The 277,189-nt window shown below is 49.1% G+C and overlaps 16 protein-coding genes across 25 annotated transcripts; 7 read left to right on the forward strand and 9 right to left on the reverse strand.

Moving 5' to 3' along the window:
* The first annotated feature begins 2,323 nt into the window (after positions 1-2,323).
* DBN1 (drebrin 1) lies at positions 2,324-14,188 on the forward strand. Of its 2 annotated transcripts, XM_063169008.1 has the most exons (15): positions 2,324-2,489; positions 6,557-6,612; positions 6,713-6,825; positions 7,008-7,082; positions 7,159-7,305; positions 7,458-7,535; positions 7,611-7,762; positions 8,035-8,098; positions 8,213-8,272; positions 8,431-8,545; positions 9,680-9,817; positions 10,957-11,079; positions 12,597-13,186; positions 13,265-13,367; positions 13,450-14,188. In XM_063169008.1, the coding sequence occupies exons 1-15, from the start codon at positions 2,404-2,406 to the stop codon at positions 13,518-13,520; spliced, it is 1,971 nt and encodes a 656-aa protein (XP_063025078.1). In that variant the 5' UTR covers positions 2,324-2,403; the 3' UTR covers positions 13,521-14,188. The 2 variants fall into 2 exon arrangements, with proteins under 2 accessions (XP_063025078.1, XP_063025079.1); XM_063169009.1 differs by lacking the exon at positions 9,680-9,817.
* Positions 14,189-14,296: 108 nt separating this feature from the next.
* PRR7 (proline rich 7, synaptic) lies at positions 14,297-15,619 on the reverse strand. 2 transcript variants are annotated; one of them, XM_063169014.1, is made up of 2 exons: positions 15,060-15,619; positions 14,297-14,930 (listed from the first exon to the last, which is right to left on the reverse strand). In XM_063169014.1, the coding sequence occupies exons 1-2, from the start codon at positions 15,361-15,363 to the stop codon at positions 14,542-14,544; spliced, it is 693 nt and encodes a 230-aa protein (XP_063025084.1). In that variant the 5' UTR covers positions 15,364-15,619; the 3' UTR covers positions 14,297-14,541. The 2 variants fall into 2 exon arrangements, with proteins under 2 accessions (XP_063025084.1, XP_063025083.1); XM_063169013.1 differs by having other exon boundaries at positions 14,297-14,957.
* Positions 15,620-20,360: 4,741 nt separating this feature from the next.
* On the reverse strand, positions 20,361-36,094 carry GRK6 (G protein-coupled receptor kinase 6). 2 transcript variants are annotated; one of them, XM_063169011.1, is made up of 16 exons: positions 36,014-36,094; positions 32,574-32,669; positions 29,984-30,096; positions 29,625-29,702; positions 29,323-29,423; positions 28,019-28,111; positions 27,701-27,764; positions 26,994-27,134; positions 26,140-26,330; positions 25,363-25,400; positions 25,137-25,226; positions 24,835-25,043; positions 23,931-24,068; positions 23,581-23,718; positions 23,307-23,441; positions 20,361-21,779 (listed from the first exon to the last, which is right to left on the reverse strand). In XM_063169011.1, exons 1-16 carry the CDS (start codon positions 36,063-36,065, stop codon positions 21,729-21,731), a joined length of 1,728 nt encoding a protein of 575 aa, XP_063025081.1. In that variant the 5' UTR covers positions 36,066-36,094; the 3' UTR covers positions 20,361-21,728. The 2 variants fall into 2 exon arrangements, with proteins under 2 accessions (XP_063025081.1, XP_063025082.1); XM_063169012.1 differs by having other exon boundaries at positions 20,361-22,532.
* Positions 36,095-38,629: 2,535 nt separating this feature from the next.
* Positions 38,630-40,737, reverse strand: LOC134424574 (alpha-2Db adrenergic receptor-like). Its single transcript, XM_063168383.1, has one exon. It carries the CDS (start codon positions 40,513-40,515, stop codon positions 39,487-39,489), a length of 1,029 nt encoding a protein of 342 aa, XP_063024453.1. The 5' UTR covers positions 40,516-40,737; the 3' UTR covers positions 38,630-39,486.
* Positions 40,738-41,326: 589 nt separating this feature from the next.
* SLC34A1 (solute carrier family 34 member 1) lies at positions 41,327-45,489 on the reverse strand. The gene is made up of 13 exons (XM_063169017.1): positions 45,353-45,489; positions 45,023-45,142; positions 44,693-44,875; positions 44,227-44,355; positions 44,006-44,149; positions 43,781-43,892; positions 43,494-43,689; positions 43,214-43,309; positions 43,004-43,103; positions 42,622-42,789; positions 42,349-42,465; positions 42,077-42,201; positions 41,327-41,971 (listed from the first exon to the last, which is right to left on the reverse strand). Exons 2-13 carry the CDS (start codon positions 45,126-45,128, stop codon positions 41,417-41,419), a joined length of 2,031 nt encoding a protein of 676 aa, XP_063025087.1. The 5' UTR covers positions 45,129-45,142; positions 45,353-45,489; the 3' UTR covers positions 41,327-41,416.
* Positions 45,490-46,904: 1,415 nt separating this feature from the next.
* On the reverse strand, positions 46,905-55,079 carry RGS14 (regulator of G protein signaling 14). 2 transcript variants are annotated; one of them, XM_063169016.1, is made up of 15 exons: positions 54,989-55,079; positions 53,590-53,611; positions 52,352-52,506; positions 52,154-52,246; positions 51,515-51,658; positions 51,215-51,364; positions 50,930-51,047; positions 50,728-50,852; positions 50,448-50,651; positions 50,274-50,350; positions 49,635-49,761; positions 49,288-49,369; positions 49,067-49,125; positions 48,738-48,852; positions 46,905-48,469 (listed from the first exon to the last, which is right to left on the reverse strand). In XM_063169016.1, exons 1-15 carry the CDS (start codon positions 55,031-55,033, stop codon positions 48,240-48,242), a joined length of 1,746 nt encoding a protein of 581 aa, XP_063025086.1. In that variant the 5' UTR covers positions 55,034-55,079; the 3' UTR covers positions 46,905-48,239. The 2 variants fall into 2 exon arrangements, with proteins under 2 accessions (XP_063025086.1, XP_063025085.1); XM_063169015.1 differs by having other exon boundaries at positions 50,930-51,050; positions 54,989-55,078.
* Positions 55,080-56,873: 1,794 nt separating this feature from the next.
* LOC134424575 (ADP-ribosylation factor-like protein 3) lies at positions 56,874-58,998 on the forward strand. Its single transcript, XM_063168384.1, is given in 7 exon segments — positions 56,874-56,978; positions 56,980-57,054; positions 57,335-57,526; positions 57,614-57,730; positions 57,837-57,887; positions 58,575-58,760; positions 58,832-58,998. Coding segments are annotated over 7 exon segments (774 nt in total). The 3' UTR covers positions 58,880-58,998.
* A 1,496-nt stretch (positions 58,999-60,494) lies between these two features.
* Positions 60,495-64,603, forward strand: LMAN2 (lectin, mannose binding 2). The gene is made up of 8 exons (XM_063169018.1): positions 60,495-60,642; positions 60,723-60,841; positions 60,916-61,033; positions 61,285-61,364; positions 62,485-62,646; positions 63,335-63,449; positions 63,841-63,960; positions 64,107-64,603. The coding sequence occupies exons 1-8, from the start codon at positions 60,501-60,503 to the stop codon at positions 64,265-64,267; spliced, it is 1,017 nt and encodes a 338-aa protein (XP_063025088.1). The 5' UTR covers positions 60,495-60,500; the 3' UTR covers positions 64,268-64,603.
* A 313-nt stretch (positions 64,604-64,916) lies between these two features.
* On the forward strand, positions 64,917-67,547 carry B4GALT7 (beta-1,4-galactosyltransferase 7). Its single transcript, XM_063169019.1, has 6 exons — positions 64,917-64,964; positions 65,266-65,619; positions 66,120-66,345; positions 66,565-66,648; positions 66,812-66,916; positions 67,080-67,547. The coding sequence occupies exons 1-6, from the start codon at positions 64,918-64,920 to the stop codon at positions 67,233-67,235; spliced, it is 972 nt and encodes a 323-aa protein (XP_063025089.1). The 5' UTR covers position 64,917; the 3' UTR covers positions 67,236-67,547.
* Positions 67,548-70,060: 2,513 nt separating this feature from the next.
* On the forward strand, positions 70,061-75,790 carry N4BP3 (NEDD4 binding protein 3). 2 transcript variants are annotated; one of them, XM_063169020.1, is made up of 5 exons: positions 70,061-70,305; positions 72,326-72,769; positions 72,951-73,505; positions 73,683-73,940; positions 74,406-75,790. In XM_063169020.1, the coding sequence occupies exons 2-5, from the start codon at positions 72,356-72,358 to the stop codon at positions 74,976-74,978; spliced, it is 1,800 nt and encodes a 599-aa protein (XP_063025090.1). In that variant the 5' UTR covers positions 70,061-70,305; positions 72,326-72,355; the 3' UTR covers positions 74,979-75,790. The 2 variants fall into 2 exon arrangements, with proteins under 2 accessions (XP_063025090.1, XP_063025091.1); XM_063169021.1 differs by lacking the exon at positions 70,061-70,305 and adding an exon at positions 70,679-70,767.
* Positions 75,791-76,014: 224 nt separating this feature from the next.
* NHP2 (NHP2 ribonucleoprotein) lies at positions 76,015-77,291 on the reverse strand. The gene is made up of 4 exons (XM_063169027.1): positions 77,123-77,291; positions 76,950-77,019; positions 76,775-76,880; positions 76,015-76,279 (listed from the first exon to the last, which is right to left on the reverse strand). The coding sequence occupies exons 1-4, from the start codon at positions 77,268-77,270 to the stop codon at positions 76,154-76,156; spliced, it is 450 nt and encodes a 149-aa protein (XP_063025097.1). The 5' UTR covers positions 77,271-77,291; the 3' UTR covers positions 76,015-76,153.
* An 11-nt stretch (positions 77,292-77,302) lies between these two features.
* Positions 77,303-86,500, reverse strand: LOC134424870 (bromodomain-containing protein 8-like). Of its 2 annotated transcripts, XM_063169026.1 has the most exons (7): positions 82,424-86,500; positions 81,844-82,035; positions 80,483-80,628; positions 79,702-79,788; positions 79,286-79,354; positions 78,111-78,341; positions 77,303-77,363 (listed from the first exon to the last, which is right to left on the reverse strand). In XM_063169026.1, exons 1-6 carry the CDS (start codon positions 82,757-82,759, stop codon positions 78,119-78,121), a joined length of 1,053 nt encoding a protein of 350 aa, XP_063025096.1. In that variant the 5' UTR covers positions 82,760-86,500; the 3' UTR covers positions 77,303-77,363; positions 78,111-78,118. The 2 variants fall into 2 exon arrangements, with proteins under 2 accessions (XP_063025096.1, XP_063025095.1); XM_063169025.1 differs by lacking the exon at positions 77,303-77,363 and having other exon boundaries at positions 77,687-78,341.
* Positions 86,501-86,639: 139 nt separating this feature from the next.
* BRD8 (bromodomain containing 8) lies at positions 86,640-101,330 on the reverse strand. 2 transcript variants are annotated; one of them, XM_063169024.1, is made up of 21 exons: positions 101,277-101,330; positions 100,937-101,033; positions 100,033-100,102; positions 99,692-99,741; positions 98,994-99,116; positions 98,759-98,839; positions 98,275-98,339; positions 97,560-97,696; positions 95,559-95,703; positions 94,204-94,413; positions 93,521-93,801; positions 92,576-93,031; positions 92,139-92,232; positions 91,882-91,928; positions 91,331-91,545; positions 90,979-91,071; positions 90,727-90,795; positions 89,851-90,028; positions 89,109-89,213; positions 88,172-88,216; positions 86,640-87,053 (listed from the first exon to the last, which is right to left on the reverse strand). In XM_063169024.1, exons 1-21 carry the CDS (start codon positions 101,293-101,295, stop codon positions 86,994-86,996), a joined length of 2,640 nt encoding a protein of 879 aa, XP_063025094.1. In that variant the 5' UTR covers positions 101,296-101,330; the 3' UTR covers positions 86,640-86,993. The 2 variants fall into 2 exon arrangements, with proteins under 2 accessions (XP_063025094.1, XP_063025092.1); XM_063169022.1 differs by lacking the exon at positions 88,172-88,216 and adding an exon at positions 96,923-97,138.
* A 650-nt stretch (positions 101,331-101,980) lies between these two features.
* On the forward strand, positions 101,981-110,517 carry KIF20A (kinesin family member 20A). The gene is made up of 18 exons (XM_063169031.1): positions 101,981-102,136; positions 102,576-102,665; positions 102,778-102,897; positions 103,337-103,475; positions 103,571-103,758; positions 103,847-103,991; positions 104,715-104,915; positions 105,148-105,259; positions 105,363-105,434; positions 105,959-106,102; positions 106,180-106,345; positions 106,581-106,745; positions 107,295-107,434; positions 107,531-107,633; positions 108,286-108,493; positions 108,881-108,972; positions 109,213-109,350; positions 110,165-110,517. The coding sequence occupies exons 1-18, from the start codon at positions 101,981-101,983 to the stop codon at positions 110,435-110,437; spliced, it is 2,652 nt and encodes an 883-aa protein (XP_063025101.1). The 3' UTR covers positions 110,438-110,517.
* SFXN1 (sideroflexin 1) lies at positions 110,507-148,852 on the reverse strand. Of its 3 annotated transcripts, none has more exons than XM_063169029.1 (12): positions 148,832-148,852; positions 131,514-131,614; positions 123,602-123,776; positions 122,830-123,000; positions 121,746-121,844; positions 120,388-120,463; positions 119,746-119,831; positions 118,401-118,528; positions 117,830-117,879; positions 112,790-112,839; positions 112,105-112,152; positions 110,507-110,882 (listed from the first exon to the last, which is right to left on the reverse strand). In XM_063169029.1, the coding sequence occupies exons 3-12, from the start codon at positions 123,763-123,765 to the stop codon at positions 110,786-110,788; spliced, it is 969 nt and encodes a 322-aa protein (XP_063025099.1). In that variant the 5' UTR covers positions 123,766-123,776; positions 131,514-131,614; positions 148,832-148,852; the 3' UTR covers positions 110,507-110,785. The 3 variants fall into 3 exon arrangements, 2 of the variants coding, with proteins under 2 accessions (XP_063025099.1, XP_063025100.1); XR_010029498.1 differs by lacking the exon at positions 148,832-148,852 and adding an exon at positions 116,124-116,213 and having other exon boundaries at positions 110,777-110,882; positions 131,514-131,617; XM_063169030.1 differs by lacking the exons at positions 131,514-131,614; positions 148,832-148,852 and adding an exon at positions 128,049-128,178.
* Positions 142,949-147,805, forward strand: DRD1 (dopamine receptor D1). The gene is given in 3 exon segments (XM_063169028.1): positions 142,949-144,009; positions 144,012-144,027; positions 144,753-147,805. Coding segments are annotated over 3 exon segments (1,482 nt in total). The 5' UTR covers positions 142,949-143,913; the 3' UTR covers positions 146,123-147,805.
* Positions 148,853-277,189: the final 128,337 nt, after the last annotated feature.

The raw sequence follows: 277,189 nt of genomic DNA on the forward strand, positions 1-277,189 counted from the left end.
TGGGGCACGCATGGGCCATGTGCACCAGCTCTGGGTGTTCTCCAGTGTGGAGCAGCCAAGCGTTCACTCATGTGCTGCAGCTGCTGTCCCAAAGGATAGGGCTGAGGCCACAGCAGCACCTCCAGCTGGAACGGGCCAGAGGGCAGCGGCTGTGGGGAAGTGGCTGTTCTCCTCCCTCTCCACTCTGACAGCTGGAACGGTCATTAATAATTGCAGCTCTTGCCATGATGAGCAATTGTAAGGAAAATTGTCTTGCTCATCTACTGGAAGGTTCTGCCGGGGGCAGGAGCCGGCTGTGGGGAGCCAAATGCCTCCTGGCATCACCCAGATCTGGGCTGCGGTGCTGTGTCTTCTCATTGCCAGTTCCAGGAGTGCAAAAGCACATCAAAGATGGGGTGAGGAAAGTCGAGGGATAAAGACAGGCTGAAGCTGGGCCAGGCGCTCAGGCTGGGGCACAGGAGAGCAGTGGGATGGTCACGCTGAGAAGCAGCAGGACACGGGTGCAGCAAGGGACAGAAACAGCTGGTGCCTGCCTGGCAGGGCTGGCAGGAGCAGGGCTGAGTGCCCCGTGTGAGTCCCAGCTGGGCAGCCAAGGTCAGAGGAAGCACAGGGGAAGGTGAGGCAGCTGTGGCCCCACGTGGGCAGCCCCTGATCCAACCCTGGCTTGGCTGGACAGCAATCCACGAGTGGGGGGTGGGAAAGGGGCAGGGGCGGGCAGTGGTGCGGGACGGAGCCTGCTCTGGGAACAGGTTCTGCCAGATCAGCCCCGAGGTGTCCAGCAGGGCCAGGGTGCTGCAGCCAACCTGCCTCTGCCCTGGGGAGGGCCAAGCATCCCCCTGTGCCGCTGCAAGGTCTGTGCTCTTGGCTCTGCTGGGTTCCCTGTCGCCTCTGGGCCATCCTGACAATGGCTCTACCACCCAAGGTGCCTCTGAGCCTTGCCAAGGGCATCTCTTGCCCACCAGCTCTGCGCACCATGTGAGGAGCTTGTGCTCAGGCAGCGGAAGGAGGGTCTCGGGTGGGCTGCGGAGGTGGAGCCTGGGGAGGGGCTGCAGCCTCGCTGCTCCGAGAACAAAGCCTGGCGGCGGTAGGCTCGGAGCTCCCACCACATCCCCGAGCAGGGTCCCACCACATCCACCCCCAAAGCCATCTGAGCCGCTTGTGGGGCGCCTGCCGCGGCCCCAGCCCCCGCGCTGGCCCCGGCAGCTGCTCCACAGCTGCTCCCAAACTCTCAGAGCCTCTAAGGGCGGCTCCGGCTCCGGCCTCGCTCGGAAATGCTGGTGTAAGGAGGGCGTGGGGGGAGCGGGCGGCACCGCCAGGGCCCGCGGCCCCTGTCCCGTGTCCCTCGGGGGTCACCCAGGGGCCTGAAGGGCTTGTCTTGGGACGGGGCACTCCACCAATATCCCCATCCTGCAGGAATCAGGCCCTGCGCGCTCTCCATTGCTGCTCTGGCACAGAGACCCCTCCAGCGCGGTGCTGGTCCGGGCTGGGGACGGTGCTGGGGACCGGGAATCGCTGCAGGACGTGGCTGGGAGCCCCTGCAGAGCCCTGCGCGGGTCAGTGCAAAACCAGCTGTGGGCTCACACTGAGACAAAACTCCTGGAAAAGGTGCTCTGAAAGGACCGGGGGGCTTGGGAGTGGTGGGGATAGAGGAGCAGATGGGCAGCAAAGAGGCCCCAAAGAGGCTCTGTCCACTGAGCCCTTGTGCAAGCAGCGAGGGCATGGCTGGGTGTGTAGGGCAAAGCCTGCGGTGTCCATGTCCTTGGAGAGGAAACCTTGGACACGGGGGCTCGGCGTGGCGGCGGAGGGCACAGAAGCCAGGTGTGCCACGTCCTCTGGGTGTAGAGGACATGGGAAAGGGGAGAATATGGGAACGGAGAGGACCACCCAACAGGAGGGTCTCCAGAGTGCAAGTTCCCAGGAGGGGCAGCACAGGATGCGGGGACCCCAGGGCGGAGGAGAGCCCGGCATGCGAAATCCCCCGGCGTGCCGGTTCCCGGGAGGAGCCGAGCCGGGGTTCGGTGTCCCTGGGGCGGGGGCTGGCCCGGGGCGCGGTGCTGCGGGGGCAGAGCGGAGCCCGGGCTGCGGGATGCCGGGGGCGAGCCGTGCGCGGGGGCGGCGGGGCGGGGGTGATGCTGCTGCCCGCACCCCCGGGGTCCCGGCCCGGCCCGGGCGGCGCGGCCGGCGGGATGCCCTGGGGGCGCCCCGGGGGCGCGGCGGGGGCGGGGGCCGGGCGGGGGGGCGGAGGGGAGGGGAGGGGGGCCGCCGTTCGCGGCGCTAGGACCGGGCGCGGCGGCGGGCGGAGCCTCCCCGCCGCTCGCCCCTCCGCCCGGCCGCTGCGGCAGTGTCTCGGAGGCGGGCAGGCGGCCGGTCCCTCCGGTCCCCCGGCAGCATCCCGGCCCCGCCATGGCTGGCGTCGGCTTCGCGGCGCACCGCCTGGAGCTGCTCGCCTCCTACCAGGACGTGATCGGCGAGGACAGCCCCACCGACTGGTGAGCGCGCCCGCCGCCGCCGCCCCTTTGTCCCCGCCGCCGCCGCCGCCCTTTGTGCACGGAGCCGCCCGGTAACACCGGCCGCGCCCCGAGCTGCGCCCCCCGCCGTCCCCGGGAGCCCCGGCACACAAAGGCGGGCGGGGCGGCGGGGGGTGTGCCCGGCTCGCCGCCCCCGGTGCCCGCACCTGCCCGCCGCACCGGGCCGGGGCGCGGTCCCCGCTTTGTCTGCGCCGGGCCGGCACGTGCGAGCGCCGGGACTCCCGGCACGGCCCGGTCCGACCCCGGCCGGGCAGCGAGAGCGGGGAGCGGGGCAATTCGCGCACGGCGGGGAGGGCCCCGTGGGGCTCCCCGGTGCTGGGCCCGGCACCGGTTCCTCGCCATTGTCTGGAGCAGGAGCCGCGGGCAGGGGCGCCCGGGGAACGGGGGATGGGGAGGGGATCGGGGCCCCGCAGCACGGCCCCGCTGCCGGCCGGTGCTGCTCCCGACCGGCTCCGCCGGTACCCCGGCAGCGGGCGGTCCCTCTGCCCGGCGGAGCGAGGCCTGAAGCCGCGGGGGCACCGAGCATCTCCCGCCGCTCCCGCTAGCCTCCGATTCCCCCGACCTCCGGGGCTGCCACATCCCGGGGGGTCGTGGTGTCGGCCCGGGATTGCCGGGCCGGGCCGGGGTTGCTGTTGAGCCGGGGAGGGGAGCGGCGCTCCCCGCTGGGACCCCCGGCTTCTCGCGCTGCCCGCGCCCCGCTGGGGGCACCCGGTGTCGAGGCCGGCCGGATCCGGGCCCGCTGCAGGGAGCATCACCCGCTGCCAGCCTAGCCGCCTCTCCCAGCCCAGCCGGGTGCCGGAGGCTGGCGGGGACCATCTGCCCCGCCATCCCCTCCCTGCCCTCCAGGGCGCCTCCGCGCTGGGTGGGAGCGCTGCCGGCGCGCCGGGGCGCATCGCGCTGGGCACAGCCGGGGCGCTGGGCAGCGCTGGGTGCATGCTGTGCATGATGCTTTTGGTGGGGGGCGGACGGAGGGGAGCTCTGTGCGCCCACCACCCAGCCAGGGGCATCCGCCGCCCCTCCGGGATACACCCACCACCCATCCGGGGACTCCCACCTCCCAGCTGGGCTGCACCCACAGCCCAGCCCGTCACGCGTCTATCTCTAACCAGGTCCCTGCTCTCAGGACAGGGCTGTGTGGGCCCGGGCAGGTGCAGGTCCCCGCCAGTCCCTGGGGTCTCCGGAGGGCCCCACAGTCCCGCTGTCAGCCCAGGGGCGCTGTGGGCAGGCGCCGTGTGCGCTGCCGGCCAGGCGGCAGCTGTCAGCCCCGGGTACATCTCGCTTCCCGGCATCCGCTGCAAAGGAGCCGTCCCTGCCAAAGCTGCTGAGAGCAGCAGAATCGGTTCCCGGGAAGGCGAGTGCCGGTGGCGGCTCCCCCACACACACCTCCAACGCTGATCCCGGCCGGGCAGCCATCCCCTGCCAATCCTACCCGTGGGGCTGACTTTGCTCCATCGTCCCCAGCTGCTCCATCGTGCCCAGCCGGTGCTCCATTGTCACCGGAGCGCCTGGCACTCAGTGCCTGCGGGAGCAGCATCCCCGCTGCGGGGCGCGGGACGAGGGGTGATGCTGCTGGGGCTGCAAGGTGATGGGGACGGTGCCACGGGGAGGAGGGCCCGGCCTGGCCGACCCAGGGAGGACGCTGTGCCAGAGCCTGGCCCTGGGCCGGAACCGGGGAATGCCGCGCTCATGTCCGGACGGGATCCCTCTGTTTAGTCTGGGATTTCCCCTGCTCCAGCGCGGTCTTGGAGGGTCCGAGCATCCCCTCCCCCTGCCCGGCCCCGCTAAGGCTGCTGGGGCCCATTACTCGATCGGAAAGGAATTCGGTGCTGCTTTCTGAGCACGCCGACTCCCTGGAGCTCCCAGCCACATTGGAAACACATGTGCCGGGGCTGGGGCGGGAGGCTGGGGCGATGTGACCCCTCCCTGGCCTGGCATGGCGGGTGGGCTGCCGCGGGAGCCCCGCTCTGGCACCCGGGGACTCTGCTCCGCCTGCTCCGGTGAGCAGCGGGGCCATGCCAGGGCACTGGGCTGAGGGCTCTGTGGCTGGGGTGACGAGGGATCCTCGGCGGAGCCCCCCGGCTGCAGGGAGCCCCCCCCGGGCTGCACGGGGCATCTCCACCCACGGGTGACCCACATACCTGGAGCCCGGGGGTGGGAAAGGGCTGAATGGGTTGGGTGGAGGGATTAAAGCCCATGGAAGTGAGGTAAGCCATGCGTGATGCTGACAGCACCCGCTGTGACACAGCTGGTCCCCACTGCCAGGGGTTGTGGTGCTGCTGTTGGGCTCTGGGTCCCTGGAGGCACCCCTGGGGACGCTGCTGGCCCCAGCACGGCTTCCCTGTCTCCTGGAATGGAAACCTCCATCCTGGCATGGAGTCAGGCTGTGCTGCTGAGCTGTGTCCACAGCAAGCCCCATCTGCCCTGGGAGCACCTAGCAGCAGCCTTGTGCCCAGATACCACCGGGCATGGCCGTGTTCTGGGGAGGAAAAGCAGGCAGTGGGTGCCCCCAGCACCCACAGGGCTCCCCAGGCACTGATGCTGTGGCTCTGCCCTACTTCTTTTCTCCTGCCTGCTGCCAGCTGCATCCCACCCTGCCAGCTCCCTGCTCGCTGCCCTGGGCTCCCCCAAACTGCTGCCGTCCTCCCCCATTCCGGGGGGCTCAGGGGCTGCATTTGCCACCCTTCCCTGTCACAGCCATCTCAGGCAGCACTTTGCAGCTGTTCCAGGCCTGGAAGCTGGCGCCGGCTGGGGCGGCCGATTAGCGGGATCGGGATGTGCGGATTAAAGTCAATCTTGTTGGTGCAATTATCTGCGGCTGCCTGCCAGGGGCTCGGGGAGGCAGAGGGAGGCCCTCTCTCTCTTAGGCACCTGCCTGCCTTCCCTTTGCTTTTTAGCTCCAGCCAGGCCCTGTTTAGGGGGCGGCTCTGCCCGCAGGGACCCTCAATTCCTGTTCCCCGGGCTGTGGATTGAAGCTGCAGGCTGGAGCGAGGAGGGCTTTGCTCGGCTCAGCGGGGATTTGGGGCTCTGGGAAGCGCCGTGCGGGCAGCAGCAGCCGAGAGCTGCCGGGCAGAGCCGCCCACCCGCGGCGAGCGGGGCCGTGGGGATCCAGCACGGGCGGCCCCGGCGCTCCGGGCGCAGCGCGTGACGGTGGCGGGCAGGGTTGGGTGCCTGCCAGGCCCCGCAGGTCCCCGCTGCCTGCCTGCCTCCCCCGCTCCCCTCCACTAATCACCTCGTCATCGGGGCGAGCTGCATCCCAGCTGGGATGGGGGGGTTGCCATGGTGACGGAGGATGCTGGTTGCCTAGCGACATCCATCCCCTCGCCCACCCGCCCTGGACCAATTTGGCATGCGTGGTCCCCCCTCCGTGGCTGGCTGTGTGCCTCTGGGGAGGTGCTGGCTGCTGGGGGTCCCCGCGGAGCCCCCAGAGGGGCTGGCCAGGGCACGGTGGGAGCGACAGGGGGTTTCCCATCGGCTGGGAATGGTTTCCAAGGAACAGTCTCCATGACGGCCCCATCACACTCTGGCGGCTCATTGATTTGCTGCTGCTGGTGCTCCGGCGTCCTCCCCCAGCCTGGTGCCTGCTGGGCTGGTGGCTCACGCAGCCGGGCACGTGAGTGGGCCCGGGTCCTTACTGGGGCACAGGGTTGTCCCCAAACCTGCTCAGTAGCTGGAAGGGTCGTGAGGGGACAGGGATGGGCGAACAAGTTGCTGTGGGACTGTGTTGGCTTGCAGCTCAGCAGTCAGTGGGTCCCTGTGCCCAAGTGACTTTCTGTCCCCAAACCTGGGACCCTTCCCCACAGCTGCCACCAAGGGCTGGGGAATAGGCCCTGCCCCACATCCTGTCTGCCTTACCTGGCAGTCTGGCTCTTGGTGCTGATGATGGACAAGGGTTGCTGTGGTTGTGTGCTGGTTTTGGGACAAGCAACCGTGTCCCAGCACATACTCTGACCTCAGTGTAAGCAGGATGGGGAGGCTGGGGGCTGCCCCACACTCCTCCTGGCTTTGGTTCACCCTTGGTGTCTCCCCAGGGCCCTCTACACATATGAGGATGGCTCTGATGACCTGAAGCTGGCAGCATCAGGAGGTAAGGTCCTCTGTCCCCTCTGCCAGCTCACCTGTGCTGGTGTTTTCCCCGTCACCTGTTCCTGGTGCTGGGTGCACGTGGGCTGATGGTGCTGTGCCAGGTGGAGGTTTGCTGGAGCTTTCTGGCCACTTTGAGATCCAGAAGGTGATGTATGGCTTCTGCAGCGTCAAGGACCCGCAGGCCGTGCTCCCCAAATATGTCCTCGTCAACTGGGTGAGTCTGGGGACCCTGCTGAGGGGGGCTGTGCTGTGCCCACAGGGACATGGCTGGGTGTGAGGGAGCTGGCAGTGCCCAGGGGCTGTGGGTGCCCCAGGGTCCTGCTGCCCTGCTGAGGTCAGCGGGGTGGGGATCACCCTGCTGCCCCTCTCAGCTCAGTCCCTCCCTGGCTGCCACAGGTGGGTGAGGACGTGCCGGACGCCCGCAAATGCGCCTGTGCCAGCCACGTAGCCAAGATCGCCGAGTTCTTCCAGGTGGGTGACGCTGGGGAGGGGGAAGATGTTGCCAGGGCACTGATGCTGAACCCTGATGGCTGCTTGCCCCCCGCAGGGTGTCGATGTCATAGTCAATGCCAGCAGCGTGGAGGACATTGACCCCGGGGCCATCGGGCAGCGTCTCTCCAACGGGCTGGCCCGTGTCTCCAGCCCGGTGCTGCACCGCCTGCGGCTGCGCGAGGACGAGAACGCCGAGCCCGTGGTAACGTCCCCACGGCAGCGCTGGGGATGCTGCTGGGGCTGGGGTGTCCCTCCTGCCCAGGGCTCCTGTGTGCCACAGCCCCGTGTTCTCCTTTACTGTTATCTCCATCACTGATCCCAGCCCCTCCATCCCCTCGCCTCTCCTCCATCCAGGGCACCACTTACCAGAAAACCGACGCCACCGTGGAGATGAAGCGGCTCAACCGGGAGCAGTTCTGGGAGCAGGCAAAGGTGGGTACGGAGGGACACCCCAGGGAGAGGGGTGAGCTGCTGATGGGCAGCCCCCTCATTGATCCCCCACACCAGAAAGAGGAGGAATTGCGTAAGGAGGAAGAGAGGAAAAAGGCCCTGGATGCCCGGCTGCGGTTCGAGCAGGAGCGGATGGAGCAGGAGCGGCTGGAGCAGGAGGAGCGGGAACGGCGCTACCGGGAGCGCGAGGAGCAGATCGAGGAGCACAGGCACGGCTGGGGGCGGGTGGGATGTGGGTATGGGGTGGATGCACAGCTGGGGTTGGGTGGGATGTGGGTATGGGATGGCTGCACAGCTAGGGTCAGGTAGGAGGATGTGGTACGGGATGGCTGCACACCTGGGATCGGGTGGGATGTGGGCACAGGATGGCTGCTGTGCTGTGAGTGGCTGGCTGGGCACATGGGTGTCCCTCGCAGGCTGGGGCTGGGACAGGGGCTGGCAGGAGCCGATGCCCAGCGCCTCTCCCGTTTCCCCGTTGCAGGAGGAAGCAGCAGAGCTTGGAGGCGGAGGAGGCCCGGCAGCGCCTGAAGGAGCAGTCCATCTTTGTGAGTGCCACTGGTGCCAGGATCAGGGGCAGGGCTGCCACTGGCATTACCCCAGGGAAGGGCTTTCCCCAGCTGGGTGCCCAGGCTGGGAGGTGATGCTGCGTCTCTTCCCAGGGGGACCAGCAAGACGAGGACGACAGGCAGCAGTTTCGGAAATCGGAGTCAGAGGTGGAGGTGAGTGCGGCGATGGCCGTGCCCGGTGCTGTCCTCCCTCCCCATCCAGCAGTGCCCACAGCTAGATGGGAATGAATGAAGCTGTGGGATGCAGGGAGGGTGGTCCCACAGCCCCACAGCCCCGGGGCAATGGGGCTCAGCCTCCCCTGTCCCCACAGGAGGCTGCTGCCATCATCGCTCAGCGGCCTGACAACCCCCGGGAGTTCTTCAAGCAGCAGGAGCGGGTGGCATCAGGCAGCAGCGATGCTGTGTCACCAGGCAGCCACAGGACAGGTGAGGGGCTGTGGGGGGCTGTGGGCACAGGGGTGGGCACCAGGACACCAGGGCACAGGTGAGTGAACTGCCACAGCTCAAAGGATTGCAGTGGGATATGGAAAGACCAGGGATGCAATGTGGGGAGGGGGTGTACCCTCTGCCATCACTGGCACTGTGGTTCTGGGTGCCAAGGGTATGAGGATGGCAGGGGACATCCTGCTCTGCTGTGCCACCATCACTGCCACCATCACCGCCACTGCCACTGCACCTCACGTGGCCCCTGCAGCTGGGGCAGCTTGTCAGGGGCTGGATGTCAGGTTTGTCTTCAGCAAAACGGGGCTCACCCTGCTCCCTGCTGGGTGTTGTCCACTCGCCTGTCACAGCACCGTGCCCACAGCCAAGCTGGAAGCGTGGTTGGTGCGTACGGGTGGGCAACTGGAGGTCTGGGGATGGCTTGGGAATACATCCCATGGTGACAGCCAAAAGGGGCAGGAGAGAGTGAGGGAGATGAGGGTGCTCAGCGTGCTGCCAGCTGGCAAGGAGAGCCCCATGGAGCAGCTGGGCTGCCCACAGTGTGGGATCCAGTGCTGAGACTCCTTTTGTGCATCCAGGGAAGGACTGTCTGTCCTGGGGGTGCCTCCAGCCATGGGGCCGTGTCATGGTGCTGTGCTGGGGAGCTGTGCCGTGAGATGTGCTGGGAGGGAGCTGTGCCGTGTGTTCTTGTGTGCCATGGGTTGTGCCATGGGTTGTGCCATGGGCTGTGCCGTGGGGATGTGCTGTGGGTTGTGCCATGGTGCTGTGCCATGGGGCCGTGCTGTGGTCTGTGTGTTCTGGCTGTGCCATGGTTGTGCACAGGTTCACGTTGTGGGGCTGTGCTGTGGCTGAGCAGATAGTTGGTCCCACAGCCGTGTCCTGGCCTCTCTCCCCGCCTGGCCAGGCAGTGCTGCCTCACGTCCTTCTGTCCTGCTGCCTTTCCATCCTCTTGTCCTGCCATTCTCCCACCATGCTGCCTTCCACCCTGCTGTGCTCCCATCCCGGTGCCCTGGTGCTCCAGCCCCGCCACGACCGCGCTGAGCAGGGACTGACCCATCTCTTTGCTCTCTCTCTCTCTTTCTCCGTCCGTCCGTCTGTCTGTCTGTCTCTCTCTCACAGGTCGTCTGCACTGTCCTTTCATAAAGACAGCTGACAGTGGGCCACCATCTTCCTCCTCCTCCTCCTCCTCCCCCCCACGGACCCCCTTCCCCTATATCTCCTGCCACCGCACTCCAAATCTCTCCTCTTTCTTCCCATGTAGGTAGCTGGGAGCTCCCGGGCGCAGCTCCGGGGGTCGAGCCGGGGGCCCCACAGCCCACGCACCCCACGGCACCCACACCGGAGCGGCAGCGGAGGCAGCACGGGCACCCCAGGGGAACGGGCACCCCAGGGGAATGGGCACCCCGAGGGGAATGGGCACCCCGAGGGGAATGGGCACCCCGAGGGGAATGGGCACCCCGAGGGGACCGTGCCCCTGCTGGGGCTGACCCCATGCTGGTCCCTGTGCCCCTGGGAGGGGGGACATAGGGCAGGCTGTGCCCATGGGGCAGATGGGGACAGGGTAGAGCTGTGCCTGGGGAGGTGATGGTCCACACTGGGATGGGAGAGACACTGTGCCTATGGAGTAGAGTGGGCACAGAGCAGCTCTGCCCATGGAACGGTAGAGGATAGGACAGCTGTGCCCTGGATCCATGCCGTGCTCATGGGGCAGGGTCAGGCAGCGTGGAAAATGCTGTGCCACAATCACGTGCTGATGGGGCAGAAGGGAAAGGGACACCTCTGCTGCCCTGCACCAAGCAGGTCTGTGCCCGTGGGGCAGCATTAGGCAGTGTGGAAAAGGCAGTGCCCAGATCATGTGAGGCTGTGCCAGTGGGGCAGAAGGGCATGGAACAGCTGTGCCATGGGCAGGACTGCAAGATTGTCCACAAAACAGCGTGGAATGGAAAAGGCTGAGCCCAGGAATGCATGTGGCTGTGCCAATGGGGCAGAAGGGGCCAGGTGGTTGCAGGGCTGTACCCCCACAGGCACAGCTGACAGGGCACAGAGCTGTGCCCACAAAGGCTGTGCCAGGGCGCAGCTGAGTGACGCGTGGGCAGAGCCAGTGTGCAGCACGGCAGGTGTGGGGCTGCCTGTCCCCTTGCCCAGCAGATGTGGGGGCTGAAACTCTCGGGGATGGTGGGGACACCTGTAGGGCACATGGTGCTTGCTGCACCCATGGGAGCCTCCACCCCACCACGCAGAGGGGACGAGGTGGTGGCAGGTACACGGCCATGTGCGCAGTGACGTGCGCTCTGCAGCACACGGCTGGGTCGGTGAGGGGCAGGAGCAGCGCTGGGGCTCTGGTTCCCCCCTCAGTGCGGGCAGACCCCCACGCCAGCCCATCTCCTTGTCTGCAGGCAGCCAGTCGGACGCCTTCCGCAAGGCCTCGGCCGCGGGCTGCAGCCCCTGCGAGCCCAGCCCGGCCGCCTCGCCCCCGGGGCCCCGCGCGCCCGCGGAACCGACGCCGGCAACGCCCAAAGGTGGGCGCAGGGCTGGCACTGCCCCCCTGCCCGGGGCTGGCACTGCCCCCCTGCCCGGGCTGCCGGGAGCAGCCCCACTGCAGCCCCTGGGCTCTGCTGCAGCCCCGCCAGTCGTGCTTGCATGGCTCGGTGCATCCCTGGCTCGGTGCATCCCTGGCTTGGTCCATCTATGGCTTGGTGCATCCATGGCTTGGTGCATCCATGGCTTGGTGCATCCATGGCTTGGTGCATCCCTGGCTCGGTGCATCCATGGCTTGGTCCATCTATGGCTTGGTGCATCCATGGCTTGGTGCATCCATGGCTTGGTGCATCCATGGCTTGGTGCATCCCTGGCTTGGTGCATCCATGGCTTGGTGCATCCATGGCTCGATCCATCCCTGGCTTGGTGCATCCCTGGCTTGGTGCATCCCTGGCTTGGTGCATCCCTGGCTTGGTGCATCCCTGGCTCGGTGCATCCATGGCTTGGTGCATCCCTGGCTCGGTGCATCCCTGGCTCGGTGCATCCATGGCTTGGTGCATCCCTGGCTTGGTGCATCCCTGGCTTGGTGCATCCATGGCTCAGTGCATCCGCGCTGTCCTGCCCGCATCCCTTGGCACGTCCCGCCTGCCCTTGCCGTGTCCCACAGCGCATCCCTGCTGCAGCCCCCTCGGCTAAGCTGCAGCCCCTCAGCTGCCCTTGCATGGCTCAAGGATGCATCCCTACTGCAGCCCCCGCAGCTGCCCTTGCATGGCTCGGTGCATCTGTGCTGCCCCATCTGCCTCCCTCGGCGCATCCCGCCTGCCTCTGCTGCGCCCCCAGCTCATCCCCACCGTCCCTGCTGCTCCGTGCGCTGCATCCCCGCTGCATCCCCACTGCATCCCCGCTGCATCCCCGCCGCCTCTGCTGCATCCCCCAGCGCAGCCCCACCGTCATTGCTGTATCCCCACCGCCTCCAGTGCATTCTTTCATGCCAGTGCATCTCTGCTGCACCCCGCACCATGCATTCCCCCACTTCCAGTGCATTCCCCCTGCTGCACCCCCAGTGCAGCCTTGCTGTCTCTGCTGGGTCCCCCACGGCGATGCTGCCCAAACTGCGCCGTCCTGCCCTATGCCCTTTCCAGGGCTGCTGAATCCCTCTGGATGTCCCCTCTGCCCCACTGCGTCCCCAGGAAACCCCAGCCAGCTCTGCTGCTGTCACTGTGTGTCCCTGTTGCGTTCCCACTGGCCCCTCGGCATCCTCAGGTGCATCCCACTTTCCCTTCTGCATCTTCCCAGGGCACCTCTCCCGTTCCCTCCCTTTCTGCCTCCCTGCCACTCCCCAGGGGATCACCTTGTCCCTCCCCATGTCCCCTCACTCCCCAGCGCACGCCACAGTCCCCTCCCTGCCCAGCCACCCCCACCCATCCCTGCAGCATTTCCCATACTGTGCCCCGTCCAAAGGACTCCAAATCCCCCTGAGCTGCATCCCTGTCCCCGGGTGACCCCCAGCCCTGGACGAGGTTTTCTGTCCCCACTGACTCGTGTCCCCTCCTTGCAGAGTCCCCCAGCCCCAGCGCACAGGAGCCCGGGCCAGCCACGCCCGAGCAGCACTGGCCCTTCCCGGGGCCCGAGGACAAGGCCACCGAGCCCCCCGGGGACGAGCCCAGCCCCAGGCCAGTGTGGACAGAGGGGGGTGATGCCCTGGGGGACCTGGTGACCCTGGAGCCCAGCGAGCCCTCCCTGCCACCCGTGGCTGACGAGCCCCAAACTGGGGAAGCCCCCGAAGCCCCCAACCCCGAGAGCCTCATCGACCTGTGGCAGAGCGACAGCGACGGGGTGGCTCCCCCAGCTGCCTGGCCCCTGCCTGCTGCCCCCGTCCCCGAGACACCCCCGGCCATGCTGCCCGAGGAGGGGGCCTTGCTGAGCCTGGACGAGCTGCCCGAGCCCCCTGCCACCTTCTGCGACGCGGAGCAGGAGGAGGAGGATGAGGAAGAGGCAGCTGGCGAGGGGGAGCCCCAGCCCCAGGATCTGGGCTGCCAGCACACGCCCCAGGAAGACACCCAGGAGGACACCCCGGGCCGAGAGACGCCCCCCATCACCAATGGGGAGATGGCCCCCAAGGATGGGACACCGGGCCGTGGGGAGCAGGTGAGCATCACTTGTGGGGAGAGCTCAGGGGGTGATGGGGGCTGGGGGGGTCCTGACAACCTGCCCCCACCCCCCCAGGCCAGCGAGGGCTACTTCAGCCAGTCCCAGGAGGAGGAGGTGCCCCCCACCGAGGAGCTGTCGGCCAAAGCCCCCCAGCCCGTCTTCTACAACAAGCCCCCAGGTGAGTGAGGGCAGCGAGGAGGGGGCGCCTGTCCCTCTCTGGGGCACCCCGAGCCGTGCTGACCCCTCTCGCTGTCCTGCAGAGATCGACATCACGTGCTGGGACGCAGACCCTCTGCCCGAGGAGGAGGAGAGCTTTGGGGGGGCCCTGTAAGGCGGGGCCCCGCTGCCGGCACGGGCAGCCCGGCCCGGCGGGGCACGGGGGGGCTGCAGCCGGGGGCCGGGCCCCCCTCACCCCTCGGGGCCCCGCAGGATGAGGCCTCCAGGTGGCGGCCGCCCCGCTGCAGCCCCGCCCCGGGGCGCCTTTTGCAGCCCCCCCTTGTCCTCCTCTCTTTTTTAAGTTGTCGGTAGGAGCCGTGTCAGCCCCCCAGTCCTCCCTTAGCAGCCCCCCCCCGATACCCCCCCAGCGCCCCTTTTGGGGGGGACGACACACGCTCGCATCCCCTGCCCGGCTGTGGGACAGGGTCCTCGTTCTCTTCGTGCCCCCCCCGGGAGCCCCCCCAGTACTTTGCACGAGTTCAAGGAAAAAAAAAAGAAATAATAATAATAATAATAATAATAAATGAATATGGCAATAAAGTGACCCGAGCGAGGCAAGGCTGCGGCCAGCGGCGTCCCCCCCCACCCCAAACCCCGGCAGGGAGCCGATGTGGGGGCTTTTACCCCTTCCCCACTCCTCCTTTGCTGGGAGCCCCGTCCTCCCCTGCTTGGCCCCTGCTTGGCCCCTCTCCCCCCATTCCCCCCGGAAACTTTTTGGAAAGCACAAGTTCTGTACCGGCGGTGTGCTCATGTCTGTTAATAAATAAAGCGTCTCCCACGGGGGCTGCAGCCTGCTGGGGCGGCACGGAGGGCTGGGAACGGGGCTGGGGGGGGGCTACGGCTGCCTTGGGGAGGGGGCGGTCCCACCATGCCAGCCCGCCAGGAGGCAAACCCGAGCCACAAACTTTTATTCTCAAACTGTAACAAACAAAAAATTTAAGAAACAAGAGCAGAGTCCGGGTCCCCAGCGCCCCCGGCCATGGGGGGGCCGGCGGGGGCCAGACGGGGAACCAGCCCCTTCCGCGCCGGCGGCGATGGCCCGCGCCGGGGCGGGTGTCCCTGGGGTGACACGAGCAACCGAGAGCCCCCCGCCCCCCAGGCGCACGGCAAGGTCCGGGCATCCCCCGCGGCCGCCGTTAGACAGCGGTAGTCCTGCCGAAGAGGGGCATGGAGACCGGCAGGTGCCAGGGTCCCGTCTCGTAGGTGTCCCTGCTGCTGAGCTCCGAGTCCGTCCAGCTGGGAAACATGCGTGGGGAGCACTCCTGCTGCAGGTAGAGGTCCGGGCAGGCAGGGCCGGGGCTGGCCGAGCGGGGCAGGTGCAGCGCTGACCCGTAGCCGGCGTCCAGGAAAAGGGGTTTGTAGCTGGGAGGCTGCTCCTGCTTCTCCAGCCGCTCATGGCTCAGGAAAGGGGCGTTGATTTTGCGGTAGAGCCCCCGCGTGTCCATCAGCACCTCGCTGTATGGCGGGGGGGGCTCCGCCATCAGCAGCGCCTCCTCATAGCACGGCGGCTTTGACAGGTCTGACTCTGCAAGGCAAAGCCCCCCCCGGACCCCTGCTGCCGTCAGCGCTGCGCCCCGGCTCTCGCGTCGTATCCCCCCCAGCACCGGGGGAGGCCCGTGCTCCGGGGATGCGAGAGCCCCTCCCTGCTCCTTACCGTGCCGGCAGCTCCAGGGCCGGGGGGGCGGGATGTGGTGGGGGTGGTGATGGTGATGGTGGGGCTCGAGGCGGAGGCGGTGGGGAATGGCGATGCCGGGGGGGCTGCCCCCGTAACCCTCGTAGTGCAGCGGCTCCATCTCCAGCGCGCGCAGGCTCTGCTCCCGCAGCCGCTCCTCCTGCTGCCGCTTCACCCGCCGCCGCAGGTAGCTGCAGAAGCAGCACAGCAGCACGATGAGGCCCCAGATGAGCCAGAAGCCCGCGAAGCAGGTGAGGAAGGTGTAGGTGCCCTGGGACATCACCATCTTGGCAGCCGGCCCCGGGGGGAAGGCCCCCGCCTCTCTCCCTGCCCTCGGGATGGTGGACGGGATGCTCAGGGCGGCGGCAGGGTCAGGGAGGACCCGAAGCTGTCAGGGCCGCCGAGGGCATCTCCCCGGGCCGTGCCCGGCGCCGTCTCCTGTGGCCCGCGGGCGAGCCTGCCGTCAGGGGTCCGTCCTCGCCATGGAGCTGGGGGGGGCCGGAGCGGGCGGGTCAGGCCTGGGTGCGCCGGGCGGGCGGCGGGGCGGGGGGCCGGCGGGGCGGGCGGCGGGGGGACGGGGCTGCCGGGGTCCCGCTGCCCATCGCTGGGGGGGGACCGCCGGGGTGGGGGCCCTGCAACGAGACAGACGCGAGCGTGAGCGACACGGAAACGTGGACGCCCTGTTCCCATGGTGACTCGCTCCACATGCGCCGCAGCGCCCGCAGCCAGGGGGAACCGTGCCTGGCACCCCGTGCACCCCCCGCCATCCATCACCCCCGTGGAAGCAAACCCCCAGAATCACCCACGGCACTGCTGGGCACCCTGGGGTGGGAGACGGATGCTGTGGTACCACAGCATCATCTGAAGATCGTGATCTGAAGATCACGGGTGAATTACTGCTTCAGGGGGGCCACCATGGATCCCCTTCTCCTGCCCACCCGGTGCACCCTGGATTGCTGCTGAGCCAGGCAGCTCATCCCTGAGCTGGCACACATGGGGGTGCCCTGGGGAGCAGGAGGGATGAGCAGCGGTGCCGGGTGCCTGCGGCACGTGGCGCTGGCAGGAACACGTGCACCGAAGCCATCGCTGGCCTCGCAGACACTGGGGATGGTGGCACCCCAACACAGCAATGCAGGGCCAGGCGTGGTGGCGATGGGAACCATCACCTTTGCCCTTTAGGCAGGGTGACAGCTCGCTCACATCCAGCCAAGCATCAAATGTCCAGGGTGTTGGCCAGGGGCAGGTCTGCTCCTCAGCGAGCGGCGAGCAGCACCCATGGGTGCTCACAGGCAGGCACGTAAGCGCCCGTCAGGATTCTCTTTATCGGTGTGTGGGAGAAAAGGGGCTCGGCTGCAGGGAGGAGGGTGAGCCTGGAGCAGCCTCCAGGGCTGGGTGATCACGGTGACAGCACCGCTCCCTCGGAGCAGGGCGAAGGGGCGCGGGCAGCTCCATCCATCACCCCGCAGGGCCGCGCTGCCGGCCAGGGATCACGGCAGGGCCACCGAGGCTGAGGGTGCCGGCGGGGCCGGGGGGCCGAGCCCGGCGGAAGGAAGAAACGATGGGGAAGGAAGGAGCCGGGGGCCCTGACCGCGCTCCGGCGGGCAGCGGGGGCTGCTCCATCACGCAGACAAACGCGTGGGCTGAGGCAGCGCCGGGATGTGGGGCTGTGGGGAGGGGGTGCCCTGCCTGGGGCCAGCTCGGCTCGGGCAGCGCTCGCCACATCGGCTGCAACAGGCTCCGCGCCGGCAGCCCGGGCATCCCCGGGGAGGAGAGGTACCGTGCGGGAAGGACCGCGGGTCGAGCCCCGGGATGACGGCCGGGGAACACCGGGAAGCGGTGCAGGGCGGGCTGGCGGCGCCGCGGACCGGGGGCGTTCGCAGCTGGGGCGTGCGGGGGGAGCGGGGCTGCCGAGGACGTGCGGGCTGGGGGAGGAGCGGGGCCGGGCTGGAGACACGCCGGGCGGAGAGCGGAGCGGCCGCCGAGCCGGGCCCCGCCGGTAGCCCCGGGCCGCCCCGCTGCCCCCGGCCGCGGCCTGGGCCCCGCTGCCCGCGCCGCATCGCTGCGAGGGTGACACCCCGGCGGGGAACCTCCCCGCTCCCCGCGCGGGGCGCGGCACCCCTTCCTCATCCTCATCATCCTCCTCCTCCCCCGGGGCGCGCGCCCGCCGGGGCCGGACCGGAGAGGCGCGCCCCGGTACGCGCCGCGCGCCCCCGCCGCGGCCCCCGGTGGCGACGGCCCCGCGCGCCCCCGCCCCGGCCCCGCTGCCCCCGCACCGCGCAACAGGCGGAGGCGCCGCGCCCGCTCCCTCCGCGGCTCCCGTTACCGGCGGCGGCGGCGCACGTGGCTCAGGCGGCGGGCGGCGGCTCCATCGGGCGGCGGGGGAGGGGGCCCGGTGCGCGCCCGGTGCGCGGCGCCGCCGCCGCCTCCCGGCGCTGCCTTTGTCTCCGGTGAGCGCTCCCGCGCCGCCGCCGCGCGCCGCCCCGCCCGCCCGGGCTCCCGCCCCGCCGCTCCGCCCCGCCCTCGGCTCGGGGAGGGATCCGCGGGCTCCCCGCACCCCCCGCCCCGGGACCCGCCGCCGCTCGGGGGCCACCGGCTGGGCTCCGGTGCTGCCAAGGGAATCCCCCCGCTCCGGCCCCGGGGGAACGGCGGCGGGATCCCGGTGCCGAGAGGGCCGGGGCATCCCCGGGGGTGGCCGCGGGAGCCCCACCGGGTGCGGGCCGGGGATTCCCGGGTAGCGGCTCCCGGTCCGGGCGGGGTGAGGGCCCTGCGATGCCCGCTGGGGTGGTGCCACGGGCTCCCACGGTCGGTGGCCCTGCACTCGCCCTGGAGGTGCCCTGGAGGTGCTGCCACCCGTTTCCGCAGTGCCATCCCCAGCCTCCTCAAGGGGTGACAATGGCGTGCTCCCGGGGTGACGGCCAGCACAGCAGGGCCACAGGCAGGGGAGGGCAGCACGGCCGCTGGCAAGAGCTGAACGGCCCCTGCACAGCCCAGCTGGGCACTGCAGTGACACTCGGGGCTCTGCAGGGCAGCGGTGCCAGCCTGGCCCCAGAACACCGAGGGACCGAAATGGCACTGGGTGTCCTGGGGTCACCCCGCACCCTTGGGTGCCATACCCCCAGGCAGACCCCTCGTCAGCCTGGACTGGCAATTGTCCCTGAGCTAGGGCTCCCCCCGGCACTGCCATCGGGTGTTTGTCACAGCTCTTCTCTGCTGTAACTGCGGCCGGTGGTCGTGGCCCCCATGGGACACCGCTCTGGCTCCTTCGGGCTGCACCGAACTTGGGGTCGAGTCCCGCCGTCCCTTCGCTGTGCCCTGGGCCGTGCCAGGAGCGAGGCAGAGCGGTCTTGGGGGAGATGTGCCGGCTGCGGGTGGGTGATGGGTGTGGGTGCCCCTGCAGGCCGTGACCCCGGCGCCGTTTCCTCCCGTGGGCAGGGTGGCAGGCGCCCGCTGCGGCGGCACACACGGCGCATTGTTCCGCCGGGGGCCGCCCGCAAGGATTTCCTCCATCCCGGCCAGGGTGACCCGGGCACTCCGGGCGCTGGCAGCCCTCTCCACCGCAGCTGGGCACGGCGGCTCCGCTGTCCGGCCCGGCCCGAGCGCCCCGCCCGCAGCAGGGCCGCAGCGTCCCCCGGCCCCTCGGCTCTGGCCCCGACTCACCTTGCTGGAACTCAGCTCCTGCGATCCGACCTCACAGCGCGGCCACGGCAGCCGGGCTCTGCCGGCTCGGTGCTCGTGCGGGTGCCCCAGCAGCACCCAGGGCGGGCAGGGGGCTGCGGCCATGCGGGGGGGCCGGGGTGGTCCCTTCAGGCATGGGGACCGCAGGGACGGGGGGCACGGCGGGGCCCGCGGGCATCCTCAGGGCAGGGCAGGGGCGGGTGAAGGGAGCCGGGCCTCCGGCCCCGCCAGCGCCGGGGGCCGGGAGCTGCCTTCCCCTTCCCCTTCCCCTTCTCCCCTCGGCAGCGGGGGGAGGCGGGCGGGGGAGCGCTCCCCGAGCCACATGGTGGGCTGGAGGAGGAGCCGTTGCCAGGGCAACAGCTGAGAGCATCCTTCACCCCTGAAAATGGTGTGCGGAGCTGCTGCCACAGCCCCACAGCGCGGGGCAGTGCTCAGGACCCTCACAGCTCTCCTGTGTCCACAGGGTCCAGATGCACCCACCCCAGCTCTGGACACACACCAGCATCCCCTCACCTGCGTGCTGCTACACCCATCAAAGACAGGGATGGGGATGAGACACCCCCCAAGTGCTGGAGCACCACTGGGCAGGTGGAAAGATGCAGAGCCACTTCCCTGTCCTGCTCAGGGCTCGCCACGGCTCTGTTCACACTCCAGCTCTGCCCCAGAGCCACCCTGAACATGTGACAGACACACGAACACGCTGGTGGCCCCAGGACCTTGGTGCCAGGGTGCCATGACCCAGGCAGTGCCAGGAGGGCAGCACCAGCATCCTGCCTGGTGCGTTGGGAACAGCAATGCCCAAGCATTCCCATCCCCCTGCCTGCCTTCCTTCCTTCCTTCCACGGCTGCAGCAAATGCCTGGATTTTACCCCAAGATGCCCCCTCTGAGTGTGAGAACTCCTCCTCGGCCCGCTCCCATGGCAACTGTTCCCTGGTTACCCAGCCTCACTTGCTATTCTCATCCCGGTGCAGCTGCGTGCGGCCCCCCCGCGCTGCGCACGAGGCTGTCACCGCTGCCACCAGCCCCGGGCCCCAAACCCACCCTGTGTCCCCCGCCAGGCTGCCCCCTTTGACTGCCTCACCCTTGGTGACCGCCGTGACCCTCACCCCGTGTCACCATGCACGGTGTCCCCTTGGAGGGGCTGTTCCTTGGGCTAAGGAGAAGCACTCTGTTCCCGTTCATGGTGGCCCCCCTGAAGCAGTAATTCAGCATGACCAGAGGGCAGCAGGACTCTGTGCTGGCCCCACAGCACACCTGGGACAGCCCAGGAGGGGCTGCGCTGGGGATGGATGTGTCCCAGAGGGGACCACAGCATCCCAAGAGCACAAGGCCTCATACCTGTCATGCCCTGACACTGACTCAAAATATGCAGCAAAGACACTGAGGGTCATCTGTGCGACTCAGGGCTCAGCCAGCATCAGCCTTTTTGCCCTGGAGAGCAACTCCAGCCCTTCCCTGCAGGACAGGAACCAGCAGAGCCCATGGCAGCCCAGAAACAAGGTCCCCACTCCCCTTCTTACAGCCACCAACCCTGTATGGCCCAGAGCAACCTCCCCATGACATGAGAGCAATCCAAGGCACAGCAAATCTTTACACTTAACAAAAGGTTAAAAATTTAAATACTCTCCAACTTTAGTGCAAGGCAAGCAAATGATACCACAGGTCCAAGTAGGTGCTCAGCCCCCCTGGGGGGGCCTGGCTCAGAATGAGCAGAGGCAGCAGCACACGCACACACGTGTGCACACACACACACAGAGGGGACAAGTTATTGCTCAGGACACAGCTGGGACAAGTGTACACAAGAGGGGACAGGACAAGCTGAATGGAGAGGTGGGCTGATCCCCACGCTGCTCCCCAGAGGGCTCCTGCCCGTGGGTGCAGGAGCTGTGCTGGCTGCCCAGAGCCCCTGGGGACACACACTAAGCTGGTCCCAGCCCACTCACTGTTGGGTCACAGCTTCACATGACCCCGGGAGGGACATTCCCTTTATCACAGCTTTGCTCCCTGAGAGCAGAGTCCTTAATGTGTCTGCTCCTCCACCACTGAGCTGGGCCTGGGGACGGCCACACCTCTGGACTGCACAGAGCTGGTGGAACAGCGCTGCCACCGCCCTGCAGTGTGCCAGGATCAGACCAACCCTGTGGCCCCAGCAGCAGCAGGGGCTGGGAGTGGCTGTGTCCAGCTGTGCCAGTGGTCTGGAGAGGGGCTCGGGATCAGCTCCCTGGAGCTGGCAGCACGTGTGAGACGAGGCAGGAGGCAGCAGGCTCCAGCAGACAGGGACACGAGGACAAGGCAGTGACACTCTGCTGCCAGGACACAATGGGGGACGCTTTGGCACAGCCCTTTCCTGTGCCTCGAGGCTGAGCAATGGACTCCGCTGGAGCCAGGACACCTCAGCACGGCCAGAAAGGTCCAGGAAAGATGATTTAGACACCTCAAGGCACAGAAGGCCTCTGTCCAGGACTCCCTGGAACAAAGCTGGGACAGTCACTCCTCCCATAGGAGGACATTTGTGCCTGTGACAGGGTGGGGGCAGTGCAGGCCCCCACCCATAGACTAAAAACCAACATGTGATATGTACAGACCGACATATATAAATATACATCCAACCTGCAGTGCCACTCGGGCACTGTGGAATGTGTCAGCAGAGCTGCTCCAGCCTGGCCTCGGCCCACGCTGGCACCACCCCTCCCTCCCTCCTCCCTGGGCCTGGGGCAGCAGCAGCAGCACCAGCACCATCCCAAGGGGCAGATTTGGAAGCGTCCGGGTTTGTCTCGGGGCTCGCCCGCGGTCAGAGGCACCTCAACCCCGAGTCGTGTGCGGCTGCCAGCCTTGGAATCATCCTCACAGTCTTCACATGCAGACGTATAAAACTGTAAACAAATCCACCTTGTGGGGCCACTGCGACCGTGTCCTTCAGGCTGGGCACTCGGGAGAGGCCGGGGGGTCCCGGGGGCTGGAGAATGAGCTGTGCTCTACAGCCGGGTGGGCTCTTCCTCGCTGTCGCTGCAGTTTCCACAACAGTCCTGAAGTCACAAGGGCAAGGGGAGGGAGGAGGGAGGGAGAGAGGAGCACAGCAAGCAGAGGGTGAGCATGGTCACACAACCCAGCCTACAGCTGCCCTCTGGCAGGGATGGGCCAGGTTCCCTCCCAGCCTGTGTGCAGGAGGGTTACACGGAGGCAAGGGGCAGGAGGGGACCCCCAGACTGCAGAGAACAGTCCAGCTGCATACAGGTTCAGCCCCTGGCAGGCAGACCGGTGAGCACACAGCTGGCTAGCTCAGAAGCTGTGAGAAGCTGGGCTCCAGGGACTGCAGCCACCCAGGGACACAAGCTCAGTGCCAGCACAGACGCTCGGCCCCGCTCAGGGCTCAGCTGGCCACGAGAGCAGCTGAAGCCCTTTCTGCTGAAATGGGAGTCTGAGCACGGGGCAATGCCAAACCCTTCACAGTTTCTCAACCCTTCTGTGTGTCCCGGACATCCGGAGAGGAGTGAAGGGAACTTCCCAGAGCCCCCTGGGAGCAGAACTCCCAGCAGTGCAGGGGCAGTGCAGGGGCAACTCTGGCTCAAGCTGAGGGCAAGGCCTCCCCCACAAAGGCAGCAAGAGCAGGGATGCTGGATTAGTGGCTCAGGGGGCAGTTAGAACAACAAGCAGGTTGTGCTCTGCCAGGGGAAGGGAATAGGCACTGAAGGATAACACTCCTCTTTCCCAGATCTTGCCATGTCCGTGGGCCACCGGGTATTTCCCTGAGCAGAGCAGCCAGGAGTGACTGCTCACCTCTGGAAAGAGAAAACACGTGGGAAATCACAGCTCAACCCCTTCTACAAACAGCTGCCCATCCTCTGGCAGGTCCTGGCTGCCTGGGGAAGGGCTGGGTATCCCCAGAGCTGGCTCTGGCTAGGGCAGCCCACTGAACTGCAAAGCACAACTCGGAGCTTGCCAAGGAGCAGGAGTCAGCACCAGGTGGCTGAGTGCATCCACAGCCAACCATGCTGGAGTCCTACAGCTGCACACAGCTGCTGAGGCAGCAGCCCAGGCTTTGCCAGGCCTGGAAAGAAGGCAAAGACTGTCCCAGGCAGAGGAAACAGGCAGACAAACAAGCCCACAGCAGCTGCAAGATGTTTCTGTTCTCCTCATCCCTCAAAAGAGCTGCTCTCTGCCTGGCTCAAGATCTGGCAAAGTGCTCTGGGGAGCCCAGACAGACCATTCCAAGAGCAAGGACTTGTTCAGGGATGGTATTATTCATGTCAGAAGGGAGATGATTAAATATTTTATAGTCTTCAGCATCTCTCTGCCTGGGTGACTCCAGCATGTTTAGCCAGCACACTCCTTTCCAGCCCCCCTGACTCCCCCAGCACAGGGAGTGCCAGCCAGACAAGGGCTCCTTGCACAGGTGCCCCTGAAAGCTCTGGGCTCTGGCCACCCAGCACTAGGGGAGACTGCTCACTGCCCTCTCATGCCCACCTCCCTGCCAGCCCTGCCTGGCACAGGCAGGAGCAGGATCACTGTTGCTGGGAGACTGGCTGGGGAGGAAATGCTGGGCAAACCCTTACCTGTCTGCTGAACAAGCGCTGGAGTAACCCTTTCTTGGGCTGTGGAGAAGGTTGCCCTTTCCAGTCCAGGTCTGGGGGCACTGTGCCATCTGTGCTAAAGACATTCAGCTCCTTAAAACACTCTGTCTCGATCATCTGGAAGAGGGAAAAGGAGGCTGCAGCAACTGCCACATGGAGCCCATCACCGAGGGCCCAGCAGAGCGTGAGAGCAGTGGGGACAGCACAGGGACACTGTCCTTGGCCATGGTGGGCACAAGCAGGAGCAAAGACCCACCTCGTTCTGCCAAGGAATGGGCACACTCCCTGTAGCAAACTTCTGGTAAAAGTCGTTGTCTGTGGGCTCCAGCTCCACCCCTTTCACCGTGGAGAACTGCTCGATGTCCAGCACATCCTTGCAGTAGATGGCCTGGGGCTATGCAGCACAAAGATTGCTCTAATGCCAGGCTCCACCTTGATGCCACCACCTCCAACTGCTGCTCATGGCTAAGCCAAGGCCACCTCTCCCTGCAGCCCAGAGCTTGCTGGACCCCTGTTCTGCCAGCTCCAGGGAAGGGGATGGGCCCCATCTCCCCATGCCAGGGCTCCCTCCTCCCTTGACAAGGTCAGGAACAGATGGGCACTTACATCTGGCTTGAAGGGAGGGTCCAGCATGCCAGCTTCCAGCCTCCTGAAGTTGAGGTGCTTGAAGAGAGGGTGTTCCTTCACCTCCTTGGCCCCAGCTCCTCGGCACCCCAGGCGCTCCAAGGGGTCCTTGCACAGGAGCTGTGACACAAAGGAAATCGTTGTTCAGGGTGAAGGGTGCTCTGTGCAGGAGCAGCCCTGGGTTCCTGCAGTGTGCTCTAGGGAGAGCACAGGCCTGCCAGGCAGCTGGGCAAGGAACGAAGGCACTTTGAAGTCTCCTGTGCTGCCTCATCAGAACCAAGGGAAGCTGCTGGAGGGAGAAGCCCCAGTGTCTTGCTGCTGCATGCACAGGAGTGGTGGGAGTGAAGGGACAGGGCTGCACAGCCATACCATGGTGCAGAGGGAGTGACAGGGCTGCATGGTGCAGAAGGAAGGGACAGAGCTGCACAGCCACACCATGGTGCAGTGAAGGGACAGGGCTGCACAGCCACACCATGGTGCAGAGAGTGAAGGGACAGGGCTGCACAGCCATACATACCATGGTGCAGTGAAGGGACAGGGCTGCACAGCCATACATACCATGGTGCAGAGGGAGTGAAGGGACAGGGCTGCACAGCCACACCATGGTGCAGAGGGAAGGGACAGGGCTGCACAGCCATACATACCATGGTGCAGAAGGAAGGGACAGGGCTGCACAGCCACACCATGGTGCAGAAGGAAGGGACAGGGCTGCACAGCCACACCATGGTGCAGAGGGAAGGGACAGGGCTGCACAGCCATACATACCATGGTGCAGAAGGAAGGGACAGGGCTGCACAGCCACACCATGGTGCAGAAGGAAGGGACAGGGCTGCACAGCCACACCATGGTGCAGAAGGAAGGGACAGGGCTGCACAGCCATACATACCATGGTGCAGAGGGAGCGGGCGCAGGGCGAGAACTTCTCCGAGTACTCCTCCTGCACCTCCTTCACCAGGCGCTCCACCTCCTCCCTCTTGATCTTCTTCTTGCGCTGCTGGAAGGGGGACTGGCCCTCGATCATCTCGTACACCAGGCAGCCCAGAGCCCACCAGTCCGGGCTGAACGTGTAGCGCTCGTTCTTCACCACCTCCGGAGCTGCGGGGCAGGGTGAGGGATGGGTGAGGGATGGGTGAGGGCAGGGACAGCACAGCTTTGGAACCACTTTTTGGTTAAAGCAGGGTCACTTACCCATGTAGCCAACTGTCCCCACCCGGCCCTTGATTGTTTGGCCCTCTGGCACATGCACAGCCAGTCCCAGGTCTGAGATACGGATGTGCCCTGCACAGAGGAGGGGACAAGTTAACAGGAGAAAGCCATGGGGCAGTGTTTGAAGCTGCCAAAAACACGGGGTAACCCTGGTTCAAGCAGAGTAAGAAAACCTCAGGCTCACAGCTCCTCTTGCCCCTGCACTCACCATGGTCATCCAGTAATATGTTCTCTGGCTTCAGGTCCCTAGGATGGAAGGGACTTGATTAGCAAGAAGCCTGTTGTCAAAGCAAAGGACACGAACAACAGCCACATCTCAACAAGTCACAGATAAGGATAAGCAACTTCAGGATGCAATGCCCCTGCCTCAGGCACACAGATAACCTTCCCCTCACCCTCTGTCCCAGAGCTGACCCTGCAAGCTCTCCCCTCCTGGCCAGAGAGGTGGAACACAACAACCTTCAACCCTCTGCACTGAGCCTGAGGATGGCTCCCTCTTTGCAGGTGCAGAACTCAGTATGGAGCAGAGGCTTCTCTGCTTATCCTGCCCCAGGGCAAGGAAGGACCAGAAGGGACTTCCTGGCCAGTGTTTAGCCATGCTATCCTAACACTGCATCACGCCCCTGTGAGTACAGTCAATCCACTTGTTTTCCCTCCTCCCCAGCTCTTGAGCACGTTGGGGCAGCCTACCCTCCTTTGTTCTAGTGTCAATACTGCCCAGGGAGCTCAGTGCCTGCCCTGAGCCATTCACAGCACGATCACATCCTGTTCTTGGCGATCATTTACCAGCACAAGGAAGCCAAGCTAAGGTCTCCCTTTCTCCCACAAGATCAGCTTTCTGTTCCCGATTCCTCTCACTCAGCTCTGTGCTGCTTTCAAGCCTGAGGTTATTTTGTTGACCCAGCTGGGCTGGTGAGAGCAGCAGGAACCCTCTTGCTGCTGCAGGCCCTACAAGCTCTCCCAGCAGGGGCCAGGCAGCACACACCTGTACACAATCCTCTCCTGGTGCAAGTCCTCCAGGCCACAGCAGATCTCAGCAGCATAGAAAGCTGCCCTGGGCTCCTCGAAACCAGCCTCTCCCATGTGGTAGATATGGAACTTGAGGTCCCCTCCATTCATGAGGGTCAGCACTAGGCAGAGAGCATCTTTAGTTTCATATGCATAGGCTAAGCTCACCTGCAATTCAGGGCAGAAAGGCTGTTAGAAGACACAGCTGGAACAGGGAGGTGCCCACACTGCCTCGGACACTTTGCCACCCAAGCAGCCACTCACAGGCTCAGGGCTGGGCCTTTGCCAGCACAGGAGGAACTGTGCAAACCCAGGGAGGACATGGCAGCACCCAGCAGTCCCAGCACACCCCCAGCTCTCCTCAGGTAGGACACTTTCCCCAAGACAAAGCTGCTTTTCCCCATGGGCAGGCAGCACTCAACAGCAACACTGGGGTTCATCTGATGAACCCTCTGCAAAGGGAGGCTCAGCTTTCCACACCTCAGTGCACCAAGGCAGAGCTCCCAATCACACAGCTCAGGGCTGGGCTCCTCCCCAGATCACTGTCTGGAGAGACAGTTCTCACTGTTTACTCGTGCCCCAAAAGTCACAATGCCCCCAGATGGGTGTTTGGGGCTGACTCTGGGGGCATTCACAGCATGTTATGGAGGCAGTAAAGGTCCTGCCACACCCCAGCCTTGTGAGAGATGTGCAGCCACCAGGACCCTGCACCGTGGGCAGAGCCTGCTCCTGCCTCTCCACAGCAGGTGAGGAGCACAGAGGGGCCAGGCTGGCTGGTTGGAGGAAGAATCCAGCATTGCAGCGAAGTGAGAGCAATTCCTATGTACTTACTACAAACCTACTGTTCACTTTTTCCAGGATCTGTTTTTCATTCAGGGCCATGGCTTCTCCCTTCCTCTTTTTGATCCTTTTCTTCTCCAGTTTCTTGCAGGCATACATCTTCCCTGTGGCACGCACCTGGCAGGCACACACCTGGAGGGAGGACAAGGCTCAGCATCTTCCCTTTTCCAGAGGTTCTGCTCTCAGGAAGGGGCACAGGAAGGCAAAGAAGCTCATTGTCAAAGCAAAGTGACAGTGACAGCTGCTCCAGATGTTACAGAGAAGCAAGAGCCAGTTCTAATGCCTCAAACACCTTTAGCAGCACCATGGCTGGTGCATAGGAAGGCAGAAGGCCACTCCATAAACAGAAGGAAGCCTGGCAGGAAGTTTTCAGGAGTGCAGTTTGCCCTATGAGACACAGGGAACTGACCTGACTGCCCAGTTAGCAGTAGGCACCACAGGGCTCGTGCTATCAACCCCACCCAGCCCCTCCCACACCTCCAGCAGCTGGACAGAGGTGAGCTCCTGCTTCTCAGAGAGGGCTGACAGGTCACACAAGGCCCAAAACACAGCCCAGCACAGAGCCCCACAGCCAGCAGCACCTGCCTCCAGGTGCTGGAGCAGCTGGTGGCACCCTGATGGCCAGCCCAGATGTGCCTCTGGATCAGGCAATGGGGCTGCCTGGTGCCCTGAGTGCAGAGGAAGCAGTGGTTACTCACCTCCCCAAAACCGCCCTTACCCAGCACGCGGTACTGGCGGAAAGTGTTTTTGGTCACTGGCTGCCTGTGAGGGAAAGGAAACCAGAGTGAGATGCGGCAGTGAGAGGGCTCCATGCCCTGGCCTGACAGACTGTGGCTCACCCCAAACCCCTGCCCAACCCAGCCTTGCCTCCCCACGAGGCTGAGGCTGCTGCTGGTGCCAGTAAAGGCCAGGCTCTTGGCTCCTGCCAGGGCCCAGCATGGGAAGGAGCCCTAGGGAGCCCTCAGGGAGACTGTGCGAGGAGGGTGCAGGTTCCCCAGAGGGGAGGGCAGCGTTACCTTTCCAGCCATTTCCACTGCAGGAAGCGGTTGAAGTACAAGCTGTCGAGGTAGTCGGCAAAGGGAGCCACGCTCAGGTAGTCGTGGATAAGCCTAGGAGAGAGCAGAGCCAGCATGGTTCCTGAGAGCTGGTCACAGCCCTGGAAACAGCCAGCAGCCCGAGGAAAGAGGAGGTGAACAGCCCCAAAAGACTCTGCCATCCTTCACCCAGCCTGGTGCAGAATCCCCCCCACAGCCCCGCTCCATGCCGAGCCTGGTGCAAAGGGAGGTGCGTTGGAGGTACCACTGTGACAAATGCAGCACCCTGGGGCCCTGCTGGCACTGCTAATCGTGGCCTCTTGGCACCAGCCAGGGCTGCAGGACAAAGGGGGACAATGGGACCCTGGAACTGCCCCTCTGCTCACAGGGCAAACGTGCACACAGGCTGTAATCAGCTGCCAGCAACATTCAGCAGCAGGCGCTGAGCTGTTCACTGTCAGTGAGTATCCAGCACAAAAGGCCACAGGGGATCCTGCTCCAACGAGCTAACTGCCTTGGAGAGCTGTGCCAGGGCTGCCCAGCGGAGCGAGGAGCCTCAGACACAGTGTCTAGCCTGGGAGCACGCACCAAGGAGAGCGGATGGGCTCTCCCCTTTCAGAGCCTGCCAAGAGCAGGCAGGGCCCAGCCCGGAGGCTCTGCATTCAGACACGGCCCTGGTTACCACACACCGAGCTAACGCTCCCCAGAAGACTGCAGCAAACGTGTTGCCACAGCCCTGCTCTCAGTGAGGCAACAACTCCAGCTACTGTGCAGGGAGGGGTGAGCTGCAAGCCTGGCTTGCCCAAGAGCTTCCGCTTCACACCCGGAGCCGGGACCTCGGCCACTGCCTCTGTGATGGGAACAGAGGTGACCTTAGAGCCCTGCAGAACAGCCAGAGTGACCCAACCACACCAGCCACTGCTGCACAGGCAGGACAGGACAGCTGGCTCACACTGCAGCTGTGGGCTCAGCTCGGCAGGAGCCTACAAGATTCTGGCACAACACTGGGCGTAGCATTGGTACAGGGTCTTCCCAAATGGCAGCTCCAGCTGGGAAGACTGACAGAGGTTTCTGCAGCAGCTTGTGGTTCCCAGAGCACAAGATATCCTTGTGCTTGCTTTCCTGGAGCTGGGCTGCAAACTGCTGGCCCAAAACTCCCCAGGCCCCAGCCTCAGCAGCAGCTCTCACTCTCCCAGAGCAAGGGACCAGGGGCACAAGGTGAGTCAGCTGCAGATCATCCCCGTGCCATGTGTGACCTGCAGGCACAGCCCAGCCCTCCAACTTACTTAGTGCATTCCTTGAAGAGCTCCTTGGAAGGTTCCTGCTCCAGCCTCTCACAACAGGCATCCACCAGTTGTGAGGGAACTTCAGGCACGTGGTCCTCACTCTGGGGACAAAGGGATGGAGTCAGACATAGGGAGCAGAGCACAAGGGTCCTGCTTAAGGGTCAGTGGGCAAAGCAGTGTGGCAGCTTGTGAGGTGGTGGGGTGGCTCAGCATGCTGGCTGTGGCAGGACATGGGCAATGTCAGCTGTTGGCTTTCCAACTGTTCTACCCTCACAGGCAGCAAACACAACCCTCTTACTTACGTTTGGCTTCAAGTACTTTTCAATCAGGTGCTGCCCACATTCCTTCCTCTTCTCATCTGGAGCCACTTCGTACCCTGCCTGGAGAGAGCAGTGTGAGGGGCAGTTTCAGCCTTGCTACTGGGCAACAGCTGTGGAGCAGCTACACTCTCTGTCCAAAGTTTCCCATACTTTCCTTGAAAACCAGATCTCTAGCAAACATCTCTCAAAGCAAAAGGCCCAGCCCTATCTGGGCTCTGACTCATGGGTTCTTCTTACAGGAAAATCCTACTGCCCAGGAGTACCCCGCCAACCAGTTCATGCCCAGGGTGTCAGGAACATCCCTGTCTCCCCCAGTGAAGCCTGGTGGGCTCTGCTCTTACCACAGCATCCAGGAACTTGACGCAGCGCGCGAGCTCGGGGCGCGTCTCGCAGAACTGCCGGAACAGCATGTGCCCGATGGGCTGCTTCTCGCACAGGCTCTGGTAGTCCCGCTCTGCAAACGAGGGCAAGGTCACCCCAACAAACCCCAAAGGAGCAGTCCCAGCCCAGGCAGTGCTGGGGGTACTGTGACTCCTCAGCTGGGCTGCTGACAGGTGCCACCAGCCTGAGACTCCCAGGAGAGTGAAGCGCACCCAGTGGGACAAGGGACACTGCTGAGGTTTTATGTTCCCCTATGGAAGATGCTCTTCCCTGAAAGAGGATTGACCTGGTGCTCTGTTCAGCCTGAACCTCTTGTTCCTACCAAAGGACCTCCATATCAGCTGCTTGCCTCTGATCAGCTGATCAGCTCTCTCCTCTCTCCATAGAGATCAACCAACTACTCCAGCCACACAACTTTCCTTGGAACATGAAGAGCACACCAAGCTTATCTCAAGGCGGATCTTCCAAGCCAAGAGTTGTTCTGATGACTCCTTCAAACCACTTGTGTTCCCAAAGGCCCTGCTGGAAGCAGCAGCATCAAAATGGGAGGCCCCACTCCCACAGATGCCTTGCTGATGTGCACACAGCAGTCAGAACTCCCCTCTCCATGGGACAGCCACTTGCTCGTCCATCAACTCTTGCGGATTCCTCCTACCCCTCTCTGAACTCTGGCAGCCCACGCACAAACGCCTTTGACTATCCAGAGCACTTCCAGTTCTCTGCTTTCTTCCTCCCCTTCCACTCAAGAGACGTCTGATCCCAGGCCAGAACTCATTTCTGTGACAGCCACTGCCACCAGGGCTGCCTGCAGAGCAGATGTGCAGCTGCCCAGGGGATCCCAGCGCTGGGTACTCCCAGCCCTCCCCTCCCTGTGCAGCAGTTTCTCTCGAGGAAGCTGCAGCTTCCTGAGGGTGCAGGAGAGTGCAGAGCCAGGCAGGCTGTGCTGGGGGAGGAGGTGGCCTCACCAGCTCCACAGCACCAGCCGGTTTCCTTGTGTCTGCAGGGGAAGGAGTTCCCTTCAGCTGGGGAGGACCTGAATCTGCTGTCGGCGAGATCAGAAGCTTTCAGCTGCCCTGCTCGCTGCCCAGGCCCACACGAGGTTACTCCCTGTGGTCAGGGCACAAAAAGCTTAATTCTGCAATGGGCAACCAGCCCACCGTGCCCACAGTCCTGCCAAGACTCTGGAATAGGAAAGAAACGCCTTTCCAGAGACTGTGAGGTGGAAAGAATGACACCCCGGCCAAAGAGTGCCCAAGCACAAGGAACAGGGTCATCTCTACCATGGGAAAACCAAGAGAAACTGCTGGCACCTGGGTCAGAGCACTTCTCACGTGCCTCTCCAAGGGGAAGTGAGACACTGATGCTGACAGCCACTGGCTGAGAGGGACTTGCTTCCCAAATCTTCACAAGGTCACTGTCCCAGATAGCAGGACAGCACACACAGACCACCAGCACTCAGCGCTGGCAAATGGGTTAAGTTCAGGGCTGGAAAACATCATGACAGCCACAGGAAGGGTGGCTGCAGGCACAGGGTGCACCAAAGCTCAGGGAAAGTTCTGCTGAGGGCATTGCAAGTCAAAGAAGGGATTTGGATGGTCAAGATGGGAGCTGCAAGGAGAGCCCAAGCCCAAGCCCTGTTCAGAACTGAGACCTTGCTCCAGAGAGGCAGCAAATCCAAGGCTGGAGTCACCACACAGTCACTCTGGCCGTGAAGCCAGCTCCAAGAGATGGTGCACAGGTTGTGTGGCAGAGGGAGGTGGGGACAGCCTGCACTGGGCTGCTGTGAACTTGAGGGTTACAGTGTGGATGGGTGAGGTTGAGGTTCTCCAAGCACCACAGTTCCATGGGGCCCAAAGGACTGCCAGGACTGGAAAACCTGGGCAGGGCAGAACTGGGAATTTGAGCTGCAGAAACCTCCCAAACCCATTGGTTTCAGTGGCACTGGCTCTGAAACAAGGCCAGCGCTGTGCCACTCTCCAGCTGGCAGCTGAATCCAGACTGAAAACTTAAACAAGCTCTCCTCTTCCCAGGAAGCAAAGCACTTGCATCCTCTGTGCCCCAAAACAATTTCACATGATCTCAGGACCAAGCCTGCTGCACAAACAACATTAAAACCATGAAGAGTACAAAGTACAGACTGAAAATGACAGGCCAAGCCCTGCTCAACGCCAGTTCTCATCCACTCCACACAGCAAGAACCCATGTTTACTGCTTGAACGTTAGAAGCTGAGGTCTATGGAGCTGAGCTGAATCCAGGCAGGGAGAACAGAGAATGTTAGCAGGACTTTTGTTATTTTTGCAAAGGCACCCCAGAGTGACACTCCAAAACCCTGCAGCATGGAACAGGTCTGTTTGACACAGAAGGTGATGCTCCCCTAGTGAAGCTCATCACAGCCTTGCAGGTGTATGGCTACATCATCAGCCACTTACCCAACCCTTATTTCCTCCCTACACTCTGCACTCCAAGTAATCCTGGCTGGGATTTGCCCTGTTGTACGTCCCTGACACTCAGCTTGGGGTGCACACCTCCCACCCAGCCCTGCATCTCACCCAGGCTCTGCCGAAGGTCCTCGCAGAGGCTGATGTGGGGGAACTGCAGCATCTGGCGCCATTTCTTGCTCTTGCCTTTCCTGTTTCCTCCACCACCTGCAGGGCACACAAAATCAATACCATGAGTCAGGAAGCAAAGGTGTCTGGCTGCACCCTAGCCTTGCCTCCAAGTCCAGGCAAGGAAAACAAGAATGACGTGGTGACACCATCTCCTGGTGGGACCAAAGTGTTGGAGCCTCGGTTGGAAATGGACAGACCAACCTCTGGCTGCTGAACAAATCCCAAACACGAACTTGAAGACCTTTCATGATGGGACAATCCCACCAGTGTCCACAGCCACAGCAGTTCCTGGCTCCCAGGCCTGTCCCCAGCACCTCTGCATAGCCAATCACCCCTCCAGGCCATGCCTTGCTTGGTGTGAAACTCTTCGTGCTGCTGTAATGCCACCTACTCATTCCAGACTGATTGCCTACTCCAGGGAGGGGCTCTCACATGGAGGACATGAAGCTGGGAGACAGGAATTCCTGCTCTAATCCTGCCTCCACAGACAACTCGCTACATTGCCTGGGGCTCATCGCTTCAGTTTCCCACCTCTGAAGTGGGGACACTCCCACCTCTCTCCAGAGATAAGCCAGCCTCAGAAAATCCAGATCCAAGAACCAGGTATTACCTCAGCTTCAGCTGCTGGAGTCAATGCCCAGCAAAGCTTTCCCAATGGTGGGAAAGCTTCTAGATAGACCAAAAAATTTACATCATAGCAAGCACTCAGTACCGATTGCTGAGATCAGCCAACCTCCAGGGATTGCTCTCCCAGTGCCAACACACACAATTTCCCACCTCTGTTTGGAAATTCATTAAATCACCCTTCCAAAGTGGTCGGGCCAAGAGTTGGGCTCAAGGCCCGGCCTTCTGAAATCACACGGGGGTTGAACATAATTTATCAGCTCTTGAGAAACACACTCATAACACTTTCCTCCACTGCAGATGCAGTTCAGCCCCAAACCCCAGACACAACACGGAGAACCAGGTGGGATGGGGCCGTCCTGGTCATTCCCAGGTGGTTCCAGCCCCAGGTCCGAGCCCCTGGCACGCCGAGGGTCCCTGCACTGCATCTGCCCCGCAGCAGCAGCAGCAGCAGCAGCAGCAGCAGCTGGGCCGCACGATTGTACAAACTCAGGAAGGAAGTGACTCAAGGGTGAGCAGGGCTGGAAGAAACCAGCGGCGCAGACACCTTCGTGTCAGCCACAATGCGGCGGATGGGGGCAGCGACACCAGGGCAGGGGAGGACAGGCCATTCTCACCCCAAGAGAGCTCAAGGAGAGGCAGAGCAGAGCCCCACGGCACCCGGAGGTTGCATTTCCTTGAGTTGTTTGCTTTGAAAGGAGGCTCCAGCGGTTCTCCCCCGCCCTCCCAGCACTGCAGAGGGGAGCTGGGCTCCTGCACAGCCACCTCCAGCACCCCTGGCCTGGGGATGGGGCAAGGAGTGAGCTGCTTCCACCCAGAGCTCAGCAGGAGCAAGCTTCAGGGCTGGGTGGTGGATGAGAGCTGGTCTGTTGTCCCTCTGTCAGGGCAAGGCAGACGGGGATCCTTCAATTCCCTGGGCCACACCAAACACAGGGCATGGTCATGCCGTGGTCGGTTGTCAGCAGCCCCATAGCACACTCCAGCTCAGCTCTGCACTCCCACACCAACCTAGGAAGCTTCAAAAAGGCTGGGCTGGAGCTAAGAACCCAGCCCTGTTGGTTCTGGCCTGCAAAGCAGCTCTGTCCTGTCACAGGAGCTGTCTGAGCTTACCCCAGTGGCCACCACGGACAGGCAGCACGGCCACCTGTGGCTCTCACGGCCCCAGAACCACCTGGCACAAGGGTGACACTGGGCTGTTCCTGCCTGCAGACTGCAAACAGGAGCAGCAGCCGGCCAGCACCTCGTGCTGCATCAGTGCCAAAACTCCACTCCCCAAGGGCACCACAGGAGCCGCTCTCTCTCTGGGTCACTCCGTATGGAGCTGGCCCCATGCCTGGAGGTCACAAACCCTGCTGCTTCCTGAACCAAACCCTGCTGCTTGGTTATGAACCAAACCTCGTCATGATGAACCCAAACGTCACGGTCCACCATGGTCACTGTGCCAGGAGTACTTACACTTAGCCTGGTTCTAAAGCAGCTTGGAAGTGCTTCTGCCCGTGCAAATTTAATTTCGCTGCTTTTTGCTCCCACAAATCTAATCTCCAAAGCGCTCTAACTGGATTTCAGCGGCTCTCTCAGGCTCCAGCATGGCTCGGTCTGGCCAACTGCACCCCACGGGGCAGGGGGGGACCGTGTTTCCCCGGCACAAATGGGATTTAATGAACTCATCGATGCCCGGCCGGAGCGGATCTTCTGTGCAAAGGACCAGGTTCCTGTGTGAGACATCCCATCCCCTCCTGGGGCTGCTCCCCTACATCTTCAGGACATCCTGCACAGTGGCTGGAATTCAGCGTGGCCCGGAGCAGCGGGAGCGCTGGGGCTGAGCAGAGCTCCGGGAGCCCCGCAATGGGGCTGTGCAGAGCCCGGGAGCCCCGCAATGGGCCGGGACAGAGCCCGGGAGCCCCGCAATGGGGCCGGGACAGAGCCCCGGGAGCCCCGCAATGGGCCGGGACAGAGCCCGGGGAGCCCCGCAATGGGGCCGGGACAGAGCCCCGGGAGCCCCGCAATGGGGCCGGGACAGAGCCCGGGGAGCCCCGCAATGGGGCCGGGACAGAGCCCGGGAGCCCCGCAATGGGGCCGGGACAGAGCCCGGGGAGCCCCGCAATGGGGCCGGGACAGAGCCCCGGGAGCCCCGCAATGGGGCCGGGGCAGAGCCCCGGGAGCCCCGCAATGGGCCGGGACAGAGCCCCGGGAGCCCCGCAATGGGGCCGGGACAGAGCCCCGGGAGCCCCGCAATGGGGCCGTGCAGAGCCCGGGAGCCCCGCAATGGGGCCGGGACAGAGCCCCGGGACAAAGCCCCGCAATGGGGCCGGGGCTGCTGTGAAGGCGGCGGACGGGACGGGACGGGACGGGCGGGGCTCCCCGCCGCAGTTTCGGGATCGGCCCGTGTGTGGGAAGCAGCATTTACCGGACTGAAATTAACTTTTTTTTCCTCCTACGGCACCCAAAGTTGCCTGTCCGCTGTGCCAGGGGAGCTGGAGCAGCCCCGGAGCGGGCACGGCGGGACGTGAATGGGGCGATCTGCACCGGGGAGGCGGCGAGGCCGCCCGGGACGGAGCGCAGCACCCCCGGGGCGAGCACAGCACCGGACGGGCGAGCCGAATGCCTGTGCCCAGGCCGCGCCGCCACCTCCCCGCTCCCCGCCAAGGCCGCGATGCCCCGGGAGGGACCGCCCCGGCCGAGCCCCGGGGCGGCACCACCGGGGCCCGCAGCCCGGGCCTGCCGCCCCGCCAGCTCCGGTACCCAGCTCCGCTCACCTTCGCGGGCCTTGAGCAGGACGGTGTTGGCGACGATGTTCTCCAGCTCCATGGGCCCGCGGGCGCCGCCGCCTCCCGCCGGCTCCGCTCCCCGCGCTCGGCCCGCGCCCGCCGCCCCCCGCCGCCGCCGCCGCGCCCCGCCCCCGGCGCCCCGGCCGGCCAATGCCTGCCCTCGCTCCTCCCGCGCCGCGCTCCCATTGGTCCGCCCCTTCAGGAAGCCCCGCCCCCTCCGCAGCACCGCCGCCCTCCAGTAGGTCCCGCGAGGTGCGGCGGGCGGGGCGGGGCTAGAGTGGTGACGTCATCCGGCGGCTACCGACGGAGGGCTGCCTGGACGAGGGGACGGGCGCTGATTGGAGGGTGAGATGTCACTCAGGACGCGCCGCGAACGGATTGGGAGAGAGTCAAGTACGCCCACACGGGAAGCTCCGCCTCCCACGTCATCTGATTGGGCGTGAAGCTGCCACTCAGCCGCAAGACGAGTCGTGATAGGTCAGTCTATGGGGTGGGGACGATTTGTTTAATATAAATAAGCGTCGGGGCTCAGTGGAAGCCGAGAGGGTTTTCTGGAATTTGTGGGAGGTCCCGGTCCCGGTCCCGGTCCCGGTCCCGGTCCCGGTCCCGGTCCCGGTCCCGGTCCCGGTCCCGGTCCCGGTCCCGGTCCCGGTCCCGGTCCCGGTCCCTCGGCCGGGGCTGTCTCCGCCGTGTCTGTCCTGTTCGAACCAGTGACATGTTTAGGGGTGCCTCCCCACCTTCGCAGCCTCAATAAAGCCCGAGCGGCCTCGCGTGTTTCCCGGTGTCTCGGTCCATCCCGGTCACGGGATGTGCTCCGGTGCTGTGCCCCGTTTCCGCGGTCACCGCTGCCCTGGAGGTTTGGGTGTTCTCATCCCCCAGCGCAGCTGACCCATGTGCCGTTCTGGTGTTTGAACTCCCGCCAAATTCTTTACACCAATTACTCTCTCTAAAAGCCATTTTTTAAAACTTATACCAAAATTAGCAGCAGCGTTACCTTGTCTGAAGAAAAGCTGTGCTATGGGAACCTCTTCCCACCTGATTCCCCACACACCTGGTTTCCCTGCAGAGCTGGCCTATGCTCGAGCATCCCTCGATGACCTGTCACTCACCTGCCCATCTCCCTGCCTGCCCTGAGCACAAAACCACTCCTTAATCTTCTTACACCAAGTGGTGTCTGCCCTGCTTTGTGCTGCTCCTGGCTTTGGGGTGAGGACATCACCTCTGCCTTCCCATGGCTTCTGTCCCTTGCTCCAGCCCACAGGAGATGTCTCCTTCCCAGCAGGTGTGGGGCTGGTGCTGGCCAGGGCAGGGAGGAGATGATGGGCACGTCCCTCCCCTGGTGTCTGTCAGCAGCCGCCTGGGCCCACGGCAGGAGAGGTTTTGGGTTCATGTCCTCAGGCTGTAGCGAGGATGATAGTAACATCCAATTACTCCAAGCACTCACTGTCCCTGCAGTCAGTACTCCTGTGCCCTTCAGCATCCACTGGGAATCAGATGTCACATCTTCAGGGTATGAATCTGCAGCGATTAGGAGGAGGAGGAGGAGGATGCTTTGCCCTGCCACACCTTGGGGGTAACCTCTCTGTCACTGCCTGGAGGGATGAGCTCGTGGTGTGAGAGCTCCTCTTTTAGAGCTGCTTTCCTTCCAAAGCATGTTTATTTTGAACTTAAAATGAGATGACTCTGTTTCCATCCATTTCCAGCATTAACCCTTGGGTTGCTGTTTTCTGTTTCCTCCCACCTGGCATTCTGTAGTACCGTTCCCATCACTGACAAGGCCCATGGACAATGGGAGGCTGCTGGAGCAGTACCAGTGTCCAGAGGATCCTGATGTCCCCAAGAGACCCAGCAGCAGCTCAGGTGTGGCGCTGCCACTCTGCTTTTCAGCTCTGTGGAGGGGAGCTGTGTGCTCGTGCCCAGGAGGATGGGCAGTGCCTGGTACCCTGTTGGCACCAGGGTGTGTGGCCAGGGCACTGTGGGTGCTGCCAGAGAGCTGGTGCCCCCGGGAGAACTGACCTGGCTGTGTCCCCACTAGTTGCCCTCGTCTGGGTATTTTTAGCAGCAAAATGTTGTTTGGTTGTGAGAAGGAGGAGGGCGGCTGCGGGAGGGGAAGCTGGGTGGCTGTGATAGGGCAGCTCCTTCCGTGGGCAGTGCCTGAGCAGCTCCAGCCACCGGGGCCAGACCCCTCTGAGGGTCAGCACTGGATCCCATCCCATCCCATCCCATCCCATCCCATCCCATCCCGATCCCATTGGGAACCTCTGCTGACTCCAAAGCTCACACCATGAGCCTCCCCACATGGGGCCAGTGATGGCCCAGGAATCCTCAGTGCTGAGAGTGCCCCCATCCCATCCCATCCCATCCCATCCCATCCCATCCCATCCCATCCCATCCCATCCCATCCCATCCCATCCCATCCCATCCCATCCCATCCCATCCCATCCCATCCCATCCCATCCCATCCCATCCCATCCCATCCCTCCCCCTCAGAGCCCAGCTAAGCTGCACCCACCCTGACAGGGGCTGGGAGGGCTGGCAGGGGCCAGTGTTCCTTGAGCTCCAGCTCCCAGGCGCCAGCAGCTGTTTTTAGCCCAGAGAAAGTCCAATGTTTTGAGATTTTCTATTTTGAGCAGTAAAGCTCAAGAAGTGGAGCAGCCCCTGACCTCCGGGTGTCTGTGCAGAGCGAGGCAGGCAGCCAGGCAGGGTGGGTGTGGGGCGCTTTCTGCCCCCCAAGGGGAATGTGGTTGTCCCTGGGTCTTCCCCCCACAGCTGCCTCTGTGGCCTCTTGCACGTCGGGCTGTGCTGGAGCCTGTTCCCATGCGATCCCATCTCTGACACTCACAGGGGAGAACGGCCTTTCTGGCTCTGGGATGTCATTCCTGCTTTCCCTCCTGCAGCAAGATCCCACAACAGTCCCCGAGCAGGATGTGGAGTGTTCCATGCCAGACCTGCAACCCTTGTACCCCGCTGTGGGTACGTGTGTGCCCTCACAGAGCCCCCATGGCGTAGCACAGCTGTCCCAGAGGGGACAGAGAGGCACAGGGCTCGGGCTGGGCTGCTGTGGTGGCACAGCCAGCCCAGCCCAGAGCTGGTGACGCTGCCACGGAGAGGTTTTGTCTCCTCACAGGAGCCATGGAGTCCATCCCCCACACAAGGAGAGTGCTGGGGGGCACAGACATTCATCTGAGAGTGGGGAGGGCTCACTCAGCAAGTTGTCACCACACTGCTGTGTGGGGTGGTGCGGGTGGCAAAAGGTGCTGGCAGTCAGTGCTGCCTTCTGGGCTCCCTGCAGGCAGACGCCAGCCCCAGGCACAGGATTTGGTCCCGTTTTATTCAATCCTGCAGTTCCAGAAGCACCTCGAGCTGCACACTGGCACTGCCATCCAGGGCCTGTGGTGTGGCTGGGTGCTGTGAATGCTGAGCAGGGCTGGGGGCCACGTCCCCAGTGTCCCAGCGGGTCCCTAAGAGCGGTGCCGGTGCGGGACGGCCAGGAGCCGGCGGAAGGCAGCTCGGAAGTCCCGGTTGAAGAGGGTGTAGATGAGGGGGTTGACGCTGCTGTTGCAGTAGCCGATCCAGAAGAAGAAGTTGAAGAGGGGCTTGGAGACACGGCAGCCCTGCCCACAGAGAGCCCCCAGGCTGTAGGTGAAGAAGAAGGGGAACCAGCACAGCACGAAGGCGCCCATCACCACAGCCAGCACCACGGTGAAGCGCCGCTCCCTCGCCCTCACCAGCCGCCGGCGGCACAGCAGCACGCTCTGGTGCTGGCTCCGACGGCGCCATCTCAGCATCCCCACACCCGACACCTTTCCGTCACCGCTGGCAGGGCGCGGGGAGCGGGCAGCGAGCAGGGCGGCCGTGCGCCCGGCGGTCAGGCGGTAGATGCGGCAGTACACGGCCACCATGACGAGGCAGGGCACGAAGAAGGAGGCGGCGCAGGAGGCCAGCACGTACCAGGTCTCCTGGCTCAGCTGGCACTCCCGCCCGCCCGGCCGCGGCCGCAGGAGGGGTGGCAGTGCCACCAGGGCCGCTGCCGCCCACACCGCCCCGATCATGGCCCTGACCCGCCGCGGGTTCCGGCGCAGGTTGAGCCGCGCCGCCCGTGTCACGGCCCAGTAGCGGTCGAGGCTGATGGCGCAGAGGTGCCCGATGGACGCCGTGCACAGCAGCACGTCCAGCGCCAGGTACAGGCTGCACCACAGCCCGCCAAAGTACCAGTAGCCCATCACCTCGTTGGCCAGCGAGAAGGGCAGCACGAGGACGGCCACCAGGATGTCTGCCGAGGCCAGGGACACGAGGAAGAGGTTCTGTGGGGCTTGCAGGGCCCGGCTGGTGGAGATGGCCACCACCACCAGAGCGTTGCCCAGCAGCGTGGCCAGCAGGACGGCCAGGGCTGCCAGCAAGATGAGCCCCGTGGCTGCGGGTGAGTGTGGGGCGCTGCTGGCGCCGCTGCCGTTACCCGAGGTGTTGGGAAGGGCGCTGCCCGGCTCCATGCTGGCCCGGCCCCTCACGCAGATGAAGCCCCATGGGGCTTTCCCCCACCCTGCTCACCGGTCCCGGAGTGGCTGTGGGCGCAGTCCCAGAATCGCTGAGTCCCTGGGGGTTCTCCTGGCTGCCACCACTCCTGCACTGACCCGGTCTGGTGGCGAGGTCGTCCTGGCCCGGTGGTTGCCCGGCTGGGCATGCAGGACAGCGGCGGGGCCAGGAGCACCGAGAGGCTCCCACGGCAGCGCTGCTGGCTCTGCTGGTCCCAGGCCGGAGGAGGGCGGGCAGGAAGGAGGGAGGGAGGGAAGGGTGGGCCGATATCACTGGCAGGAACCCAAACATCTGTGGGCAGTGGGAGAAGCTGTTATTGCCATTTAAAGGGCTCCCTTCAGGGTCACCACGGCAGGAGAGCTCCAGCCACGCGTGCCAGGGTGCCCGGTGGTGCAAGGGCACTGCAACCCAACCATCCTGAATCATCATCCTGCTGATCCCAGCTCAGCAGCACCAAGCAGCCCAGGACCTTGCTTGGCTGTCCCATGCTGTGCCTCGATCACTGATATGCTGCTGTGGCACACAGTGGGGTGCTTTGGACCCTGCCAGCTCAGCCCTTTGGGGACAAGGTGGGGGGAAAGAAGATGCTGCTTGTGACGGCTCAGTACAGGTGGCTACAGAGCTCGGGGTTTAGCTGTGGCATCATTACCATGTGCCCCACAGCACGAGCTGAGTGTTTGGTGTGTCCCCAGCACAAGCTGGGCTGAGCAGTGATGGTGTGAGGGGTACCTGTGACAGAGGGAGGACCCAAAGAGACACACACAGGGGTGTCAGCACTCCCCCTTTATTAGACACAGCTGAGCAGGGACAGGGGACACCAGGGGCCGCAGGAGCAGCAGCCCGGGTGAGCACTGCCAGCTAGAGCCGTGTGGCACCGTGCGGGAGCGGGCGAGGGGAGCCCACCCGCGTGCTGGGGCTGGGCATCTCCTCGGGGTAGGAGAGGGCAGGGTTGTCCAGCCCCAGCCTGGCCTTGTCGCGGGGAGCGCCCTCGGGCTCCTCCCAGCCCTCGGGGCTGCGGCAGCGGTCGGTGCAGCACAGCGTGGCCTGGGTGATGACACGGTCCAGCGGCTGCAGCGAGTGCATCCAGGCCGGGAGGAAGTCCCAGGTCTGCAGCCACTTGGGCAGGCGCCCGGGGCTGTGCGCCTGCAGCGCGTTCACCAGCCCCACGAAGAAGAGGAGGGCGAGGAAGGGCGCGCCCACCCCCACCAGCGCCCGCCAGCCCGCCATGGAGATGCCGAAGATGAGGGAGGGCAGCAGGAGGAAGCAGATGATGAGGTAGAGCACGGCAAACCAGCGGTACTTGGCCGTGCGCTCGCCCAGCGCCTTGGCCATGCGGATGGGCAGGCGGGTGAAGGGTAGCGGGTACCACAGCAAGATGCCCGAGATGTTGAAGAAGAAGTGGCACAGAGCAATCTGCAAGGATGGCATCCTCATCAGGTGGGGCACGTGGGCATCCCCCAGCCTCTTCCCTGCCTGCTGACCCCATCCAGCCCATCCACAGCCCTGGACTGACTCTACCTGGAAGGAGCTGGCCAGCTTGTCCCCAGGGCTGGCCAGGGCAGCCAGGATGGCAGTGGTGGTGGTGCCAATGTTTGAGCCCAGGGTCAGTGGGTAGGCACGCTCAATGCTGATCACCCCCAGGCCTGTGGGAGAGGCACCCTGTCACTCCTGGCAGTGCCATCCCCATGCTCTCCCAGGTAGGCCCAGCTCCTTTTGTCCCTCTGAGTGCTTTAGCACCCACAGGCCAGGGGATGACACACGGCAGGGCGTGAGGAGTGTCTGGGACTCACCGATCAGGGGTGTGATGGCCGAGGTGAAGACAGAGCTGCTCTGCACCACGAAGGTCATCCCAGCACCCACCACCATGGCGAAGTACCCGGTGAGCCAGCTGAGCGGGTGTGGCAGGTCTGCCAGGGCATGGCCAGGGCATGGACACAAACAGGGACATGGCCATGGCCACATCAGGCCTGGGGGCCAGGGGCAGCCAGGGACGGGTCTGAGGATGGCAGGTGGAGATGGGCATGGGTGGCCCATGGGTGGCATCTGGTCCCCATCCTACTCACCAGTGTTGATGACCTTCTGGATGGCTTTGGCCACCTGCCCCTTGAGCAGGGAGTTGAGGAGTTTGACCAGGAGGATGAGGCAGGTGCAGAGCACGACAAGGGACCCGGCCAGCAGCACCAGCCCCACGGCCAGGTCGGGCAGTGGTGTGTCGGTGAAGAGGTGCTCACCTGCCCCACAGCACGGCTGGACAAGGGGCTGGGGCTGGCCCGGCCCCGCTCACAACCTGCCCCCGCAGACAGCCCCACACCTGGACCCCAGTGCAACATCTCCCAGCCCTCTCCAATACTTCTCCATCACACGTACAACCCCCAGCCCCACTTGCACCTCTCCAGCCCCATGCCCTGTGCCCCAGCCCTGCCCAAGCCCTCCACAGCCACTCACACTTCTTCCTGGTGACGTTGTGAAGGACCTCAATGCCCTTAGTGCTGCAGTGCCCAGGGGATGTGCAGTTTGGGGGCGTCCCAAGCCCCACAGAGGCCATCTGCAGGGAGAAGGTGGGCTACAGCTAGCTCCAGTGCCCTCCAGCCCTTGCCCACCACCCATCCTCTGTGGGAGTGTTTGGTGACCCCAGCAAGGCCACGGGCCCCTCACCTGTGGGGTTGCAGGGCCACACCAGACGCGGATGAGGCTCCGGTTGCGCAGGCTCTCGTCCCCTGTGGCGATGCCCGTGATCACAGACTTGTCCAGCTGCAACAACACACGGTTGGAGAGGCCACCTGGGGGCTAACAGCACCCACAGGCTGGGGACATCTTCACTGGCATGGGGACACCACTGCCAGCCTGGAGACACTGGGATACAACCGCCATCAAAGGGACACCAGTGCTGGGGACATCACCACCAGCCTGGGGCATACATAACAGCTGAGGAGACCTGGATGATGAGCTTGGTGAAGGGCTCTGTGATGATCTTCAGCAGGTCAGGGGCATCTTTCCCGCTGCGGATGTTGAAGGTGGCCACAACCAGGCGGGTGACGTGGTGCAGGTACCCACTGACCACCTCCAGCGGCAGCAGCACCAGCACTGACAGCCAGTTGAAGCAATCGTGCACCGTGGCACCAGCGAAGGCCCTGTGCAGCATGACGGAGCTCGTGGGTGTGAGGTGGTGCTGAGGAGCTGCCCCCAGCCCCAGCAGTGTCCCCTGAGCCATGCAGCTCTCACCGTTCGAACTCGCTGCGGTCGCCAGCCTGCATGAGGGCCACGATGGTGTTGGTGACCGAGGTGCCGATGTTGGAGCCCATGATGATGGGGATGGCAGAGCGCACCTCCAGCACTGCGGACAGACAGACAGACCTGCTAGCTTTGCACGGCCCGGCTCAGGGTGAGCCCAGCCAGCCATCCTCTCCCTCGGTCTCTGGTCCCCAGCAGCCTCGTGGGCACACTCACACCCTGAGGAGACCATGCTGACGATGATGGAGGTGGAGGTGGAGGAGCTCTGCACCAGCACGGTCACCAGGATGCCCACCACCAGCCCAGCCACTGGATTGGAGAGGATGGCGTTGTCCTTGAAGATGTCCCCTGCCACTTTACCTGTAAGGGAATGTGAGTGCAGGCTGCTGGCTCTGCCAGTGGCACCAGGTTCCCGGGCATCCCTGCCACCCTACTACCTCCAGCCAGCTGGAAGGCAGAGCTGAGCACGTCCAGAGAGCACACGAAGAGATACAGGAACCCAAACATCAGGGGCACCTTTAGAAGGGAGACACAGAAGGACTGGACCCTGGCCCAGCACCCGAGCTCTGTGCAAGACAAGAGAGAGTGTTAAACTCCTGCTGTGGCATGGCTCCTACAGCCTTGTGCCACTCTCATGGCTCCTGGCAGCCCAGGGCTCATGTCCCCAGCTATGCCACCTGGCCCAGGGTCCCCTCCATCTCCTCCCACCCTGCAGTGCCTTGTGCCAACTGCCCCATTGCCCCTCAGCTCTTCCCACATCCTCCCAGGACACTGAGGGTCTCCATCAGCACTCCCCTCCCAACCTGGCACCCCACAGTCCTGGCACCCCAGGCGCCTCTGTCAGATCTCTGGGGTGTTCCCCAGCCCAGGTGCTGTGAGACCCCCACGCCCCTGGGGTCTCACCTGGCCTCTGCAGCTCGTCCAAGCCCAGGCAGTGTCCCTGCCAGGGGAGCGCGTCCAGCTCGAAGCGCTCGCGGCCCTCGCGCAGGCGCCCGGGGGAGCCGGGGCAGGGGAAGCCGTGCTCAGGGCAGGGCACGGCGCTGACCGTGAAGGGGCACCCGTGGGCACCGGGCAGCCGGTGCAGGGCTGGGGAGAGACAGCAGCTGTGTTACAGCACAGTTACCTCCCTGCAGAGCAGGGCCCAGCACTGCCTGGGACAGCGCCTGGCCAGAAGCAGAGCTGAGGAAGAGGAGGAGGAGGAAGAGGAGGAGGAGGAGGGCTGGGGGCACCTACCTTGGGGGCTGGGGCAGTAGGCAAACTGTGGCCCGTGCACAACCCTTCCTCCCCGCACCGGGCAGCGCCCGGGCAGGACGGGGCTCTCGGTCCGGTAGGGCAGCATGGCTCCTGCTGAGGCTGAGCAGAGGTGGCTGCGTGTCACCACAGCTGTGCTGCACCAGCTGCCACGTCCCCCCAGATCCCTGCAGTGCTGGCACCGCTGAGGAGCACCATGCCATCATCTGTTGGGCCACCAGCTGCTGCTGTGCCACCCCAAGGGCAGGCAGGGTAGGCAGGGCAGGCAGGGCAGGCAGGAAGGGGACTCCTCCTGCCCAGGGCCCGGCTCACCTGGGGCTGGCCGGGCACTCAGGGCAGTGCCACTTCCACATGCCACATCCACGCGTCCCTCCAGCGAAGTGGCCTGTGGGGCACCACGGCCCTTTATACACAGGCCAAGAGCAAAGTCTAAGGAGCCCCGTGTCGCCCCTCGCCTCCGCTGGCTGCTCACCTCCTCCCCAGAAATTCCTGCAGTTAATGGGTAACCCCCACCACATCCTGGTCAGCCAGGGCGGGATGGGGCACGTGCCCCCGGGGTACCGGGGCACTCCTGGGCTCGGGGTGAGCTCAGTGAGCTCAGCTGCCATGGGGATGAGCAGAGCCGGGCACTGCTGGGGCCCAGAGCCCAGGAGGTGATGCTGGAGGAGCCTCAGCTCTCCATCATTTGGTGCCAGGTGGTTCATCCACTGCATGAGAGGAGGAGGAGGAGAAGGGCTTGGTGCTGGTGCTGCTGGGGTGTCACAAACCAGAGGTGAGGCCATGCTCACCTCAGTGCCACCACAGCATCAGCCGTGAGGGATCAGCTCTGCCCAGGGCACAATGGCCTCACTCCCAGGGCATTGGAGATGGTTGATGCCAACACCAGTATGATCAATCCCCATGTCCTGCCACTGGTGGTGATGGTGGCACACAGCCGGGCTCAGTGTGGGGCTGAGGGCTGTGTGGGGCAGAGCCTTCATCCCCCTGGCACCACATCTTCCCTGGCACCACATCTCCCAGCATGTGCAGTGGGTGAGCAGGAGAGGAGCGAGGCCAGCGCTGCCGTCACCACCTCCTTGGCCCTGTTTATCATTACCTGCTGCTTGCACACCTCCAGCCAAGTTTCCATCCACCCACAGGACACACAGCAAGCTCATGTCCACAGGGGACAGACAGTGGCCAAAGGCTCCTCCAGCCCTGTGCCCGTGGGAGTGGGCACAAAGGGGTGTTCAGTTGCCACATCCCCATTTCCCCAGGATGAAGCACTGCCAGAACTCATTACCATGATGAGCCAGGTGCAAATGAAAGGAAAGATCCCTTGGGTACTGCAGGGCACTCAGGGACAGCCTGGGGACACCTGTGCCACTGCTGGAGCATCACTGAGCCACCTGCACTGCGTCACAGGCTGATGGAGCAGGATGCCCGGGAGGTGGCACAGCAGGGGACGTGTCCTGCCTCCGCAGGGCCTGGGGACCCTTCTGCCCAGGGGTGTAGCTGGTGTGCCATGGGCTGGTGTCCCTGGTGTCCGCGCTTGCCCCGTGCCCGGGGGCTCTTGGCCAGCTGCCCCCACAATCATTAACCCAGTGAGGCCCTGGCAGCTCTGGCTGTCACTCATTGACAGGGTTGGGGCTGAAGTCCTTGGCCATGCCGGCCCTGCAGCTTCCCCTGCTCCACCAGCAGCGCTGGGTAAACAAGCTCCTGGCACTGCCCCTCGCTGCCAGTCAGGGTGGCACTGGAGCCCAGGGCTGGCCCAGCTCTGCCATGGCCCTGGGAAGGCTCTGTGGGGAGAGGAGGGTTGAGGGGACATTGCTGCTGGGAAAAGCACAATCCAGCCCTGATGGCAGAGGAAGGACAGAAAGGAACCTCCAGGCAATGCTCTTTATTTCCCCTGGTTCCACAGCACAGACAGAACTGAGCAGCATCACAGAGACACAGGAGGGCTCTGACTAAGGCCACAGGGCTGCGGCTGGCTGTGGCAGCATAGGGCTGGGTGGCCATGCCCCCATCTCTGGGCAAGCCTGGGGGCCCTGGGTCACCCCTCTGCCTCTGGCCAGGCAGTGGTGGTGCAGTGGTTACCCAAGGCACAGCCAGGAGGGGCTCTGGCAAGGATGGAGGGATCTCCTGGCTGTTGTTGGGGGAACATCTCCATTGCAGATTCTGTCTGGGACCTCTGCGGACACCGGGCTGCTGGGCATGGGGACCAGCAGTGCCCAGCCAGGACTGGCAGATGGAGGCTCCAGGCTCCTGGCAGGAATGACAGGCTGGGCACACACTGGGGACCGGCACACCAGGCTGAGGTGCTCACACCCAGGGCTGCTGCATTCTGCTGGCACCAAGCAGAGCTGTCCTGCAGGCTGAGCACCCACACCCCAGTGGGGATGGGGCAGGGGAGATGGGGATTTGCTCCTGCCTGTCCCTCAGCAGCCGCCCACACAGGATCTCCGGCAGGGAGGAGGAGGAGGAGGAGGAGGAGGAGGAGGAGGAGGAGGAGGAAGGCTTTTTTGGCACCATCTGCTGGCTCTGCCTCTGGCTGCCCGGGGCAGGAACCACGTACCCTGCTCCAAGCAGTGCTGCTGTGGCAGGATCAGGCCACGCTCACGCAATGCAGACGTAACAGCCTGCCCAGGGCACAGCCTGGCAGGGCCACGCTCACCCTCCCCAGCAAGGGTGGACTTGCAAATCAACAACGGGGCAGCCCCGTTCCCACGGGGCCAGGGCTGCATCTGGCTCTGAGCTCGGGGCACAAGTTCTGCTGACCCTGCCTGCCCACAGCACTGCAGCTCAGGACTGGAGCCTGCCTTTCCTCCCCACCCAGCCTGTCCATCCTGCACACCCTGCAGCTGGAAGGGAGCTTTCCCCACCCAGAGAGCGAGCGGGGCTGTGTGACACAGGCAGGATGTGCTGGGCAGGGCAGGGGCACTGGGCAGGGCAGTGCCAGGGACGTTGCAAAGTGCTTTGCAACGAGGGTTCAGACTATGTACAAGAGTCCCTTGGTGTGCACCGGGATGTGGCCCCACAGCGGGGCATGGCAGCTGCTCAGCCACTCACAGGACACGACGTGACAGCGTGGGACGGGACGTGGATGGATCTGCAGTCTGGGCAGTGTCAGCAGTGCAGGGCAGGGGCTGTCGGGCCCCTCTCGAACCCTGGCATGGCCTGGGGGTGCCACACGCCGGGTGTGGACGTGCAGCAGCACTCATCAGAGCTTGTGGTCCAACGAAGGCTGAGCCAGAGCAGGCTCTTCCTGAGGGCAGCTGCTTCCCTCAGAGCCAGCCTGAGGGGCACTGGGCTGCTGTGACCCCTCGCAGGCGCTGCTGTCCTGCACGGGGAGCTGGAGGAAGTCGGGCAGGACCAGGTCCTCCTTAGAGAGCAGCCCACGCTGGTCGTTGGCCCGGCAGCTCTGGGCACGGTTCAGCAGCTCCACCAGCCCTGGGGAAATGCAGATCATGCACCTGAGCCAGGCACTGGGGCTTTGTCCCAGCACCTCAGCTGCCCTCTCCACCTGATATGACCCTGAACGTGTCCCAGGCACAGCACTGGCACCTTCTCCCCGCTCCACACCAGACCCCAAGTCCCCACAGCCCATTCCCATCTCAGTGGGACCCTGCAGCCATCCCCAGCACACCAGGAGTGGCTCTGCACCCCTCAGCCCGTGCTTTGCCCCAGCCCCTTAGCATTCAGGCATGCCAGCTCTCACCTTCCAGGTCGTACGTGCGGCGGTTGAGGTTCATGGCAGCTGAAGATTGTGGCCTGGAGAAGGAGGAGGGCATCTCCCATCGTGTGTCAGGCTCTGCTCCTGTTGGGCTCCCCTCCTGCAATGAGCAGCCCAGGCCTCAGCCACAGGCAAGGAGGCACCACAGCCTGGGCTGTGTCCCCATCGCCCTCCCACAGCCTGGCTCCTGCCCTGGCACCACTGCCCAGCCCTGTGGCAGGTGCTGGGGCCACAGCAGGGCCCAGCTTCCCTGTGGAGCATGACAGCAGTTGAGAGGGCATCTCTGACCAGGGCTGGTGGGATTTGATGCTCACCTCACTCCGGAGCAGAGAGGAGGCAGCCGCAGCCTCAGCGCTCCCCATCACTCGCACGTCTGCAAGGGAAGGGACGCTCAGGGCCCCATTCCAGCATCCTGGTGCTGGCCAGGCAGGGACAGGAGGGACCCTGTCCCATGGCCAGCAGAAAACAGCCTCACCCTCTGGGTGCCCTTCAGGGTGATGTGGCTTAAGGGGACATAGTTTGGAGGACACTTTACCTGCTGGTGTTTCCAAGACAAGTTTCTGAGCAGACACTGTGCTGACCAGCTTCTCCAAGTCCAGGGTGGCTGGCTCACCTTGCTGCAACAGGAACAGCAGCCAGTGTCACACTCACTGTGGCACGGAAAGGCGGCCAGGCTGAGGACCCGTCTGGTCAGGAAACACCCCCTGGTCCCTCCCAGCACAGAGCAGGATGTCACAGCCCATCCCAAAACAGGGATTGTAGGAGCTCACAGGCACACAGCGCCGCTCCCCACTGCCTGCTGAGAGCCAGCAGCCCCTGGCCTGACCCCAAACGCAGGGTTCCCCCAAAGCAGGGGGCTGGCCGTGCCCCCAGGCTCCTCACCCTGCGCAGCAGCGCCTGCTCCACGCTCACACCGTACTTGCCCAGCACGGGCTGCAGCGCCTCCCGGATGCGCTTGGTTGACTTGGCTGTGATGCGGATGGTCTTGTTGAGGGAGGAGATTTCCAGGCTGCAGAGGGGGACAAGAGGTGGCTGCAGGCAGGAGCAGAGCCAGGGCACGCGGGACTGCCTGGGGGACTGGGTTTGAGGCACTGTGCGTGGCCAACAGCATCAGCCCCAAAGCTCCCTGTCACAGACATCTTTTATGAAAAGTCCTTTCTTTAGGATTTTTCCTCCTGAGAAGCTGAGAGGCTTCAAGAACAAAATTTAAACAATGCTTATCTGCTGCTGTGAAATGCAACAAGTAGATCTTTGATTAGCCCATGTTAGTTGTTTTTAATTAACAGCTAATCACAGTCAGCTGGCTCGAACAAAGAGTCCAAGCCACAAGCATTTGTAATCATTCTTTTTTCTATTCATAGCTGGCCTTCTGATGAAATCCTTTCTTCTATTCTTTTAGTATAGTTTTAATGTAATATATATCATAAAATAATAAATCAAGCCTTCTGAAACATGGAGTCAGATCCTCATCTCTTCCCTCATCCTAAGACCCCTGTGAGCACGGTCACAGCTCCCACTCACTCAAAGCTTATCCTGTTCTCCAGCTTCACCTCCTGGTCTGCCAGCACGGAGCACTCCTGGTCCAGCACCAACGCTTTCTGCAGGACACAAACCATCAGGAGAGAGCCAGCACAGTGGTCCCGGCACAGGGATGGCTTGGCTGGCACAAACCCTGCTCCCCCCTGCCGGCCCTACCTGCTCATTGCCCACCAGGAACACCTTGATGTCGGGCAGGCTGAAGCCGCGTTTCTCGCACAGCCCGGCCAGCATGTCCCGGATGGAGTGGCCGGGCCGGACAGAGGCCAGCGAGGCCGTGCCATCGGGCAGGTACACACAGCAGTACTTCATGGGCTTGCCTGGCAGCTCCGCCTCGCTGCCCCCCAGGCTCTTCTGCTGGCCCTGAGGGAGGGATGTGGCAGGATGAGCCCAGCCAGAGGCAGCGTGGTGCCCTGGCAGTGCCGTGGTGCCCACTCACCTCCGTGCAGGGGCTGGTGGCTGTGCTGGCCGAGGACAAGAAGCCGAGGTCCAGGCTGGCGGAGGAGTTGAGTGAGCCCTGGGACTCCCTCCACAGCATGGCGCTCCTGCTGCCTTCTCCCCCCTCTAGGACAGACAGAGGGACGGTGGTGGGGACATGAACAGCCCTGAGGCCCCTCTGTCCTGCTGAGCAGAGCACCCACCTGCCCAGGAGGGCTCCCGCCGCTCTCCCTTCCTGAAGGAGCGCTGCAGGCTGCGGCTGGCACTGCTGCCCGCCGTCTCCACGCCCAGGGGCAGCGACTTGCCCAGCTTCAGCTTCGTCTTCTGGGGTGAATTGAGCAGCATCTCAGCATGGCAACACCTGAGGGTCCCCCTTCCCTTTCCCTGGTGCCCTGGCTGCTTGTCTGTGCCCAGCCTGGGGCTGAGCAGCAGGGAGGGGACCCAGCACCTTGGGGATGTGTCCCCATTGCCCTTTGCCCCTGACTCACCTTGCTGAGGTCAGGAGGGGGGCTGCTGCTGCGGGAGTGGGGCCGCAGGTCAGGCAGGGGCTGGCCCTGGCTCTCTGCCCGCAGGCAGGCCTGGTACAGGGGGGATTTCACAAAACGTGTGTAGCTGTCAAACTTCATCAGGTTGAAGATCTGGAAAGGGAGGATGTGTGTCCTTCAGAGCCCTGCACAGCTCCAGGCTCCGGGCACTGCCCCATGGCACAGCCCCACGGTGACAGCAGTGATGCTGTGTGACGTGTGGGGTGGTCCCACAGCCGCCCCATCCTGTGGGTGCTGCCTCACCTGGAGCTGCTGGATGCGAAACATGTCTGGGGAGGGGGTGGCCAGCATGTCCTCCCCAATCCAGGCCTGCTTGTCAATGTTCACAGGACTGACCGAGTGGCTGGAGAGGAACTCATCGTAGATGCGCCGTGCCTCCTGGGCCAGCTGGGGGGACAGGAGGCCAGGCTGGGACCAGCAACCCCCTCCTCTACACCACACCAGGGGAGCCCCTGCTCACCCCACAGAGACACCTGAGCCCTGAAGAACCTACCTGCCCTGGGACCAGCTCAGTACCCGGATTTCAGGACCGAGCTCTGGGCACAACACAGCAGTGTCTCCACAGAGGCACAACCTGAGGGAGGAACCATCCCCTGCAGCCACCTGGCTCTGCCCCATGATCCCCTGTCTAGCTCTGCCCTTGGTCTTGTTTGTCTCCCCAGAAACACTCTCCACCCTCTGGCAGGGGAAGCACATCCTGCTCTGTGGGGCAGGCAGTCTCAGCTGTGGCTTTTCAGATGCACATCACATCCATCTCCTTATTCCTTCTGCAAGAGCCCCCAGCCTGCTCAGCCCCCCAGAAGAGGGGTCTGCCAGGACCCCTGGACAGCTCTGCCCACATCCCTCCCAGCAGCTGTGAGCAAAGCTGCCCAGAGCTGGTACCTGCTGCGTGTCACTGGCTGGGATCTGCTGGAAGCGCTCACATGCCTGCCAAAAGTAGACATTTTCAGCACTGAACTCCTTCTTGAGGAACTCCTGCAGGGCAGAGAGAGCTGCTGGCCTGGTGGCACCGTGCCTGTGGGACAGTCGGTGTCCCAGGGTGGACGGGGCAGGGGCTGAGCTCTGGGCTGTGACACTCACAGTGAAGTAGGTGACAGCCACACGGTCCTGCAGCAGCGTCTCGAAGGATTCAGCCCAGCTGACCACAGAGCCCTGGGTGGATCCACACGAGGCTGGTGGCCCTGGCAGGCTGTTCACACTGTGGTTGCTGCCACGGGCCCGGGAGGCATTCAACTCTAAAAGAGAAAAAGTGTCACTTCTGGCTGTGTCCCTGTCCCCCAGTGTCACCCCCCAGCACCAGCAGCCTCCACCTGCCCCATCTGCATCAGACCTGGTGAGTGCTGGGCAGGGAACATGAGGAGCACCACCATGGCATCCTTGGAGGATTGAGCACCAGGATGACACAGCTGGCACTTCCTGGCATGACAGCCCTCCCTGCCAGGGCTGGCAGTTGTGCCCACCCTGGGTGTCACTGTGACTCCACCCGTGACTCATCTCCTGGGGTAAGACAGGCATGGGGAAAGCAGAGTGGAAGGGGACACAGAGGGCACACAGAGTAGAGGGAAGCTTGGAAGATGGGCAGAGGTGCCTGAGCCCACTTTCTCTACTCCTCTGGCCAAGATGAGGGACAGTCCCAGCATGTGGAGGGCACAGAAAATGTCATTTCCAGCTCCCAACCCTGAGGAAACCCCACTTTGGGGAAACCCAGGGTGACCATGTGCTCACAAAGATGGAAGTTCCCAGGGGCAATCCCAGCTTTGGAACTGGTTTGACTGGTGTGCAGCTGAAGCAGGGGGTCATTAACAAGAGAAGATGAGGGCATGGAAGCAGTGCTGTCCTGGCAAAGCTGGCAGGAACAGAGGAGGTGTGTCAGGCTGCTCCTTTGCCAGGCCCCCTGTACTTATCCTCCTGGTGTGCTAAACCACGAATAAATGGGGCCAATAGAGCTAAATAAACCATTTGAGATATCCAGTGCACAGTCAGACCGACAGACAGACAGAGACTCCCTTAGGGAACCTGGGCCTGGCTGGTACCCAGGTTCTCCTTGCCCCAGGAAGCCACTCAGCCCCCTGCACCCCAAAGTGCCAGCTGAGCATCCAGAGGGAGGGACAGGCATCAGGGGCCGTGTGGGAGGGATGGGGGGACATGGCCAGTGCTGGGCAGAGGGCTCAGCCCTGCACCCTCCCATGGCACAGCCTGTGCTGACACAGGACCTCGCTGCCTGCTGGCTCCCTGCCCCTGGCACCCCCTGCCTGTGGGCTTCCCCCTCCCCTGAAGGTGATGCTGGGCTCCTGTCCCTGGGCAGAGAGCAGCCTTACCTCCATCTGACACGGCCGGGCCCTGTGGGAGTGGAAAGAAGAGAGGTCAGAAGGGCTGCGTGGCATTGCTGGCCCGGTGGAGTGGCAGCAGCACCAGGGCAAGCCCAGCTGAGCCCAGAGCGAGAGGCACTGCCAGCAAACACTGCTCTGGTGTTACCTGCCCTGTGGCAGGGGCAGACACAGCACTTCCAACCCAGGGCAGCGAGCAGAGACCTACAAAGGGGGCACAGCCTTTCTCCTAGCCCTCCATGGCCCAGGGCCAGGCCAGCTATTGGGGAAGGGCAGCTGCTATCAGATGTAACCTGCCACCCAAACAAGAAGGGAGGAGAGAAGCAGCCTCCACGGCACAGGAAGAGGAGGGGAGGAGGGGAGGGAAGGAAGGAAGGACAACCACAGCCCCAAGCAGGCAAACTGCCTGTTCCCTCCTTCCCTGGAGCCTGGAGCTACCGGAGGAGATGCCCAAAAGAAGGGACCAGGTGCTGCCAGTGCAGGGCACAGCAGGACGGGGTGTGTGTGCCACCCTAGACAGCAGCCCTGGGGTGGAGTGGCCAAACAGGGAGATGGGCAGAGCCTCCATGGCCAAAGCCCAGCCACGCACTCGCCGCAGGGTGCTGTGCCTCATCCCCTGCTTGGGGCCACTGAAGGGCTGCCCACATTGCAGTGATGCCCCTGGAAGGGGTGCCCACATTCCATGATGCCCCTGGAAGGGGGTACCCACATTCCATGATGCCCTTGGAAGGGGTGCCCACATTGTAGTGATGCCCCTGGAAGGGGTGCCCACATTGTAGTGATGCCCCTGGAAGGGGTGCCCACATTCCATGATGCCCCTGGCCCAGATGGCCGTGCCCCCCACACAGCTCCCGATTGTCTCCATCCCAGACCCACCATCCCAGCCCTGCCTCTCGCTGCCACCCCACCCCACATTCCTCTGCCATGTCCCTTACCCCGGTCCCACGGCCCTCTCTCCTGCCAGCTCCTTGCTCCTCCCCATCCATCCCTGCTGCCGCATCCACACGGACACCAGCGCTGCTGACTCCTGTGACCCCATCCCCATCCCCCTGTCCACCACCCGGTGCCACACATCCCCTACCACGCTGCCCAGCCTCACTCACCCCTGCTGCTCACCGCCCCGGCCCCACACGCGTTACCCACCCCGGACACCGCTGCCTGCCCTAAACCCTCCACAGCTCCGCCTGCTTGGGATGCCCATCCTGCCCTTCCTGCCCAGGAGCCCCGCAACTCCCACCTGCCGGTTTCCCGACTCCACACATCGCTCTGTGTGCCCGTTATCCGCTCCGCACCCTCTGCCCGCCCGCTCCGCGCTCCCGGTACCGAGTCCCCGCCGCGCCGCCGGCCGGGGCAGCCCCGGGGGATGGGCACGGGCGCCCCGGGCACTCACCATGCGCCCGTTGTGGACCACCAGCAGTTTGCCCTTGCCCTGCATGCCTGGCTCGGCCCGGCGCGGCCCGGCCCGGCGCGCTACGGGCGCGGCCCGCGGCCCCGCAGCATCCCCGGCCGGCGGCGCGGCTCTCCCGGCCCGGCCCGGCCCGGCGCTCCCGGCACCGCCACACTACCGCTTTCGGCTCCCACAGGAAGTGTCACCATGGGAACCGAGACCGCAGCGGGGGGAGCGGGGCCGCCCGCCCGCCCGCCCCGCGCCGCCGGCACCGCCCCGGCGGACACCGGCCCCAGCCCCGGGCCGGGAGCCGCCGCTGCGCCTCCGTGCCCGTCCCCGTCTCCATCTGCATCCGCATCCGTTATCCCAGTCCCATCTGCATCCCCGTTTCCCGTCCCCATTCCCATCTGCATCCCTGTTTCCCATCCCCATCCCATTCATTCCCCATCTGCATCCACATCCGCGATCCCGTCTCCATCTGCGTCCTTGTTTCCATCCCCATCCCTGTCCCTGTCTCCATCCACATCTACATCCGTGACCGCATCCCCATCTGCATCCCTGTTCCCAAACCCATGCCAGTCTCCATTCCCAGCTCGGCTGGGGTCACCAGCCCTTTGTCCCCTCCCCGCAGCCTCCCGGCCATCACATCACCCCGGGGAAGGGGCTGCAGGGGCAGGGGGACATCAGCAGGCCCACCCTGGTGCCACCAGGCTGGTGCCACTTGCCCTGGTCACAGAGGGTGTGGGGCTGGCCCCAGCGACAGCGTTTGGGGAGGGCTGCCTGTGCTGTGCGTGCCAGCAGAACCTGGCAGGGAGGAGCAGTGCGCGTGCAGCTTGGAGTCACCAAAGTGATGCCTAAGCAGTTTTGCCCATCTCCTAAGGTCGGGGTTCCATGTTGATCAGCAACCACAAACCAGTGGAGGATATTTTGGGTTATTTGTTAGGAAATCTCAGTAACTAAGAGCGCAGGATAAACCGCAGAGCACCATGGCAACCCGCTCAGTGAAATGCTAATAACGGGGATGTAAGGTGGGTGATTAACCTAGCAAAAGCAGAACCCTAACATTAACTTGGGTGCAGATCTATGCAGAAAAAAATGAAGCTTTCCCACCCTGAGCAGGCAGAAAAGCAGAGCACTACAAGGAGCCAGAGGGCTGGCAGGGTCTCTGGGTGAGGGGAACAAAGGGTGGCACCTCTGGCTGCCCCTCTGCCCCCTGCCATGCATGGAGCAGCAGCGGGATGAGGGGTGATCGTGCTGCTCCCCTCTGCTTTGTTGGAGTGTGGCTGTGTTGTTTGGCTTGGCTTTGCCACCAGAGTTATAAATAAAAATGTCTCTCCAAGAGTGCGTGACTCACGGTCCTCACCACAAGGACAACCTCTCTGCTGGGAAACCTGATCTGAGGATGGAACTGCAGCATGCAGGAATCAAAGACATTGCTTAATTAATGCACTTAATGCAAACGGAGAACAGATGAGCCCCTCACCCCACCTGGGCTGGGGGTGGGCTGCTGGAGAATGTGTCTGAGCCCCTCTGGTCCTGTGTCATCCCCAAGCTCCAGCTGCTGCCAAGCCAGCCTCAACCTGCTCCAGGGCCTGGTGGTTTCCCTTGGGCAGCACTGGGGAGCTGTGGCAGGCGCTGACGTGGCCCCAAGCAAGCTCAGCAATTTCCTCTGCCACCCTGCAAGGGGACAGCTTGGTGTTGCCTCCATGTGGGGTATGCCAGCGTGTGGAGCTGTGCCAGCCCTGTGCCTGGGCACGGCATCCTCCGTGGGGAGGGGGATGGCCTGTGCCCCAGCCCGGGGGGACCTGGCTTATCCCGGGGGTAGGCGACGGCGGGGCGACAGCTGGCTGGAGGATTTGCCGAGGGCATTATTTAACACTGTGGGTAAATGGAGGAACAGCAGCTAATTCCGGAGCCCGTAATCCTCTTCCTCCCCCGGGAACAACGGGGAGCGTGCCAGTCACGAACCCACCGGCGGGCCCCGGGGACGAGCCCCCGGCAGCTCCCCAGGCGGTGCCGCGGGCCGGAGCCACTCCCGGACCATGGGGGATGTGCAGAAGGTAAGCGGGGTCCGTGACATCCCCCCGGCTCCGGGGGGAGCACAGCACCAGCCCTCGGTGCTGCCAGGAGGGGCTGCCAGAGCAGGGCTCTGCCTGGGGCACGGCCTTACTGCGTGCCCAGGAGCTGGGAGTGGTCCCACACCCGGGGAGGGAGGAATTGGGGCTGGGCAGATCTGCTGTGGGGCCACCCCGAGCCTGAACACCTTGGGAGCCGGGCCTTGATGCTCGCTCAGGCCATAGACACAAGGTACCCAAAGCCAGCAGCGTGCCCAGCTCCCCCCTCCCAAAGAAGGGACCCAGCACCCCAGAGGGCTCCCCCAGCACCCCCTGTCCCCAGGGGCTGCTCTCCGTCATCCAGAGGCTGAAGGGATCCCCGGAGCAGGAGCTCCGCATCGTCCTGCTGGGGCTGGACAACGCGGGCAAGACCACGCTGCTGAAGCGCCTGGCGTCTGAGGAGGTCAGCACCATCACCCCCACACAGGTAGGGGCTGCTGGGGCCACGGGCAGGGCAGAGGGCGCAGGGCACACCCATGCCCTGGGTGACACTGGGGTTTGTGTCCCCACGCAGGGATTCAACATAAAGTGCGTGCAGTCCCACGGGTTGAAGCTGAACGTTTGGGATATCGGGGGGCAGCGCTCCATCCGCCCCTACTGGAAGAAGTACCTGGGCAGCACAGACCTGCTGGTGAGTGGGGCAGCACCCCCAGGCCTGTGCAGGCTGTGTGGGCCCCACAGAAGGGCTGTGCAGCCAGGCAAGGAGCCCCTGACTGTCCCTTTTGTCCCCACGGCAGATTTATGTCATTGACAGCGCTGACCAGAAGCGTTTCGAGGAGACAGGGCAGGTATGAGGGGTGGCTGTGGGGTGCTGGGGCTCAGATCTGTATGGCACCAGCTCTGTGGGGATGAGGGGGAAGCAAAGCTGCTCTGAATTATGGGGCAGTGCTGCAGGAGGACTGTGCTGTCCTCAGAGCTCTGAGGGAAGACTCAAGATCTCAGCAGGCAGAGATGCCCCACTCCATGGCCCTGAAGCTCCCCCTGAGCTGGGATGCTCCAAGCACAGGGTGACAGTGCCTGGTGAAAGTGACCCCTCAGTCCCCAGCCCTCACCCTACCCAGCACCCAGTTAGTGATACGGCCAAACAAAGGTTTATGAGCAGCAAATTCAGCTACAAACGCTGGGATTGGAGCTCTGAGAGGGGAAGGTGAGACTCCAAGTGCCAGCCCCGGCTGTTCCGGCACCAGACGGCCGTGTGGGTGTGCCAGACAGCTCGGCACTGCCAGGAGCCTCCTGCAGCTGCCCTTTGCCCAGGGCTCTCGGGGCTGCGAGGATTTCAGTGCTCAAGCAGCCCTGCATGGGGCTCCTGGGCTGATGGAGCTGTAGGAGGTGAAGCTCCTTTGGGAGCTTCTCTCCCTTGGAATGTCAAGATTCCTTATCTGCCATGAGCACCAGAGGGGAGGAATTTGAAGGGCTGAGGTGTCCAGCTCCATGGAGGGGGACAGCAGCCCTGGGAGAAGCTTCTCTCTTGGCAGGAGCTGGCAGAGCTCACGGAGGACGAGTCCCTGACGGGGGTCCCGCTGCTGGTGTTTGCCAACAAGCAGGACCTGATGACTGCAGCACCTGCAGCTGAAATCGCAGAGGGGCTGAGCCTGCACACCTACCGGGACCGGGAGTGGCAGATCCAGGCCTGCTCGGCCCTGTCTGGGGAAGGGGTGCAGGTAGGGATGGGGCCCTGTGGGCTCTGCAGAGCTGGGCGCAGGGCCTGTGCTCACGTTCTTCTTCCCTCCAGGATGGGATGAACTGGATTTCCAGCCAGATCATGAACAGGAAGAAGTGAGAGCTGCCAAGTGCCAGACGGGACTGAGCTGCAGGTCCCTACGCCACGGCCAACCCCTCATGTCCCTCGGCTCCCCCCGAGCCTCGGCTGGGCCCTGAGCCTCAGACTGCCAGGCTCGGATGATTTTCCCACCCGGTGTTCCACAAATCAATCGGCTTCCCCTCTCCCTGCCTCTTGGGCTTCCACGGGCTCCTCACAGCCCCGATCCCCTGCAGCCCCCGTGCTGTTGGAGGGAAGCACGTGTCCCACCAGTGCTGAGGGCGTGCACACCTCCAGCATGAGAACCTGCCCAGGACTTGTGCATCCACGCTGCTGTCACACCCCACAGGGGCTGCTGTGACCCACACAATGCCCTGGGCACCCCGGGCACCCCAACACGGCACTGGCTGCACCGCCAGGCACCCGAGTGTTGTGTCCCCTGTGCTCCCGCAGGATGGGACCGGTGCTGCCCCAGGAAAGCCTCAGTTCAGCATTTCTCGCTGGCCAGGGGAGCCCCATGTGCGCACAGGACTCGGGACAAGCATAAAGACAGGACCAGCCACCACCGGAGGGATGTGCCCGGTGTTGCCCAGGGGTCCCCGCACCCTGTCCCTGTTGGTACCACACGCGTTGTGTCCCAGCCGGGGCTGCTGTCGCCGGGCGGAGGTGCCCATCCGGAGGGCCGGGAGGTTCCGCTCCACGGCTGCTGTGGCGGAGGGACGGAGGGAGACCTGCGGGAGCGGGGCGGGGGCTGCCCTGCAACCCTCAATAAAGCGGCTGTGACCTCCTCCATGCTGCCTCGGCCTGTCCTTCCTGAGCCCATTGTTCCGGTTCCCCGTGCCCATTGTTCCCGTTCCCCGTGCCCATCCCGGGGCCGTTCCCGATCCCATTGTTCCCGTTTCCCGTGCCCATCCCGGGGCCGTTCCCGATCCCATTGTTCCCGTTCCCCGTGCCCATCCCGGAGCCGTTCCCGATCCCATTGTTCCCGTTCCCCGTGCCCATCCCGAGGCCGTTCCCGATCCCATTGTTCCCGTTCCCCGTGCCCATCCCGGGGCCGTTCCCGATCCCATTGTTCCCGTTCCCCGTGCCCATCCCGGGGCCGTTCCCGATCCCATTGTTCCCGTTCCCCGTGCCCATCCCGAGGCCGTTCCCGATCCCATTGTTCCCGTTTCCCGTGCCCATCCCGGGGCCGTTCCCGATCCCATTGTTCCCGTTCCCCGTGCCCATCCCGGGGCCGTTCCCGATCCCATTGTTCCCGTTCCCCGTGCCCATCCCGGGGCCGTTCCCGATCCCATTGTTCCCATTCCCGGGACCCGTCGGGGCGGGTCACGTGTTCCGTGGGAGGCACGAGCCGCGCACGTGAGGCGGCCCGGGGAAGGCGGGAGGACTACACCTCCCGGCACACCCCGCGCCGCCGCGCACGCGTAGAGCACGCCGCGAGGCCGTTCGGCCCCCTGCTCCCGCCTCCCGCCGCACTACGGGACCTTCGCGCCCCGCTAGCCCCGCCCTCCCCCCCTGCCATAGGCGGGCAGTAATGCCGCTCACGCCTGGGGGTGGGATCGCAGTGAGTGCGGGTTTCTAATTGGCTGCTGCTGTTGCGAGAAGGGCCTGAGGGCGGGGCGGGGGAAGGCGGAAGCGGAGCATGGCGGCGGGTGCGGGCGGGCTGGTGGCGGCGGCCGCGCTGCTGTTGACCCTGGCCGGGCCGCGCCCGGTGCCCGCCGAGCTCACGGATGGCAACAGCGAGCACCTGAAGCGGGAGCACTCCCTGATGAAGCCGTACCAGGGTGAGCGCGGGGCCGAGGGGACGCTCGGGGCGCCCCCCGAGCAGCCCGGGCTGATCCGCGCTCTGTCGGCCCCTTTGCAGGCGCGGGCTCCGCCGCCATGCCGCTGTGGGACTTCACGGGCAGCACCATGGTCACCAGCCAGTACGTGCGCCTCACGCCCGACGAGCGCAGTCGGGAGGGCTCCATCTGGAACCGCGTGGTGAGAGCCGGGGCGGGACGGGGGTCGGCGCGGGCTGACGCCTCCCGCCTGACGGGGCTCGGTGTCTCCCACAGCCCTGCTTCCTCAAGGACTGGGAGCTCCACGTGCACTTCAAGATCCACGGAGCCGGCAAGAAGAACCTGCACGGGGACGGGCTGGCGCTGTGGTACACGCAGGAGCGCCTCACGCCAGGTCGGTGCCGGGAGCCGCTGGCCCGCAGCACACGGGGCCCGTCCCGGGGCGCAGCTGGGCAGGCACGGCTCGCAGCTCCCCGCTCTGGTTTCGCTAGGCTGGGCTGACGTGTCCCGTGTGCTCTGCCCGTGCAGCAGGTGCCATCAGCCACCTGCTTGGCAGCCAACAGCTCGTACAGCTCAGAACTCTCTGAGCACAGATTCTCACTTCCTTCTGTCTCTTCCTCTCTCCACTCCTCTGCCCTGTTCCAGGTCCTGTCTTTGGCAGCAAGGACAACTTCCATGGACTGGCTATTTTCCTTGATACCTATCCCAACGATGAGGCCACGGAGGTGAGTGCTCCAGGCAGCTTGTGCAGTGTCCAGCAGGCTGTTCCCTTCCTGCTCCAAGTGCTTCTCACCTGATCCAAGGAAAAGCCTCTCCCTAGTTGGGCATGGTCTGCTCTTCCTGTCTGGGAGTTGGGAAAGAGAGGAGTTTGTGTGCATTGATGGAGATAAGAAGCTCCTTGCTCTTTCTTGTGCTGCTCTTGGCTACACAGATGTTTCCAAGGCATCTTCTCTGCACAGGAGAGCAGGCACAGAGCTGGTGTAAACCCAGCACCACCTACCAGTATTCATCCTGAGTGCTATTCCCTGACCTCTGGGCTTTGGATACTCATCCCATGATGTTTCTGCCCTTATTTTCTCTTTGCAACCTGTGTGTGTCTGAAAGAAACTCCTGGGCTGCCTTTTTGCTCCCGAATTCTCCATGGCCACAGATCAGTCCTGTGAGGGCTGGGGATCCTTTTCTTGTGTCCTGCTCTGTGTTTGTGGATCCCGTTATGACACAGTCAGAAAACAAAACTGTGCTTTGGGGTCTGTACCATCGAAACCATGATAAAAAAAGTCATGAAGCATCTGGAAATGACCCATCTCCCTGTTGTCTTGATGCTCATGGGAGGTGAATTCCTGCCTCCAGTTGTCCTCTCCTGGTGTAGGTAATCCACTGATCACAAAACCCTGTGTGGTTTTGCTGCCTGTGTAGATTTCTGTCCATTCTGGGTCTTGTGCTCAAGGAGCAACTGGATGTGGCAGTCAGGGTAGCTGACAAGGTGGGGATTGGTCACAGGTTGGACTGAATGCTCTCAGAGGTCTTTTCCAGCCTAAATGATTCTGGGGTTTTTACCCAGCCACTCTGCACGCGTGGGACACTCTGGTTGCCCTGGCCATGGAGTACAGGGTGGGTTTGTTTACAGAATCACAGGATGGGGGTCCTGAAATGGGAGCTCAGGAAGGGAGGCTCTGCTTTAGGCAGCTCAGGCTTGGTTCAGAAGCAGCTTTAGGTGGAGCAGCAGCCGTGCCCATCCTGTGCTCCGTGCCTGACCAGGGCTGTGGTGCCGTGTCCCGCTCCCACCCTGCGGGCTCTGTCTGTGCCCCAGAGCTCCCTCAGCGTGTCCCCTGTCTGTCCCCGCAGCGTGTGTTCCCCTACATCTCAGCCATGGTCAACAACGGCTCCCTGAGCTACGACCACAGCAAGGACGGGCGCTGGACGGAGCTGGCCGGCTGCTCGGCCGACCTGCGCAACCAGAACCATGACACCTTCCTGGCCGTGCGCTACTCCCGCGGCCGCCTCACGGTGAGACCACGGGGGAAGCTGCTCAGGGGCAGGGCTGGCTCCACCAGGGGCTGGAGATGCTGTTCCAGGCTCAGCCAGTGCTTCTGTGGCACTTCCATCTCCAAAAGAGGTGCAGCCAGGCAGGACAGTGGCGTGCCAAAAGTGATTGATTGCCTGGAGAGGGTGTGCAGTGTCCCTCGCTGGAGATGTTAATGAATCATCTGGACACAGTCTCTGTGATTTGGGGTGATGGTGTTCGCAGGGGTCTTAGGATGAGGGAAGAGATGAGGATCTGACTCCATGTTTCAGAAGGCTTGATTTATTATTTTATGAGATATATTATATTAAAACTATACTAAAAGAATAGAAGAAAGGATTTCATCAGAAGGCCAGCTATGAATAGAAAAGGAATGATAACAAAGGCTTGTGACTGACTGAGACAGTCCGAGCCAGCTGACTGTGATTGGCCATTAATTACAAACAACCACATGACACCAATCATAGACCCTCCTGTTGCATTCCACCGCAGCAGATAATCATTGTTTGCATTTTGTTTCTGAGGCCTCTCAGCTTCTCGGGATAAAAAATCCTAAGGAAAGGATTTTTCAGAAAATATGGCTGCAATTTGGGATGGCCCTGCTTGAGCGGGGAGGGTGGAGCCTGTCCCATGGTTATGAACATTCCTGGTGTGACTCTCATGGTTTTGCAGGTGATGACTGATGTGGAAGACAAGAATGAATGGAAGAACTGCATCGACATCGCAGGGGTGCAGCTGCCAACCGGGTACTTCTTTGGTGCTTCTGCTGGCACTGGAGATCTCTCTGGTGAGAGGGGCTTTGCTCAGGGGAACACGTGGTGGTTGGAGCCTGGATTAGGTGGCACTGTCCTGGCAGGGGAGTTGGATCTCCAGAGGTCCCTTCCAACCCTAAAAATGTAATTCTGGGATTGAAACACTGGATGCACTGGATAGTTTCCATTGATTCCTTGCTCTGGATTGCTCACCGGGCTCTTGAAACCCTTTTGGGCCCTATGGCTGGGGAAAGGAGGCACCTGAGAGCTAAGGAACCTCTTTGGATTGCTGTTTGATACCTGGGGATGAGGGTGGCTTGAGAGGGAAGGAGACTGGACCTGGCAGAGGACGCTCTGAGGGGTGTTCTGAGTGTGTGGACATCTCAGAGCTTCTGATGGTGTTTGCTGCTCACGGTTGTTCCCCAGACAATCACGACATCATCTCGATGAAGCTGTTCCAGCTCATGGTGGAGCACCCTGTGGAAGATGAGGCCGTTGACTGGACCAAGATCGAGCCGAGGGTCAGCCTCCTGAAATCTCCCAAAGGTGAGCCTGTGAAACCTTTTGTGGGGGATTTGGAAACCTTCCGTGGGCGATTGGGACGTCTGGGAGGCACTGAAGGCGTGACGCCTGGCAGAACTGCCCGGGAGCCGAGGTTCTGTTGGTGTCTGTAGCTGTTCTTTCCCTTGCAGACAACGTGGATGACCCGACGGGGAATTTCCGGAGCGGGCCGCTGACGGGCTGGAAGGTGTTCCTGCTCCTGCTCTGTGCCCTGCTGGGCATCATCGTCTGCGCCGTGGTGGGAGCCGTGGTCTTCCAGAAACGCCAGGAGCGGAACAAGCGTTTCTACTAGTGGAGCACCTGTGCCCAAACCCATCTTTTTTTATGGGGAGCTGTAAAAAAAAAAACTGTGGTTTCTAAATGCTGTTTCTGAGAAATACCAGAAGTATTTTCTTACCTGTCTGTTTGGCTGTAACCCCTGCCTGGCCCTTGGCCTCCCGCGGGTTGGACTGAGGGCAGTGATGCCCGCTGGCTCCCCAGAGCTCTGGTGAGGGAGCCTGGAGGTCGCTCCCCGGTTTTTCCAGCGCTCCCCCCGCCTTGCTGGGACTTGCTGTGCTGCCTGGGGCAGGTGTGAACATGAGGGGCTGAGGGGAGGGGGTGCGAGTGGGGCATTAAAGGACTGACACCACCCGAGGCTCTGGCTCTGTGTGCTGGGGAGGGACGGGAGCAGGGTGGGCAGTGCTGAAGGGGCTGGGGGGATGGAGGGAGGCAATCCTGGCAGGATCCCCAAGGCGCCACGGTGGCTCTGCGCTCTCGGCATTGCCGGGGCTGCGGCGCGGGGTCCCCGCGGTTTCCGGCGGAGCCCCGGGAGGGGGTGGCGGTGGGACGGGGCGGAGGGGATGTCCCCGGCGGCCGGTCCCGCCCCGTCCCGCCCCTTCGGCGGAAGAGAGCGGGGCCGTGTTTCCGGGGGAGCGGGGGAGCCGCCAGCGTGTCCCGGGGGCGATGGGCCCGGCCCGCCGCAGGGACGCGCTCCGGCTGCGCGGCGGAGGGTGAGCCCGGCCGTACCGGGCGGTACCGGGGGCTGAGCCCGGCCGTACCGGGCGGTACCGGGGGATGAGAGCCCGGGCGGTACCGGGGGCTGAGCCCGGCCGTACCGGGGGGATGAGAGCCCGGCCGTACCGGGGGCTGAGCCCGGCCGTACTGGGGGCTGAGCTCGGCGGTACCGGGAGCTGAGCCCGGCCGTACCGGGCGGTACCGGGGGTCGCAGCGGGGGCTGGGCAGGCTCGGGGGATGCTGTCCCGCTGCACGGGCGGGGGTCCCACGGTGCGCTGACCCCGCTCCATCCCGCAGGTCCCCGCCGCTGCTGCGGCTCTTGCCCGGCCGGCTCTCCGCCTTCCCGCTGTTCCTGCTGGCGCTGCTGCTCGGCTTCGCCTCGCTGCTCTGGCTCCAGCTCAGCTGCTCGGGCGAGGGCCCGGCACCGGCGGGGCAGCCCCGGGGCGCTCCCCGGCAGCCCTGCCCGGCCCCGGCCCCGCCGCTGCCGCCCCACGAGGAGCCGTCGTGGGCTCCGCACCGGCTGGCGCTGCTGGTGCCCTTCCGAGAGCGCTTCGAGGAGCTGCTGGCCTTCGTGCCCTACATGCACCGCTTCCTCAGCAAGAAGAAGATCCGCCACCGCATCTTCATCCTCAACCAAGTGGATCATTTCAGGTATGGCGTCTCCCTGTGCCGAGGGGTCCCGCCCGAAGCTCTGGGAGTGCTGGGAGGGTGCTGCAGAGAAGTGTAGGACCGGGGCAGCGGGATGTCAGGGCAGTGTGTGATGCACTCCCCAAAGCTGCTCATTCTAGAGCTCAGAGATGGACAAAGTGCTGGTTTGCTTCTTTCTTGCTTAGCAAGAATAGAATCTGAGCATAGAATCCTTTATCCTCGTGTATTTCAGCTTTCTCCTTTATCCTCGTGTATTTCAGCTTTGTCCCCAGTGTCACAGGTCTGCAGCGGCAAACATATGGGGACTGTGGAAGTGAAAGACAGGCCATGGGGTGTTTGGAAGTGCTGTCACTCCCAGCTCACTGTGCAGGATGCAGAGCTGTGTTTGCATGTGTCCCTGTTTGGGGACCGGTCAGACACTGAGCATTGATGATTGTGGCAGGGGGATGTGGGGACAGTGGCTGCTCGGCTTGGTGGCACTGAGAGCCCCCAGTCCCTGGCAGGTTTAACAGGGCATCCCTGATCAACGTGGGCTTCCTGGAGAGCGGCAACGACACCGACTACATCGCCATGCACGACGTGGATCTTCTGCCCCTCAACGAGCACCTGGACTACAGCTTCCCCGAGGCAGGGCCCTTCCACGTGGCATCCCCCGAGCTGCACCCCCTCTACCACTACAAGACCTACGTGGGTGGCATCCTGCTGCTCACCAAGCAGCACTATGAGCTGGTGAGCTCCTGGGTGGGGTGTCCTGGACAGCTGGGGCAGGAGCTATAACATAATCATGGTCAACTTGGGAAGTGGGGACAGGAATTAAAATGGTTTGGGGAGAGAGGCTGTGGTCTGAGCTGCTGGGGGCTGGACGGGGGAGGCTGGGCTGGTGCCAGCTCCTCTGAGGCTCTGGAGCTGTGCTGGGCCTTGGCTGCCATGGTGCTGCTCTCGTTGCAGTGCAATGGGATGTCCAACCGCTTCTGGGGCTGGGGACGGGAGGACGATGAGTTCTATCGACGTATCAAAGGAGCTGGTCTCCAGGTAAGGGGTCTCTGCACCCTCCTGCCTTGAAATTGCCCTTTTTTACATCTCTTCACCCATCCCTCACTGTGACCACCCAGTTTGGGCTGTGGGCAGCCCTGTGCTCCAGCAGCAGGTGCAGGAGTGTTCCAGTAGCTGTAGGGAAGCTCTGCTCTTCTCCCAGGTCCGTCGTCCCTCTGGAATCACAACTGGATACGAGACTTTCCAGCACCTGCACGACCCAGCCTGGAGGAAGAGAGATCAGAAGCGCATTGCTGCACAGAAACAGGTGAGAGCTGTGGTCCAGGGCAGCCACGGGAGACTGGGGCTGTGGTCACCATGTGCTCTGAGCCCTCCTTGCTCCTGTCCTCCTCTGCCAGCTCTGGCTCCCTCCCCGGGCCCTGGGTGCTTCTCCCTTCCAGCCTGGGCCGAGCAGTCTCTCTCTCCCTCAGGAGCAGTTCAAAGTGGATCGGGAGGGAGGCCTGAACAACGTGAGGTACAGAATCGAGTCACGCACGGATCTGAGCGTGGCAGGAGCCCCTTGCACCGTCCTCAATGTCCTGCTGGACTGTGACACGAACGAGACCCCGTGGTGCACGTTTGGCTGAGCCCATCCCCTGTGCCAGTCGTGGCTCTGTGCTGGTGCCAAGGCTCCCTGGCTGCCGTGCAGCTGCCTGGAGCAGGCAGGGGTTTGCAGCGGATGAGCGTGGCAGTGCTGGCGAGACACAGAGGAGCAGAAGAGGCTGAGAACTGGACTCTGCTGGGAGCTACAGAGGAGGCTGAGAGTGGGACTCGCTGGTGCCGCTGCAGGCGCTGGTGCTGCCTCCCAGGGCAGTGCAGGATGTGGCTTTCCTGTGCTGGACGTGGCTGAGCTGCCACGCAGCTCTGAGGACAATAAAGAACTGTCAGGGCACCTGTGAGTTGTGAATGCCCTGGGCTGTGCTGGCATCACTCCATTTTCCTGTTCCCTTCACCTTCCTTCAGCACACCTGTCCTGGCTTGGCCCCAGCTCCTCTCTGTGTGACAGGTGAACCCTGAGCTGCTCTGGCTCCGAGGCCAAGCCAGTCTGAAACGGGCTCTGAGAGAGATGGTGCCTCCTCAGTGCCCCCAGGGCTGGGCTGTTGGCATTTCAGTGCAGGAAGTGGTTGTGGTTGAGCCGTGCCCGAGCCCCAGCATCCACAGCCCTGCTGGGCGTCAGCACTTGTAGGCCAGGACCTCTCTGGGGTGAGGAGGAGAGTTCTGGCTGTGCTTTCCTTGCCTGCCTTCCGTGTGTGTGCTGCCTCAGCCTTTCTGGGGGGTTGGAAAATCGGATGTCTCCTCTGGGGTCTTGGCACAGGTTGTGGGTGCTGCTGCCTCCTCAGGCTGGGCAGACCCAGCTGAACAGCCAGTACCTCTCTGTTCAGCCCCACCACCAGCACTGGCACCAGGCCCTCTGCGCTTCCTGGCCCCTTCTGTCCTCCTCTCCTGCCTGCCACTTCCTGGAGTGGTTGCTTTGCATCCTCAGAGAGAAGCTGTTGCCATCCTGGGAAGACGAATAGCTCCAGAGAGGAGGGAGGGAGGGAGGGAGGGAGGGAGGGAGGGAAAAAAGCATCAGAGCCAAGTGCAGGGCTCATGTACCCTGTAGGAGCTGTGGGATGGGGTGTCTGGAGGGATCTGGTGCCCCCTTTCTGTGCTGCTCTGGAGCTGGGAGCGGAGTCTGGAGCCCTGGCACAGGGTGTCAGGGTGGTGCAGGATGGTGAGGATCTGCTCTGCAGCATGGAAGCAGCAGGCTCAGCCTTGGGGCACTGTGGGGCTGTGCTGTCCAAGAGCTCCTGACGGCCTCTCCAGCCTGCTGGCTCCAAAGCAGCTCTGGCATCTGGGATCAGGTATCTTTGTGCTGGTACCTGGCATGAAGGTGCTGGTGAACTTGGACAGCTGGTGCACTTCTCCACAGGTGTTCCAGGACCAGCCATGCCCCTGCTGTGGGCAGCCAGGGGGAGAGACTGGCCCAGCAGCCCCACTCTGCCTGTCCATGGCGCGGCTTTGGGATCAGCCATCTGTGTGGCAGCCCCTTCCTGGTGCCTGAACCGCAGCCAGGGCTGGTGGAGGCACATCAAAGTATTTCTCTGTGCCGTTCAAAATAGATGACACAAATCGGGGCAGGTTTCATGGAGACGTGGCTGTGCAGAAACAGAGAGCATATGTGCACCTCGCACTTGGCTCAGCGCTCCAGGCTCCTCTCCTGCTGCCTGGCAGCTTTTTCTCAGCTCTGCTCGCAGCCCCCTCATCCCCCGGTTGCTTTTGTGGAAGAGGCACCCTGCTGGAGACCCGGCTTCCTTTTATAGCCCTGAATGTGACTCGGAGGTCGCTCGGCTCTGCTCCCCCCCACGCTTCGGTTTCGGCAATGGCCCAGCAGGAGGGGATGGAGTTTTCCCCATTGCCTTTCACAGATAGATCACACCCTGCCCGCCGTCCCAGGAGCCCTGCAGAGCCCAGCCAAAGCCTCCCGGCGTTCTCATGCTCTCAGCAAGCCCGAGGAGAACATCAGGATGATCAGGGGCAGAGAGGGCCCCTGAAGGGCCAGCCCTGCCCCTCTGTGACCCCCCCATTCTGGGGTCCCAATTACTGTTCAAGCAGGGGCAGCAATCAATGGCTTTTATTGCCAGGTTGTTATAAAGTGGATTGTTCCAGAGCTGTTTGCTGGTGGACTCGTGGAATTGCTGTAGTATCTTAGAGGGGAGCACAGGGTGGGTGAGGCGAGCAGAGAGAGGGGACTGGGGGAAAACTCAGAGGAAGCTGAAGCATCTCTGCCTGGAGGAGGTGACATCCCTGGCTGTGCAGTGACCCGGGCAGGGCCAGGCTCCCAGTGGAAATTCCAATCCAGGCAGACGTGCTCGGGGTGTGCAGCCCGAGGAGGAGCAGGAAACGGGGCAGACGGGCAGAGGGGTGCGGCCGTGAGCAGCATCACCCTGTGCGCCTCTCGGCACCGCTGAACCCGCCCGGTCCCAGCCCGTGGGGCGATGCCAGTGGGGCCCTTTCACAGCTGAGCTCCCGGCAGAGGGCCAGGGCATGGCAGACAGTCCTGAGGCCAGCAGGGTGGGACAGGGCACCGCTGGGAAGGGCTCCCGTGCTCAGAGGCCGCGCTGGTGCCACAGGAGCTGCGGGGAACGGGGGCTGAGGCCCGAGGGAGCGGAGCGTGCCTTGGCAGCGCACCGAGCACGCTGCCAGCTTGTGAGCCCGGCGAGCAGGGACCGGGACAGTGTGTGCGTGTGGGAGAGCACTGGCAGCACAGCTTGAGGACTCGGGTGTGCGGCGGAGGGAGCTGGCAGCGAGCGGGGAGCGGGCACGCCGGGCTGGGGACGGGGCGGTCCCTGCCGGGCACAGACGGCACCGGAGCAGGGCTGCTGCTGCTGCAGTGTCCTGCTCCCAGCGACACTGCTGCCCCGGCCACCCCGTGCCGGGATCCTCGCTCCCTCCGGCTGCCAAAACCGGCTCCAGGATGTGATTCACGGGGATGGAGCGTGTCCCGTCTCACTGGCGCCGGGCCAGCGGGAGCCCCACGGGGTACGCCGTGTCCCCGGCTTTGTGAGGCTCCTGCCCACCCGCGGGTGCTGCTGCGAGTGGGGGACACGGGGTTACCCTGCTGGAGGACGGCACAGAGAGCGTCCCGTGGAGTCGAGACCCCTCTCCACGCCGCAGGTACGAAGCAAAATATTTCTCTCCGCCCTTGGTGGGCGATACTCGGGAATACCAGCCCGCCTGTCAGGGGTTACCGGGAGCCCACCGGCGCCGGTGCTGCCGGTCCCGGAGCTGCAGCTGGGGGGATTTGCGGGGCTCTCCCCGCCATTGGGAGGGGGTTCCGCGCAAGCGGCGCCGCACGCAGCCAGCGCGCCCTGCCCTGCCCCGCCCCGCTGGTGGGCACGGCCGGGCCGTCCCCCTCCTTCCTCCTCCTCCTCCTCCTTCTTCCTCCTCCTCCTCCTCCTCTTTCTGCTGCTGCTGTTGCTGCTTCCCGCCCCTCCCGTCCCGCCGCCCCCGCGCCGCGATTTGCCGGTGCCGGCTCCGCCCGCCGCCCCGCGCGGCCGCGGCCGAGGGGCGCGTTCAAACGCGGCGAGGGAAGGAGCGCGGAGCGGAGCCGAGCGGGAGCGCAGCGCCGCCGGCATGGTGAGTGCGGCCCGGCCGGCCCGGCCCCATCCCCCTCCCCGCGGCCAGCGGGGCTTTGTCCCGGGCTCGGGCCCGGCACCGGCTGCCCCCTCCGCCCTCTCCGAGCCGGAAATTCCGGCGGGGCTGCGGGAGGCGCGGAGGGGCTGCGCGGGACCCGCGCCCGCCTCCCTCCAACCCTGCCGTGCGCTCCCGGGTGCAATGGGAATGGGAAAGGGAAAAGGTTTGTGGCCTTATCCTGCCTGGGCACGGCTGGGATCGGGAGCAGAGCGCGAAGGAGCCAGGCTGGCCGGACCGGTGTTTTGCCGCCTGGAGGGTGCTCCCCTCCCTGCCGCGGGCAGGACACCCCCGGGCTCCCCCGGCGCTTCCCAAACCTCCCACAACCTGACCTACTTCCTCGGCCGCCTGTGCCGGGAGGAGCCGCTGCGGGGCTCGGCCGAGCTGCTCCCCAAAGCCGGGGGCTGGATGTGCATCCTTCCCCCTCCCCAGCACGGGAACATCCCCGTCCCCCATCCCCGTGCACGCCCGGTGGCGCCGCAGGCAGCCCCGATCCTTCCGGAGGGTCTATCCCCGGTGCCCTTGGTGGGGTGCCGGTGCCCGGAGCAGGTGTTGGGCTCGCAGAGGGAGGTGACAGCGCAGGCCGGGAGCTGTCAGACAGGTTTGTGGCAGCAATTAAAAGCGGGGTGTTTGTTTACCCGGCGCGTGGTGCTGAGAACCAGGGCAGCTTCCTGGGTGTAACCCGGCCCCGGAGCCCTCGGCGAGGCTGGGAGCGGTGCTGGGGGCTCTGCCTCGCCCCTGCCACACTCTCTGTGTCCCCTGCACTGGTGTGAGGCCATCGTCCCCTCCCTAGCGCTCCCAGAGCCGAAGGCATGCTCTCATCCTTCCTCCCCCGGCCACCTGCGCAGGAAGCTGCATTGTCCCGTCAGCATCCTGCCCCTTCCCACCGCCCTCCCTCGCCATGTCCGGCCGCGGGGTCCCCGGCACGCAGCAGCAGCAGCTGGGCTGTGGCCGCCTGCTCCCTGCCCGGGCTGGGGAGGGAATGCTGTGGATGGAGGATGGAGGGGGCTGTGTGGAGCTCCCCTGCGAGCTGCAGAGCCCGTGCTGTGCGGGAATTGTCCCCGTGGTGCCGCAGAGTGCCCATCCCGGGGAGGCCAGGCTGGTGGGCATCCCAGGGCCATTTTGGGGCGGTCTCCAGAGGGGGTCCGCAGCCGGAGGTCCCGGCGGGGAGGTTGGTGCCGCCGGGCCGGGGCTGGCGCCAGGCCTGGGCAGGTGCTGCCGGATCCCGAACCCGCCCGCCTGGCTGGGCGGCAGGTGCCTGTTCTGGTGGCGGCCCCGGCCGCGGGCGGGAGGTGGGGCTGGGTGTGGGAGGAGGCGCTGCACCGTGGTGCGGGCAGCGGCGGGGAGCCCCCGCCCCGTGCCGGCTGTGCCCTATCCCCCGGGGGGTGGCAGATCCATCCCGGTGCCAGGGGCCCGTGTGGGCCTTTGGGGCTGGCCGGGAAAGGGGGTGCCGGGGGTGTGTCCCGGCTGCCCGGCGTCGCTGACTCTGTCTCTTCCCCGGCAGCGCTGGTTCTGGGCTTTTCTGTAATTCTCCATGGCAGCAGCACAGGGTCCTGTGACCTGTGAGCCCGACACGCGTGTCCTCGGCACCTACCTCTCCTCGGAGCCCGTCGGCGTGGTTGGCAGCATGGGCAGCGTGGGCAGCCTGGTGGAGAAGCAGGATCTGTCCCCCCTGGAGCTGCGGGCCCCGCTGGGCGGCTCGCGGGGGCTCCGGCAGCCCGACGGGCTGCTGCGCAAGGGGCCGAACCAGCGGGAGCTCTTTGGGTACCTGCACGGGGCCAAGAAGGAGACGCGGGCGGAGCGGAAGCACCAGACATCGGGCGCCTGCTACAAGCGGGACTACGAGAGCGACCGCGAGAACCGATCCCCCGAGCGCTGCTCCCGCGAGCATCACCGCGGGGCCGACTTCTCCAAGAGCTCCCTGCCGGAGCGGGGCCGCTTCGACAAGGTGAGGCTGTGGGGCCCTGAAATACAGCCTGGTCTGCGAGAGGGTGGGGATGGAGCAGGATGATCTGCACCCTCGTGGATGGGATGTGGGGATTTGAGAATGCTCAGGGATATGAGGCTGGGAGTGTGGGGGTTCTCTTTGGGTGTAGAGGCTCATGCTTGACCTTGTTCTTGTTTTTCAGTGTCGGATCAGGCCCTCAGCCTTCAAGGCAGTGGCTGGGAAGGGGCTGGTGTCCATGCAGGGCCTGTCCTCGTCCAAGGGGCAGAAGCTGTCCAAGAGCAATGGGAGCCTGCACACGCTGCTGTCGCAGAGCAGCACAGCGGCCCCGCAGCACGGCCCGCTCCGCACCCACCTGCTCCACGCCATCAGCCTGGACGAGGCCTCTGACTCCAGCCACAACTCCATCCAGAGCTTCCCCTCCTACGGCTCCCGCTTCAAGCCTGCCCAGAGCCAGTTCAGCGCCTCCATGGGCCACATCAACCACATCGGGGGCTCCCTGGACAGGGTTTCCCGGAGCCCCAGGGATACCCTGGCCCCTGAGAAGATGCCCCTGTCCTGTAAAAGCATGGCCACCCTGAGCAGGCTGCAGAGCCCTGGCGAGCCCCCGCCGCCCTACGAGTTCTCCTACTCGCTGGAGGACGCGGTGAAGCAGCTGGAGGACCGGCTGCAGGAGACGGGAGGGGAGCTGAGGCAGCTCAAGAGGAGTCTCAGCGAGACCGAAGACCCCTTCACACAGGTGAGCTGTGCTGGGTGCCCCACGCAGAGATGTGGGGGTGGAAGGAGCAGTGAAGGAGCTGCCGTGGTGGGTGATGGGCTTGGAATGGCCCAAGCGTGGGAGGATCAAATATCACAGGACCTCTTGGGGTCCCTCCTGGGGCTACAGCCTCTCACCAGTGTCCTCCTGTGCTGGCAGGCATTTGAGGACAAGCAGCGGCTGTGGCTGGACGAGCTGGAGGACCTGAAGCAGATGTACATGGCCCGGCTGCAGCAGGTGATGCAGCAGGCGCAGCGCGGGCAGCGGGCGCTGCAGCTGCAGCTCTACAAGGCGCAGCAGGAGAAGAAGCGGCTGCAGGAGGAGCTGAGCCTGCAGCAGTGCCAGTGCGAGGAGAGCAAGCTGCGGCAGCCCCAGGGCGAGCATGGCAGCCCCAAACTGGAGGAGACCAAGTGGGAGGTGAGTCTCCTTCCTTTCCTTCCTTTCCTTCCTTTCCTTCCTTTCCTTCCTTTCCTTCCTTTCCTTCCTTTCCTTCCTTTCCTTCCTTTCCTTCCTTTCCTTCCTTTCCTTCCTTTCCTTCCTTTCCTTCCTTTCCTTCCTTTCCTTCCTTTCCTTCCTTTCCTTCCTTCCCTTCCTTCCCTTCCTTCCCTTCCTTCCCTTCCTTCCCTTCCTTCCCTTCCTTCCCTTCCTTCCCTTCCTTCCCTTCCTTCCCTTCCTTTCCTTCCCTTCCTTCCCTTCCTTCCCTTCCCTCCCTTTTGCCACCCTCCTGGCTGTGTTCCCTGCTCTGGTGTTACTCGGGGTCACAGTACGGGAGGGATGAGCCACGTGTGGTGCTTATGGTCTCCCAAGAGGACAACTTGGGGTGCTGCCACCTCTGGGGTCCTGCTCCCCCAGCCCTTCCTCACTGCTCGCTGTGCCCTGCAGGTGTGCCAGAAAGCAGCAGAGATCTCCCTGCTGAAGCAGCAGCTCCGGGACACCCAGGAGGAGATGGCTCAGAAGCTGGGGGAGATCTTCAGCCTGAAGACGCAGCTGCGGGAGGCCAAGGCAGAGGTCCAGGCCAGGGACTCGCAGCTGGCACAGCTGGCAGACTCCTTCCAGAGCCCCCCCGAGCCCGGCTCCTCGCTGCCCCTCGGTGATGACCCCATGCCGTCGTGCCAGGACTTCCCTGGCTGCGAAACTGATGACTCCAAGTGCCGGGGCCTGCAGAGCGACTCGGCCGAGCCCCTGGAGCGGCAGGTGGAGTGGCTGTGGGCAGAGCTGCTGCGGGAGCGGCGTCAGGGCCAGCTGCAGGCCGTGAACTTTGAGCTGGAGAGGAAAACGTGGCAGGAGGAGAAGGAGAAGGTGCTGCGGTACCAGCGGGAGCTCCAGGCCAGCTACATGGAGATGTACCACCGGAGCCAGGCGCTGGAGCGGGAGCTGCGGCAGCTGCGGGCGGAGCCCAGGGATGTCAGGATCGATTCGCCCTGGATCGAGCGGGTGGAGTCCTCCAAGATCTGAGGGCCGGGACGCCAGTGGGACTGAAGGGGGAAGGTCTCTTGCCGCTGCAAAGGGACGATCTCAGGGTGTGCACAAGGACTGGCCCCGCTCGGCGCTGCCCTGGCCTGAAGGACCCATTGCCACAGGGGAGCTTCTCCTTCTTGCAGCACCTCAGGCCCTCCTGGTGGGGTCTCTGGAGGGCAGGGGGGTCATCTGTGCCAGGGTGGGGGTCTTGCATGTGCCCCCTGCTCTGACTCCAGGAGTGTTTGCCCTGTGATTCCTTCTGCCATGAGGGCAGAAACCAAGCACCCTGTGAGACATTCCCTGTCCCTCCTGCTCTGCTGCCCCCGTTCCTACAACCCATAACTTAATGTGAGGAGAAGCTGAAGCCCTATCCCCCACCCCACTGCCTTGCTGCTCTCTTGTCAGCAGGGCCCTGGGGCTGGTGGTGCCTCTGGGCAGGCAGAGGAGGAAACCCCGAGGAGTTCTGGTGCTGCTGGGAGGGGGCAACTGCCCCCAGTGTGGAGCTGCTCTACAGTGGAGGTGGTTGGTGCAGCTTTCTTCAGGCTGAGATGGGGGAATGCCTTGTGCAAGGAGGGATGGGAACTGGTGCTCTGCCACACTGTGAGGAACTGGGGTGGGAGAGAGGACTGGGGCATGTGCCTGAGGTGGGACAGAGCTGGGGTCCTCCCTCCCAGGGGATGTGAGGGGGAGCTGGGGAGCCCAGAGGCGCTGGAAGGAGAGCCCCACACTCTGTGTGTGTTACAGCAGAACCACGTGAAGGCCGGGCCTGGCCCCACACTCCGTTCCTGCAATAAACTCGTATTTCTCTCTCCCAGCCTCTGCTCTGCTTCCCTCGGGGTCGGGGGGCTCCTGGTCATGAATGTGGGGTTGAGGGGAACGGTGTGGGGCCGGGCTGGGCGGTACAACGGGCGGGGCATGGCCGTGAGTCACGGTGGGGCTGGGCAGGCTCCCGGGGCAGCCTCACCCCTGTCCCCGCTGTGCTTTAACCCAGCCTGGATCCCCCAGCCCTCCCCCGAGCACCAGGACCACTCTGTACAAACCCGCAGACACCTTTATTGACCCCACAGCGCTCAGCATCCCCCCATCAGTCCTCTGGGCAGAGTCCCCAGAAACAGCCGCGTGGCCCCGGGCAGGGGGACAGGGCCCCGCAGGGCACAGCCCGGCCCCGGCTCTCACAGCGGCAGGGGAAGGGCCGACACCTCCTCCAGGCACTCGTCGTAGGCCTCCTGGTACTCCTCGTGGGGCTTGATCAGGATGACACAGGTCGGGCGCTTGGAGCCGGCTGCAGCTCCCAGGTCCTGAGGGAACACAGGGAGACAATGGGGGGCCAGCTCCCTTCCCGAGGTGAGAACCTCAGGAACCTTTTCCCAGCTTGTCTCCTACAAGCTGGGCTGGCAGAAGGGACTGGCATTTGGTTCATGTGCCATAATTCTTCCCCAGAGTGGGTCTGCAGAGCTGCCTGCACCGGGGCTGGAGCTCCAAAGACCCGACTGCCCCCCCAGAACTCCCTGTGTGCAAAAGAGCCGGCCCCAGCCCACAGAAGCCTGGCAAAGATGTGCTGGCTCTGTCCCCGAGCTGCTGCAGGAACTCGATCATGACAAACAGCTCTGTGATTCCACAGTGGGACACTCGTACACCTCGCCCAGTCCCTTCGGTGCCTCGTTCAGGGACAAACACCGAGTTCTTTATTCAAGCACCGAATGTGCACCTCCCGGGAAGGCTCCGGCCACAGCCCGGGCTCCTCACCGTGCTCCCTGTCACCAGGGCTGGTTCCTCCCCCGCCCCACACTCACCGTTTTGGAAGGGACGTACGCGTACGGGAGGCTCCTGTCCTCGCACATGATGGGGATGTGGCAGTACACATCGATGGGCAGCGTGTCCCCGGCCAGCACCGTGATCCTGCGGGCACAGCCGTGTCAGCGCCCGGGCCGGGGCCGCGCGGGCCCGCGGGGCCAGGGCAGCACTTACCCCTTCTCGCCCTTGTTGATGAACTTCTGCACCTCCTTCACGCCGCGGCGGAGCTGCTTGTGCTTGGTCGCTGCAAGAGAAGGACGGCGTGAGGGGCTGAGTGAGAACCGAGCGTGCGGCACCGCACCGCGCCACCGCCATCACCCGGCCCCTCCCCGCCGGTGCCGCCGGACCTTTCCTGATGCACTTGAGGAGCTTTCGGGTGAGCTTGCGGGACGCGAGCGGCTGCGCGATGGGGTTCAGGAAGTCGAGCTGCTCCCGGTACGAGAGCTCCGGCGTCGCCTCCGCCTCGGCCGCCGCCTCCGGCTTCTCCCGCGCCATGGCCGCCACAGGCCGGATCCGCTTCCGGGGCGCGCGCCGCGCCGCGGCCGGGACACACGCCAGCGAGCTCTCCGACAGCCAATCGGAACCGCTCTGGCAGTGACAGACAGCCGGGACGGCCAATGGCGAGCGGTGTTTGGAGCATTCCCGGCCGCGCGCTCCATCCCGCGTTGCCCACCCCCGGTCCCGGTTCCAGTTCTGGACCCGGTCCTGGTTCTGGACCCAGTCCCAGTCTCAGTCTCAGTTCCAGTCCCGGTCCCAGTCCCAGTTCTGACCCCAGTTCCAGTTCTGGACCTAGTCCCAGTCTCAGTTCCAGTCGCAGTCCCAGTCCCAGTTCCACTTCTGGACCCAGCCTCAGTCCCAGTTCTGGCCCCAGTCGCGGTCCCAGTCCCAGTGTCAGGCAGGCCGGGGCAAGCTTCAACACGGGCCTTTATTGGGTGTGGTCAGTGCCGGTAACGCCGGACCCACCCGACCCAACACAACATCAGACCAACCTGAACCTGGGAACGCTGCAGTGCCCGATGTGCAGCCAGCCACCCTCACGGGCTGTGCCCGCCTCATCCACCTGGCCACACACAGAATTCTCTCCCTTGCTTTTCATCCCAGGGAACTCTTCTCCCTGCAGGGCTACATTGCTGCTTTTCCCAAAAAGAATGGAGGCTTCCAACAGGGTACCCTCCCAAAAACTGCTCTGAATCAACCCATCACTCCAGCAGCCAGCACTGGGGATAATGAGGTCTGCCTGAGGCCATGGCAGCACATCCCCTGAGCCCAGGAGATGCCCTGAGCCACGGAGACATCGCTGCTCCAACTAGAGAGGCTTCAGGCAGGGCTGGTTACCTTCTGCCTCACTCCAGCCTGTCCCTGGACAACAGGAGGGCTTCAGCCAAGACTTGCAGCTGCTCCAAGACCTCTCGCTGCATCTCCACAGCCACGTGGAACACGTGATGGTCGGAGCTGTTGTACATCACAGCGTTCTGGAACATGAGCATCAGGTCACACTGGAACTGCATCACGGACTGAATGTGTCCCTTTGAGAGCCTCCTCTTTATGCTGCTTAAATCCATGGGCCTACAAAAGACAGAGAGGAGAAGAATGAAATTGCAACCCAGGCCCTGGCATCCTTTGGGATCTGCATGAATGTGCTTGTTCTCATTTCAGGGTGGCCCTGAAAGCACAGCTATTTTCAATCAATTTTATTGCTCAAGACACACAGGGGGGGAGTGAGAAAGGCTTTTCTTCTGAGCCAGACAAAAGTGAGTTCAGCCAATGCGACACTTGCCATCCAATCAACTTGGCAGGTCATTAGCAGTCACCTCTGGAAAAAATGGGATGCTGAGCTCCAGAGCAGGCAAGCAGTAATTAGTCTTCAGGAAGTCAGTCCAGGTCTTAGTGGAGAAAGAAAAGTTACTAAAATAGGTATCTATTAAACCCCCTAAAGATCGAATGGTGCCACCAGCAAAAATAGCAGTGCTGGTAAGGGGAACATGATAGGGAATAAATATTACTTCCCTTACTTTGACAGAATGGGAAAATGAATGGCTGCAGAGAGGACAACTGTGACCAGAATAGAACATGATTCAGCTCTGAAAAAATGCCATTAATCTCTCTGGGAAATATTCTTATGACCCACTTCTGTGCTGGGAGTGAAACATCTGGGGCGCTCGCAGCGGGTGAGGAGGGGGCACCTCCTGAGGCACATTCCAGGCACGGGGAGAAGGGACTGCAGAGCTGCAGGGCCTGGATCTGCCCAGGGACTGCCCCTGGGATGAGCCAGCCATGCAATGCCTGCACAGGCCAGGCACAACTCCCACCAGCTCCAGAGTCAGTGCAAGCTTCCAGGTTCTAATTACCCAGAAGGGAGTTTTACTGAAAGAAATCAGTGGGAGATGCTGGTGACAGCCAAGCTCTGGAAAAGGAGGAAGGAAACAATCCCACTGGCCCTTTGGAAACCAGAGAAGGCAGAAAACAACCTGAGAGAAATCAGCCAGTGAGCACTTCCTCCACAAACTCACCTCTTTACCACATCCCTGTATCCAGGGGCTTGTTTCTCTGACACTGGCTTCAGGAACGGGCTGCTGAACCTGCAGGGACAAGGACAAGGATAAGGACAAGGAATGCTCTCTGCCTGCCCCTGCACCACAAACATGGAGCAGGGCTTGCCTCTCCCTGCTGGCCCCGATGCCACAGCCAGTGTTGTGCCAGCTGTGTAGGAAAGCAGCATTTGGGCTCTGCCACATTAAGCAGAGGAAATCAATATGCAGTGTTCTCTCCAGCTCTGCAGCAGGCAGCTGTTCCCAAAGCAAAGTCCTGGAACAGCTTTGGGAAGCTCCCCTCCCTGGGAGGGGAGGGCTGGGACAGGGGACACAGGAGCTGGGACTCAGGGCAGAGTGTTCAGGACATGCTGATGCAGCCCTCTGCTCCCACATACCTGTGGCTGGCTATCATCCTCCAGATGGACAGGAGCTTTTTTTTGAGGATCAGGTGCTGGAGGGGGTTATTCCAACTTGGCTGCAGCCTGTGGAGTGAAGATACTGCCAGATCATCACACTCAAGACAAAGTAGGAGGTGACAATTCTGCTGGCTCCCACCACATCCAGGTGGATGAAGCTACAAAAAGCCTCTGAGTGTGATGGTGGGAGTGCTCTGCATCAGAATGCACAACTGAACATCCAGAGTGCAGGAAGATGCAGGACAAGGGTAAAAGCAAAGCTGAGATAAGGAACAGGACCAAATTGGATAGAAAACCTCAAGCTGCTCTGCAGTTCAGAACTTTACTGAGGTGGTTTTTATGAAGTTTCTCTTCCCAAAATCCCACGTTTTCCCTTGAAAGGCAGTGCAAGTTATCACACGTGTGGCAGAGCCTGCATGTGACTGACACACCTGCACCTGCTCAGAGGGGTTGGGAATGCTGGGCTGTGCATTGCCTGACAGAGCCTGGTGTGCAGCTCACACCAGGCCCGTTTCACTTGAGAAAACATACAACATGTATTTTCCATTTAATCTCTACTCTTCTCACTTCACCTTAGGATCAATGCCCTACAATACCAGCAAATCCAGAGACAGCACAAGTTACCTCCTTCCCTCCTGCTCTGCTTGGCTCTCTCACCTTCCTGGATGTGACCTGGCCATGCACTTGTTCTCACGTGTGCCAAGGGAAAGAAATGACTCTGTTCTGCTGCACTTGCAAGAGTGCAGAACCAGCTACTTACAGGTGCACGTTGGGAGAGCCTGTGGAGTCCAGCACTGAGGCTGCAGAGCTGCTGTCACTGCCATCTTGATCCAGGGCCTGAGCACTCATCTCAGGTGAATGCAGCTCATCTGAAGGGGGTTCTCCAGATGAGTCTTCAGTCTCTCCCTGAAAAGCACAGAGGACACATCTAAAATGGCAGCACAGGACCTGAATCCCTTATCTAGCAGCCAGCCTGCTGTAAATCCCTCTCCTGCATCCAGGCTCAGCTGGGAGCTGCCTGCTCTGTTACTCAGAGGATGCTGTTTGACCTCAGTCAGACCTTCCAGCAGGAGCTGTGTCTGATCTCCTGGATGCCATCCACCCCTGGCTGACACAAACCTGTGGAGATGAGTGGTGCCCAGTGTTGTGTCTGCTCTCTGGAGGAGTCATGGATGTAGAGAGGGCAATCAGGAGCTGAGGTAAGAGCGCCTCAGGCTCGTTAAAGCTGCAGATACAGATAACAGGAACCCCCAGAGTTAACAAGGTTGTTTCCTCACAAACTCCCACGTTAAAATGACAGGGAATAGACTCAGCCAGGAAGGAGAGTGGTGCTGTTGTTGTAGTGGTTTGCCAGTAAAAAGCTCAGTGGGATTTCATGCAGCAGCACCTCGGAATCCTCAACAGATCTGAAGCACGAGCAGAATTCTCAGAAAGAAACTGAACACTGTGTGTTTGGCTGTGAGCACTGGGAGAACAGTGAGGGAGCTGCTGGGAGTAACAGCAGCAGAGAGCAGAGTGACTGCTGGGAATACACTGTCCTGGCTGAACAGTGAAATCCTGGGGGTTATTTGTCTCCAGTGTCCTGAGTCTGCAAGAGAACAAGTGTGGAAAAATAGCCCTGTTCCTCCAGTGCTGTGCTGCTTTCCCAGGAACACCCAGCAGGCTGGTGGGAGCCCACAGCCCCCAAACACAGGACTGATGCAAACCCAGGCTAGACAGTGCCTGCTTCTAAGACATGACAGTCCCCAGGGGCAGATGGTTATTGCTGGCACAGCCACGTGGGCCTGAAACCAGCCAAGCTGTGCTGCAAAACACAGCAATTAGAGCCAGGCAAGTATTCCAACCTTGCCTTAAACCTGAGAGCAGCCTGCCAGCTCTCATGAGTCACCTTTACACTGCCAAGGAGCAATTCCTCCAACTCACATCTGAGGGTTTCATCTGTAACAAGCTTCCTGTTTATAAAGATACACAAAAAACACCCTTCCCTCATACATTTTTCTGTGTTCCTCATGTGTTTTATCTCCCCTCTCAGAACCTGGGGCTCCCCATCTCTTCTAGAGCTGGTTTCCTTCACTGTCTAATCTCTCACCCAGGGCTCTTTCAGGCCCACCACTCTCCTACCTCTCTTTCCAGGAAGAGTTCTTCCTCATCTTTTGCCAGGATGTCCAGCTGACTTTCCTCTGCTCCTGAGGTCTGTTCCTGGCATCTCTCTTCCTCCCCATCACTCTCCTTCCCCCCAGAGGCACAGTAATCCCACGGAGTCTCTGGTGACTCTGTGCTGCCAATGCAGCAAGATTCCAACATCTGGGTTACCTGCAAGACAGGGATTTATTACTTCAAATTGTGAAGGCAAAAAGGAGAAGAAATAAACAGCAGAGATGCTATTTTTGCAATCGCTCACGAACGCCTTTCCATTTTTAGGAATCCTTGCAAAATCAGAAGAAGCCCTGTGTTATTATTACAGTGTCAGTTCACTGACATTTCTGTGCTTAAGGGTGAGCTGGGTTTTGGCAAAGCAGCTGCTTGAGTGCAGAGGGAGCTCCAAATGGGAGGAAAGGCTGGGGGAGAAAGTGAACCCAGAGCTTCTGCTGTGCCCCCAGACTGTTTCTGTTGGTGTGGATGGTGCAGGCCCTGCAAAGCCCAATGTTTCAGGAGAGCCTGAACTCTGCTGCCCACCCTCCTGTAATCCAAACTGCCCTACCTCCAAGAGGAACTGGAGAAGACTGTTGTTTTCACATGGCTCCTCTGCCTCGTGGTTATCTTCACTGTCATCCTTCCAGAGGGGCTCACTCAGCTCCATCTCAGGATCTGCCTCTTGGCTGCTCCCCTCCAGCCTCCCCATGGCCTCCTCTTCAGTATTTCTCCAGCTCATCACATCCAGATCCAAGCCTGAATCCCAGTCAGGAAGGGACTGGAAATCACTGCTCTCTGACTTGATGGGAGATTCCAACTCAGACTTCCAGGCATGGCCCATCTGCAAACAATGAAAATACAACAATTTCTTTGCACAGATCCAGAACTGCCAAGCCCAGCTCATTTCTTGCCACCCTTGGAGAGCCACAGCATGGGAAGGACTCTGAGGTGAGCAGCCTCCACCTGAGCTCACACACAGCACAAGGCAGGGCTGCTACACAAACTGGATTTCAGGTTTTCTGCTGCTTTTGCTGTGCTCTCTCCATGCCCTGGTCAGTGGGTCACTCTGCTCAGGGCATGCTGAGCTCTCTGGGAGCCTGGCTTTGCTGATGCTCCATATTTCAGGGGCTGAAGGCACCCAGCAAGCTCAGACTGAGCCCTGCTGGGGCTCCTCAGCTGCTGAGTGTTGGGAACAACTGGTGACTCCAAGGGCAGCTTACTGAAATTCCACTGAGAACTTTTTATACTGGAGATAACTTACTCCAAACCTTACAGAGAGAGTTTTGAAAGTGACAGGTGGGATTTATCTGGATGTGACATCTCATGTACCTGAGCAAGAAGAATTATAACCACACAGTCATACCAACAGGCACAGTTTATCCACTGCAGAAAATAAAAGTTTGTATTCTCTTAAGAAGGAAAAAACCACTCATTTAATCTCTGTTCATTAGTCCATTCCAAAATAAATGTTTTCTACTGCATGAGCACACTCTGAGTCCTCTAAGCCTGGGGAATTGATTGCAGAGCCACAGTACAACAGTAAAGGATGTCACAAAATCCTCATCTTGCCACTGAATGGAGTTGCCTGGATGCTGCACCTATGGAGAATTCTATGCATTAATTAACACTGGCTTTAGACTCAGTTAATTATGTACAACCTGATTTTTTCAGAGTTTTGAACATTTCTCACTGATTGTCTTTTCCATTCTCAGGACTGCTAGCACAGCTCTGAATTCAGCTTATGGTGCATAACTGGGAGAAATACAGAATCCACCAGGTCTGGGATGAGAAAACTGCTTTGCTGATTTTGTGAACTTGCAAGCAGAGCTGGGATCTGCAAGCCTGTCCTTCTGAAACCTCTTCCAAAGTTCACTTCAGTGGCAGCAGATGAAATCTGATGAGGTAGAGATAACATTACCTGCTCTCAGCTTCCAGGTGAGGGAGTTGGGCAAACTGAGATTCCATCTGAGGAGAAACCCTGTGCCTGGAGCTCTCTGCTGCAGCCTCAGCAGAGCTGCCACACACAGAGGCACAGCAAAGCCTCAGCCTGGGGTAATCTGATCACTTCTGATCATCCTTCTGTGCTCCAGAGGGATAAATGTAGAAAATCAGGAAGTCCTGGGAACTTGGGCATAAGATTAAAGAGATCTTCAGCCTTATGTTCAGTTTTACCAAATCTTGGAAGGCTCAAGATGCCAGAGAGCAGAACAGCAGGGTTAGTGCAAGACATGATGAGTGAAATAATCACAGACAGCTCAGCTCTGCACCAATTCCGGACAAAATGACACAGGCTTGAACTTTCAATTAAGAATTGCCTGACAGCTCTTAATTATGTTGGCTAGATAAGTCACCAGCAAAGAACCTCTCTCAAACTGGAAAGTTTTAGTTCACTTTGCAGAGATCAGACACTGCACAACTCTTGCTGTTCTGGGAAAAAGCTGTTAGAAATCAAAAAGACAGCCTTTAAAAAGAACTTACGTGTCAAAACAAGAAAAATGATAAAAGCCTGAACTCTAATAAATGAAATGTAGAATCCACATAAAGTAGGCAAAAAAAAAAAAAAAAAGAAAAAGAGAACAATTTGCTAAAGACATAAAAGCAAATAAAAACAAAAAACCTCATCAAAAATATCAGAAGCAGAGAGCTGCCAGATGATCAGTGGGGATGACACATGATCAGTGCCAAACATCTCAGTGGAAAATAGGGCCAGTTGGAAAAACCAAATTAATCATCATTATCAGCAGTTGCCACAGAGGAGCTCACATGAGACCTTCTCTTGGGATGGGTCTGAGAGATGATATCTAATTAAAATGTCAACAGGGGAGACTTTAGAACAATTTGAGACAGTGAATAAACCTTAGAACCCACTGGGATTCATTTGTGAGCCCTAAAGAAGCTTAAATATAACGTGACCAAGTCTATGCTGTGTAACTTGTCATTTAAGAAGAAAACCAGAAAGGGGTGACAGTTTTATCTGTCTGTAAAAGGGTGGGTGCTGGGAGATGCAGCACAGTAAAACATCAGCTCTGTACTAGACAGATTAGAACAAAGTATTAGGAAGAAGAGAATTAGTAAGTAGTCAGAGCAAGAGATGATGAATTGGGAAAGACGGAATGAGGCTCCATAGGGAAAATCCTATCTTGGAATTTTAGAGCTCTTAAACATCATTAAAGACTATTAAAATGTCATGGGACAAGAGAAAAAGCTGAGAGAAAAATACCTGGTTAGGAGAAGAAACCAAGGGTAGGAAGGAGCAGCAATGATTGCTGTGATGAAAGCAAATTCCCAGAGGTCTGAGAAAGGTTTTCTCCTGTGCTGCACCTCCAGTGTCCCAGCAGAGACAAAGAGGTGTCAGAGATGGAGCCAGACCCTCCTCAGAGCCCAGCAGTGAAAGGACACAGGGATGACAGGCTGCACCACAGGAGATTCTGACTAAGGTAAATATTTGAAGCTGGCCCTGCTCTGAGCAGCTCAATGAGTAAAGGAATGCACAGAGGTTCTTTCCAACTCAGAATCATGGAACAGGCTGGGTTGGGAGGGACCTTTAAAGGCTGTCTGGGTGCAGCCCCCCTGCCATGGGCAGGGACACCTCCCACTATTCCAAGTTGTTCAGAGCCTCATCCAACTTGGCCTTCAGCACTTCAGGGATGGGGCACCCACAGCTTCTCTGGGTAACTGTGCCAGGGCCTCCCCACCCTCATTGTAAAAATAATCTTCATCCAGTCTAAATGGGCCCTCTTTTAGTTTAGAACCATTACTTTGTCTTGTCACAACAGGCAATGCTTAAATGTTTGTCCCTAACTGAAACCACTCCATGAAATGCATGAAAGACAAAGACCTCTGTAGCTTTTTGTGCTATGAACTGAGAACAATAAAAATTCAAACCAGAAGTTTGCTCCCGGGTTTAGCAGCAAAAGACAAGGAACCAATCACCAATCCAAGGGAGTTTCAGCATTTCCACATCAGTAAGGTGACTCCTGGTGAAAATTCACCTCAGCAATACACAGGACTTGACACAGCAGGCACGGCCAACTTCAACACTGAACTTGTGAAAATTGAGAGCTCTTACTGGATAAGGGAACAATGCCTCTGCTCTTAATCCCAGTGACTCAGTTTCCTGAAACCTGTCTACCAGAAAGCTGCACCCTGGATATGCTGCACGGAGGGCAGAGCACTCCCAGCTGCTGCAGCAATCAAGGATGGTGTCATTCTGTTGTTTTCTTTTCCCCCATGAATGGTTGTGTGGGCAGAAAACAGGCAAGTTTCATCTCAGGTCATATGAGCAGAAAAAGTGACTTGGAAATTCTTGCAGAGAACTTAAACCTTCATGTTGCTGAGGAAAAGGACTGTAATTCCCAGTAGGAACAGGGCACAAACTCAGATGTGAAACCAGGTACTGGCAATCCTGCCTACAGCTGCTGAGATCACAGATTTTCACTCTGACTAGTGCAGCCTCCACAGATCTCTGGGGAAACAATGTCAAGTCCTTTGCAATGCATTTTCTCCTAAGGAAAGCTCCACCAAGACTGCAGTATTTAACTTCTCAAGGTTTGATCTCCAGTGTCACCACAGTGGTGCTGTATCCTCACACACTCAAGCATGGAATCCTCCTCTCCTTGCAAGCACTGTGCAGCATTCCTGTGATTTATGGATTGTCTCTAGCATCAGAGCTATAGGGATAACTGGAAAAGAATTACATTTGCAGGTAGTCCAGGTGGGGATCCAGGCTTGTAGCACAGGGCTCCTCCCTGCAGAGCTGTGATGCTCAGTACACAGCACACGGGTTTGTTCCCAGATTTTAATGTACATCACATTTACACATCACTAGTAAAAATCTGTACACTTCACATTACAGTACGTACGAGCCACCAGCTGCTAGCTAACACCAGAACACTGATGAAGCCCAAGACAACTGCCCTAAAACAGGCAGGGGGGCTGGCCTTCCCCTCCAGGGAAGTTTCTTTGGGTTACATATTCTGACAGGACACTGCTTTCCAGAAGGGCAAGCCAAGGTGGTGAACCAGGTCCCAGAAATGGACCTGCAGCTCTTCTTCCTCCTCCAACAGCTGCTAAGAGCTGCCTGCTCACACTCCAGCTCCGGATGCCTGGGATTCTGCTGGGATTTTGTGTCTGCAGCATCATTTCTTCATCTTCATGTCTGCCTCGATGGCGCAGCGCCGCCCTCTGGTGCCTCCGTCCTGCTCACAAGGCAAACAAACAGAGTTACACAACCCACAGGAACGGCCGTCCGGCACAGGGGAGGGAGGGACACAGGGACGGACAAAGGGAATTCTGCATCTGGCAACAATTTTTCATGCCTTCCCATCAGGAGAAAGGGAAGCCGTCCCTGCCAAGGCCTGCCTGCAGACCTACCTACATGGATGTGGATGCAGCAGGGTGCTGGGCTGGGCAGCATCTCTGCACTGCTGGAGCCAGGGCACAGACAGGCAGCACCTCTGGCCCACACAGAGGCTTTTGGAGCCTGGACAGTGCAGGCTTCCTCCTAAGCAGCAGATTCTAGCTTAAGGTGGGAAAAGGAAAACTGCTGACTAACCTACCTTATCAGCTGCTGATCCCTATGGAAGTGCTGCTCCAGCTGAGTGACCCTGGCACTAGCTCCCTAGTTCCTCCACACAGCTCCTTTCCACGAGCAGGTGAGCTGAGAGCTTCCTCTGATCCTCTCTCTGGCTGATCTGCTGCCTCTCCTGGAGTACTCCTCTGTCTTTAGATAATGTGAGAGATAAGGACAGCTCTCCATCTTCCTTCTCTCTCTCCTCACAGTAACTCAGAGACTTGGGGTTTCCCAGAGGGAATATTTTTCCAAACACTTCCAGATCACCACGGGCACAGAGCAAGATATTTCTGCAGAGTCTTTTTTGCTTTCTGAACCAGGATCAGATAAAGGACACACAGCTGACTCCTCACTCTCCCAAGACCTTTTGTACTGCCTCGGCCGTGTGGAAGGGGCAGCTGTATAAACATGAGAGATGTAGGAACTACAGGACTGCACCACTTGGGTTTGTCTTCCCACTTACAAGGAAAGAAAGCAGGAGAGAAGTCATGGAAAAAAGCAAAAGCAGATGACAAAACAAAAAACACTTGGAACCAGAAGAGAAGAGTGAAGCCCCACCCGCTCACCCATTTTGAGAGGAAGGGACTGAGATGTCTCCTCTCAGCTCACAGTGGTGCAGCCCCCAGGTCAAACACACCCTGCTGCAGCGCTAAGGATGCTGTGACAGTGCAGGGATCACCCAGACAAGGAGCAGAGCACCTGGCAGCAGTACTGCAGAACCTGCTGGAGCCTTTCAATACTTACAAAGAGAGAGAGAAGGAAGGCAGGAGAGCCCATTGGGACACTGTCCTGTTAAAAGGCCAAACAGAAGGACTCATCAGGCATCAGCTACGGAAATGCACACACCACACAGAAGCACTGAGCCCACACATGAGCATAGAGGAACATGTGCCCCACTCCCCTTCCTGCAGGGCGTCAGTCTTGTGCAGCAGGAACATAAAAACAGACAAAAGAGGGATACTGAGAGAGCCAGAATGCCAGGAAAGGGATATTCCCTCCACAGCCACAGCAAGTTTTCCTGGTCTACCAAACAATTCCTGCTCAGTGCAGCTGTCACTAGCTGCTGTCAGAGTGTTGTGTGCACCAGAGAGTACCTGAGATCACTTCATCAAGTTTGCATAGGTCTTTATAAAAGAAAAAACCACAAATCTTCATTGCTTAGATCAGCGTGGAATTCAAAGGTTCTCTGGTGTATTTTACACAGCAAACCAGAGGTGACTTGATTCTCTAGCTCTAAAAACCTGACTAGGAAGTGAAGGATATGGCAATTCCCTTCACCTTTCTGACATACCATAGAATCACAGAATCTGTGAAGTTGGAGGGGAACCACAGGATCATTGAGTCCAACTCCCTGCCCTGCAGGCCCATCCCCAAGAGTCACACCATGTGCCTGAGAGTATTTGCACCTCTTCCAATACTCTGTTCATTTCCCTACAGTTTTTATCACCTGTTTTTAAGAACAGGTAATAGAAGTGTTTGTATTACAGAAAAAACTCATGAGACCCGCCTCTGGCATGCTGTACAGAACTGAAATCTAATCAATAGAGACATTTAAAGAAAAGTTGTTCATATGAAGATGCTGGTGTGAGAACTTTTGCCTCAATGTGTGGGAACTTCATGCAGTATCTTGGGATTCTTCAGAAGATCCCAAGTGCCCTTGCACAGGGTGCAGCATTCTCACCTTCTCTGAAGCATCCTGCTTGCGAGTGGAGTCTCGCCCCCGCAGGCTCTTTGCACTGATCCCTGACTCTGATGTTTGCATCATCAGCTGTGTGGCCAGAAATTGCTGCAAGGAAACCACACTCTGTTAAGATTGTCAAGCAAAACAAGCTCAGTAAGTGCATGTCAGTTACCTATCACAGACCACAGGCTGGGAATGATTGGGTCAGAGGCAGTTTCAGTTCCTTGTGCGCTGCTCAGAATAAGTTCCCCAATTTACCTCAGAAGCCACAAGTCCTGAGGAACTACAAAACCCCGATTCAAACTCAGCCCTGCCAGCTGGAACATTCTGCTTCAAAGGATATTTTAAATAGCATAAATTCACAGGGCAGTTTCATGTGCACTTTATATCAACACAAACCAGCACAGCCACCCAAAGGAGCCGTGGCGTCCCCTGTCATTCACTGTTCTTGTTGCTCGTTTCTGTTCCTGAACCACACCCTGGTTCTTGCTGGCCTAAGCATTTCCCTGAAGGAAATTACATCTGAAATTGGTCTGGGATGAACATAAAAAATATTCTGCTGTGTTACTTTTAACTCACCCACAATCTAGTTCCACACAAACACCTGAGCTACCATGAGAGAGAAGCAGGGAAGGGCAGGACCTACTGCATTCAAACACACTGGGAGTGAAACTGTGGCACAGCCAGACCTATGGACCAAGGCAGATCTCTGTCCTGGACTGGCCTCAGCTCAGTACTTCACCTGGATCTGCTCCAGGACATCTCTCTGCATCTCCACAGCCATGTGGTACACATCATGGTCAGAGCTGTTGTACATCACTGCATTCTGAAACATCAGCATAATGTCCCGCTGGAACTCGGCCGTGGTTCGGATCAGCCCGTTCTCAATGTTCTTTTTGATGGTAGATAAATCCATTGGCCTGTGAAAGAAATGCAGGCAAAATTGCAACAGAAATGCTTAACTCTTTCCCATCTCCTTTAGAAACAGCCATGGGTCTATAATGTGTTTGGTTACAGTGTCTATTTTATTTAGCTGAACAGTTTCTCCCTCATGGGCTGTGCTCCCCAGTACCAAGGCCTGGGTCTCAGAAGACCCAAGGTGTCCAGCAGTTTCCTGGAATAGTAACAACAGCCTCAGAGATCTCTCAGGAGAGGCATCTGCCTTCTCCAGGCACCACTGACAGAGAAACTAAGGAGCTAGAGCTGCAGCCACTGAGCTTGAACTGTTTACAAGAGATTTCAGCAGCTAGCAGGGAGTTCTGGTAATTTTTCCAGAAAAGTCCACCATCTGGGACAGCAAAAAATACTCATTAGAGAACAGCTTTTAGGAATTTCAAAGGTTAAATCCTACTCTTGGACAGAAACTGGGAGAAACAGATCAGTTTCACTTTACTGATAAAATGTTCTGTGTAAGTCAGTGTACTTCACTCAAAGTCAGGACTGTGTACAGACATGTGTCTGATGATGACTGCTCTTGGGGAAACCTGCTTCTGACTGAATCATGTCAGAAAAAGAACACTTTTCCAAGTCTGCACAGCAGGCAAAAACTACATTGTTGCCAGAAATCCCTACAAATATGCAAACTGAGTTCTGATGACAGAAGACTGCTGAGACTCACCTCTGCACGATGCTGTGGTAGCCTGGTGCTATGTCATCAGTTACAGGCTGTAAGAAGACATTGGCATACCTGCAGAGAAAAACAGTCCGCTCAGTGCCTGCTCTTGCTGGTAAATATTTGTTTCATGCTCTCCTTTTAATTTGTCTGTAACAATATGATTCATCATCTCCCAAGAGAGATAAGCCTCTGAGATGGGAGAGTGGAGACTTGTCTAGGATTAGTCACTTCTTTCTGCCAAGACATCAAACTCACCTGTGATTAGCTGCTGCTCTCCAAACCAGCATGATGGCTTTCTTCCAGATCTTCTGAGCCTGTATTGCTTCCTGGTCTTCACTGCACACTGAGCTGGGAAGAGAAGAACATAATTCCTTCAGGAGCCTGATCACTGCCTCAGAGCACAAAACTCGTGGTTTGTTTTGTCCTTGACATGCCCATGCTAACCCACGCCAAAGACAGATGGAAAAGGCGGGAGCTGGTACTGGAGTGCTGTCTGCACACTTGTAAGCAAGAACCAAACAAATCACCAACAAATTCTCCCTTAGGATCCACTCAGCAAGCCAGAAATGGGGATCCTGCAGTCCCTGCTGTGTGCCCTGACACTCACAACTGCGAGGAGGCCGGGCTGCTGGGGATGGAGTCGGCGAGCGCGTGCGACTGCAGGGGCGCGTTGTGGACGCTGAAGCCGTCGTCGCTCTCGCTCACGGGGGGCTCGTTATCCATCTCTGAGAGATACCCCTCACCCTGGTATTCTTCTTTGGGCTCCTCCAAACTGGCAGCCTCACTGGCACCGTCCTCATCATCCTCCTCACCCTGCCCATCCTGAAACACAGAGTCCATCAGCTGGCACAGACAGCTACAGCGGCCACTCAGCGCCTACAAAGCAACTACGGTTCTGTGAGCAAAGTGGTTTTTTTGTGAGGCTGCTGACAACTGCACAGGCACTTCCACAAAATCCCAGTCTCTCCAGCCTGCCCAGCTTGTCCCCACAGACCCAGAATCACAAACATAAACACCTTTACATTCTGAAGCCATCTCCCCTTCAGCTGCAGACTGCTCAAAGTGCAGAAAGCTGAACACAAGCTTTGCCTTTCAGCAGACAGCAGCAGCAACATGCTGCTAATTAACTCAAGATGACTAAAACCAACAGGGAATTACCTTCATCTGACTCCTAAACAGGGCTTGGGCCTCCTCCTTCATTGATTCTGTGAAAGAAAGAAATGCAGAAAGATTGATTCTCCCAAGCAGCCTTTCCTACAAAAGCTCCTGCACCAACGCCTACTGTCCTGCAGTAATTACCACTGTTCCTACAGGAATCTTTTCTCCCTCCTCCCCAGAAAACCTGAACCAGATAACTAACAACTATCCAGCTAATAATGTTGCATGTAAACGATTTCCTAGCTTAATTAAGTTACCTGACAGCTCAAATTTGTGCTGAACATCAGCCTGTGAGGAGTCTTCACTCACATTTGGGACTTGTGGAGGGGATGAATCATCATCAGGTGGGGTCTGGAGGGAAGAGAAATGCACAAATCTAGATGTTTGTGTCAGCTTACTTCAGTGAAGGTGTGGGCACATCTCACTCACCCTAGCCTAACTCCAGGCAATGAGGTTCACTAAGCACCTTCCCAGCAGCAGTTCTGCACATGGGTGGGGGGAAATACACAAAGGTACTGCCTAAAGCAGAGCTGCTCTGCACATCAGCAGCCTGACTCCCAGGAAAACAGTCAGTCACATTCACTGAAGGGTCACTTCAACCCAGCACTCATCCTTCCTCTAAACTTTGCTCCTACCTGCCACAACTGCTCCTCTTTCCCCACACCAGTTCCAGGCAGCCTCTGTGACCACATACCTCTGCCTTCACTGCATTGAGCACTGCATCTTCTCCCTGGGATGACTCTGTTTTGACTTCAGGAGTCTCTCCCGATGTTACAGCTGCTCTTTGATCTTCTTCTATCTCTTGGTTTCTAAGCTCTGGAGTTTCTGTCACTCTTGCTGTTGCTGGTATGGTTTCTTCAGGGCCCAGCTGACTCTGGTCCTGCTCTGCAATCTCAGTCTTTATTTCTGACCCCAGCTCACTGATGCCCATTAGGTCTCGAATTCCTTTTGCCTCTGGCTCCTCACACTCCAGTCTCTCCTGCTTCACAGTCACAGACACTTGTGGCATCTGGGCCTGTTTCTCATGCTCCTGACGAATTGAATGCTCCCACGGGCCAGGAAGGGTCTGAGGGTCATCGGTATCTTCACAGAAAGAAGACAGAGCAGCTTCAACAACCGCTGCATCCAGGACTTCAGGGGGGTCGTCTACCTTTATTGTCAAAAGAAACACACAGCAGTGCAGGACGAGGTCAGAAACAGGGATTAAAGAAAAGTTCATGTTATTTGGTACTGAGACAATTGTGGAAATCCCAGTCTACTCCATTTACAGAGTTGCCTTTTTTGCAGCCAGATTTGTATCACTCCCTGTGAGAGTTTCTGCTGAAGCTTCAGTTTCAGAAATATGGCACTCCTGGAAAGGATTCTGTGAGCAATGCTCAGCTGTCTGCCAGAAACATGACCCAAACCCTACCCTCCAAGGAATAAAGACATTTCTTTTTGTACTCTGAAAAGGAGCACCAGTGTCAGACAAGCAGCAGTGGTGTCCTGTCCTGTTGATCTGGAAAATGATGGTGAGAATCTGCATTCTGGAATAGTTATTTCTTGTTTGTTTAAACTAAATTGGTGAACAGCAATCATTTGAGATTAACCCAACTGAATGTGCAGTAAAAGGCACTGACACTCTGCTTTCCCCATTTACCTTGTCCTCAATGATGGCTATAATATTCCCAACCGTATCAAAGTCCAGCTCTTCCCCCGTATAGGACACTGCAATATCCATTTTTTCAGCGAAATCCAGATCTTCTTTCCCATCCATGCAGTGATCTTTGGAAGATCCTGCAGTGCTGCCAGCCCCAGAACCCAGGCACTCCTTCTTGATGGAATCAATGATCATTGATATTTCACTGCTGTCCATGGACACTGTCACAGTGTGGGAATCAGCCACTGCCTCCATGGAAACACAGGCTTCAGGCTGGCTCACTGCACAAAGATGAGAGGGACAGTCAGAGACCAAGCTGGAAAAGTCCCCACATAAACAAACACTGCAGTGGGTAACACCAAGCATCAAACACAACTATCCCAGGCCCATCCACCCCACCACAGCAAAAGACAAATATGGGTTTGCTTTCCCACAGGAGAGACAAAGTGAGATTCCAACCCTTGAACCGCAGTCAGCAAATCACCAGCACCCCCCCTCAACACCCAGCAAACCCTGTTTAAAACCATCTGTTTCCTCCAGAACCCAGCCATAACCATCCTTCTTGGCCAGGGTGGCGAGTCTGAGGTGACAAAGCCCAGCTGAGAGCTCGCAGGGCGCTGATCCCACGGGAAGTTCTGCCTTCCAGCAGGACGTGAGCTCTGAGTGCGTGGTTGGGGACGCACCTGTGGCTACGCTTTCTGCAGCTGCAGCTGGTGGCACAACGGCTGGTGCTGACAGCGTGGGCATCATGACAATAGTGGCCTGGGACACAGGCTCTACAGGGGGTGGCAGGAGCTTAGCTGGAGGCTCGCTGGCAACAGCGGAGAAGGAAGCAAGAGGTGAGGTGAACTGTGCAGGACCAGCTTCTAAAAGCCGGGAAAGCGTAGGAGCACCTAACAGAGAGTAGAAGGGAAAAGCACATGAGCAAGAAGCAGCCACCACTGAAATCCACAAAGCCACCACTGGGCTCTTCACTGCCTGGTGGCTTCTTCTGGGAAAAGACACAGAGATACCTATAAAGAGTCCCAAAAGCTGTACAGAGAACCTGCACCAAAAAATGCACAACTCCCGTTGTGTGTGCAGTCTGAGGCAGAATCATGCAGCTACAGAACACTGCACCCACTGTATGGGCTGGACAGACTAAGCCACACATGCACAGAGATGCCCTTCCAAAGGCTCATCCCAAAACAATGATGGGAAATCTGAAAAACAGTGCTGAGAGAGCCACACAAGGTAAGCCAAGACAAACAGTCGTCACAGGAGCTGGGAGGGAGCAGAGGGGATTTCCTTGCAGGTTTTTCCTGGAGAATTCCTTTTATATCAAAGGCTGCCATTCATCTTAGCTGTAACTTCCAGTCTGAATTTACTAAACTGTCTGGACTAAATTAACAAGTCTTAAAGAAACAGATGTGGATAAGGAAAGCCATATTACTTGTATGGAAGTCTGTATGAATGAATAACACATGATCTCAGTTGCAGACAATGTGATTAAATCACTGGTCAGCAGGAGCTGAGGGAAAAAACCTTCCTCAGGCAGGTTGTTCTAAAAGCCCAATACAGAGTCTTGTACTGTCCCCCTTCCCCCCACTCTGTGGAACTTCCTCTGCAGCTCAATGGACTAACTCTCAACAGATCTCTAAGATACAGCAGAGGGAAGGCACATGAGTTCTCCAGATCCACAGGGAGCTGTGTTTGACATGTTGGGGATCAGATCTAGACCACTTTTTTCCCCAACTCCCTGTGAACAAACCCTTTCATTCTACATTCAGATGCCTGGTATTAGCCAGTGTCCAACCCAGAAAACCAGACTGCATGGACCAGGACTGGATCAGACCAAATTGTTTCAGTCATTCTATTAAGGATTAGGGTCTTCTTAAGAAGTAGGGGTGAGATGGACAGGGCTACATAAATAGGAACACAACTGATAGAGAAGTCCCCAGACCATCCAGGTAGGCATCATCCTTCCCCCAAGAAAATCCACAGACCAAGTCTGAAGGTAAATCTTAAGGGAGAACTGTAAAGGAAAGGCCCGAGTTACCTGAAGCAGCTGGAGATGCAGGGACAGCACCAGGTGCTGACTGCATTTCCCCACTGTGCAGCACTGGAAGGACACTTCCTACCTCCAGCAGCACTCCAGAGCTGTTCATGTGACCAGAAGCCACTGCCATTTCGTTTTCACCAACCTGTCAAAGGAGGATGAGACTCAAGTTCCTGGAGATACCACCACACCAGTGATTCTCTGCCAGATGTGCACCTCCATGAACAGCACCAGCATCTGGTGTCCCAGCATTTCCTCTACAGTTTTTATTCAGGTTAGTCCTTGCCTGAGGCCCCTCACACAAGTGCAGAACATGACAGTCTGAAACTGTTCCTGTTCTCAGCTGTAACACAGCTGCAGGCCAAGTGCATCATTTGCTCTATCACAGTTCTTCTCTTCAAGGACCTCACGATCCTTTACACATATGAGTCTCTCTAGACCCTGAGATGGCACACAAATATCCCTTGTTTTGAGTTGAGAGAAGCAGAAATACCAAGATGGAAAGTAACTTGATCAAGGTCACACAGTGAACCTATGATGGACCTTGAAACAGATGCAAACCCAGTCCTGTTCCTACAAAGGAAACTCAGCCTTCCACAGCCATGACCTTTCCCTGCCCCACTTTATGTTACATCCTGCAAACAAAATCCATGGAACATTTACCCAAGCTAGCAAATGGAAAAAACCCTAAATCTGACTACTATGAAGAAAAAAGTCAACAGCAACACACCTACTCCATCACACAAGCACTAACCCAGGGAATCTGTGTCACAAGCAGCTGATGGCTGCTGTTTTCACACTGGGCTCTGAACAGTGTCAGCATCTCCTAAGACTTCCCAAGTCACTAACACCACAAGTGGGTTTTCATCACAGTGATTTTAAGAGCTGTCTACAATTAGGAGAAAACTGAAGCAGTTCTGTATAGGTCATAAATGACATTTAAGGATTCCCTACTCTTGTACACATTAAAAATACTGAAACAGGATTTCTTGACAAGGTGTAAAGAATTGTGAGCCCAGTGTAGGAATCACCAAGAATGTCACAGAGGCTGATGGGGATGATGCTGACTAACAAATTCCCTTCCCTGGGGAGAACAATTTCCCCTAGCAAACCCTGCAACTCCAGCTCCTTATGACTGAGGGGACAGCCAGTCCTATGTGCTGCACCAGCCCTGCAGTCCTGCTGGAAAAGGGGCTGACCTCTGCAGCTCACAGGGGTATTTATACCTCTCAGATTATCACTTCTGCTGGGACTCTCACAAAACTGCACATTTTTAAAAATTCTTTGCAGATCCCCCTTTTTCAGTGGGAAAGTCTGGAGCAAATTGTTTGTGTGCTTGCATATATGAGCAGAGAGCTCCATACCAGCCTGGGGCTTGTGGGCAGGAGACTGCCCTTCTTCAGCAGCTCTGAGAGCAGAGGGGAAGGAGGCGGAGTTGCTTTTTGTCCTAGCATCTTTTTCTGGGGTGAATCATCAGTGACTGGGGTCATGGGGGCATCCAGGGGAGCAGAGCCTGGAGGGGTGTCAGGGATTCCAATGAAGGAGGCAACTGGGGTGCTGGGCAATGTCCCTGGCGTGACCTGAGAAAGAGAAAAACCACACTGTTCAAAGCCACACTCCACCACACGGACCAGCCCCGCTTGCTGCTTCCCCCAAGAGCATTGATCCAGCACACCACAGACACCTACTCCATTCACTCACTGCCCCTACTCCAGGCATGTGCTTTCACCCTTTCCCTGCCCTGCAGAGCCAGCTCCCAGGCACTCACAGACTGCCTGGCCAACCCACTGATGCCCCTACAAGGCCTCTGATCCAGGCACTGGATCACCACAGACAGGGAAGAGGAGATGGATCTCGAGCAGCACTGTCACCAACCACACTGCAGCACCTGAAAGCTGCACAGCAAGGCAAGGGCTTCTCCCCAGGCCCCTCCTCTGTGATGGGTGCAGAGCCCCACGCCCCAGGCTGGGCTTTCCCTCCTACCCAGAGAAGGATCCTCACCCCTGGGCTGGCCTCATCCCCAGCAGGCTGGGACAGATCTCCGAGGGAATAATCCCCGCCCGGGGAGGTGGAGCCTGCAGGAGAACGAACCATCACCCCCGTCAGCCTTCGAGGGGGGTTCTTAATGGCCTGGCGAGCTGCAAGAGAACAGAAACTACAGTGAGAGTCTGTGACTCCATCGTGGACAGTCCCCAGGAGTTACCTCTGACTTTAACCTGAAGGATTTTAAGAGAACAATTTATGTTGTAGGAATTTCTTGCACCCCACTAGGCTCAGTTCCCAAGTAATACTGACTTTGGGTAATGCACTCCAGCTGCAGGTTTCTCTAGCAGTTTGGTGCTCACCACCTCCCACCACCACATTAAATGCCCCAAGAGTTATGAAGAACTAAACATTCAGAATAAAAGTTTCTTCCTCTTATCTTGAGTGACCAAGGGAAACTAAAGGTGTGAAAAGCCTGACATTCTAACGCAGAGCTCCTTACCAAGCCTGCTTTCCCTTGGATACACCTTTCCTGAAGGTTTTATTCCTTTTACAGAAGCCTCTGCCTTTTACCCTGTTATAAATATAGTGCTGGAAAGAGAATACAGCCTCTCTCTCCAACTCTAGGGTCAAAGAATTCCTCCTGCAGGTCTTAACAAGAATTCAGTATTTTCTAAATGTTCTTATGAATATATGCATTGAGGAAAACGAAGGCACCTCATTTCCAGCTTACCCTGATAAGCAGCATCTGTAGCCTTCCTCTTGACCTCTGCTTCCTCCTCTTCCATTTTTTTCTTTCTGTAAAAAGTACAAAAACCTGCTGTCACAGGGTGTCTCAGTTCCCCTTAATTCCCTCTTCAAAATGTGTTTTACTGATGCCCACCCTGTTATCTCCAGACAACATCAAACCACTCAGACTCAAACCCCCCAAGGCGAGCAGCAGAGCCAGAGAATGACACACAGGGCAGGAAATTTCACTTCCAGATGATTGCCAGAATGGAGGCTGCAAACATGGTTCTGCAAGCCATGGCCAAGCTCTTTACTGAGCAACTCCAAAGGATGTTCCACACCAGCTGCTCTCCCCCAGTGCAAGCTCTCAGAGGCCAAAGCATCTGCCCAGCTCCATTTCTCTTAACCCAAACTATGTGGAGCAAGAGATGCTGCCAAACAGAGTGTCAGGAAACCACAATCTGAGAAGAAATAATGAAATAACCCACATCATAATCTCATTGCACAGCTCCTCCAGTCTGTTGTCCATGTGTCCGGCCTGGATCAGCTCTGCATCCTTCTTGAGTTGCCTGCAATCATAAAATCTTTTTACATTCTGATCACTGAACTGGACACCTTAAGCAGCATTTTCACCCCAATCACCCCCAGTTTTCATCCCACTTGGATTACTTTTTCAGTACAGGACTCTCAGGTGTGCAACATTTTAAAACCTCTGTCATGTACCTGTATTTTTCCTGTGTTTCTTTAATAATTTTCTTCAATTCCTCAACCCTCTCAGCAGTCAGTTTCCGCACAATAACATCTTCCACTGTCTCCACAACTTCTCCCTTCTCACCACGTTTTCTTCTACAGAATAAGAGAAAAGAGAAACTCAGACACAAACCACAAGAAAACTCAGTTCCTCTTTCATAAATGGCTGCTTTCTGTCACTCATGACATGCCCATCCAAAAAAATCAACTTCCTCCAATTCCCTTAAATTATATTGGGCAGCACAATGTTCAAACAATCTCTTCAGAAAAATTCACTCATATCACAGAGCTGTAGTGACAACACTGATAAGAAAACTGTAAGAAACCATTGCAAAATAGTGACAAATACAAAACATCTCCCATCTCAATCCTTCTCTTTTCTACCCCTACTCTGAATGATAAATTTATGTGTGAAGTTTCTGACCAGTAAGGCAAATATGCAGTGTTTTATTCCAGCCAAATAAATATTAACTTTCCCATCTGAAAAACCCTGATGCCACTGTCCCACAACAGCTATTCCAGCTGAATTTTCTCATTCTGAAATGCTCCTTTTGGGAGGAATTGGTTGGAGGACAAAAAGTAATTAAAGACTGACAAGGACTTTGCTGCAAGAACCCAGGAGTGCCCCCTGAGCTGCTGCAGGCTGTGCTGGGGTCACACTTTGTACTCACTTTGGGGTCTCTGTGGTCTCCAAGAGCTCTGAGTACTGAGATGCACAGTGCTGAAAAGAAACAAAGGAAGTCAGAGGACAGTCTGCTTGCCCAAACAGCAGGACACACCAAAATACATGGACACCCACATGGACAAACACATGGTGTTTGTGTGTGAAATTCCCAAGGCAAGGAATTTCACAGCTCAATCACACGCCTGGTGAAGGATCTCATTAGTTAGCCTTACTTAGTAACTGTGCACTGGATAAAGCATGGAACAATTAATCCTAAATTCATTCTCAGTCTGGCTTTTCTGATTGTGTAGAGATTTTGTGTCCAAGATTCAGATGTCAGTGCCTTACCTTTTGTGAAAACCAGTCAGGTGGGCGTCCTGGCTCTGCGAAAGGTTTGATGGCTCTGCTGACAGAGACCCTGTGGGAGGGAAATGACAAGTCACCATCAATTTACCTTTTCCCCCAATCAACATGCAGAGAAAAGATGAAAACCTCTCTTTACCTCATTGAATAACCCTGCTACACATGATAATCTCACCAAGGCTTTACAAGTCTCAAAAATATTTACCTGCTTCTAATAAACCATAATTTCACTCCTTTGCTTTGAAAAGCAAGTTTCTTGTATCTGATTATGTGACTACATTTCCACATAACCCTTACTTTAGGGAGCATAAAAATACAGTAAAACAGAGCTATAGGTTCAGTGCACAGGAATCTGTTACCAAATATCTTTGTTGTCCACAACTCACCTCATCTAATTATGAACACAGAATCATAGAATGGGTTGGAAAGGACCTTAAAGATCATCTTGTTCCAACCCGCTGCCATAGGCAGGGACATCTTCCACTATCCCAGCTGCTCCAAGCCCTATCCAACCTGCCCACGGACACTTCCAGGGATGGGCAGTCACAATTTCTCCGGACAACCCTTTCCAGTGCCTCACCAGCCTCACAATAAAGAACTTTTTCTTAATCTCCAACCTAACCTTCCCTTTCTGTGTCTGAAGCCATTCCCCCTTGTCCTGACACTCCATGTCCTTGTTCAAACTCCCTCTCCAGCTCTCATCGCTTTTTATTTTGATTACCACACCTCTGGGTTCACTCAGTAGTTATGAAGCCAACAAAATGCCTGTGCAGGTACACCCTGCACACCTCTTACACCCCATTTTTGTTCTGAACAGAGGCAGCGCGGTGACAGCCCCGTGCCGTGCCCGGGGCTGTGCAGGTGCCGCCCGCCTTTCCCGCTCCCGTACCAGTTCTGGTCGCCGCTGCGCATGACGGAGGAGGCCAGGCAGAGCTTCTCGCGGATGGACCAGGGCTCGGTGGGGCCGGCGCTCAGCAGTTTGTGCTCTGCGGGACAGGGCAGGAGTGTGGGGACAGTCCCGGCCACATCGGGACTCGAACCCGCGGCTCTACCACCTGGCCCCGCCCCTCCCCAGACCCATTGGCCCCGTCCCGCGCCCCCGTTGGTTCTTTCCAGGAGGGTCCTCCGGAACCGCTCCGTTCTCCTCGGGCCATTCCCCTGCCCCTTCTCCTCCCCAGCCCCGCCGCCGCTCGCTCCCCGCCGCGTCTCCCGCCCAGCCTCGCACTCACTCCCCGGCCCCGCCGCCATCTTCCCCGCCCGGCCCTGAGGGCGGCAGGGGCGGCACCGCGCGCAAAGCCCGCCGGGAGGCGGCCGAGCGCCGCCACGCCCCCTCGCCGTATGCGCGCACGCGCGAGCGGCCGGTTGCCCGGGGCCCCGCCCCCTCCGTCCCAAGAGCGGGCGCTGATTGGTCGAGGGGCTCTCATGCCGAGCTCCCATTGGCGGAGCGGGCGGGCGGCGAGGTTTGAAACGCCGAGCGAGGGGCGGCGTGAGCGGTAGCGAGGCCGGAGCGGCGAGAGGGGCGGCCGGCGGTGTCGGTGGGTCCCTGTGAGTGCGGCCGGACCCGTGTGGTGCTGGGCTGTGTGTGTGGGGGAGCGGCGACGAGCTGCGTCTGGGCTTCGGGGTGTCCTGTGTGGTGGTTGGTGTGTACGTTAGGTCTGTTTGGTACCCTGTGTTAATGGGGTGTCTGTGTGCATGTCACCTGTATGGTGTCCGTATGTTCGGGAGGTGGGTTTGGAGTCCTGGTTGGTGTTTGTGTGTGCACGGGCTGTGTCCGAGGTTCTGTGAGGTTTCCCCGTGTTCAGGTGCTGTGTGTATATGAGTGCACGTTGCGATGCGTGTAGGGAGGGCTCCACGTGGGGACCGATGGATGTGCAGGGGTTGCTGTAACACCACCCTGTCCCTTCCCCTTTTCCCCAGGAGCGTGTGAGGCACCATGGCACAAGCACTCGCCTCCCCAGGGCTGTTTTCTGACGATGAGGCTGCAGCCTCCCCTGTGCTCGAGTCCACAGCTACGGGCTTTGGGGCTGACCTGCGCAAGGATCTGCTGCCGGAGTTCTCTGCCATCTCCCCAAACCTCGAGGGCTCTCAGGTCAGCTTGGAGCCCTGTAACAAACAGGGCAGCGTTTTCACTCGTGCCTGCTGTTCTCTGTACAAAAGAGGTGTGATGCAAAAATAACAGAGACTCTTCGGAAGAGGCAGCAACAAAATACTGAATTTAGGGGGAGCAGTTCCTGGGAGAGCAGTGGGCAGTGAGTGCTTCTTGGGGTGATGCTTGGTTTTGGTGTTAGGCCCTTGGCTTGTTGGTCTGATTCATTAGATAAACAAAAAAAAAAAAATAATGCTGGCGTGCTTGGAAATGCCTAGGAATGTTTCTGGCATTGTTGGTGATTTTGGGACCAGGGAAATTCCTCAGCACTAGCAGCATAGCCAACATGTGTGCTCCATATTGTTGTTCCTGTTAAGTGTTCCCATGGGGGGTGTGTGCTGCCTTTCTGGCTGCCATGTTTAATTTGTGCTGATTCTTACAGGCTGTAACTGAAGACAATAACGGAAAGTTAAAGGTTTACCTCAGAGTTCGACCTCTGAAATCTACAGAAGTAGACAAAGGAGAAGACCAGGTAAGACACTGAAGAGTCTGAGCTGGCTGTGTGCCTGCTGGGAGATGCTGTTGTCCTTCGCTGTCTATCCTCCTGTAAGCCACTGCAATGATGGATTTTATGTGTTCTTTAGGGCTGTGTCTGTATTGAGAACTCGGAATCCCTTATTCTGAAAGCTCCAAAGAATTCCTTCACCATGCGGAGCACAGAGCGAGGAGTGGGACAAGCAGTGCACAGATTCTCCTTCACCAGGGTAGGTAGCTGGGACAAACAACCCATCTGGAAGTGATTTCAGCTTAAACCAGCCCTGCAGCTTGAAAAGCAGCCTTATTCACATCCACTGACCCCAGGCCACTGCCTGAACTCTGCAGTCTCAAGCAATCAGGTTACTTCAGGTTTTAGTTGCTACTTTATTAGTTTTTTAATTTTAAGCTGTTTCTGATAACTCATTTTTGGCAGCAAATGGCAAACTCCTGTTCATGAGGCTCTAAACAGGCTGAGGGCTGCAGTGATGTGAGATGTTACTGGATTAAGTAAAGAAGCAGCTTGTTTTTCTAGGGAGCTCAGCTGGAATTGCTGGTAGGTGGCTCATGGCTACTGCAGGGAACAAAGGACCATGTAATATCACTTGAGCAACCACCAGCAAAGGATAGGCAAGATCTACATGAAGCCATTTTTCCTGTGTCTTGTAGATTTTTGGACCAGAGGTGGGTCAGAAGCTGTTCTTTGATGAGACAATGAAGCAGGTGGTAAAGGATGTGCTGAGTGGGCAGAACTGTCTGGTTTACACCTATGGCATCACCAATTCAGGGAAGACTCACACAATTCAGGGTAAGGACAGCACCAAGTGTTGTGGGGCCCGTTGAAGGAATTGTTTTCTGTCTCCTGCCTCTGAATCCTCAGCTTTGCTGCTGCTCTTGCTGCAGGCACTGCCCAGGACGGGGGCATTCTGCCTCGCTCCTTGGCCACCATCTTCCACAGTGTGGGGGACCGGCTGTACCAGGCCATGGACCTGAAGCCTGCCCTCTCCAACGAGGTGACCTGGCTGGACAGCAGGCAGGTGCGCCAGGAGGAGACCAAGAAGCAGATGATGCTGCAGAGGGGACTCTGGGAGGTAAGCACAGGCCTCTGGGGGTTCAACAGCAAGAGGAAAGGGGTGGTGTCATGCTACCTGCATGCTCCTGTTCCTTGTTTCCTTCAAGGAGGAACTGCTGACGCCCATGAAGAGGAGTCACAGTGCTGAATCTCAGCTCCAGGCCACCACCAGTGGCAGCTTTGACAGTGGAGTTGCTGGGCTGTCTTCATCCAGCCAGCTCACCAACCGTTCAGACCTCAGCCAGACAGAAGGTATTTCTGGAAGCCTGTTGGGTATTACCTGCTGCTTTTTGCTGGAGGATGGGGGAAGAAAAGGGTGATGGCTGTTTGGATGCTGTGTTCTGGGTAAGGGAGCAAAGGTGCTGTAGCCTCAGATTTTCCCCTTGAAAGATGCCATGTCAGAAGAACTCCGCATGTATTTTGCCAATATCAGAGGAATTCACCACTCTATAATAACCAAGCCTTATGAAATGAAATATTGCTTGACATTCACTCATTTCATTCAAGGAATGTGGTTTTTGAGCAGCTGATTGCTGTGAGATGGGGGTTACTGGGAAGCAGGATGCCAGAGTGGCTGGCTGCACTGAGCACTTGTGCTCTGACTGTCAAAGCCAGGAACTACCAGCTACTCAGGTATCCAGAAGCATGGAGTGATTGAGATAACAAGGACTAAAACTTTAGTTATACCAGAAACAGTTCATGTCTGAAATATCTTGTAATTCTGGAATGAAAATTGAGTATGTAAAAGTCCTTACACAGAGCAGGTGATACTGATAAAGGAAACTTTAGACTGTCTCACTGGGGACAGGCATTAGAATAGATGCAAATGAGAGGAAGTAAATGAAAGGATTTGTGCTGGTGTGGTTTTGCTGGGTAGTGGAAGTATCTTACTGTAGACCTAAACCATTCTGTTGAACCCATGAAAAGCTGCAATCACGATTTGTTTTCCTTCCTTTTTTTTTCTTTTTTCCCCAGAACTAGGCCCTTGCTGGGCTGACCTGGAAGGTATTTCACTCACCAGCCCAGAAGATGTGCAGTTCTCCATCTGGGTCTCTTTCTTTGAGATCTACAACGAGTTAATCTATGACCTGTTAGAACCAGCTCTGCCTGGGCAGAACCGTAAGCGGCAAACGCTGCGGCTCTGCGAGGACCAGACTGGCAACCCCTATGTGAAAGGTGGGTTTGCCTGCAGGAGAGGGTTGGAGGCCTGCTAGGGAGGTTTTAGGACTGAGTGGGTGGGTGGCTTGGCAGTGATGTGCTGGAGAAGCCCCACAGAGAGCTCTGATGTTGGGATTTACAGGATTGTCAAATTAGTTGATGTCAAGGATATACAATAGTGAGGTTGGGGCTGAGATAAGTTTTCTGCCAGTCTCCCAACTGCTGTGCCCAATGCATGCTTGCTTTCCAGATCTGAACTGGATCAATGTCCGGGATGCTGATGAGGCCTGGAAGCTCCTGAAACTGGGTCGGAAAAACCAGAGTTTTGCAAGCACCCACATGAACCAGAACTCCAGTCGCAGGTCTGAAGGGAGAGAGATTGTTTAGGCAGAAATACAATTCTGAGGGGCTTTTAAAGTTTGGTTGTTTTTTTTTTTTTGTAAATATTTGCATGTTTCTTTACAGTCACAGTGTGTTCTCTATTCGCATTCTGCACTTGCAAAGAGGTGCCAGAGAAGTTGTTCCAAAAATCAGCGAGTAAGTTTCAAGGTTTTTTAGGATTTGGGTGTAATCTCAACTTGCTTGTCTCTGTGGTTGAGGGCCTGGGGTATGGGAAGTATCTTGATGGTGGTGTTGAAAGTATACTTGGAAGTTAAGTCTTGGAATTGACAGGAGTTTGAGAAGTACTGCAAGGTACAACTTGAGGTAGTTCTCAGGCTTTTTGAGTGAAGGTAAATGTGAGCATCCTTACCCTTTGCAGCAGGCTGATTTGAGTGCTGCTGGTGCCTCTTCCTGGGATGTATTTATCTGGAAAGTGGCTGTTCTGAGGACTGGCAAAGGATCTCTGAAGTTGACACTTCAAAGCTCATTTTGCTGTTACTTTGTGTGACCCCTACACTTAAGGCAGGCTCTTCTATCCATCAACAGCCCAGGCACCCCAAAAGAGTGGTCTGTGCCCTTATGGGGAAGCTGGGAAGGTGACTGCAGGATGTCTGAAGGGTAAGCCTGCTATGGCAGGACAAAGGCTGTAAGAGATGTGAGTATCACTGTGTTTCCCTCAGGCTGTCCCTGTGTGACCTGGCGGGCTCTGAGCGCTGCAAGGACCAGAGGAGCGGGGAGCGAATGAAGGAAGCCAACAACATCAACACCTCCCTGCACACCCTGGGCCGCTGCATCGCCGCCCTCCGCCAGAACCAGCAGGCCAGGTGAGCAGCCACTCCTCCAGAGGGAGGGTGTGGGGGTTTGTTTTTGCTTTCCCAGCTCACTGGTGTCTCTCCCCCAGGACAAAGCAGGCGGTGGTTCCGTTCCGGGACAGCAAACTGACCCGCGTGTTCCAGGGCTTCTTCACCGGGCGCGGGCGCTCCTGCATGATTGTCAACATCAACCAGTGTGCTTCCACCTATGATGAGACTCTGCACGTAGCCAAGTTCTCAGCCATTGCCAGCCAGGTGAGTAACACACACCAGGATCATGGCATGGTCAGGGTAGCTTGGGTCCCTTCCCACCACAAGGAGAGGGGGCATGATTGTACCTCGTCCCTATGCATCTCCAGTGGTTATTGCTTTCAGATAGATTCTGCTAAACTGAAATGGCTAACAGGTTGCAGAGAGGGGCTGGCTGTGTTTAAAGACCACACAACTTCCAGGCTTTGCAGATAGAAAATAGAGGTCTTTTCTCTTTCAGCTTGTTCAGGCACCTCCCACAAAGCTGGGACTTCCATCCTTAAAGTCCATCATCAAAGAACACAGCAGGCGGATCAGCCAGGGTCCAGAGGCAGAGCCAGAGGAAGATGTGGAATCAGAAGAAGACACAGAGGATGAGGCAGATGTCTCTATGTATGAGAAGAAGGTGGGTTGTGATTTGTTTTACAGCCTTTATGTGGATGCAAGGTCAAGAACATGAGTGTTAGCTTTGGCCTGGGGAGCTGGGATTGGAGCTCAGAGAGAGCCAAGAGAGATGACACAAAACCTCAGAAGGAAAAAGGACCCAGGAAATTGGGAATCCTTGACAAAAACATTCTGCAGTTGGTCTAAATCTGATACACGTGGTGAATTTGAAAGCACTTTGTCATCTGTGGAAAAGTGGCAGTAACAGTGCAGGTGCAGACCTGTAATTCTTTTTCTGCAAGGGAAATCTAGAAAACATGCAGAACAGGAATCTAAATGGGGGAAAAATAATCAAACTTTCTAGATAAAGCAGGCAGTGGGGATAGCTGAATGCTCAAAATGAAGTCATCTCTACAGAGACTCAAAGTGTCATGTGCTGAGGTAGCAAACCCTGGCGACTTTTCTTTCCTTAAATCTAGATCCCTGCATCCTGCAGACATGGCATCACTTAGTTTACTGCAGGTCTGAGCTCTGTAGTGCAGCGTGGGCAGCAGAGCTGTGTCTCTTGCAGGACCTGCTGCGTGCCGTCGAGGCTGCGCGGGAGCTGCTGGTGCAGGAGCGGCAGAAGAAGCTGCAGCTCGAGATGCGCCTGCGCGAGGAGATCTGCAATGAGATGCTGGAGCACATGCAACAGAAGGAGCAGTGGTGGAGGTACAGCCTGTGCTGCTCTCCCTCCCTCTGCTCAGGATGAGCTGCAGCACCCAGGACTGCCAGATCCTGATGTGGGACTGGTTGTTCTCTTTGTAGCCAGCACGTGGATGCTCAGAGAGAGCAGCTGGAGGAACTGTATGAGGGCAAAATGAACATCCTGAAGGAGTTACTGACTGACCACTACCAGGAGGAAATGCAGGTTTGTTCAGGGCAATCAGGAAAGCAGCAGTGGGTTTGGAAGGGACTCTGGGTACTTGAGTGCAGGAAGATCTTTATGCAAAGTTAAAAGAAAGATTTTGCTTTCTGAGGTATTTTTGGTGATATTTTTTCATCCCTTGATCCAGAATTTTTGTTTCTTGTCTCCTACTTTATGTAGCCCACAAGGCTTCTTAATTTTGAACAGTCAATCTGGAAGCTAATGTACAACCATCCTGATTTGTCCATTTGTTCAACATGATTCTCTTCCCCCCTTACTCCTTACACTAGTGGCTGGATTTGGGCTCTTCAGGTTCACACAAGATGTGTTAATTTCTCTTCTTGCTCTCAGTTGTGATGATGGGTATGGACCTGTCCATATTTTTATGCCTACACCATTTGAGTGACCTCTGGGACTTCTTGCAGACTGCTCTGAAGATACCAACTCCCAAAACAATCCCTCTTCTTTAGAGCCTGTAAAAAGGTGGTTTAGGCTCCCAGGAAGTGGGTTTGCTGTACTTAAAAGTAACCTTAAAGGCTGGGTTCAATGTGTCAAGTGTAGGATTGAGAAATTCTTCAGGAATAAAGACACAGAACGTTTCACACAAGTTGTGCTACAAAAATCTTGTTGACTCTGAACAAACTTCCTTTCTCAGGAGCGTGATGAGGAGATTTCGGAGCTCAAAGCTGCTCTGAAGGAGACGAAACAAAAGCTGGAGAGCCTGGATGCCAAGCAAAAGGAGTCAGAGCAGAGTGTACGTCGATCCAAGCGAGCGGGCAGCTCGTCTGCTCTGCAGCAGGAGCTGGCAGACACCAAAGCCAGGCTGGAGCAGTGTCAGAAGGAGTTGAATTCCACAAGTGCAGGTACAGCAGCAATGCTGCACAGGTTCTGAACCCTGCTGAGAGCTCTCTGTGCAGGGTTAGAGAGACTTCCTTCAGGGTACATTGGATTTAGGCACCCTCAAAACATGATTTGACTTGTAGGTGACAGGAATAATGTGCTGGATGGGCAATTTCATTTCATTTTCACAGGAAAATGGACTTTAGCACAGGATAATCCTTCCATTCAAATTCTTAAGCCCCTTTGTCTAAGTGAATGGGAGAAGCCTGGAATGTTTGTGCCTTTCTGCACAAACTCAAAAGCTTGTTCCAGCTTGCCTGTGGCAGCTTGTCTCAAGGGAAGTCCTGAATTTCAGGAATACTGAAAGCTGATCAATGTCCCGTTTCTCACTACTTTTTGTCTGTTCCTAGAGTTGCACAAGTACCAGAAATTAGTGGAACCACCTCCCTCTGCCAAACCCATTACTATGGATGTGGATAGGAAGCTGGAGGATGGACAGAAGGTAACTCCAGTTCTGTGTTACAGAAAATATTTGCAGGGCCAAGTGGTTGCCAGCTTAAAGAGAGTTTGGGGCTGCTGTTTCCAGGTTTTTAAACAAATGAAATGGTTTGTTGAACTTACAGGAGTTGAAGATTGTAGTATCCGATCCTCCCTCAGTGCTGCATGTCTGAATTACCTTGGGGTGGCTTTGTTTGCAGAGCAGTGCCAAAACCAGCTGTTGCATTAAACCTCTCTCTTCTAGAACGTCAGATTGCTGCGTGCAGAGTTACACAAAATTGGGGAGTCTCTCCAGTCTGCAGAGCGAGCGTGCTGCCACAGCACAGGGGCAGGGAAGCTGCGAGAAGCCCTGGGCATGTGTGATGACATCCTGGCAAGACAGGTGATGTGTCTGCTTTGGTGTGGGCTGCATGGGGGAGAGGGATCCAGTCTGTGTGCTTTGCCATAATCACAGCAACCAAAGTTCTTGCTGCTGCAAATCAAATTATTTATTTGCCAGTGCATATTTTGTGAAGGGAGCTCTATGACTGATTTTTTTTTCAATGCCTGAGTTGGTTGTGTATTTACCTCTCCACAGGAGACTCAAATTGTTCCTCTTCAGTAGGAGAATTCAGAGTTCTCATTTCCTTATCCACTCCATCACAGTTGCTATGGCAGCATATTTGCAGCAGGATGGAGTCAGCTTTGTCCCACCCTTACTGTTCCTATGTGCTACTGAACTGCTACACTGTTGACAGTAGAAGCTTTTATGCATGGTCTTATTTAGCAAAGTTAGTGAATTTTGGCAAAAGGCTGTTTATCCTCCTCAGTTCACAGTAACCAGGGAGTTAAGACAACTTCTCATTGTACCTGATGGGAGCATAAAAGAAAGCTGGAGGGACTTTTTGTACAAGACCAGGGGGAATATCTTCATATTGAGGTTTAGATTAGATATTAGGAAAAAATACTGTTAAGGGTGCTGAAGCACTGAAAATACATTTCCTAGAGAAGTTGTGGCTGCTTCGTCCCTAGAAGTATTTTAAGGCCAGGATGGACAGGGCTTGGAGCAAAGCTGGTGTAGTAAAAGCTGTCCCTATCCAGAACAGAGAACACGAGGATCTTTAAGGTCTGCTCCAACTCGGAGTGGGCTTTTATTTCTATGGGTTTTTATTTCGATATTTTTATGTTTTAAAAATATATTTGTATCTTGTCTTCAGGACCAGACCCTGGCAGAGCTGCAGAACAACATGATGCTGGTGAAGCTGGACCTGCGCAAGAAGGCCGCCTGCATTGCTGAGCAGTACCACACGGTGCAGAGGCTGCAGGCGCCGCCCACCTCCGCCCTCAAGAAACGCTTCTGTGCCAACAGGGAGAACCTGCAGCCCAATCAGCCTCCTGGCAAAAAGCCCTTCCTGCACAACATCCTGACACGTTCAGCCACCCGTCCTGCGGCTACCAGAGGCTGGCAACTTCGTTCAGTTGCTCTATGACTTTTCAAAAGGAGGTCCCTACCCCGCTGTTACTGGAACAGGTGGCAAATCCAATATAATAGCATCTGGTTTTCATTGTGCGCTTCTTTATTGTTATTGTAGCTGCTTGAGACTTATGTAAACATCTCTGGATATGTATGTTTAAACTTTCAAACAATACCAAAGTGGACAAAGTGACCTTATGTGATTTAAACACTATACTGAGGAAAGTCTTCAACTGTAAAATAACGCAGATGATCAACCTGTTTAACAAAAGAACAAGATAAAGGTGTTCTTGTCTATGTTGGCACACAATTCAAAAAATAAGTTCATAAGTTCCTCCTTGAAAGATACTTTGCCTTCCTTGAATTATAATCCTTTATTGAAGTATACACGTTCTAGGCCAGGGTAGCTGGCTCGGATCTTGGCTCGCAAATCTGGCTCCAAGCGTGACACCGACATGGAACTGAGCAAAATAAACAGACAAGGGGTTACACCAAACAAGCACCAGAGGGAAAACAAGATGGACAATGTATCTGTCAAAAGAGTTTTCAGATCTGACAGACCAGGGCACATGAATCCCTGCTCCAAGGGCAGTGGGACAGTCCATGGCGTGAGGAAATGGCTGTTGCTATTACCATGAGGGTAAGGATCCACTTCCTTGCTCAGGTTCTTGCTGGCAATTGAAACTTACCTTCCTAAAATGATTTTTATTGAATAGAATATATTTTCCTATTTAACTTGCTATGTGATTTTATTCAGTTGAATAAAAGGTTTGTTTTTATGAGAGCTGGTTCACAGTAAAGTGAAGTAAGCTGCCAGGTCATTTGAACAGCTGCAATTTCCTGAACACAGTTCAAGGTCTAATCTTCCTCTGAACTGGAGAGCCCTGGCTGAAATCAAGAACTGTAGCACGTGTGCTGGGTTGGTTTGTCAAGTCATCTCCAGGTAGCCTAGTGACACTTGTTTACCACAGTTCCCTGTCCTAGGCCAAGCAGGGAGACAGATGGTGTCAGCTCTGTTGTACTCAAACACCACTGAGAATTGGCTATTGTTTTCTGGAAGTCAAAAGCTGCCTTAGTTCAGCATTTTAAAGGACTCAGCTCCAGCTTGGGCTGTTTAAGGAACAGCTGGGAGCTTGTTGAGTTAAGACAACCACTATTAAAATGAGAGGGACAGCTGAATTTAAGGCCCTGGCCATACTATGTACCAAATTGAGCAAAGTTTTTTAAGTAACTCATTCAGATTTCATAAGGATTTCAGCTATAATGAATATTGTTTCTAAGACTGCTTTCAGTACTGAGCTACTTCTGTATTGATGAAAAAGTCTGGAAAAATATTAACCAAATAACAAATGAGCACAGATATTCCAGTGCTGTTCTTTATAAATAGAAGAGTTTCCAGCTGAAAATAAAATGGGCTCTGACTGTATTTAGTGCATCCATAACCTTTCTGGACATGAATATATTGTATAGAACTCATCTTGAGCTGCTGGGGTTTGTAAACAACTATTATGTATTACTGATGAATAACACAGTTATTACTTTTCTGTATATTCTCTTGTTTATCACCTTTGTTATATGGGAATTAAAACTGCTTGAGCAGGCAATGACCTTGTGTTTGTGTCTGTGTGCAGCCATGACTGGATCTGGAATAACACTGAGGTAATAATTCACAGCAGTACCCACCTCTTCTGAGGAAACAATGCACAACACAGGGGAGTTGCAAACACGAGACTAGAGGAGACAAAACCAGGTTTACAAAATTGAGGTGCTAAAACAGAATTCAAAAATCTTATACATGATTTAAGTAAAAAGCTTGTTTTCTGTACACAGTGAGGTAAAGTTCCACAAAGTGCTTTGTAACTTTTATTTCTCACTGCATTGTACCTTATGAAATCATTACCTACAAACAGCACTAAATATTTCAATATAATGTTCCCAAATTTGTCTAAATTTACCATTTGATGTCCTTACAGTGCTTTACCTTTGTGTGCATGACAACAGAAAATGCCAGAACACAGCAAATTAAACCCCATTAACCAAATGTTTCCAGAGTTATCACCCTCCAGGATGAGATCCCACTGACTGTTTAGAGGTAGCAGCCAAAGCATCTTTTCTAATCAAGCTGCCACATTCCTTTTTTTGCCACTCCCTTTCTCCCCTCTGCTTTTCTTGGCAGCTCCTTCCCTGCTAACGGCTTTTTAGTTTTTAACATGATATTTTATCAGTTACAGAGATGGAAATAACTGCTGTGCCCTCAGTAACTCTCAACCTTTTTTACTTAAAAAAAAAAAAGCAAATATTGCTGCATTCTTAAAACCCCTACAAGTATCTCTTAAGATAGCAGACCCAACCCAAGGAAACCACTTACCAGAATCCAACTATTCCAACCTGAACAGGAGCGTTCATCCAAGGAAATTTCTGTTGAAATAAAACCACACACAGTGAGTATGGACTCCTTTCTTCCAGCTTCCCACCTTCCTGGAATTCTTTTAAGAGACAGATTGCACCTAAAAGACTCTGAGATGTGAAGGCAAAGCCCTGACCAGTGTGGCTTCATGCTGAGCTCCACTTTGGGAGCCAAATCCCTTTGGAGAGCAGCAAGGGAATTCCCAGGGGATCCATGTACACAGTGATCCTGAGGAAGTGTCAGAAACTCCAGTGAGTAAGTTTGTTTGACTCAGGACCTGCTCCTGGGCCTTTGCTTTGGGTCTCACAAGCCCACAGAGCAGCAGCAGAGCTGAAATTTGGAAGTTTCCAGGTGGTGCTGCCCACCCTCTGCAGGGCACAGGGAATTCTGCCCAGGCACTCCAAGGAAGAGCTCAGTCTGGTTACAGCTCCTTCCCTTTGGTGGCATCAAATGGTTTTAACCTGCAACTGGAGCCACCAGCCATAAATAAAGGAGATGTAAACCTGCCTCTCTTAGCCCTTTCTCCTGTCATAGCATTTCCTCTGATGTGCAGGAACTCGTCCCTGTAGCAACACTCCAGTTCTGCAAGAGTTCACCTTTTATTGAAGAAAAGAAGGGTTTGAGGACTGGGAAAACCAAGCTGAAAAAGCAACACATAACCCACATGCCTCATTAATTCTGTAACTTTTGCAGAACTTGAATATATGCCAAGAATTTTTTTTTGTTGTTGTTGCAGGCTTTTAAAATTATTTAGGAATCCACTCTCATTGGTAGAATTTTAGTTAAAATTCATTACCAATGAAGTAAACCCAGAACAGTTCAGTGGCCACTGCTGCCTCTTGCTCCATTAAGAGCAGAACAGACTCAGCTGCTGCCATAAAGACACAAAGGGAATTTTAAAACAAAATAGCTCATGAGGTAAAAATCACTTTAGACAGTTGATGGTATTTTCAGTGAAGATGGTGTTTCTGCAAGAGGAATTTCTCAAGATATAGAAGTTAGAGGGAAAAAATGGTGAACAAAAGCTGGGCACTGTTTGAGAGTAGAAATGGGCTCAGGAGGACAAAGCTCAGGGCTGAGGGAGGTCACAGCAGTGTCTGAGGCAGGGAAAACGAGCCTGTGTGGAGCAAAACTTCTCCAGAGCCTGAGGGAGAAGAAACAATGTAGAAGACTGCTTCTCTTTTCTTTATTTTTTTTTCCTGGAGCCAATCTGTAATGCAGAAATGAGTGCAGGAAGAACTGGGCAATTCAGCAATAACCTGCAACAAGAGATAACAAGTGGAAACAGAAAACAACAGCAAGAGTGAAGAGTGAAGGCAGCAGAGCTTTGCTGTTCTGGCATTCCCTAAACACCTCCATCTGACCCTCAGCTGAGATAAACTCACCCCAAATTTTCATTTTATGCCCAGGGAGAGTCCATGCCAAGAGGAGGTGAACACGAGCCAAACCCTGCAGTGTCTCTGAGAAGGGAGGGAGGGGGATGCTGTGCATTGCAGGGGAGTGTGGGACCCAAGGGATTGAACAGAAAAGCCCCAAATACAATTTTATAACTGAAAAGGCTGTTGGAAGGTGCCCTGAGAGGAATAAATGGTTTTATGCCTTTGTCAGAGTCACTGATCTGAGAGAAGTGTCCAATACAGACTCCATAAAGAACATGGAGTTTGTGTGCTGGAACATTTTTTGCCAATTTGATCTGAATTCCAGCCTTTATTTTTCAAGAATGTTAGCAGGCTGCACTAATACAGAAAGATGGGGAGGAAAAAGTAACACTGGGAGGTCAGAATTAAGAACTGGAGTTGCCCAGGGAACAACATAAAACAATAAAATTCAAATGCAGGCTGCACACCCCCACAAAGAGAGAAAATGGAGAAACTACAAGAGAAAGAGCAGAAGAATTCAGTGTGTTAGAGAACTATCATTTAACTCAGGAAGAAGGCAGTTCCCAATGAATTAGGATTTAATTTCCAGATGTCTTTATGACATTTTAGTGGTTAGTGCAAGCAGAGAAAACGGAGAAATGATAATTAAGCAAACAAAAGCCATAAGGAGAATCAGCTTTTCTCTAACTGCCTCCTTTCTTTGTTGGATACAGAAATCTGTCAGCTTTCCTATGTCTGTTTTCAAAAAAATAAATAAATGAAATGACAGTGAAATTAGGAATGTGTGGAGGACTTCAGGGCATAAGACATTCAAGAACAATGCTTGAAGGAAAAGGCTCTCTGTTCTGGTTTTGTAACAGCTTTGAATACAGATTTTAGCTGCAGATTGAAAGATCCCAAGGAGCTTGTTTCAAGGATGCATGAGGAAACTTCTAGAATCAACGTGGATGTTAATACAATTTACAGAATAGAAGAGAAACTGTAGCTAAAGGTGTGTAAGAGTAGTAATAGAAACTAAAACTTTAGTGTTGATTGGAATTTTCATACGTTTATATGAAAAAAACCAATCAATTTCTTTAGGAGAAAAGTTACCTGTAAATAAAATCTATAAAACCTGTGCAAGGTTTTATAAAGAGGATCAAGGTTTTATAGAGAGGATCCTCTTTATGGATCCTCCTGTGCAGCAGGTAAAATAACCTGGTTCTGCACAGAGCTGGTCAGGAGTATGGCCACAGGGATAATGAAAATAAACATTCTGCAGCCCAATCAATTACTGCTATGCTGCATAATTACATAAACAGGCCCCAAAGCTGCTGCTGAAACCAATGGCAAAAAAAAACTTCTACAGATAAAAATACTTCTTCAAGGCAACTTCTTTTTGAAGCAGTAAATATATGCTTGTGTTCCAAGAACATTCTTGAGGCATCTTCTAGCAGTAACTTCTGGGAATGTTGTGAATTCACACCAATGCCTTGGTGCAAAACCCTGTGGGAACGTGGGGGATGAGCTGGGCTGCATGACCTACATCTTATCCCAAATATCAGAGCATGACAGGCTGCTCTGAGACCAACATCCCAGCAGCATTTCCTTCTCTCTGTCTTACTGCAGACCAGCTTTCTAATTTCTTTTATCATTTCACAACCATTTACCTATTTTTTGGCCTTGTGTGTTGCTTAAGAGGCTTTGGCAAGCAGTCAGGAATTATTTCCAAGAGTGGTGGAGAAGCAGAGGCCGAGGGTAGTGAGTTAATAAAGCAGGGTGGGGATGGTGGTGGAGTGCTGGCATGGGATGGTGCTTCTCAAACTCCATGAGGACATGCAGAAGCTGCTTGTTAAAAATGCAGCTCATTCCTTAATGGGTTTAATGCTAATCTCTACCAGGTGTTACCACTGGCTACCTGCAGAGCAGTGTTTCACCTGGATTCAGTCTCTGAGGCTGAGGGACAGGACAGGATGGTACCAGAGACCACTGAGTAGTCAGTGCAGAAATCGCTCATTTTGGCTGATCTGAAAAATTCACAACACCCTTATGTTGATTACACCACACAAAACCAACAGGTATTTGTCTCCAGACTCTGAGGATTGCTGCAACTTCTTCACAAATGTCATCTATTTGTCAGCTGAGGCAACAGCTTTGTGACATTTCTCACATGTCAAATACATACCAAATAATTTTTCCCTAAATTTTTTTAAACAAGGGTTAATTTTCCAGGCAATACATTCTCAGGAACATCACAGTATCACAAGTTGTGGTGTGTTTGGATGCCCTGCAGGCTCACTTCTTCCAGGAGATAAAAGCAGCACACACTGATTCTTACCCTGAAACTCAAATGCCACGTTTCCTGCTTTTACACTGTGAGCAAAAATGTTTTCTGTTAAAAAGTGGGAGGGAAGCAAAGCGCTTCAGGGAAAAAGAGGTTTTAAGATTGGAAGACAATCACAGAATGGTTTGGGTTGGAAGGGACTTTCAAGACCATCCAGTTCCACCCCCTGCACTATCCCAGGTTGTTCCAAACCCTTTCCAACCTGGCCTTGGACACTTCCAGGGATGGGGCAGCCCCAACTGCCCCAGGCAATCTGTTCCTGCCTTTTAAATACAGGAACACCTTCAAGTGGGGTGTGTAACTGGGTAATCTCACTCTGCACAAGAGACACAAAGGCCAGAAACAGTCAGAGATAAAATTTAAACACTTTAGAAAGCTTTATCTTAGACCAACAAAACTATTCCAAACAAAACATTCCCCTGCTTGTCCTCCTTGTCCCCACACAAACTTTTCCAAGGCAGGGTCTGGTTTTTTTCCTAATTTTTCTAACAGGAAGGAGACAGATTTTCTTGGGCTTCTTGGGTGGGTCTCACAAGCAGAGGCTTTGCCTGGAGCTACCAAATAATTAAATCAGTGATATCAGCAGTGAGGATGAAACTGCCTTTACTGGTAAAGAATTAAGGGGTTCCTCACCTGAATATTATTTCCCTTGTGTTAGACAACCCTGTAACTAATTCCATGATTGTTCTTTTCCCTCTCATGCTCACACAATGCAGAATGTTGATTTAAGTAATGGATTTATCAACACCAAGGGTTTGACTTCACACTACATTAGCATAAAAAGAATATAGGAAATAAATAATCTTTGATAAAGATTGCCCATTCTATGCCTGCCCTACACTTTACACCCAGTAAATTTTAAAGGATCATTTTCAAAAGAGATTTTTACCATCATTTTTGTTTGCAAACTCAGATTGCTACTACAGCAGATAAGCAAAGCATCCTTATTGCTATCTTGAGAAAACCAGCATTATTAAAATGTTCTTTTTTTCCCCCAATAAATTGTATTGCAAGACTCAGTACAAGGAAGGTTTATTTCACAGGAGGAAATGTGCATTCTAAGAACAACTATGACAGTAACAAGGATGTTCCTATTTTCTCAACGTTACCTTGCACTGTGACAAAAGAACCAAGTTATCTCTAAGGCAGAAGGAAAGAGACAGCTGTTAAGCAAGTTCTACAGGGATGTCCTCCCACAGTGTTTGGGAGGCAAATATGAAGATTCAGGAAGTATTTAAAATTCATTAAAATATTAACTTAGGGTATGAAATACATAGAGATTGATTATCTAAGACTAACCTTTAAAAAGGCTTTCTTTTCCAGGGTATTCATTATGAATGGAGGAATTGCTGCAAATAAGATAAAAAAGGGCATTAACCTTGGAGAGAATGGCACTTTGTTTTCATTTTCTGTTTAGCTGAACTAATGCCATAATACAATTTCCACAGCTTTTTGTCATTCATTCACTGAATTTTCATTTCACATTGCCAGCTAGATTGGTATTTACAAAGGTGAATAATAAAATAAAATTAATAAGTAAAACCTGCAATTTCACAAGTAACTAAACCTGAGCTCAGTCATTTGGCACTGGCAGAGCACCTAAACCAACTCCAAGCAAGTGGAATTTGCTCCCATTCCTTTGCTCTCTGCATATTTTCTGCAGAAGCATCCCAGGAGCTTCCCTGCTGCAGCTCAGTGAAACACACTGAGGATGTTCCCACATTTCCCTGGGGAAGTTCTAAACAGAAAGGCAAACACTGCCTGGGGAGCTGCAAGGGAATTTGAACCCTGAGGAAAATCTCTTGGATAGAACAGAATCTCCCTCTCACAGCAGGGACTGATGATCAGAGTGCACAGGATTTATCCTTACCCATGCCAGGAGCAGCCATCAGAATCCTGGATATCACCACCTGGGCAATTGCCTGCTGAGCAGCTTTGGATGACTCACCCACTCTTTTTCCATTCTCATCCGTGACAGGAATTCCAAACTTGATTTCCCTGTTGAATAAGGGGTAAAAAATAAAGCAGTGATGGATGCGAACTTATTTTTTCACCATTTTTTGTCACCTTATCTTTGTTCCTTAAAATTGTCAGCTGTAAGAATTGGGTGGTTTATTTTATTTTCTAAGCGAGTCTGTTTGTAACATTCCTTGGCACAAGAAAAAAATCCAAAAGGCAGAGAAAGATCAAGGAAAAATATGCTGAGAAGTTACCAACTGAATATTTGTAACAGCAATCTGCTGCTTGAGTCTGGTCACAGCATTCCAAGGGGGAAAAAAAGGAGATGATTTTCTGTGTTCCACAGAAGGGAGAAGACCCTTTACACATTAATTCAGAAAAGTGGAATTTTCTGGACTGCTCTGGAAGTGGAGCCTGTCCTATCTGACAGCTCATGGAACACAGGAAGATTATTTTCACTGAGTTGAAACAGAAGGCTCTGTGAAAATTCCCCCCTGGCATTCTAGTCTGAGCTGTCATTTCAACCATGAAGAATATATTTGAAAGTATAAAAGGAGGCACAAACCAAACTATGTTTCTGTAACTGAACTATTCTCTATTAGATCTTTTGCTCAAGTGCAGGGTTAGGTGTTAAACTCACACTGGCAGAAAACAGCAAATATCCTCAGGACTGCCTTTATTCTTCTCTTCAGATTTTACAAAAGATAAAATACTACCACTTCCATTGTAAAGTCTAAATATTCCCTTTTCTGCCCAGAACCCTGTGTTTATAACAGGATGCTTTAAATTTGCTTTTCCCTACTACTATTCTATTCCTGGTCAAATCACAACACAGAAAAAAAGTTTGTTTCTGACAAGCTGCACATTTTTGTCACCTCAATGATTAAACAGAACTGCAGAGCCTGACTTCTATGACTAAGCTCTGCAGGTGGGATTTCAAGCACCATTTTTGAAATGACTGTTTTTCCCAAGTGTTGCTGCTATTCAAAGATCCATGTGATCAAAGTTTTGAAGGAACCAGTAACTGGTTTCTGAGATCCAAGACTGAAGAACTCTTTGGTATTTATCTGAAGAGAATTATTATGTTCTATTTTATAGCTGTTACAAACAACCAGTCAAAACCTCATGCATGAGGTTTCTGCAAGGTTCTGAAACAAGCTAAAGATACAAAATGTGCTTTATTTAGTAACTTGCTGATCTACCAACTGAAAAACATCTTTTTTTCCAGCATGAGTGATCTTTGTTCTTTTTCCTACCTTTGTCTCATTAGTGGAATATTGATGCAGTTGGCAGCAGCAACAGCAGCAAAAGGAACAAACCTCCCTACAAGAGGCGAGACGCGCTGGAAAACACAGAGAGAGGGGAGAAAAAAGGAAAATAAAAATGTACATAATTATTATCTTTATTGAAATGCTTCAGCTGGTAGTGACAGACCAGATTTATTTCCTTTACATTAAAATCCAGTGAAAACTCACTGGTGGGGCAGAGGTAGAACAAGCTTCAAACAAGAAATAAGTCCAAAATGCTTCTCTCAGGAGTGAGCAGTGGCAGGAGAGTAACAAAACCATTCTGAGTTTAGTAGCATCACAGGGAAGTGTAATTAAAACTCCAATTAATTTCCCAAGTGCTATGAGATGTCTTGAAAGGTGAAAAAGAAACTGGAAAAAAGGCACCTTATCAGACAGAGTCTGCATGAACCTAGCATGGGCTGTTTGACAGATATGCATAAACCCATCTTCACAGGGAAAAAATAAAGTTGGGATCTAAAGAAAGGAGCAGCCATAACAACTCCACAGTGGGAGCTGTGCATGACACAGATACAGCAGAGGAGAATGAGCTGTGAGCTCTTCACAGGACATCACAGTTCAGTAAGAATAGAAAAAAAAAACCAGCAATACCTTAGCTAGGGAATTAAGTCCTAAAGCTGTAGCGACAGCAGCTGTGGTGGCAGAAACATAGGCAGTTCCCAGCTGGCTAAAACAGAAATGAAAATGTTTGTACATGAACAGCTACATTGAAAAACAATTACATTTTACACACACAGTTATGCCCCCCCAGGAGTTAAATAGGATTTCCTGTGCTACTGCAATAAGGTGGGGATGGAAGATCTAAATGGGACACTGAATTAAACACTTTGATTTCACTAGCAGTAAAAATCATATTCAAGCCACATTGTAATACTGAATCAGGTTCTGCTGGTTGTGCATTGCTGCCTGTTCAGCATTTTCTCAGGTACCTGAACGAACACCTTGAAGGGTTAGTTCTTTATTTAATTTCCTAATTGCTTAACCTAGTAAAATCAGTTTGGATTTCCAAGGCCATGTCTATAATAGTAATTAAAATCAACCATACCAAACCCCATACACCCAGACCAGCTGTGCTGCAAACACTCAAATCCAACCCAACCTGCCCCAAACCACACTTTACATACTTCCCAGCTAGGAGGTGTCTCTAGATGCTGGAATTCACAGTTTGCTCCCAGACATCTTTAAACAAGTCAGCCCCAAAACCAGAAAGTCAAGTACTGCAATTCCAGTTTTCTATTCACAGAATCATAGAATGGTTTGGGAGGAACCATGAAGTTCATTCCATTCCACCCCTGCCATGGGCAGGGACACCTTCCACTGTCCCAGGCTGCTCCCAGCTCCATCCAGCCTGGCCTTGGGCACTGCCAGGGATGGGGCAGCCACAGCTTCCCTGGATAACTGTGCCAAGGCCTCACCACCCTCACAGGGAAGACTTTTTCTGTTTATCTAACCTAAATTTCCCCTCTTTTAGTTTGAGATGTCTTGCTTTCTGCATTTATTTAATCTCTTTCCCAGACATCAAGTAGAAACAAGCACGGACCAGTGGAAGGAATCTCTTTTTGTAAATGAACCCTCAGTGTGGTGTGAGCTAGCACTGAGAAGGTTGCACAGTGACACAACTAAAGGCCCCCACAAAATATCAGCTTAGAAATATCCTGGTAGGACACCAAACTGACGAGGAAAACTTGCAAATGTTTTGAAACACTGACTCCTGTTAAATCCTTCTAAGTGCTCTTGATCAAAGTGCTCAGGCTTGTCTTTAATGGCAGAAAAAAGCCATTTTTTTGGCTCAGCCCTTCTCAGACTTCTCATCTGTGCATATCAAATTAATAATTACTACAGATTGAAAAACTTATCCCTGTCTCATCTCAAACTTTAATGCCCAACCATTTTCATGTACACCAGAGAGCCATTTCTACTCATCAGAATGATGAAGTTTAGTGCCTTACCCGACAGTGATGGGGGCATCCCCACTCCTGTTGGTGTAGTTCACTATAGCATTGAAGGACTGGTTGATCCACTGCCAGAAAAGCACCGCTGGTGTCGTTCTTAAAAAGCAAAATAATTGTTATTATTATTATTAAACTCACAGTTGAATTAACAGCACAAGAAAATAATGACAAATCAAGAAAAGCCACTGCAAGCAGTAACCATGCAGAAGTTCTTGCATGTTTGAATGCAACAATACAGTCAGTGAGATACTGATACTTGATAGTCAGAGTTATTTCAGAAGAAGAATTAAAAAATCACCTAGTTTTGAACCTGAATAGCAATGCCAAGAAAAGGCAGAGAGCTTCTCTTAGTGTTCTAGATAATAACAGAACAAACAGTCTGCAGGAGGCAGTGCTTGGGAATGGGCACCTGTCCTGGGGGTTTGATTCATACTCTTGACAGCAATTTAAAGCATACACACATTTTATAAACACCATCCAAAGCTGGGGGGTGTGTCAGGAGTTTGTACAATCTCAGCATCCAAAAGGCTGCTGCTGTTTCCTCTGACCTCCCACCAGTTCCTGCATCCTGTGTCAAAAATTGAGGCTGCTAGGAGAGCACTGGCTCTGCTTCAGAGGGCTTCACTGTCCTGGAGATTCCAGAACCACTGAGGAAATGCAGGGGAGCTGCAGAAACTCCACAACCAATGGCCATGTGTACAACAGTAATTAAAATCAACCATACCAAATGGATTGAAGCATTCCGAGTACTCACGGGGCAGACAGAACATCCTGCATGCCAGTAAGGCTGGAAATTCCCAGGGATCTCCTTCTCTTTGTCTTCCACACAGATGGGATTTTGGAACATTTCCCAGTTTGAGGGAAAGTGGGATGGTGTAGGAGAAGGGCTAAGGACTTATCTCAAAACTACTTCTAGAAAGAACCGTTAATCAAGGTCAGGGAATGAGGAGAGAGAAGAGGAAAAGGAAGCAAAATTTCACATTTAAAAATATTTACAATAAATCTTTTGACAATAATATTGATTTTCACTTCTCTAATTCTCTCAGGCAAATGTTTTATGTGTTTTACTGCCCTCTCTCACCTGTAGAAGGTCATCATGCAGCCTGTGATAGTCATGTTCATGGGCACCTGGGCAGACATTCGGCCGATCACGAACATCTTCTCCCCAGTGTCAGGGTGAAAGGCTGAATCATAAATGTATTTTGCTCTCCACAGCTCATCTTCTGTCAAGCCAGGTGCCACAATACCTTGTCTTGGGACAGGTTAAGAGACAAGACAACAGCAAAAAGAACAAGTGTTATAAAATGCTGCAAATGCCCGTGAGAGGCATCAGAGGATTTGGGGATGTTCACCCTCAGTGAATGGAGACTCTCAGATAGCTTGTAGAGATTTGTCAGCTTTTAAATGGATTGGTGAAATAAAAAGAATTAAAACAACCAGCAGTGGTGGTGCTGGCTGAGTCTATTTACTCAAAGCTGCACTCTGTTTTAGAGCTAAAATGTGGAGCCAAAATCTCTGAGGTCATTAGTGTGAAAGGATGAAAATTCACTTTGAGAGTATTTAAGAATTCAACTGCTCCAAATGCTACACATAAGAGGAAGTTTTAAGCTTTGTTGTCATATTAACTACCTTCAGAATTAGACTCTTCTGTATTTCAGAACCCTTAAGAGGGACATAACTTCCCCATCCATTAGCAAATTTGATTAAAAATAAAAGGGTTTCAATCTCTGAAGTGGGAATAAGCAGTTACAATGAATAGAGTGTTTTAAGTATTTCCTTTTAAATATTTCACCATGCACCTAGCATTGACTTGGACTTTTTGGGACCAGTAGTAGAAGTAGTCAATGTCATACCTGTAATCATGCACAATTTTTCTTGCCTTTTCCAGTGTGGCATTGGATAACAAAATATTCCTGGGGTCTGTGACAGTGAAGAAGTGCTTGGCTCGTCCAGCAAAAGTGCTTTGATCCCATCGGGGCTCCTTGATATTAATATTTAATGAGATAGATGGTGCCATCTTCAAAAGCTCTGCCAAGAAAACATCAACATTTGCAATTCAAAACACCACTCATTTCCTAATTTATTTATTTAGAACCTGCAAGATGAAAACTGGCCACATTTAGAGTAAAAAACCCAGACAACAAACACCAAAGAATTTGCAGAACAGGGGTTTAAAGGTATAAACCTGCAGAAATGCTTCTGTGTCCAGTGCCCCAAAATGTTTACACATTATTTATTACATTTGTACAAATACCTGAGGATGAGGCAGATGCAAAGGAAGCACAGAAATTTATTAATAAACAGACATACCAAACAACAGTATATTAATCAGAAAGTGCTTTACTTCAGTGAAGAATTATTGTTTGTTGAAAATGATGTATTGAAGGGAATGAGAAGTCAACTATTTCAAGAGATGCCTGAAGTCCTATAAAGTGCAGTGACAGATGAAATATTTAATAAAATTCAGTTAACTTCTCTGGAGTAGCAAAACAAACCAAAAATTAGGAAACCAATTTATTTTAATAAATGTTGTTTCTCTAAGCCCATGTTTTAACAAAACAGAGATTATATAATTCAACAATTGCTACATTAAGAACACATGACCAGATCTCCTAATGATACTTCAAAGATGGTTAAAGAAGTACAGTGAAGGACACTGAAGAGTTGTGCATTTATGGGGCATAAAGCTCAAAAAAGCAAAAATTACTTCAGGATGACTAAGTTTACTTCAACATCTAATGAAAAAAGGACAGCCCCTCCACAGCACAAGTGTATGGATTTTAACTTTCTTAAAAGAAATTTCTGCAACATATTCAACCACCAGTGGGAAAAAAAATCCTCCTCCAAATAATGCTTGTTTCAAATGGCAGAAAGAATTTGGATCTACATAAGCCCATATTTATATATTTATAAATAAAGATTCAATTTTAGATGAACTTTGAGGTCCCTCCCAACCCAAATCCTTCTGTGATCCTATGATATCAGAACACTAATAGATCTGGCAGGGGAAACTGATCTTTTCCCCTTTTCTCAGTGACATTTCCCTCACTGTTAAGTTCATTATTGTACAGCACAGTTTATTAGCAGGGTTATTTTCATGTGTACCTCTCTCAACCAGGCACGCTGCAGGATGAACACAGAAAAAAGACTCAGGACAGATTTGGAGAACAGATTTTTCATGCACAGAATCTCAACAGGAGATGCTCCTTAGTTTCTTTTCCTTTTCTTAGAACTTTGCCATTAAACAACACCCTCCTGTGAGCAGTGCTGCGTTGTGAATTAATAGTCCATCTTCTGGTCTAAAATGGGAACTGCTGGTTTTGCAAAGCCCTATGAAGGCAAGTGCACTCATTTATTCACACCCTCTTTTCCACCAAAATAAAGATAAAAATCAGGACACTAGGGTTGGTAACTTGTTCTGTGACTGCTTCCTTTATTTGCAGGAAAGTTCAAGTGTAAATATTTTCTAATTAAATTATCCTTTTCATTAAGAAAGATTAAAGCTGCTTTAGAATGGCTTATGATAATCTGGTTAAAGCTGTCCAATGAATGCTGAATAAAACAGTGCATCCATAGAAGCTTTTTTCTTTCTTTTCATTCTGGATAATTCTTTTCATTCTGATTAGAATATACACTACTGGCTTCTCTGGGAATTCCCTTTATTTACTTCTGATACCTCTGTTCAAAAGCCAAGTCCCTCAGTAATAAGAAATCTAAACATTAAGGATGTGCCTTCACTGCAGATGGTTCAATTCAGGATTGTTGCAGTCTGAAACAATCAGAAAAGGTGAATGTACAGAACAGGAGATCAAACACATCCTGACTTTATCCCCTCCCACTTTATCTGCTCTGTGTCTGCTCTGATGATCCTTGACCCAGGTGTGCTGATGGAATTTACTATCTTGGCAGGAAACTAATGCAGCAGAGAGATTGTACTGGAGGGAAATAAACCCCTGCAGCTGTGTGATAAACCACCCCAGCTGGGGTGACCTGCTGGAGGCAGCTCTGGAGTCCTGCTGGACAATGAGCTCTCCACGACCAGCAGTGCCCTGGTGACCCAGAGTGCCAACAGGACCCTGGGGTGCATTGGGAAGAGCATTTTCAGCAGGTCAGGGAGTGATGCTGCCTCTCTGCTCAAGCCTCTGAGGCACCTCTGGGCTGCTGTGTCCAGCTCTGGATCCTCAGGACAGGGAGCTCCTGGAGCAGGTCCAGCAGAGGCTGCGGAGCTGAGGAAGGGCCCGGAGCATTTCTGTGCCCAGGAAAGGCTGAGGGAGCTGGGGCTGCTCAGCCTGGAGAGTCCCTGGGTGTCCCTGGCTGCAGGGACAGGCTCTGACCAGAGGAATGGGCAGGGACCGAGCCAGGAATTGCCCCTGCACCAGAGGCACAACTCTGCCCCAGGCAGTGCCTGAGCCCTGGGACAAATCTTCCAGATGTTTCCATGCCTCTCCTCCTGCTGTTACCCATCCTAGCCAGACTCAGCTACCAGAGACAGGTCAGCACAGGTTTGGTCTCTCTTTCTCCTTGTAAATCTACAAAGCAGGCTTAGTGCTGCTGCAGCAGCAGAAAGCAACCTAGCAGGAAAATGGAAAATATCCATTAATTCATGTGCTGCAACAAAAAATCATGCTTGAAATGTCTGTTTAAAAAGATGGGAACAGAGAACATGGAGTTCACTATTACTAATCTTAATAAAGGACATTCAATCCTGCAGAGGATGGGGAGTGGGACAGCTGCCTACCCTGCAAAAGGGTTGAATCTCCTGTAAAAAGGGGTTTAAATTTTAGGTGACAGCTATTTAGGTACACAAACCCATTTTCTTCTCTCAGTGATGTGGCTGACCTGCCCTTTTAGCAGATAAGTAGGAATAATGCTGGTCTAAAGAACTCAAACCAGACAGACCCCCAGTGCCCACAGAGAAAGAGCAGATACACACAAGGGAGTGTAAAAGTTGAGAATACAAGATTTGGAGACAGGTAAAATTTGCAGTGAAGTAAAAAAGGTGGCTGAGCTTGCCAGTCACGGGACTCTGAATCACAGACCTGTTACAACAGTGCCTAAGAGAACCAGGGAATTTCTGTCTTGAAAACTCAGAAGTTTTCCAGCAAAATATTTTTACAACAAAAGCCCCATGTCTTGTTTTAAAGAGACTGCATAATACTCATGACTCATCAGACCCCATTAGTAATGTGGAAAATGGAAATAAATCCCATAAAGCAAAACCATAAGCTAATAAGTGCTGATAGACTTCAAAGGGATCCCTTGTAAAACAAAATGTCCAACTATAAAGTAAAAGTGGCGACTGCACAAAAAAGGATTCATCAATATATTGTCTAACAGCCATAGTCATCATCATAAATTAGATGGCTTTTTTTTAAAGTTTCATTTTTTATTTAAACTGTAAAACTGTAAGAAAAAGGTGCAACACCCTCAATTTAAGTTGCTGCAACACTATTTTTACCTACCTGTCACCACAATTTTCAGATACAATTTCAGAGGGGAGCTGCTGTTTGCATAATCCATTCAAATACTTAATAATAAAAGCACTGGAATAAAACTACTTAAGATTTAATTATTATTTTAACTACAATGCTTTGTCAAGGGTGGAACTCCACTACTTTCAGTGATCTAATTTTCCCTCTGTACTAAGTGTGCCCAAGATTTAAGTTCTCATTATCTGTAATCGAATTGGGTACAGAAAAAATAAAGGACATTAGGATTAAATAAAACTTAAATAAATCCATATGAACCTTGAGATAAGCTGAAAGTTTGCAAAGGAACTGGAAAGCAAAAGCACAATAAAGACAAAGATAAAACTGTTTGTTTTGTTACAATCAACAAATGAAGGCAAACTACCCAACCATTAATTAATTAATTAAGGTGCCCATATATGTAAATACCTGAATTTATTGCTGCTACCTGCTGCTACCCAGAAAATACCAACTAAATCTGAAATAGGATAAAATTTCAATTAGCAGCACCTTTACTTTTAATGTGGAATCAGCAAAATTGCCCAGGCAATGCGCTCTTCTCCACAAACAAAGCCACAAACAGAGGATTTGGGAAACAAAATGAATTTTACAAACATCAGTTGTTGTAATAATCCATACTGAAATGTCACTTTGAGGCTGTGTTCACACAGGAGGATCAGCACTACTGGAAAGGATAAAGAATGACATCAAAACACAGGCAAACAATTAAAAGCTCTTATGGAAAACGTGCAGTAAGGGGGAAGATTATCCCTATTTTTACTATTTCACAAAACAGATCAATTAGGAAGGTATTTAACAGAACCACTTGTACCTGGAAACCCTGCAGCTGTTTTCCCCCGCAAATTAAATCAGCACTGAAGGCTGGACTATGCTCTCTGGCACATTCATATCTCTAAACCCTTTCAGTTTCCAAAGCAGAGCAGCGAATCCAAAGTGCCCGTGGAGCAGAGCAGCTAAACCCTGCCTCGTGCTGTGCTGTGGGATTGTCTGGCAGAGCATCAGCCGGGCTGGCCAAACCCTGAACAATGCCAGGGGTGGCATTCTCGTGACCAGGGACATTTTTTGGCACTCTTTGTCTCCCCAGGACTCACACAGAGGTTTGATTATCTGTGTGTGGCTCCTCCTATGTACCACATTTTTAGTCATAACTGATGATGATAAAGTTTTTCCTCAGCACATGGCTGTGTTCTCCTCCAGTGAGGAAAAGCTGAGAGAATTGGGAATGCTCAGCCTCATCGTGGCCTTCCAGTGCCTGAGGGGAGCTCACAGGAAAGATGAGGAGAGACTTTTCACAAGGGTCTGGAGGAACAGGACAAGGGGGAATGGCTTCAAACTGAAATAGAGTAGGGCTAGATTGGATATCAGGAAAAAATCCTTCCCTGTGAGGGTGCCCAGAGAAGCTGTGGCTGCCCCTGGTCCCTGGAAGTGTCCAAGGCCAGGTTGGACAGGGTCTGGAGTACCCTGGTTTAGTGGAACGTGTTCCTCCCTGCCCACAGCAAATTTTTTGCCATCTCTGATCAGATGGAACCATCTGCCAGGTCACACTCTAAAGTTTAATACTAATATTAACAGGGGGGAATAAACTGGGGCTTCAGAATAAGTGAGAGTGGCCTGCCTTAACAAAATAATTACAGTCAAAACCTGCACAAAGTCTGATCAACAATTTTGGTACAAAGGCTACATTTAGATTTTCCACAGAACCAGCAATAACAGAAGACTTTAAACCTTGTTTAAAGGTTAACAGCAGCAGTTGCAACAATTGTACAAAATGCAGATTCAGGAGTTGTCAGGAGTTCAACTCTCTGCTGGTCCTTTACAAAGTTTGTCTTTTAAACATCTCATTTGAAGGTCACGCAACCACTTTTCAAACCAAAGCAACAGTGAGAAGAGTAGCAATGACTATTTAATTTATTTCACTCAATTTTGAACAACCCAGATATTTGATAACTTATTTTACATTGTGTTGCATGGCTGAACAATACAGATGGACAAATGATCTGGGAAATTCTGGGCAACTTAAATTCATGGAGCAGGGCACAAATGATGAAATGCAGCTTTGCCACCTTCCTTGGAACCATTTTATTTTCTTATGTTATTGACACCCTGTATTTTAACCTAAGCCTTGAAAAACTCCACTCCAAAATTACGAATTTTTGTCAGTTTCTTTACATACAGTATCAGCTAGAACTGGGACTAGAGGGACAGAAAAGGAAATTTCATGATGATGTAAGTGTGAATTCTACTAAAGAGAATTTCACATCCAAAAGCAGGGCAGATATAATTGTGATAATGCTCACTGTGACATTTGACTTCTTGGTGCCCAGCTCCCAAACTGCCACCTCCTGCTACAAAGCACGGGATGAGCTGAGTAATCCAGCTTAAAACAGAATTCCAACCAGCCTGAACAAATGCTGAAAGAAAGGTGTAACTTTTGTGCTGTCCTTTACCAGGACTTAGACCCACAAGTTCTGGTGAGGGAACAGTGCTCAGGTCAGATAATGATTCACAAAATCTTCTGGAGACATCTAGGAACTATTTTTTTAAAGAACAAGAGTGAGGCTTTTCCCTGAAAACCCAGTAAAAATAGAAGATACCAGCAGAACCTCTGTTTTCACAGAATCCTTTAGAATAAGAATAGCTCAAAAGTTAGAGCCAGGTGCTGCTGATATTTCATGTGCACTGGGAGAGACAAAAATAAGATTTGAGACACTTAAGCCCCTACATCTCCATTCTTTAAAGCAGTGCCTTAACAATTTGATGTCCAGCTGTCAGTGCCTTGTTCTGGGAAACGAGAGGCAGCCTGGAAATCCTGAGGTAGAGAAAAGTACCTGCTGCTAGAAAATGGGGAGAACAGATTCTCTTCTTCCTTCTCTTTGTAAATCAAAGTGCCCACAGCTGCTTGTTTTTGCAGAGCTGAGTTCTTCTGAAGCATGACCCTTGCCACTTTGATAGAGAAATACTCCAGAGTCCTGTAGGCCTCTTTATTCCTCAAGTAACACATTGTTCCCTTTTTGGGGCTCCTTTGTCTGAACAAACTCAAGATTTTTCTTTTCCAATGATTAATTTTCCACAATACCCACCCAAAGGGCTGTTATGTTGGCTTAGGAGAAAAGACAGGAAATAAACCTCCCTCTGATTAGGAAAAAGTGACCTGTTCTACTTTAAAACCACAGAACATTGGCAAAGCAACAGCAGAAAGGCAAATCCATGTTTTAATTGCTCTGGCAAAGAAAGGAACACAAGGCCTTCTCCAGGGATGTCACTCATGGCAGTTAATTAGTTCAAATGGGAAGAACTAATAGACTTTCTGGGGAAAAAAGCACTTTTGTGTGGTGGCAAAGAGCACATGTGAGACTTATCAGGGTCTGTAAGCAGTGGGATTCCTCTATTTGCAGGACATTTGCTGCCACAGTTTGGAATAAGCAGCACAGATGATGACTGGGAGTCTGATGCAATGTACTCACACCAAATGCTAAAAACACTTGCCAAGTTTTTCTTACTCAAGGCACCTTCCACCAATAAAATGCCTATTTAAATCACCAGGGGGAAAAAAAAATTGCCTGCACTGTGATTTTTCCTACTGCAGTCCTAAATGGAATGCTGGAGAAGGCAAAGCATGGCAACACTACAAGACGCTTGGTTTTTCTCTTTTTTTTTTTTTTTTTTTTTTTGCTTATAAATGTACATCCCACTTGTAGCCTAGCAACAAAAGCAGCAGCCAGGGTGAGACGAGCCTGCTGCTGGGGCTCTCTCCTCAAAACAGGAGCCATCTTTGGCGTGTAACTTGACCAGAGATTTCATCATTCTGCATTAAAGCCAGCTCCAGATGTTAGAGGTACCTGCAGCCAGCTCAGCTCTGTCAGCTTTGCTTTGCCACCTCCTCTCCTCTGCACGAGGCACGTCCAGAGACGCTGCATGTGTTCAGCTCATCTCCACATTCAGGAGAATAAACCTCCTTTGCTAACCAAGGTTAGTGCAACCTCTCACTTCAGTGCTGACTGCTGCAAGCTTGTTTCTGCTCCTTGTGTTTTAACCCCCACCAATAAACTGCAGTAGCTTTGGCTCTACCCTAGGTGTGTTCATGGCTCTCTTATGTACTTTTCACTATTTCATTTATCTTTTTCTATCCAGGTGATATTTCAATTGCACATTGGTACAAAGCCAATCTTCACCCCGCCCAGTAGTATAAATAATATAGATTATTTATAATTCAATAAATTAAAAAACTATTAATACTCATATTTAAAATTCTGTCTCTGACTGCTAGGTGTCTGACCTTGGAGTTATCTGGCGATTTCCTCCCCTGGAAGTGATGATCCCGCAGCGGGGAGCCTTGTCTCTTGCAGGCCTGGAATCGGTGCCACTGTCACGCAATCCCTGTGACACAGACAGCGCTGCTCAGGGGACAGGGACAGGTTTTGGGAGCTGGTACGTGTGCAGGGAGGAGGAGGCTGTGACAGACAGCCCCACACTGCCAGCATCCAGCTCCCACAGGGACAGGGTGGCACATGGGGCTGGGAGCCTGGGGAAGGGACAGGGGTGACACACAGAGCTAGGCCCTGATGGATGCAGGGGATGACACACGGGGCTGGAGCTTTGTGGAGGGGACAGGGTGACAAAACAGATCAGGGGCTCTGCAGGGTAACGGAGGTGGGGCTGGTTTTTGTGGAGGGGCCTGGGGTGACAGACGGGGCTGGGTCCCTGTGGAGGGTTTGGGGTGACAGACGGGGCTGTTTTTTGTGGAGGGGCCTGGGGTGACAGAGGAGGCTGGGTCCCTGTGGAGGGGCCTGGGGTGATGGGGCTGGATCCCTGTGGAGGGGCCTGGGGTGACAAATGGGGCTGGATCCCTGTGGAGGGGCCTGGGGTGACAGACGGGGCTGGGTCCCTGTGGAGGGAGGAGAGCTCACAAACAGATCAGGGCCTCTGCAGGGCTAACAGAGGTGACAGATTGGGCTGGGCTTCTGCGGAGGAGCCGAGGCGACACTGAGGGGGCCTGCTCCCCTGTGAAGGGGACAGAGCAACACGGGGCGCTGGGTCCCTGTGGAGGGACTGAGGTGGCAGATGGAGCTGGGTCCCTGCCTGGTCAGCACAGTACACAGCACTTAGGAGCGCCACCGGCTCCTCCGCCCGTCCCCGGCCGCAGCCCATCCGCGCGGGGACTGCCCGGCCCCGGCCCCGCTACTCACCCGGCCCCGGCCCCGCGCCGCTCTGGCCCCGCTGCCCGGAAGAGCCTCGCTCGCTCGGCGCGGCGGGCGAGGGGCCGGGAGCCGCCGGGGCCGCCTGGCTCCGCCTCGCTCCGCCCCGCCGGGGCCGGGCCGGGCCGGGCAGGGCCGTGCGGGCAGCGCTTGGGGCCGCCCGCGCCTCCTTCAGCCCCGCTGCCCTGAAGGCCCGGGGGTGGATCGTGTTTCTCGCACAGTTACTGCTGTTAATTATTTAATGGAATATTTAATGGAATTTAATGGAATGGCGGGGACCCGCTGGGATCGGCAGGGTCCCACTGCTGACCCCCCACAGCCCCACCAAGCCCACCGTGTGCCGAGAGCGTTTGCCAAACAAACGCTCCTTGAGAGGTCTCTAGGGATTCTCTGTAGAACCCAGCCACCCTCTGAGTAAAGAACCTTTTCCTGATTTTCTCCCCTGACACAGCTCCAGCGACTCTCTCGAGTCTATCACTGGTCACAGAGGGCAGAGATCGGTGCTGCTCTTCCTGAGGAAGCTGCAGCCCATAAAATCACAGAATCACAGAATCACGGACTGTTCTGAATTTATGGGACCCTGGAGGACCATCGACTCCAATCCCTCAGTACAGCCCCGAATGGCCCATACAGGGACTGCGGTGAGGTCTCCCGTCAATCTCCTCCAGGCTGCACTGGACTGGGTTTCTTGTTTCAGGGTTAGTACCACAAACCCAAGCCACACGAAGCCCCCAAACCTGACGATGAGGGACAATAAATTGCCACATGTGAGGACAGCACAGCTCAGGAGGCTGCTGTGAAGGGCGCTCAAGTACGAGGCTTGTCACAGTGCCCGCACCTGAGGGAGGAGATAAAAACTCCATTAGCAGCCAGATAAGGAACATCCACATGTCACTGTCACCCCCTGCTCACAACATCCCTTCCCCAGCCCTGGTGTGTGCTGTGGGCACTGGGAATGCAGCAGCTCTCAGGGCAGGACGTGTCTTCATCTCTATTTCAGCAATTCAGAGCTGCTGGCACCCAGAAATGATGCTCTGGATGCAGCTGTGGAGGAGGAAACCTGCACAGGGACAAATGGTGGCCTCCGCACTGCCATTTTCCTTCTTCCTGTTATTCCCAGAATGGCTGGGCTGCTGTGACAGTGGAAACACTTTGAAACTTCAGACCTTCTGGTTTGTTTTTTTACTTCCTGTGAGGTTCACATCAGTCCTGTGCAACGTGGAGGAGTGGCAGCTGTGCGAGCAGAGCAATCCTGCTCTTCAGCTTATTGCAGGACACTGAATGGGAATTTTATGTTAAAAAGCCATGACTTTACCCAGGTCTCAAGTGTTTGTGGAGTTGCACTTATTGAAGAAAGCTTTGCTGTTAATACTCAACTTCTATGAAATTATATATATCTATTTCATAAAATAGAATTGTGTAGGCTGGAGTTTGTTTTCAGTTTTTAACTGAAAGCCAGCTCAGTTCATGATTTTTAATAAAAAATTAAGAGTCAACTTTCATTCTGACACAGCCATATCCAATCTCAGATGTCTCCTGTTCTATTTCCCCTGTGGCTCCACAACTTAAATCTTAGAGATATAAATATGTCAATTGCAGCTGCAAATATACCAAGTGAGAGTCCATCATGAAAAAATAAAAATTGGCACTGATATCCTTGCACTGCACAATGAAATTTGTGCACAATTCATATATTTTCCTGTTAATGTCTAATTATTTTTAATCTTGTTGGTTGGCTCCCAGTCTCCATGACCAGTGACAGATCCAACACTGATACATCTGTGGTGGTATCAGGCCATAACATTTGTTGCTAAAAAACATGGCAATGACTGAACAGGAAAAACACCTTGTTCAGGAAATGGAAACAGCTGGATGTTGTGCAGAGAAATAAATTTGTTATTGTTGGGTATAACTGGGATTGTTTTGTATGGTTTGCATTCTGAGGACTGATGTGTTCTGCCTGTAATAATTTCCTTGTATCCCAAAGACGCAAACTTATAAATCTGATTTAAAACCACATGTGGACTTTTCTTCATGTCACAATTGAAATTCTGCTTGCAGAGTATTTAATGTGGATATATGAATGCCTAAATTCTTTCTCTGAGTCACTATATGCAAAGCTGCAAGAGTTAATAGTTTGCTGTGTGCTCAGTGCAGATGGTTTTGAGCAGCCACATAACTTCTCTTTCACTGGACGAGTCATTTCTCCCATTGCTGAGTAACAAATCTGATATTTTGCCATGAATCCTGAGAAGCTCAAGATGGCTCTGAGCAATCACCAGCAGCTACTCATGAGCTACAAACTGAAAGGCAAATGGGTGAATATGTGTAGTCACAGAGAATATCTGACCTCTATGTCTTTCTTCATCTGCACTAATTTTCACACGAAAAAAGTTTTTGTCTCCACTAAAAATGTATGTATGGATTAATGAAATAAACCCTACCCCAGCTCCTTTTGAAGCATTCCTTGCAGTTGCCTCATTTCCCAAGGGATATATTAATAAATCCTGCAAACTCCCATGTACATTTGTTGAACTAGGGATGAATTTGACCATCTGCATGTTTCCACCTGGAAGAATTCCCAGACTATTACAGGGCAAATTCTTCTCTACACTGACCAGAAAAGGAGGATTTCTGTTCCTCCAAAATTACTGCCTCATCTAAGAAACAAGCTTTATTGTATTTGCTTTCTTGTATTCCTAAATGAACACTGATATATTTTATGTTTTTTTCTCCATTTCAAATTAGCCCTGAGAATCAACTGAGTAAATGAAGAGCAGCTGCACATGCTTTTATGAACAGAAGTGCCCAGTAAGTGGCACTGCAGGACCAGGAATTTCAAACCCCGGGTTGAAAACAGTGCAGAATGAAGGGAAATGTGTGAGGTGTCAAGACTTCTCTGTTCCATGTAGTGGGGAATGATGTGATGATGTTCCCAAAGGCACATGCAGGGATCTGGGCTGTTTTCAGCAGCTGGATCAGGAATATGTCAGGAGCTGGCCTTGGCACCAAGCTGGCTGTTATCAGGGCTTTGCCAGAAGAAAGCAGCAGCATTTCTGGGAATGATTCATTAGCACTCGATGGGAGAATGCTGGGCAAGGTGAACCACGTATATCCAGCATTTCCTGTGCTTTCCTGACATAAAATACATTAATTTTATGTAGAAGATCCAAACTTCAGACTGGGGCATTGGTACACATTGAGAGAGTTCAAGGATTGTTTTTGTAAATGAGCCAGTGATTTCTGTGAGTCTGTGGCAGTGCATCAAAAACCACCACCCTGTCTTCCCAGTCTCAGCTGATAGGGAATAAACGATTATCTTGGGAAATTTGATCAAACAGGCAAGTAACACAACATTCCTTGGCAATATAAATTGTAATGAAACTCTTATATAAGCTGATAGAGTGTTACTTACAAAATCACTTAAATGTTTTGGCTCCATCTGCAATATTTGAACTCAGTTCCAGGTTACTCATGCTCTACTGTGCCAAGCTAAATTAATGCATACTCAATTTTCCTCTTTCTCTAGATGCACAGTAATATTGGATAAGAATGGAAGGGAATGAAGATGAAGAGCCAATCTGCATTTAGAAGGGACATAAAGCTGTGTTTAAAGGGATAAACCAGCCTTTCAAAGGGATTAGGAAGCCATTTCCTCTATGATGTGGCTATTTAATAAATGTCTCATGTGGGATCATTGCTGCCATGAAAGATCCATGCCAGCTCTCACAGCTCCTTCAAACAGACCTGACAATTTTTTTTCATCAGCATCTAGGGACCAGATATTGATTAATCCTTTCACTTTCACCTCCTGAGCCTTTCTTGTGGCTTTATTAAATAGTTAAAAATATGCGAACAAGGTATGTCAGCACACCAATGACAAAATCTGTCATGTATGACAAAACAGGACACCAGAGGACAAGTGGGCACATCACAACATGCAGATACACAACCAATATGGAAAAACCCTTGACACTGGGCCACAACTGAAAGCTGACAGAAGTGCCTAGAGAGAAGTGAGAGATTCATAGAGGCAGGAAATTCCTGGAAAGGTACGGAAATGTCTAGAAAAAACACAGAAAAGTCCAGGAAAACTACAGGGAACTCATAGAAAAATGATGGGAAATCCTTAGAAAGGAAAATTGGATTCTTAGAAAACTGTGGAAGAACCCCAGGAAAGCAAAATGTGAGTTCTGAAAAAATTTCCTACAAAATCCCAGGCAGCTGGAGGGAATTTTGTATGAAGTGAGGAGGAATTGCTATAAGGCAGTGGAGAAATCCTAGAAGGAAATGCACAGCTCTTAGAAAGCTGTGGGAGATTTCTAGAGAGCAGAAGGGAAATTTTGGAAAGCAGAGGGGAATTCCCATAAATAGTACACAATTACTGGAAAGCATCAGGGAACTTTCTACTGACATGGGACTTGTAACTTATAGCCTCTCCTAAATGGAGAGGGCTGGTTTGATGGACTGAGAAGCAGCTCTGGATGCCTGTCTTGGTGGAGCTGAGCCCTGATGAGCTTTGTGGGAAGGGAGCAGGAAGAACTGGCTGCCTTGGAAGGCCCCTGACCTTGGGACAGATGTTGACAAGTGGATGATGAAGCTCAGGGAACGTTTCCAGCCTGGGAAAGTACAGCCTGTTAGAGACTGTCTCAGCAACAGGGCAGGGAAAGGCCAAGGACATCAAAGCAGGATGCAAGGAGGGAGAAGTTACTCATGTTAGGGGGAAGAAAGAGTTCTGCCTGATGTGGTGGGCCTGGCAGAAAGGCTGGGACAGGATAACAGATCCAGGTGAACAAGGGTGAGAGTGGATTTGGGATAACATCATCGTTTGGGGCAGTTGGATCACAGGGTTTTTCAAAAGTGTGAATGGAAGTTACATCAGGAGGAGTGAAGCAGCCCAAGGCTTAGACTTTGGTACAGATTTTTGTGTTTGGAGTATTGTTCCAGTGTTTTATTGAGCTTGGTAGGATGTCTCTGACTGCTGTCAAGCCCAGATTATGTGGTTTGACTTTGACAAGGAGCCTTGGAGAGGAGTTTAATCCCAGAACCTGAAGGTGGAACTGCAACATCGCAACAACAGCAGGGCTGTGTGGGGAGCTGCAGGTGGAAAATGCTGCCTGAGACAGCAGAGCTGCAGGACTGGCACATTTGGAGTGGTCTGCTCCTTGCTGGATTGACCCTTTGTGCTGTGGCTGGACCTGCTGTGCTCTGTGGGCACCTGGCTGCGCTCCTGTGGCTCCTGTGGTGCAGCTCTGAAATGATGGTGACACTCTTCACTAGGAGTGAGAAGTAATGCTTCTAATTTTTTGGTAAGTATTAGTTTAGTTATCTTTAATTCAAGGATTTGTAGCCTGCCAGTGGCAGGGCTGTGGAGCCTGACCACGCTGGATGTGTAATAATGTGAATTTAATAACCAAATGTAAAGCAAACTACTGTCTACTTGCTGTGGGTACCAAGCACACACTTCATCATCACGTCCTGCACCAGAAAACCAACAAATCTGCTGTTAAATCGTTCTGTTAAACATTTCTCCATCCATCAATCAGGGGCTGGGCTGGAATATGGGTAAGGATCTATTTGATGCTGGCACACAGCTCAGGAGTAAATCTGTAAGAGCAGCTTAGGAGGGAGAGTGCCACCTACCAAGCCATCTGCTGAGAAAATGGTATTATCTGCAGTCTCATCCACTGCTGCTAGCAATCACTGTCACACTCATTGGTGAAGAGTTTTGCTGCTAATATATCTATTTGTATTCTTTTTCTCCATCCCCTCAGAGTTAATTATTCCTCAGATTAATTTCATTCTAATGAATCATTCGGTATCGCTGGCTTTATTTCATCTCTGAGATGCTAATTAATATGTCAAAGCCATCTTTACCATGAAAAGTGCTGTCATTTTCTCTGCGACTTTTCTTTTGATTCACATATTCAGGTTTGTTTTTTTTTTTTTTTTCTGAGGGCCTAAAATGTCCAGTGTGGAGTGAAAGAATTAAAGCTATATAGTAGTAAAAATATGCATATGCAAATAAAGCCTAAATTGAGAGGCAATGACCCACTCTGTATTTTTGTGCTGACTTACTACTTTATGAGCCATTTCACATAGTAGGCCCTTAGCAATCAGCTAAAGCTTTTATATACATGGACTAGGATATAAAATTACAGGATTACATCCAGTCTCTACACTTGTCAGTGAAATGATCAGAAATTTTGAGGTATTTCACAATTTGTTGGTGTAGATTAGGTTTTAAAGAAAGAATCCTGTTAGTTTGCTGTGGATTCCCTGGCACCGTTCTGTGCCGCAGGGATGAGGCAGTTGGAGGATGCATTTTCCTTTCCTTGGAGCTCTCCTCTCAGCTATAATTTATTCTCATCATCCTCTGCAGTTTGGCTCTCTACCCACTCTGGAGGGAAGTGTTGGCAGGGCAGTAATCCCTCTCCTGCCCCGTATCTCTGGCAGATGGAAATCCCAGAAGGAAAAGGGGGGAAATTTTAGGTTTCCCTGCTTGAGTGATTTCCAGGGTGATTTAAGATCCAGTAAATGGCCTTTGGATTGGCAGAGCAGGTTGAGCTGCAAGAGGAAGGTCACTCCAAGTATTCCTTGTGGGAAAATTTTCCTTCTCTGATCCTGTGGGAGTGAGTGGGTGGAACTGGAAAAACCCCATAAAAAGTCACTGCATGAGCTCTGCAGATTGAATAACACAGTTTTTGGCAGCATCACACTGAGTTTAAATTACCCACAGCTCCTGGGGCTGGGCACTGTGCAGGTGACAGCTTCTGCTTGGACCCCTGGCAGCAGGTTTGGTGCTTCTCTTTCTTTCCTGTCTTCCTCATCTCTCCCAAAAGAGCCATTTTGTTGTAAAGTCTGGGAGGGTTCCAGCTGAAATCTGCTCTGGGGAGATGCAGAGAGGGATCACTGGGGAGGGGGGGAAAGGGGAGCAGAGCTTGAACAGGCTCTGAGCAGGAGAGGGCTGGGAGGGGAAGATGGAACAAGCAGAGGATGGTTTTCAGCACTCCTAAAGCCCGTGGGTGACTCGAGGCTGCCTTTTGAGAGGCTGCCTGATCTCCTGCAGAGCAGAAATCCTTTCTGCAGGTTCCATCTACTGTAGCCCAGGGCTGCACTTGGGCTCTCCAAGTGATGCATCTCTGCTGATGCATCAGTGCCTGAGAGGGGAGATGATTGCAGGGGAGCAGCAGTGCCTGGTCCTGCCCCCTGAGCACCCTGCACCAGTGCATGAGCTCCAGATCCCGGGGAGCAGCAAATAAAAGCAAATCCTTGCCTTTCATACCCTCCTGCACTACCCTGTGTGTCCAGCCTGAATGAGCCCCCTCAAATGAATAATTTAAATTCAGACTTTCATACATGGTGCTTCTCTCTGGGCTTTTTTTGATTTTCCTTTTCCCTGCCAGTGTTCAAATTTCCTCACATACTTCACCAGTGACCTGATGCCAAGGGATGCTCTGTGGCTGCCACTGGAAAAATAGTTCACAAGTCAACATGTGCTGATGTGCTTTTTGAGCACTGATGTCCTTTTTGAGATCAGCCCTGCTGAATCTGCCAGGCACTGAGGGCCAGCTGCAGTGACTATAATGTATAGTCAAAAAAACCCCAGTGCCCACACTCAAATACTGAATATTTAGGTCTCTTGTTGTCTGCCTTTGGGGACTAGAAATCATTTCTCTCACTGATCCTTTCTCCCTGCTGATGGATCTTTATCATTCAAGAGTGAGCTTGAGATCCTTGGAGATGTTAGCAGTGGTTTTTTGCTCTGTGATTTTGTAGTCACTACTGTGGTTTTCCTCATGGAATACACAACATTATATAAATTTAAACAACGTACTACACTGATCTTTAAAAGACTTCAGAGCTGTTTGGTTTCCAGGAACACTTGACTTTTCCAAGAAGGTTACATTGAGGCTAAATTTATTTCAGTTTATTAGTATAACCAGTTATTCACAAATCTGACAGCTCTTTTAGACAGTATTTTTGAGAATATGCCTCAGCTGATTTCTTGTTTAGTAAATTCCATTCTTGCAGACATGAAAAGTCCTCCTGAGGGTGATGTGAGTACAGTTTGTATCCACATACTACAATATATTTTGTAAATTCAGCTAAGCTTTCTCCATGTCTAGTGTGTGCACTATTTAGGTTAAAGAATGTCCATCTCTGAATGCAAGATCTGGGCTTTGTTCAGCTCAGACTTGGTCTTCCAGTAGCCAATTTCTGCTTGAATTAAGATTATTTGAATCAAAGGGCTACGCAGTGTTTATATTTTTAAGTCTTCATAAGGTCTTGTCCAACCAGCATCTCCTGGGAGGAGCAGGTGGGAATAGAGACACAAAATCTCTCCTTTGCTGCCCATTGCTTTGATTCCAGCAGCCAGTAGTGATTGAAAAACATTAAATAAAGTTAAGCAGCTGTTTTATGTGGGTACCCAGGGAGAATTTAACAAGCTCTGTGCTATTTTCTGAATCTCCAGGAAACACCTGCACCATCATCCTGTTGCTGAGAGTTTCAGGCGAGCTCAGAGCTGGACCAGAGCTGATTCTGCTCACACTGGCTGGGGACAGATTGGTCAGAGAGCATCAAAAGGAAAAATGACCCAACACTTGTGAAACTGTCTCCCAGAGTTGTGGCAAACTGCTGCCTAATCCCAGCATTAAATTTACCTAAATAATAATAGAGGTTTTAGTGGATTTCACTTTTGTTCCTCACCTGGGTATGGCTGTCAAGTCATGAAAGTTTTAAAAGCTCATAAATTAGCAGAAGTGACAAATGAGTTCAGCAGGGTGCCCTGGATGAACTGCTGGTGTTTGAAACTGCTGAAGGGGCTTTGCGGTCAGGGCTGAGCCAGACCTCACATTCACCCCTGGACTGGTCACACAGACTTAGGGGAGAGACAGGAGAGAGGCTCTGGCTTCTGAAACTGATGCTCGAATTGCCAGGAAAATAAGAAAATTGCTGTGAGAGCCTTACAAGCTGCTGTGAGTAGTGATCCAAAAGGATTCTTTAAATGTCAGATTCAAGTGAAAGCCTCACTCATATCAGCAGCATTAGGTTCTTCCAATGCTGAGCCCAGCCTCTCCCCCAGGAAAGGCCACTCCCTGGTAAAAACGAACTGAAAAGAAGAGTTCACTGGATGAGCTGATGAGCAGATGCTTGAGAGCAGACTTCTCTCTTCTCTGCAATGTGTACCTCAGTATTTCCCTCCAAAATGCCTCAAAAATTTTGCTTTTTGGGCGATTGCAAGTTGTGATTTCTCCTGGAATAATTTAGGATGGCTGTGGTTGAAAGTTGATTTAGAAGGGCCTCTGGAAGTTATTGCAAATAAAATTAAGTGTGTTCAGTGGCTTCTTCTGCAGGCAATGTTTCCTCCAGCCCAGGGTTTCTATGGAAAAGCAGGAACGTGCTGCCTTTCCAGCAAATACTTATCATGCACTAAACCTCACCTGTGTGGAGCTTTAAGAACAGGAGACAATAGAAAAAGGATCTTGAAAATAGAAAAAGAAAACTCACAGTGAGTTTCATTAGAGATCTCTATTACCAAACAGCACAGGATTCATTTTCTTGTCTATTTTCACCCTCCTCTGGGGATGAATGATGATTAAAGGACAGGATAATGAGCAGGGGGAGGGCGGGATGAGAACTTGGTGAGAAGCAGTTAAAATTTATAAAAAAAGAAAGAGAAGGGGAAAGGAAAACAAGTGTTTCAGTTAACTAGTCAAGGTTAGCTTAGCACTGTGTCTTATTATGAGAAATAGATGGCTCAAAAGGAACTTCACAAGTGCTGGACTCCACAGAATTTATGTTGACAACTTATTAAGAGTATTTGTTCTTCTAGTACAAATGTGATGTCTTTTATATTTATCTCCTGTTTTTTTTGGGGGTGAGATTCCTGTGCAAAGGCTGCAAACCAGCATGCTCATCTTTCCCTGCCTGTTGCAGCTAAGGTAAGCAAGGAAAGAATCTGTTTACCTTTGTAAACAGAACGATTTGAGTAACAACCGCTCCGGTTTTGGTGCTCACTACCGAGCGGGGCGGGGGAGTTTCCAAGAGGTTTTGGAGGTTTTGGGTGTGCTCGGACGGGCTTTCCGTGCCCTCGGGGCAGTGTTTGTGTCCCGCACGATGCACTCGGGAGCTACCGTGGCCTTTCCCCGCTCCCTGCCCGCAGGACGCGGCGGTGTCAGCCCGGGGCCGGGCTGGGAGCGCCGTGGGACGCTGTCCCCGCTCCGGGCCGGGCCGGCAGCGCCGTGGGACGCTGTCCCCGCTCCGGGCCGGGCCGGCAGCGCCGTGGGACGCTGTCCCCGCTCCGGGCCCGCCCGCTCCGCCCAGGAGAGGGAGCCCGGCGGCCGCGGCTGCGCCGGGAGCCGGGGGCTGCGCCAGGCGGGGGCGGCGCACGGAGCGCTGCCCCGGCCGAGCCCCCAGCCCCGGCCGCTGCCCCGCCGCGCCCAGAGCGGCTCCCGAGCGGGCTCCGCGCTCTCTCCGCTGCCCCGACGGCGCCGCCTCGCCCCGCGGCCCCTCCCGAGCATCGCCCGTCGCGGGGGAGCGGGGCCGGTACTCACGGTCCGCAGCAGCGCACCGGGCTCGGGCAAAGTAATCCCGGCTGCGCTAAACTCCGCGGGAGCCGCTCCCGAAACCCCGCTCTGCCTCCGGCCCCGGCTGCCCGGGACGCTGTTCCCCAGAAGAAGCGGCGCCCGACAGAAGATGTTAGAGGAGGCGAAGGGGGGTGGCTTTTTGCCCGCTGCGTGTCTCCATGCCTGTCATTCCCTTGTGTTAATCCTTTAGGAAGGAGTCGCCGGGCAGACAGAGCGTTCCTGGAGGGGCGATGCTGCCGAGCCCTGCCCCGGGCACAAGGAAGCAGCCGGGAGATGCGCGGCCCGGGGCGGGCAGCGGGAGAGTGTGAGGAGCTGCCTCCGCCTGCGCCTTTCCGAGAGGGAAACAGCATGGTGAGAGCTGGACCCGATCCCTGGAGCGCGGCCCCGCTGAGCGGGAGGTGGGATTATTCCGGAGTAGTTATGGAGAGCTATAACTTGGCAGCGGAGTGTTAAAGCGACTCGTTCCTGCTGGGAGAGGAACCCACTGCGGGTATCGCCGGCGTGGTGGCCGAGGGAAGGTCGCTCGGGTCCTTCTCCTCCTCCTCTCGCCTCTTTCTTCATCCGGCAAACGACCGAGGGAAAAACTGCTAATCGGCTCTTGCCAGCGTTGGGAATACCGTGCCTTTTGCTGGGATGATTTGCCCTGATGTGCCGCCTCAACGGGATGTACAAAGCGCGACTGGGACTGATCCGGCCGGCAAAGTTTGCAGAGTGATCGGCAGGGGCCGTGGGATGGAGGGAGCTGGGCACACACCAGCAGGGTCCGTCACGCACGGTCCGACAGCACAGACCTGCTGCTCCTCTGAAAAATAACTCCTGGTGGTCCAACTCTTACTTCTCCCCTGCCAGTTTGCACTTTCAGGGAAAAAAAAACCACATACACGATGCAATGCAGCGCTCCTGTGTTGGTTTTGTATATAAGATTTGCTATGCAATTCCAAAACTAAAAGAGGAGGAGAGACGGCCCTGCGTCCCAGAGCAAGCAGGGAATCAGAGGTGAAAGGTAGGAGCCAGCATTTCTTGTTTAAGTCAGACTAAATAACCTGAGCTACTTCTTGCTGAAAACCTTTAAAACACACCTACTGTATGTTTATTTATTTTGTCTTGGAAATGTAAAACAGTTTGAAACAAAGTGAAGGTTTGCTTTCTGATACTGCCAAGAAACAGAGTGAGAACTGGTGCATTTTGTAACAGGAATGTACTGAGGAGGAAGGATGGAGTGTTTCATCAGTGAGACATTTAGGGAACCAGGGAAAAGGCATCTTGTCTGATACGCTTCAGTAAATATGAAGGGCTGGTGCAGTGGACACTGGAAACACTCGATCAATACTCTATTGAAGTGGGAATAGATGCAAGCATGGAAAAGTGATTGCTTTGCTGTGTGTGGGGTGTGTTTGCAGAGGACGGCAGCAGAACATTCACAGGTGAGCTGTCTGAGTTAGGCTACTCCATGCAGGGGTGGTGCAGTGTGTTTCTGAAGGGATTGCTAAAAACCCTCTCTTTGTAGGGTGGACTGTGTTTGTGCATTTTCAGTTCCTGCCCACAGAGCTTTCAGGATGTTGTTAGGGTGATTCAAAGAGGGTGAGGTCTGTCTGGGGGCGAAGGGACTGTAGGAAAAGACCTTTGCTCTGTTTGGTGATGAGTAATTAATGGCCGTCTGATCTCTGTGATCTCTGCAAGGAGAGGAGTTGATGTCGTCATGAAAATCATGATATGATTTTCCCTCAGGAGAAACTATGACTTGGAACGACACCACTATGGACGGGGAAGGGCTGCTGGTGGAAAGGGACTCCTCTTCCTTTCGGATCCTCACGGGCTGCTTCCTCTCGCTGCTGATCCTCTCCACGCTGCTGGGGAACACGCTGGTCTGCGCAGCTGTCATTCGCTTTCGCCACCTCAGGTCCAAGGTCACCAACTTCTTTGTCATCTCCTTGGCCGTGTCAGATCTCTTAGTGGCAGTTTTGGTCATGCCTTGGAAAGCTGTGGCCGAGATCGCCGGTTTCTGGCCTTTTGGTTCATTTTGCAACATCTGGGTGGCCTTTGATATTATGTGCTCAACAGCCTCCATCTTAAACCTCTGTGTCATTAGTGTGGACAGATACTGGGCCATCTCCAGCCCGTTTAGGTACGAGAGGAAGATGACCCCCAAGGCAGCCTTCATCATGATCAGCGTGGCGTGGACTTTGTCCGTGCTGATCTCCTTCATCCCAGTGCAGCTCAACTGGCACAAGGCTACAACCACGAGCTTTTTGGACTTCAACGCCAGCTTAGAAGGTGTAACCATGGACAACTGTGATTCTAGCCTAAACAGGATGTATGCCATCTCCTCTTCTCTGATTAGCTTCTACATCCCCGTGGCCATCATGATAGTCACCTACACCAGGATATACCGGATTGCTCAGAAGCAAATCCGGCGCATCTCGGCTCTGGAGAGAGCAGCAGTGCATGCCAAGAACTGCCACAACCCGGGTGGCAACAGGAGCAGCATGGACTGCCAGCAGCCAGAGAGCAACTTCAAAATGTCCTTCAAGAGGGAAACCAAGGTGTTAAAGACCCTCTCAGTGATCATGGGGGTGTTTGTGTGCTGCTGGTTGCCATTTTTTGTGTTGAACTGCATGATTCCCTTCTGCGAGCCCACCCAGCCCTCCAAGGGGGCAGAGGCTTTCTGCATTAATTCCACCACCTTTGATGTTTTTATATGGTTTGGATGGGCCAATTCTTCCCTGAACCCCATCATCTATGCCTTCAACGCCGATTTCCGCAAGGCATTCTCCACCTTGCTGGGCTGCTACAGGCTCTGCCCCCTGGCTGGCAACGCCATCGAGACCGTCAGCATCAACAACAACGGGGCCGTGGTCTTCTCCAGCCAGCACGAGCCCAAAGGGTCCAGCCCCAAAGAGTCCAACCTGGTTTATCTGATCCCACACTCCATTATCTGCCCGGAAGAAGAACCCCTTAAAAAGGAAGACGAGGAGGGTGAACTGTCAAAGACCTTGGAGAAAATGTCTCCAGCACTGTCGGGTATCTTGGATTACGAAGCTGATGTTTCTTTGGAAAAGATCAATCCCATTACACAGAATGGGCAGCATAAAACCTGAACAGTAAGGTTTACTCAGCCAGACCTAATGGTGTATACTGTAATAATCTTTTTTGGGAAAAAAAAAAAAAGATATATGAGAATTTTGGTAAGAACCTAAGCTCTAAGGGAGAAAAATGCACATTTACACCAAGCCCAGAATTAATTTTCCTGGCATTCAGAGCAAATTTAACATTTCAAACAATATAAAGAAAAAGATACTGGAAATTGGTTATTAAAAAGGATGTTAAACTGTACTGTTCACCCTGAGGAAAATCTACAAATTTAGATACAGTGCAGTTACAAAGAAAATGTTGCTTCTTCTCTGTACAGAGAAACCAATTTCTAGGTAAAAGTGAGGCAAAAGATAACTGTTGAGTATTTAAAGATTAATGTTTACTAGAAGTTAAAAGATTGCTTTGTCTTGTGATAGTGGGTGTTAACAGGTCCTAATTAATGACTGAGGGATTGTAAAGGTAGGTAGATGCCTTCTTAAAATTATTTCTTAATTGAGCCTTATAATGAGAATGGTTATTTTTAAAGCTTTGGGAGGTAATATGTTGATACTGGTTTTATTTATTTATTGTTTTAAATTGATATTTTTCATATGTTATAACAGATCTAGCTTTATTTATGTTATTTAAGATGTTTAAATAATGGGTATTTTTGGAGTGTCATAACTGCATTTTGACCAGTCAACCAGTCAGCACTTTATTACAAGCTCTGATAGTCTGGAGAGCTGGTGAGGGGAATGGAGCAGTGTTAAGGAGCTCAGCAAGAAATGAAGGAATCAACAGAACTGATGCTGTGTGGAGTTGGTTTGCTTGTGGGCTTTTTTTATTTTTAAGTGGGATTTCTTTCAAAAGATAGGACCAGAGTTGACTGAGTTGCGAATTTTCTTCCCTTATAGAAATAAAAGAAATTGCTGCTATTTATTTTTAAAAAGTTTCATGTTACAGAGACTTTGCTAGAATGTCAAGTTTGTGGATCTGTAAATACCTTAAATATGACTACAACCTTAAGAAGGATCCAATTTGGGAAGGAAAGCTTCTTAGATAACAATTCTTAGTATATAGTGTTTTGTATTTATGTAAGATAAACAGCTTTCTCAGACTTTTCTTATTTCAAGTCTTGGATATCTTTTCTGAACAAACACACTGGGTTATAATGGCAGCTGGGAGGACATCACAGTTTAGAGATTGCCATGTCAATACTCCAATCTATAAAGGAATTGTGGCCTCATTACCATTTGGGATTAAAACATTTCTAAATCCGGCTGGAACTGCAGCCTCCATCTCAAAACCCTCCTGTGAACTCCAAAAAAGTTGCCAATGTTTAATTAAAAAAATCCTGCTACTTTGCCACTGTCCTTCCCTGCTGCTTTCCCTCTGTAATGCCAAAAGCAATCAGTGAGCATTAGCAACAGGAACGTTGGGTGTTAATATTCAGCAGCATTCAAAGGAATCCATTTCTTTTCTAAATGGGAGAAAATACCCTTTGGAGCAACTTTTTCGTAACATATATCAAAAGAAATGTGTTGTCAGGAAAAGAGAACTGAGAGGAAAAAAAAATTTAAAGTCTAACAAACTATATACATCCTGCATCAGGTCTGTGTATTTATGTATTGTGAATGTTTTCATAATTTTATTGCCTGTATGCTGCTTTCATACATATAATAAAATTATTTTGTGAACAGAAGGTCAAATAAAGCAATCTACATTGCATTTATTAAATACATGCTGGTTTTTGGCAGTTGTATTGGTTGTGTTAAAGGGAAGGTTCATTCCTTTATTTTCCCATTTGCCCTTTTTTGGGATCACACCCATGAGGCAGATGGGAATTTCTGTTAAAAGCAGAGGAAAACCTCCTCACTAGAGACCACTGAGCCCCTGCTCTAAACTAGGATTTGAAAGCAGTAAAAAAAAGCAATTTGGAAACAGCCACTCTCCGCTTTAAATGTGTAAAGCTTGCCCTACTGGTGACTTTTATTTAAAAGATTATTTTCTGCCTTGGAGTAACAGCATAGTGAATGGGCTCCTTGGGGAAAATGTCCTAATGCCTGATTTTTTTAGGGGGTACTTTTGAGGAATTAATTTCTTAAAAAGAGGAGGTTCTGTGGTTTCTTACTTATTCTCAAAACTCCCAGCAGTCTGATAGAAAAGCAAAATACAAAATATGATTTAAGGAGAGCGTGTAAAGCAAGGTGCTGTTTTTGCAGGAGTTCACAGGGGATGATTTGTGTTCTGTAATAAATGTTTGCTCTGTTTGACCAGGAGCTGTCACAGAACCTCTCTGCTTGCAGAAGGATCTGAGTTTCAGGGGGTTCTGTGAAGTTTGGTGAAGTGCTGCTGTTGCTGCTGGGAGCGTCCCCTAGGTATGAGAGGCTGGGGAGACACTTGGATGACTTTATTTTATTGCTTTATCTCTCATTTGATTTAACTAATTTTTGCTTCTGGCTCCTTTTCCTTCAATACATTTTCAAATAACATGAATTGGCCCTGATCCTCATTTACCAGCACACCCCATTTTTCCTTTGTTTTCTTCCCAGCAAGTGCCTCTACCTGTCCTCTCTGCCTTTCCTCCCATTACTCCAGGGCCTTTCTGTTGCCTTTTTGGGCTTTATTTGCCCCAATTACCCTTTGCTTGGAAGAAAGCCCAAATTAAAATCCTTCCCCTCAGCACAGCCAAGAGTCACCATCCCACACCCTGCTCCCAGAAATGCCTCCCTTACCTGCTGCAGAGCCTGGACACAGTGTCAGGGGTGGCTGGCAGGGACAGCAGCAGGCACCTGCTGCCTGCCTCTCTATTTATGTGCTGAATTAACTGCCCAAAGCTGCATTCCTTACCTGCTCTGTGCCTGCTCCCCAGCTGCTCAGAACCAGTGGTTTGCTGGAGCTGCTGGTCACAGCAATGTCAGGGGGCACCGCGGGGGCTGGAGCAGCGCCAGGAGTGCCTGCCTGGGCTCTGGGGCTGATAAGGTTTGGCTGAGCAGCCTGGGAGGATTGCTGCCTGTTCCTGTACCCTGGCAGGCAGCTGGCTGCTCTGGAACTCATTTCTGAGAGTTCTGCCTCCCCTGAGACAGCTTTGGCTGCTTTGGTGGAACCCCTCCCCAGGAAAGTCTTTTCTCACCTCGTGCTGCAGTGAGTGCTGGGCAGAGGCAGGGACACAGAGGGGCAGTGAGGTGCCAGGGCACTGGGATGTCACTGCTGCCACCAGGATGGTCCCCACGTCTACTCCAGGGCAGTCAGGCACTCTTCTCCCTGCCCTGCTCGTGCTTTTCTCCCTGCCTTGCTCACACTTTTCTCCCTGCCATGCTCATACTTTTCTCTCTGCCCTGCTCACGCTTTTCTCCCTGCCCTGTTCATGCTTTTTCCCTGTCATGCTCATGCTTTTCTCTATGCCTTGCTCGTGCTTTTCTCCTTGCTCGTGCTTTTCTCCTTGCTCTGCTCACACTCTTCTCCCTGCCCTGCTCACAGTTTTCTCCCTGCCCTGTTGATGCTTTTCTCCCTGCCTTGCTCACACTCTTCTCCCTGCCCTGCTCACAGTTTTCTCCCTGACCTGTTGATGCTTTTCTCCCTGCCTTGCTCACACTTTTCTCCCTGCCCTGTTGATGCTTTTCTCCCTGCCTTGCTAATACTTTTCCCCCTGCCCTGCTCACACTTTTCTCCCAGCCTTTCTCCCCTCCAGCGGCATTTCCTCTACAGAGTGCACCTTGCTCTGTCCCTTTCCCATGACAGGACACAAATGCAAGTTTACCCAGATAAACCAAGGAACCTTTTTTTCTGTTTATGCGTCCTCGTGACTGAAGTTATTTTTTCTGTTTGTGGATGGAAGAGGTTAATAATTCACCTGGTGGCCTTGATGAAGGAGCTGTTGGCAACAAATGAGCTGCAATCACCAGATTAAATCTGAATATATTTCTCCCCTTCCCTTGTCAAGAATTTTGTGCTGATTTGAGTTTCTAACTTAACAAAGCGTGCAAGATATAGAGGATAAATGAGGAAATGCTTTTCTGAGGTACAGCTATCATGACACAGTTATTGGGAGCCAATCCTGGATTTTTTCAAATCAATAGCTTTCAGAAGCAACCACATCTGATTGAAACCTCAAAAACCTGCTCTGATTTGTATCTTGAAAGGCAGATTATTCCAGCAATTGTTTTGGTCTCTGGTGTAATGAGAGCAAAGTGTGTTCCTAGAGATGAGCACGTGGCCTGTGTGGCCACACAATGAATGTGACTTAGGGAACATTGTGGTGTTCATTTCACAGCTTTGAAAAGGGGGGAACACAAATCCAAGGTGTTCTTGGTCTGTGAAGCAAGTGTTGGGCTCCAATCTTGGTTCAGGTGATGATCCCATCTTTGAGAGAGAATCTGGTGCTCCTGCCACAGCCCAGATCTCAGAGCTGGGGTTTCGTTGTGGCACCAACCTTTCCCAAGGGATCTGCTGAGCCCTGGGCTGGCTGCTGCTCTTAATGACTTGGATGCCTCCCTGTGTCAGTACCAATAATCTGTTTGCATGGGCATGTTCATTCATCACCCATCATCCTCAATTAAAGGATTCACAGAGCATGTGGAAGGGACAAATGGTGAAGTGAAATGAAATTTCTTTGTTACAGAAGCAGGAGATGAACCAGGCCTGCATCACCTGCATTAAAAGGACAAACCTGTCAGGACTGACAGATTTCCATGCCAGCACTTTGTGCCAGAGAGATCAAATGTTTCAAAAAATGTTGAAAACATATTTTGAAATTGCATCCTAAAAGTGCTTTAAATAAAAATTAAAAAAGATTTAATGATACTTAGTAATGACATATATATATGATAATAATAATATATATTATATGGTATAATGATATTTACTTTTTCGCTTTCTTGTTTACTAAGCTTTTGTGGCAATTACTGTAATTATTTCAGAATTGTAAGTGGGACTATCCAGTTTCCTTCTCTTTACTCTTCTGTGCTGGTATCAGAATTTGATGTGGATTTGTGTTCTCAGCTGAACAGACTCTGCTCCAGCAGCTCCTGCAGCCTCCTGATCCTTCCTGGAACCCTGGATCCCACCAGGTCTGTTGGGAACAGTGAAAGGAACCCCCTGCAAACAGCTGGTTTTGAACAGTGAGAAATTATTTTTGAGCAAAAAAATGGCATTTTCTGTTGGTATCTTTTTTGTAAGTCCAAAACCTGATCCATTTTCATGTTTTTCTGGATTTGTTTGCAAACAGTTTGAGTTAATTTTTTCAAAAGAAAGATTATGGCTTAAATAACAGCAGTATTTTTGAAGTGAGAAAGATTATAATAGTTAAAATTTCAGAAAAAATTAAATAGCATTAGAATCCTTATAAAGTAGAACATTTTCAATGCATTTTATTAATGTATGACAATCTTTAAAAAAGAGAACAAATTCTGGTTAGAACAGTTTAATGCAGAAACTTCCAGTCGTATTTCTTATTTTCTTGAGAGGATAAAATACAGTGATAGGGAGCTTTGGGATAAGGTGTGGCATGAGTAAAAGCCTTTCTAGCAAAGAGTATAGGCAGTCACATTTAGACATTTGGTAATTTCAGTTGTGCTGTTTAGTTCCCCTCGTTGTAAAATATTGATTATATTTAAAAAATGGATTAAATGAGTATGTGGAGGTAACTTTCATTATAATAAGTGTGATTAATTGGCCCTTTGCTGGGAGTCTCTGTGGACTTGTACCTTTTTAAGTGGCATTTTTGTACCCAGGCTACAGCACAGGAATTCCTGCCCTTTGGGACTGTCTTGCTGCTTTTCAGCAGGAACAAATTCCTTCCTGTCCCTTCCCTGTCTCTAATGCACGTTCACTCCTTCAGCCTCTTTATCCTTTACTTATTGAGATAAAGTAAATTGTAGGGATGTGATTTGAAGGTGATTTTAGCAGGTGTTTGCAGCCCAGCCAGGGCTGTGACCTGTGGGACACTGTGTCACTGTTATGTCAGATGTGACACACATATGTGATTAGGGTCTAAGAAGAAAAAAAGTTTATTATTCTGTGTGTTCTCCAGTTTATATACTCTTAACAAAGTGTGATCTTAAGTCATTAACTACATCACAATAACTTATTCATTGGTGCAAAGCAATTAGGTTCAATGTAATTAGCAAAATTTTACAGAAATTTAATAAGGCACATATACACATCTACTTTTGCACGTAGTCTAGATTATAAAAATTTTCATGTATCTTTTCTAATCTGTTTCCATGCTGACAGCTTTGTCTTCTTCCTTGCTATGGATACACTCAAAAATCATCAATGTTATTTTTTCTATTAACTCAGCTTTGCTTGCAGGCCAGCTGTCAAACCCCTCCATACTCTCAGACCTGTGTACCCCAGGATCCTGCTGCTTGGGATCCCCCCATCCCCATCCCCAGGGAATGCTGCCCATTCTGGGCAGGGACAGGGAGAATCCCTTGAGGGAATTCACTGAGGCATTCTCAAAAAAATGCCAAAAAGTCGATGAGCTCACACCCCTTGGTAAACTCAACCCCTGGCATGCTGCTCTCCAGTGCTTCCTGCCCTTCCCAGCTCAAAAACCACCTGCAGAAACGGTTTTCATTTTGCAGTATTTATCCAGCCTTTCTGTGCAAACACCCTCAGTTCTGGCATGTGGTTGAAGTTACGACCCAGCAGCACGGTAAAAGCAAAGAGAACATAAAGTTATCAATCCTGACCCTCAGGAAAAGAACCCATCAGCAAAGGGCTGGATTCCCATCCCACTGAGGGGATGAAAGGCAGGAAAACACCACAAAACTGTGCAGGGAAAACACCACAAAACTCTGCTGGGTGTGAGTGAGGAGCCCCAGCAGGATCTCCCCATGGCACTGCCCATCCATTCCCACTCCATGAAGGGAACACTTTGCACACCACAGGCTGAAATCAATGGAATGTTCAATATTTCCTTCACTTCCCTTTTCAAAGTGACTGGTGATTCCCCTCCACGTCCATTTGCTGCCTCTGCTCAAAGTTAAATGTAGGAAAGAGTCACCGGTAAAAGCCTCAGGGGTTTACAGTTCAGCTGGAGGTGTCTGAGGAGAAAATACACTTTTCCCTAAAATGAAAGAGCTTCACTGCTATTTAGCTTATTATTTAAATTTTTTAGTCTATTACATTTTATAATGTGATTTTATTTTACTGCTTTCCATTGCTCACAACTGACACAAAATCATTCCTGAATGCTAATTTCCTCTGTGTCTTATGTAATACTTTTAAACTACAAATACCTGTAGATAATGAAGTTCAGCTCACTTGTTAGGGTGAGAAAAAACAATGCTCCAAAAACACTGCCCAGGGAAACCTGCAGTCACAGAGCTGAAGAGAAATGTAATATTATGAAGAAGGACTTTCCTCTCTGAGAAGCTGTTTCTGCCCTCTGAAGTGAGGATTCCCCTTGCTTGGATTGAATATCTTGTTTTATTACAAAGGACTAATTCAATTTGCATTGTCTTGTAACACTGCTGCTTTTTTTAGCAGCGAGTCCGTGTTTGGTTGTACCCATAACTCAAGGGCACTAAACAGACTGTAATTGTTTCAACAGTTGAATTAATCAAAATGCTCCGTGTGTTTTAGTTCCTTCAGGAAAATAAAAGGGTGGCATGCAATGCTGCAGAGTAGTTTCTGAGGGTTTGATTTCCCTCTCAGGCACTTGTGGGTCAAAGCCTGCACTGCTGTGTGGGCACAGCTCAGGGTGTTGCTGATATTGACAGCCCATGGGAAAACCATATAGGAAAAACCCAAATTAATGGGCCTCATGGTCACCACAGCCAGGCCAGGGGATATCCACGGGCCAAGGCTCCAGGGCCGTGGTTTCTGTGGGTGTTATTCCAGCTGGGAGGAGCTGGGCTGCCAGGGAGGAGCTCCTGCAGGCTCGGGGGTGATGCCGTCTCACGCTTTAATTCTTTTAATTCCAGCCCGTTCCCATTCCAGCCCGTTCCCATCTATCACATCTGACCCAGTGGGAAGCTGAGATGGGAGGAACATCCTTGAGGAGGTTTAAGTGCTGCTCTCAGAGAGTCATTATCATTTGTCAGTGTTGGAGGAGCTGCTGTTGTCACACAGGGCCTGGGTTTGAAGGGTTGGGAGTTCAGTTTGGTCCGAGGATCACCAAAATACCCCAATTTATCCTCATTACAGCTGTCGTGCTGTGCCCCTTGCTTGTTACATGGACAAATAGTGATGGGAGAATAGTTTTAAACTAAAAGAGAGGAGTTTTAGATTAAATGTTAGGAAAAAATGGTTCCCTGTGAGGGCGGGCAGGCCCTGGCACAGGTGCCCAGAGCAGCTGTGGATTCCCCATCCCTGGCAGTGCCCAAGGCCAGGATGGACAGGGCTTGGAGCAGCCTGGGATAGTGGAAGGTGTCCCTGTCCATGGCTGCTTCCCTCAGCAGAGACCCCTGATGGAGAGAGCACCCACAGCCCCTGCCCCAAAAACTGCCCAAACTCCCTCCCTGGTATCTCCCTGCCTGGGATTTCAGTGTAAGCCTGGATTTTATTCATTCTGCAGCCAAAATTAGGCCAGCAATGCTGCCAAGAGGCACACTTCTTTGGGTTGATACGTGGAGAATGCATTTTTAATGCTCTAAGTGCTGTTCTCTGCCACTGGACTCCCATGTGATGCAGAGCTGCAGTCAGAGCCCTGCAGTAAAACAACGTTTTCTTCCAAGCAGGATGGAGAAAAATACAGCAAATAATATTTTTTCATTAAAAGTGAAAAATATTACTTTTAACTGGCCAGCTTCTGAGCTTTCTCAGATCTCAGCTGCCAAGTGATAATTCTGTCTTGTGAGGTTAAAACTGGAGTAAGAACAATTTTCTAATCAAAACAAATGTTTACCTACTGCAGGAAAATTTGTGTGTCTAGACATGGGCACCAACCTTTCAGGTAATATTGAGAAACATTATTTTATTTTCTTTCGTTGTGGTCATGCTGAGAATTTCTCCTTAATTGGAGAAAAGACTTGTGATTAAATGTGCAGCATTCAGAAATCTTCGTTCTGAACTGGGCAGAGGAATTTCAATACTGAAAACCACCCTCCAAAAAATCCCAAACTTTCTCCCCACCAATGCAGAACTTGCTGTGAGGTGGAAACAAATTTGATTTGGGACGTCTGTGATTCCTTTCAGGTTTCTTCCCCTGTTTCCTGCTTAGGAGAAGAAACATTCCCTCCTGTGGGGATGCATTAGCAAGGAGGGGACTGCACACACAAGGAAGAAATGCTGGAGTCACTCAGGGAGAAATGTTGATCTATTTCTGCTGAGTAAACCCACAGTGATATAATTTACTCCCTGGGATTTGCATTGGATTTATGCTGGCATATAGGAGATCACAGAATCCCCCTGCTGATTAGCACAATGTGCTTGGGGTGAGACCCAGACCACCTCAAGACTGTCTGATCTTTCCCTTTTTACAGACCCATTTTCCAGTCACTTATCTCTTTTGCTGAGCCTCATCCTTTGCAGAGAGATTTTTCTGTGCTGGATCTGTGCCTCAGGCAGACCTACAAACTTCTAAAGTGTCAGTCACAGCAGTGAAATCAGTGCAGCACAAGAGAACAGGAGAAAAGCAAAGTTGTGTTTCCCACATGAAACAAAATTTGGGGCTGTTGAGAGGGGAAGCTCGAGGGTTGCTGGGTTTGGAGTGAGGACAGACAGTTCTGCAGGTTGGGTCTAGAGGTGCCTTCTGCTGGATTTTGCTGTTCCACCAGGGAAAAATACACCTGAATTTAGGTGTCCCTGGAACTGCCTCACCTCCTGTATGCTTGGGACTGTGTGGGCACCTCACAAAATCCTCATCACTCCACCAAATGTTCTCCCTCTCTCACCTGGACCCACTGAACTTACTCCACTGGAGTTTTGAGCTTCACCTAAGACAAGCTCTCCAATTTTAAGGATTTATCATTAAACAAAAACAAAAAGGAGAGGTTTCCTTTGTGATTTTTAGATCTTTAATAAAAGGATACAGTAGGATGTGAGAAAGGGAAGATATTGCTGATCACTTGCTTTAATGAACATTTGTGTTCATTAAACACACCCAGGAAAGGAGATCAGGAGAATCCTTCCTATTAAAGCTTCCACAGCTTGAGAGGACTTAAACAACAGAAATAAAAAGGAAAATGAGCACCTGGAGGCTCAACTCACATTGAGGCAAAAAGCTGGGAAGGAGACATGAGAGATTTGGTGAATTTGTAGAAAGAAAGGAGTCGTGTCCCACTCACAACGTGCTGCTGACAGCACAGACTGGTGCTGCTCCCACTTGTGATGCCCAGACCTGGCTCCAGGAGGTTTCCTTGGGCAGAATCGTGGGGGACACCAATCCCCACGGGGCTGTCAGCCTGCACTGCTGGAATTCACACCAGTTCTGCCTCACCAAGAGCAAACCCAGCTCGTGTTCACCATCAGAGTTTCTGCTGTCTGGCTTTAGGCCTCGCACAGGCAGGAACTGAAGCAGGAATTGCTGGCAGCAGCTTTGCAGGATTGCATGGTCGTGCGGAATGTTGTGTATTTAAAATAATCTGTGATATTAAGACTCAAAATCTGCCCTGTGTGTTATGAGTCTCCCTGAACAGGAGCTCTGATGATGAGCACTGTACAAAGTGTTCTGAAATAGAAGCAAGCTGCATTCTGGCTCTGTGCTCCAATTAGATGTGGCCTTTTTGAGGTACTAAAGTGAGTGTGGAGAGGGTAAAGAATTATTATTTTTAAGTTATTTTTATGCCTGTAGACATCATAATTACTTTCCCCCCCCCCTTAACTGACTGAAAAAATCCATTTACATGTTTTCCTAATGGTCCCATCAACTTTCCAAACCCAAGCTTGAAGAAAGCAATTAAATTGCTGATATTTATCTGAGCCTAAAAAAGCAGAATCCCTTACAATTCCTGTGTCATAGGAATTGAGAGGCAGCAAAACCACAGCAGCTCCATAGTTTGGTGTTGCTGACATGCTCAGGCAGCGAGCATGACATCTTGCAGGATCAGAGAAAGATTTTTTATTTCCAAAACTGAATGACAAATCCAGAGCTCCTTTACAGGATTCATTTCCATTTCAAGTATCCAGGGCTTTTGATGGAGCTGATGGAAGGGAGAAAGACAGGACGTGCTCAGATTGAGGATCTGAGCTTGTCTGAAAGAATCTAAAAATGGATTAATTTTCATTTCCTGGAGAATCTCAGGAGGAGCAGGCATCTCAGTGCACAGAATCACAAACCACAGAATGAGCTGAGTTGGAAGGGACCCACAAGGACTGAGCCCGAATCAGCCCTGCACAGGACAAACCAATAAATTCCACCTTGTGCCTGAGAACACTGAGTTTTCTGTCTCTAGATCCTGAAAGTATTTTTTCTGTTTTACTGATGTATTTTACTTTCTTCCTTATGAATTTTCCCAGTGTTTGAAGATTTCTACAGAGAAGAAACTCTGGAAGATCTGCTCCACTGCCACATGTGCAGAGTGACCTCAGACAGCAGTTTGATCAATTCAGACATGATTTTCTTCTCTAGGCTAATGCTGCCTTGCTTATTTCATCCTAAAGCTGGGGGAAAGCTTGGGAAGGGAGGGGAAAACCCCATCCAGGCTGATGGAAAAGCTGCAGCTCAAAGGGAGAGGAGTGAGAGGGCTCTGTGGGAGCATTTTCCATCAGCTGGGGTGAATTTCTGGGTCCCACCCCGTGCTGTGGCAGCTGTGGAATTTCCTTTTTTGGGTGATTTGGGTGAGGCACAAACCCGTGGCCCCCTCCCCTGGTTCCCCCAGCAGCAGGCACAGCCCTGGGGCTGTTTGTGCTTTGCTGTCCTGTCTGTGCTGGGAGCTTTGAATGCCCTGGGCAGAGCTGACAGGCTCCAGATGGTTGGGATGGTACCTTCCAGAAGAGTCAAAATCATTATTTAGAAAAGCCACATGAGTGATTTTGAAAGCAATAAGGTAATGCTGCCACAGCAGCAGGGACCTGGGATCAGAAAAGCAATCACTTTTGGATAAGTCATTCAACCATTTAACCTTCTTAGCCTCACAGAAATCCCCTGTAATGGACTCGTGGTTATTTAGTGCCTCCCCCATCTGGGAGGCAGACACTAATATTGTAATTGTTTTATTCCTCTTCATTCTGCTGTCAGTTAAACACTGTTTTCTCTGCTAGGTAATGATAAAGCTGATGTGAGTTTTACTGTGCTCTGATACATTGCTCCCCAAATGAGAGCAGATAACTTCAGCTGAATGGCAGGCTCCAGTGAAGGAAGAAATGAACATGAAAAGCAAATAGCCCCTTGAAAGAACAGCTCCAAAATCAGAATTTATAAGTGCACAGTGCCTGCCCGTTTTTCACCAGTGTTTTGTACCATCACGGTGAGTTAGATTTAAATTGTCACTTAACAGCACTGCACTTCAAACTGGCACCTTGTGTTGAAATGCTGTGCAATGAGTGATATTTAAATCTGGCTGTGAATATCAAGAAATTGCAGAAGAGAGCCTTTTTGCTGAGGCTCTTGAGCTTGCTGCCACATCTCCTGTCACTCTTCACCTTTTCCTGACAAAGAGAAGCTCTGTTGAGAGTTCGCTCCATTGCCCAGCTGCCCCTGCAGACAGCATTGCCTTCCCTTCCATATTGTGTTTTTAAATTATTTTACTGTTTTAACAGCATTGCTACAGCTGCTGGGTGGGGATGAGGAGAAGGTTCCAGCTTAGAGACTGACTTTGCTCCTGCTCTGCAGCTGCTGTGGTTCCTTTTCTCTCCTGCTCCTCTCCTGCTCCTGCCCTGGCCCAGGGAAAGCTCAGGAAGGGTTGCCCTCAATTAATGCAAAAAAGACTATTCTGTATTCAGAATTTCAACCTGTATTTTCACTTTTCTTGTTCCAATTTTGTGTGCCCCTGCACCCTGAAGTTGCCTAACAAAATGTGTCTTGCACCTCTGAATTTAGCCTGTACTTTCACCTTAGTCTATTCTATCCATTATTCAGATAGAAATAGACAATTCTTCAGGGGCTTTAAAGCAAAATGAAGAAAAGCAAATTCCCTGATTGGAATCAATTGCTTGTTGTCCGTTTATCTCTTCAAGAAATGGCTGAAATATAAATCTTAACATAACATATGTAGACTAAGAGAAACAGCTAAAGGATGTGGCTGGGCACAAGCAATAAAACAAATTTCAAATTTAGCATCCTATTTTCTGTAATGTGCTTCTCCTTTTCACTCGTGCTGTGATCTGTCCTGGGGGCTGAGTGCGCTGGCTGAGAACTCCAATAACCGCAGAAGGGAGAATTTCACCACAGGACAGTCCAGGATCTCTGTTCTGACATGGATTCAAGGAGCTCAGATGGGGCCACAAGCTTCATTTTTCTCCAAAATACTCTTCTGAAGCCTTTTCTTCAGCTGGTGCACAGCTGATGGATGGCTGTCTTCAGACAAAACCAAGAGCTTGAAAAGCTGACTGGGATATCTGCTGGAGAAAACCCTCAACAAAACCCAGCAATTTGTCTCTGGAACAATTTGGTGTTTGCAGTGAAGTCCACTTTGCCCTGGAAATCAGAGTAAAAGACAGGAAAGGAAGCTGGAGAGGGACCCATTATTAGGAACTGTAGTGATACCACAAGTAGTGATGGGTTCAGACTGAAAAAGGGGAAATAGATATAAAAAATTAGATAGTTAGATATGTAGTTAGATAGATATAAAAGAGAATTTGTCCTGTGAGGGTGGTGAGACACTGGCACAGGGTGCCCAGGGAAGCTGTGGCTGCCCCTGCATAGCTGGAAGTGCCCAAGGCCAGGTTGGAGAGGGCTTGCAGCCACCTGGGACAGTGGAAGGTGTCCCTGCCCACGGCAGGGGTGGAATGAGATGAATTTTAAGGTCCTTAACACCCCAAACCATTCTGTGATTCTAATAACAGAGGAGAGGTTTAGTTTTGTGTGTGTAGACACAAAGATGTGTTCACAAAGGGCTCAGACAGCTGAAAATGCAGGAAATAGCAACATGCAGTGAAGGAATTCAGCAGGAAGAGAGAAGTGGATCAAGACAAAAGAAGGTACTGCATTTTCCAGAAAGGGGCATGGGCAGTGAATCTTGAGAGAAATTAGGAAATGGCCTGAACCCAGAGGAGCCCAAGGGGGGATGTGTGAGTCACAGGCTCAGCCACAGCCCCAGAGGTAGAAAGGGAGCTCAGAGCTCCAGCCACCCTCTCCAGGCAGGAATGAGTCAGGCGAGGAGACATTTGAGGATGCTCATTCCAGAGAGGAGCTGGAAATTCGCAGCAGGGAGAAGAGCAGCAGCCTGTGAGCAGGGCAGGGCATGGGGAGAGCTCAGCCTGGGGCAGACTGAGGGCTGAGGGCACAGCTCTGCCTTTTCCAGGCTCTTACTAGGAGGGCTGGGATAAAATCCTCATCCAGATGTGTTGCTCTGGCCCTACAACAATAATTGTGTATTGTGTAAATAAAAATAAAAAAGAGCGTTCTTGTGTGCTATTACTTGGTCCGTGCTCTGCTCTGGATCTTTTGGTGTTGGTTTGGAGCTGATTTACTTTGTGGCTCTCCCACATTTGGCACTGGGGGTGTGTGGTGGTGTTCACAGGGGTCCCAGGACGAGGGAAGAGACGAGGATCTGACTCCATGTTTTGGAAGGCTGATGTATTATTTTATGATATATATATTGTATTAAAACTATACTAAAATAATAGAAGAAAGGATGGGGTGGAAAGGAGAGCTCCAGGCTAAAGCAGGCAGATGTGGCTCCCCATGGAGGTTTGGAAGGGGACAAGGTCACACCCAGCAGGTGCACAGGGTGCTCAGGGACTGTGCCCCTGTCCCTGGCACTGCCAGGCCCCCAAACTGTGAGGCTGCCTAGGGAGAGTTCTGCAAAGGTTATAAAGCAAACAAAAACCTCTGTCTCAGCCCCTGTTTGGTCCCAGGGCTCTGTGCTTGCTGGTCTCAGCATGGGGAGGTCCAGCCCCACCTCTGAAGGCAGCAGAGGAGTGAGGTCCAAGCAGAACCAGAGCTGTGTAACCCCTGAGATGCCTCATTAACACAAGCAGCAAATCCTCCGACCCAAACCACTTGCAGAATTTTCCCTCATGTTAAAATAAAATAAAGGTTTAAGTTTCCTTTTAAAGTAAAGCTTTTCTTTCCTTTTCCTTCTTTTTTCTCCCTCTTTATTTCTTTTTGAGTGCCTCAAATCTGCCACATTGCATAACTCCTGCTGGTGTTTTTTTCAAATATTAAAAGCCACCAGGCAAAGTGATGCTGGTGAGCTGGGACTGGAGAGATAATTATGTTCTGAATTAGGTGATGCCAGGGCTGGGGGTTGATGTCCCACCCCAGGCTGGCAGCAGCAGGAGATGTTCCCTTTTGGGCTCTGAGCCTGAACCCCCTGGTTCTGCAGGAGCTGAGGCATTTTCTGCTCATTCCACATCTGCTCCTTCCTCTCCTTTGATAAGGACACATCCAACACAGCTGGATGGGCTCAGGGTGGTCTCAGCAATCCCTGGTTTTCCTCTTATACAAGCAAAACAACCATAAAAAGCATCATTTCCTATGTAAGCTACCCTTACCCCTCTGGAATTTCTTATGAGATTCCAGGCTCTGAGTCTGGATGAGGATCTCCTCCCACAGAAAATTTAAAGATAAATGATTTGATTATAGAAGCACGAATTCTTATTTAGTGTGAATATTCTCCTGAAATAGAAGGGAGAATTACAAAACCTTTTGTCTTACAAAATGAAAGTCTTTTCTCAAAAGAAGAAAAGCCTGGGATTGTTGTTTTTTTTTTTTTTTTAAGTATGTCATGGAAAGCATGTGGAATGCATACACGAAAATGTAAAATACCTGAAACATGAGCCTTTCTGAATGCCCTGAAAATAGAAAGCAGGGCTGGCTTTGTGAGATTTGCAGTTGGAAGGTGATATTTTCCAAGCAATGCTTTCACAGGGAATTTTTTAACCTGTTTGTGTGTCAGAGTGGCTTTTTGCCCAGAGCAGAGATCCAAAGCTATATCAAGCAAAAGTAAAACCTCCAGAAGTTGAATATGTATTTAAAAATAAAAGGAAAAGAGCCAAAACTGAACAGTGAAGAGGCAAAATCTTGCAGTTTCAGAGCAGCATAAGATTAAGGTAGGTTTTATCACGTTGGATAACACCTAGGCTATTCATACATCAAATATAAAAAGTGGGCTATTTTAGAGGCATCCTGAAGGCTTGTTAATGACAGCTTTTTTCTGAACAACAGCATCTTCTCAGCCCAGCTCCTTTGCTTGTGTTGCCCACATCTATTAAGCTTCATCAGCCAGACCTTTGCTTTGCCGGCCCAGAGCTCTGCTGTGCACACACAGCTCCCCCCTTCCCTTCCCTTCCCTTCCCTTCCCTTCCCTTCCCTTCCCTTCCCTTCCCTTCCCTTCCCTTCCCTTCCCTTCCCTTCCCTTCCCTTCCCTTCCCTTCCCTTCCCTTCCCTTCCCTTCCCTTCCCTTCCCTTCCCTTCCCTTCCCTTCCCTTCCCTTCCCTTCCCTTCCCTTCCCTTCCCTTCCCTTCCCTTCCCTTCCCTTCCCTTCCCTTCCCTTCCCTTCCCCCATTGAATTCATGCCCAGGATTTGCTGGAATTGTGTTAATAAACCCATGGAGCTCCTCTGAGTGCTCTGCTCAGCACATCCAGCCACAGCCCCATCCCTCCTCGGGTTATATTCCAAGGCTGATTGAAGCATTTGTTGGGGAGGACTCAGCTCAGACAAAGGACATGGTTTTAGTGACATAGGTCATTAAAATCTGGACAAGGAGCAGCCCTGTCAGGGTTGATTTATTTCTAAAAAACCCAGTGACTCCTGAATATACTGAGTGCAATTTTGTCCTCTTTAACTGAACAACCAGTATCACAATATGTTTTTTTTTTTTTTATCTCAGAACATCTTGAGGACAAATTGCATCATAATATACTTTTTTATTGTACTTTCCAGTGCAGTTTTCTAAGAAACTGTCTAAAAAATCATCCTTTTATCCACCAGCTCCCTGCAGCCCCTCCTGGGCTGAAATAACAGCATTTTTACAATGTACATCCTTCACTGCAAACCAGCTTGGGGCAAGAAGGGAGAAAATATGCTGTATCCATTACCTTTGAAGGAGAACTTTAGGCAGAAGGCAGTTGATTGCTCATGCAAATATTCTTCATAGCAATTGTTGGATCTTTTTTATTTTCCTGAATTTAATTGCTGGATTTTTACTCAGCAATGAGAGCCAGCTCTTTGCTTCTCTGTTTTGCTCACATAAAGCAGCCTAACACTGCCTGCCACTAAGATAAGTACGTGACTGTCACTAATTTAAGCAGTGAGCAACAGCACAGAGTTTACCCTCCCCAAACTGCAGCTCCAGGAATTTTCTTTTGGAAAGGATCTCCAGGATCCTTCTGGAGCTGAGGGATTCAAAGGAATCAGAGCCTGTTGTGAGGCTGTAATCAAATATTCAGAGCTGCCAATAACGAGTGATGCCAGTGATGGCAGTGATGATACTGGAGTGACAGTGTAGAAATGCCACCATCTTACAAATGAAAGCCAAGCTGCATCCTAACAACTTCCATGAAGATGCTTTGATCTATATTTTATTTTTTCTATTAAATAAGTGACATGCACTCTGCCGCCTGCAGTTCTCCAGCTCTCCCCAGGAAGGCTTGGAGGATGTAATTTCTCAGAGAGTTCTTCTGAACAGGTCAGCACACAAATGAAGCCTGAAGTTAATGTGTCACCAGACTTGCTGGGATGGCTGGTTTGCAGTAAATGACATTTCTGTAGGAGAGGAGTCACCCATCCTGTGAGCAGTTCATGGGGAGAGTTTGGGGGCATTCCCCAGCAGCACCCCTGGGACTGAGCCATGAGATTTTCATTGATGAAATTGCAAACAATTTCATTGTTTTCATTTGGCTCTGGTGTGCCCAAAGGCATCTTGACTGCAGAGACCTGCCCAGATATTTGGGAATTGCCACTGTCCTGTTATTAAATGCCATGCCTGGGCATTCTCTGGATTTATCTTGCAAGGCTGATTCACCTCTGATTTACACCACTGTGTCTCTGAAGTCTGCTAATGATTTCCTTGCCCAGAAAGAGCCTTGCTCCTCATCTGTCACCTGGCATGAGCTGACACAGGGGACCTCATAATCACCACCTGCAGCTCCCCAAAAGATGTATGTGCACAGACACTGAGTGCACTCATTTTTTTCAGAAATAATGTGTGCCCAGTATGAATTGGGGAGCAGACTCACTCTTTTGTCTCACCTGTGATCAATTTACTTCTAGGGAAAGGTGGGATCGTTGCTGTGAGTGGTTGTGTTAATAACCAGCCTGCCCTGTGCAGAGTGATGCTGTCAGATTCCAATATTGCTACACAGATTGATTTTTGCACATTTTATTTTTAAGGCAAAGTGCAGCCAAAAATGTTTCAGGAATGAAATGTTTCTGCTGCAGAGGAACCAGCTGGCTGGGCCAAGGTGGGAGTGCAGGATGGGAATCAGGAATTCCAGCCATGACTGTGAGGGTGCCAACAGGCTCTGACCTCATGGTTTGATTTGCAGTTCCCCATGACTTTTGTGGGCTCTGGACTCTCTCGGCTCCTGTCAAAGCACTGGGAGGCTCCGTCTCCTCTAGCTGGAGGTGCTGCCCTGCTGTCATCCTTGGTCCTGCTACCCTGTCCCTGCAGAACCATCTCCTGTCCCCTCCTTGGCTCTGCCATCCCCCCTCTGTGTGCAGCCAGGGCAGAAGGAACCCTCAAATCCTGGGCCAACAGCAGCAACAACAACAACATCCATGTTTTCCAAATGCATGGCTCCTCCAAGTGCAACTTCTTCCTCCGCACATATGGCTGGAAGAGATGGGCACAGAAATTTAAGAGAAAGCACAGGTTAGAAATGTGTTAGTCCTGAAAGATGTTAGTCAGTTCATAGCCAGGAAAAAGGAAATCTATAGCCCTTGTCTTGCTGACAGTGTTCTTGGCAAGGGAAAAAATGTGCATCAAGAATGCTGTTTTTAAAATCTGCCCCTGTGAAAAAGAGATGCAGAGCAAGCACACAGCCATAAAACTGGGAAAATGTGATTTTTTTTTTTTTGGGTCTTTGGGAAACTTAACACCTTGTCCAAAGCATTTGGATGTCCCCATTTCATCCAGGGTGTGTTGCATGGCTGGGTGATCTGGCAGCACAGAAATGTGCTGTCAGGGACAGGGAAGCAGCAGGTGGCAGAAGGTGCTTACAGAGGGTCTGTGAGCAATAATTTGGGATAAAACCAGGAAAAAGCTCTGGCCAGGCTGCAGGGGCTGGAGGATCTTCCCCTGGAGCTGCTTATCTGTGGTTAGAGAAGCCAACAAGGCAGGAGAAATGAGGCCTTGGTCTGTCTGCAAACCATTTTCAATGCTTTGCACCTTTGGGAGGTATAAAAATAACCTGTGCTTTGGCAGCAGGCAGAAGGGAGGGAAGATGCTTCAATATGAGATTAGAAACAAAGGGCAAGTGAGGAAACAGAGCTGTGAACAGTGCGGGGAGCAGAGAGGGCATTGGTGTGGTGGGTTTTGGTTGGAGAAGGGGAAAAGAAGCCTCATGGAGAATTGTTTCAGGTAAAAATGTTTTCTTCTTCTGCACTGAGTGAGTCTCTGGCTCTTTTGAGGAAACCAAAATAGGTTTCTTCTTCTTCTTCTGTGTCTTTTCCTTTGACATTCCAGCCTAAGGCTTAGATTTTCACGGAAGCCTTTGCTCTGGGGGAGGCTGGAAGGCTGATCCAGACCCTCCTCCTCCTCCTCCTCTCTCCCCAGCCTTCCTCCCCCTGGCCCATCCCTGCTGCCAGCTCCTCTCCCTCCCCACGGGCAGCGTGTGAGATTGAGCAGAGCCTTCCAGGCAAGCAGCCCAGGAAATGTCACACAAGAACACCAACATTCTTCCCAGCAGAACTGAACGTTTCAGGCAGTGTTGCAAGAAAGAAACCAAAACCACCTCGAACCAAACAAGCCATGAGGATGGTTTGCTCAAAAGAGAGAATTCTTGACCCAGGGAAGTCTGTGGGGTGAAATGGTGGGAGGTCCCTTTTAATGCCGTGTGCCTGAACCTGCTCAACTTTCCCTTTTCTGTTTGTTCCCTCAAGCAATGGAAATTTTTCTCTTGAGTGAAACTTGAAAATGGAAAAAAAATAAAAGAAAAAGAAAAATAAAAAGAAAGAAAAAACAATGTTAGAAATATGCTACACCATCACTGTCAGAAATATTTCACTTTTTTCCCTCAAGGCCACCACAAATCCACTTTTTCCATTTGCTTTTGAAACATCTGCATTCAGAAACTGCTTCAGCTCAGCTCTGTCATTTCACCTATTATGTGCAAATCATTGCTTAAAATGTTAACATAAACTATCTTCTTTTTTGTTAATCACAGTTAGAATTTTTCCTGGAATTTATACATGGATTCTTTACTTTGGGAAGAGGTGAGCATGATGGAAAGGTGCAAAGTCTGATCAGTGAGCGGAGGGTCAGAAAATTCTCCATGTGTTGTGTTACCTGATCAAAGGGATGTCGGAAGGTGGGAAGCTGCTGGCAGTGGGGAGTAATTTCACAAAACATTCACTTAAGTCATTGAGAATGTGAATTTTGACAAGAATTTCAAAGGAATTTGGGGCTTATAAGAATATCAGGAATATTCAGTTTCCATTGTTGATTAAAACTGCAAGTTTGGAAAAGCCTCTCAGCTTTGTGCCTTTCATTGCTCATGACCCAGTGGTTTTCAGACACTTATTCACTCCCTGAGCTGTAAACTGACATTAAATCCATGTGGATTCTGTCCTTTCTGACCAGTTTTCAGATAATTTGAAAATCTGTTTTTCAAGCAATAAATAAACACAGTTAAGATGTGATTTGGCCACTTACACTCAGAGGTGATGATTCCCAAATCCTGTCGCTGCTCCTCTTGGGTTCCATCTGACCCTGGTGAATAAATGAGCTCTGAAAACTTCAAGCTGCTGGAAAAACTTGAAATTTTGGGTGGGGAAAGATCCTGAGCATCCCAGTCTGCTTTGGATTTCATCAGAGCTAAGGCAGAAGGTGCTGGAGGAGCAGAATTGAGCCCAGCATTTCAGGATTATTTCAGCTGCTCTGCTTGCCCATTGACAGCATGTGGCGGAGAGGATAGAGAACAAAGAGCTTCTGGTTTATCTCAGTGGAATTGTAACTTTCTCACTATCTTGCACAATCAACCCTTGGAGAAATTCAGTTTGATGTCATTTTGTGTTGGGATAGACAAGGATTTCTCAAGAGCTCCATAACAGGAATTCCTGGAAATTTATCATTGTTCCAGTCCTCTCATCCTGTCCTCTGTCCCTTTGTTCCTCAGTGAAAATACAATTTGCTGCAAATAATTTCTTTTCACTATCTGCAGACATGCAGAAACACCAATAATGTTTCTTTTAAAGAAAATCTTGGCTTGGAGAGTGGATCCTTCTGTAACCCTATCAACGTGGATCTTGAGTGTCTGAAACCTCACCTCTCATTAAGCAGTAGCAAACACACATTGAAAATTTGGGTGGCATCAATACACTTAATTTTATAGCTCAAACTCGATTATCACTTGTTACAAACAAGCTCCCAACTTTATATACCTGATGTAAGTGAAAATGAAACCATCTGTTGAATGGCTTCCCACTACAGAATAACAGATGCATAAAACATGTGCTGGTGGTGCATTAAATGGTGCTGGTGCCTTTGAACCTCCTGTGGGAGGCCAGATTGTTTTCAGTTTCCTCCCACAGTGATTGATTACCCTGTGGCTATTGCTCAAGTGCCGTGTTCCTCTTCCACTCCTTGTCAGGCACGAGGCAAAATCGTGGAGATGCTGGGAAAAACTTGAAATTTTTGACCGGGAAAAATTCTCAGCATCCTAGTTTTCTTTTGCTGTCATCAGTAATAAAGGACATTAAAGGAGAATGAAGGAGAATAAAGGAGAAGGGGCTGTGTGGGAATCCACAAAATTAGAGGGTTTTTTGCAAAAGGCAGGCCTAGATACAGCAGAACTGTGACTAGGGCCAAGCAGCAGCCATGAGATAGGTCAGCAGAAAAATTATTTAAACTGTAGAAAAAGGAAGGGCAAATAGAACAATGGCCTGTGTATTAATGTTTGTATGAATAGCTCTCTAAGCTGTAGAAAGTTTATCTAGCAAGATATTAGGAAGGTTAAAACTTAATAATGGAGCTCTGTGCTTTGTGTTTTAAGGCTTACAAGTAGATATTGTATTTGAAATAAACAAGCATTGCACAATCAACCCTTGGAGAAATTCAGTTTGATGACATTTTGTGTTGGGATAGACAAGGATTTCTCAAGAGCTCCATAACAGGAATTCCTGGAACGTTTATCACTGTTCCAGTCCTCTCATCCTTTCCTCTGTCCCTTTGTTCCTCAGTGAAAATACAATTTGCTGCAAATCATTTCTTTTCACTATCTGCAGACATGCAGAAACACCAATAATGTTTCTTTTAAAGAAAATTTTACGGTTTTTAAAATATGTGAATACATGTAAGGGATTTCTTTGAAGATCATTTTTGGTCTGCTGAGGCTCACAAAAACCACTGAATATTTATAACAGCCACCACAACAAAAGGAAAGGAGAAAGATATCAAGTGTAGACTAGAGAAACTGTTTAAAAAAGATCTCCATCTCTTTGGTAAATGACTTTAAATGCAGTTGTCAGAGAAGCCTTTGGGAGTTAGGTGCTCAAATTCCATTAAACTTCATAAGAACATAATAATCTATCCCCTTGGTCTTCTAAACAGATCCAATACATATTCTGAATATTGGTACAGAAAGAAATATTTATAAATTAATGATTTGAAAAATACAGGATAATTGGATTTCCTCCTCACGGGGAAGATCAGTTGTAGCTTGATCGGGTTTGCAATGGAAAGCTTCGTGCAATGCAACACCCCTCTGTTCCCACCTGCAAATTTGGGAAGAATTTAAGGATTTTTAATGGAACTAAATGGAACTCAAGCCTGCAAGGCTGAGGAGAGCAGAGGGGCTGCAGTCCAGGGTCCATCAGAGCTGCTGGGCTTGGGAAGCAGGAGAGGGAAGAATGTGTGGGCGACCAGGTGGGAAAAACCCCAAATTCAGGTGATGCCAGGAAATGGATGTGGTGACAGCCAACCACGGGTCTCACTGCCATGATTGTTTTGGGATAAATCACAGCCTGAAAAGGCCAAGTCATCACACCCAGTTCAAGGATCTGTCCTTGTTCACTGGCAGGACCAGGGCTGCAGTTGGCTCCTGATGCTGAACTGACCCAAAGGAATGAAGTGACTTTCTGAATGGAGCTTGTCGTGGTGCCAGCTCATCAGCCTGGATAAATCCATTCATTAATTACATTATAAATACGATTTGGATGGAATCAAACCCAGGGGAATTAGGTTCAGATTGAAAAACTGCCTCCCATTTGACCCTTTTACAGTGCATTCATTTAAAAATGTATTTAAGTTAAAATGTATTTAAGTTAATTTATAAATGCAATGTTTTTCACATTAAAAAGCCCCTAGACTTTTCACCAGAGAAATGTGAGGACCAATTCTTTTGTTTTGTAATTTCTGTCTCTGGCTTTTTTTAGCTAAACCAATGAATTTGCCTCTCAGACTTGTGACTGCTTTCAGCTGATGTAAATGAAAAATTTTTTTTCTTTGACTTGCTTTGGTGTTGAGTGGCAGATCTTGTACAACATGGTCTTGATCTGATGGGTTGGGCAATTATCATCCCATGGTTTCACCTTTCATGTTCCCACATGGGATTTGGCAAATTTAGGGGGAAAAAAATAAATAAAGGAAATGGTTGATAGCAAACAAAAGGCAATGCCAAGCACCAGTTCCCTCATGGAACAGTGACCTCTCCAAAGGCTGGGTGGGTGATGCTCTGGAGATGCTCTTTGTCAGGGCTGACTGGCTGAGATGAAATGTTATGTGTCACAGTCATCTGAGATGAAACAAAATAAATCCTTCTCTGCTGTTTAGTTGACTTCTGTTTTGCTTGTTCCCATCATTTTGTGACAAATTGCATGATGGCAGACATTTCTGTCAGAGCTCAGTGCTTTCAGTCGTGCACATGGATCAGTTTTGGCTTCCTAATCATCCTCTGACCTTTGTGCTGCACAGAATAAACAAACAAGACCTCTGAAAGTTCAAGATTACATAGATTTATAATATATATATATGTATAGATGATAACAGAGCAATTGTATTAATTTGCTCTTTTGGACTTGCACAAGGGTGGTGTTTGAAATTCTGAGTGCTGCATTCCCTGGTACTTTCAAACCAGGATTTAAATTCTCCCTGTGATCAGCTTTGTTAAAAGAATCTGAATCTTTCCCAATTAAACTTAAGAGAAACTTGAAAGCCAGTTTAGTGGAAGTTTTAAATTTTAGATTAAATTATTTCATGCACCAAAAGTTCATTCTCTGAAAAATTGTTCCTCAAATTGGAAAGGGAGTAGGAGCTGTCTCCTACTTAACTTTCTGTGGGTCTGTCCCCATGTAACAGACATTATCCTTCTCACAAGTATAAATTACTTCTTTTTCATCCTTTCCTCTTCACCCTTGTCACTGAATTCATTATTCATTTTACTGACATCCACTAAATGAGCTGAGCCCTATTATGATCAGCTTCAAAATATGCTAATCAAAAAGCCTACAGTATAAATATTTAAATTTCAGATTTTAGTAAACCTACCTTATCAAAAGTAGAAGAAAATGAAGCAACAGAGCACGCTTGTTATGTATAGTATTATTATAGAGATGTATGAGAAAGCCTCCACAGAAAAACTCAAATTTTTAATGAATTATTTTTTAAAATAAGGGTCCTGTTGAGAAATGTTCTTGCTGTGAGTGGGTGGGCAGGCTGTACCTACGCAGGGATGGGGATGAGATGGAGCCTGGTCGTTCTGACAGGCAGCCTGGCTGTCCATCCATCCATCCATCCATCTGATCAGCTGGAACCAGCCCAGCAATACTTCCACACTGAACTGTCAATTCCTTTAAAAATACATTTCACTGAATCTGCTTTTGGGTGACTCTCACCATAAGTTCTCAGAATTGCAGAATCATTTAGGATGGAAAAAAAAAAAAAAAACCTGAAGAGCACTGAGTCCAAGAGCTTTGTCAGGGGTACCAGAGCACCGAGTGCCACCTCCAGCCCTTGCTGTGGTCATGCTGGAAGGAAATGCTGCTCCCCCAGCACACTTGAAAAAGTCCTGGACAGGGCAGAAAAGTCTCTTGTTGAAAAGATGCAGCCTTCAGTGTGTTTGGTTGGTTGGTTTTGCCTCCAGAACTTCCCACAATTCAATATTCAAATGTCCATTGATTTAACAGTCCATGACGTACAGCTTTTGTTCACAGTGTGTTTTGTCAGCTCAGTTGTTGCTCAATTCTTTCTGTTTTTCACATAATCAGTAAACATAAATCCTCTTGGTGTGTGGCTGAGAAGAGACTAATTCTGAACCTCTGTTTAGTCTCATTTTTTGCAGTTCCAAAAAGTTTGGGGTCTTCATGCATTGCTATTTTTGAATAGACAGAGAGGAGGAGGAAGATGATGCCAAAATGATTGAATATTTTTCTTAACTCTAAAAGAGAAAATTCCTATAAGGAATAGGAGCTCTGTGTCCCTTGCTGTTGGTGAACAGATGGAAAATGTATCTAGTAGAGGTTTCATTTCCATCAGATTATTTCCTTAGGAACTGCCATTACTGTGCAGATTAATATTCTTTGAGGCTGTGCATTTTTTATATGCGACATCAAAGGTTCTGCATATCTGCTTGAAATTGTTGAAAGCATTACAAGGAAACCAAAATCCACTCTGATTTTATTTTCCAGGAGTATTTCTACAACCAAGAGCTGTATTTTAAAAGCCACTAAGCAGCTGGTTCAACCCAGAAACACGATGTGCACTGTGTTAATATGCTCTGTTTCTTCCAATAAAATTCTTACTGGTATAAATCTTTCCAGAGCACACGAGAGAGCCCAGAACCCCACATCCCTACCAACCTGAAATAAAAATATGCACAGTATGAAAATACCAGCAATCAATAATTCCCAAACTGGCTTCCATCAGTGGCTGTCCAGGCTTATCAGACTGCCTGAGGACAATTTCCTGCAGAAAACCCAGTCTGAACCAAGCAATTACATGAACGAGTGATGATAATGTGCTTTGAAAGTTAAGCCAGGGGTGATTAAATGTCTGTGGGTAATAAACAGAATTAAAAGTATTTAGGAAACAAAGCATGGCTCTGAACACAACCAGAGCATAGTGTATCATTAGAGGATGCAAGCAAAAAACCCCCATTCATTTGTGGGACAAGATAATGGTTGGATGTGAGGATCTGTCCTGGTTTCTGCAGCCCGTGAGCTGAGTGCTGCTATCAGCATTTAGCGTGCTCGATGGTACATTTGTGTGTTTCATAAATCCAAGTTGCTTCAATGCCCTCAAAAGACTCTTTGGAAAATGCTTTTTGGAAAAGGATAGCTCAACACAAAGAAAATTGGGCTCTTTGCAAAATGTGCAGCATGGATGGTGGTGATGCTTGGGAGATGCCCCTGGGAGCTGGAACTAGAACATATCAGCTCACATTTTGATCCATTCACTTGCATCCTATTTCCAGGATAAAAATTTCTATCCTATTTCCAGCATAATAATCCTATTCCAATAAAGGATAATAATGCAAGATTTAAACTTTGATGGCTTCAATTGCTTAGCAACAGATTCACCAAACTCAAATTGTTTCAACTCTGAAATTCAAAGAACTTCTGGAATCTGGAAGAAAAATGACACTTTCATCTGCCTAATTTCATGATTTCTTTTGCCTTAATTGCAGGATAGCAAAGAGGTAAAATCCACTACAAGTAGTGAAAAAGGGAAGGGATTTGACCTTTAGTGAGCCATCAGAAAAAAACATTTCTATTTTGAAACAAAAAGGTTCCAGGAAATAATCTTCAGAGCTTGAGTGTAGTTGTGCAGAGCACAAGGTTTCAATCAACAGGTCCCAATTGTTGTCAAACAGATTCCCTGATTAGTGCTGAAAAAAAATAACGAAAAAATTCTGTTTTGTGCCACTAGATAGAGTCAGTTGGAGCCTGGGGATTTTTGCTATAAATATTGATTCGCCCCCGCAATCACTTTTCTGACTCATTCTCCTTCTCTTTCCTGCTCCCCTCCTTGGCTCCGCTTTTCACGCCAGCGTTGCGCTTCTTACTCACCGAGTGTTGCAGTCACTGCTGCCTCCAGCACGGCGCTAAAAGCCTCCCTCCAGCCCCGGGGAGGGAAGGCACAGTCTGACAGATCACCTTTTATTTATCCTGCCTGCTTGGGAAGCCACCTGCCTCGGCAGCCAGGCTGGTGCTGCGGCAGCACCTGAGCCGCAAGGCTGGGGAGAGCTCCCCTCCCTCCCAGTGTGGGGATGTGGCTGCAATTGGGTTTGTTGGGAGATTTCCCCTTCCCTCTTCCCCTCCTGTCCCTCCCCAGCCTTGTGCAGGTGCTGTCGGAATGGCCAGATGGAAAGATTTCCACACGGCAGAGCTTGCCTTTTCTTCCTCTCTGAAGCAGGATGCTCTGAAAAGGCCCAAAAGCAAATCCCAAAGAAGCCAGCAGAGCCTTCCCACAGGTGTTGTGTCACCATGATATTTTCTGAAAAATCCTTTTGCCAGGATCTTTTCTCCCGAGAAGCTGAGAAGCTTCAGCCCCTCCATGTTTTGCTGCTTTGGAATGTGATCTGGAGAATTGTTCACCCAGCATGTGAAATTGTTTTTGCTTGATGACCAATGACAGGCACCTGTGTCGAGGCTGTGAGCAGTCACAAGATTTTATTATCATTCCTTTCTATTCCTTGCTACCCTTCTGATGAAATCCTTTCTTCTATTCTTTTAGTAAGTTTTAATATATAATTTTCTTTTAATAAAATAATAAATCAGCCTTCTGAAACATGGAGTCAAGATTCTTGGCTTTTCCCTCATCCTGGGAGCCCTGTGAACACCACCACGGTGTTGGAATAGGACAAAGTCCTGTGGAAAGTACATTTTTAAATGCGGGTTCAGTGACTCTGCTTGTGACCAAAGGCTGGGCCAGCTGGGGCTGGAAGGGATCTTGAATTCTTTCAGGAAGGACCTGAATTTTTTGGATAAAGGCATGCAGGGATCTCACAGGGCTGTGGCTGATCCCTGGTGACATCTGGAGGGCTGCAAAACCAGTGGCCACTCACTTCTCCTTTCCAACTTTAAATTTACCCTGCAGGTTTCCAAGGTGCTTCAGCCAACATCACCATTCTGTGGGAGATGTGAATTACCAGTCTTGGCTTTCTGCCTTCCTTTGAGTCTGATTCCAGGTTTGCTGAGATAAATTCTTTTCACTTCTGTACTGAAGAACAGAGTTCTTCACCAGTTTTCTACCAGGATGGTGCTGTCACCTTGCATCTCAAAATACTCAGTTTTATTAATAACATTTTTCGATGGATGCTTTTCAAGGAGACCCCAGATTCTCTTATCACCAATTTTTTCCTTTCATTCATTAGCCAGGTAACTTCCCTGGACTAAATAAGCAGCATTCTCCAACAAATAGCTATTGTGTTTCATTTGGAGCTCCTTTTGTTTCTCTGGTAGTTTTATTATTTTATCTCTTTCTATATTTTCAATCAACATTTTTGTAAACTAAGTCAAACTCTATTATAAAAATTCCTGTAATCAAAGTCCTTCCCTTCAAAGGAAAGTTCCAGCTCTTGTGTACAGTTTCCAGTTTCAGCATTTTTACTGACATTGTCATTAACTCTTTTTCAAGATCCTTCAGATCTCTTGCATGAATAATCTCTGGTCTAATGACCCCTGTCTGGTCTTTAACTAATTTATGTCAGTCACTGCCCCAAGCCTTTTCAGTTTATTACCTTGCTTCAATTGCTTTAGTCAACCATTTATCTCTGCTAGTGAAGTGACTTTTTAATTCTGTATTAGGAAGAAATTTGTCACTATAAGACACTGGCACAGATTTCCCAGAGAAAATGTGAATTCTCCATCTCTGGAAGTGTCCAAGACCATGTTGGACAGGGCTTGGAGCAGCCTGGGATAGTGGAAATTGTCCCTGCCCATGGCAGGGGGTGGAACAAGATGATCTTTAAGATCCCTTCCAATCCAAACTATTCTATGATTCAATTTGTAAATAAGAAAGAAGGATAGCTTTGTTTTATAATTGAAGTGTTATTGTCTGTTCTTGGAATTTAAAAAGAGTTTAAAAATAAAGCAAGAGCCTCTCTGAAATGAGATGTTAAGATATTCAAACACAGCTGACAATCGAATCAACTGCTCACAGTCTTGAAAGCAGGCAAGGTTTCCTTCCCAAAAACTTTCCCAAGGATTCCTTCCCAAAAATGTGACTGGGGAGATGGAACCACTGCAGGTTGTGCTGGGTCGGGCTTGAGAAGGTTTTTCAGGTTTTACCATTTCCCCCTGATCCCTGCCTTCAGGTGAATTTATGGCAAATGTGTTGCTCTGTGCTGAACACCACCCCTGCCCCACACTAATTGCTGTATATCATTAATTATCTTTCCTCCTAATATCCAATCTAAACCTGCTCTGTCAGTATGAAGCCTTTCCCCCTTATCCTGTCCCTCCAGGCCCTTGTAAAGTCTCTCTCCATCTTTCTTGTGGCACTGCAAGGCCACATTTAGGTCACCCCAAAGCTGCTCCGGGCTGAACAATCCCAATTCTCCCAACTTTTCCTCATAGCAGAGATGCTCCATGATCCCCCTTGGGCTGTGAGCACCCAAACACACAAGTGACAGAGTCCGACCATCCCCTTTTCCACGGGCATCTCTGCAGGGAGAGCAGGACATCCCAAAGCTGCTGCTCCCCAGGCAAGGCAGGGAAGGGGGAAAGCAGAGAGGACATCTGGGCACGTGCCTGCCCTCCTCCTGCCTCTGTTTTCCCTGCTCCTCAGCTATAAATAGAGATGCCAATCTCCAGAGCTGTCAATCCAACACCCTCCGCCCTCATGAAGGTAATGTTTAACAAGTGACACAGATTGAACATGTAAAACGCTCTTTAATTTTCATGTAAATTCCATCTCTGCTCTCCTGAGTCTGGAGGTGTCCAAAATTTGAGAAGCAGAAAATAGAAGACTTTGAAAGAAACATTCAGCTATTTGCCAGCTTCCCTGTATAAAAAGCATTTAAATGTGCAGTGTTCTGAGTCTTTAAATACCAAGAACTGGGCTTTATATTCTCTCTGTTTTTCATGTTCGGCTCGTGATTTGGGTGTCAATAAGTTGAGCTGTTTGTTGCCTGAGCACTTTTGCTTTCTGTTTTGCAGAGTGTTGTCCTTGTAGCAAGCAGCTCTACCATTGCCTGGGTTTGCCAGCTCACCAGTTAATTACTGGTCACTGCTTGTGCCAGACTGGTTTCTGTGAAGGTGGTGGGGTCCTGGCACAGGCGCCCAGAGCAGCTGTGGATTCTCCATCCCTGGAAGTGCCCAAGGCCAGGCTGGACAGGGCTTGGAGCAAGCTGGAATAATGGAAGATGTCCCTGCCATGGTGAAGGGCTGGAACAAGATATCTTTAAGATCCCTTCCAACCCAAACCATTTTCTGCCACCCAGCTGAGGTTTGAGCTGGAAAATTTGCTGGAATATTATTTTAAAGTGGTTATTTCACTGTATTTTAAGAGAAGAGGCACAGGGTACTGTAGGACAGGAAGAAGAAAATCAACTGATGCCCCTTTTTAGTCCATCCCTGTCACAGCTCTGATCCTGTCCTGTGCCTGTCTCACCTCAGCTGACATCACTGCAGCAAAGCTGCTGTTCCCGGGAAGAGTACTTAGAGGAGATACAAGAGATCTCAGCAGGCCTTAGCACTTGATTCACATACTTCTGGTTGAAAAGAAAAAAAAATAAAATAGTTGCACCAGAGAGCAAAAAGATCAAGGCAGAGGCAGGCTGTGAGTGCCTGCAGGCAGAGCAGCAGAGATGTGCCAGACTTATTAGAGGTCCCTCTCAGGTTTCCAGAAATGAAGATGAAAACCCATCCTTTTATCATCCCTGAAATATTTTGTTTTATCCTTAAGGATCCCCTGGTGTGCACGCACACACTTTGCCTGGGTTACGAACAGAGATCCCAAATTATGCTTCATTTTTGCTCCTGGCTTAGAGGAATATTGAAACAAGATTAAGGCTGCTTCCAGTCAACTGAGGATCTGCTTCATTCTTGAATAATGAAAGGTGAAACTATTTACATGGGCTCAGAAGAATGAAACAATGGTGTGGAGTGGACTAAGCCTTGTGTTTGATTATGGGATGCACCAGGGACACTGAGATTAAACAAAGCTGTGCAGGCTGGTGTGTTTTCCCCTCTGTTCTTCAACATTTAAATACAGCAGGAATTTCCCCTTAGAAGTTTATTCCTGGTTTTTCAGTGAGACACAGAGGATGTGGGGATTTTGCTGTGACAGGGCAGCTTTGGGGCAGTCACAGTGGCAAAGTGGGGCTGGGGAATCCACTCACAGAATGGAATACATCATTATTTATTCCAGCCTTTCTCCACCGACAGCTGATGTGCAGCTCCTTTTCCACATCATGCTCAGTACTGGGGGCTCCTCTGGGGTTTTCAAGTTGCCTAAGGGGCCTTTGAAATGAAAAGGTCTTGCAGTGAATTTTGTCTTTTTATTCTGGCTGCAAACTGTGAGTAAGGAGCTTATCTCAGATCTCTGTTTTTTTTTGGTCTTTGCCTACATTAATTGAATGATTTCTGGAAGCAGGTTGGGTTTGTGACACCCTGTAATGATCTTTAACTGACGTATGATATCAGGTGGTAAAACACTGCTCTTCTTGCTGCACATTATACTCACAGAGTGTATTTTTCTCATTTAAATGGATTTATAAATATGCAGAAAAGCTTCCTGGGGAATATCATACCATCCTAATTTTACTTTTGCTGAATGATGTCCAATCTCTGCTTAAAATTCCCTGTACTGATGAGTATTCCAGCTGGCAAACTAGAGCAGTCAGAGTAAATTCATTTCAAAGTGCAAATTAATATTTGCCAAGATGTACTCACTCTCTTTGCAGCATTCAATCAGCTCTCCCTGAAGCATAATGGGTGGAGAGTGAAATGGATGAGATACCTATTGCAATTCACATTAATGTTACTAATGGGAGTCGTAAATGAGAGTTGGATCAGGCACTAGATAAATTCATATGTCTCTCTAGTACTTAATTAATCAGTCAGTTTATCAGTAATTATGAATAAAGCACTTGATCTTCAGGAAAAAGCTCATCCCCCTCCCAGAAGCCATGCACAGATCTGATTTTCATGGCTGAGAAGTGAACATTTATGAGTTGCTCACTACAATTCTGTTTTGTTTGTGGGGTTTTTTTTTGTGTGTTGTTTGACATATTTTCTTTTGTTTTGTGATTTTGTTTTTGTTCTTCCCAACCGAAAAATTTCTTGCTTTTTTCTGGTTTTACTAATTGAGCATTTCCATAGAAAGCACACATTTCCACTGGAGAATTTATGTAAAAGCAGACTTTTAATCACCTTTTGTCAGAACTGTTTAAAATATAATCCAGCAATTTGCTGAATTTGTACATGCTGAGAGTCATGCATCACTAGAAATGTTCGTGTCCAGATGTTTTGAGATTACATTAATTTATTATATCTAAGACAGATTTTTATACTGGTATTTCATCAGATAGTTTAGTAGATTTCAAAATTAGTGACAAATTAATTACACAGAGTTTTTTTTTTGTCATTTGAGGGTATCAATCAACCTCCCCTGTTTTACTGGATGAAGAAGAGAAACAATCCCTCAGCACAATGTGCTCGGATCTGCCTCCTCTTCCATTTCAGGTGCTTCCTTCAGCTGGGGCTCATCTGGAGAAAGAGCAGCCCAAAACACTGATATTTTGAATTATCCTTGAAATTCAGAGGCAAAGGCACTGCAGGAACCTGCCAGCACAGTGGGAGTGGGAGCTGTGGCAAAGCAATGCGGGCGTGAGGAGAACATTTGGGTTTGTGCCCAAAAGCTGCTGAGGGGCTTCAGCCCCTCTGGTGGCTCTGGGGACTGGGGGAATTTGGGGTTTGGAGGACTCAAAACAAGAATTTGTCTTGGAGGGATCTTGGGCTTGAAGCAAAGTTTGTGTCCTGGTGCTTTGGCTTTCTGAACCGTGGTGATTGTATTGAGAACCCTGAGGGGAGGAGGAATGGAGAGGTTGGGCAGCTTGGAATTGCTTCTTTTTCTGGGAAAGATGTTGGGAATGGAGCAAATGAGCTTGAATGCAAAATGGAAAAAATAATCTGTGGAACTGATGTTTTTTTTTCAGCTTTTAAGTCTGTGTTTTCCTCACCAAGACATCAAATCATGAAAACCCTGAATGTAGCAAGGCCAAGATAATTCATTTTTAGGGTTTTGTTTCTGTGGTGTGGGATTGTGGGGAGATTTTTAACAGTGGCTTCATCTTGGTTGATTTATGCTGCAGATCTGTGCTAGTCTTTGTTGTGGTGGGGTATAAATCAAGAGCAAGAAACCCAGGAAGGAGTGGATTACAGTGTATTGGATTAAACTCAGAGCTTGTCATTAGTAACTCTCTCTTTTGTGGGTGATTAGTGGAGAATTAAATTACCCATGTGGATAATTTGAATAAACATTCTGGGAGCTGGCAAACTGACATTTTTGGTTTGGCATTATTTTTTCCTTTCATTTTGTTCTCTCTTTTCTAACTTTAGTATGCATTATTCACTTACAAAGATGACTGTATTTTCAGTATCAAATATATATTTTCTAAAAAAGGAGAACAAATTCAAATATTTGTTTCGCTTGAAAAGAGGCATATTAGCTGTTTTTTTTCCTAAACCTTTTGTAAAGTCAGCTCAGTTTCAAACTTTTGAAATATATTTAAAAGATTGAACTTAAGGAAGCTAGCAGGATATATATATGTGTGTGTGTGTGTATATATATATATATATATATATATAAAAATTCAATCTCTCCCTCAATTTCCATCTGTACTGAGTTTAAAGTAGGCTTGCATTAGGTAGCAGATTTTCACACACCACTAACCTCATGGGCCATTCTCTTCCTATAAATATTGAAGATCATATTGAGTTTATACTGGAGAGCATGAAGATTTCCCAAGGTGATAACTCCAAGGTGATTGCTCCATGCACTGATTTTCTGGGAATGTGGGGGCACTAAAATATTCTCCTGAAGCCATCCTAGTCAAGGTGGACTGTTAAACTCGACAGTCAGAGTTTTCTTTCCTCTTTCTTTACATCCTTGGCTGCCTTTCGTGGTTGTAGTGACATGAATTAAATAACAAAACAAACCCTCAGCCTCATGGGGAGCAGTTCATTCCTGTGGTGGTTACACCCCCTGATCAGGAGGGTGAGGGCTGGATTTTAGGGTTTTAACCCTTTTCCTGTGTATCTCTGTTCTTTTTTGAGTTGCTGGGCAGGGAAGGCGCATCACTGCAAGGAAGGTCAGGAGGAGCTGAGGATGAGGAGGGCACAGTCCTGGGCTGGACTCAAGGATTTTGTGGTGGGATTGTTCTCCAGAGGATTCCCAGCATGGAGAAAAGGGGATTTTACCCCTCTGGTTGGTGCAGGGAGCCCGGGCAGAGCCTGCTGTACAAACATCCCTCCCGGGCTGTGTGTGCGCGCTCTCAGCTGACACTGGAAATGTTCAATCAATGTTTTCCCAAGGACAGCTTGAATTTTTGGTTGGTGATGGGGATGCAGCAGCGTTTCTGACCCCACAGGACCTTTCTCTTGTGAGCAGTTAACAACCATTTAATGACTGAGCAGTTCTGATGTTCTGCTAATGCTCCTTCCCTTGTAGAAGCTCTTTTCCAGTTCCTTGAGCTTCCCCTGCCTGCCCGAGCCAAGAGCTTTGCCATTTTAATGAGAAAGGAATGGCTCGCTAAACTCGGGCATAAAGGTATTTATTTGCATTGCACATCGTGCAGGCTGGAAGGAAATCCTTTAATTAAAGACCTGAGAGGTCGAGGAGACAAATGGGATGAGTGAACCCGACTCATTTATCAGTGTGTGTATGAATATGTATGGGTTCAACGAACTGGTGAAAGCACAGGAAGAGTGATCCATGCAGTGAAAATTTAAATAGCGGAAAGGAAAATCCACAGAGGCTTTTCTGCCTAAATAATCGAAGTGAGAACAGTGCAAGGATCAATTAAAAAAACCCATACATGGCCAGACTAAGCCCATACATGGCCAGACTTCCCTGTGTTAAAAACACCTCCAGAATCACTGTTCAGTCATGAGAAAGGATTTGAGAAACTCTGAGAATGTTTCAATAGTTTTAGAATATTTTTAATATATATATATTAAATACAATAAATAAGAGGAAGAGGAGGAAGGCATAGTTACAGAAATATGTGGTGGATGGTGGAAGGTCCTATTTACAGACTAATGATTTTGGGTTTGGCTATTTTGGAACCACCAAATCTGAATGGGATTTCATTAATGAGGGATTCAGCATGTCACAGGATCTGTGAGTCTCTCTGACATTGTGAAATAAAAAAATTGCAGTTGAAAAAAAGCATTCCAATATAACAAAGATAAGAAAGAACTGACAATTTTAGTAAAGTTAAATAAAAGACTGTCTAATTTATAATTTGATTTTTTTTGTTGTTGTTTTTAATGAATTTTATTTTTGTAATGGAAAATTCAGGTTCTTTCAGCTCACCAGTTTCTGACACCAGGTGCCACTCAGTGCATTAAGGTAAGACACGTCTGATCACAGTGGGGAAGTTGCAATGTGGATGGAGAAATTCCAGAAGAGCAGAGCTCTTTGAAAACATCCCTGTGTTCAACTCAGAGATAAAGCAATGGGAAATCCTGGCTGCAGGGAAATCAAGCGAATAACACTGTGATAAGGAGTGTACTGAGAGAAGAAAATTCCCTTCTGGAGTCTAACTTGGGTATTGCCATCTCTTTACCAGCCCAGGTTTTGGTCATCTCTGCTAAAGGAAGACTGTGCTTGGTGGTAAAACCCCCAGAATTCCCCCCATGATTCAGATAATCCATATTAATCCCTTGGTTCTTTTATTTCCCGGCCATTTTGGCCCCAGATCCATTCTGGTGTGGATATTTTCTTTCAGTGTAACCAGCATGGTGCCGATTCCTGCATCTACAGAAATTTGGCCCATCCTTTACCACTGCCAGAAAACTCTTCAGCTTCTTTATATCTCTCCAAAAATACGAAGTGAATCCTTTGTGTCCAGCCCCATTTCTCGCCTCCAGGGAATGTGCTCTGTTGATTGGGGCAGCCTTTCCCTGGGGCAGATTTTCCCTGGCTCTGGGAGGCTCCTTGTGCTTGGAGCATCCCCCTGTGCAGAGGCTGAGCCTGCTGGCCTTGGTGCTGAACTGGGGCTTTCCTTCCTTCATTTATTTCCATGGAATTCAAACTACTTTGCATCAAAAATAATGACTAACTAGGGCAGGGAGTTAAAAATAAGCTGTGACATGCTTCAAGCATTCCTTCATGTCCAGTTAGATCTGGTTGCTGAGCTGCTGCAGTGACCACTGTCACAAACATTTCCCTGCATCAAGAGAAGGGTGAACGCAGCATCTTCCTGACTGCTGGGCTCCAGGACTGGGGCTGCAGAGGAAAATGCAAAGCTGCACTCTCCCAGCCATGGCACTTGATGAGAAATTGTCTCTCCTGGCAAATCCAGCTTTAAAACCCTGTACCAAAATAATCGCTCCATTATTTAAGGGTGTGGGTGGAGCAGACTGATCACCAGCCACTGCTGTTTCTCTGTTACTGATGCTCTAAAGGTTTTGGAAGGAGACAAGCTGGAGTTGTTCAGTTATTAACAGAGATGCTATATTTTATTCATTCTGAATGAAAAAAACATGGGGTGTGATATAAGATTCCCTGAAGTTGAAGGGCCACATGTTTTCAGTGCATGGAATCATTGGAGAGAAGTCGAGTGAGTGGCATAAAAACCTCAATTCTGAGGGAATCTTTTTATACAAATCTTTCACTGGTCTCCTCACAGCATCCAACCAACCATACCAGCTGCTCTCCAGGTCCTCTCTCCTTCATGGGGACTCTAGCAAATGTTCCTGCATCCTGTATTTATACACTGTATTTACTGTACAAATGATTTAAGCACAGCCCTGCACCTCTGCGCCACAGAAACCACACTGTGGGATTGTGATTTCTGTCCTTCCTCCTGCCTGGATGCACCAAAGCAAGCCAAAAAATTCAGGGCTGAGTTTTTGGGTGCACATTTTGCCTTTGGTTTAGGTCAAGGCTCTGAACTCTCTGCCAGCATAGGGTGATGAAGGAAAAGAGCAGCACAGAGTGTTCTGTCTGAGCTGAGAGCAGGACAGGCTGGGTGGTGTGAGTGGGGACAGAGTCTGGTGTGTCCATGAATTCCCCCTTGTCCACAGGTGTGGATGTCTTAGGTTGGAAATAGGGGTGAGTATTCTATTATCATCTGTTATAGGTGGGGCAGTTATCTTCTGTTGATTGTGCAGTTTTCTTTAACTCTTCCACAACCTCTGCAGATATCTTCTGTTAATGGGCCATTGAGTGTCACTGCATAAAATACATTATGACAAAAAAAAAAAAAAAAAAATTACATCATCCTATTGTGAGAAGCTCCACCCAGGGGGAGGAGCCAAGTATTCCTACCTGGATATAATCTGAGGCTTGGAACACCAGAGCAGCCTTTGCCCACTGCATTCCCAAAGCAAGACCAGGCCCATCTCCACCATCCCTGGACCTTCAGAGGAAAACTCCCCCCTTGTGCAGGATCCCCGCCGCAGCAGAACCACTCCTGGCACTGCAGGAGGGCTGAGCCCCCATGGGATGGGGCTGGGGCACCACCCTGACACACAGGGGGGATCAGGTCATGTTCTGACTCTCTCAGTGTTTAGTGTTTGGTTTTTTTTGGTTTTTTTTTTTTTTGTACTATTGCATTTGTCTTTTATTTTTCGTTTTCTTATTAAAGAACTGTTATTCCTATTCCCATATCTTTGCTTGAGAACATTTTAATTTAAAAATCATAATAATTCCATGGGAGGGGGTTTTTAATTTTCCATTACAGGGAGGGTCCTGCCTTCCTTAGCAGACACCTGTCTGTTAAAAAAAAGAGTGAATAACTCAACTGCTGAGTAACTGCACTGGTTTAACTGGGTGAAGCCTGCTCAGCACTGACAGCTTGGATGGAGCAGGTTCCCACAGCCCTGGAACAAACTCAGTTCCTGTTAATGCTCAGAGGCTGTGACAAGTGCAGAGCACTTGGGGGTTGACACCTGTCCAGTGCTGGTTAATCCCAAATATGTCCCATTAAAATACAATCACGCTGTCATTTCAAATGTGGCTGTTTTCTGCACAGACATGCACAGAACTGAAAATCCTACCTTTTTTTTATTCCACTCCAGCTGCCTGGAGGAGATAAGTCCTATCAATATCTCAGTTCCATGCTTTCTATCTACCAGAGGCAGGAATCCAATGCACAGATATCACTGAGCCATCCCCTGTTAATGACTGGGTGGATATAAATATCACACTATGGGCAGATGCATATTTTGTAATTCTCCTTTATAGATTTTATTAAGGTGAATTTGCAGGTTTCCTCCCCTGCCTTTTTTGTAACCATCAGTGGGTTTGCTGCTCATTTGCATTTTCAGCCTAGCCAAAATTATCCCAGTTTCTCATTTATTGCTTCCTGAGGGTTAATCCAGTACACGTATTTTTCCTAAATGCTAAATGCAAACTCTGTCTTGCAGGGAAAATAAATTGTGTCATCAGGTAAGATGCTGATACCAAAAATAACTTCAAAAATAAATGGAAAGCAAAGAAATAATGTCTGTTGGACTTTCAAACTGTGTCTTAATACAGAAGTTTTGCTATAGGATTGTTCAGAAAGAATAAACACATTGAAAAGGAAATGCCAAAACCAAAAAGTTACAGGACACACATGCTTTCAAATTCGTGGGGGCACCAGAAATTAATGATAAACCCCAACTTTTTCCAAAGACTTGCTTCAGGTCCCTGATGATAATGGAATTTTTCTGGTGGGGTTTGGCTCCTGTTCTCCCAGCCATCTGCAGACTCACGCAAGGAGACATTAAAACTGGTACCATCTGTGGCTGATAGTTTACAAGCCTTAATTAGTCAAAGTTTATCCTTACGCTGAGCACAACCAGTGTGTTCAGCTGACAGTGGGCCCACACGTGTCAGCAGGGAGATTTCCTCTCTCTCTGAATCCCCCATGTCAGAGGAGGGGGGCTCCAAGGAGAAGCCACAAAAGGCTACAAAAAGAGACTTTTCCCCGTGGCACTCCAAGGACAAGGTTTTCACAGCCATTCTGGTGTATCCCGTGGGAAAACCACTCTGTGACTGTCAGCAGAGAGTGGAACACTCGTGCTGGAAGCTTGTAATGCTTCAGCTAAAATGGGGACTTGGGGTCATGCCTTGGTGACATCTGTCGTCCCAGCACTGCTACACAGAATGTCTCTGATTCTAGAAAATCAGTTTTAACAACTTCAGCCTTCTTTGAATCGTGAGCAAGGCACATCTTGGGCTGTGATTCCTATAATCTGATTTTAGGCAGGTTTGACAGCTAGCTTAGCAGAATTGTTGGTGATTGTCCCCACCCTAAGAGAAGAGCCAGATGTCTGTCTCTCTCCTCTGTCTGGAGGACTTGTTTTGATTCAACTTCTCCTTTCAATCCTAAGTGAGGGCAATCCTTTGATGTAGAGGTGCTTCACAATATTTTTTATTGCTTCCACCCTCACTCTGTCAGGATTTAGCTTCAGGTGTCTGGAATTAAACACCAGCAGGGCAATCCTTACTGTCACTGACAGATCCAGTAAATGCATTTTTCTTGCTCTGGTTCCACCCAGCTCTGCTCCAGGAGCATCACAAAAGTTAGGCCAGGGGTTTGCTCCAAGCAGCTCTGCTGGGGAAAGGAGATAGCAGAGAATTTATCTCTGAGGTTAATCCTGCTGAAAGCTGGGGGATCACAGCACTGACCCTCAGCTAAGAGAGCATGAACTGCCTCCCTGTTTCATGTTACTGCCTGATAACTGGAGCAGAGCTGGCTGCAGTTCTGGAGGCAGATGCAAAACAATTCTTCCAGATGGAAGCCAGAGTGAAGCAGGCAAGATGCCATCTGGAAAGAGAGGGCCCTTGCTGTGCAGATGCACATTGCAAAAATGATAGAAATGTAAAATTGGAAAAAATCCCCCCCTTGTCTGTGGTGAATGGGAGAGTTCACTGAGTATCTTGCTGCTGGCTCCTGCCTTTCCAAAGAGTGCACTGTGCACAGCAGCCTGGTAATAAAGCCTGGAGTAAGAATCTGTTTCCATATTTCTGGATTTAGCTTCATCTGTTTGGGTTTGGTTTGGGGTTTTAATTTCTTTTTTTTCCAGTCATTCTTTATTTTATGGTGTGGCTTTAACCAGATTTTGCACCCATCTAATGGATGCAAAATGTTTCCAAGAGCTGTTGGTAACAGTGAGAGGTTTGGGCTCTGGCATTCTCCAGCTCCATACACTCCACAGTATTTTGGGCCAGGGACTGAAAGGACAGACTGGAGGATCTGCATGGTGGATAGAAGAAAGAATGTTCTTACTTAGTGCTTCTCAGTTTGTTAATGACCATATTCCCTCAGAAGAATCTGATGGTATCAGAAACAAGAGCGGATGGAGGAGGAGAAGTGGGAAAGTGAGAAAGCCAGGATGGGCTGGCTGGTGAATATGGGAATTCCAAAAAGCTTCTCCCTCTTGGTGTTACCCACCAGGCTGTTTCTGTGCTGGGGTTCAGGATTTGCCTGGGGCCAGCAGAGCTCAGCCAGTGGCTCTGGCAGTGACCTGTCCCAATCTGGAGGCTGCTCAGTGGCCACTGAGTGCTTGACCTTTCCAGGGTGTGCTGGGACCTCATCTGCACCTCACAGCCCCCTGCTTTGCCTTGCCAGGGCTGTGATTTATCTCAAAACAGCCTCATTTAGAGAGTATCAATTCACACCAATCTGAGGACTCTGGCTGTGAATTCATTACAGACTGAGGACAGTTTTCAGAGGCAGCTCCTCAGTGCAATCCTGTCTGCAGATTCCTGACTGCATTTCTGTTCAAGAGCCATCAAATCTCAGACAGGCTACATCTGCCACATCATTTCTCCAAAAACTTTTTGTCATGGGAACAAATGTGACAGAAATGTGTGAAAAGCAGAAATAACAACGAACCACTCCAGATTCTTCAAATACCCTCATGAATTTGGGACCACACATGGATGGAGCCAGATCTGCTCTGTGGTGTGGCACAGCCCATCCTGTCCTCACCTGGAATCAGGATTTGCTTTAGGGCATTTTTCTTTCAGACAGAACTGTGACAGTGCAGAGCTGGCAGCAGTTCTCATTCACTCTTTGGGCTTTAAAACACAAAGCCCCAGGAGCTTCAGGTTTTTATCTCCTCTGGGATAGAAAATCCAATGGTTCTCCCATACTTATCTCTGAAAATTAGGGCTACAAACCCTGGGTTTCAGGCAAATTTTCTGCAGAACTGACTGGACTTAAATGATATAAATCCACTGTACCAGCTCATAACCAGTAGTAAATATTGAGCTGTAGGAATCTTAATATAATTTAATGGAGATTCATCTGCAAGGAGGACTTTTGACTGTTTAGAAAATCCATTTGAACAAAATCCCTGGAAAAACTCACAGTTTTTTATGGTTAGAGAACACCAGGCTGAAGGGTTGATGGACTGAGAGCAGCTCTGAAGAAGTTGTGAGAGGGACTGTGATGCATCAAAAATCAGAGTGAGAGTGCTGGGGATGAGATCTGGCTGGATCTCCATGTGAAAATATGAGGGAAATGCTCTTTATTCTTACCCACCAAAAGAGCTGCCCATGGTTTGCAGGCACAGCCCCAGAGCCCTGCTGCTGTTTGGGACTGAGGGGCTGCGCTGCTGCTGGACAAGGCAGAAAACTGGAAATGAGGAAATATCCCTGTCGGATGGTGCTTTAAATGAGCAGGTTATTGGTGGTGGGCTCTGAGCTGGGGGTCCCACTGAGCAGCTGGGGTCCCACAGCAGCCAGGGTGGCCCAGGGCAGGGGAAAGGCGCCTTGACAGAGCTCAGAGCACTCTCTCCCCCCTGGAAGTCTCTCCTGGTGGGGTTTGGGGGTGAGGAGAAGGCAGCTGCTCACCCCAAAGCTGTCCAGAGACCCTGACCTGGCACTCTGAGCACTGAGCCCAGGTAGAGGGCATCACTTTGCTGGTAAAACACTGAGTTTTTGTTCACATCAACCGCTACCACCACCAAAATCCTGGGAAAGTCTGGAGTGAGGAGTTTGGAAGCAAAGAATCTCTCTTAATGCTGTTTATGGGCTGGAACAGAGGAGCTGAGAGCAGCAATTCAGATTTTCAGCTTCTCTCCTAAGCAGTATTAATGAGGGTGAAATGTCAATTGACTACACCATGATTTGAATCAGATTGTTAGTGCTGGACTGACACCTGACAAACTGGAAAAAATGAGCAGCTTTGCAAATCCATTCTTTATATACTGGCAAAGATGAATAAATCAATCAGGAGTAAGATGGAAACAGCAATATAGAACTGAAAGCTGTCACAATACTGGCCAGATGTACATGAGTGATGAAAGAATAAACAAATCATTAAGTGAAACAGTTTCCTTCTGGTACCATTACTTCTCTGAAGAACTGAAAAGTGTAGACAGCCATTTAATGATTTCAAAAATTTTGGTGTCTTTATTGCTCTGAATGCCCAATTTCAAATTATGAGCAATAGTGTAGGGAAGTGTGGAAATGTCCCACTGGATCCATAAACACCCAGTGTTCTCCATCCATCAGGGACAGCAGGAGCTGCTGTTTAGGAAAACACAGAAAATGGTCCCATCCTCTGGCCCATTCCCCCTCCATCCCTGGCTCTCCCATTTACTGCATTTAGGATGTCTCTACCTGGCTCTCCAGCTATCCAAACAAACCCCAGCCCTGCAGGAATTTATCTCATCCCTTTGTCCTGCTGTGAATGCCAGAAGTGCCTGGGGCAGCCAGTTCCATTTGTCCATTGCTGTGCAGTTACTTTGATTTAGCTCTGCAGCTCTGTATTTACTTTATTTACGCTCCTTCTCTCCAAACTGAAGAAATTTGTCTTCAGTTTCTTGGAAACAACTTCTTCCTCTTGGTCATTTTAGCTGCCCTTTTTCACCTCTCTGCCTCCACTACTTTTTTCTTGAGGTGTGGAGACTGTGGATCCACATTACTCAAAGACATGAACATGATCAGTGGAATTTTCTGAAAAAAAGCAGTTTTGAAATGTATTTCAAGCCATTTTCCATTGTGTATTATCAGCAGGATGCTGCTGCCTTGGCTTATAGTGCTATTTATTAGATTATATATATATGTACATCATCATCATCATCATCATCATTATTATTATTATTTACTGCTAAAATAGATTATTTAATCTATTAAAATTAGATTAGAATATAAATTATATTCTAATTATTAATTACAATATAATTATTATTATTATATGTAGCGCTAAAGTTAAATTATTACTAAAATTATTATTACTCCCTGGCTGTGAATTTAAAAGATGAATTTAAGATTTTAAAACTGTAAAAGTCTTTAAATGTAAGAATTTAAAAGGCATTTTGGTCTAATTTCAAAAGAATTAAAAAATAATAAATTTATTATACAACATTTTATAGACTGTGCAATAGAATATAATTAATATGGCATAATACACAAAAATAAATAGAATTTAATAATTTAAAGATGTTATTGCCTATTTTTTCAGTAACAGACTAACATTATCATTTATGGACTGGTTTCTAACCACACATTGTCACAGCTTGCTTGTGCACAGGAAAACAAGCAATTCAGAATAGAAAAATCCATATTCTTCAGCAGCCAGCTCCACCTCACAAATCCCTTCAGTGACCCTGTGCAAATTACTTTCTGAAAGTCATTTTTTGGGCTATTTGGTTTGTTTGCTCTTTCTTAGCAAAGCAGCTGCATAACTTTCTATTAAAGAGATCTTAAAAATGTTTGTCATATCATGTCAACTGCTTCAAGACATGAGCTGGTGCAGAGCCTAAAAATAGCTCCATGGAGATGACTGGGCTGGCCTAGAGCCAGGCTGGGATCAAGGAGGAATAAATGTGACTTAAACTCACTTTTGCTCACTCGTGTCCTAAATTCAGGCTGAGGACTGGATGAAACCAACTCAAACAATGAGACTGTGAGTAACAAAGAGTGAGAATGAGAAGAGAGGGGAATTTTTACCCCAGTTCTCCTGTTGTTTCCCTCCCTGCAGCACATTGGAGGCACCACAGAGTCTGAAAATTAAACATTTGGCAGCCACTGCAGAAATCAGTGGAGGGATGTTCCCCCAAATGGAGCACAAAGGGAAGGAGCTGCTTCCCAAACTGCAGCTCCCCATGGAGTCTGTTCTGCAGCTGAACCCCTCTTTAAAGGGGTTTAAAACCCTCCTAGGGTTTAAACTCCTCTTTAAAACATGTTGTGTTCTGAGCTGATTGGACACGTGAGGCAGGGGCATCACTGGAATCACCACAGGGATAACAAACACCTCGGCTGGGAGAAACTCAGCTGCTCAGAACAGACCCCCAGTGCCCCTTAAATAGATCCTTACTTAACTTTTGGGACTTGGAAATCTCCATGAGTAGGAATTCTAATGAAGGAAATGCCAAGTGAAGCCATCTCCCTGTGTGGCTGGCTTTGACATTTCCAGGCACAGCCTCTCTCCTGGGCCATCATTTTGCACCCACACTTGTCTGACAACTTGCTGAAGAAGTGCATCCAAACAGACAATGAAATGCCTGCATGATTTGTGCAGGAGGGAAGTAAACAAAATATCACTGAGGATAAAAATCTTTTCAAATGCAGCTAAAAAAAGCAGTATCAGACTCTTCCAAGTGCTGGAAAATTGCTTCTCCCACCGCTGCTTGGCTCATTTCAGTTCCCTCTTTTGGGATGAGATTTTTCTTGATTAGGTTTGACCAGACTGATTTAAACATCTGAAAGTTCCACAATAATTGTTGTGAAGTGTTTGGTGCAGTTAATGTTTGAGAGCCAGCTCATCTCCATGGCACAGGGAGAGTGATTTGCTCAGAAATCTGCTGAGAACAAAGATCAGCAGTAAATTGGGAGGCCAGGGAAAGTGTAAAGTTCTCTGTCCTGTTCCATTCCTCAGTTCTCATAATTGATGGTCACATCTGTGCCTGCTACAGCAGAAATTGTCTTTTCTGGAAAATTCTCCACCCTTTTCCTCTTCAACTCAGACTCTGATCTCCCCTCAAATAAATAATCAGCGTTAAGATTTGCAATGTCTCTCCTTCTGCCTTTTCCCTTCATGTCTGTGTTGCTTCTCTCTTAACAACAAAATGCAAAAATGAAGTGCAAAGGGTTCTTTGCCCCATTTCACCCAGACAGGACGTCAAGAAGCTCTGCACAAAATCTGTGCTGTGCTGCTTAAACAAGTGACACATTTATTAGACTCAGCTGAGCATGGGAGGAATATTGAAGATGATGTGGAAGCTGTAAACAGGTCACCTTCTTCAAGATAAAGGGGATTACATCAATGCAAGACATAATTAAATGCAATTTCTTTTCACTCTCCCTTTTGTGGTTTAATTGATGCCTGTTTGGGAATGCCAGATTATTTTATAGCAGTTTGACTTTCCTACTTGTGGATATATCTGGTCTAAATTCCCTTTTTTTTTGGCTCCCAGGGAGCTTATGATTTACAGGTAGGGATTTTTCCATGTGACATGGGGTGACATCTGAGTTTGAACAGACCTCCTGTTTCAAAAGGAAAGATTAAAGAATGGAGAGCTCCCACCTGTGAAATGCAGCTCCTGATGAAGGCACTGATTTCTCCATTGTGTGACAAACTGATAATACACAATGGAAAGTGGTTGGAAATACGTTTCAAAATTGCTTTTTGCAGAAAATTCCATCCCTATAGAGTAGTCCCATCAGCCTAGCACTGGGCCAAGGCAAGTGAAATAATTTAAGAGGTGGGAATCTCCAAAACACTCTTCTGGTGAAAATGTAATTGCTTTGTTTTGAAAGTGCCTAATGATCCAAAAAATGGGTTGATAGCTTTCAAAGCTTTCAGATCTGGAGATGCTGACAGAGCAAATTTAAGAGCGGAAGAAACTTTGTTTTTAGCGTCTCCTTTTCCAGACTTTCTCCTGACAACCATTATTCATTAGCCAAGCCCAGGGAAAGGGGAAATGCTCTAGAGAGTTTGCAACACAGCTAGCACAGAAAAGCAGAGGACAGAGCTGTGAAAGAGATGAATCTTGCAATTTATAAGCAGATAAAAGCCTGCGGGAGTGCTGTGCACTGAGGACAGCATCCATTTGTCCTTCCTTCCCTCCATCCTCCTGCTTTGCCCGTGCAGGGGGAAGCAGGGCAGCAGCAATGCTGGTCCTCCTGGTCTTTTCCATGGAGAAATCAGCAAATTTCCAGCCATGGGATCAATGCATCCTCACGATGTGTCCTGGCTGCAGGCTGGAAAGGATCCATCTGTTTGGGGTGCACACACTGAGCCAGCTCAGCTGTGCTCTGAATGGGGCACAAGGCTGATTCCCATCTTGGAAATTACTGAAAACAGCTCCAGAGGAGGTGTGCAAAACAAATTCATATTAAAACCAGGCCTGGGACTGCAGAGAAATGCAGGAGAGAAGGTTGAGGAGCAGCCCAGGTGAAACTCCCAATATTCAGTGATTTTCCCAGTGGGTGGAGGCTCTGAGGAGAAGCTTGGTGAGAGGATGCTGAGAGAGATGAGCACGTTCTGTGCTGAGGAGCTGGGGGGAGGCAGCTCCAGAACATGGTGGGTGGGAAAGCTGATCCCAGCAGAGCCAGGACAGGCAAATCCATCTCAGGAGACGCTCAGAGCAGCGCTGCCAAACCTTCCCTTCACACCAAGTGTCTTGTTTTCGCCTGCACATGTAAATAACAACAGCAATTTCAATCAAGAAAACAACATTCTCTCTTCAGAGGAAAGAGATTGCAGATCTGGGGGTGGAAGTGTCATCTGCACAGAGTGTTGAAGCTTCAGTGACAGGAGATTCCTGACTCCTCACAAGCCATACGAGCACCCAGCCTGTTTGCATCAGGCCCTGGGATTTGTTTTCCTGTAGGATCACTCCAGTGAATCCTGCCAGAAACACCAAAAACTGCACACTGAGGTGCTCAGCACGAGGGAAACATGGGTGGGGAGTATCTCAGTTCACTAAAACTGGCATTAAATTAGTGCCAAAGTGAAAATGCTGAAAATAAACCCCCTGCATTGATGTAACAGAATCACTCTTCAAGAGGGCTCTAATGCTAAAACCTTTGAGGGCAAAATGAAGGGGAGAAGAGGTCTGCAAACAAGATGTTGGCTTGGACACAGAGCACTCAAGTGGGAACAGGGAGAGTTGGGGTTTTTTGTTCTTGCTCAGAATAGTTCTGTGTGAAAGACTTTTCCTGGAGATGTCACACACACCCATTAACCCAGTGCTGTGCACAAGCAAATGCATTCTGACTCAGAGAAGCTTAAAAAGCCTTCCCAGCAGGGCATGCCAGGAGGCTGGAACTGCCTGTGCCCAGCTCAGTTAGCAAAATAAACCTTTATACATTCCTTACACACACATATGTGTGCAAAATGCAATTAAAATCAATCTGTGATGTGTAGACATCAAATGCAGTTTGTTACTTCCATGTACATTTTAAAAAACAAAAAGGCAAATTTTGAACATGGTTTCTGAAGTTTTTGAATATGGTTTCTGAAATTTCATTGCCATTTAGAAGTAGGCAAAATGAAATGAGCATTAAGAAATGACCTGAAAATCAAGCAAATCCTCAGACGCTGGGGTGTGCAATGTACTTCCCAATGCCACTAAAAACTTCATAGCCTGATGTTTTTATGGTCCACTTTAGTTAAAAAGCTTTCATTTTTAATGCTGGCAGTTTTCAAGTAACTGCACTGAAATTGCTTTGCCTAATTAGGGTGATCACGCAGTTGTAATGATTTAATTTCAGATTTGGAGGGGTATTATAGCTGAGCAAGGCAGGTCTGGGGAGCAGCTTTCTCTGCAGCCTGCTATTAAATACCTGCAGGTGTGCTGGATTCAGGGAACATCCCTGGCATTAACACACACACATAAAAGGAAGATGGTGTTTCCAAAGATCTCAAGAAGCCTTGAAGGTCAGATGAAAAATTGAATAAACAGACACGCTTTTAAAATTTTCCTCTGATCTTCTTCAAATACTGTGCTTTTTTCTTCAGAATCTTCACTTAATCTTTTAAATTAACCTCATTATGTTAAGGGTGATAGAGTAGATAAATGCTAAAATAGAAGTTGAAAGACCCTGGCATTTTAATTAACGAAAATGAAGTCTTACTTTGCTAAAGGTTACAGTCTGTCTGATGAACACCAGCACGTGAAGGACTCAGGAGATTGAATTTTTGTGCTGTGATTTAACAGAAAATGTGAGCTCTGTATTGGGCCCATTCAGGGATTTGATAAGCCATGAAACCTGCGTGTGCCTGGATGCCAAATACTCCTTGTATGAGCAAATTTGGATCAAGGTTTATGAAAACAGGTGCCACAACTTGTATTTCCAACAGCCAAATAATCTCCTCATTTTCTGAGGAATGTTTATGACTTTAGCAGTGACTCTCAGTTTTATCTCTACAAGCAGAGGAAGCTGTAATGGGAGCAGTTCAGTTGTTCAAACAGGGCCAATATTCTTTATAAATCCACTGGATTGAACTGTGTATAACTTCATATTTTACTAAAACTGAGGTGCACAGAGATAGCACTGATTGTAATGGAACTTCTCTTTCCAAATATATCCTAGGAAATAAACAGTGGCTGGAGGAAATTGTGTCTTGGAGGTCATAAGGTTGAGAGAAAAAGTCAATAAAATCCATAGAAGAACCCACTTTAAAGAAAAATTGTTTTTCACTCTGCATTCCTGTCTTCCACTGCACTTAAGACATGGTTCACACAGGTCAATCTCTACTGAGCATTAAAGTTACTTTTTAAGTGAAAATAAAAACCCCACTAAGAATGAGTCAGCAGGACTGCACTCTCTGCACTTGCATTAGCTGGAATTTTTATTTTGGGGAAATGCCTGAAATTTTTCCTCCTATTTTGGTGACCCAGACTTGCAGAGCTGGGCCACACTTTTTCTTACTGCCATGGGTAATAAAGGTTAGATTATTCTCCTGGCTTCTGAGGGAAACCTCCTTATTACTGGGCAGCTGTCACTGAGGGATGGTTTATGTTCAATTTGTTGGATTATGCAATTGTCCTGGTTCTGACACAACTGCAAACACAAAACTGCAGGAAACTCTGGGGAGGCAGAGGGAGAGAAATCCCTTCTACTCTCTCTCCTTCCTGAAAACAGTTTTTCCTCTTGAAAACATACATCAGGAGTAAGATAAAATCCCTCAGTCAACACCACTAATGTCCATTTGAAAAGGGAATATTATTTGCTGTGTTTTATAATATCCCAGCTGAGATAAGAAAAAGATAGCAAGCTGCAGGAATATATCCTGTATTACATAAAAGAACCACAAGATTAAAGCTGACTGTGATCTTGTTTGCTCAAGATTTAAATTGATGTTTCTCATAGATATCAGTGGCCTAAACCTGCATTTACAATGGCAGAGGAAATATTTGTTCATAAAAGCTGAAGTCTGATGTCTTAAAGAGAAAAACTAAAAGCTCTTCAATATTTCTGCAACATGATGGTGTTTCCATTTGATCTTGACAAGTTATTTACTCAGCGGGTGCCTCAATTTCCCAGCAGTAAATTGGAAATAAAACTTCTGTGAGTGCCACAGTGCTACTAATTCTTGTGGAAGGATTTGATGGTCCGAATGATAGGCACTAAAAAGAGGTTTTTTATTGACATTCTCTGCATGCAACATCAAGATATCAGCGTTTCTCTTCCCCTGTGCTAGTTAGAGAGAAATATTTGGCCATCTTTTCCCACTTAAGCACATTTATAGCTCTCTGAAGGGCCCCACTGTCTCCAGTGACCAGCTGAAATTACATGGAGCTGCTCATTGGCATTTCCAGAACAACTAGTGAAAATCAATTGTTGAATTTAGCTACAACATTGTCAGTAAATAGGCCTTCTGATCCAATTTCAAGGTCAGCGCACACCAAGCTTAATTAAAATGGTGTGGTGTGTTACCCATTGCTATTGAGTGATTTTGAATATTCAGGAGGGCTCCAGAATTCACTGAAGCAATAGGGAAAAAAACCCATGAAGAAGACTGAGGACCTAGAGAGCTCTTATTTCTGCTTCCATTTATCTTATTTATAAGTTGCTAGGAATAATTAACCCAGAGAGTTTCTTGATTAGGTTAAAGTGGCTAAACCCAGCACTGTCACAGAAAGAAGGGTCCCCTTTTTCCTTCCAAGACATTTCCTCCTGCAAGTGTGAGACCTTGCCGGACTTTGGGAAAACAAAGGTCTAAGTGAAAACAAAATGAGAAACATAAATCCTGCACCTTAACTTCCTGTTAAGTATGTAATTGCTTGAATTTTAAACCATGTAACATGTTAAATTTAGCAAAAGCTACTTATTTTCATGTGTAGAAGAGAGATCAATATCTGCAGCCACTGCGTAATTTAATTACAGGAGAACACGGATTTTTTTATTTTAGTTACTTTATAAAATGACCTCCTGAAGCTCATAAAAAAGAAAGTACCAGGAAAGTATAAATTAAGATGTAAATTAAGGTGAAAGACACAGTGGGAGTCATTCTCTACTCCCACCTCTTGTTACACCCACTGAATGCAGGACTAATCTGAGTTTCCCTCCTTTCCCTTTGCTCCCACTGCCTCCTGAGAGATCTGGGCTGGGCCTTTTATCTGACTCAGTTTTGTTGGATGGGATATAACATCATTTCTGTAATTTTCTGGCCCAGTGGGACTCACTTTTCCCATCCACTGGCTCCTTTTGCAAGGGCAGAATTCCACCCACTGCCTCTACTTTCTCATCTCAGCATGTCAAAAACATTCAGAGGGCACCATTATTCCTCTTCCTAATTAATAAGAATATGAGCAACTCTTCTGCTGTGAAATATTCATTGAGAATTTGCTAATAAATATTCATCAGTGTTAACAAATAATTTTTTCCTTTGCATACAGCAGTGACACTTATGAAAATGAGAATACACACACACAGAGCTGTGCTGTATTACAAACCACTGCTATTATGACATGCTGCAAATCTAATTTATTTCAGGAGCCTTGAACACAGATCATGGCAGTAAAATGTCTCCTTTATACACATCAGTGGTTGTTTGTGGCACAACAGCACTTCCATGTTTTAATAATGTAACTACTGCCTTGAACTGTGCTGATTTCCTCAGTGATGGATCACACAATTATAGCAGCAGATGAAATGCTTGCAGTGACATTTTAGTGCCGGAAATCAGAGCATTTATACCTGGTGTAAACTCAAAAATGTCTCTATTTTCTACAGCATCTTAGTACTAGAAAATACTTTCACTGGGGAAAAAAATATAATTTTTCACTGGGAGAAAGAAAAAAAGTTTTATTTTAAAATGGTAACTGCAAGAGATGCTCACTGAAACTATGAATAGTTCAGATTATTTCCCTTGCTCTCTTGCCTAAAATAGAGCCAACTGGATGATGGCAGCTCATTCTGAGGCTCTCACACAGCTGATTTCTGGGCTCTTCACCAAGCCCAGCCCCAATTGCTGCCCTCAATTCAGAGGATTCACTCGACTCCTCAGTTTGGCAGCAGCTCCCCAGCCTCCCCTGGGGTCACACTGGGACATTCTCCCCTCTCCATCCTTGCAGCTCTTCAAACAGTTCCTGACATTTCCTTTCCTATGGGGAAGGCCAAAAGAACTGGGATTTTAGCCTGGAGAAGAGGAGGCTTTGGGTCACTTCATTCTGGCCTTCCAGGGCTTGAAAGAGCCACAAGAAAGATGGGAAAGATTTTTCCAAGGGCTTGAAGTGACAGGACAAGGGGGAACGGCTTCAACTGGCAGAGATGAGGTTCAGATTGGATATTAGGGAGAAATCTTTTCTGTGAGGGTGGTGAGGCTCTGGCACAGGGAGCCCAGAGAAGCTAAAGTGCTTATTTTGCTACAGAAGTCAAGGAAATGGAGGGATTAAAATGCCTGTATTTGAAAAAGAGCAGAGAGGTGAGGCCCCAGGCCTGGCCTGTGTGACAGGCTGTGTGTGCTGCTCTTCATCTCTTGGGGCCAAACCTGGGATTTTTGGTACCCCATAGCAAAATGAGATGAAAACTGCTTCATCTCATGAAGGTCCTGGACAAAGAATCTGCAGGTCCCAGGTAATGAGAGGTTTTTCACCAGCTTGAAGACACCCAGGAGGTTTGGTGGGGATGGAGGAGCTCCTGTGGGGGAGTAGGTCTGGAGCTGCTCAGGGAAGCATTGAGTCAAAGTGACAAATGAGGCAGAGAGGGGAAGGTGTGCTCAAGTGAGGAGAGAATCACTCACCAGCAGGTTTGAAAGGGAAAATCTTCACAGGAGAGTAATTAATCTCATTTGGGATCTTCGTGGGACGGCTGTTGCTGGAATCTATAAAATTAGAGGGTTTTGAGAAAGTTGTGAAAAAGACAGTTGTGAAAAGTCACCCTTTCCCATGTGGTGGGAAGAGGTGACTTTTCCCATATTTCTGAGGAGATGTGTGTGATGAGCCCCACACTGTGATTACAGGGCTGGCAGCCCTGTGTAAGTGCTCAGAACTAAACAGAGCACGGCAGATACCATCAAAGAGAGAAACCTCAGTTTACAGAGAGCTGTGGAGTCAATAAAGCCCTTCCCCTCACCCCCCTGCCTCCCATGTACTCAGCCAACACCAGCTGTGGCCCAATTAAACTCAACTGCTTGCAGAAATGGATCTGTTGCAGACAGGCACACAATGGATTATGATTGTAATCACTGAAGAGGTCACAGCAGCTCAGTGCTTGTGTTTCCTGATCTCTGGGTGAGACACAGCACCGAAGTTCTGACCCACTTTGGGTGGCTACAGCCCCTCCAGCCCCTTGTTGTTTGTTAGGATGGGGAAATGCCACTTGTGGTGTCAGCAGGCCCAAGCTGCCTCTTCATCTGCTCCAAAGGGAGGTGCTGCCACCAGGCCAAGGAGGAGCAGCAGACACTGAGGTTCCCACTTGCAGCATCAACATGGTCCTAACTCCAGACTGTGAGCTCCAGTCAAATGGAAATACCTCGGGGCAGATGGGAAAAGAACCTGCAAACCCAAAGGTCCTGCAAGGTGGGACACTCTCAGTGCTTTCCTTGTGCAGGTAAATCCCTGCTGAGGTGGGAGAGCCCCTGCTGCTGTTTGACCAGCACCCTCCTCCATGGGGACACTGCTGCTCCCCAAAAATGCTTCAAGGACTTCAGGCTCCACACCTGGAGGAATGAATTTGTGTGCAAGGTGTTTAACAGTGGCATTTCATATGTTTCACTTTGAGACAGGTAATTGTTTTCTGTCACGACTAGCCCAGCCCTGTCAGCTGAGGAAGTTCTTACAGACACTGAGTGCAGCAATTTTTCTTCTTTTGAGTTCTTTTCTGAGGATCTTTCTTCACTGGGGCCTCCCTGGAGGCATTAGCCCATAATCTATAATGCCATCTGCTTTGCTGGACTGTAGCCAGGTCACTTTATTGTGGATTTAAATCAGCAGGGAGTAATTAATGGCATTGTTTTCACTGAGGGACAGAGGAGCGTCAGGGAGCAGAGGTGCAGAGCAGCACGAGCATTTCTGTTCTCAGGGACCTCAGCAACAAAAGGGGGGAAAAATGGGGCTCCTCTTCTCTTGGGGTACTTTTGGTTTCAGATATTATTGAGATCTACAAAACTGCTGCATTGTGGTGGTGCTCACAGGGGTCCCAGGACGAGGGAAGAGATGAAAATCTTGACTCCATGTTTCACAAGGTTGATTTATTATTTTATGATATATATTATATTAAAATTATATGCTAAAGCTATACTAAAAGAATAGAAGAAAGGATTTCATCAGAAGCTAACAAAGGAAAGAAAGAATGATAATAAAATCCTGTGACTGACCAGAGTCTGAGACAGCTGGGCTGTGATTGGCCATTAATTAAAAACAACCACATGAGACCAATCAAAGATTCACCCTTTGCATTCCACAGCAGCAGATAATTATTGTTTTTCTTTTCCTCTGAGGCCTCTCAGCTTCTCAGGAGAGAAAATCCTAACGAAGGATTTTTGATAAAATGTGTCCATGATTCTGCATGAGCAGCCCCATGGCAGGGGCAGCTTTGGCAAGGGAAAACCCAGCAGCACTTTCAAGGGGTAGGGCTGAGGTGAGGAGCACCATGTGGAAATCAGGAGATATTTATTAATGTAAGAACCAGACAAAAACCTCTCTTTGAGTAGAAACTTATTCCCATCTGGCCCTTTTAGCTAAACTTAACTTGTGGCTGCTGCTGCTGCTTTGTCTGGAAAGAAAATCTGAAGTGACTGATAGAGAGGGACAGTTTTTATTAGACAGATTTGCTGGGAGCTGCTTTGCTCAGCTGCCTGAAAGGCTGCAAGAAAATATCTGCACTGTGGGACAATCCCAGCTCCTGCTTACATACACATAAAGGGAAAAAAGAGAAATATTTTCTTCTACTTGGAGCAGCAGCCAAAACCTTCACTTTAAAAAAGCACCTGAAAGAGTTGAAAATTGCTTCCGAAGTCTTGTCAAGGTTTAATTAAATTTTTTGTTGTTTTCCACCCTCTGGTCTGTATTTTGCTCATTTTCACATTGGACAAGGGGTTATTTTTATTCTTTTGATTAAATTAATCTCAATCAATTTTTGCTAGAGCTCTGGGCATGGCGAGGCTGGAATGTGTAATTGTGCTTGTTAGTGGTGTGAATATTGAGCATTATACAGAAAATGAGCAGTGCTAGAAGAAATAATACATGATAAAAGATAATCCAGCAAATAAAAATACCACAATAATAATAATAATAATGATAATGATGAGGATGATGATGATGATAATAATAATAATAATAATAGTAGTAGTAATAGTAATATTGGCAAATAAAATGCCTGCAGGCTGTCACATTTATTGTATCTCAGAACAAAGCTGAAAAAGCACAAGTTAATTTTGCCAAATTAAATTTAATATTTATCTGTATCATTGAGTATAACACACTGAACTACCTGGAATCTGTTTAAGGAAAGTCCAGGTGAGTCTCTCTGAATTTCCAGGACTATAATGAGGAATCAGATGAAAAAATCGAACTTGAAAACACCCAGGCTGGTGTTTACAGCCCATGAACCCTTTTTAAGCACTGGTGACTGCAAAGTATCTTTTACAACACATTGTAAGAAGCCCCAAGGTTACAAGCAGCTTTACAACATCGAGACAGCAATAAAACACCTTTCAGCCTTTTATGAGAGACCCAGGTCATGGATGCACTAAAAGAAGTCACTCAGTAAAATATACAGGTTATCCCGAGGAATTTCAATCCTGCAGGAGCAGATTTTGTTCTTTGAGGTTAAAAATACTGCAAATAATACCCACAAAAATTAAAAAGTTGTGCTGGAGAACCTCCCTTGATATGAGCTGGGATGATTTTGCTGGAATGAGAGTCTGATGGAACCTGGTTTTGCAATTTTTCCTAATTTGCTTTGGAATATTTCAGCTTGGGAAACTCAGGAAAGCTGTCATCTTTTGGGAAACTCCAGACTTATGTCTTCAAATGGACCAGAAATGACTTCAAAGGATCATCTGTCTTTGTTCTTTTTGCTTTGCTGCTTCTGGGTAGGAAGTTGCAAGGATTCTGAGTGATAACAATTTTCTATTTCTTTCATTCTTTTAATATTTCAAGGAGATGGTTGGAACATTTTTGGTTTATGATGATGTAGTCTTGTGTTGAAACACATTCAGAGCCTCAGGACATGAGGACCTTGAGAATTAAGGGTGAGGAGAGGTGCATCCAACAGCTGGTTTTGTTTTGCATGCATCAGAGACCTTGTGTAAATAACGTATCTTAATATAACTTTACCCCAAATAATGTCAGAATTGTTTGATTAGTTACCATTTTTTCAAATATGCACCATAATTTTATTAAAAGCTGACAAAATCAGCTTGGATAAATGTGTTGATAGCATTATGCTGCAATCTGATCACTTACTGTCATTAAATTGGGAAATTCTTCAGCTTCAACAGATTCTGCAGCCAGCCTGAAAACTGAAAACTTCCAACCCAAACCATCCTGTGATCCTATAAAAGGGAGAAAGGGGGGAAAAACTCTTCTTCTGGTGAAATGGAGTACAATATAACATAGTCATTAGTAATAATAATGATATTATTTTTCTAAGTACGTGTTTGTGCCGGAATCTGAGGTTTCAGGGCTGCAGCAAGAGTTGCATTTTCCCCAGAGCAGAGTTCAATCTCTTTTAAAGCCCATTAAAGTCACAGAGATGCATCCATCAGTTATTCCACTGAGGGAATGTGGTGACAGGAGACATCCTGAGGAGAGGAAGAGCCAAAGGATGGCAGGATTAGCACAGATAATGACACTCATTTGTCTGCACGGGGGACATTCGCTGAGTTGTAGGATTTTTAAATTGAATTGAACTTTGGATGATCTCCAGGTCTGAGGTCTCTAAATAATCCTTATCTCCAGGTGCTTTTCACAGAGGTGGAGGAGCGGCTCCCCAGGGTCACTCATCTTGTGGAAGATGCTCTGCACAGCAACTCCTCTATCTCTGATTTGGCAGCATTTTCCCAAGGCCACTTGATTGCCAGTTCTTGATAACACCAAATTATTTTCCTCTATAAATTCTAGACCTGATCACTTAGGATTAAAACAGTGATAGATCAGAGTCTTTTCACACAAGGAGGTTTCTGCCTGGTTCCCTGAACTGGAAATTCACATTTCTAAAGTCATCATCGAGTCAGGGAAGGTTTTGAGATTTTCTGAAAGAGTCAGGAGCAACAAAACCTGAAAGTGAAAAGTGTTATCAATGAAAATGCAAACTGGTTTTATAGGGTGGAGCAATAATCTGGGGAAAATGCAGAGTAAAATCATTACCCTCACAAGGAATGTTTGTTGTAGATTAAAGCCACTGACTCATTACATTGAGAGGCTTCTCTTGACCTTCTCCTGAAAGGCTGCAGCCTTGCAAAAGCCTTTAGTGGGAATGTGTGAGGAAATTCAAAGGTCAAATCCTTCCAGGAACTGTCACAGGGAGGCTGCTCACAGGGAGCCAAGCACAGTCAGGGATGCTTTTGTCTATTGGACAGAAGAGTTCAGCTTGTAAAAATCATTTTCTTATGTATTTTATGAGCAACATTTCAAACAAAACAAAGCAAAACAATTGTACTTCTCATGTGCTTTTATTGTAAGCTGAAATTTCAGTAAGGATGTGTCTGGCTCAGGAGCTATTTTTAAATTTGCACGACACTAAGAACGCAGGCAAAATGTGAGCTGGTGCAGAGGATGAGACAGCACAGGTTTGTGGAGCTGTGTGGAGCTTTGCAATCTGGATTTGGGGCTGAAAATGTACAGAAGGGGGCTTGGAGGGAATATGCAGAGCTGTGGGAAATAGAGAGACAGAAAAGTGTAAGAGACTGAGAGTGGAATTTCCTCAGTTATCCAGGGGGATAACTGCAAAACAGAAGTGAGCAGAGGAGTGAACAGCCTGCTGGAAAGAGTAATTCTCACAGTAAATAGCACTTTAATCCAGCAGGAGAAGAATCAACACTTGGGTGTTTTCAATAATATTTTTTAATAATAAAGCATTGGGATAATGTAGCCAGTAACACAGAGGGTTCCTATTCCTGTAAGAGTTTTTTTGTAAAGCTATGCCCTAGATGAATCAGAAGCCCTTGTGCAAAGCTGAAATTACCAGCAAAGGTGATTTATGTGTATTGTGCAAAAATTCTGAGTATAAGGTCATAATAGTGACGTCTACACTTAAAACCTGCATTCATTTTTTATTTTTAATGAAAGAGTGTGGGGCAAGGAGGGCCTGGGATTTACAGCAGTGTATTTAGTCATCAGAAACTGATTGCAAGACCAAGTTTTTATTCACTCAGTCCGAGCCCATCTGGGTTCAAACATCAAACACTGGAGGCCTGAGTGGTTTTTGGAAGGGAAGAGAAAGAAAATCCACCTTTTGCAAAACACACAGGGAGAAAAAGGAGCAACAGATGACTAACAGTGCTGCTGTGATTGCACAGTTCTGTGGTGAACTGTGATCAGCAGTGACATTTCAAGGAGTGGAGCATCAGCTCCATGGTATTTACATGATATCCTGCATTTTTACCCCAATATTGTGGTGATTCTCTGCGGCCAAGAGAGGGAATTCCATAATGGCAGGAGAATGAGATGAATTCCTGCTGGAAATGAGGTGGTTCATGGGCATCTCAGGGTAGTTCAGCCTGTTGAAGAAATTCTGTGAAAGCTGTGAAGCTTTCCACTGCCTCAGTGCCAGCAGCTCCTCGCCCCCATCTTGAGCATCTCCTGGGCCTGAGGTTTCACATTTCTGAAAGCTGTGAAATCTCCTGCTGCCATTCATGTGGAAAGGCCACGGCACCCTGAGCAGTCTGCAGTGGAAAACATGCCCAGTGCCCTCATCCTGACAGACACAGAGGGGAAGGGAAGGGCAGGTGCTTGCAGCTCTTTGACAGCCAGGCCCTGCAAGGTGCCTGCCTCTAAATATAGAACCTGCACAGTTTTCAGCTGCTCTCACCTTGCAGCAGCAAAGAGAAGCTCTGCATTCAGTTCAGCTGCAGCTCTTTGAGAAGCAGGAAAAGGGAAGGGGGTTTATTTCTGGAGAACAAACTTCCTCCAAGCACCACTGGCTGGGGGTGTTGTCTGGGCACTCTCTGGGCTCTGTGAGATGTAGATTTCTCTGTGGTTTCTTTAGGCAGGAGGAAATTCTGTGGGACTGGACCAAGCAAGAGCAGCTCATTGAATTGTTATTTTTAGAAGAACACTGAAAAGATGCCAAAAGATGCTGTGTCCCAGGGCCTGTGCAAGTCACAAAGGAAAATGGTTTGTTTAAAACTTTCCCATAATATGGAATCACAGAATGGTTTGGCTTGGATGTGACCTCAAACCACCCCTGCCATGGCGGGGGCATTTTCCACTGTCCCAGGCTGCTCTGACCCCTGTCCAGCCTGGCCTTGGGCATTTCCAGGGATCCAGGGGCAGCCACAGCTGCTCTGGGCACCTGTTCCAGGGCCTGCTCACTCTCACAGGGACCATTTTTATTCCTAACATCCCATCTAACCCTGCCCTCTGTCAGTGGGAAGCCATTTCCCCTTGCTTTGCCACTCCAGGCCTTATTTCCTCTCCTCTCTCCATCTTGTGGGGTCCCTTCAGGCACTAAAAGGCCAAACTTTGGCCACCCCAAAGCTTCTCCAGGCTGAGCAATCCCAATCCTCCCAGCCTTTCCTCACAGGAGAGGGGCCTCACCCCCTGAATCCCCTGGTGGCCTCCTCTGGGCTCTCTCCAGTCTGTAAAACACAAGGTGAGGGAGGTTTTTGTCTGGATTTTGTCCTAATCTGTTCTCCACCCATGGAAGTGTCTGCAGAGCCCCAGCCCTGTGCAGGCAGCTCACGCAGAGATTTGTTTGCAAGGCCCCGTCAGAAACAATTTTTAAAACACCTCTCAGTTGTCCCATCTCTAAATCAGAAAAAAGTACTGTCCAACAAATAATCAAAACCCCACTATTTCCTAATTACAAACCACTAAAAACGTTGCTTAACCTATCAGCTTTTTACCATACCATACTATAAATACCTTAAAACCAATCATCTGAAACTACCCCTCAGAAGTCCTACTAAATATTTCAAAATTCTATTACTCCAAAGTATTTAGTCTTATTTAACAAAACCATCCTTTAAAACTTATTTCTAATTCAATTTCTATCTCAACAATGTCTATCCTATTCCATAACATTTTAAGTCAACATTTCTTACATCAAAGTTTACATACAAATACACACTATATATAGTATAAAGTATACAAACCTTCTATCAAACTGCAAGAATTTTCTATAAATCCATTTCCCACAGGTCCCATCAGAAACCAAACTTCATTTGCCTCCCAAGCTCTTCCTTTAGCAAGGCTTCTGCAGGAATGGGAAAACAAAATCCCTGCGCAGGAGCAGGATCTGCTTCAGTGTTGGACACCCTCAAAGACAGACACAAAAAGAACTTTGGGCCTTTTACCTTCTGAACTTTGAAGGTATGAAAACCTTCAGAGGTTGCTCCATAAATAGCCCCTTGTCAGTTAGTCAGCTGTGAATATTTCTGCTGTTATTACACAGATCTTGCAAGCTCAAGTCAGTGGCTAAAAAAATACTGAGCACAATGACTTTTATTTCATTGTTATTCAATCCACATCTCAGGAGAGGTGACTAAGAGGTGAATGAGAGATCTCAAAGTCTCTTAACTCTCTAATTTTGCACACAAAAAATAACTTTGGTGCAGAACATCGTTTAAGATCTGTCTTAAGCCCTCATAGGGAATAATTCTCTATTAAATCTGACCTTTTCTCCTCCTAGTGTGAATTTACCAAAAAAATAACAACAAACCAATAAATATATTTGCTAACTGCAATTACTTTAACTCTATGCAAACACATTGGAGCTTATGGAGCTTTCTTGAGATATTTATTTATAAGAATAACACAGCTCAGGCAATAGGAGCTGTAGAACTGTGGGAAGTTGATGAAATTTTGCTGCCCCTCACTGAGTGACTGGTTCTGATTGTTTAAACATATTTAAAAATTCATATACAAGTAAACACATCAATACAGTTTCTTCTGAATATTTACAAGTTAAGATTAATTAATGAAAATTATCTGTAGGACAAATTGACACAATATATCTCTTTTCTAGATAAGGTATTTAAATCTAAAGGATTTAAAGGGTTATTTTCTCATATATCTGGGTTGTTTTCATAATACCTGTCTTTCTCTGTATCAAAGGCAGTGCACTCAGCTCAGACTTTCAGCTGCTCCAGAGTGCAGTCATGCACACTGATTCTCCATGTATTTGTCAATGTTTAAGTAGTTGTACTACAGTAAGTGTTGTAAGGAGATGACAATTCAGTTCAGTCTGCAGTGCTGTCAGAGATTTCATCCCTCTGTGACAAAAGAATGCCATAAATCACAGTGCCAGTGTCCAGAGAAGAATAATGCACCGCCAAATGCACAAATAGGCATTTCTTTAGCACCTCCTGCAGGCTCCCTCCTTGCAGATTATCTCCTGTCTGTAAGAACAGGTTTCATTTGGCAAGCTTTCAGCTCAAATCAGCACAGCATTGTCTCCTGAATATCTGCTCTGGGGTGTCTTAGGGAATAGCCACCTTTGATAGGAAGGCTCAATTTTGATACATTAGGTTTAGAGAACACAAAAGTGCTGCACTTACTGCAGGAATAAATCTCTTTTATTTTTCTCAGATCTCTGACTTTGAGCCATCAACATTTTATACTCAGAGAAAAACTTCATGTGCCTCAGAGGGGAACTTCATGTGTCTCTCCTCTCCTCTCCTCTCCTCTCCTCTCCTCTCCTCTCCTCTCCTCTCCTCTCCTCTCCTCTCCTCTCCTCTCCTCTCCTCTCCTCTCCTCTCCTCTCCTCTCCTCTCCTCTCCTCTCCTCTCCTCTCCTCTCCTCTCCTCTCCTCTCCTCTCCTCTCCTCTCCTCTCCTCTCCTCTCCTCTCCTCTCCTCTCCTCTCCTCTCCTCTCCTCTCCTCTCCTCTCCTCTCCTCATTAATATTTTTATTGAATGAATCTGCTTCTGGGTCAATGACATTTTGGCACTTGAAATGCAAAATTAGGAGCTCATCCAAGGGACTTCAGGGTCTCCACAAGCACTCCCACATGTCAATGGGAGCTAAAAAAATTATTTATTTCCTAGTAAAAGGCATGGAAGAAGCTCCAGTATCCCAGCATGGGGTGCAGCAGGATATCACAATTTGCACAAGGATGAAGTTGCCAATGTGGGCTGCTGGCAGCTCCTCTCTGGTGCCTGCTGGCCTGGCCCTGTCAGTACCACTGAGAATTTTCATAGCTACTGCTTAGATAGCAAAAGATAAATTGTCAACAGTCTCACTCCAGAATACTGTTGGCATTTTATTTCCAAGCAATACATATGGACACAATTTGTTGCTCCTTTTTTTTAATTATTCCTCCCCTTTTTCCACTCCTAAAGTTTTAATGAGTAGTTTTCAGAACTTATTTTTCCTAAAGGTTTAATATTCTGCTGCTCTCAGGATTAGGAAGAAGGTGATCTCAGTCTGGAACTCCCATTTATTTCCTTCAATGCCACTGTATTTATTAGTGCTGGGAAATACAGTGAAGCAGGTTGAACATTATTTATAATCTCAAAGGATTGTTTTGTTCAACTTGGGGTGTGATAAAAGTTAATGGCATTGAATTGTTTCCTCCCCAGCTTCTAGCTTTTCACATGATTTAGGGAATTAGTTTTTCTTCTGGACCTTATTTTTCTCCTGACACAGCCTGCATTTCTCAGGAAGAGATTTTATAAAGTGTTATGGATAATGGATATCCTTGGGGGCCCATCACAGGAAAATGCTTCAGGAACTGAAAAGCCAACTATGATGATGGCCTTCATTTCTCTGCTCTTTGGTGGCAGCAATTCTGCTTTTGTTACAATTTTCTATATATTTTTCTTTTCAATATAGATATCACTTCCCTGGCACTGCAGTTATGTCTTTTACTTTGGTCAGGGGAGCTCATCCTTATAACACAGTGCTTAGATCCACTCAAGCTGAACCCCTGGGATCTCAAATCATTTTTAGGATGGCAGAAAGTAGCCAGGCTGGGAGAAGTGTCTTCCAGATGTGGAGTTACAAGAGAGATAATGAAGCTTCCTTTAAGAAGCAATAAATTCTTTCATTTTCAAAATCTCTCACAAAAAAAAAAAAAAAAAAAAAAAAAAAAGGAAAAGAAAAGAAAAAAAAAAAAGAAAAAAAAAGAAAAAAGGCTAAATATATAGTTTCACTTTCCATTGATTTAGTTGCTTTTGCAAAGTGAAGCTAACAAAGAGAGGCATTGCTGGAAACAAAAGGCAGTGATTTGTCACTGACAGTTCATCGTTAATTGGAACCCTATTTGGTCTGAAAGATTGAGGGGAGAGTAATGAAAGGAGACTGAAATGAAAAACCCAACGTGAATGCAGGAAAATAAATCACAACTCCCACACACAGCCACGACTGCAGGAGGCAAAAAGCATCCTCTGGATCTGTGGGAGAGGAGCAGCCACTGACCACGCAGACAGATGCAGACAGACAAGACTATTTTAGTCCTGAGCCCTGGAAATTTGGGGTATCAGGTCTGCCTTTATCTGGAAATCTCTGGAAATTTGGGGTATCAGGTCTGCCCCTATCTGGAAATACTCTGGAAATTTTGGGTATCAGGTCTGCCCTTATCTGGAAATACTCTGGGAATTTGGGATATCAGGCCTGCCTTTGCCTCCTGCCTTGTGCAGGAGTGGAACAGCCCCAAGCCAGGATAAAGCCCCTTTTTAGACATTTCCATGAGGAGAAAAGGTGGAAAGAGAAACAAAGGCAACATCCACAACCAAACCCAAGCATGTGACTTGTCAGCTCAAAGTGTTTGTTTTTTTTTTTTGTAAGAAAAGGTTTATTTTGTGGGGAAGGTTTGGCCAGGGCTGTGAGGGTTATCAGTCAGTGGATGTTTTATAATGGGAATAATGTGATTATACACAGGGCTTTCCATTGAGTGGGTGCAGGTCCAAATGGAGGAGAATGGAATGGGATTTGCAGATCTGTGTTATGTCAGTGCTGCTCCTGGGAGGGGACAGCAGGGTGACCTCCCCCTCAGAAAATCTGATTGTGCCCAAGAAAATGGGGAGAAAAGAATTATCTAAATCAGAGGTAGCACAGCTCCATCCTCAACAACTTACAGCAGCAGGGAGTTCAGGGATAAGGCAAGAGAATCCTATTCCACAAACAGATAAATGGGAGCAAAATGAAACATCTTGAATCACCAGGAATCCCTCTTGCCTCCATGTGTCTGCATCCCCAGGAAGGTGTTTAGGTGTTTTTGGGGCAGTATTTTCAGCTGAAGCTGATGCAGTGCTAAGGAGCAGACATGGTTCTGTCTCTCAGGGAAATTTGTTGTTCTCATACTACTTTCTCTGCTAAGAGAAAAGTCCATTTTTAATGAAATCTTGTGGTTCTTGTTTGGATGCAGGGACTCATAATAATGTTCCTCATGTGGGGAAGTTTGCAGGCAGCCCTGACATGGGAAGAGATGAGAATCCTGACTCCATGTTTCAGAAGGCTGATATTTTATGATATATATTATATTAAAAGAAAATTATATACTAAAACTATACTAAAAGAATAGAAGAAAGGATTTCATCAGAAGGCTTGACAGGAATAGGATAGAAGGATAATAAAATCTTGTGACTGACCAGAGAGTCTGAGACAGCTGACTGTGATTGGCCATTAATTAAAGACAACCACATGAGACCAATCACAGATGCACCTGTTGCATTCCACAGCAGCAGATAATCAATGTTTACATTTTGTTCCTGAGGCCTCTCAGCTTCTCAGGAGAAAAAATCCTAAGGAAAGGATTTTTCAAAAATATCATGGCTACACTCATGTTCAGGTGAAACTTCCTGGGCATCAGTCCCTGCCTATTCCCCTAATTCCTTTCAGTGTTTTGGATCATTGCTTTGCTTCTCTTTTATCCCACCACCCTTAACTGGTATCAATGCTGAGTAAGTTGCCTTCATTTTCACGTTTCTTATCCTTTCCTTGTCTTTGATTTGTCTTTTCCCCTGGGATCAGCCCCTGCTGTCCCTCAGGCTGCAGTGTGTGTCTGCCCTGATCACATCAGAATTTCAGCCAAGTGCTTCCCAGCTCCCTCCCACGTGGCTCCTCGTGCTTCACAAGAGTTCACCAATGTCCACGTCACTGATTTTAAGTCTTACAGTTGCTGGGATGCTCTAAAAAAATTTACCAGATTAGATATCAAGATTACTATTTATCCCACAGATGTGATTGTGTCAACCTTAACTGTACCCATTAGCTATTAAGAAAAAAGGCCACCATTTTTCTTGTTTGCACTAAAGAAGAGCTGACTTTCTGAGTAAGAAACTCATGGAATGTGCACAAAGGTTCTCCTGCAGGGAAATTACAAAAGATACAAGAAGAAAGCAATTTGAGTGAACTGGCTTCTACACAAATGTATTGCTTAAATAATGAATAAAGGAGCTTTTGAATGGATGAGCTTATGGAAAACTGAAACTGCCATTCTTTTCCCTTTGTAATATTAGCAGGAAGAAACTACTTAAAATACAAGCAATTTTTCAAATGTGAAAAAAGAGGGAAAACATTATTTTCTATTTTCTATTACCATTGTTTTTGCTCCTCTTGTTTACTGTCCTGTGTGTGTTGCAGCCCTTTAAACTTGACTGAAAAATCTCATTCCCATTTTATGAGAGATTAGCTGGAGACACGAGACCTGCACTGACCTCCCTGCTTGGTGGTTGTGTTTCAGCTCAGGCTTTTTGTTCTTTCCACAAGGGAAATGCAGTCAAAAAAGCTGATCTGGATTTGAGTTTGAAGAATTGAAGCTGCCCTTTCTTCTTCCATCAGCCTCACAGTCAGGAGGATTGAAAACTGCTGTGAGTGGGAACAGAAGTGCCTCCAAATTTCCAAATTTGAGCAGCCTGAGTGGGTTTGAGCAGCCACCAATATTCAATATTGTCCAGTGCTGCCAATTACACGCAATTTTGCCTAAAAAAGCAATGTTAAAGAGCAAAATCGGAGTAGTGAAGCTGTGTGTTGATCACTCCTACACTGGGATTCCAAGTCATCCAAGAAATGTGAGATTCAGCAGCTTTGCCTTTGAATCCCTGAAACCAAACCAAGAAAACTTTGTGAGGATAAGAAAAAAGCATCATCAAAGTTTCCAAAGTGACAAACAAGCACAGTTTTTCATTAGACTCTGCAGCTCCCTGATGTAAACATGCACTATATGCAAATATTTTGCTCTATTTGGATGTTCTAGTGCCACATCCCATCCTCTTCATTTCTAATAATAGGTAAATAAATGAGAAGTCCTCAGGGGATACTTTGGAGAGTTGTGGAAATCAACTCACCTTTCCTGGAGAAGAATGGATGACAAATTTCTGTCTTTTCTGTCTGCAATATTCCATACAAAACATAGAGGTGTATGTCCAGGATCCCACAGTCACAGTCCTTTAACATTTGCAGAGTAATAAACACAGAAATCTTATTTCTGCCATGGCTTGTACCTGTCAGCTCCAGGGCACCCACTGAGATGGCACCTGCAGGATCATGTTTTCATTGAGTTGAATCTAATATAATTGTTAAAATATGTCAAACCCTGCTCTGGTGCAGGGCAGCCTTATTCCCCTCAGGACTATCAAACCTATTTCTACGTGATCTGAGGAAAGGAGGAAAGAGATCTTCTTTCTCCCTTCAGCTCCATGACATAGCTGTGCTGACTTAAGGCAAAAATCTGTGAGTTTTTCTCCCAAAGTACCCCTTAATTACCTGGGATTGATTCACTGCCCACTTGGATAAAAGGTTGGCAGAGAGGGATGGAGCTATTAAGATCTTCAGGCAGAGGAGCCAAAATATCTAAACAGGCATATAAATATGGAATATATATATTCCTGGTATGTAAATGAAGGGATATACATATAACATGGATATTTGTTACCTGCTCACTGCACACAACCCAGCTCCTACACCTGTGCTGGGGCTCCTTTTTCCCATCCTGCAGATTTCTCTGCTCCAGGATCCCTAATTTGAGAAATGTATTGTCCTGAGGCCAGGGTAAAAGGCTGCAGAACACCTTGGGTGCTTAAATTGGAGCAGCAGCCTGAGCTGCTGCTGAGAGCTGCAGGGGGTTCTAAAAACACAACCCCCAAACAGACACATCTATAACATCCCCAGCATTTCTAATTAAACCAGTGATGAAAGTAAATTTTGCCTCAAAGCTTGTTTCATAATAAATCTCCAACTAACAGCGCTGCCCCTTCCAGAATTTTTTACCATCTGAGAAAAGAAATGGATTTAGAGGAATAGTGTGACCTTCAGATCTTTTCAGAGCTTTGCAATCATGAGCAGGAGTGTGCAAGGGTTCAGCAAATCTGCTCCTGCCTGTTTCCTGCTGTGCTGCAGTTTTGCTAATCAAGTGTAATTAAAATGAAAGAAAGAAGCAGCAATACAATACCATACACATAGAAATAGTAATCAGGGTGGCAGCAAAGTCACTTCTATGCAGGGGTTTATTCCACATGCAGCACTGAATGCTCCCAAGCTGTTGCTCACGTGAGAAATGTTCATGGAAACAATCTCCTGGTTTTTCTGGGGATGCCTGGCTGAGGAAGGATTGCAGAATCCTCTGCGGACACCAACAGACACCTGGTTCTGCCACAAATACAATTTTCACCTTGTGGTTCTTGTTATACCCATTGACATTAAGATTTTAATTTCTTTGCTTCTTTTTAATTATTCACCAGATGATCTGCAGGAAAATTTCTGATTGCTGGTGGTAGCTGGTTCTGGTTTCTGAAGAATTCTCATAAAAGCAAAAAAAAAACCCCGTGAGCATTGATGAACACAAATGTAGCTGAGTATTTTTGGTATAGTTTATTTTTCTTCAGATTTGCTAATAATACCAAATTAAAATAATAAATATTTTAATTTAGTCGTGGCATTAATCATCACCTTCACCCTCATCTCACGTCAGTGGTGACATTCAAATAATGCTCATGATTTAGCAGAATAATTCTGGATCTACACTGACACTCCCCACTAAAACAGCTCAACTTCAACAAAATACATTTCTCATTAAACCCCACAGGATGGGACCCTCCAGAAGGGAAAATTTACTTGGTTTTAAGACATGTTATTTCTGAAACTTTCCTTTCTTATGTGTGCAACCCAAAAAAATCTCAGTGCTCAGTGAAATTGCTTTATTAATAATGATTTCTGTTTCACAGTTTGGATTGGTTTTTTCCTTCTGTTATGGGTGACCACAGAAATTCTCACAAAGAAAGCAAAAGCTTTAAAATAAAGGCTAATAAAGTAAAAAATGAAGATTTCTAGAACTGTATTTCTGTTTAATAGAATAGGAAAACAGCCTGCTAGATATTTAAATTTTTCAATCAGGGTAGCTGTTTTGCTCTTTTAAAAAAAAGGGATAAATTAAGCAGTTTTAATTAAGCTTATCTCATTTTCATAATCCTCCTTCTCACCCACACTCTGATGGAAGGTCAGAGAAGTAACTGCGGAGGAACACGGCGCTGCAAGAACAGATTCTAATTATTGCAAAGGAAAGTTACAATCTTTTCTTTTCAAACCCACTTATTTTTTTCCCTTTTCTGCTTAATTTTGAGAGTAATTTCTCCCTGCTATTCCTCTGTTTTCCCCCGAGGCAGTTTGTGCTGATGGATGGCACAAGGTTGGGGGGTAACAGCAAAATGAAAACAAGCAGCGGGGTGCTGGCAAATGCAGCATTGCCAATATTGAGAGGTTGCTCCCAGGATTAACATTCCCATTCCCCACAGACTGAAGGCACCTTATTCCAGAGCTGGGATAACTGAACTGAGCCAGATCTCTCCTTTCCAGGGATGTGCAGCCTCAAAATCCCACTTTTCACCCCAATTCCACGACCCTGCAGGGATCTATGGACACAGATTGCTGTAGGGAAATGGGTACTGGCATTTCACCGGCATTTAGCTCCAGGCATAAATAAATAAATACAAATAAACCTGACTTTCATGTATTTTGTGCTTTATTTATGAGGTAGTTTTTAATAAGGTTGTATTATCACAAAACATTATTACAGATAATCTTTATCATCACTCCAGCCTGTAATACGAGGCTGTCTGGGCTCAGATTTCATTTCCCAGCTCCCATAACAATGAAATCCTGGTGTGTGCTCAGCACTGACCATGTTGGTTTTTAATGGAGCTATCAGAGAAAGGCTCCATCCATCAATCTGCCCTTAAAAGAAACCCCCAGAGGAGGGAATTTCAAATCCCTGCCTTTTCTGTGGAGCCAACACAGAATTAAAACAGAATTAAAACACAACTGACAGAATTAAACACAGATTTTGTAAGTTGTGGTGCTGAAGAAATCATTCCTTTGTTTTACCTGATTTATCTTTTGGCTAATATTTTGGTTTTTCCCCCACATAAAACTGTGCTTTTAAGAACTCCTCAGGTGTTTAACTGAGTAGTTTTTTTGCAGAAGTATCAGAAAAAACCTGCCAGTGAGCAAGGAGGTGATGGATTGTTTATCCATCAAGTGATGATTTTGTGCATCACTTTTTGCAGTGATGGATAAACCTTGCCCAGAAATGCCGGGAACTCCCACAGGCAGAGGCAGAGGAGCTCAGGGCAGCAGCTTAAAGAGAGAATGAGCCCAACAGCAGCTCTGGGCACCTGGGTGAGGTCTGCAGGTCTCTCCCTTCCTTGAGCTCACTCAAACTCAGCTTTTCCCCCTTCCTTGGCATCATTTCCTGCTTGGTAACATCACTGCCATGCACATTTCAGTTCATTCACACCACTAAAGTTAAAAGTCCTTTATCCTCTCTGTGAGAAGACACTCCAAAGCTTGCAAACTTCACTGCACTTATGCGCCCTTCCTCCTTTTTATCAAAAAAGCAAGGAATATTTATCTTTTTACATCTTAAAAGACTTTTCAAGGTCTAGTAAACAATGCAGACTAGTTTAAACCCATTCAGAAAGGGAAAGAGCCCCCTGCCTTGCTGACATTTACTCTGAGGCAGAGAATTTGATGTAAAATGATTCCTGCATGCTCCTACAGCAGGCAGCACACCCTGAGCCCTCAGCAGGGCTCAAGGCTCCACTGGAATTGATCTTTCATGACCACCTGGACCAGGGAACAGCAGCAGCACGACACAGAACTGAACTCTCCCAAACACCAAAAGGAAAATTGCAGGCTTCAAAACCATTGAGAGCTCGGGAAAATTGAGACAGACATTCCAGCCATCCCTCACACAGCCAGCTCTTTCCAAATCTGTAATTCCTGAGCTCAGGGAAGGGCACAAGCCTTAACCAGTGTGTCAGTTTGAGTCACAACAATCCAATTTACTCGATGAGGCATCCAGGGCTTTAATACCCACTTGAGTGGCAGTTTCAATCCCAACGTTTTTCCACTGGCCAGGAAGCAGAAATCAGATGGTGCAAGGAGCCCGGAGAGCTGGCAAGTTTTGCAGCAAGCTGTGTTTGCATCAGTGAGTGTAAATAGGTCTCTGGGAGGAGGCATCAAACATCCTGCTTGTGGCTTTTCCCTCTGCGCTCACAATTAGCTGGGAGGGGAGCACAGATGTTCTGCAAAGAACTCCCATCCAAATTAAAGATGCAAAATTGTTAGGGTGGCTCTAATTAATTTTCTGCCTCAGTTTAAATGGCGTCTTTATGTTGTAGCACTGAGCAGGAGGTTCTGGACCAAAATTGCTCACTGAATTCTGCTGCACAAAATGAATTTGGCCTGTTCTGATAAGCACATGTAGAGAGGATCTCATTTAATTGAATCCCCAGATTAAAAAATATTTTCCAGAAGACATTACTGTGAAGTCTGGTGCGTTTCTGTTGTTTAATGCTGTTGTAATTTGTCCTAATTTATTCTCATTGTGCTGGTGGAAGATGGAGTGGTTTCACAGGCCCCATCACATTTGTAGTGTTTACAGGAATGGATCCGCCAAATCAAATCTGTTTGGCCACAACAGAACCGACCAGAAGTGTTTTAATCTCTCTTTATCTCAGTGCTTGGTTTTACTGGTGAGTGGCTCTAGGGGCAGAACCCCTCAGAGTGCAGGGCTTGGATATTCCATGTCCAAAGGTTGGATTTGATGACTCTGGGGGTCTTTTCCAACCTAAATAATTCTGTAATTCTGTAGAAGAAATATTTTTAAATTATTATTTTAATTACTTTTATTTTTAGTTATAAATATTTGTATAATTAACAAAAAATTATTATTTTGATCTACAATTGATTTTTCCCCCCCTCTTAACAGCCTGTCTGGTTATAGAAGAAGAAGAAGTGATCCTTAATGTGTTGGAATATTTAGGTTGTATTGAAAGAATATCTTGACAGGCAAGTTTGATGCTGAGATTGTAATAATTTATACTGACCTGGTACTTGTTGAGAGAAACCTTAAATGTGAAATGTGCATTGCTTATTACAAGGGTTTTAAGAAGCAGCTTAAGGTCCCATGGGAATGCAGGGACAGCTTTCAGAACATCAGGAAGGAAAAGAAGCAGCTCAATAAAATTTGTTAGGGCAGATTCCACATCTGCAGAGGCCCAGGATGCTGTGATTTACAAGAATTAAGAGTTCACTCTACAGGGTCTCACTTTCTCCATAAGTATTAAGGAAAACAGACCATAAAGTTGCTAATCACAGATTATTTACATATTTTTAGTTGTACTTCAGGCATTTATGAATTGAAATGTGTCGTTATTCTAAGTCAGTATTCAATATTCAAAGGGTGCCTTATCCCTCCTGAAAATAACCCTTTTTTGTAGTAATCCCCCACCATGTAATTCAAACATGACTAAGCAACATCTTTTAGCTACGAATCTGAGGGAGGATGTGGGAGTGAGACGAGGGCACCCTCACCCTCTTGGCAATCCAATTTTTAATCCAAACAGAAATCCAGGGGTTAATTGAGGAGGTTTACATAAATAACACAGATAAATGCTCTTGCTCTTAAAATGCCTCAAAGTTTCACTTGAGGTGATCCTTGATAATCGAGAGAAAAATAGCAGCGGCTGTTTTGCCTGGAGGGGGAAAGTCAGTGTTCCGAAAAAAGTGTCAGGGAAAACCAGGGGAGAAGAGAGGGAGGGAGGTGGAGAGAGGCAAAACTGCTCTCCCAGAGCCAGCACTGTGCGTGGCTACCAAAAAAAGCTTTGCAGGGCTTGTTAGGAGGAGATATTTCTGTGTGTGGAGGGATGCAGGGAGGAAATTGGTGCCAGGCAAACCTGGGTGCTCCAGAGCATCCCTGCCAGCAGGGAGAGGATTCTGCAGCAGCAGCAGCACAGACCCTGCAGCTAATTCTGCATTGCTAAGCATGCCAAAAATGCAGGAGGGAGCCAGGGGATGGGTCACTGCCTGGGGATGCAGAACTGCACCAAGGGAAATACAGGTTGGATATTAGGAAGAAGTTTTTTACAGAAAGGGGGATAAAGTTCTGGAATGGCTGCCCGGGGAGGTGGTGGAGTCCCCATCCCTGGGTGTGTTTAACACAGCCTGGATGTGGCACTGGGTGCCAGGGTTCAGTTGAGGGGTTGGGGTTGGGTTGGACTTGATGTGAAGGTCTCTTCCAACCTGGTCATTCTGTGATTCTGTGAATTCTGAGAACTTCTGGTTGGACTTTTTTGTTGAGCCCTTGGGTCAAAGCAGGAGAGTTCTCAGGGACAGGCAGCACTGGGGTTAAACTCTGCTGCAGCCCTGCCTTGGCTTGTGCCACTTGTCAGGAGAGAGACAGAAAACCACCAAGGAAATGCTGCAAAAAAACCATCTCAGGCATTGCTCAGTGTAAAGGGTTGATGGGGGTGCAAGGTTTTCTTTCAAAGCTATAAACTTTGATTATTACGAGTGGAGGGAAATATTTATAACCTTGTCTTTATTACTCTTCATTTCATCAAGGTAAAGTGACATATTTGGTGGTGATTATGGTGACCATGCTCATTCTGAAGATGAAAAATCTGCTCAGCAGTTACCATTACACAGAGAAAAAGGGTGCAAGGCTGAAAGCTTTGGCAGCAGAAAACTTTGCAGCGGCTTTTTGTTTTCAAGTTAATTCATGCTACAGGCCTCGAAGACAAGAATTCTCTGCAGTGCTCACCTTCCTATGCAGAAAGGAAAGTTTCTTTGATTTAAATAATTTTAGAGACTTTCATGGAGGTCCCAGTGTCTCAGGGTTGTGAGAAGCCTTCAGTGGCAATTTGTGAGGTCCCAGCCAAACCACTTGAATCTGCAGCATCACATTTCAGGAGATCACTGCTATTTGCACTGTAACTGCATATTCCAGCAGCTGGATTCTTCCTAATCCCAAAGCTTTTCTTCCAATTTGTCCTACTCCTCAGCATCCTTTAAACCCCTTGGCATTCCTTGGGAATTTGGAAGCCCTCACTAGCAGGCACCCACAACCTGTGCTGTCAGTGCTCTGCTTTCCATATGCAGTACCCTGGGCAAATTCTTGGACTCTCAGACCCTCAAACTGAGTGTTGTCCATCAGATCTAGAGTTGTAAATACATATTTTGGCCACTGAGACCCTGCTCGGGCTGAGTTCCACCATTCTGAGATTAGGCCTTACACAAACAGCTCCAGAGCCCAGCTGGGCACAAAGGTTCAGGAGGATCTTGTGCTGACAAGCACAGTGTGGGAAGGGTCCAGAATGACTAAAGAGCCATTTGCCAATGAATTGCTGGTTTTCATGAATGCCCCACAGCAGAAGGATCCCAGATGACGTCTGTGAGTACAATCATTTGACCCAGCCCACAGACACAGATGGGGACTCGGGAACACGCGCCAAGATCTGCTCGGGAGGCAGATGGAGATGAAATTAAATGATATCAGCTAACTCACTCTGAAGACAGAGCTGGAAGTTAGCTCTGCGGATCCTGAAATTCAGACCAGTGAACTCTCTGCTTTTGGAGGCGTTTGTCAAAGGAAATGCTGGGAGATTCAGACAATTCTCCATTCTCACAGGTACCTGCAGCAGGATGAGTTGTGCACTCATGATTTTCGCTGGATTTGCAGCTTTTCTTGCCTTAGCTGCTCAGTGAAATATCACCCCAGTGGCTGCTCTGCTGCTTAATGCTGCAGTGGCAACAATAAACATCACCACTAAAAGCAAGTGGCTTATTTAAGAAAAAAAATGGAAGGGAGAAAAACCAGTCTAAAATGTGAAGTGTGGTCCTTTAGCACCTGAGGTAGAATTTAGGCCAGTTTAAAGCGCCTTACAGGACCTTATGTTGTACCCTCTCCATCATAAAAGTCTCAGCCCCTCTTCCTGTTGTGTTCAAGACACTCTTAATGGAATGTCACATTTTCATGACCAACTCAAGTTATTTCACTTAAGGACTTTATACAACATTTACTGGGCTGCCTGGAAAGGTGGGATGGGAGATCAGCTATCAGCTAATTAATTGTCCTGATGCTACTGCTGTCCCTCTGTCCCTCAGGGCAGGTGGCAGGTTGTGGAAAAAGCTGTTTTCTCCAACAAACCCGAGCAGAGAAAGGGTTCTTTGAGGTCAGGCCACACTTTTGCCATCCCCACAGCACTACACAGAGGTCCCAGCTGAAAAGGAAACGCATTGAGAATTTATAGGAATATCAGGGAGAAGCTGTTGAGTGAAAAAAGTCCCTCTGAGATGTACAAAAGAGGACAGAATTGGCAATTATTTTTGGCAATTATTTTTCCCTAGAAATGTCCCTTTCTGGAGCACACTCCTTGTTGTCAGAGATTTTAACTTCTGAGAGCACCATGATCTGCTGCATGGTGTAGACATCAAACATCAAATATTCCTCTGGAATTTCTTGAAAGAGTTATTTTTTTCCCCATTTAAAAAGGTTTCTGCTTCTCCCCCTCATCTGCTCCCATGTCTCTTTCCTAAAATCACTTATGACTCAGAGAAAAGCTTGTATCCACTTGGAATTACTAGCAGGAAGGAACCGGTGCTCTCAGCAATGCTGTAAATCAGAGATTTAATCTGGAATTAACACAACCCTCCCAAAATAAATCAGTCATACTTAGCAGATTTACCTGATAAGGTGTGATATTTATCTCAGAACAAATACTTCTACTCTGACATCAGTATATTGCTTTGAATTTATGTTGGTTTAAAAGCTCTGCAGTAATTAATGGGTCTAATGGGAATTGTACCTTGGTTTTTATTTTTTTTTCCTGGAGGTTTATTCATTCCCTTCCTTTATTCCTACTGCTCAAGATCTGCATAGGCTTCTGAATAATTTGTATTTGTTATGTTGCAATGATATAGGATCAGTAGGGAACGTCAAGGAGAAATACTGACATGAATTTTCATCAGAATTAATAAATGTAGAATGCGTTTCTTTGCCTTTTATTTTTAATGAAACTATATGTCAGAGCTTGCCTGTTTGTGGAGTTAGGTGAGTGGAAAATGAAGAAAATGAGATTTTCTCCTTTTGTATTTCTTTCTAACAACGATTCAAGTAAAACAGTTCATTTTTTTCTTTTCTGCTTGGGACCCAGGTATGCACAAAGTAAAACACTTCTCCTAATTTCTAAACAGAAAGGTAAAAGGATTAATACAAATAAATTCCCTGAGAAAGAATTACAGGGTTTGAAATATTAAAAAATCTACATCCAATTATACACCACTTGTAGTTTCCTTTTAGAAACACACCAAGGGTCAGGAACTATATTGCCACAAAATAGGAGTAATTTTTCTTATTCACTTTTGTTTGCTTCCTTAGCAGAACAGGATTATGGTATTTTTTGGGTTTTCAGGACAAAGGAGGAATTGAGAATCTGACTTCATGTTCTTAGAAGGCTAATTTATTATTTTATATTACTATATTGTATAAAAGAATGCTATACTAAAACTATACTGAAGAATAGAGAAAGGATACATAAAGAAGGCTTTACAAGATACTTATGAAAAACTCATGACTGATTCTTCAGATACTGACACAGCTGGACTGTGGTTGGTCATTAATTAAAAACAATTCACATGATAGATAAACAATTTTTATACCATAAAATAGCCATCATGAGATAAAATCACTGCTAAACAAGTATTTCAGTAGCCAAGTCATCCAAAACCACTCGACCTAATCAGTGTAAAAATGCAGAAAACCATGGTGCAGCTCATTTTATATAGAATATATATTTTATATATAATATGTATATATATATAATCTAGATAACATATTATATGTATATAGAAAATATATATATATAATACAAACATATATAATATATAATATATAATATATAATATATAATATAGTATATAGTATATAGTATATAGTATATAGTATATAGTATATAGTATATAGTATATACTATATACTATATACTATATACTATATACTACATACTAAATACTATATACTATACAGTATGCATTATATATTATATCTACATATAAAATACATATAAAAATGGATTTTGTATATAATATATATAATATTATATAATATTATATACACATATATATAATATGTATAATATTACATAACGGATATAATATTGTGTATATATATATGTATATATATATATAATGTTTATATACACACAAATATATATATAAAAACTACATTTTTTATATATAGTCCTATATATATATATAGGAATATATAAAAGGAAAAATTCCTCCTTTTGGAAAAATGGCCTTTTGGCATCATAGCCAGCAATGCCCCACCCAAAAAATAAATTTAAGAATTGGTAGAAACCATCCCAGAATGGCAACTTGTGGGGACTGAAGAGAGCTTCTGTTTGCTGTAACTCCAGGGCTGGAAGAGCTCAGTGTTTCATCTAAAAATAAGGTTTTTACCGTGTCAGTGAATTAGCCCTGGTTTAATATAAAAATATGATGTGTATCATGTCAGTGGATTAGCCCGGCTTTCCCGTGGTTGGACCTGTCCTGGGAGCTTTGCTGGCTCGGAGCTCCCGCTGCCATTATCAGCCATTGACCGCTGGAACTTGCTAATGGGCATTTACCCATCGATAATTACTGCCCTTTCCACCAGCATCGGTTAAGTACATTACTCTGGTAAATACTTGTTCCCAAGTGTCCTGGGAGAAAATCCGATCGCTTTTTGTTCAAAAAAATCCCCAAATCTCAAAAAAACCCTCTAAAAAAGAAACAAACTAAACTAAACGAACGAACGAACGATCTAACTAACTAACTAACTAACTAACTAACTAACTAACTAACTAACTAACTAACTAACTAACTAACTAAACTAAATAAACAAATAAACTAAACTAACTAAATAAATAAATATAGCTCTCATTGAGAGCTATAGCCAAAGAAATTAACACTATATTAATTATAATATAACTAATAAAGCTGAACAATATTAATAATATTGCTATTAATTAAATTATTATATTAATATGATTATTATTCAGAATAATATTTTAATAATAATAATCATTATCATCATCATCAGGGGAGGGGAGGATGGTTGGCAGAAGTGTCCAAGGACTGACATCCCATAATTCTGTGATTCCCATTCCTCAATTTCTTCAGTCAATTTTAGAACTATTGGGTTTACATTTCAGGAAAGAAGCTGATGGTTTCATATTATATAAGCCTTCAAAGGGAAGGATAGGGAAGATTTCCTGGGAGACAGGTGTTTTGAATATATTTATTTATTTAATGGAGATTTCTATATTTCACAGTATAAATATTGATACTGACTTGCATATTTGCATTTTATATTGGAAATTACAAGTGTTATATATTTACACAATAAACGAAGTTGATGTATTTATATTTAAATATAAAATATAAATATGTCTACTGTAAACATGGTACTTGCTAGGCTGGTGCAGCAAGATGAACTCTTTGCATCCTTTCAGAGCCATTTTTCTCTGATTTTTCTATTATTTTATGTTCTCTCCTGCAGGTATCTCACAGTGATGTTGTGTTAGGTCTCACTGATACTTTCCTCAGTTTCTCTGATTTGTATCCAGCTCCCAATCTCTTACATCTGATAAATCTTTGTTTGCTCAGAGGAATTCTGGCAATTTGCTTAGGAAAGGTGTTTAAATGTGCCTGAGGAGCTGGCAGAGTTTCGGCGGAGTCTATAAATTAGTTTTATATGATCCCACACTGGCTGTAGAATTATCCTTACTTTGCCCTTATGGTTCAGCCCAGTTCTTTCACAGCCTGTTAAATTTAGCAAGTCTTGACATCAGCCATGAATATTTCTAAAACTCATAATGTGGAGTCTTCTCAGCAGATAAAATGCAAATCTGTAAGATCATTTTTATTGTTATGGTTGCTGTCTACATCTGAATAATGCACTGCACTTAGATTGACTGAATGATATATAAATCTATTTATTTTATTCCAAAAAATATGGGAGAAGCTGAGTTGACTGAATGTGATTTTCTACTTTGGTTTAGCCTGATCTCAAAATCAACTGGCTTCCAGTACTACCATAAATCAGGAATAGCACTGCTGACTTCCAGGCAGCCAAAGCCATGTGAAATATCCGAGAAATAGGTCAACTGAATTTGGAACTTTTTTACAAGCGCTCTGTTCTGAAACAGAGCAGGTGTAATGGAGTGGGGAGTGCTTCAATAACTGCTCTGCTCTAACTCCTGCCTGATGATATTTTTGTGCTTTATAAATTTATTTTCATGAAAAGAAATAGTGTGACCATAATAAATAAAGATGAGGCCAAACAGTGCAACTGCTGGGCTCCGTTAATGGAGTCACTGTCTCAGTGACTTGAAAAATCAGATGTAGCCTGAAACCCACATATTATCCATGCTAGAAAGCACATTTCCAATGCAAATTCTGTGTTGCAGACACTGCAGAATTAACATATGTAGCCTGTAGTAGTGCTTTGTTATAAATGTTGAATCTAAATGCAGATTAGAGTCCCTGTGTATTTAGTTTGTACACAGAAAACATTATTTGGTGTAGTACAGAGAACTGGCTTGCAGGATCTGGCTGAGGTGTCATTTCTCAGTAATTCAGGAAGGGTGTACATAAATTGGGTGTTATGAATATGAAGTTAGGAGGTGCTTTAAGAGCTCTGGGTGAAACTGAAAGGAAAATGCAAAATATTGCTATTTGCATGGTTTCTCATGAAATGCACACCCAGTCATCACAGCTCAGCCAGCCTTGTACCTTACTCTAAACATGCAAATCACAATTCCTGCCAACCTCAATTCATTTATCAGCTGATAAATGTAAAATTACACCAACAGCACCAACCCCTTCTCTATTCCTGGGTGCAATGAGTGCATTCATGACTGGTCCTACAGAGAGCTGGGTGAATACAAACCAGGCTCACATCCCACTCATCCTCTGCATCCCAGGGATAATGAAATCAGATGTTTTGTTCTTAACAGCACGCCCAGTGCCCACTAATCTTTGTACATTTCTCTCCTCTTGTTGCCACCCAAAATCTCCAATATCCAGGGGGACATTTTATCCAAGCTCTCTTTTGCTGATGCACTTTTTTGTCTGGACAGAATTCCAGGGCATTGGGGATGAGCCCCAGGCAAGGTCAGGGGATGTTTTTGGGGTGGCTGAGGTGTGGGAGGTGTTTTTGGGGAGAACTGGGAGAATTTGGGGTATTCACAAAGGTGCAAGTGATACCCTGGATTTATCTTTCTGCTGCAAGAAAACTTTGCCTCATTCTGTTTGATCTCGGAACATCTCTTCTCTCTAATTTCTTCTCAAGATGATCTTTCCTCAGCAGTTCCCACAGGAATGGTCGCTGTGCATTATTGAGAAGACAAAAATGTTTCACAAACATTACTTTGACCATTGATTTTTGTGCAGTTTATATTTGGACATGATTTAAAGGCAGCCCTGAGCTACATTACAAGGCAGTTTATAGGAAATTTTTCTTTAGTTTTCACTGATATTAGAGCCAACACTGTAGAAAATCAGAGTTGGATTCTTGCTGCCCCAAACCATGTCAAGGCTAACAAAACTCATGGGTGTTTCCCTGCAGGGGAAAATCACCTGGGAAAAGCACATTTGAAAACAGAGATTCACTTCTGTGTCCTTATGCTGAATATCTGATACATGAAGTATCTGAGAGGGAACAACTGGGACATATTAATTTTTGATTTTTTAGAGTCTAATTTAGTGGGTTTTAATCTGTGCTCCTGTCAGCACTGAGAAAACAGTGCTGAGATTTCTGACTCTACAAACTCCTCGGTGCTTCAGAGCCCCAAACATGTCCTGAAGGAATTTAATTGGGGATTAACCAACTGGAACACCAAAAGAATGAGCTACTCCTGTAGCAGTCTGCCCATTCCATGTTCACATGGAATTATCTGGTTATTAAAACCACCCAAGATTCCTTGGAGCTTTTCCCGTGTTTGTCAGCTCTGCAAAGCTGCTCTTGCCTTCTTAACAGCTCAAACCTTGGCAAAAATCCTTCACAATATTAACATGTGAAGTGGTAAAATATAGAAAATTGCCCACTTCAGCCACAGGGGGAGGGGAGGCAGGAGGGAATGGAGGAAAATGCACTTTTTAGGTGTTGTGCTGGGAAACCTGAGCAGTTCTTCTGGCAATGATCTCTTGGGGTGTGTTGGTCACTGCTGTCTTAGACACAATTTATTGATTCCCCGGAGATGGGACTTGAAACCAGGCTCTGACACCTCCTGCTTGGTCCATCACACACCCTGTAGTTGATGTTGGCAGTGATATTTCCAGGCTTTATGGATATTTCCTGGATTTATGGAAGCCTGTTCTGTTTAGAAGGTGACACAGACAGGCATCCCTTTGGTTTTTATGACACATTCCCCCCAAATCTTTCAGAGATTCAATTGGTTTAAAATTACAGGCAGATTTTCATAGTGTCCTATATGTGGACTGTGTTTCTGAGCAAGAATAATCATGTCTGTGCTGGTAAATTATTTTAGGTTTGCTTAACCTTAGAGGGAAGGTGAAATGGGGAGGCAAAGTTATTCATGCTGAGCTACACTGACAGTCAGGCAAATAAAATTTATTTGCCTTCTCCCCATTTAAGATTTCCCCAGCTGTCTCCACCAACTCTCCCTCATTCTGTTTTTCATATTTCATCTGTAGTTTTAAATCTCACTCTGAATGACAACATTAGCTTTCTAAACTACTCAGCAATATCAGTTTCCCCCCAAAGACTTCCCTGAGGCTGATTTGTAGAGGCTGCAGTTGTCTCTCTATTTCTTTTTCCTCAGCCTTACATTGAACAATGCTCTCACTAATGACATTTCCCCAGCAATGATGCACCAGGGAGAAGCACAGAACAAGAAGCAGGGATGATGAATTCATTCTAAATGGATGGAGGAGGAAGTGCTACAACCATAAAGATGGAGCACTGGGCTGGGATGTTCTTAGATAAATCAGGCATGACATTGTACAGGGCATTTTTGCACTCTTGCCAAGAAAAGCCAAGCCTAAGCTTGCAAGATGTGTCTGTGTCTGTCTAGAGAGCCTGATCTAAAAGCCTCAGCTAAAAGAAAAGACTGACAGAAAATCAGGATGAAAAGGCAATGAATGATTTCCTGTGGGGAGAGCAGGTGATGTGCAGAGGAAATGTCATTGCAGCTGGGCAAAACCACTCATTAGAGAGCTCCTCCATCAAGCCACAACCCCAACTTCTCCTCCTCCGAGTTTCCTGGCTGTGTCCTCATGGATGAATTCCTTCTCTCCTCTGCCTGTTTGCTCAGAGATTCACCCTGGATTCCCAAATCTTTTTAAAAGCAACCAAAAAGTCACATTTCCTACTGAGCCTTATCCAGACCTGCCTGTGCTCCTTGCCTGCTGCTGATATTTGTTCCACAACCCAGCCCCTAAAAGCCAGACCCTTCTCATTCCCCACGCCCCTTCCCAGGATCTGCTAAAAGCCACTTGCCCATGATCAATGATAAAACCACAGCTGATATTTCAACAGAATTAACTTTAACCCCAGTAGGAAGCTCTCTGCAGTGCACGTGGGCAGCTTTGCTGGAATAACTTGAGGTTTTCAACTTTTCCCTAACAAGGAAAATGTGAGGAAACTGTCCTGAGCTCTCTGAAGCTGATACACAAAGTTGTCTCCTCCCTGGGTAGGAGATATTGCAGATGTTCACAGCTGGGGACTAAACCACAGGTGCAAAATGTCAATTTTCTGTTTACTTGGAACACTTGCTGGTTCTAGCTGGAACTTGATGCACTGGGGTTCTTTGACAGCAGGAATTATGCTGAACTATCACATGCTTGCACTGGAGAATTTCTGGGTAGCTTGGCTGTGTCACATGAGATAATAGAAAATGTCATTTCTATTCAGCCATCACAAGGTACCTCACAGAGTGTGCTGTGATTGCATCTTTATCTGCATTTCTCACACTGCACAGATTTCTCAAAACTATGGAATACCATTTAGGATCCATCTAACCCAGAAAAATATCAAAGTTTTAGGAGTGTCTCTTGTGAACAGATGTTCACAAAGTGTTTTCAGATGGATAAACAAAGATAGACCAGAGGATAAATCTAATAAAAATTGTAGCTTGAACTTTGACCACCAGTGTCCAAATCAGGTGAAGAAGTGGCTGACCTGCTGCAGAGAGACTCTGCTTCCCCTAAATTCTCTCTTCCAGTGCTAAACTCCCAGTTATTTCAGTGTAGGTATTTTCTTTTTCTTTATTAGCCCTCCTTAACTCATTATCTTTGTGACTGGGTCCTCCTGTCCATACAAATGCAAACAGAAGAAAAGATGAGATTGAAAGTTTAGACATGGCACTACATCATCTCAGTTTCTTGTTGCCTCTTTCTTTCCTTGGTTCCTAAAATAATTTCTTTTCAGCCCAGGATTTTAGCAGGAAAAAAGACTCCTTAATTTACACTGAACAGCTTCACTTCTGTCTTATGGAGACTTTTAAAAGAAGGCTGGGTTTGCTGGAGGCAGTATTGATGTGGAACATGTTGGGCAGTTAAAGCCTTCATTTAAAAGCTTCCCAGAATTTGGAAATAATGTCGACAGCAAGAGATGTAGGGAAGGCAATAAACCACAAAATAGCTCATTTAAACAGGTGTGTTGAAAAGCTGAGGGATTTTTGTTCTGGGGTTGGTGTTCACTGGAGAAAAGGGAGGTAAGTTAAAGTAAACAAAGCATGTGAAGATGTACTTATTTTAATTTCTGTTATTTATCTACTGCCTTTTCACTTATTATCACTATTTATTTCATCCAACCTTGAGAGTAAAGTGCCATAGTTGAGGTAATAGGGACTAAAAGTGGTTTTTGAGTGGATGTGGGGGCAGGAACCCCAAGACCATCCCAGGGTTCAGTCCCAGGGTCCCTGGGGGAGACCACTCAGGGCCCTTTTCTAATCACCAGGGTGCCAGAACAGTGAGATAATTCTGTAAATGCAAAATTCTGCAATCAGCCAAATTAACATAAACTCCATGCCAAGCCATAATTAATGTTAATAACGAACAAGAAAGGATCTACTTGGAAATGTGAGTGCTTAATACCTCCAGAAGAGGTTAATGGCAGAGAGATATTCAGTTTTGAGGAGTTCTGGCCACAACATTCTGAATTTGAAAATGTGAGTGTGGAAGTTTTATAAAGCAGATGCTGTGTATCAGCTCACATAGCTCTGGGAAAAAAAATCTGCTTTTATTTAATCTCTGTCCCCTTCCAGTGGCTGAAATGGTGCCATTGCTCAACCGGTGCAGTCACTCCTGACTTGTGCTTTAACTGGGACCCAAAAAGCCTGAATTGCTGATTGCTGGCCGTTAAATATATCTGAATTTTCTCTTTCCCACAAGTTTGTGTGGTTCCAGCTTCCTCTTTCCTTCATCCCCTTCCCAATTCCCAGACTGAGCCTCTCAGGCTCTGTGGTGGGAGGTTGTTTTGAAGCAAGGCTGTGCAGCAGCTCCATATCCTGCAATCCTTCCTTCTCATCACAAAATACCCTCATGTGTTTTCACAGAGTGGCTGAAAATAAAGCAAAAAAAAAAAAAAAAAAAAAAAAAAAAGGAGCTGGCAATGAGAATTGGCATAAAGATATGCTTTGAACTCTTATTGCATAAACACTGAGAGTAGTCATGGCTAATGGAAGCCAGAAATTACAGCTTGGTGCAGCAGCCAAAATTTGGAGTGTGAAATTATGGTCAAAAAACCTAAACAGCCAAATTAATCCCATCCCCTCCAATGACCTGGACTGTGAGGACTAAGAGGCTGAATTTTAATCTTTGCTGTAATGATTGATTAAAGTATTTTTGGTCATAGAAACGTGGCTCCCTATTTTAAGCCCCACTGCTCCTCAGCATCCTGGAGCTGTGAGCTTCAGAGAGCTGAACCATTCCTCCATATTATTATTTCATAATATTGAAACAGAGATGCTGCAAACAGAGCAGATCCACTGGCCAGCATTTTGGTACCTTCCTGTCCATCATTTAATGGATTTAATAAATATCAATTGTAGGCTGAGGATGCCAGTCTCTATCTTGTCAATTTATGGAAAACAGAATTTGAAAGGGAGAATTTAAAGAAAACCCTGAAGTAGGGAGGATTAGAGCTCCAAGACAGGACTTGTTGCAGTTTGGGGTGTTCTGGTGTATAACCAACCCTTGGTCATTCTCCTGCAATAAATAATTTCAAACTCTACCTGCAGGGCAGATAATTAGAGAATAATAATGGACAAAGCTGTCTGCGCCCAAATGAAGTTATCAGTTTGGAAGTATTTGATTTTTATTTTGATGCCTTTAACTTGATAAAGGGTGGAATTTTGTGGCTTTTGGGGCTGTGTGTGCAGGAGTCACTGCATTCCCTGTGTGTGGAAATAAATATCCCACCTTGGAAAGTCAAAAATGCTCCCTGGCAGCTTGCAAGCCCCACCACACATGGAATGAGCAGCTCCAGGGTTGTTTGACACAGACTCCAGCAGTATTCCTCTGGGAATTGAAGGGTTCACCCTGTTTGTGATGCTATGACTGTGTTTGACACACACTCCAATATTCCTCTGGCAATATTCCTCTGGCCATGCTGCTCCTGGCCCTTTCACAACCAGGATGGCACAGGAAGGGAGGGATCTGTCCCCTGTTTGCTGAGCAAAGCAGCAAATTCTTTGGGTGAGGATTATTTTCAGCCTAGAACTCTTTTGTGTCTGAAAAAAGCAGCCCCAAGTGGCTGGGCTGAATTTCTAGAGGCAATGCTGTACCCAGCACTGCTGATAAATATCTGGTGATGGAAAACAGTGGGAGCAATTGGGAAACCTCTGTCTGCATGTTCAGGCACTTTCTGGCTCTAAATGCATAAATTCATCTCTAATGGGTGTAATATAAATGCAGTTTTCTAGAAGACTCCAAGGTTATATTCATTTTCCACAGAGATCCAAACTCTTCAGCTTCTAGTGAGAGATATATAAACATGAGAAATGTCTCATAACAAACCAAGGATCCTTTATAAATAGAAAAATAACTTCAGCTGGGACTGCAATTGAAGGAAATAACCAGGCTGTTTCCAACAACCTTTACTATTACTGACTTAGAGCTTCTCTTTTGTACTTTTACCTTCTGCTGCTCTGGGAGCACATAATTGTCATTGCTTTTCAAACGTTCCTGCTGCATCTGGATTATTTTCCATGAGTTTTTCTTTCTTTGTTAAGTTGGTTGCTCAGAAGGTTCCAGATCTCAGTTTAGCACCTGCTTCCTGTGACTATCTGCTTCTCTCCACCCTTATATCTGCAAGGTGATATTTAAATGCCCTTTGGAAGGGTGACAGACTGCACTTCACTGCCCAAAATCAGAAAGAATTTCCCCTTTTCATATACCATGTTTTAAATGTATTTTAAATGTGTTCCTCCTCCCTCTGTCAATTGATTGCCTTTTGTGATGAATTTTTTACCCCCTGTTTCCATTTTATTTATCCTAATAGGATAAAAGCTTTTAAAGGTAACTTTCAATTCAATGACGGATAATGGCAAACTGGTTGTTACAAAAATGACTTAACAGATATTGCCAATTTATTTTTTTTTCCTTTATGTTTATCTACACAGGAAAGCTATTGCACAGCAAGGTAGAACATGAATTTAAAGCTAAGTAACTGCTTCACATTAGCTTCCCACAAGGATCCTGTCATCCTGCACACAGGTTTCACTTAATCCACAGAGTAAACTTGTGTAAATGCATCCTTGCTATGAAATGTTGTCCACATTGAGAAATAAATGCAGAAGTGCTTTCCAAGCTCCTTTCCAATAATTTATGCACTTTCCTGCTCCCCTCTGCAGTGGTAACAGAGCACCTCTGAGTTTATTGTGTATTTATTCTCCAACAGCTTTCTGTCTTTCCCAAGGCTGTGCAGGAGGGCTGGGCTGGAGGAGAGAGGTGAATTTATTTTCCCAAATCCAAATCTGGTTTTGTCACTGCTGGGCCATCTTTTGCCTCCAGGAGCTCCTAACCCTGTCTGCTCCACCGTAATTCCATTTCTCCCCCATTCAGGTGTGACTCAGCTGCACTGGTGCCTCTTGCAAGCTGAAGTTGTTATTTCCTGGCCATGTGATGTTTGTGTTAATTCAGGTTCTCATTTGCATTCAGTGAAAGTAGAGGAGAAGCTCAGTGATGTGTTTTGATCCACATTCTCAGGGTTTTGTTGTTCTTGGGTATGTAAGTCCCATGGCCTTTAAATAACTTGAGGAGCTTTTTTTTTTTTTTTAGGAAATATTGAATAGCCTGTTTTAAATAACTTGTGTTCCCCCTGCCTGCTCCTGTCTCAGAGGAATTGCATTTGCATAGAAAGAGGATTCCTTAAATAAAGGCACAAAATGTGGTTTTTGAGCAGAAAGAAGCTCAGCAGCCAGAACTATCATTAGGATTAAACACTGCCCTTCCTGCTGAACAACAAAGTCAAAACTCCACACTTTGCATTTTACTGAACATTAGAATTAAATGGAGTTTAAATTATAATTATTATAATTTACATTTTTGATCCATTTCTTCATTTGCCGTACTCTAAGCAGAGAATTCCAGACCCCTTCCATCTTCCTGCCTGATATCTTATATGTCAGATATATCTGATTTGATATCTTGGAGGCCTTTTCTGCTGCATTGTTCAGAGGCCTGACAACCAAAAAATGGTGAAAGTTGGACATCACCAATCACTGAATTTCAAACTGCAGATGCATTTTGTTAACTCTGAAGGCTCCTAATTCTTTTGGCTTCATGCAATGAAAGAGTGGATCTGAAATAATCTCTTTTATTTCAAAAGGAGGTTGCTTTGCTTTGTTTCTAATCAGAATTGCTTCCCTGGCTTGGCTGGGATTTCCCAATTCCTGCCTTAGGGTCCATGAAGGATGTGGAGCACGTGGGTAAAGCTGCTCATTGGGGGCTGATTGTCAAGAAAAGGAAAAGATTGAATACATCAGGAGGAATTTTCCCACAATTGTTGGCTGGTTTTTCATTTATGATGGGTTTTGTTTGGGTTTTTACCTTTTTTTTTTTTTAATTTTGCACCTAAACTGTGAGTTAGCATCACATCCTTGTGTGTGGAGACCATCCTGCCTGCAGATAAAACCACTTTAAATCCCTGGAAACTTCTCCAGCCTGAGATATTGCTAAGAATAAGAGAAGCATTCCCTAGAAATATTGCCATTAATGTGTGGCATACGTGGATGCATTTCTAGGGGGTTTTATTTCATAACTGGCTCACAAACAGCCACAACTCTGCAGCTCTCTCCACCTACTGCCAGATTGGTTTGGGTTTTTTTTGTTTGTTGTTATTTTTTTAAATACCTGGGGTCTCTAACTTCGTGTAATTAAAAAATCCTGACTTATTTTAATTTCAACACCGAAAGAAGGGTTCAATCTGTTTGTGATACCATGACTGACATTGTTTCAAAGCAGATTTAGCGATAAGTTTGGTCCTGACATTTAGTTAGCGGGTGGGTGTTGTTTATTGCCTAGCAATTAGAACTTACATTAACATAATATCTCCTCAACTTCAAAAATTTCTGAGAGCTCTCCATGAACAGATTCCCAAGAGCTCTCCCCTGCTCTCTTCCCTTTGTCTTTTCACTTTCCCACCTCCACAGCCTTCCACCCACCTGCCTTTAAATGTGCAGTTTCAAATTTAGAGTTCGAGAAACTTTGTTTAAGTCTAAATCATGGAAGATATTTTCTTCTAGGGCAGAAGCAGCCCACAGCCCCTTTATTTTAAACCAAGTTAAACCAGAGATTTAATCTTTGAGAAACTTTTTATTTTCACTTTTAATATTTCTCTGTGAGCACTTCACTATATAAATGTATGGTGAGGAGGGCAGATCCTGTTCCCTGCCTTGAAATAATCCAGGTGCAACAAGTATTTTCCTTTCCACCTGCATCCTCAGGGCTCCCTTTTCTCTCAGCATTTTCTCTGATGTTGGTAGCAGTTTATTATGGAGAGGCATCAATTAGATTCCTACTGTATCTGCTTTTTATGAGACTGTCATATTAATTTTTTCATCTGAGCTAATGGATTTTCTGCAGGAGAAAGCAAAAATGAGATGATTTGAGCTAAATGAAGGCAAAACAATTGTGAAAAATGGAGCCTAATCCAAATATATTGCTTTGAAAATAACTTTAATTGATTTCTAACTCGAGTCTAAAGGCCCTGCTGTCCACAGCCAGACATTCACTGCTGCTCTGTCACAGGTTTTGCTCTCAAAGTTGCATTAGCAAAATGGTGAGGATTTCTAGTGAAATCAGACAAAACTGAGCATTGTTCTCAGGCATTTCCCCTGTGCAAATCCAGCTGTGCACACACGTTCCTAGAGCAGATTTTCACCCTTCTTTTTAAGCTTCAGCTCCATCATTTCTGTGCTAGGGAACAGCACTTGGTGACCATGTCCTGGTTTTTGTCCCAAACCCTTAGAGGGAATGTTCTCCATCAAAGGAGACATTTCCCTCCCTAGCCTGGGGATTATTCAATCAACCACAATTAACATCCATCAAATCAGCTTTGGGGAGATATCACCAGGATTTCTTCTCCTGGGAAGCTTCAGCTTCTCCCTGTTTTGCTGTTTTGGAATGTGATTTGGAGAATTGTTTACCCAGCATGTGAAATTGTTTTAATTTAATGGCCAATCCCAGTCCAGGTTTAGTCACAGGTTTTTATTATTCATTCTTGTTTTAGCCTTCTGATGAATCCTTTCTCTTTCTTCAGTATAGTTTTAGTATATCATTTTCTTTTAATATAATATCATAATATAATAAATCAGCCTTCTAAGAATATGGAGTCAAATTCTTATCTCTCACCTCGTCCTGGGGACCACAACACCACAAAAGTCGCCCACAACCCTGGACAGCTGTAACATCTTGGATGTAATAAACCACATTTTGTGTACAATAAACTGCATTTTGTATACAATAAACTGCATTTTGAAGAGCTGCCTGGAGTACCCCATCCCTCATTTCAGCTCTCACAGGTGCTGCTGTTCATTACCCAGAAAAAGGAGGAAAAAGGAGGAAAAAGGAGCAGTGGATTAGGCTGGAGCATCCCGGCTGCTCCCAGCACAGAGAGGGTGGGACCAGCCAGGAGCAGAGGGAAAACGGGAAAATTTTGGGGAAATGGGAATACTGTGGGTCGGAATGCATGCAGGGTTTGTTCAGGCTCTGCTGGAAATGAGGAAAATGAGGAGATCAGTGCAGGTTTCCAGCAGCCCCAGCGCTCCCACAAAGGGCTGACAGCAGCCTTTATCCCCCTGATAACGAGCCTGACAAGTCTCTTTGCCATTTGGGCACGCTGAACTCTCGGGAGAGCTTCACATGAATAAATCATTGCCTCTTCAGTGACTATCCAGAATTAATGATAATGATCCCCCACCTTTTCCTTTTTCTTTTTTTTTTCTTTTTTTTTTTTTTTGACAAGCATTTCTCTGGCTGTGGGCTGTGACTTGCGGCTCCTTGGAGGATGCTGACAACTGAGCAGTCCTGGAGGCTTTTGCCTGCTCCTTTTGGGATGTTCCTGCAACTTTTCCTGCCACTGAATAGCTGAACAAGTGTCTGTAATTACCAAAAAGGCTGACATTTTCAGGAAAGCATCACAGAGATTGAAGAAAAAATCCTAAATGAAGGGAAAGCCAGGTTAGCTCAAAGTCAGAACCAAAAGATGACAAAATTTTCCAGAGGTTGAAAAGTAGGGTTTAATTACCTTTCATATTGGGGCATTTCTTGCTTCAGGTTTTTGTTAGCAACACATCAAGCTGAGAGAAAACACCTTTGTTGAGGTATTTCCACCATAAATTGGAAATTATCAGTGTTTTCCTTGCATGTAGCCTTGTTTTGTAGCCAGACAATTTGTCTGTCCTGAGAGGTGCAAAATAGGTTTGGGGAAAATCCCTATATGGCATATTTGGAATATCAAATGAATGTGACCCTTCAGTCCCTGATTTTTGCTTCCATCTGCTTTGAATGTGAGACTGAACCACATCACATTTTTCCTAAGTTTGTCTCTTATCAAGATGATGTGATTTGTTGTTTGGTTTTTTAAGCTTTGATTGGAAAATTACAGAAAGGGCTCCAGGTTGTAGAAAATATAACCTGTGACCTCACCACACTGAAAACAAAAGGAGATATTAAAAGAATCCCAAATCCCTAACTTTTAAGACATTTCTTTTGAAGGGAAATAGGAGAGTGGAGTGTTTTGTCAGCATTTTAGCATTCCCAGTGCTGGAAACAGAATAAACTCTTAAATTCAGCCTGAGGTCCAGAGGAGGAACTAAATTTTCCAACTGGGATAATTCTTAGAGGTACAAAGGTAAATGTTGAGAGCAGCAAAAGCTTTGTGGTTTTGGTTTCCCGGCTGTGAGTGCCACCTTTAGAGAAGCTCTGCTTGAGCAGCAGGATTAAATTAAAAGTGGTGTTTTACAGGCAGTCCTTACCAAGGAGGAAAAGGGGAAATAAGGACTTTAATAAACCTTGTGATATTAAGGTCGGCTGGATGTAACAGTTGCAGAAGCATCCAGCAAAGAGGTGAGGCAATAAAAGCAAAATATTCAGAATAAGCACATTTATGACTGATAGAGAAGAGCTCAGTGTCAGATGTATTCCCATGGCTAAATTGGCTTGTTTGACAAATCTGAACTAAGTTTCAACGATGTAATATTTGAGTTGTAGAATCGAGCTTTACATGTAACTGTGTTGTTTTTAAACTATTGCTTTTATCATTAGACTTCAGATCTACTGATCTATGTCAGGAATCAAATTAACATATCTTGAAATGAATTTGCATAACCTGAAAAAAATTTGCATTCCTAATAAAATATTAACATATCCAAAAATGGATTTTAAATAGTACCACTATATTTTAAATCATTCCTGTGTATTCCTAACAAACAACTTTGATTTGCATGTCCTGACTTTGCAGTGTGACACAGATCTGGTGATTGAGTGATTTGTAAATCAGCTTTTTAGCACTCTGCTGCTGCCACCTTTGTTTGTGTAGATGAGAGTTAACAGTGAAAAAGGCAACCAAAAGCTTTGACTCTTGCACGCAGGAGCAGTGAAGATAAAGCCAGAATTTGCAGTGGGAAGGATGTTCCAGGAGATGCTTTATTAGACCCAGCTGAAAACTGAAGCGCAAAGCTTGGTCTGATCTTTATGCATTCAAAGTGTGACCCTCAAACCCAAACCAATTCTCTCTCTCTCAGCAGATAAAATCAGAGTTGCAGGATCACACAACCAGAATGGTTTGGTTTGGAAGGGACCTTAGAGATCCTCTCATTCCACCCCTTGCCATGGAGACACCTTCCCCCATCCCAGGTCCTCCAAGCCCTTTCCAACCTGGCCCTGGACACATCCAGGTATGGGATGGTGACTTTGAGCTGCCCCTTAAGAGATTTTTTCCCGGCAAGCAAAAGACATTTGTAACTCTGCAGCATAGGGTTTTTGCAGGATAAGTTTTTTTGCTGAAGCCTGGAGGAATTTCTGCAGACAGTTTGGGAGCAGAGTGGTGGGACTGAGAACTCAGTAAAGGATTTGGGTAATCCTCAGAACTCAGTAAAGGATTTGGATGGGGCTCTGAGCAACCTGGTCTAGTGAAAGGTGTCCCTCTCATGGCAGTGGGATAGGAATCAGACGGGTTTTAAGGCCTTTTCCTTTTCCCTTTCCTTTTCCTTTTCCTTTTCCTTTTCCTTTCCCTTTCCCTTTTCCTTTTCCTTTTCCTTTTCCTTTTCCTTTTCCTTTTCCTTTTCCTTTTCCTTTTCCTTTTCCTTTTCCTTTCCCTTTCCCTTTCCCTTTCCCTTTTTTCCCTATGATAAACTGAGTGGAAATCCTGTGAGTGAGCATTGTGTGGACACCACTGACACAGAATAAATAGATGAATGACATGATGTTATTTATAGCAATTGGTGTTTTGGAGCACAATATCAGCTCTTTCTAAAGACCTTTGTTTGTCTCTGTTACATAACCCTGCTGCCCTCTCCATATGGTGGGGTTTGTGTGTGGTTAAGAGCCAATAAATCTTCCTTTGGGGATGAGTCCACAGGAAAAAAGGACAGTAGGTGCTGAGATGATAAATATGCAGTAGGTGATTCCTTGTTATTGCTGTTATTTTACTTTTTATTACTTGTTGTTATTTCTGGCATATCTCCTTTTTAAAACTTCAGGAATGAACCCCAAAGGCTTCATTGGAAAAGATTTTTAAATATTTTTTTTAGCACTCTGAAGTGCTGATCAGGCAGACAAGTATTGGCATCTCCAAAACCTCAGGTGAAATAGGTACAGGACATTCAAATCAGTTTCTTTCACTTAAATTTATGGTCAGAACACAATCTCTGTTGGATCATTAATCAAAGTTTACATCAGCTTTTTCTATTGGACTGGATCATTATATGTGCTAAATATTCATCCTTGAGCAATGCTAATTTTATTTCTGCAGCCAGGAGAGCCAAATAATTCAATCCAAATTCTCTCTGCTCAGTTTGCTGTTGGAACCAAACTCAATTCCTGGCTCCATAAACAAAAGAAGGAAAACAAATGGATGAGAATGACAGATTTTTGTTTTGTTTTGTTTTCCTTAGATAAACACATCTTAATCAAAGGCAAGTCCACACCAGGAGAGAAAGAAGATGCAGAAAATGGTTCAAGAAATTCTACAGAACATTTAAGCCCACCACACCTTGTAAAAAAAAAAAAAAATCTCCCACTTTATGTTATGTGCCAAGATTCTCATTTTGGCAAGGGATTATACGAGTTGCCAGGTGTGTATATGGATATTCAGCATATATTTATTTATTTATTTATTTATTTATAAGTTCAGAACACAGCATAGAAATTACCTGAGAAACTAGCTTTAAATTGGAAGCTGTCTCTTTATTCCTCTAGCAGACAACATAATTATTCCAGAAGAACGAAGAAGCACAGAAATCCTTTACACAATGGGTGCTGATGTTAAAAAAAAAAAATCAGAATTTGCAGAATGTATAAAACATGAGAAAGGTTTACACACAGAAATTGCAATTGAATACATTAAAATCAAAGACAGGCAGGGAATGAATTAATTTGTTTCAAATGATGGGATGTAGTTTAGTCAGGTTCTATAATTTAATTTTAGCAAGCGCAGTGCTTCTTAATTATCTGTATACTTGCAGATGCATAAATAAATCATGAATTTTCTTTCTTGTATTCCAAGTGTTCATACACAAAAAATACTCCAAACCCAACATTTTGGTAACTACAGTGTAAATAAACCAGATATAAAGCAGGGGCAGCAGGCAGTAATGACTTTATGTGAGCAAAACCATTCTCATGAAGTTTTAAAGCATCTGAGGAGCAATAAATTCTTACAGTTCCTCTGGAAAGATCACTCAGTAGATGCAGGAAAATTCAAGGTGTATTTAGAGGTGCCTTTTTGCATGGTAGGGATTGTATTTAATTTTGTTGGCAATTTTTTGCGTACTAGAGAAGATAAATTCAGGATTCCCACCTGGGTGGGCATGAGGAAATCAAGAGAGGCCAGTTCAACAAAAAAGTGTCTGTGCCTCTCCTCTCCTGATGCTTTCACAGTAAGGATTGGAATATATTTTTATTTCTGTTTTTTTTCTGTAGCAGCACCATGGTGGGAGAGCCATTGGGTCATTTTAGGGAAGAGCAAAATGTTGTTTTTGGCTTTCTGGAGCTCAACAGGAAGGTTTGTTTTGAGGGATCTGAAGACACAAAAATTGTCAGAAAACATGACCAGGAAAGTCTAAATGCCTGATTCACTGGAACAGTGATGTGTAGCATGCCAAAAAGTTAGAAGGAATTTATTTTTTTTTTTGCATTCCTAAGAACAGTCAGTAAATAAACAACAGAATAGGGAGAAGTCAGGGAAATGATAAAAAACAAGGCCAGAAATAGACAGGAATATTGGCTTAAGAGAGTTGCTATAAATCACATAAAATTGACTGCAAATATGTATTAAATAAACTCCCTTTGGAGGGGTCAGAGGCTTCAGGGTTTCCTCTGTGCTGGGAAGTGAAGGCTTTATCCTGTACCACCACATTATTTTAATAAGCTCTCCTTGCTCCTCAGCCCTTCCTTTGTGACAGTTCCCATCTAGGTCAGGGAAGAGCCATGAGCATCATTCCTTTCTGCTGCTCTCCTGCCCAGCTGGGACTGGGATTCCCTTCTGCTCCCTGTCTGACCTGGCACTGGGAGGGTCCTGCCTCTTCTCAGAGCGCCTCTGCCTCGTGAAAATTGAGTTTTATTGGTATGAATAGATCAAATATTCTGGCACTTTGGCCCAGCAGCTTCACAGAAGTAAGAAACCCCCAAGGATCATATAAATCATGGAATCACTGACTGGTTTGGGTTGGGAAGGACCTTAAAGATCACCTTGTTCCTTCCCCTTGCCATTGGGACACTTTCCACCGTCCCAGGGTGCTCCAAGCCATGTCCAGCCTGGCCTTGGACATTTCCAGGGATTCAGGGTTCATTCACAGCTGCTCTGGGCACCCTGTGCCAGGGCCTGCCCACCCTCATAGGGAGGAATTTCTTCCCAATATCCAACCTGCGCTTCTCCTTTTCCAGTCTGAAGCCATTCCCTCTGTTCCCATCACTGCAGTCCCTGATGAAATGTCCCTCAAATCCCACAGGAAATGCCCTAATCTTTCCCAATTTCAGAGATTTTTCCCTCACACCTGTAAACACCTACAGGAGGCTCATGGGCTGGAGAGGATGTGGGAGAGGTTTTACAGACACTGCTGTGAGCCAGAGAGAAGTTCGGTAAGAGGATCCATGCTGACCCCTGAAAGAATTCTCTACCAAGGTCATTGACATGGAAACCAAGGAAGAAAGAAGGATAAACAGGAGAAACCTGCAGCTGCCCATTCCAATGAGCACTTTGTTTGTCTCTTGTGACCAATGAGTAAAGTGTAAAATTTATGAGTTTTGTAAGAATGCATAAAAAGCAGGCATGCTAGCATAAAAACAGGTTTGAAGCCTTTTGAAAATGGAGCGTGTTGCTTTGTTTTGTCTCCATCTCAACTCCAACAAGAGGACACATCCTCAGTAGTGCCTGCTCGTTGTAACCTCGTAGTAAACTCAGGAACTCAGTGTCTCCGGGCTCACTCCCTCCTCTACAGCAACAAAACCACACAAAGGGGAATGAAGGCGATTTTTGCTCTGCTTTTGCAGCCTGGTTTGTGTGTTCCACTCCAGTTAGAGTGCAGATCACTGTGATTCAATCAGTCAGCAGTAGCTCAAAGCCACCACTGGTTGTCTTTCTGCCCTGATAAGCAAAGATCTCCAAGTACACAGGCTCTGGAAAGAATTTGCCTTGGGTCACATGCCTTGCTAGCAAGGATGCTGCAGTATTTTTGACAATATGCTTTGCTTTGAGAGGTCAGTGACTTTTGCCTGGGTGGCTTTTGTTCTAAATATAACATTTATCTAAATGTTTGGAAAAATTGGAAACATCAGAGCTGTCTTTGGACAGCATCATGTATATAAAAATTTTCTTGGTGTGTCCTAAATCTCCTGTAACTTGCACAGAAGAAACAGAATCCAAGACAAGCCACAGAGAAAAAAGAAAATACTTACAAAGGATTAATTGAAATTATGAAATAATTACCCCCAAACCCACCTGGTTTTAGATGGATTCTCATAAGAGGCTGCTCATAAGAGGAGACAAAGCAGACAGGGCTGAGCTGTTTGTGGTGTGACACATGAACTCTGTGACCCCCACCATGTGTCCAGAGCCATTATGCACAATTCAGTTCTCCGGTGCCAACAAAAAGACAAAGGTTGGGAGGAATTCTGGTGCTGCAATTAAAGCTGTCTCAATCACAATCATACCCAGGCATTCAAAATCACCCCAAGAAGTTTCCCTTGATCATCTTTAAAGCGTTGCTTGATTTGAGTGCAGGATCTCACTCTCTTTGATTTGAACAAGTGTAAGTGTTCTCTAACATGATGAACAGTGTGTGATTAACACATCCCTGCAACAGCCCAGCTCACAGAATTATTAGCAGATAATATTCTTCAATTACTTTTATTTGCTTTGTTTTATAGAAGAAAGGAGAGGTTTTTCCCAAATGTATTTACTACTTGAAATTAGTGGATAATTTTAGCTCTGTGTTTTCTCTTAGTGAACGAGCTTGTCTCTGAGCATGTTTAGAAAACAAAGCTGAAGCAAGTTTGCCATCAGATGAGGATTTTGGTGGCAGACAGGGCATTTCCCATCTCCACAGCTTTGTTTCCTGACTCTGCAGTGCCAGGCACCCCCTCAGCCTCCACTCCCTGCTCCCAGGCCAGGCAGGGCTCACACTGAGATCCCAGGAGGAATCCCCAAAATCGCTGCTCTGTTTCTCCACACACAGACAGGACGATTTCCAGATAATGTGTCATCACCTGCAGGTCCCTGTTTAGATGGATAAACAGAACTAAAACGTGGCTGTCACGCTTTCACCCAGCAGCTTTCACTCAGCACATTGAAACGCAGCAATCTGTGCAGCCTCAGAGCTGTGGGTTTTCCTACAGCAGGAACAAACACCACGGGGCCCATGAAATGTGCTTCTGTGCATGATGTTATTCACATTTATCCTCCACCCTGCACACCCCCACATGGGTTTTTGTAACACACCAGGTGTGGGGTCCCACTACAGGCCCAGGGGGGCTGCAAATCCAGGGAGTTTCTGCTGCTTTGGGGTTTGGATCATGCTGAGGAGACAGCCTGGAAAGGATTCCTGGAAAGTCCAGCCTCTGCACTCAGTGAAATCAGGGACATTGTTTTTTAAGAATAACACATTATTTTTGAGAATAACAGCCAGTGATGATGGGTTTAGGTCTTTTGAGGTGCTGCTCCAGCAGGGTGTGAGGGTGGTGCCACAAAGAGGAGTCACTGCATGGAATTTTGATGATTATTTGACAATTATCAGCTCTTTTGCATTGGGAGGATCAATGTCACTGTTCCCATCTGATTACTGGTCTCACTTCACAAGCTCATAGAGATTCTATGAACCTCTGAAACATGTGGACCCCAATATTTGGGTTTTTCCTATAGAGATCTCCCTCATTCTTGCAGTTTCATATTTATGGATAAACAAGCTGCTTTTCTAGCTCACATTAGAGGTCATTTGCAGCGAATTAGAAATGGTTAACAAGAAATAATTCTGCAACTTTATAAATTCCTCTATGGCAAGGTCTTTTGTACTACATCAGTGCACAAAATGCAGCATTTTTTAGTAACTGGGTTTTTTTCAGGCTGTCAAGTTTCAATAAGGAAATAAAGGCAGCGCAGTCCATGTAATTTAGTTCCTCCAAATTTCATAACTTCTTGACAAAATAATAGCCAGCCACAACATTTTGATCTGGTTGAGAGCTCTCCTGTCTGGGGATATTTGCAGTAAAGCTTTGCAACAAGAAGTCAATTAGCTGTCAGTCATTTAGCTCTGCTTGCTGGCTTCTGGAAGGTTTTTTGATAGCCTTCACTTTTTCTTTTCCCCAGTCAAGGATTTCTTTAGTTGAAAGACTCTAATCCCATGGTAATACCTATAATTTTTAACATTTCCAAGTGGCAGCTTTGCTAGTTTTTCCTTCAGGATAATCAGTTCTTAGACTACAAACTTTCCCTGTTTAATTCCTCTGGAGCTTGGCTGTGTGAAGGAGAAACTTGAAGAAATAAAAATTAACAAAGTGAATCTGACTGTGATAATCAATACAAACATTATGGATTCATCATCCATTATTAAAAACTCCAGACTATTTTCTGGAGTAATATGTGCTTTAAGTACCAAAATTGTTCCAAATTTCAAGATAAAGGTCAAAAATCAGATCCCCACAAACTGATTGCAAGCTTTTAAAATGTGGCCTTCAAATTTCAATGCTTTTAGCCTCAGATATTTGTCTTTATGAAGACATTTGTCTTCATGAAGATATTTGTCTTTATGAAGTTACCAGCTGTGGTTGGTCTCTGCAGTGCTGAGTTGATTATGGCACTGTTTGCATCTTTTATTGCAGTTTTACTTTAGTTAAATTACCTCTTAAAATGATCTGAAACAGCTCAAATAAATTAAGAGCTGTATTTAAAGAAAAGTTTTAAATTACAGCTTTTCTGGAACTGGCTTTTTCTCATTATTTGGGCACGATTATCCAGCTGAAATCCTGAAAAATGTTTCTGATAAAATTTAATACCCATTTTTGGGTATTAAAGTAACTGTCTGGATCTAGAGGTGGCCAGAAGGGAAATATCTGCCTGGACTTAGTGACTGTTGGTTTGGAATGTATTTGGTTTTCAGCTTTTTGAAGTTTCAGGTAGGATAATTTGTGCTGGATCCTAAACATAATTAGCAGGAAATGCCAGTGCTTGAATGAGGGAGTTGTATCAAGAATATAAATTGTATTTAAAAAATACAGTTTCAAATGTATTCCTTGCCATGCACAGGGCAATTTTCTTGAACAAATAAAAGAGCAGAAGTGCAGTGGTTTAATTAAATATAGTTAAAAATTGGAAACCAATTAATTTCTATAGAAATGGAACCGTGAGGTATTTTTCATTAATTGTGCTGTCATTAACTTGCCCTGCTACTGCACCACTTGAATGGAATATTTAAGTAAATTCAAATGCATCGTGTCAGATTCAAGGTTCTTTCAAATGTATTGGGATAGAATGAAGTGCTACACTGAGATGACAAGTATGAGGCTTAAAACCTTTTCTTTCTCTTTTTAAAGTGCACAATTTGCATGTCAAATAGATGGATGTGCACAGAATCAATTTAATTCTGGGACCTTTGAGCAGAGATTTGGGGGGAGCCGTGAAGAGAAATTCTCCTGGAAATGTTTGCTGCTTCCTGATGGGGACTGGCACCATTTGGCAAGGGAGATGAAAGCACACCTCATCTTTTCTACTCCTCCTCCTTAATGATACCCTTGGAGTGAGAAATTAGGCACAGCGAGAAGAAGGATCCTGTGCAGCACATCTCTGCACTAGGAAAACAAGCAAGGCCTGAAAAATGCAGATATTTCTCACTCAGGAAGTCACTTATCTTTGGGGCAATGGGATGAGAAGGCACTTTGCTTCATTTTCACACAAAATTGAGGAATAATGACTGGGAGCTGTGCCCACCAAAGCTGGGATAAAACGGCTCCAAGCAATTTGACTCTGTTGCATAAGGAAAGATCAGAATAAGGAATCCTTGGTTAGGATTAACTGGAAGGGCCAGAAAACAGAGCCAAGGTTTCATTTGCTCCTTCCCAGGGGATGGAGAAGAGGAAAATCTTAAGGAGAAAAGCAAAGGAAATTATGGAACAGGGAGCAAACACTCCCCTGTGCTCATCCCCTAAGATCTGCCCACAGCAGAAATCAGAATTTTCACCCTGAATAAAACACAGTGTGGCCTGCACAGCAGAAAGGTGACAGGAGTGGTGGTTTATTGCTCCAAATATTTCCTTCTTGCTCTCACCCCATGCAATTCACCCTCCAGAAGTTCCACCAGGAAAATGGAGAGAGGGATTTCTTACATAATCAAACAGAGACACTGACATGAAATAGGTCTTTTGTATTTGGTAGCATTTCATGTTAAGGTAACTGACATTTTGCTCCATCTTTTCTAGGAATCCAACAGTTTTATTGTTCTTTTAACTGCCTCAGATTAGGCAGTAATCCCCACTGCTGTGAACTACATGGCCTCAGAAATTTTACAAGTTGTACTAAAATAAGAAAGTTAACAAAAATTAATGCAGGGCGAGCCTTGAAATGAAACCACTTGACCCCTATTAAAATCTGCTGCTAACACTGTTTGCAGTTGTGCTTAATGTCTGAAATCACTTTATCATTCAGTATGACACAGGGAAGCAGCAGAATTGCTTCAAGGCATCATTGTTAGAAATGAGAGTTGCCATGCCAGTGCTGCAGAGCCCAGAATCCCAGGAGACCTGGGCTGTTCCTGCACGTTAAATTAAAAGGCATTAATCTTTCCACATGCTGTATCATAGATACAAATTCTTGCTCCGTACAACTCAAAAATCTCTCAGTCCTGGGCTTGTCAAGCCATAAAAAATCAGGAAAAAAATAAACAAAGCTGTACTGCATGGCAGGAGGGAAAGACATGGGACACATTTGTGATTTAGCCAATAAATCCTCCTTTATAGGGGGTGATATGCTCTTAAAAACTGGCCAGTAGCTCATCCTTCCAGTGACAGCAGCAGGTTATTCCTTGTGGGACCAAAACTATTCCTGGGATATGGGGGTTGATGGGCATCACATAAAGGAAATATCCAAAAATACCCATGCTGCTGCTCTCAGGATTCAGACTTGAAAAACTTCCTTGTGCCTCCTCTAAGAGGGCCTGGCATGAGAATGGATTGTGTAAAACAGACACTGAACTGATGCAAGGCTGATGGGGCAGGGAGATGTCCCTGCAAGTTCTCCGTTCTACTCAGCCTCATTTTCCATCAGGTCTGTGGTACTTCATCCTTCTCTGCAAGTTAGCATCTTGTTGGGAGTCTCAAGCAAAACACCCATGGATATGGCTTTGAGCTCCATCAGGTCTCTGCCTCATCCTTCTCCTTTTTGGGACCAATTCTGATTTTATCTGCATTTTACATGTCCGTGACAACGCTGGGACAAAAGAAAGGGAAGCTTTGCAGAGCCTTTGTTGGTAAAACGAGCACGCACTAAATTTAGCTCAGTGTTTTCCTGCACAATGCCCCTTATCTCTTGTACAATATCCAGATTGAAACTGAGTCCAGCAGTAATGATTGCAAAGCAGCCTGGGGCAGGGGACTGAGGGAACAGCAAAGTGCAGAGCTGAACCCAGTCAGTTCCTTCACATCTGAGCGTGGATGGCTCTGTGGGCTTTGCCATCATTAAATGAGCTTCAGGAGCTGCTGGAGATGTGCAGAGACAAGGGTCCATGTGTGTGCAGCTCCTTGGGTCCATGGGGGAACAGCACCCACCTTGCTCTCACTGTGTGCAGAGAGAGGGACTGGAGACATGTCCAGTTTGGCCAAAATCCAGCAGAAAATGTCTGAGGTTTCTGTGGTTGAGATGACCCCAAGGTATCAGAAAGTCTACTTTACCCAGCCCCATGACCAAAGAAGTTGTTGAGATTCCTTGGTTCTGCTTTTCAAGGTTGTTTATTTTCTCTTATCTGTTACCTAGGCCACATTAGAGGTCATTTGCAATGAATTAGAAATGGCTAACAAGAAATAATTCTGCAATATTATGAAGTCCTCTATGGCAAGGTCTTTTGTACTACATCAGTGCACAACTTGGTTCTGCTTTTCAAGGTTGTTTATTTTCTCTTATCTGACCTGCTGAGATCTGTCCAGCAGGTTGGGTTGTGGCACAGCCCTGCCCTTGGGGTGGTGTTGGCTTTTTATACCAAGAACTATGTGTACTTTATTTACAATAATTTCCCAATACCTATCACCTGTGTTAGACACTCTGTCTCTACACTAAACCAATCCAGAAGTGCCACCATCACAGCAGAAGATGGAGGACAAGAAGAAGGAGAAGAAGGACAGGACACGCCCAGATTCCTCCATCTTGCCTCTTGAACCCCCATTCTAAATCCCCAAAATTCTATTTTTTCACGCTGTGACAAATTCATTACCATTCCACTCAAACCCTTGTGGCTTGTAACTCTTCACACAAAGTTGGGAATTGTTTCCATGAGCTAAAATCCAAGGCACAGGTGGTTTTGACTCCATGCCAAGGTCTCTGAGCTCCTTGCCAGGGTCTTGAATCCTACAGGGCAGCCAGAGGGATGTGCTGGGTTCTGACAAAAATGGGGATTACTAAATTTAGGCATCTCCACGGAGGTTTTTCCATGTGAGCAGGATGTGTAAATTCCTGTTTTAGTCCCTGAATGGAAACCTGTCAATGCAGCAAATGGAAGTGGAGCTTTGGAGCTCTTCTCACCCCAAGGAACAGAGACACCCCCATCTCCAAGGGGGGATGTGAATCTTCCCTCTTCTTTTTGTCTGTGGGGAAAACTGACAGCAATTGTGTTCTGAAGTGGCTAAATACATTAAACTAAACGCAAGAAGTGTTAAGTTAATGAGTGCTAATCAAGATTAATCCACTGAAATCACTGAGAGTCATCTTTTCAAGAGGAGGATAAGTTGGAGGGAAATCAAGCTGCATATGTCTGCTAGCTGCACAAGATTGCTCTGGATGATTTAATGGGCAATTTTTATTATTTATGCTCTGTTCATTCCCAGAACAAAATGAAATGAGGAGTTATTGTGTTGAGTAATATCTGAAAGTGGATATAAATACTATTCTAAATTCACCAAATGTATGAAATCATCAGAATCAGAGGATGTGGGGACACTGCTCCAGTGTGACCCCAACTCTGCAGAAGAGCAAAGGATCCTTTTTTCTCCTTTTCAGATGTAGCCTAATTTAAAAAATATTCTACATCAATATTAAATTTATAAATTTAATTTATTAATATTTAAAAAATATTCTACATCCACCACATATAGGTGGTCAGTGAATTATTCTATCTAAGAAACTGTTAGGAGAGGCAAGAAACTTTTGATTTTCAGAAAAAAACACCCAGCAGTGATTTACAGGCAGCAGGACAAGCACATGAGAGGTGCAAAGCAATAAATGATGGGGCTGCTCAGATCTTCCAGCAGCAAAATAAACAGGAAAGTGGAATATGATGATGGGGTCAGAGAGAATTATGGAAAAAACAGTATTGTAGGGAAAGAAAAGGAGGTGAAAGCTGTATAAATTATGAGAATTTAGGGTTTTTTTTGTCATGGTATTTATCTGCCACTACAGGAGTTAGACACACTGTTCATTTTATATTTACTTCATATGCACTGAATCTGAAAGGAGAAAAACCTTTTGTTATTCAAATTGCTTGTACATGGCCAGTTCTATTGCTGAGACCTCATAGCTCAGTTGAGCTGTTTGTCAATGCAAATAATTCTAGATGTCAATTTTGGAGATACTAACAGGGAAATGTAACCTCCATGCAATCAAATATATTCAGCAAGACATAACTGTCGATCTTTCCCAGGCCTATCACACCTGGTTGGGTATTTTTCTGAAACGTATTTCAGCAGAAAATGTTCATTTATCCATATTGGTAATTATATTCATCAAAAGGAAAGGATCAGTTTTGACAATTTTCTTCAGTCTTAATTTCTATAGAACTTGGAATGGTTTAAATCTTTTGAGATTTTCTTAAATTAGGAAATTTGTTTTTCACTTTTTGAAGCAACTTTCATTTCAAAATGTAAGCTATTTTTTAAGGAAAAGTGTTTCAAAAATGAAAACATGTTGAAATCATAACCAAAGTTTGACCGGAATCTACTTATTTCCTCTGTTCAAATTTTCAATTCACAACAACTTTTTTACCATTATATTTTTTTCCAACTTCATAAATTTAATGAAATTCGAGGGAAGCAAGGCAGGATGTGTGAAACCTCATGCTTTAAAGAGACATATCTGGACTGCTCAGATGTGAGAAGCTCAGAATAGATGAGTTTCTCACCAGGAAAGGTAATATTTTGGGGCATCTTTTTTCTTTTCCTCTTGTTCCTAAGCTGTGGGACGCTTCAGATTTTATTTTCATATTCAGGAAGCTGAGGAGGTTTTGTTTTTTTTTATTGATTGGGGTTTTTTTAGCAGTGGCTGAACTTTTCCAAGAGGCCTTTTCTGGAGGAAAAGCCCTGAGTGTTGTGCAGTGCAGATGAAAACTCCCTCTCCCTGCCTGCCCTTTCACAAATATTTTCATGGATAAAATATTCTGAAATGATGTGAATTGTGAATCTATTTCCATTTCCAGTGGGTGACCCATGATGGAGGAACATCAGGGGCTGCAGGGACAGGAATCAGCTGGGAGCAGCTGCTGGAGCTGCTCCATTTCCCTCCCCAAACCCTGGCTGGGCTCATTTTCTGCCATGCTCAGCTTCCCATCCCTGGCTCCCTCCAGGCAGCTGAAATCCCATGATAAAGGTAACAAACCCCCTCGTTTCAGGCTCTAAATGGGATTTTTCAGGCTCTAAATGGGATTTTTCTGACAAGTGCTGCCACCAGTGCTGGCATTCCAGCCCCTGCCTTTTTTGACTGTTTAGCAACATCAACCCTCACCCCTTTGGCAGAGCTTTATTGTGGACATTATTCCCATGGATTCTGAGGGTTTAAAAGCAATCTTTGGGAAGAAAAGGAGAGAAATTCCTTGTGGATTCTTCTGTGTAGAAGTACAGCTCACACTGAGCATGAGGCTCAAAGATTTCTGCATAAAGCTGAAACCAGCACTTGTAAAATCAAGTAGAAACCCATTTAATGGTTAAACAATTATGTAGATGGCACAACATTTCCCCTGCCCTTTATCATGACAAATCATTTTGTTAACAAGGGTAGAACCAGCAGCTTTCACATTTCACATTGGCCACTGGAGAATTTTGATCACTCAGGTTGGATGTAGCTGAAAAGCAAATCTCCAGGTGAAGGCTCTCATTAAGGAAAACTCATTAAAGGTCTCCTAAATTCCCCACTCCTCCAGTGTTTCAGTCCCTGGGTGCTTTTGTTTCCTGGATAATTACAAACTGGACACCAAGAAGAAATCTTCGACTTTTGGATATGCACCAGTAAAACAAAGTCTGCATTTATATCTATTTCAAAAAATGAGCCATATTTCAGAAAATAAATACAGAGCACAAATCCAATCCAAATGAAACAGCCATTCCAGGTTTCTTGTTATCTGCTTGAGGTATTACACTGATAATTAAATAAAATAACAGGGGTAACTTTCTCATTATTTTTCCACAGCTTTCAGTTGGGAGGGTTGATGATCATTACCCTGATGGCTCTTGCCATAATAAATTCACTCCTATTAAAGCTCATTTTTTAAGGAATGAAAAGACCAGAACAATAATATTGAAAATTATGAAAATCCACCCATTCATGGAGTTTTTCCTTGGTAGATCTCCATACACTCAAGAGGCAAAAAACCCCAATTTTTTGGAGCAAGAAATTCTGAGCACCACCAGGAAAATCAGGTCCAAGGTTGGTTGACCGCAGTGAGGCAGTGATTCTGTAACAGCTCCAAACAAGCAGAAAATACCAGATTTGTTTCCTGAGAGCTTCCTGGTCCTGAAGGGTGCTTTATTTACAGGAGGAATCGTGACTTTTTTGTTGTTGGGTTGGTTTTGTTTCTCCCCAGAAAAATGGAAGCTTTCCAAAACACGCTCAGATGCTTTTAGGTCATCTGTTTTAGTGATTTCTTGCCCTGAAAATTGCCTCAGAACATTTGCTGTTGGAAGCCCCATCTACACTAATAACACATCCAGTGAAAGTACCTTGGGTGAAACAGCAAATGAATTTTCCTTCTCAAACCCTCATAAAAGTATTCCCATTGTGAATCTTTTTGTCTCAAGCTTGAATTAATGGTAGACTGACCTTTCTTTAACCTCTGCCTTGAGCTGTTCTACTGTTTAAATACTGATACTATATCCCAGCAATGCCTCTTCAGTCTCTTGGGCAGAATGTGGGACCTGAATTAACTTGAGAATTGACAGAGTCACTGAGTGGGGTAATGCCCCTGTGTAGGAATGTTCCTATAGGAATAGAATATCATAGAATATAGAATATAGAATATAGAATATAGAATAGAATAGAATAGAATAGAATAGAATAGAATAGAATAGAATAGAATAGAATAGAATAGAATAGAATACATATAGGATGTAATAGATTGAAATATAGGATAAGAATGTAATAGGCATTGCATGAATTGTATAATTCCCAGGAAAGACTGAGAAAAGTGATTTTAAAAAAATTTTAATGGAACACCATTATTATGGGGTTTTTTGGGGTAACATTTGCCTCCCTGGCTCCCTTGGCTCTTTCCTTTCCCCTCACAGGACACAGAGATGGTGCCAAGCTGCCACTTCTCCCCCAGTTTCCCTCTGCATGGAGATGGACAGGGCTGAGCTGGGCTCTTTGAGAGCTGGGCTGGAGCTACTTGAAACTAATTTATTTTTTGGAGATAGCACAAAATAGATGGCATTGGATCTATCCCCAGCCTCACTGGGGCACTCAGCTCCAAAAGCAGCCTGAGAACTCCAGAGTGTTGTTTTAAACCAGGGCAGGAGTGGCTGCACTCACAGAGGCACAGCCCAGCACAGTCAACACAGATTTATGTTGCACCAGGGTAATGATCCCCGAGTGCCCCTTGGAACAGGGAATTTATTGAGTTTATTGAAGGGAACAACAGTAAACCCAAGGAACACATCCATAATTTTAGACTTAACAGACTCCAGCAGCAGCAGCCTCAAGACCTGACTGCAGCAGGGTCCCGAGATTCATCTCAACAGCAGCTCTGCTCCCCTCATTCTGTGATCTTTGGCTGTCTTTGGCTGTGACATCTCAGTTTCCTGGGCATGTCAGCCTGGTTTTGGAGTGCCAGGCGTTGTGGGGTTTCCCCTGCAGCCACACCTTCCACTGAGCCCAGGGCAGGTGCTTTGATTCGCTTCCACGGATAATTGGTGGATTCAGGAGCCAAGGGTTTCCAAACCCTATTAAAAAAAGAAAAGGCGGGAGGGGGGGGGGAAATGATTTTTTAGTCTTTTTCATGGAGCTGTTGCCATGATCTAATGGGACTAAATTTGGTTTCCTTCTAAATAAATCTCGCTGTCATTTAGCGAGACTGCAAAATTAACGAGATGCAGCAGTTCTGTGCTCCATAGCAGGAAGCCAAAAGCAAAAGATATTTCAGATGAACAAATGAGGTGGAAATGACTTTTCCCCCCAAGGACTTATTTCCCATGAGAATACGAGTTTCTCAGGAAAAAAAATAAAAATAAAAAAGGCTCTAAAATTAGGTTGTGGCACAGAGTTCTGAGGCTGCATCTCCTGCATCCCTGATGGAAAACTCAGCTCCCAGGAGAGCAGCAACACTTGGATGGTTTGGGAACAGCACCAGGGCAGCAGTGTGGGTGTGTGGGGATGTGCAGGTAATGCAGGTGTGGGGTTTACTGCAGTGTTAATTAGGCTGAGCAATTATGAAGGGTGGATAAACTCAGCTGGGTTGGGAGAAAGGTTTTGGGGTTTTTTTTGTCCTTTTGCTGCTGGCAAAGGGACAAAGTAAACACTTTGCTGTTCTGTGGAGAATGTAATGGATGTTCTGGATTTGCACTGCTGTGGAAGAGCAAGGAAAAGCTGGGGAAGGTGTAATTAATGGAGAACTTAATGGAGTTTGTCCACAGCTGCCAAACAAGGAAGCTGCTTCAATATTTTAATTGGCTAAATGGGCACTTATGGATGTCCACAAGCTGCCTGCCCTGCCTGGGCTGCACCGCTGAATATCCTCAGGTGAGGTAAAAGCAGCTCCATCCCTGCTGATCCTGGAGACACATCAAAAACCTCACCAAGTGCTGATGGTTCCTGCTCAGCCCCCTGGATCAAGGATTCCCCAGGAAAGGGTTTTGCACCCTGGGAGCTTGCACTGATAGACTGGAGGGCAGGGAAAGCACCAGGGACCCCCAGTGAGCCCTGAAACCAAGGAAGAGACATGAGAAAGAGGGGCAGAGCCCTCAAGTCTTGTTTTCCTGAGGGCTTGCCTGAAATGGCAGAGAATGACTGAGATGAACTGAAACTGTGGTATTTTTTGCCACTGGAAAGGGACAAAACATCTCATGCTTTTATATAACTTCCGCTGCTCTGGGTTGTGTCTGAAATAGGCTTTTATTTGTCACTAATGATTATTTATCCAGAGCACTGAGCAGGTGAGTCAGTGTTTACTGCTAAAACACCAAAACCTCCCTCGCTGCATTGTTGTCACAGCCTTTCACGGACTAAGGAGTTGAAAAAAGGAAATTCACATTTGGTGTTCCAGCTTCAGTCCCTCTGTATTTATAGTTCACTTAATGCTTATGAGCATGCAGATATTGGCTGTCAGCTCCCAGCTTCCTTCAGTGGTTTTCATCCAGTCTGAAAATGATTATGGAATTAATTCAATTGCATTATTACTTTTCTCCTTGTAAAAACCTGGGAATTAGGGTAATAAAAATACTGCTTCTGATAGCATTACCATATTAACAGAGGTGGGAATCTTCTAAGGCAGAGACTTTTACAAAATGTCTTACATCTTAAATTCTAATGAGATGAGGGAACACTAAATGGTTAATCTACATGAAAGTCTGAGAGGCTGTTTAAACTTGTAGTAACATTATTTTGTAGGGGAAACAGGCAAAGACAAGCCAGAAAAAAATATTCTGATGTTTTCCCAGAAAGTCTGATCAGAGTCCCAGTGAAGTGATGAAGTCCCAGAGTATTTTTGACATCAAGAGAATCTGTGGCAAAAAAACCCTGTCATGAAGAAAGAGGAATATCCAATAATGGGTTTCTTAGTGAAACAAAAGTTCTCTGAACTTCTGCTGGGATAACATCCTCTGGGAGCAGGAAGTCTCTCCTCTGCAATAAATCTCTTTTCACATCAGCCTGGTGGCTCTGCAGGGCCCCACCACACTGAAGGGAGGAGTTTGTCTGTCCCTGGAAGGGGAATTGGTCCAGACTTTCCATTTTTAAGATTTTTTTCTCATCCATGGCCTCAGCTCTAGTAACAGCCATGATTTAAGGGTGTTGGAATACTGTAAATATCCCAGCAGCTGAGTGGAAACCCTGGGAAAGGCTCCTGTGGGCCCTTGAGAGGTGAATTGCAGCACAAAATAACTGTGAGAAGCACATGATGCTGATAATTAAAAATCATAGAAAGATTATTTTACATCATTAAATCAATTTTTTAGTGACTCTCAGAATTCACAGCAGTTAATTAATCTATTAAAAAATGGCTCCGTTAAGTGTAAATGTAATTGAGGCATTTATTAACAGGTTAAGTGCCTTTCTGGAAGTCAGACCTTCTTCTCCAGGACAAAACCCAAGAGCAGCCCATGGAGAAAAGAATGGACCTTGGGTTCCTTTTCATATCACAAGTAATGCCTCACACCGATGCATTTTTTGGCAAAGTGACAGAATCCAAGAGAGAAAAGCTGCTGGAGATGAGAGTGAGTCTTGTGGGTGAGAACACTTTGATGGACGAAATGTCAGAAAACAGCACATCCACGATAGAACTTATATCAAAATTTTATCAAAAGGCACCGAGAGATCAACCAAGCAACAAACCAGGGCAATCAGAAATGAAGCAAACAGATTCACCCCCACACTCAAAGGCTTAGTCACTGCCCTGCAGGTTGAACTTGTCTGCTGATGCACTGAACTGTTCTGTAATAAATATAGAAAACTCAAGACGTGCATCAGGCACAGCAATCTCAGCAGCAACAGTCGTGGGGAGGACTCACAGGTCCAGCAGGCAGATTGGAGTTTGTGTTTAGGCTATGCTTAAAATCCCCTTGGATCTGAGTTAGCCTGATGGACAAATATTGTGTTTGTGGGGTGCCCCGTGGCAGGAAGGAATGATGAATCTGACCCCATGTTCTCAGAAGGCTAATTTATTACTTTTTGATACTATATTATATTAAAGAATACTATATTAAACTATATTAAAGAATACAGAAAAGATACAGAGTATTAAAAATATAATAATGAAAACTTGTGACTCTCTTCAGAGTCCCAACACAGCTTGGCACTGATTGGCAACAAGTCAAAAAAAGTCACCCCAGAATCTCAAAAAACAATCTGGGTAAACCATCTCCAACGACATTCCAAAGGAGCAAAACACAGGAGAAGCAAATGAGATAAGAATTGTTTTCCTTTTTCTCTGAGGCTTCTCAGCTTCCCGGGAGAAAAACCCCGAGCAAAGGGATTGTTTAGAAAATGTGAATATGACAGACAAATAAGTTTGGTTTTGGCTCAAAAGTTTTGGCTGCCCTTGAAACGATTTATGCAGCCAAGATGGACATATTCCCTATTTTCCATATCTTTGTGGTATTCCTTGATCTTTGTGATATTTTGGAGATGAAGGATGGTGTTCATGCCGAGAAGAATAGTGGATTTGTCTTTCCAAACAAGCTGTGCGTCTGCTGGTAGATAAAACCAGCACTGGGAGACAAAAGAAACATTGGGATGGATTCCACTGATTGATGAATGGAAAAAGATATTTGCTTTTACAAATAAACTTAAGGTTTGCTGATAAATGAAATTAGACATTGAAAGATGTAAGAAACAATGAAGAAAACCTCCTAAATTCCATAAGAATTAAAAATTAAAAGGGAGGGTTATACATTAGAGGGGAATCTTTGGTATCAGGTGTTTTGGGAGGTTTGAACCTCTCAAGTACCTCAGAAATGGGGAAAGAGAGAAGGGAAATGTGGCTGGAAATTGGGATAAAAAGGAGGCTGCATCCTCCAAAAATTCGAGAGATCCCAGGGGAATGCAGCATGGCCTCTCCCTTTATTTGAATAAAGTCAAAGGACTCCTCTGTCTCCTTTTTGGAAATAAACCTCTGGTGTTTCTGGATTAGTTTTTCTAACAATGCTCACATGTGTTGTTTAGAAAGCAAAGAAGTGAATAAATAGAGGAGAAAGCTTTTAAATAAATAGAAACTTTTTCTGATTTATGGTGCACGAAATCCAAAAGGGAGGAAACATAAAGATGTTTTAGGCAATGGATTTAGTCTCAGCAAACTCGGCTCCTTTGTGCCACTTTAGGCATTTTTAAGAGGGAACAAGTGTCCCAACCTCAGCGCCGGCTCTCCGAGGAATTTTGGGAAATAAACAGAGATCCCAGGGAGGGATAAAACATCACTGAGCACTTCTCACCTCGCCCGGAGCTCCTGCTGGCCCAGGGCAGGAGAGAAGTCATTGTCCCCTTTTGTCATCGGCAAATGCCGCTGTGTCACCACAACCCCCGGTCCCCAGGGTGGCATCCCAAGGTGAGCAGAGAGCAGGGACAGCCTTTGATGGTGAATTTTTGGGACAGGGTTTATGATGAATTTTTGGGATAGTGTTTGGTACCCAATTTTTGGACAGCGTTTGATGCCCAATTTTTGGGACAGCACTTGATGAAGAATTTTTGGGAAGGGTTTGATGATGAATTTCTGGGATAGCGTTTGATGCCCACTTTTTAAGCTAAACACTTCCAGTCATCCCCCTTTTATTGCTGTTTCTTTCCAGGTATTGCTCATGAAGGAGAATTTTTGGGTTTGATATTCGGGATGTCCTGTGAGGCTTCCTTCCCCAAACTCAGCTCCTTTGGGCTGTGATCACCCTGAGGAATGGCAGAACTGCTCTGATATTTTGTGTACTACCCTATAAAATTTTATTTTAAGTTTTCTGGGAGGAGAAGACAAATTTAGCATGAGAACCAAAGAAAAGTTTCTTTTCCAGAGTGTTTAGAAATTGACAGTATTTCCCCACATGCACTGGATTCCCACTGACACAAATAATTCCAGCTGTGATCAAGGCAGGCAACAAGGCACCTCCTCAGCTTGCAGAGCGTGCTGCCTTCCTGTGCAAATGAGGGAGCTGTCGATGCTAATTACCAGCTCCAATCCCTTGTTATCAAACTCCTGCTATTTGTGCACACGGATGAATCAAGTGCCTGTGGATCTGGGACAGATGCTTGCAAGTGCTCTGTGAATGTATAATCACATTTCTAGCTCCTTCAAGGGAAGTAGGACCTGCATCTGAAACACAAACCACAGTAAAAATTCACCAAAAAACCCCCACGAATACTGGATGATTGTTTTGTGGTCGTTAGTGTTTAAAATTTTATTTTATTTTATTTTATTTCCTTCCAGGCAAGGAAGGAAATAAAATTTCCTTTCCTATGAAAGTGTTTTATCATAACATTTCAATTTAGCTGGTAAAGGAGGTTTTAAAAAGTGTTGCTTTATGCAGCTGTAAACCAGGTTATTAAATTATCCCATAAACTCAAATAATTAAAAATATAGTTACTGGATTCCATAAACTCATAATTGAAGCTTTTGTTGGGTAATTCTGAAAAATGAGCTCAAACCTTTAAAGAAAGTTTTAACTGGTATAAACAAGAGCACCTGACATTCAGGCCTCCTACATATTCAAATAAAGACATTATTATTCAAGTACTATTTGTACTGAAGTAATTCCCAGGCTTCCAGTCACAGAGAGAGGCATCTAAAGGGTGTAGCTTTGATTCCACATTAACAATTGATGGATGAGGGTTTTTTTTTGATTAATATAACATTCACTGTACATTTATAAGCACAAAGTTTGGCTAGAGAAGCGGCCATAAAAGTTCATTTTGGTAAATTTTGCCAAAAATTAATAAATCCCTGCAGAAACCTCACGCATTCTCCTGTCTCCCTGTCCATAAAGCACATTTATTTTGTTCACATTTATTTTTTTCACATCTATTTTGTTCAGATTGCTCCTCCAGACACATGTCTTAATTATTTTTGCTGTGGTTGGTGGCTGTTGTGAGAGCTGGGGCTGCAGCAAACACGGACCAGAACAAGGACCAGAATTATGCCTTTCTGTCTCCCTGGCCACAAGAAACTTCAAGATCCCCATCTTGAGTAAAATCAAACCTTAAATCTTTTGGCTGAAGGCTGCAGAATGAACTGAGGTGACTCTCAAACATTCCCTGTCAAGACTCATCCCATATTTCTTTGAATCACGTTCACTACTTTGATGGTAATATGGATTTTTTTTTTCCCTCCCCCTATGGTGAGGGTTCATTTAGTGACTCATTTTGCTCTCCTACGTAAAATAGTTTCTACATTTTTTTTTCTAAGTGCATAGCTGATTAAATCACAAATAATTGCTCTTCAGAAGGAACGGTATTTTAAATCTTTTAGACTTTCTGCCTTTCAAGTCAGGGAGTTCAATGAATCATTAGGCATTTCAATGTATTAAAAATTTCAGTGGTTTGAACAATAAAAACCCTGCTCTGTTTAATTTCCTTCTCTGTTAAAGTTACTTTTGTTCTCACCTATTATCTGCTCAACACAATTAGCGTTTGGTGATCTATGCCCCACTCTCCCAGTGTGGAATAAATCGATGGATGCATGTGTTATATTCAAAACACAGCACTGATTTCTACTTGTTAAAGCCTCAAACAGCCTTTAGCTCTGTGTGTGACTCTGACCCCAGCTGCTGTCCTGGGGAAAGCTCAGGACACAAAGAATTGCATCTTGTTTTATTGAAACCTCCCAAGGTGTGGCAGGGACAGAACGAAACCTCCAACTTTCATTGCCATTGTTATGAGAGTGCCCTGAGCCCACACACACCAGCGCTGAATTGCCAATTAGAGAACAAAAACTGCTGCCAAGGGCCTGATGTATTGAAGGGTTGTATTATTGGAAATCAAGAAACTTCAGCTCGCTGTTGCTGGGTATTGTCAGAGTAAATGGGTTTTATGTGAAGCCAAGCTGTTCACTTTGCTGCAATGTCCTCCAGGACTGGGCACAGGAATCAGCAGCTCTTCCCTGCTCCCACTGACTGCACCAGCTGAGGATCCTCACCCTTGCAGAGCCAATCTTTGATTTGGTCAAAGCTGCTGCTTCACTTCAGTTGCATTCTTATCTTTACACTCAACACAGGGATAATCACATTTCTGCCATGAACAGGCCCATGCTGAGGGGTGCAGAGTGTGTGGTGCATGTGCTCAGCATCCCCAGCAAGCAGAGTGGTCCCCAACCCTCCTGGGGGATGAAGAGGAGCTGCATCCTCAGCACAGAAAATCCCATTTTTCCAGAAAATCCCATTTTTCATTCCTGACCCAAGACAAGGAGCTGCTCTGGGCTTTTTTCACAGCTGCCTGCTGTGATCACTCAATTGCCTGATCCATCATTTCACTTGAAGGAGCTCCTGAAGGCATTGACAGTGGCTTGTCCAGCTGGAAATTTGTGCTTCCAGCTGGAAACTCTGTGGCAAGGGGCTGACATTTGTTTTCATTACCCACACATCGTTTTGGTACCTGAAGTAACTGTGCAGAGCAAGTTTATGTGATAGCTCTCCTGAAGGGATGAGTAAAGATGAGCTCCCCAGTAATCAATATTGACATTAAAACCATTTATTTTCCAGTGATAGCTGCATTTTCTCCACATCTCACATAAAGGAAAAGGAGAAAATTACCATAGAGTAAGTTTTTATAGATCCCAAAGAAAAAGGGTAACTCCTTGCCATAAACAATACTTATTTTCATTGTTGCAGTTTTATAATATCACTTTTTTTAAAAAAAAAATTGTCTTTACTGGCTCATTTTTTATTTCTTCTTTCTCTCTTTCTATTCTTTCAAACATTAAGATTGGCTTCTCCCTTCTGCACATTGCTCTGCCCACAGTTTCCCACCCACCTTCCCTCCCTCAGAACCAAATCTGATGTTAAACTGATCACCAGAGCAGTGCAGAGCACGCAGGAGCACAGGGATGCTGGGGTGCATTTTCCATGTGTAATTTAGTGTACAGAAATGCCCAAATGAGTTCATCTGAGAGTTGGACATGCCTGCTCTGCTGCTGGGCCCCTTTTTGGGTTGTTTCCCTTTGTTTCCTGCGGTGATTTTTGTGATGTGAAAGGAAAAGATCTTAGAAACGCTCTGACACCAACAGTCCGTGAATTCATACTGTTTTATTTTATCCTGAAAGGAGGTGAGACTCTATAGCAGGCAAAAGGTGAGAGAAATATCATCAGTGGAAAACAGAATTTCTTGGCCACTGATGAAAAGGAGCTGCTGCCCAGGGAGGTGGGAGATTCAGCAGCCAAGGGGAACAAAACCTTGGGAGATGCTGCAATAACAGGGTGTAAATCTGAGAGACTTTGGTACTTAACAAAGTGGAAGGATCCATTTCAAACTGACCAAACTGATCTTCTAAACTTGGAATTTAATAGCAGGATGCTGCTAGAAGAGCATTGAGATGGAGAGCCTAATTCACCGTACATTGAAGCACATGTCTCCCACTGCAGGGTGAAAACTGAGTGAAAAACAGGTGAAAACCAGGTGAAAATCAGCTGAAAATCAGGTGAATACCGGGTGAAAAGTCAGGTGAAAATCAGGAGAAAAACCAGGTGAAAACCAGGTGAAAAACCAGGTGAAAGCCAGGTGAAAACCAGGTGAAGATTAGGTGAAAATCAGGTGAAAATCAAGTGAAAATCAGGTGAAAACCAGGTGGAAAACCAGGTTGAAAACCAGGTGGAAAAGCAAGTGAAAATCAGGTGCAAACCAGGTGAAAATTAAGTGAAAATTGGGTGAAATCAAGTGTAAAAGAAGCGAGATGGGCATTTGCTGTTGTTTCCAAGGGGGAGGGGATTTTCCAGCCTGGCTTTTCCTCCTGCTGATGGCTGAACCTCCATTCATCAAGCAAACAACATTCTGAGCATAAAAATAGTGGCATTCTCTCCTCCCAGGAGCCTCAGCCAGAATTTCATAGCCAAGGTGTTTGGGGAATGACACCTTCTTGTCAACACTCAGCCCCAGCTGCTTTCACTGCTGGTGGCTCTCCATTGTGAAAAAAAAAGAGATTTTTTTCAGAGAGACTTTGGCTCTGATTTCTAAATTTGCTTTAATCTTCTCAGTCTGAATCAGTGCCTTTGAGTTAGTCAGGGAGTGTTCACGAGATGTTCCAAAATGTTACTTTAGAGCCATCTCTGGGTGGCTTTTTAGCAGCAACACAGCTTCTATTGTATCTTAAATAGTAAATTCAGGACATCTCTACTTGGATTACTCATTTTGCTACCACTGTGAAAAAAAAAAAAAAAAAACCAAAACCCTAAAAGATCACCCCAAACCCTCACCCCAAAAGACCCATTTGTGTCCCTGTCTTCAAGGAAATTACAGCAGTAGCAAGTGGCACAAGATAGCAATAATATAATATAATATAATATAATATAATATAATATAATATAATATAATATAATATAATATAATATAATATAATATAATATAATATAATATAATATAATATAATATAATATAATATAATATAATATAATATAAGTAATATATTTAATGTAATATATTATATAATAATAATTATAACAATAACAACAATAATAACATTAACAATATTATTATCAACAACATCAGCAATAATAATAATATTAACAACAGCAATAACAATAATAATAGCAGGCAGGCTTTGAGCCACTCACAGCTATATTGAGCAGGTATAAATCCACACATTTTCTTCCTTGTGTGATGTTTTTTTTCTTTCCTAGCATTAAAGTTCCTGCACACTTTGTTGGCAGCTTTTCCTGTCCCCTGTGCACTGTTGTTTAGCTCATTATTCTGCGCTCTGCCCATTTAAACTGCAACCTTGGCAAAAATGATGAAGTTTTCCCAATAAAGGGTCTAAAGTGGGGTTGGCAGCAGGGCAGTCACTTAACTATCAAATGTCTGTGCCAGTTAAGGGAATTCTGCAGCCTAAACTTCTCAGCTTGTGTGGATACTCTAAAAGAAGCAGATGCCCAAAGCAGCATTATTTATTTTAATTCTATATATACAGTCTGTTATTTTATTCCTTTTACTGAGCTGCTGGTTCTTCATGCAAGAAATTCCACTCCCATATAATAATTTTTTTAATACAGAGAAATAGACCTTATTTATATGGTAATACCATTTATATTTGTATGGCTTTAGTGCTGATTGTATCTGTGTAAAACAGTGTTTAAACTGATTGAAGATGTCACAATTTGTCTTTTTCCCAGAACCCCAATGGATGTGACATCATTGTTCCTGTAAAATTAAGGATTTTTTTCCTTTTGCTGCTGCCCCTTCCATTCATCCTCTCTGTTATCAGCCCAATTTGTTCAAAATGCTGCTTGCCCCCTCCCTGTAATTTTGGGAATGTTTCCTTCTCTCTTTGGCTGATTCCACACCAGAGTTAAATTCCCTGCCCTGATGCTGCTGCACCAGCCTGACTCCAGCTTGTTTCCTCCGCATCCTTCCCTTATTTTCCCTCTCCAAGCATTCTCTGCTGAAAAGCTCCTCCTCTCCTTGCTCAAGTGCCTCCACAGCAGAAACCCAGCTGTGGAACTTTCTGGAACACTTGACCCCTGTGGGGTTGGTGACCTGCTTGAAGCAAGTGCTTTGCTCCAAAGTGGCAGCTCTTGATTTAATGTGTTTTCTTCTTTTTAACCCCATTTCAGAGCAATCTGTGGGCACCTCTGTGTGCTCTGTTTCCACAGTACTCCAGAAATTCTCAGTGCTCAACAAACCATCCCCCTGTCACAACACATCCTGCAGCTTCAGGAATCAGTGCAGTGCCATAAATGAGGCTCAAATGGCAAATAAAGGGCAAGAACAGGTTAATACTGCAGCAGAACAAACTGAAGTCTTGGCATGTGCTTTTCTGAAGTGTCAGAAAAATCCAGCACTCAGAAGGAGTGGAATCAGCAAGGCTGCTCTCAAGCAGAGTTTGGCACTATCCTCTGTGCTTTGAGACATATTTAATGTGGGAGAGACCCCATATTTAATGTAGGAGAAACCCCAAATCCCAAAAAGCCCCTCAGAAGCAGCAGAGAGCACTTTGCACCCCTGGTGTCTCCTGCAGCTCCTGCTCTGGGCTTCCCTCAGCACCTTCCACTCTGAACTCACCCAGGGCCCGGCTAAAAGCAGCATTTCACTGTAACCCATGTAAAATTGGTAATTTTCACTTTAACCCATGTCAAATTGGCCATTTTCACTTTAACCCATGTAAAATTGGCCATACAGAGTCAGGGTGTGTTATCTCTGATAACTGACTCTTCAAAGCCCAGTTTGGTTTGCAATTGTGGAATTTCTGAACTCCGAACACACCCAGGGCCTGGCTAAAGCAGCATTTCACTGTAACCCATGTAAAATTGCCCATACAGAGTCAAGGTGCAGTATCTCTCATAACTGACTCTTCAAAGCCCAGTTTGGTATGCAATTGTGGAATTTCTGAACTCTGAACACACCCAGGGCCTGGTTAAAATCAGCGTTTCACTGTAACCCATGTCAAATTGGCCATACTCAATTTCACCCATGTAAAATAGGCTGTACAGGGTCAGGGTGTGATATCTCTGATAACTGACTCTTCAGAGCCCAGTTTGGTTTGCAATGTGGAATTTCCCCACTAATTTAAGTTGAGGGAAAGAAATAGAAGCAAGTCACAGGCCCCCCAAGGGCAGATCCTTCTTCTTTGTCCTCACATGTGCACACAAATCACTCAACACCCTCAGTTTTCTAAGAAAATGAAAAATATTCTACACTGACACATCTCAGAGCTCCAAAACCCTCAATCTGAAAGGAATAAATGCTAAAAAATATGTTGAAGAGCATTTTTCTCCCCACTTGGATATGGTTTTGACTGCCGTCACCTCTTGGTGGGTGACATTATCAGAGCACAGCCACCAGAGCTGGTCCCTGGCTAAATGACAGGAACCAGCAGGATCCATTCCATCCTCCTGAGAGGTTCAGCACAGCAGAAACTGAAAAGGCTTCTGTGGACAAGTCTGACAAAAATGCTGTTTTCTACCTGAATTACCTGCCAGTCACTGAGGATGCAGAGTGTCCTGGCAGTGTGTCACACAGGGCAATATTCTGATTTACAGTCCTCCTGCTGGACCTCAGCTGCCATCAGAACAGAGCTGGAAAGTGAGGGAAAACAGAAATTTCTCTGTGGAAAAGCAGAAAATGGATATTGAAATTAGATTTTGTGACTATGAGACTACAACTGACTGTGTAGCATCTCAAAAAACAAGAAGCTGGAAGATCATGTTATATTTTAGTTATTTCAAGCACTGGAGGTAGAAAAAACCTGAAACCCTCTTTAGAGTGGAAAGTAAGAATTATCTTTGCAGTAGAAGCCTGAATTGGCCCAGTTTCAGAACAGCTCAATGAAAAACTTAATCAAGAGGCAAAGGAGCAAAGATGATTTTTCAGGTTATTGTGTTAGCGTTCAAAACCACATAATCATGTAGGGATTATATGCGGTGCTTTTTATTTAAGAGCTCTGGGAATCGGGGTATTACCCAAATCTGATTTAGACCATACATCCGAACTGATCATGTTTTTATACTCTATCGTTATATAACTTTCATGTTAATTATTAAACTTATATTGTTCTATTGTATACATAGATTTAGCCCCCCTCTGAATTTCCAGCATAGTTTCTTATTATTCTTCTTATGGTTATATAATAATTAGATTTAATTACTAAACAATCATCACATCTAACAATTATATAATTTATCATACTGCTTACGCAGGTGCAGTTGATCTGGGAAAACACAAAGCTTTACATTTTAGATTCTATCTTTAACTTTTTCCAGGGCTCCGCTATCAATTGGATCCACTTATGAAGTATCATTATGACCCAAGTTTTAGTTATGAGTTTGCACCAGCCCAATTTGTGCACTGAACACCACGTGGGGACCACTGCAGCTTTCCTCTTCCTCAAAATCCACCCCAAAGAGATGAAATTGGGAATGAGTGGCAGGAAAATGCCATCGCTGGTGGCAGACAGAATTTGATGGAATTGCAGACTCCACATCAGGGCATTGAAAGCAGGAAAACTCTGGAGCTCAAGGCTTCAAACCCCCTCCAAGGGAGCTTCACTGCCCTGCCCTGTGCTGAATTCCACACGGATCACCCTGAGCTCCTGAGGAACCGACACAAATGGATCTCAGCTCCTTTCAGATGCTCCCTGTGGCCGCTCGAATCTCATTTGCTGCCAGATCTGCCTGACCTTGAACCAATCCATGCCAAAAAATTAATGAACAAACACATTTCACTGAGATTTGTGTTTGCAATGTTAAAAAAAAGAAGAGTACAATATTATACATATAAGATTAATGATGTTTTCTGGAGCAGGATAATTTTTATAATTATAATTCTATTAGAAGAGCTTGTCTTGAAGATGAGTGAAGTCTCTCCTCCTGAAATCCTCCCAGTGATTATAATAATAATAAATAATAATAAACTGTATAGCCCATGCTGTGTGTTTCCAGGCACCAAAGGTTCTCCTCCTGTACAGACCCCAATGTTTGAATGGTGGCCCAGAAAAAGACATTATTGAAATCTTTTAATCTTTAACAGCACAGAACCAAAATCCCAAGCTCAAACACCTCATTTTGTTTGGTTTGTTAGAAATCTGGGGCTAGGCAATGTGCAGGTGTAAGCTCTGCAAATATTTTTGCAAAGTCTGAATGAAAATCCTGAATGCAAATTAAAACATGGACCTCTCCTGACTCTGGCAATGTGATCTTCTCTGGTCTTTAATTTATTGTGTTGTCATTAAAACCACACATTTGTGGCTGCTGTAGAGAATGTCATCCTGAGGAGTAGCAGAATTCAGAAATATTACTGGTATTAAAAATTCTAATGGTAGTATTACTTCAGAAGCTTGAAAAAAAATCCCTTCTCAAAATGTATGTTTGAAATAACCCAAACCCCCTTTCTTCAGAGGATTTTTTGTTGTTGTTGAAATCATAGGTTTTAACAGCAACTCACAATTGAAACTGGATGTTGAAATGTCTTTTTGATATCTCTGGTGTCAGGAAATTTTGAAAACTCATATCATATAATCACATTTTCTTTAGAAGTTTATTTAACAGGATTTTTAAAATTAAAAGCTGTGCTAAATGTTAAATTGCTACATGTCACATTAACAGCACACAAAGAAGAGAAGCACAGTGTCAGGTTAGGTATTTATGTATTTCTATCATTGTATAGAACAGCCACAGAAATATTCAATCTCTTTTTTTGTTGTTGTTTAATTAATCAACATTAATTTTTGCTTAGTGTGATGTAGGGAGCTTTTCTGGATCAAACTGTCTCAAACAGTGCAACGCCCTGCAGGGCTGTTCCTGCTCTGTTTGCAAGGCAGGCACCAATGGGGGAAACCCAAAATTCCTTAAAAAATGAATGCTGAGAGGGACAGAACTGCAGAGGATGTGCAGAGCAGCACTGGGGACACCTGGAGTGCCACAGCTGGATCAGAATCCTTGTCCTTCCACCACAGAGTGGCTCTTGATGGGGTTTGGGGATTGAATTTTTCAGAGACGCCAGCAGTAGTTTTGTTTTTTATCTCACAGGGATTCCTCTCCATATAAAGACATTTAAATGCTGCTTTTTGTCCATGTCACAGTATCCTTTCTGCCACTGCTCCTGCCACCCCTTTCCTGCTGAAATAAAAGCACTTTTCCTCTGGAATCCACAACCTGCACGTCCTGGGAATAAATAATTTCATCTTTGTGTTACCTGTACTGAAAGAACAGGGGAAGGAAAACCCCTGCACATCAGCCAGGATTGCTGTTTATTGTTCTCCTGCATTTCACTGCCCCAAATCACAGCCAGACCTTCTTGGAAATTGGATTTTTTTTTTAATTCCAAGCTCAATTGTAGGTGTAATTTATAACAGACGCACAGACACATAAAATCACACACAAAGAGAGATAGAAATAATGTTTTCTCAAGACAAAGAAGTGATTCTTCTCTCTGTCTCCTTGCGAAACTTTCTATGACTTTAACTCTGACCTTTGAAAGACAAAAAAAAAAAAGGAAATGTGTAATTATTTCTGTGCTGTTCCCCTATTATGCTGTTACCAAAGACAGCCTACGATGTTCCCTGCTCTGATTCTCTGAAGTTTCACCTTCCAGCTTGGTCCTGGCTGGAACAGAGGGGTTGGGAAGGGGTTTGGGAGCTGCCTCCTGTCTCTGCAATCTGAGCAATGGTGAATCCCAGATAGAGCTTAACCCTTCTGAAAGTTCTGTTTTTCCTTCTGAATCCCACATGAAAAACTCTGATTTTCCCACCCCTGTGGGTCTGGGGCAGCATTCTCAGAGATCTCAAACACTTTTTGGTCCTTTAGCAAATTAAGCTGTTCTATAACCCTGGCACAATCCTTTATGGCTTTGTTGGGCACTGTGAAACATGGGTGACATTATAGACAATAATCTTTGTGCTGTGCTGGAAGCTCCCTCTGTTTCCTCACATAACACCTTCCTTTTCCCCCTCCTGAACTGTGAATTAATTGTTGGATGTTTATTTAGTAATGTTATGAAACTTCCTGGCACTTCAGATTTCTTCTTTTTTGCCATTTTTCCTTCAGGTGTGGAAATTGTGTTTCTAAAGGACCAGACACAAAAATGAATAAATGGAAAATTTTCTCTTTTAATACTTTTAATGAGGGCTCCCTTTTCAGTTTGAGATAACTGAAGGACAAAACAGTATATAAATGAGTGAATGAATCCTCTTAAAAAATGTGTTTCTCATCACCTTCAGCAGCAGACACCAGCTCAAATATTCTCCCTTAAAAGGATGAAGCACAAAGGATTCATCAGCAATTGAATCAGGCTTTCACTGCAGTGGATGAAAATTTAAATGAATTCTTTTGCAAATTTCCAATTACCTGAATAATTTTGCATTGATCTTTGTGCCTGTATTGTAAAAAATGTCTCAGCCTTTAAACACAAACCTGACCAATGCATTGAATTGACTATTGGGTGTGAAAAAAAGCATTTCAAGCTGAGACCTCAGGCCAAACTTAGGAAACACAAATTGTTTCCATTTACATAAAGGATATTTCATCATGGGCGCTCCTTCTGGACACCACCACAGGCTTTGATTTGGGAAATGAGTTTTATGGCCTCTAAAAAGTTCTCAAAAGGCCAAAACTTCAGGTTCTGTCCAGCAGCTATTCCTTCAGGGAGAGAAGTGTGCTGATACTGTATGCCTGAAAGAAAACTCTCACCAAAATTATTGAGAATTCACAAGATTTGCACTTATGAATAGGAAAAAATATGCATAAAAAGCAGCATTGTAAAGGCCAGCAAAAATCTCCACAATTCACAGGTTTCTCTGGGAGTTTGGGTGTGCACTCTGTGATTGCCCAAAAGACTGAAATTGCAGAAAACTGAGAGCAAAGAAAGGATGAAAACCCAACTAAATACAGCAAGAAATAATGAGATACCCCAGTTTGCCCAAATCTAGCTCATTGTGAGCCTCTCACCGCAGCTTAAAGCAGGTGGATGTTCCTTTCAGAAAAACCTGCACAGATTGTGAACCAGGGAGAGGCAGCAGCACAGAACCCTTCTCCTGTCAGCCCTGTGGCAAAGGGATCCTGCAGCTGACCTACATTTGCTCAGGAGTGAGGAAAGGCGTTTGAAAATGCAAATATTAATTCTTTCATCTTCCTCTCCCTGCTCCCCGAGCTGACCATGTGGAATCCTCCCAAAAAATAAAAATAAAAATAATCCCCTCCACGAGGCATCCCTGGCTGGGCTAACAGACTGTGAAAGATTCAGTCCAAACTTCTGCTCCGATCACGTCAGGCTGGCGGAGAGGGGGCACGGGCTGGGCGAGGCAGATGCTTCAATCTTCCGAGGAGTTGTCACTTCCCATGACTGTCACTTGGCAGGATGGCGACTTCCTAATACAGCAAAGCCTCTGGGGAGGGGAAAAAATAACTCATCCTCTCACTCCTGGCCAGTTTGGGGTTTTTTGAACTCAATGTTTTCAAGGAAAGGATGATTGAGCATGGGTTGTGCTGCCCCAGGACAGCAAGCACAGGGTGTGGGATTTTCTGGGGTCCCCTGATGAAGGGAGGAAATGATGAATCTGACTCCATGTTCTTAGAAGGCTAATTTATTATTTTATGTTCCATATTATATTAAATTTATGTTCTATATTATATTAAAGAATGCTATACTAAAACTATACTAAAGAATAGAGAAAGGATACAGACAGAAGGCTAAAAGATAATACTGAAAAACTCGTGACTCTCCAAAAGATAATAATGAAAACTCTTATTATTTTATGTTCTATATTATATTAAAGAATGCCATACTAAAATTATACTAGAGGAAGGATACAGACAGAATGCTAAAAGACAATAATGAAAAACTCGTGACTCCTTCCCAAGTCCTGACACAGCCTGTGATTGGTCATTAAGTCAAAACAATTCACACGTTGCATAAAGAATCTCCAACCGCATTCCAAAGCAGCAAAACAAAGGAGAAGCAAATGAGATAATTATTGTTTTCCTTTTTCCCTGAGGCTTCTCAGTTTCCCAGGAGAGAAATCCTGGGCAAGGCGATTTTTCCAGAAAACATGACGGTGACACAGAGGGAATCCAAAATTCTTACTCAGGGATCCAGGATATTGGAGCTGTCCCAGCACAGACAACATGGATCTGTGGGGTGATCTGGGTTCCCAGGAGAGATGCCACAAGCACAGCTCCCTCCCTTGGTGTTTACCTGCCTACCTGGAAGGATCTTTCTTTGCTGTACCCCTGACTCTTTGAGAACAACGCAGATTTCTCTGATTTCTCCTCTGCCAGAGGAGCTGGGGGTGCTGCGGATTCAGGACACACATGACGAGGCGTTTCCCTGGCAACAGAAATGCCATAAAAGCTCTCTGAAGAATTCCTCAGGGCCGTGCAGCAAATAGAAACATGAACATGCTGAGACCTAAATATAGCTGAGCCTCAGTGCTGTTCATCCAAGCCTCTCCTCAGCTCGGGTTTGTACCTGAAAGGAGCAGGGCCGGTGGGACGCACGGGGATGGTTTCAATATTTTACAGAGTTTTGCTTTTAAATAGTGCACGAGCAGAGGCTGGGGATGGGGTTTCAGATGGCACCAGCCCGCTGCAGGATGACAGCCTGGCTGAATTTGCTGTGAAGGTGCCCTTGGTCACCCAAGGAAGGTTCCTGGCTCCTGAGAGCAGCACGGGGTGAGGGATGAGCAGAGCTCTGTGAGACATCAGCTGTGAGACATCAGCTGTGACACTGCTGCCACTGAGGGGGGCAAAGAGGGGCTCTGCCTAAAAGCAGCTCATGCTTTCCCCACTGCAGGGATGGGGGATTAAAGCTGAGATTTCTTTCGCTTCAATTTGGAGTCAAAATTCTAATTTAGCCATTTTTGTCTGGTGATGCTGCAAATATAGGAGCTGGACTGCAGAAGAAATGGGCAGAACTGCTTGGGCTGCAAAACAAAAGGGCAGACAACATCCAATGATTCATAAAAGATGAGTCCTGGGGATGAACATATTTCCCTAAAAATGAAACTTTTGGATGCCTAAAAGTGGACCTGAGCTCACTCAAATGTTTCTTGAACTAAAAAATTATCAGAGAATGGTCCCCACTAGAGATTTCTAATAAATATAAACCCTCAGCAGCTTTCTTTGCTGTGTTTATGTGAGGGTACAATACAGACCCATCACTTCAGATTGCCCTTCCCAAGCCAAACCACTGGGCTGGAAAAGCCAAGGCTGGATTTTGTCCCTGGTGCTGCTCCCTGGCTGCTCTGTGAGCCACCCTTCTCACCTCTGACACTGCAGCAGTGAAAATAATCCTGGAAAAGTGCAGGAAAAGCTGCAAATCAGAAATGCTTTATTGGACTGAAGTGTTACTTAAAAATGGTGAAGCTGATGCTGGATGTGCAGGCTCCTTCCCACCTTCACTGATTCCCTGGTGGAGTTCAAGGGAAGGAGGATGAAGGCAGGAAGATTGGTTTGGTACAATATTCCCACAAAAATTGGTTTAGTACAACATTCCCAAATTGTGTAATGACCACTTCATTACTTTCAGGAGGGAGGGAAGAAAGATGAAGCAACCTTAAGGACAATTTACAATGAAAAGTTTGGATGAATAAATGACTTAGAGGTCAGTGTCTGGACACAGGAATTTTGCAGAATAACCCTCAGAAAAACTGAAATAAACAATTTTATCAGAATAAATGTAGAAAAAGTTTTCCTCTACAGCAAAAACCACTGCACATTTCTAATGAGGAAGCTGATAAATGCTAGGGGTGATTTAAAATTCAGAGGAAGCTCTGCTAATGGCACACACGAAAGAAAACCCTCCCGATGAAAGTGTCAGAAGCAGCTTTCGCTGAAAACAAATATACACAGAATTCTGGAGTCATGGGGAAACCAGGCTGGAAAAGATCACCTAATTCTGATATCTTCAGCAACACTGGAGAATGTGAAACCTGAGACCCTTTCCATGGAGGCATGGTCCCCCCTAGGAACACCTCAGACACAGAGTGCTGTGCAGAATCCATTCCTGATCATCTTTTGTGAAACCTTTTTGGATAACCAAAGCTTTCCCAAATCCACAGAACAGAGCATGAGATCCAAAAAGCAGCCTGAAAGCTGCTTACTGAGGCAAACCCCAAACATCTTTTCCCCACTTCTAACAGAAAATTTTCTCCCCTGTTTTTAAAAGGAGACAGGCATTGATGTTCCTTCAGCAATTCATGTTAGAAATGTTTTGAGAAAAAGCATACAGCTAAATTGCCTCGAAATTTCAGTGGGAACTTAAACCTTTTGTGATATGAGATAATTCCTTTAATTATGTTTGCCTGGAGCTTTACATGTGTGAGAAGTTCAGTGCAATTCACTGAGTAACAAAAGAGTTTCAGAGAGTGAAAAGAAAAACTGCTGGAATCCAGCAGCTCTGCCTTGGCTGATTTTCCCTTTGCTACCTTTATGATTAATATCAATTATTACTAATAATGTTAAAGAGCAATATTCCTGCAGCAAACTCTCTTTTTTTACAAAGTTCTTGAGCACTTGCTGAACTTCACTCTGGAGGCAGGGGCAGCCCGAGCTTGGGTTCTGTGAGCCACAGTCTGTGGCATTGTCCTGAGCTGTCCCAGTGTCTCCAGGTCCTGGTTTTGGTGTCTCCAGACTGAGAAGATCCTGGTTCCAACATCTCCAGGCCCAGCAGATCCTGGTTCTGGTGTCTCCATACCCAGCAGATCCTGGTTCTAACATCTCCAGATCCAGCAGATCCTGATTCTGCTGTCTCCAGATCCAGCAGATCCTGGTTTCAACGTCTTCAGACTGAGAAGGTCCTGGTTCCAGTGTCTCCAGATCAGCAGATGCTGGTTCTGGTGTCTCTGGACCAGCTGATCCTGGTTCTAACATCTTCAGGCCCAGCAGATCCTGGTTCTGGTGTCTCCAGACCCAGCAGATCCTGGTTCCAACATCTTCAGGCCCAGCAGATCCTGGTTCTGGTGTCCCCAGAGCAGCAGGTCTCAGTCCCAGCACAGATGTCCCCTCACACAGACGTTTTTCAGGCTGCACACAGGCACAGGGCCTGGCTGTGGATTTCCAGGTGCTGCAGGCAGGGCTGGCAGAGGTGGCTGTCCCTGCTTGGTGTCACAAGCTGGGACTTGGATTTGTGGCCCCTGAGCTGCAGGTTAGGCCCCAGATAACCAGGACTGAAATCTCCAGCAAGGATCAGGGCCAGAGTGAGGAAAAACAACAGAACAGGCACAAAACCCAGTGACAACAGAATGTGCCATGATAAAAGCCAATAGTCCAGAGCTCAGGGGGTAAATAAATTCTCCTTGCAGGGCTCAGTGCTGGTGTGATTCCATCTGGGATGTGCTGAGCTCCACAAAATCTGCAGCTATGCAATTCCATTTCAGCACCAACCCTGACTCACTTGGGACTGGAGCTACCTTGACTGTAATTGTTACTATATTAGCAAGCAAATATTAAGTTAATATAAATGAAACAGTCTACCATAATTTGGCTTAATTATTCGGAGAGAAGTCTAGCATAGAAGATAAATAGCTTTAAAATTGCTAAATAATTTGACTCCCCATATAATTGCCTGCGCAATTTGTGTTAATTGCATGTCAAGTACAGGTTTTCAAATATTAATCAATGCTTATTTATATTATTAATTAACATTCTTACATTACATTTAAATAATCTTGCAATGGCACAGTTACCAAAAGACAAATTTCTATTCCTGTGGGGTTTTTTCCCCTCTCTCCCAATCTGCAAAAAGTCTTGAGTCACAAACCCCTGCTAAGATCTGGATGATTTCTCTCAGTATTTTCTGTTTCACTGAGATTTGCCACTGTGGCCTCTCCATTAGGGATCAATTTCAGAGTGAAAGAGGCTGGGCAGGACTCCCTGTGAAACCCTTCAGTGTCCTGAGGAGGGGAGCGTGGGGAATATTGCAAAATTTCCTCATTTATCCACTGCCAGCTTTTCCTTGCCATCCTCCCCGAGCTCCCCGTGGCTTTGTTCGGCTGGGGAAGAGCAAATCAATAAAAAGTCACAGCCAGACTTTTACCTGTTACAGGAGAACACAAAATCACCAAAGATGTCTCAAATAAAAAAAATTGAAGGCACAGCACAATAGCTCCCATATAAATGAGGGTTCACCCCAGTGCTCTGTGCAAGGCTGAAAATGTTGAGTTCTTTGTGATATCCCAAAATGCTGGGAGAAAACTCTCCCTTATTCCCTTATTCCTGTTTCAAAGACCACCTCCCAGTTTTTGCAGATTTTGTTGCTTCGATTTCTCTTTGTGTCCAACCACAAAAGCTGAGAAAAATCAGTGCATTGAATCAGTAAAACCTTCAGCTATGGGGTGGCTCTAAAGGGACTTTTCCTCTCTTCTTTCAATGGCAGAGGTGTATAATCTACTTATTTTTTGCCATTTTAGGGTGTAAAAGGGCTCCCTCATTGGCTGCACAATAATCTCTCAATCTTTTGCTGAAATAAAAAATCCTGTTTGCTCTCCTTGTCAGGGCTCTGCTGCTCCCAGCAGCTGGGGAGCTTCTTAGAACTTCTTATGCCTTTTTATTTTTATCTTTTCCCATGCAGCAGGGAGGGCTTTTCGCCCAAGTCTGTCACCTAAACTTTTTGTGACAGATTAAACTCCCAAAAATATTTAGAAATCAACCAGCACAGTCTTAAATAGAGGAGATAAAAGGATAAAAGGATAAAAGGAAATTGATAAATGGATTCAGTTCTGGAGATAACTGAATAATTGTTATTTTCTAAAAAACCAAAGTGGTGTTATTTCATAAGAAATACAATGCCTTTGCTGTCAAGTTTGGGATTTGTAGAAATGCATAAGGAATACAAATTCTTATCTTTCTATTTCAAAGGCAGATTTTATCCCTCATTAGGAGAAAACAACAGTGCAAAAACATTAAGAAAATTAACAAGTTGTAATTAGCTGCATCCAACAATCTGTGTCCTTTTGGCCTCAAATGAAGAGCTTTATTTTCCTTGAACACTGTGATTTGAAGCATTCTGAAATATCTTGGATCCTCTTTTATAATGGAAATGAATTGCTTCATTTTGTGTAGTTTGGAGTAAATAAAATCCTGCTGCATGATTTGCTCAGTGCTGTCAGGGAGGAACTGATGTACAGAAGTTCATGGGCCACTGCTGTGTGCTGACTCTGAGAGAAAAACACTGAATTTCCACCATTTTTACCCTCATGAACATTTAAAAGTCTTTTATCACCCAGGTCAATGAGGAAATGCATTGGGATATTGCTCTTTTCTTTATAGTTTGTTTAATTGCATGCTTTAAATATGCATTAAAAGTGTCTCTTCTTGTTCCTAACGACCCATTTTTAATGGAGTATTTTAATCACAGCCAAACCCTGCTAAATACCTTAAAAGGGAGAAAAAGAAACATCGCTGGTTATGTGTTAAAAATGCTCTCCTCAAAAAATCCCCTCCAATCAACAAATAAATGAGCAAAGCACACAGCTGAAAAAAATAAAAGTGTCCTCTGCGTGTGTGGATTACACATGTTGAAGATCATAATCTGAATTTCCTGTTTATGCTATCAGTTCTACAATCAATTGTACACAAAATATTGATGAATGAACTCCTGATGTACATTAAGAAGATGTAATGGATTCATGGCTGCTGAATAGAATAAATTTATGCTGATTATATAAAATATATAATATAGAATAGAATTAATTATATATATATATATCCTATAATGGATATTATCTAATGCCATATTCAGTCATTAAGGGAAATTACCAGTTTTGCGTGATGGGTTACAAATTACAGAATCACAGAATGGTTTGGGTTGGAAGGAACCTCAAAGCTCATCTCATTCCACCCCTACTCTGGAAAACCCATTCCAGTGCCTCACCACCCTCCCAGTAAAGATTTTTTTCCTAAAAGTCAATTTAATTCTGCTCTCTTTCAATTTGAAATCATTCCCCCCGTGTCTCATACATGCCTTTGTAGATGTTTCCACATTAATATTTTGCTGTGTTTTAAGGGATCCCTTCTGGCAAAGGGAGGATTTTCACCTCCCAAGGCCAAGGAGAGGGTTTTTCTTATCACAACAGAGGCAGCAAGGAAAGAATTCATCACCATGGCTTGGCTCCACCCAAAACTCCCCGAAATGTTGAAGGATTGCATGGAAATATTTGTGGATCATGGAAATATTTATGGATCATGGAAATAGTCATGGATCATAGAAATATTCATGGATCATGGAATTATTTCTGTGTGAAGCTGTAAAGATCAAAAGGAACTTCTCTGAGGAAGGTTTGGAAGAATAAAGGACTGGGAATCTCCACTGGGTCCTGGGGCTGATGGACTCTGTGGGATCTGCAGTGCAGACAGAAAAACCATTTACAGAGAGCTGAATGAGGATGAACCCAATAGCCAGAGTATGGAATTACTCCTTGAAAATAATGAGAATCATTTTGCACAAGTACAAGCCTGTGCTGGAGATTTATGATAGTATCTTTTCCCCAAATTACTGTAAGTGTAAGGGCCAATGGCTACAGAAATGCATTTTAAAGATCCAAAAGCTTGAGCAGAATTGAGTCACCTCTGCAGATGTCAAGTGTTATTTCTGTAATTTACAGCTTGACTTTAAATGCTCAAAAGGCAGTGTGCAATTCCATTACAGCAAGTAATGAAACCAATACTTTTCCAGACATCAATATTGTTTAGAAAGAAGTCTCAGTGGATTAACTGATGAACAGAGATTAAATTAGTTAAAAAAATAGCAAAGAAATTGAGAAGTTGGTTCTCCTGTGCTGGGTCTATATAGGAGTATCACACACATAAAAAAATCGCCTCTCTTGCAAAGAAAAAAATGCAAATAATATTCCCAGAGACACAAAATATCTGGCTTCTCTTGGATATATTTTACCAACCTTGACACTTCTCCAGTTATTTGCATTTCTGCACTCTTTACTCTGTATTTCCAGGATCCATCAAGGACTGGAAGTAAAATATC

The sequence above is a fragment of the Melospiza melodia genome, chromosome 14 (genome assembly GCF_035770615.1).
Source record: "Melospiza melodia melodia isolate bMelMel2 chromosome 14, bMelMel2.pri, whole genome shotgun sequence".
Lineage (NCBI taxonomy): Eukaryota > Metazoa > Chordata > Aves > Passeriformes > Passerellidae > Melospiza > Melospiza melodia.

Excerpts from the sequence above, each read along its gene's own strand:
- NHP2 (XM_063169027.1), bottom strand. The coding sequence starts at position 77,270 with ATGGCGCGGGAGAAGCCGGAGGCGGCGGCCGAGGCGGAGGCGACGCCG. Across the intron at positions 76,881-76,949 it reads ATCAACAAGGGCGAGAAGGG|GATCACGGTGCTGGCCGGGG; the intron begins GTAAGTGCTGCC and ends CTGTGCCCGCAG. Across the intron at positions 76,280-76,774 it reads CGTACGTCCCTTCCAAAACG|GACCTGGGAGCTGCAGCCGG; the intron begins GTGAGTGTGGGG and ends GTGTTCCCTCAG.
- N4BP3 (XM_063169020.1), top strand. The coding sequence starts at position 72,356 with ATGGCAGCAGCACAGGGTCCTGTGACCTGTGAGCCCGACACGCGTGTC. Across the intron at positions 72,770-72,950 it reads AGCGGGGCCGCTTCGACAAG|TGTCGGATCAGGCCCTCAGC; the intron begins GTGAGGCTGTGG and ends CTTGTTTTTCAG. Across the intron at positions 73,941-74,405 it reads TGGAGGAGACCAAGTGGGAG|GTGTGCCAGAAAGCAGCAGA; the intron begins GTGAGTCTCCTT and ends TGTGCCCTGCAG.
- LOC134424574 (XM_063168383.1), bottom strand. The coding sequence starts at position 40,515 with ATGGAGCCGGGCAGCGCCCTTCCCAACACCTCGGGTAACGGCAGCGGC.
- SLC34A1 (XM_063169017.1), bottom strand. The coding sequence starts at position 45,128 with ATGCTGCCCTACCGGACCGAGAGCCCCGTCCTGCCCGGGCGCTGCCCG. Across the intron at positions 44,356-44,692 it reads GGACGAGCTGCAGAGGCCAG|AGCTCGGGTGCTGGGCCAGG; the intron begins GTGAGACCCCAG and ends TGTCTTGCACAG. Across the intron at positions 43,310-43,493 it reads TCACCAAGCTCATCATCCAG|CTGGACAAGTCTGTGATCAC; the intron begins GTCTCCTCAGCT and ends GTGTTGTTGCAG.
- RGS14 (XM_063169015.1), bottom strand. The coding sequence starts at position 55,033 with ATGCAGGGCAAGGGCAAACTGCTGGTGGTCCACAACGGGCGCATG. Across the intron at positions 51,659-52,153 it reads CAGCCAGTGACACGCAGCAG|CTGGCCCAGGAGGCACGGCG; the intron begins GTACCAGCTCTG and ends CTGTCCCCCCAG. Across the intron at positions 49,370-49,634 it reads AGCAGGCGCTGCTGCGCAGG|CAAGGTGAGCCAGCCACCCT; the intron begins GTGAGGAGCCTG and ends TTCCTGTTGCAG.
- BRD8 (XM_063169022.1), bottom strand. Across the intron at positions 91,072-91,330 it reads AGCCCGGCCTCCTCGCAGTT|CTCAGTGTGCAGTGAAGACC; the intron begins GTGAGTGTCAGG and ends TTCTCTTCCCAG. Across the intron at positions 89,214-89,850 it reads ATGTCCTGGAGCAGATCCAG|CAATTTCTGGCCACACAGCT; the intron begins GTGAAGTACTGA and ends GTTTCCTTGCAG.
- LOC134424870 (XM_063169026.1), bottom strand. The coding sequence starts at position 82,759 with ATGAGCTGGGCTTGGCAGTTCTGGATCTGTGCAAAGAAATTGTTGTAT. Across the intron at positions 82,036-82,423 it reads TTCTCCAGTTCCTCTTGGAG|GTAACCCAGATGTTGGAATC; the intron begins GTAGGGCAGTTT and ends CCTGTCTTGCAG. Across the intron at positions 79,355-79,701 it reads AGGATGATAGCCAGCCACAG|GTTCAGCAGCCCGTTCCTGA; the intron begins GTATGTGGGAGC and ends TTGTCCCTGCAG.
- B4GALT7 (XM_063169019.1), top strand. The coding sequence starts at position 64,918 with ATGGGCCCGGCCCGCCGCAGGGACGCGCTCCGGCTGCGCGGCGGAGG. Across the intron at positions 65,620-66,119 it reads AACCAAGTGGATCATTTCAG|GTTTAACAGGGCATCCCTGA; the intron begins GTATGGCGTCTC and ends AGTCCCTGGCAG. Across the intron at positions 66,346-66,564 it reads CCAAGCAGCACTATGAGCTG|TGCAATGGGATGTCCAACCG; the intron begins GTGAGCTCCTGG and ends CTCTCGTTGCAG.
- PRR7 (XM_063169013.1), bottom strand. The coding sequence starts at position 15,363 with ATGGTGATGTCCCAGGGCACCTACACCTTCCTCACCTGCTTCGCGGGC. Across the intron at positions 14,958-15,059 it reads GCCCTGGAGCTGCCGGCACG|GGGTCCGGGGGGGGCTTTGC; the intron begins GTAAGGAGCAGG and ends TGACGGCAGCAG.
- DBN1 (XM_063169008.1), top strand. The coding sequence starts at position 2,404 with ATGGCTGGCGTCGGCTTCGCGGCGCACCGCCTGGAGCTGCTCGCCTCC. Across the intron at positions 2,490-6,556 it reads GAGGACAGCCCCACCGACTG|GGCCCTCTACACATATGAGG; the intron begins GTGAGCGCGCCC and ends GTGTCTCCCCAG. Across the intron at positions 6,613-6,712 it reads GAAGCTGGCAGCATCAGGAG|GTGGAGGTTTGCTGGAGCTT; the intron begins GTAAGGTCCTCT and ends GTGCTGTGCCAG.
- SFXN1 (XM_063169029.1), bottom strand. The coding sequence starts at position 123,765 with ATGGCACCATCTATCTCATTAAATATTAATATCAAGGAGCCCCGATGG. Across the intron at positions 119,832-120,387 it reads GACTTAATTCCCTAGCTAAG|CGCGTCTCGCCTCTTGTAGG; the intron begins GTATTGCTGGTT and ends TGTGTTTTCCAG. Across the intron at positions 117,880-118,400 it reads GATGGCTGCTCCTGGCATGG|CAATTCCTCCATTCATAATG; the intron begins GTAAGGATAAAT and ends TCTTATTTGCAG.
- GRK6 (XM_063169011.1), bottom strand. The coding sequence starts at position 36,065 with ATGGAGCTGGAGAACATCGTCGCCAACACCGTCCTGCTCAAGGCCCGC. Across the intron at positions 27,765-28,018 it reads CAGTGGAAATGGCTGGAAAG|GCAGCCAGTGACCAAAAACA; the intron begins GTAACGCTGCCC and ends TTTCCCTCACAG. Across the intron at positions 21,780-23,306 it reads AGCGCTTGTTCAGCAGACAG|GACTGTTGTGGAAACTGCAG; the intron begins GTAAGGGTTTGC and ends TTGTGACTTCAG.
- KIF20A (XM_063169031.1), top strand. The coding sequence starts at position 101,981 with ATGGCACAAGCACTCGCCTCCCCAGGGCTGTTTTCTGACGATGAGGCT. Across the intron at positions 105,260-105,362 it reads AACCAGAACTCCAGTCGCAG|TCACAGTGTGTTCTCTATTC; the intron begins GTCTGAAGGGAG and ends GTTTCTTTACAG. Across the intron at positions 106,746-107,294 it reads TCTCTATGTATGAGAAGAAG|GACCTGCTGCGTGCCGTCGA; the intron begins GTGGGTTGTGAT and ends TGTCTCTTGCAG.
- LMAN2 (XM_063169018.1), top strand. The coding sequence starts at position 60,501 with ATGGCGGCGGGTGCGGGCGGGCTGGTGGCGGCGGCCGCGCTGCTGTTG. Across the intron at positions 62,647-63,334 it reads ACTCCCGCGGCCGCCTCACG|GTGATGACTGATGTGGAAGA; the intron begins GTGAGACCACGG and ends ATGGTTTTGCAG. Across the intron at positions 63,961-64,106 it reads CCTCCTGAAATCTCCCAAAG|ACAACGTGGATGACCCGACG; the intron begins GTGAGCCTGTGA and ends TTTCCCTTGCAG.